The sequence below is a fragment of the Musa acuminata genome, chromosome BXJ1-6, assembly GCF_036884655.1.
Source record: "Musa acuminata AAA Group cultivar baxijiao chromosome BXJ1-6, Cavendish_Baxijiao_AAA, whole genome shotgun sequence".
NCBI lineage: Eukaryota > Viridiplantae > Streptophyta > Magnoliopsida > Zingiberales > Musaceae > Musa > Musa acuminata.
In genome coordinates this window covers 27,965,787-28,254,144 of record NC_088332.1, presented here as the reverse complement: position 1 = coordinate 28,254,144, position 288,358 = coordinate 27,965,787, and the positions used below count along the sequence as shown (strand labels likewise).

The 288,358-nt window shown below is 38.4% G+C and overlaps 1 long non-coding RNA gene across 1 annotated transcript; it reads right to left on the bottom strand.

The window, feature by feature from the left end:
* Positions 1–208,249: 208,249 nt before the first annotated feature.
* On the bottom strand, positions 208,250–219,421 carry LOC135676657 (uncharacterized). The gene is made up of 2 exons (XR_010514359.1): positions 217,751–219,421; positions 208,250–208,420 (listed from the first exon to the last, which is right to left on the bottom strand). It is a non-coding gene; the product is annotated as an uncharacterized LOC135676657 (long non-coding RNA).
* Positions 219,422–288,358: the final 68,937 nt, after the last annotated feature.

The window sequence follows — 288,358 nt, the reverse complement described above, 5'->3', positions numbered from 1 at the left end:
AAAGATATTTCACTTGTTGAGTTCACTTATAATAATAGTTATCATTCAAGTATTCAGATTGCTCCTTATGAAGCTTTATATGGGCGGAAGTGCATAACACCTATATGTTGGGAGGAAGTTGGTGATAGAAAGCTATTAGCACCGGACAAAGTACAAGAAACTACCGAGAAAATTCAAGTTATAAGGAAAAGGTTAAAAACTGCTCAGAGTCGTCAAAAGAGTTATGCCGACAATAGGAGATGAGATATTGAGTTTGAAATCGGAGATTTTGTATTCTTAAAAGTCTCCCCTTCCAAAGGCATTATAAGGTTTGGAAAGAAAGGAAAGTTAAGCCCAAGATTTATTGGACCTTTTGAGGTTCTTGAGAGGGTTGGTTCTATCGCTTACAGGATTGCCTTGCCACCAGCATTGAGCCATGTCCATGATATATTTCATGTCTCGATGATTAGGAAGTATATATATGACCCTTCTCACATCATTGAGTATGAGCTGATGGAGATCGATAGAGATTTATCTTATGTGGAAGAGCCTATTCAGATTGTTGATAAGAAAGAAAAAATCCTAAGGAATCAGGTCATCCCACTGGTTCAAGTAATTTGGAGACATAATGCCGGAAAGGAAACAACTTGGGAGTTAGAGGAGGAAATGAAAAAGGTGTACCCCCGTCTTTTCGTCGATAGAGGTACGATAAATTTAGAGGACTAAATTTTTCTTTTAAGGGGGGGGAGGTGTAACACCCCTCATTTCCGAATTTTCATATAAATTTCTGGGGATAATGTAAGCATCTATTTTAAATTGACAAAAGAAATAGAGTATGAATCAGAGGTAACTTATTTTTAAGATTTGGGAGATCTGTTCAAAAAAAAAAAAGAAAGAATCTGAGGACCTATATGTAAACACTAAGGACCTAATCGTGAATATGATAAAAATAAGGACTAAACTACAAAACGCACAAAATGACAAATTCCACCGCTTAAACCTCTCTACCTTCGTTCTTAAGGAAGCAAAGAAGGCAGCTACGTGGATGATCAGGGAAAGAAAGAAAGAAGAAGAAGAAGAAGGAGAAGAAGAAGAAGAAAAAAAAAAAATTTGGGGTTTTAAGGGTTCTTGCCCAAATCCTTTCACTTAGGGTCAAAATTCCCAAAGGCAAGTGTTTCTAACCCCATCCTACAGAAAATTAGTCTCTGTTTTTATGTTGATTCAAAATAAACTGAAGGATTTCTATTTAGAAACTGATATGTCTCTCTTTGGACATAGAACCATGGATTCTAAAATTTTTTCGGTAAACTGACCCCAATACACTGTTTCAGCTATAATTTTTAGTACAAAATGTGAATTCCGGCAGGAACTATTTTGTTGGAAATTAGACTCTTATAACTTTCTTTTGACACTGATTATATAGATTTTGGATACCGAACACTTACCCAATCATCTGTTTCAAATGAGCCTATAGATGCTACAAAATAGGGATCAAGATTTCTGACCTTTTGATACTAAAATGCTTATAACTCTCTGTTGAAAATTCTGATTTGTACCAAACTGACTTTGTCCAAAACTAGACTTGTAGACCTTTCTTTTGACATATAGTTTGAAAATTTTGGAATTCAAATGCCTACCCTATTATCTGTTGAATCTGATCCTATGTATTCTGCAAAACAGTGATTGTGTCCTTGACCTTGTGTTACCAAATCAAAGGTAACTCTTTGTGGGAAACCCTGATTCGTACGAAACTTATTTCGACAGAAAACAGATTGATATATCTTTCGACAGTAGTTTTCTAATGGGTATTAGAGCATAATTGATAATCTGAAGTATTTGTTCTGTGTGCCACTTAAATTCTGTCAGAAGTCGAGCTCTGGTCGATTTCGCATATTCTGTTTCATTTCTTTGGATATGGAATTCATCCAACCTTCTTATTTGAATTGAGCTAAATATGATTGCTTGGAATCCCTGTATACTCTTACTTTCCTTTCATTCCAAATCTGAATACATTTGTGAGAGATTTGTTCCTTGCATCGTATTGTCTCGAAATGGCACATGAACGTTTTGTTGTTCCGCGTGTGCTTCCGATATATGCTACTTATTGATAAAACTGCCCTCTTGTACTCCGGTATTTGTGGGATTGTCTGGACCTTTGCCAGAAATGGTAAAGGGTATGTGCTTAGAGCCTGCGATGCTCTGCCGGCCCCCTCTGACTTCACCTAGACGTGGGTGGATGGAGCTCCCAGACGTGGGAGACTTCTGTATGGTGGTCATTCAGAAATGAATGAATCACAATTCTGTTTGAGATCCCACTACACCTTCTGTATGTTTGATATGATATCCAGAGCTTTGGTTATGTGTTTTTGTACATGCTTTGGATAAGAATGATATGAATGCAACGTCAAAGACGACGTTTGAGCCTCTGTATGGTATCTGATATTGATAAGCTCCGAAATGTTTCATTCATTGTTGTTATGCTTCGAAATGTTCCATACGCTGTTGATATGCTTCGGAACATTTCATATGCCATTGATAAGCTCCGATATGTTTCATTTGTTATGGTTATGCTCCAAAACGTTTCATTCGTTTCTAATATGCTCCAATTTCTCTATGCCCCGTATGTTATAAACCAAATATGTATGATTGAAAGGACAATTGTGATTCTGTACATAATGATATTGTGTCTACGAATTCATATATTCTGCCTCGTATTATGAAACTTTATCTCTTTGGAAATTGTCCTATTTTGATATGGATATGTTAGTCACTTGTTGAGCTCTATATGCTCACCCCGTTTGTTGATAAATTTTTCAAGATAGCGTATCGCTTGCTTAAATGTTAAGATTGGACTGAGGCAGTGGAAAGTTAGAAGATTTTGGGCAGATCTGTGTTAGCATATATGTATTTGTTGTATAAGCCACTCTACATCTAATGAAATGTTGACGATGAATCTAAACCTGTGGATTTTGTGTAAGTTAAAGGATCCCTCATGTTTAGGATTTTGGAATGTTAAGTTAAATTCATGTAATGATACGAACTTATGGTAATCGTTGGTTTGGTGACTGCATAGACTTCCCCACTTGTGAAATTATGTTGTGGTTATTATTTTGATGAGTTAAGTTCAGTTTGTTTGTATTATCGAGTGATGTGTGGGATGTTTATGAATTGCATAGGGTTATGAATTTGTAGACTATAGAGGTGAAATTTTTGATCTGAATGTTTTCTTAGTGACCTCAAATGTGTGTTTGGATCTTAGATTAGTTGTGATGAAAATTTTAAATATTGTCGATATTTTGAGGGGCGTGATAGAGGTGGTATCAGAGCATGATTTGAGAATCACTAAGAATATTATTTTTTTTAGGTTTATTGACTATCATTTAGAGATTGATCAAAGAAAATGTTCTTTTGATGTTTTAGGAAGCAGGGATGACGAGATCATCTGGTTCTCCTATTGCATCTACTGCAGATCAATTGAGTGGTATCATGCGGACTTTGGAGACTATGGCACAAGTGATGCAATAACAACAACAACCTGTCCTACAAGGAAGAAATGATGGAACAAGGACATCAAACCAGACGGGGTTGGGAATTGAACAGTTTAAGAAGCTTAGTCCTCCCAGTTTTAGTGGTGAGTCTGATCCAATGGTGGCAGAACGATGGATGATGCAGATAGAGAAAATATTTGATGCTTTAAATTACCCTGATGATCGAAAGGTTTTTCTTGCCACCTTTATGTTGGAAGGAGAAGCTGAACACTGGTGGAGAATGATTAAGAGGATGTCTGAAATCAAACATGAGCCAATGAAATGGAAGTTATTCCAAGAAAAGTTTAATGATAAATATTTTCCAGATTGTATGAGAGAGCAAAAGGAATTGGAGTTCATGAATCTTATCCAGGGAAGTATGACGGTTACAAAGTATGAATCTAAATTTATTGAGCTCTCCAGGTTTGCCACACATATGACTGATGATGAATCTAGGAAAGCAAGACGGTTTGAAAGGGGATTACGACCAGCAATAAGAAGCCGAATGTCAGCTTTAAAACTACAAACATATGCAGATACGGTAGAAAGAGCTTTGAAAATTGAACGAGACATGGAGGAAATTCAAGAAATCATTGGCAAGAACAAAACGGACAAATTTACTAGCAAAAGCAGGAGAGAAAATGAATATGAAGCTAGTAACAAGAGGTTTAAGACATCTGGATTTGAGAAATGGAAACCATTGCGGAGGACTCAGTCATGTGCAAAATGTGGATTAAATCATGAAACAAGTCAGTGTTTTCGGGTGACTGGAGCCTGTTTTGCTTGTGGAAGGTTAGATCATCAATTAAGAGATTGCCCACTGAAAAGGAAGAAAGAGCCACTATCTCCTAGACCCTCAGCCCATGCTAGAGTGTACGCTATCACTGAACAAGATTCTAAAGCTTCTAAATCAGTGGTGGAAGGTATTCTTCATGTTTCTAAAAGAAATGCAAAAGTTTTGTTTGATCCCGGCTCCAACTTATCGTTTGTTTCACAATACTTTGCTTGTCACTTGGATATTCTACCTAAACCCCTGGATTATATGTGATATGTAACAACTGCTGTTGGAGATTCATTGGCAACAAACTTGGTCTACCCATTTTGTTTGATCTCTATTGGAGAACACGAACTCTTTGCTGATTTGATTCTCCTAGAGATCCATGGTTTTGATATTATACTTGGCATGGATTGGTTATCTTCTCATCACGCTAGTATTGATTGTTATAAGAAAATAATTACTTTCTGCATACCAGATCAGCCTATATTTTTCTTTGAGGGCATTAGGCATGATTTGCCTCCTTGCTTGATATCAGCACTTCAAGCTTATCGTCTTATTCAGAAAGGTTGTTTTTTTTATATGGTGTGTGTAAAGGAGCATTCAAATCAGGAAACCCACCTAGATGAAATTTTAGTGGTCAAAGAATTCCCTGATGTATTCCCAGATGACTTGCCTGGTTTACCTCTAGATAGAGAGGGTGAATTTGCTATTGATCTGGTCTCAAGTGTAAATTGGGTTGAGGCAGTGGAAGACTAGAAGATTTTGGGGCAAATATTTTGTACTTGATAGGTTGATGTTGTATAAGTTCTTTTTGGGTGTAATGAAATATCAATGACAAATCTCGATTGATGTATCTTGTAAATATTTGAAATGTACCTCTTACGTTAGGATTTTGGAAATGTTAAGTTTAAACTGTGTACTGATATAAACATATAGTACATGTTGGCTTTGTGATTGCATTAATTGCCGCGCTTATGGATTTATGATATAGTTCTGGTTTAGTTAAGTTGCTTTTGGATTTTAAGAATCATCTAGTGACATGATGTATGATTATAAACTGCACAGGTTTTGTAAATTGTGGATTGTAGAGGTGAATGACTTGAATGTTTTTCTTAGTGACCTCAAATGTGTGATTGGATTCTGGATTATTTGTTAAATTAAATATTATCAATCTTGAATTAGGTTCACACATCCAAAATGGGAATTAAATTCGGGAGGGGCGTGATAGTGCCCGCAGGTGAAACTGTTGCTGTAGGACCAAGAGATAATTGCAGATTTCGTCCTCCTCCCTCTTGATGATCATGAGGCCATACTCAGAATTAAATGGTTGATGACATTTGGTGATATTTCTTGAAATTTTATGCAACTATTTATAAAATTTTACAGTAAGGAGAAACTGGTGATACTGTATGGGAAACGTGAGGGCAACGTAACGATGATTTGCACACAACAAATGGAGAAGGTTTTGCATAAAGCATGCAGGGGCTTTTTAGTACAACTTGAGCAACAATTTAAAGGAGAGCCAATAGAATTTGAAGTACTAAACCTATTTCCTTTGCTTGCTGAATTTTTAGATATATTTGATAAGCCGCACAACCTACCTCTTAGTCGTCGGCATGATCATTGTATAATGATTTTTCCTGTCAAATCTCCAACAAATACTCAGCCATATCGGTATCCACATCTCCAGAATGATGAAATAGAAAGGATTTTAAAAGAGATGCTTGAAACATGAGTTATTTGGCCAAGTTGCAACCTCTACTTTTCACCGGTGCTACTTGTACACAAGAAGGACGGAACATGGCGAATATACGTTGATTACCTAGCTCTCAATGGCATAACCATCAAGAACAAATACCTTATTCCAATAGCAGATGAATTGCTAGATGAAAGGGAGCATAAATCTTCACAAAGCTGGACCATCGATCCGGGTATTATCAAATACGAGTGTATGAAGAAGTCATACAAAAAATCGCCTTTCGAACACACAATGGCCACTACGAACTTTTACTTTCTTCAACAAAAGTTGAAATATCTTGGGCATATCATATCAGAGGAAGGTGTGATGGTGGACCCCTTCAAAATTGAAGCAATGCAAAATTGGCCTACCCCGAGGAACATAAAATTGCTACATGGCTTTTTGGGTTTAACAGGCTACTACCATAAGTTCGTGAAAAACTATGGAAAGATCAGTGCGCCACTTACTTCCTTACTAGAAAAAGATGTCTTCCAATGGTCGGATAGAGCCTCCACTGCCTTCGACAAACTTAAGGCAGCCATAACGACGATGCCGATGCTAGCGCTATCAGATTTCAACCGACCCTTCATCATTAAGGCTGATGCATCTGGAGACAGAATGGGAGACATTCTCATGCAAGATGGTCGACCACTCACATACATTAGCAAGACATTGTCTCCCCCCTATCAAAACATGTTAACATATGATAAGGAGATGCTCGCCATTGTGCACGCAGCAACGAGGTGGAGATCGTACTTGATCAGGTGATACTTTCAAATAAAGACCGACCATAAAAGCCTAAAATATCTCTTGGAGCAGAAGATATCTTCCCCCGAGCAGCAAAAATGGGTAACAAAACTTCTTGGATTTGATTATGAAATAACTTACAAAAGGTGGAAAGAGAATGTTGTTGTAGATGCGCTTTCGCAGCTACCTGAGTAAGCTGAATTTTCGATCGTTTTACTTCCAACCAGCGACTTCCTTAAGGATATTAAGATGGAATGGCAGGAAGATTCGGAGACCAGTAAGATACAAAAAAAATTAGAGGAAGCACCAAGCTCCGTGGCTCATTACAATCGGGACTCAAAAGAATTATGCTATAAGGGACGCATTGTGCTTGTGACAAATTCTACTTGCATCTTCAAGAGCAGATTTTGGACAAAGTTATTCCATATGCAGGGTACTAAATTGAAAAGGAGTACGACATATCACCCACAAACCAACAACTAGACGGAAGTTTTAAATAGGTGCTTGGAGACAGCCCAAAGCCACCCACTAAATATGACTACCCAAAGAGAACTCCAGACCCAGCCAAGTGCCATTATTGATCGACGGATCGTGAGTCGACGACGACGACCCACTAATGAAGTGCTAATATAGTGGGCGAACCTACCAATAGAAGATGCCACTTGGGAGAACTATGACGACTTGAAGATCAAATTCCCAGAATTCACGAATCATTAGCCTCGAGGACAAGGCTGATTTGAAGAGGGCGGGTCTGTTAGGACTCTAGCTTGGAGAGTCCTAATTGAGAGGGACATTCTGTTAGGACTCTAGCTAGGAGAGTCCTAATTGAGAGGGGCATTCATGTAGAAGGTTTTTTCTTATAGAAGAATTAGGAGTTGTAAGGGAATATGAGTCTTGAGTAGGAGTCCTATTAGGAGTTCATTAGAAGTAAGAGTCTTAAGTAGGAGTCCTATTAGGAGTTAGGGTTTAGAAGCCTTATAAATAGCCATGTATTCCTTCTCTTTTCTTAAGCAATAGATGAATCTTTTCTGCAGCCTTTGAGCAGCAACTTGGAGGGAGGAACCCCAATAGAATTCCAAAGAAGCCGATCCCCTAAAGAGATCAACCCCAAGTTTAGAATCTGCAAGGGTTCTAACAGGCAGCAACAGTTGCTGCCCTCGATCTGCGTACGTGTAGCGTAGCCGAAGGCGGGCAACACAGGGGCTGCGTTTGCAGCAGCCGGCCGGCGGCCTGCTTGCAGCAGGCTTGCGTACGGCGGGGCTGGCAGCCCGCGGGCAGAGGTGCCTGCGGCCCCTTCTCCCGCTGGGTGAGGCGTCGCAGGGCAGCGGCGCTTGCCACCGCTGCTCCCGCGGGCGAAACCCATCTGTAATATCCCTCACTTTTGAAAATTATTAATAAGGATTTATATGTAAATTTGAGGACCTATATGTAAATATAAAAATTTCAAGGACTAAACTACTAAGTTGCAAAATGAAAAGAAAATAAAGAAAACTGAAAATTTCGGTTTTATCCCACCGCCTCCCACGCACTCTTTGTTTCTTCGAGAAATAGAGAGGAGCGGTGGGTCGTGAGAAGTGAAGAAAAGAAGAAGAAGAGGGAAAAGAAGAGAGGAGGAAGAAGAGAGGAAGAAGAGGGAGAAGAGAAGAAGAAGAAGAAGAAGAAGAAGAGGAGGAGGTGGCTGCAGTGAGGGCTGCAGCGAGGAGCTGTGGGGCGTGGAGAGAAGAAGAGAGGAAGAAGAGGGAGAAGAGAAGAAGAAGAAGAAGAAGAAGAGAGGAGGATAGCTGTGGCAAGGCTGCAGCGAGGAGGTGTGTGGCGTTGGGGAGGAAAAGGGAAGAGGAGAAGAAAAGAAGGAGAAGAAGAGGGAAAAAAGAGGGAAGAGGGAGAGGAGCGAGAGGTGGCAGTAGCTAGGGCTGCAGCACCTTTGTTTCCTGCAGGTGGAAACAGAGGAGAGGTGTGGGGCATTCGAAGAGGAGAAGAAGAAGAAGAGGAAGAGAAGAAGAAGAGGAAGCAGGAGAAGAGGTTGTGATACCTCTGTTTCCTGCAGAGGAAACAGAGGAGAGGGTGTGTGTGACGCCGGGGAAGAAGGGGCTGCAGCTGCGGCGATGGCAGCTGCAGCTGGAAGAGAAGAAGGAGAGGAAGATGAGCAGGGGAGGAAGAAGAGGTTGCGGTCATGGCTGCGGCCGCGACTGCAGCAGTTGCAGCGGGGAGAGAAGAAGAAGAAAGGAAAGAGAAGGAAGAGGAGAAGGGAAAGAAGTAGCTACGGTTGCGGCAGTGGCAGCTGCAACTGTGGCAGGGAAAGAGAAAAATGAAAGTAAGAAGAAGAGAAAGGGAAGGAGAGGAAAAAGAGAGGAAGAGGAGAAGGGGCTACGGCTGCGGCGATGGCAGCTGCAGTTGGAAGAGAAGAAGGAGAGGAAGATGAGCAGGGGAGGAAGAAGAGGCTGTGGCCGTGGCGGAGGCTGCGACTGCAGCAGTGCAGCTGAGAAAGAAGAGAAGGAAAGGAAGAAGAAGAGAAAGGAAAAGGGAAGAAGAGAGGAAGAGGAGAAAGGGAGGCAGCTGCGGCAGTGGCAGCTGCAGCTGGAAGAGAAGGAGGAAATAGAGTAGGGGAGGAAGAAGAGGCTGCGGTTGTGGTGGCTGCAGCCATGGCTGCAACTGCGACTGCGGCAGTTGCAGCTGGGAAAGAAAGGAAAGGAAAGGGGGGAAAAGGGGCTGTGGACGGGATTGCGGCCGCAGCAGCAGAGACCGCGTTTGCTACAGCTGTGTATGCGAAAGAAGGGGAGGAAGAAAGCAGTGCGGTGGAAGGGGCTGCGATTGTGACAGCGGCAGCGGCGGCGGTTGTGATAGCTGCGTTTGAAAAAAGAGAAAACGAAGGAATGAGAGTAAGAGAGAGCAGGTGACTATGCATCTATGTTCTGCATGAGCTGCAGTTGTGGAGGAAAAGTAGAAGGATTTGGGCTGACACCTTCTTTGGATCTTCGGATCAAAATATTTGAAGGGCAAGTGTTATGATCCTTTCTATTGCAAGCTTTCTAATCTTTTCTCTTGCAAGTGTTCTGATCCTTTCTATTGCAAGTTCCTGATCGTTTCTCCTGTAATTGTTCTAATCTTTCCTATTGCAAGTATCCTGATCTTTCCTCACTGCAATTTTATCTCTACATTTGCTTTGAATAGGAGGAACTTTGAATTGTTCTAGCCTTGCACTTGATATATCTCCTGTTTAGACGTAACGATTCGAATCTGTGCAACTTTTAAGATTCTGACCTTTCTACCTTGTTATGATTATAACTCCATGTATTGACATCTGATTTGGACATAACTTATTTGATCAGAATATAGACTCATAAACCTTTGTTTTGATAGCTCATTTTAAGAATTCGGAGTAAGTTTGTCTGCCCAAACTTCTGTTTCAATTCAGCCTACAGATTCTGCAAAACAGGGATCGTAATTTCTGACCTTTTGATACTGAACGGCTTATAAGTCCCTGTTGCAAACATTGATTTATTCAAAACTTGTTTCATTGGAAACTAGACTCATAGATCTTTCTTTTGATATATGGATTGAAAGATTTGGAATCCAAACACCTGCCCAGTTATCTGTTGAATCTGACATTATGAATTCTGCCAAACAGAGATTTTGTTTTACGACCCTTATTTACCAAATTATTTGTAACTCTCTCTATTGGACAGTTCAATTCATATGAAGCCTGTTTTATCTGAAAATAAAATCCAATGATATATTTCTGAGTAAATTGGAGCACGATTGATAGTTTGAATCATTTGTTTAATGTGCCTCTTGTATTCTGCCAGAAATCGAGCTTTGGTCGATTTCTAATATTCTGGTTTCAATCCTTTGGAAATTGATATCCTTTAGCTTTCTTATTCAATTAAGCTTTATATTACTGCTTTGAATTCTTGTATGCTCTTGTCCTTAAAGTTATTTGCATTCTTGAAAACTATTGTGTAACGTTTATGCTATATCGTATTGACTCATTTAGGCACATGTGTATCCCATTGTTCCGTATTTGCTTTCGATATGTGCCTATTCCATTTCCTTTCAAATCCGAATATCATTGTGAAAGATTATTGCTTACTTCTTATTGACTCGTAAAGGCACATGTCTGTTTTGTTGTTCCGCGTGTGCTTCCGATATGTGCTACTTATTGTTAAAACTACCCTCTTGTACTCTGGTGTTTGTGGGATTGTCTGGACCTTTGCCAGAAATGGTAAAGGGTATGTGCTTAGAGCTTGCGATGCTCTGCCGGCCCCCTCTGACTTCACCTAGACGTGGGTGGATGGAGCTCCCAAATGTGTGAGACTTCTGTCTGGTGATCATTCAGAAATGGACGAATCACAATTCTGTTTGAGATCCCACTACACCTTCTATATGTTTGATATGATTTCCAGAGCTTTGGTTATGTGTTTCGGTACATGCTTTGGATAAGAATGATATGATTGCAACGTCAAAGACGACGTTTGAGCTTCTGTACGGTATTTGTTATTGATATGCTCTGAAAAGTTTCATTCACTGTTGATATGCTTCGAAATATTCCATGTGCCGTTGATATGCTTCGGAACATTTCATATGCCATTGATAAGCTCCGATATGTTTCATTTGTTATTGATATGCTTCGAAATGTACCATTTGCCATTGATATGCTCCGGAACATTTCAAATGCCATTGATAAGCTCCGATATGTTTTATTTGTTATTGATATGCTTCGAAATGTACCATTTGTCATTGATATGCTCCGGAACATCTCGTACGCTATTGATATGCTCCAATTACTCTGTACTCTATTTGTTATGAATCAAATATGTTTTGAATGACTTGATACATATGATTTTGTATCTAATGAAATGGTATTCTTGAGAATTCTTGTATTCTGCTTTGCATTATGATACCTTACTTGTTTGAAACCATTCCTTTTGTTCTGAATATGCTTTGTCACTTGCTGAGCTGTCTTTAGCTCATTCCGTTGTTATATAAATCTTTCAGGTCAGCTTGTCACCATTTGAGATGTTTGATTTGGGCTGAGGCAGTGGATAGCTATACAGAATTATAGGCAAGTCTTGTTGGTTGTTATGTTATTGTTGTATAAGCATATTTTGTATGTAATGAAATGTTGTTGATGAATCGAAATGGATATACTGTGTAAAAGTGTTAGAAGATCTCCCTTATTTGGAATTTGGGAATGTTAAGTCTAATTTATGATGATATAAACTTGTGGTGAATAGTTGGAGTTCTGATTGTATAATTTATTTAGCTTGTGGATTTATAAATGTTGTTCATGTTTGTCAAGTTGGCTTGGGTTGCCTTAAATGTGAATTATCGAGTGATGTGATATATGATTATAAATTGCACAGGTTTTATAGATGTGAATTTGATAGAATATTTTTCAGTGTCCTCAAATGTTAGTTTGGATCCTGGATTGGTTTGTGATGAAAAATAACTTTAATATCATCGATATTATTTGAGGGGCGTGACACCATCCCCCTATAGGGGCGGCCGCCCGGCGGGACAACACCGCTTGAGGGCATTGCCCCACCGGCAGAACCGCCCGCGGGGGCGCCCACCTGCAACGGCAACGCCGCCAGCGGGCGTGCCGCCTGCAGACGAGGGCAGCGCCCTCGCCCCGCCACACAGGTCACCGCCAGTAGGGTGGCAGCGGCGGCAGTAGTAAGAGGGAATTAGGGTTTTGGGCAAAAAAGATAGTTTTGCCCTTGTGAATTTGAGAAATTCCAATTTCTGTCTTTTATCCAAATTATGAAAATACCCTTAGGAATTGAGAAATTCCCTACATGTACTTGATTTCAGAAAATATTAATTAATTAAAAGGTTTAGTTGATTATTATTTTTATTATTATCTAGTAGTCCTAAATGATGGTGATTATTTATACATGTGATGTATGATGTGTGGACGGATGATCATGGACCGTTTGATGTGTGTACTTGTGATTATTATTATTGAGGTCTGCGAGCCTCCATTATATTTCTCGTTTATTGTTGGGCTTGTGTGCCTATAATAAAGTTGTACTCATATGAGGAGGTACAGCAGGAGCGTGGATGCGATAGCGGGACCCACGAGACGGACGATCGTTATGCATGAAGATGCATCAAGATGTCGACGGAACCGTCGAGGACGAGATGGACGATCACAGGGCATGGAGATGCACCGTTGCACACATAGATCTTGATGTGAGTGATTAGGCCTACTAGCTCGGGCCTAATCACATTAGGTTGTGGTCCATGATCATCTGATGTGATTGCTTATACACATACTAGATATGTATATATATTTGCATGCGATGTAGATATATATTAAATATGTATATGTGTGACATGTCATATTAGGAGACCAAATCATAGAAACATCTCTCGATAATATTAAGTCGGTAAACGTGAGGCAATTAGATTGACCCACGTGGCCTTCCATCATTATGAGTAGGAACCGTTTCCCAGTGTAGGTTGAGTTGGTCGAGTCCCTCGAGACTCACCTATATCGTGATTCGCTATCTTGCTTATGACATAGAGATGTCACCGGTGACCTGAGGGTATGGTATGCTTGGTCGAGTCCCTCGAGGGTATATCATCAAATCAGACTCATCTTGTAACGAAGGTGTTGACTTATCCGAGTATCATGGTTGGTCGAGTCCCTCGAGACCATGGTGATTCGGAGGCCGAATAGGATGGGAATCACAAGGAGTTGTGATCGGCAAGAGTTGCCTACCTTTTAGGCTTAGTGTGATTGGTCGAGTCCCTCGAGGTTATACTAAGACGCTGATTGGATCCTGATCCCCACTAGAAGTCTGCTGGGGACTTCCGTTTCACGTGCTGAGGGTGTCACGAGACTCGTTAGTAAAATAGTGGGAGCATATTAAGATAGAAGTCCATATCTTGATAGTTTATTTCTTGCAAAATCTGCATGTTATTCATTTCTGCTGCATCTTTATTTTCAGAAAATGTCACTTTCAAATCCCTTACATGGCATACTTGATGTCAACCGCCTCACTAGTCCAAATTATACGAATTGGCTCCGTAACTTGAGAATTGTTCTCACAGCGGAGAAAATTGTGTACGTCCTTGATACAGTGATGCCTATGCCCGAAGAAGGGGCAAATGAGGATGAGATCGCTCGCTACGTAAAGTACATTGATGACTCCACTCTTGCTCAATGCTATATGTTGGGCTCTATGACTCCTGAGTTACAGAGACAACATGAAAAGATGGATGCCAGATCCATTATCCTACATGTCCGCAAATTGTTTGAGGAACAGGGAAGGACTCAGCGATATGAGATATCCAAGAGCCTCTTCCGCGCTAGGACGACTGAGGGGACACCAGTTCAGAACCATGTCCTAAAGATGATTGAGTGGATAGAGAAACTCACAAGTCTAGGAATGATCTTAGAGGATAACTTGTGTGTGGACATTGTGCTTCAGTCCCTACCAGATTCCTTTTCACAGTTCATAATGAATTTTATTATGAACAAGCTTGAGATGATGTTAGGACTCTAGCTTGGAGAGTCCTAATTGAGAGGGACATTCAGGTAAAACTGTTAGGACTCTAGCTCGGAGAGTCCTAATTGAGAGGGACATTCTGTTAGGACTTTAGCTAGGAGACTATTAATTGAGAGGGGCATTCATGTAGGAGGTTTTTTCTTCTAGAAGAATTAGGAGTTGTAAGGGAATAGGAGTCTTGAGTAGGAGTCCTATTAGGAGTTCGTTAGAAGTAAGAGTCTTAAGTAGGAGTCCTATTAGGAGTTAGGGTTTAGAAGCCCTATAAATAGCCATGTATTCCTTCTCTTTTCTTAAGCAATAGATGAATCTTTTCTGCAGCCTTTGAGCAGCAACTTGGAGGGAGGAACCCCTATAGAGTTCCAAAGAGGCCGATCCCCTAAAGAGATCAACCCCAAGTTTAGAATCTACAAGGGTTCTAACACCTGGTATCAGAGCAACATTCTTGGGATCTCGCTGCCCTTCCACTGCCATCCATCAAACCTCCACAACCGCCCAATGCAATTCCCACAATTGCTTAAAAGATCGTCGTCGGAATTCCGCCATCATCTCCACCACCGCGGATCATCCTTTGATCTCCCCGTGAATTGCAACAGGTTCTGGTTTCCTACCTTACTGCTGCTACAATTTAGTTATCCTTATTCGAAAATCCAAAAAAAAAAAACTGTTCCTATATTGCTGCATAAACCTTTCGTCACAAAGTTTTCATCTCTACGACGAAAGATACATTGCAGAATTCCAGCCGCATAGTACCATCTGTTTGATCTTACTATTGTGCTTTTTCTATCCAAATTTCTATGAAATTTTTATGACATCTTTGACACTTCCTAACAGCATATTTCCTTTTGATTTTTTCAAAAAATTCTCAATATAAACCATTGATCTTTTACGTCTAATCTGTTATACTTGAAAATCTGCACTGTAAAATTTCAGCCGCATAGCACTGATTGTTTTATCTTGATACTATATTGTTTCTATCCAAATCTCTACGAAATTTTTATGACAACTTTCACACTTCCTAACAGTAGATTTCCCTTTGGTTTCGTCAAAAAATTCATAATATAAACCACTGATCTTTTACGTCCAATCTGCTATACCTGAAAAATCTGTGCTGCAGAAAATTTCAGCCGCATATTATTGCCTTAACCCATCTATTTGTAATCTTTTTTGAATGAAATTTCTTATACACTTCATAGATCATCTTGGCTTCCATCTAAGATTGATTTATTAAGAAATTCATCTCTAAAAATGATTTTATGTTGCTGCAAATTTTCATCGTAACCTGCTGAAATTTTTCGACAAGAATTCTGCAATCGCAACTTGTACCAATTTCCATGCTGTTATACTGCCGAAATTTTCTTGATTAAATTAGATATCCTTGCCGCATATAAACTGTGATTTTGCTATCAATTCCCTCCTCAATTCTCTTAAGTTTTTGGTGGAAATTATGTCGAGAAACCGTTGTTTCTTCGACGACAATTATACTCTTACAAGACAGCACATACTTGTTGCAACTTCCACTTATTTCTATCAAACCTTTGCTACCATCTACCATAGATCCAAAACTTTCACTACAACCCTAAAACTCCACCAGACCACACCCTCAAACTGCACCCAAAATAGCTACAAAACAAGCCTAAACCGTTGCCTACATCCACCGATCTACCAACCCTTTCGACCATCACCTCTCTCAACCAATACATGCCTTTAACCCGACAATAAAAGAGAGATCTTAACATCACAGATTTGGCGGCATATACTATGGCATATGAGGAGGTAATCAATGCTAAATTCAAAGCCTTCGAGGCGTGAATAGAGGATAAGATTCGGACGCTCTTTATCGAACTCAGATTGGGCCGACCACTAAGCACGAAGAAATCACATCAAGGAGAGAGCTATGCCCAATCGCACCAAACCCAAAGATATGACTTCCAAGAGAGGGGAAGTTCTATGACTGACCCCAACTATCCATGCATGAGAGTCGACTTCCCTAGATGGGAAAAGGAGACCCGATTGGTTGGATCTCGCGCGCGGAGTGATATTTTCAGTACCACAAAACCGCGGATGCATCTATGGTGAAAATTGTAGCTATACATCTTGAAGGGGATGCTATACAGTGGTTTGACTGGTTTGAACATACTTATGGAGTTCTTTCATGGCGACAATTCAAAGAAGGACTGCTAATCCGCTTCAGACCAACCGATTACGAGAATATTGACGGACAACTAGCAAAGATCCGACAAACCTCCACCATTCAGGAGTACCAAACTAGGTTTGAAAGGTTTTCTAATCAAACTCATGATTGGTCTCAAAAATAGCTATTGAGGACCTTCAATGAGGGCTTGAAGCCGGAGATCCGAGGAGAAGTTAAAGCGCGACAACCGTATACGCTGATGTCAGCCATCTCTTTCGCACGACATCAAGAGGAGCAATTGAACCATGAAGCTCGGAGGACTAGGGTCGCTCCTCAACCAGTAATATTGAAGCCCTCAGCCCCCCCACTATCTTCCAAGTCCCTACACCAAAGAGGTTAACAAGAGAAGAGTTTCGGGAGCGATATGCGAAGGGGTTATGTTGGCATTGTGATGAGCCGTGGAGCCATGAGCATTGCTGTAGTAAAGGGGGACTTCTTATGATTTAACCGATAGAAGAAGAGGTCATTGAACATCCAGAAGAGAGCCTTGTACATGAAGAAGAAGATGCAGAAGAAGAGCCACAACCGACTGAAGTTACGGTACATGCACTAGCCGGCTACTCAACCCCGCAAACGATGAAAGTTGGAGGCCTTCTCAAACAACAACCGATCACTGTTCTCATCGACACGGGCAGTTCTAATAACTTTCTAAATAGTAAGGTTACTATCCAGATGGCCTTACCTATTGAGAATTGTAGCAGGTTTGACGTTAAGGTCGTCGACGGATGGATTTTGAATTGTGATCGTAGGCGCCCGCAGGAGAAACTATTGCTGCAGGACCAAGAGATAATTGCAGATTTCTTCCTTCTCCCTCTTGATGATCATGAGGCCATGCTCATAATTAAATGGTTGACGATATTAGGTGATATTTCTTAGAATTTTATGCAACTAATTATGAAATTTTACAGTAAGGAGAAATAGGTGATACTGAACGGGAAACGTGAGGGCGACATAACGACGATTTGCACACAACAAATGAAGAAGGTTTTGCATAAAGCATGCAGCGGCCTTTTGGTACAACTTGAGCAGCAAACTAAGGGAGAGCCAATAGAATTTGAAGATCCAAACCTACTTCCTTTGCTTGCTGAATTTTCAGATATATTTGACGAACCACACAACCTATCTCTTACCAATCGGCATGATCATTATATAACGATTCTTTCAGGCAAACCTCCAGCAAATACTTGGCCATATCAGTATCTACATCTCCAGAAGGATAAAATAGAAATGATTATAAAAGAGATGCTCGAAACAGGAGTTATTCGGCCAAGTTGCAACCTCTACTCTCCACCGGTGCTACTTGTACGCAAGAAGGACGGAACATGGCGAATATGCATTGATTATCGAGCTCTCAATGGCATAACCATCAAGAACAAATACCTTATTCCAATAGCAGATGAATTGCTAGATGAAAGGGAGCACAAATCTTCGCAAAGCCGGACCTTCGATCCGGGTATTATCAAATACGAGTGTATGAATAAGTCATACCGAAAACTGCCTTTCGAACACACAATGACCATTACAAATTTTTACTTTCTTAAACAAAAGGTGAAATATCTTGGGCATATCATATCAGAGGAAGGTGTGACGGTTGACCCCTTCAAAATTGAAGCAATAGATGAATCTTTTCTGCAGCCTTTGAGCAGCAACTTGGAGGGAGGAACCCCTATAGAGTTCCAAGGAGGCCGATCCCCTAAAGAGATCAACCCCAAGTTTAGAATCTACAAGGGTTCTAACACCTGGTATCAGAGCAGCATTCTTGGCATCTCGCTGCCCTTCCACTACCATCCATCAACCCTCCACAACCGCCCAAAGCAATTCCCACAATTGCTTAAAAGATCGTCGTGAAATTCCACCGTCATCTCCACCACCGCAGATCATCCTTTGATCTTCCCGTGAATTGCAATAGGTTTTGGTTTCCTACCTTACTGCTGCTGCAATTTAGTTATCCTTGTTTGAAAATCCAAAAAAAAAAAAACTGTTCCTATATTGCTACATAAAACTTTCATCACAAAGTTTTCATCTCTACGACGAAAGATTAATTGCAGAATTCCAACCGCATAGCACCATCTGTTTGATCTTGCTACTGTGCTTTTTCTATCCAAATTTCTATGAAATTTTTATGACGTCTTTGACACTTCCTAACAGCAGATTTCCCTTTGATTTTTTCAAAAAATTCTCAATATAAACCATTGTTCTTTTACGTCTAATCTGCTATACTTGAAAATCTGCACTGTAAAGTTTCAGCCGCATAGCACTGTTTATTTGATCTTTATACTATATTGTTTCTATCCAAATCTCTACGAATTTTTTATGATAGCTTTGACACTTCCTTACAGTGGATTTTCCTTTGGTTTTATCAAAAAATTCTCAATATAAACCACTGATCTTTTACGTGGTTTATATTGAGAAACTGTTGTTTCTTCGATGACAATTCTACTCTTACAAGATAGCACATAATTGCTGCAACTTCCATGGATTTCTGTCAAACCTTTGCTACCATCTACCATAGATCCAAAACTTTCATCCACAACCCTAAAACTCTACCAAACCACACCCTCAAACTGCACCCAAAATAGTCATAAAACAAGCCTAAACCGCAGCCTACATCCACCAATCCACCAACCCTTTCAACCATCACTTCTCTCAACCTATACATGCCTGTAACCCAACAACAAAAGAGAGATCTTAACATCATAGATTTGGGGGCATATACTATGGCATCGAAAGAGGCAATCAATGCTAAATTCAAAACCTTGGAGGCGCGAATGGAGGATAAGATTCGGATGCTCTTTACCGAACTCAGATTAGGCCGACCACTAAGCCCGAAGAAATCATATCAAGGAGAGCTCTTTGCCCAATCACACCAAGCCCGAAGAGATGACTTCCAAGGGAGGGGAGGCTATATGACTGACCCCAACTATCGATGCATAAGAGTGGACTTCCCTAGATGGGAAGAAGGAGACCCGATTGGTTGGATCTCACGCGCGGGGCGATATTTTCGGTACCACAAAACCGCGGATGTATCTATGGTGAAAATTGCAGCTATACATCTTGAAGGGGATGCTATACAGTGGTTTGACTGGTTTGAACATACTTATGGAGTCCTTTCATGGCGACAATTCAAAGAATGACTACTGATTCGTTTCAGACCAACCGATTACGAGAATATTGACAAACAACTAGCAAAGATCCGACAAACCTCCACCATTCAGGAGTACCAAACTAGGTTTAAAAGGTTATCCAATCAAACTCGTGATTGGTCTCAAAAACAGCTATTGAGGACCTTCATTGAGGGCTTGAAGCCGGAGATCCGAGGAGAATTTAAAGCGCGACAACCATATACGCTTATGGCAGCCATCTCTTTCGCACGGCATCAAGAGGAGCAATTGAACCATGAAGCTCGGAGGACTAGGGTCGCTCCTCAACCAGTAATATTGAAGCCCTCAGCCCCCCCTACTATCTTCCAAGTCCCTACACCAAAGAGGTTAACAAGAGAAGAGTTTCCGGAGCGATATGCGAAGGGGTTATGTTGGCATTGTGATGAGCCGTGGAGCCGTAAGCATTGCTGTAGTAAAGGGGGACTTCTTATGATTTAACCGATAGAAGAAGAGGTCATTGAACATCCAGATGAGTGCCTTGAACATGAAAAAGAAGATGCAGAAGAAGAGCCACAACTGATCGAAGTTACGGTACATACACTAGCTGGCTACTCAAACCCGCAAATGATGAAAGTTGGAGGCCTTCTCAAACAACAACCGATCACTGTTCTCATCGACACGAGCAGCACTAATAACTTTCTAAACAGTAAGGTTTCTGTCCATATGAACTTATCTATTGTGAATTGCAGCAGGTTTGTCGCTAAGGTCGCCAACGGACGGATTTTGAAGTGTGATCATAGGTGCCCGCAGGTGAAACTATTGCTGCAGGACCAAGAGATAATTGTATATTTCTTCCTCCTCCCACTTGATGATCATGAGGCCATACTCAGAATTAAATGGTTGATGACATTAGGTGATATTTTTGGAATTTTATGCAACTAATTATAAAATTTTATAGTAAGGAGAAACAGGTGATATTGCACGGGAAACGTGAGGGCGACGTAACAATGATTTGCACACAACAAATGGAGAAGGTTTTGCATAAAGCATGCAGGGGCTTTTTGGTACAACTTGAGCAGCAAATTAAAAGAGAGCCAATAGAATTTGAAGATCCAAACCTATTTCCTTTGCTTGCTGAATTTTCAGATATATTTGATGAGCCGCACAACTTACCTCTTACTCGTCGGCATGATCATTGTATAATGATTTTTCCAGTCAAATCTCCAGCAAATACTCAGCCATATCAGTATCCACATCTCCAGAAGGATGAAATAGAAAGGATTGTAAAAGAGATGCTTGAAACAGGAGTTATTCGGCTAAGTTGCAACCTCTACTCTTCACCAGTGCTACTTATACGCAAGAAGGACGGAACATGGCGAATATATGTTGATTACCGAGCTCTTAATGGCATAACCATCAAGGATAAATACCCTATTCCAGTAGTAAATGAATTGCTAGATGAAAGGGAGCACAAATCTTCACAAAGCTGGACCTTTGATCCGGGTATCATCAAATACGAGTGTGCGAAGAAGACATACCGAAAACCACCTTTTGAACACACAACAACCACTACGAATTTTTGCTTTCTTCAACAGAAGGTGGAATATCTTGGGCATATCATATCAGAGGAAGGTTTGGCAGTGGACCCCTTCAAAATTGGAGCAATACAAAACTGGCCGACCCCTAGAAACATAAAATTGCTACATGGCTTTCTGGGTTTAATAGGCTACTACCGCAAGTTCATGAAAAACTATGGAAAGATCAGTGCACCACTAACTTCCTTATTGGAAAAAGAAGTCTTCCAATAGTTGGACAGAGCCTCCACTATCTTCGACAAACTTAAAGCAGCCATGACGACGACGCCGACGCTAACACTACTAGATTTCAACCAACCCTTCATTATTGAGGCTGACGCATCTGGAGTCAGAATTGGAGTCATTCTCATGCAAGATGGTTGACCACTCGTATACACTAGCAAGGCATTATCTCCCTCCCATCAAAATAAGTCAACATATGATAAGGAGATGCTCGCCATTGTGCGTGTAGCAACGAGGTGGAGACCCTACTTGATTGGTCGATGATTTCAAATTAAAACCGATCATAAAAGCCTCAAGTACTTTTTGGGAGCGAAAGATATTATCCCCTGAGTAGCAAAAATGGTTAACAAAACTTCTTGGATTTGATTATGAAATAATTTACAAAAAGGGGAAAGAGAATATTCTTGCAGATGCGCTTTTGCAGCTACCCGAGCAAGCTGAAGTTTCGGTCGTTTCACTTTCGACCAGCGACTTCCTTGATGATATTAAGATGGAATGGCAAGAAAATTCGGAGACTAGTAATATTATAAAAAATTTGGAGGAAGCACCAAGCTCTGTGACTCATTACAATTGGGACTCAAAAGAATTACACTATAAGGGACGCATTGTGCTTATGATAAATTCTACTTGCATCTTCACGAGCATATTTTGGACAAAGTTATTCCATATACAGGGTACTCAATTGAAAAGGAGTATGGCATATCACCCACAAATCGACGGCCAGACGAAAGTTGTAAGTAGGTGCTTGGAGACAGCTCAAAGCCACCCACAAATATGACTACCCAAGGAGAACTTTAGACTTAGCCAAGTGCCATTATTGATTGACAGATCGTGACTCGACGACGACAATCCACTACTGAATTACTAATACAGTGGGCAAACCTACTAACAGAAGATGACACTTGGGAGAACTATGATGACCTGAAGATCAAATTCCCAAAATTTATGAATCGTCAGCCACGAGGATAAGGCTGATTTGAAGAGGGCGAGTTTGTTAGGACTCTAGCTAGGAGAGTCCTAATTGAGAGGGACATTCATGTAAAATCTACCTAAGCCGACCCCTATTAAAGAGCGGAAGTGGCCGACTAGGGTTAGGTGGTTATTTCTTAGAGAAGAATAAGAAGTTGTAAAGGAATAGGAGTCTTGAGTAGGAGTCCTATTAGGAGTTGGTTAGAAGTATAAGTCTTTAGTAGGAGTCCTATTAGGAGTTGTTTAGAAGTAGGAGTCTTAAGTAAGAGTCCTATTAGGAGTTAGGGTTTAGAAGCCCTATAAATAGTCATGTATTTCACCTCTTTTCAAAAGCAATAGATGAATCTTTTCTGCAGCCTTTGAGCAGCAACTTGGAGGGAGGAACCCCTATAGAGTTCCAAGGAGGCCGATCCCCTAAAGAGATCAACCCCAAGTTTAGAATCTGCAAGGATTCTAACAGAGCCGATCTCCCTATATTGCGACAACAACGGGGCGATTGCTCAAGCAAAGGAACCTAGGTCTCATTAGAAATCTAAGCATGTTCTGAGGAGGTTCCACCTTATCAGAGAGATCGTAACCCGAGGAGATGTAGTAGTGGAAAGAGTTCCATCCGAAGATAACATTGCAGGTCCACTGTTATGACTCAAGCTTGGAGAGTCCTAATTGAGAGGGACATTCATGTAAAACTATTAGGATTATAGCTAGGAGAGTCCTAATTGAGAGGGATATTCTGTTACGACTCTAGTTAGGAGAGTCCTAATTGAGAGGGGCATTCATGTAGGAGGTTTTTTCTTCTAGAAGAATTAGGAGTTGTAAGGGAATAGGAGTCTTGAGTAGGAGTCCTATTAGGAGTTCGTTAGAAGTAAGAGTCTTAAGTAGGAGTCCTATTAGGAGTTGGGTTTCGAAGCCCAATAAATAGCCATGTATTCCTTCTCTTTTCATAAGCAATAGATGAATCTTTTCTGCAGCCTTTGAGCAGCAACTTAGAGGGAGGAACCCCTATAGAGTTCCAAGGAGGCCGATCCCCGAAAGAGATCAACCCCAAGTTTAGAATCTGCTAGGGGTCTAACACCTGGTATCAGAGCAGGGTTCTTGGCATCTCGCTGCCCTTCCACTGCCATCCATCAGCCCTCCACAACCACCTAAAGAAATTCCCACAATTGCTTAAAAGATCGTCGCCGAATTCCACCATCATCTCCACCACTGCGGATCATCCTTTGATCTCCCCGTGAATTACAACAAGTTCTGGTTTCCTACCTTTCTGCTGCTGCAATTTAGTTATCCTTATTCGAAAATCCAAAAAAAAAAAAAACTGTTCCTATATTGCTGCATAAACCTTTCGTCACAAAGTTTTCATCTCTACGACGAAAGATACATTGCAGAATTCCAGCCGCATAGTACCATCTGTTTGATCTTGCTACTATGCTTTTTCTATCCAAATTTCAATGAAATTTTTATGACATCTTTGACACTTCCTAACAACAGATTTCCCTTTGGTTTTTTCAAAAAATTCTCAAAATAAACCATTTATCCTTTACGTCAAATCTGCTATACTTGAAAATCTGCACTATAAAATTTTAGTCGCATAGCACTGTTTGTTTGATCTTGATACTATATTATTTCTATCTAAATCTCTTCAAAATTTTTATGATAGCTTTGACACTTCCTAACAGTAGATTTCCCTTTGGTTTCATCAAAAAATTCTCAATATAAACCACTGATCTTTTACGTCCAATCGCCTATACCTAAAAATCTGTGCTATAGAAAATTTCAGCCGCATATTGTTGCCTTAACCCATCAATTTGCAACCTTTTTTGAATGAAATTTCTTATACACTTTATAGATCATCTTGGCTTCCATCTAAGATTGATCTATTAAGAAATTTATCTCTAAAAATGATTTTATGTTGCTGCAAATTTTTGTCGTAACCCGCTGAAATTTTTCGACGAGAATTCTGCAATCGCAACTTGCACCAATTTCCTTACTTTTATACTTCCGAAAATTTCTGGATTAAATTAGATATCCTTGCTGTCATATAAACTGTGATTTTGCTATCAATTCCCTCCTTAATTCTCTCAAGTTTTTGGTGGAAATTACGTCGAGAAACCGTTGTTTCTTCGACGACAATTCTACTCTTACAAGACAGCACATACTTGCTGCAACTTCCACGGATTTCTGTCAAACCTTTGTTACCATCTACCACAGATCCAAAACTTTCATCCACAGCCCTAAAACTCTACTAAACCACACCCTCAAACTGCACCCAAAACAGCCACAAAATAAGCCTAAACCGCAGCCTACATCCACCAATCCACCAACACTTTCGACCATCACTTCTCTCAACCTATACATGCCTTTAACTCAATAGCAAAAGAGAGATCTTAACATCATTGATTTGGGGCCATATACTATGGCATCTAAGGAGGCAATCAATGCTAAATTCGAAGCCTTGGAGGCGCGAATGGAGGATAAGATTCGGACGCTCTTTACCGAACTCAGATTGGTGAAAATTACGTCGAGAAACCGTTGTTTCTTCGACAATAATTCTACTCTTACAAGACAGCACATACGTGCTGCAACTTCCACTGATTTCTATCAAACCTTTGTTACCATCTACCACAGATCCAAAATATTCATCCATAGCCCTAAAACTCCATTAAACTACACCCTCAAACTGCACCCAAAACAGCCACAAAACAAGACCAAATCGTAGCCTACATCCATCGATCCACCAATCCTTTCGACCATCACTTCTCTCAACTATAATTCCTTTAACCTGATAAAAAAAGAGAGATCGTAACATTATAGATTTGGAGGCATATACTATAGCATCTAAGGAGGCAATCAATGCTAAATTCGAAGCCTTGGAGGCGCGAATGGAGGATAAGATTCGGTCGCTCTTTACCCAACTCAGATTGGGCCGACCACTAAGCCCGAAAAAATCATATCACGGAGAGAGCTTTGCCCAATCGCACTAGGCTCGAAGTATAACATCCCTCATTTCTGAATTTTCGTATAAGTTTCTAGTTGGAATGTAAGTATCTATTTTAAATTTGATAAAATAACAAAAATATGAATCTGAGCACTTATTCATAAGATTTGAGGGATTTGTTCAAAAAGAAAAAAAAAATCTGAGGACCTATATGTAAACCCTAAGGACCTAATCATAAATATAATAATACAAGGACTAAACTGCAAAATGCATAAAAATACAAATCCCACCATTTAAGCCACTCTGCCTTCGTTCTTAAGGAACCAGAGAAGGTAGCTACGTGGATGAACAGAGAAAGAAAGAAAGAAGAAGAGGAAAAAAAAAAGGGGGAAGAAGAAGAAGGAAAAAATTGGGGCTTTGAGGTTTCTTACTCAAATCTTCTCAATTGGGGTCATAATTCTCAAAGGCAAGTGTTCTAACCCCATCCTACAGAAGTATTAGTCTATGTTCCTATGTTGATTCTGAAAGATTTATGCTTAGAACCTGATATTTCTCTCTTTGGACATAAAACTAATGATCTAAAATTTTTTCGGTAAACTGACCCCTGTACACTGTTTCAGCTATAATTTTTAGCACCAAATGTGGATTTAGGCAGGACCTAGCTTGTTTGAAATTAGACTCTTATATCTTTCTTTTGACACTGATTTTGCAGATTTTGGACACCGAATACTAACCCAAACATCTATTTCAAATGAGCCTATAGATGCTGCAGAACAGGGATCAAAATTTCTGACCTTTCGATACTAAAATACCTTTAAGTCCCTGTTGAAAATTCTGATTTGTACCAAACTGACTTTTTAGAAACTAGACTTATAGACCTTTCTTTTGATATCTAGATTAAAATATTTGTAATTCAAATGCCTATCCTATTATCTGTTGAATCCGACCCTATGAATTCTGCAAAACAGTGATTTTGTTTTTGACCTTGTGTTACCAAATCAAAGGTAACTCCTTGTTGGAAACCATGATTCATACGAAATTTATTTTAACAGAAAATAGATTGATATATCTTTCGACAATAGCCTTCTTGAGGGTATTGGAGCATAATTGATAAGCTGAAGTGTTTATCCAATGAGCCTCTCGAATTCTGTCAGAAATCGAGCTTTGATCGATTTCGTATCTTCTGTTTTCGTTCGTTTGGAAATAGATTTTGTTCAGTTCCCTTCACTCAATTGTGGCTTATATTAATGTTTGAATTCTCGTTTGCTCTTGTCTATAAATTATTACCATTCTTGAACATATTGTGTAACGTTTATGCTATATCACATTGACTTATATAGGCACATGTATAACCCATTGTTCCGCATTTGCTTTCGATGTGTGCCTATTCTAGTTCCATTCCTTTGGATATCGAATTCATCTAACCTTCTCATTTGAATTAAGTTGTATGTGATTGCTTGGATTCCATGTGTTCCCTTGCTTTCAATTCCTTTCAAATCTGAATATAATTATGAAAGATTATTGCTTACTTCGTATTGACTCGTAAAGGCACATGTACGTTTTGTTCTTCCGCGTGTGTTTCCAATATGTGCTATTCATTGTTCATAGTATCCTTTTGTACTCTGGTGTTTGTGGGATATTGTGAACCTTCGCCAGAAATGGTGAAGGGAGTTATGCATAGAGCTTGAGATGCTCTGCCGGCCCCTATGACTTCACTCAGACGTGGGTGGATGGAGCTCCCAAACATGGGAGACCTCCCAGACGTGGGAGACTTATGTATGGTGGTCATTCAGTAATGGATGTACCATATTATGTTATGGTCCCACTTCACCTTATGTATGTTTGATATGGTATCCAGAGCTTTGATTATGTGTTTCTATACATGCTTTGGATATGAATGATATGAATGCAATGTCAAATTCGACATTTGAGCTTCTGTTTCGTATTCGTCTTTGAAATGCTCCGAAATGGTCCATACGCCATTGATATGTTCCAAAATGTTTCACTTATCATTGATATGCTCCGAAACATTTCGTACGCCTTTGATATGCTCCAAAATGTTTCATTTGTTATTGTTATGCTTCGAAATGTTCTATAGGTTGTTGATATGCTCCGGAACATTTCTTATACTATTGATATGCTCCAATTACTCTATGCTCCATTTGTATGAACCAATTATGTTTGATTGAAATGATATTTGTGATTCTACACCTGATGAGATTATGTCTATGAATTCTTATATTCTACCTTGCATTATGAAAGCTTATTTATTTGAAAATTTTCCTCTTTTACCATGGATATGTTAGTCACTTGCTGAGCTTTATATGCTCACCCCGTTGCTGTATAAATTTTTCAGGTTAGCTTGTCGCTCGCTTAAATGTTAAGATTGGGCTGAGGCAGTGGAAAGTTAAAAGATTTTGGGCAGATCTTTATTAGTATATATGTTTTTGTTATATAAGCACACTCTGCATCTAATGAAATGTTGACGATGAATCTAAACTTGTGGATTTTGTATAAGTTTAAAGGACCTCTCATGGCTAGGGTTCTAGAATGTTAAGTTTAATTCGTGTAATGATATGAACTTATGGTAAACGTTGGTTTTGTGACTATATAGACTCCCATACTTGTGAATTTATGCTGTGGTTATTATTTTGGTGAGTTGGGTTCAGATTTTATGAATCATCGAGCGATGTGTTGTATGTTTATGAACTACACAGGGTTTATAAATTTGTAGATTATAGAGGTGAAATTTTGATTTGAATATTTTCTTAGTGACCTCAAATGTGTGATTGGATCCTGGATGGATTTGTGTTGAAAAATCTTTAATATTATCGATATTTTGGGGGGCGTGACAGAGGTGGTATCAGAGCATAGTTTGAGGATCACTGAAATATTTGATATGTTGACGTGCAAAATATATTGAGGTCTAGTGAACTATAGTGATTGGTGAAAATTTTCTTTGATGTATTTTAGGAATTAAGGATGATGAGGCAATTTGGTCCTCCTATTTCAGTTGTTTCTGATTAATTAAGGGGGATGAAAGGGTTGATCGAAGATATTGAATCAGAGTGGCGCAGCAGAAGCATGGTGCACCTAATTTCATTGGTGGTAGAAAAACAGATGATGCAAACAGAGAAGATATTTGATGTACAAAATTGTTCTGATGATCGAAAGATTTCTTTTGCCACCTTATATTGGAAGTAGAGACTGATCATTAATGGCAATAATGAAAAGAATTTTTGTAGATCGGTGGCAAGAATGATAAGGATAAGTTTACCAATACAAATATGATTGGAAATGAATCAGAAAGTAATAACAAGAGAGTCAAGACATTTGGATTTGAAATGGGAAGTCACCATAAAAGACTCAATCACGTGTGGATTGCAAGTTAATTAATGAAACAAGTTTGTGTTTGTGGGTGACTAGAGTCTATTTTTGCTTGTCGAAAGTTGTATTATAAAATAAAAGATTGTCCTTTGAACAAGAAGAAAGAGTCACTGTCTCATAAATCATCAGCCCATGTCAGAGTATATGCTATCACTGAATATGATTCTAAAACTTCTAAATTAGTGATTGAAGGTATTATGCATGTTTATGAAAGAATGCAAATATTTGTTTGACCATGGGTCCTCTCTATGATTTGATTCGTAATATGTTGCTTATCACTTGGGCATTCAACCTAGACCACTGCATTATGTGATATATATAAAATACGATCATTGGAGATTCTTTGATAACGAACTTAAATCTGGTCCTCTGGTCTGATTTTTATTGGAGAACTTGAACTTTTGCTGATTTAGTTCTCCTAGAGATTTGAAACTTTGATATTATACTTGGTATGGATTGACTATCTTCTTATCATACCAGTATGGATTGTTATATAACAAATGATCACTTTTTGCATATTTGATCAGCCGATCTTTTATTTTAAGAGTATTGGACATGATTTATCTCCTTACCTAATGTATCCCAAGAATGACTTGCTTGGATTACCTCCAAACGTGACTTTGCTTTTGATTTGGTCCTTGGGACAATCCCAATATCTAAGCCTCCCTACAGAATGGCACCACTCGAGCTAGAGGAATTAAAGAAGCAACTACAAGAATTATTAGATAAGGGCTTCATACGACCCAACGTTTTACCGTGGGGTGCTCCTGTATTATTAGTGAAGAAGAAGGATGGAACATTAAGGCTTTGTATTGATTATAGACAGTTGAATTAGGTGACCATCAAAAATAAGTATCCCATACCCAGAATTGATGATTTGTTTGATCAACTGCAGGGTGCACAAGTATTCTCTAAGATTGATTTGAGGTCAGGTTACTATCAGTTGAAGATCAAGGAGGAGGATATTCCAAAAACAGCTTTTAGAACTCGATATGGTCACTATAAATTCTTGGATGCCTTCTGGTTTGACTAATGCCTCTGCAGCTTTTATGGAACTAATGAATAGGATATTTCAACCGCTCTTGGATGACTATGTAATTGTATTCATTGATGACATATCCGTGTATTCAAGGAGTAATCAGGAGCATGAGGAACACTTGAGAAATGTATTGTCCATACTAAGAGAAAAGAAGTTGTATGTAAAGTTCAACAAATGTGAATTTTGGTTGAATGAAGTTGCTTTCTTAGGCCATGTGATTTCAGGGAAGGGTATATCTGTTGATCCAAAGAAAGTGGAAGCTATAGTTGAATGGGATGTACCAACAAATGTAACAGAAGTTAGAAGCTTCTGTTAGGATCAGAGCGGCACTAAGAGGGGGGGGGGTGAATTAGTGCAGTGGATTAAAACTTCGGTTTCGACAAATCTTTCGTACGATAAGAATGGAACTTGAAAAGCTAAACTTGAAAGCGTATTCTTAAAGTTGTGCAGCAAAGGTAAGAAGGAACTAAAGCATGTAAGAAGGTTTGCAGTAATGTAAATAGCAATAATGAAATGCAAACCAGAGATTATGTCGATTTTAGAGTGGTTCGGTCAAATGACCTACATCCACTTGCGAGGCCCCTCTTCGATGAGGCTCCCACCTTCCACTAGCAAATCTCTTGAAATGGAAGGGCAAATACCCCTCTTACAACCTTTTACAAGCAGTTCAACCTCTTACAAATTTTCAGCAAGAAAGAATGAGAACTCTAGCAAATTGAAAACAAGAAAGGCAAAGACTCTTCTAAGACTTTTCTCTCAATCACTTGCTGCACAAAAGTTGTATTCTCAGCTGAGACTTGAGGGGTATTTATAGGCCTCAAGAGGATTCAAATTTGGGCTCCAAAAATTTGAATTCTCTTATGTTCCCGATGTTGGCGGTGCCACCGCCCAGCCAAGCGGTGCCACCGCCCAGCGCAAGGGTGCTGGACGGTGCAACCGCCCAGCCCAGGAGGTGTCACCGCCCAGCTCTCGGGTGCTGGGCGGTGCCACCGCCTAGGCCAAATCAGCTCACTGGTTGGGCTCCAAACTTGGCCCAAACCAGTCCGAACTCGGGCCCAATTGGCCCCTACTTGGGTTATAGGATTAACACCTAATCCTAACCCTAATTAATGTGCTAACTACGAATTTAAAGATATTTTCTAAGCTATTACAAAGTTTGTAAGTCAAGACTTCTTCCGGCGAGCTTCCGGCGAACTTCCGACGGTCTTCCGATAAACTCTCGAAAACCATTCTGCGGACTCCCGACAAGCTCCTAGACTTCACGATTTGATCTTGGCGAGTTCCAACGAGCTTCTTCGGTAAGTTCCGATCTTTCTCGGTGAGCTCCGCGAACTTCCAACGAACCTTCCGGCGAGCTTCCGAAAAACCCTTTGGCAAGCTCCCTACTCATTCTCGGCTAGTTCCGGCAACATTCCCAACGAACCTTCGGACTTCCGTCGAACTCTTGAACTCCCAACGAATCCTTCGCGCTTGACTCCGACACTTTGTTTCGCTTTATGTCTTCGTCGTTATCGTAGTTAATCCTGCACACACAAGCTAAAACTCTACTTCGATCTAGACAATTATTACAACGCGACTTGACATTCTGTTGCCCGGCACGTCATTGGTTGGCGCTTCGTCCGATTCTTCGGTGCATCGTCCTCTCTTGCGGCTTGTTGCCCAATCGGCGGTTGACCTCCGCAACCCCAATATCCTTGGCGCAATTTCGCTCTCCTTGGCCCGATGCCCGACGTTCGAAGCATTCAGCCATCCAATATCCTGACGTGATCTCTTCCGGCGCAACGTCAATTCCTCCTGCGTCAACTGTCTAAACCTGATCGAGTAGACCTGCATCGCTCAAAATGCAGTTTAAATCATAAACATATATCAAGTGGTTTCATCATCAAAATACGAGATTCAACAATCTCCCCCTTTTTGATGATGACAACCACTTGATGACGGAGTTAACCTTAACTCCGGGAGTTTAAACAAACTCCCCCTATCAATATGCCATATTGATAGAACCTTGAATATCATGTCATCAACATACTTCTCCCCCTTTGTCATCAACAAAAAGGAGAAGTACAACTATTCTGTGTTTTTAATATAAGTTCAACTCATTGCATGAAAAACATAATATCAAGTTTTATCATCATGCAGTTTTGAAGCTAGAAAATTTAGCAAGTATTGCATCATGCTTAGGACATTCAAGCTATCAAGTTTTAGATATGCAAGTTTTATAGCATACAAGATAGCACTTTTGGTAATGTTCAAGATAGCAAGTTCTACATCATGCAAGCTAGCAAAATGTTTGAAAAAGTGATCAAGTTTTGCAATATACAAGCTAGCAAAAATGTCAAACTAGCAAGAGATAATGTTTTACATGAGGCAAGCAAACAATTTGGCAAATGTTACATTTGCATCTTCTCTTTTGAGAAGTACAATTTTTGCTTTCATCTTGAATTGTGCAAGTTAGTTAGTTTGCCTCTTTTCATGATGTCCACGCTAGAAATTCTTGCTCCCCTTTGTCATTGTCAAAAAGAAGGGAAGACCCTTATATCATTTTTCATATTATGACAAAGGTAAGTATCATTCTTATTTGTGCATCATTATATATTCAAATTAAAACATACACAATTTCAATAACCTTATTTTTCATGCACGATACCGAAAAATAAATCAATCATCATTAATAAGAATATCATACATGATACTCAAACATTAAAATTTTCAAGCATTTATCAACATGTTGATCATGATACCAAACATTCATCATTTAAAGCATTCATGATACACATCATATGCAATACATCACATAAAAAGCATAAGTGTTGCATACATCATTTTAGCAATAATTCGTAGCATTTCATCATATGACAAGATATCAGCAAGTAAAATTACAATGCTAGTTCTTGATATCTTAATATGATGCAAACATGGCATATGGCAATCATAGCATTTCGATTATCAATTTTCCATATATTTCGATGCAAGCTTCTTTTGATATCTCAACATAATTCAAATTTAAATATGGCACTTATTAATTCATATATTTATCATTCAAATATGGCACTCATAGTATCAATTCATATATTTCTCCCCCTTTGTCATTACCGAAAAGAAGGGAGAAATCGATGGCCAAAAGATTTTAATCATTATACAAGCCAACTTACAAAATCATGTCATGATATCAAGAAAATTCAAGAAGGACATGATTCATTCAATAAATCCTTTTAATAGAGCAAAAAGATTATACAACCAAGGATCATGATTAAAATATATCAATATCATAGATCAAGTCATGATTCGTGATTCATCATAAAGCAAATTAATTTTCAATCATCTCATAAGGCTTTTAAGGAATTTTTGAAACATAGGAGAATGATTAATTTAAGCATGCAATGTTTCAATTAAATTCAAGTCATGAATACCAATACTTTCATATTGTGAGTATCAATTCATGAATACCAAAAGATATTATTTGTGATTCCAATTTTACAAGATCAAGATTATGATTTTAATAAAACTTATTTAAATCAAATCGGTAACTTAAAACTCATAATCAAGTCATCAAAATCAATTTCGAGATTCACAAAATATCATGAAATCATTAATCTTGATCCGATGGGAAAAGCATTTTTGAAGTGATTCTTTTTCATCTAAGTATGCCTTAGTCATTATATGCCAAATCAAGATAAGCATGAAAGTTCAAGACATAAAGGCAAAATCTTATAAAACAGCTAATCAAGCAAGATTTTAAACATCTATTTTCAAGCTAGAGTAAGTCAAGGATTCAATTATCTTATGTCATGAATTCCAATAGGCATCTCAAATTATCAACATCACATTAAAAAGATATTTCAAAAAGATATATCGATAAGTGATTCATTTGCATCATTTTATTTTTGGAAGATTCTCCTCTTTCGTAAATAAATCTAGGAGAACAAAATGAATTAAGGGAGATATAATATGATTGAAGCATTGAACATGATTCATATTTAAAATGTGTCTCATGTCATAAGTATGAATCAAGCATTTGTGAAATCCGAAATCATCCTCAAAATCACATTCAATAAATTCATACATGACAAGCATAGATTTATTGAAAAATCGATAAGATAGAGGATCGTATTTTGTTTTTATAAATTTCTATTCATGTGATTTGCTTCTTATAAGCATTCCTTTACCTTTAATAAAACAAGTGTCAATATTTAAGACGGAAAGGTAAATTTCATAGAACAAATCATCAAGTATGATTCCATGATAACATCCTTTTAATATCTTGATATTCATCATCAAGTATGATTTCAAAAAAATATGTTTAAGAGAAATCATTAAGACCAAATACATGATACACTCATTTATTTTTAAAATATTCATCATGTTTATTTTCATGAGATTCACAAGATTGGTAAACTAAATTCATTAATCTCAATAGGATATAAAATTTATTTCCATTTCATTTAATTGATTTCATGTGAGGGTGTTCAAATCTTTTTGTGAAAACATGTATTATCATTTAAAATCAAAACAAAAGTTTCGTCATAAAACCGTCAAGACCAAACACATCAAAAATAAAACATCATGATATCACATCTATCATCAAAAGACTATCAAGAAATTCATACATAGATGCACATACACTTTGTCATCTTAATATGTCATGAGAATGTCATCTTAATTCATCATAAAAATGATTAAACCAAAAACATGTTAATCCAAAATGAGAGTATCAAATCAATATTCACTTCAAAAACTCATGCATGACATAAAATCATCAAAATACACATGCATGAATTAATCCTAAGCATTATATATAACTATCATCCATAATGTTGCATACATCATTCAACATTTCAAAACATAACATGTATGAAAACTTAGCAATATACTTTTCATGATCAAATTTTTAATTTTTTCAAAGATGCTAAAAAGAAAAACATGATATAATTTTTGAAAAACAAATTTTTTTTTTATTTCCTATTCCTACTATATAAATTAAGATAGTATGAAACATTTCGAAGCATATCAATGACGTATGGAACATTTCGAAGCGTAACAATAACAAATGAAACATTTCGGAGCATATCAAAGGCATATCAAAATGTTTCGGAGCATATCAATAACAAATGAAACATTTCGGAGCTTGTCAATGGCGTATGAAATGTTCCGGAGCATATCAACGGCATATGGAACATTTCGAAGCATATCAATAGTGAATGAAACTTTTCAGAGCATATCAATAACAAATACCGTACAGAAGCTCAAACGTCGTCTTTGACGTTGCAATCATATCATTCTTATCCAAAGCATGTACCGAAACACATAACCAAAGCTCTGGATATCATATCAAACATATAGAAGGTGTAGTGGGATCTCAAACAGAGTGTGATTCATCCATTTCTGAATGACCACCAGACAGAAGTCTCCCACATTTGGGAGCTCCATCCACCCACGTCTAGGTGAAGTCAGAGGGGGTCGGCAGAGCATCGCAGGCTCTAAGCACATACCCTTTGCCATTTTTGGCAAAGGTCCAGACAATCCCACAAACACCAGAGTACAAGAAGGTAGTTTTAACAATAAGTAGCACATATCGGAAGCACACGCGGAACAACAAAACGTACATGTGCCTTTACGAGTCAATACGAAGTAAGCAATAATCTTTCACAATGATATTCGGATTTGAAAGGAAATGGAATAGGCACATATCGAAAGCAAATGAAGAACAATGGGATACACATGTGCCTAAATGACTCAATACGATATAGCATAAACGTTACACAATAGTTTTCAAGAATGCAAATAACTTTAAGGACAAGAGCATACAAGAATTCAAAGCAGTAATAAAAAGCTCAATTGAATAAGAAAGCTAAAGGATATCAATTTCCAAAGGAATGAAACCAAAATATTAGAAATCGACCAAAGCTCGATTTCTGGCAGAATACAAGAGGCACATTGAACAAATGATTCAAACTATCAATCGTGCTCCAATTTACTCAGAAATATATCATTGGATTATACTTTCAGATAAGACAAGCTTCATATGAATTGAACTGTCCAATAGAGAGAGTTACAAATAATTTGGTAAACAAGGGTCGTAGAACAAAATCTCTGTTTGGCAGAATTCATAATGTCAGATTCAACAGATAACTGGGCAAGTGTTTGGATTCTAAATCTTTCAATCCATATATCAAAAGAAAGATCTATGAGTCTAGTTTCCATTGAAATAAGCTTTGAATAAATCAATGTTTGTAATAGGGACTTATAAGCAGTTCAGTGTCAAAAGGTCAGAAATTACGATCCTTGTTTTGCAGAATCTATAGGCTCATTTGAAATAGAAGTTTGGGCAGACAAACTTACTCCGAATTCTTAAAATAAGCTATCAAAACAAAGGTTTATGAGTCTATATTATGATCAAATAAGTTTTGTCCAAATCAGATGTCAATACATGGAGTTATAATCATAACAAGGTAGAAAGGTCAGAATCTTGGAAGTTGCACAGATTCGAATCGTTACGTCTAAACAGGAGATATATCAAGTGCAAGGGTAGAACAATTCAAAGTTCCTCATATTCAAAGCAAATATAGAGATAAAATTACAGTGAGAAAAGATCAGGATACTTGCAATAGGAAAGATTAGAACAATTACAGGAGAAATGATCAGGAACTTGCCTTTCAAATATTTTGATCCGAAGATCCAAAGAAGGTGTTAGCCCAAATCCTTCTACTTTTCCTCCACAACTGCAGCTCATGCAGAACATAGAGGCATAGTCACCTGCTCTCTCTTACTCTCATTCCTTCGTTTTCTTTTTTTCAAACGCAGCTGCCACAGCCGCCGTCGCTGCCGCTGTCACAATCGCAGCCCCTTCCACCGCACTACCTTTCTTTTCTTTCCCAGCTGCAACTGCCGTAGTCGCAGTCGCAGCCATGGCCGCAGCCACCATAACCACAACCTCTTCTTCCTCCCCTGCTCTATTTCCTCTCCTTCTCTTGCAGCTGCAGCTGCCACTGCCACAGCTGCCTCCCCTTCTCCTCTTCCTCTCTTCTTCCCTTTTCCTTTCTCTTCTTCTTCCTTTCCTTCTCTTCTTTCCCAGCTGCACTGCTGCAGTCGCAGCCTCAGCCACGGCCACAGCCTCTTCTTCCTGTTAGAACCCTTGCAGATTCTAAACTTGGGGTTGATCTCTTTAGGGGATCGGCCTCCTTGGAACTCTATAGGGGTTCCTCCCTCCAAGTTGCTGCTCAAAGGCTACAGAAAAGATTCATCTATTGCTTTTGAAAAAAGAAGGAATACATGGCTATTTATAGAGCTTCTAAACCCTAACTCCTAATAGGACTCCTACTTAAGACTCTTACTTCTAACCAACTCCTAATAGGACTCCTACTCAAGACTCCTATTCCCTTACAACTCCTAATTCTTCTCTAAGAAAAAACCTCCTACATGAATGCCCCTCACAATTAGGACTCTCCTAGCTAGAGTCCTAACAGAATGTCCCTCTCAATTAGGACTCTCCTAGCTAGAGTCCTAACATTTTTACATGAATGTCCCTCTCAATTAGGACTCTCCAAGCTAGAGTCCTAACAGACCCGCCCTCTTCAAATCAGCCTTGTCCTCGAGGCTGATGATTCATGAATTCTGGGAATTTGATCTTCAAGTCGTCATAGTTCTCCCAAGTGGCATCTTCTTTTGGTAGGTTCGCCCACTGTATTAGCACTTCATTAGTGGGTCGTCGTCGTCGAGTCACGATCCGTCGATCAATAATGGCACTTGGCTGGGTCTGGAGTTCTCTTTGGGTAATCATATTTGGTGGTTGACTTTGGGCTGTCTCTAAGCACTTGTTTAAAACTTCCGGTTGGCTGTTGGTTTGTGGGTGATATGTCGTACTCTTTTTCAATTTAGTACCCTGCATATAGAATAACTTTGTCCAAATTCTGCTATTGAAGATGCAAGTAGAATTTGTCACAAGCACAATGCATCCCTTATAGTGTAATTCTTTTTAGTCCCAATTGTAATGAGCCATGGGGCTTGGTGCTTCCTCCAATTTTTTTATAATCTTACTAGTATCTGAATCTTCCTGCCATTCCATCTTAATATCCTCAAGGAAGTCGCTGGTCGGAAGTGAAACGGTCGAAACTTCAACTTGCTCGGGTAGCTGCGAAAGCGCAGCTGCAAGAACATTCTCTTTCCCCTTTTTGTAAGTTATTTCAAAATCAAATCCAAGAAGTTTTGTTACCCATTTTTGCTGCTCGAGGGAAGATATCTTCTGCTCCAAGAGATATTTTAGGCTTTTATGGTCGGTCTTGATTTGAAAGTGTCACCTGATCAAGTACAATCTCCACCTCGTTGCTGCGCGCACAATGGCGAGCATCTCCTTATCATATGTTGACATATTTTGATCGGAGGGAGATAATGCCTTGCTAGTGTATGCGAGTGGTCGACCATCTTGCATGAGAATGGCTCCAATTCTGACTCCAGATGTGTCGGCCTCAATAATGAAGGGTCGGTTGAAATCTGGTAGTGTTAGCACCGGCATCGTCGTCATGGCTGCCTTAAGTTTGTCGAAGGTAGCGGAGGCTCTGTCCAACCATTGGAAGACATCTTTTTCTAGTAAGGAAGTAAGTGGTGCACTGATCTTTCCATAGTTTTTCACGAACTTGTGGTAGTAGCCTGTTAAACCTAGAAAGCCATGTAGCAATTTTATGTTTCTCGAGGTCGGCCAGTTTTGCATTGCTCCAATTTTGAAGGGGTCCACTGCCACACCTTCCTCTGATATGATATGCCCAAGATATTCCACCTTTTGTTGAAGAAAGCAAAAATTCATTGTTGTTGTGTGTTCAAAAGGTGGTTTTCCGTATGTCTTCTTCGTATGCTCGTATTTGATGATACCCGGATCAAAGTTCCAGCTTTGTAAAGATTTGTGTTCCCTTTCATCTAGCAATTCATCTACTATTGGAATAAAGTATTTGTCCTTGATGATTATGCCATTGAGAGATCGGTAATCAACACATATTCGCCTTGTTCCGTCCTTCTTGCGTATAAGTAGTACCGGCGAAGAGTAGAGGTTGCAACTTGGCCGAATAACTCCTGTTTCGAGCATCTCTTTTATAATCCTTTCTATTTCATCCTTCTGGAGATGTGGATACTGATATGGCTGAGCATTTGCTGAAGATTTTCCTGGAAGAATCATTATACAATGATCATGCCGACAGGTAAGAGGTAGGTTGCGCGGTTCGTCAAATATATTTGAAAATTCAGCAAGCAAAGGAAGTAGATTTGGATCTTCAAATTCTGTTGGCTCTCCCTTAGTTTGCTGCTCAAGTTGTACCAAAAAGCCGCTGCATGCTTTATGCAAAACATTCTTCATTTGTTGTGTGCAAATCGTTGTTATGTCGCCCCCACGTTTCCCGTGCAATGTCACCTGTTTCTCCTTACTGTAAAATTTCATAATTAGTTTCATAAAATTCCAAGAAATATCACCTAATGTCGTCAACCATTTAATTCTGAGCATGGCTTCATGATTGTTAAGAGGGCGAAGGAAGAAATATGCAATTATCTCTTGGTCCTGCAGCAATAGTTTCTCCTGCAAGCGCCTATGATCACAATTCAAAATCTGTCCGTTGGTGACCTTAACATCAAACCTGCAGCGATTCTCGATAGGTAATGATATCCGAATAGCAAGCTTACTATTTAGGAAGTTAGTAGTACTGCCCGTGTCGTTGAGAACAGTGATTGGTTGTTGTTTGAGAAGGCCTCCAATTTTTATCGTTTGCGGGTTTGAGTAGCTAGCTAGTGTATGTACCGTAACTTCGGTCGGTTGTGGCTCTTCTTCTGCATCTTCTTCTTCATGTTCAAGGCTCTCTTTTGGATGTTCAATGACCTCTTCTTCTATCGGTTCAATCATAAGAAGTCCCCCTTTACTACAGCGATGCTCACGGCTCCACGGCTCGTCACAATGCCAACATAACCCCTTCTCATATCGCTCCCGAAGCTCTTCTCTTGTTAACCTCTTTAGTGTAGGGACTTGGTCGATAGTAGGGGGGGCTAAGGGCTTCAATATTACTAGTTGAGGAGAGACCCTAGTCCTCCGAGCTTCATGGTTCAATTGCTCCTCTTAATGTCGTGCGAAAGAGATGGCTGCCATAAGCGTATACGGTTGTCGCGCTTTAACTTCTCCTCGGATCTCCGGCTTCAAGCCCTCAATGAAGGTCCATAATAGCTGTTTTTGAGACCAATCGTGAGTTTGATTAGATAACCTTTCAAACCTGGTTTGGTACTCCTGAATGGTGGAGGTTTGTTGGATCTTTGCTAGTTGTTCGTCAATATTCTCGTAATCGGTTGGTCTAAAGTGAATCAACAGTCCTTCTTTGAATTGTCGCCATGAAAGGACTCCATAAGTATGTTCAAACCAGTCAAACTACTGTATAGCATCCCCTTCAAGATGTATAGCTGCAATTTTCACCATAGATACATCCGCGGTTTTGTGATACCGAAAATATCGCTCCGCGCGCAAGATCCAACCAATCGGGTCTCCTTTTTCCCATCTAGGGAAGTCCACTCTCATGCATGGATAGTTGGGATTGGTCATAGAGCCTACCCTCCCTTGGAAGTCATATCTTCGGGCTTGGTGTGATTGGGCAAAGCTCTCTCCTTGATATGATTTCTTCGGTCTTAGTGGTCGGCCCAATCTGAGTTCGGTAAAGAGCATCCAAATCTTATCCTCCATTCGCGCCTCCAAGGCTTCGAATTTAGCATTGATTACCTCCTTAGATGCCATAATATATGCCTCCAAATCTATGATGTTAAGATCTCTCTTTTGTTGTTAGGTTAAAGGCATGTATAGGTTGAGAGAAGTGATGGTCAAAAGGGTTGGTGGATTGGTGGATGTAGGCTACGATTTAGGCTTGTTTTGTGGCAGTTTTGGGTGCAGTTTGAGGGTGTGGTTTAGTAGAGTTTTAGGGATGTGGTTGAAAGTTTTGGATCTGTGGTAGATGGTAGCAAAGGTTTGACAGAAATCCGTGGAAGTTGCAGCAAGTATGTGCTGTCTTGTAAGAGTAGAATTGTCGTCGAAGAAACAACGGTTTCTCGAATTAATTTCTATCAAAAACTTGAGAGAATTGAGGAGGGAATTGATAGCAAAATCACAGTTTATATGACAGCAAGGATATCTAATTTAATCAAGAAAATATCAGCAGTATAACAGCAAGGAAATTGGTGCAAGTTGCAATTGCAGAATTATCGTCGAAAAATTTCAGCGGGTTACGATGAAAATTTGCAGCAACATAAAATCATTTTTAGAGATGAATTTCTTAATAGATCAATCTTAGATGGAAGCCAAGATGATCTATGAAGTGTATAAGAAATTTCATTCAAAAAATATTGCAAATAGATGGGTTAAGGCAACGATATGCAGCTGAAATTTTCTGCAGCATAGATTTTCAAGTGTAGCAGATTGGACATAAAAGATCAGTATTTTATATTGAGAATTTTTCAATTAAACTAAAGGGAAATCTACTGTTAGGAAGTGTCAAAGATGTCATAAAAATTTCGTAGAAATTTGGATAGAAAAACCACAGTAGCAAGATCAAACAGATGGTGCTATGCGGCTTGAATTCTGCAATTCAAGTGCAGCAGATTGGACATAAAAGATCAGTAGTTTATATTGAGAATTTTTTGATGAAACCAAAGGGAAATCCACTGTTAAGAAGTGTCAAAGATGTCATAAAAATTTCATAGAAATTTGGATAGAAAAAGCACAGTAGCAAGACCAAACAGATGGTGCTATGCGGCTGGAATTCTGCAATGTATCTTTCGTCGTAGAGATGAAAACTTTGTGACGAAAAGTTTATGCAGCAATATAGGAACGAATTTTTTTTTTTTTTTTGGAATTTCGAATAAGGATAACTAAATTGCAGCAGCAGTAAGGTAGGAAACCAGAACCTGTTGCAATTCACGGGGAGATCAAAGGATGATCCGTGGTGGTGGAGATGATGACGGAATTCGGTGACGATCTTTTAAGCAATTGTGGGAATTGCTTTGGATGGTTATAGAGGGTTGATGGATGGCTGTGGAAGGGCAGCGAGACGCCAAGAACGCTGCTCTGATACCAGGTCTTAGAACCCTTGCAGATTCTAAACTTGGGGTTGATCTCTTTAGGGGATCGGCCTCCTTGGAACTCTATAGGGGTTCCTCCCTCCAAGTTGCTGCTCAAAGGCTGCAGAAAAGATTCATCTATTGCTTTTGAAAAGAGAAGGAATACATGGCTATTTATAGAGCTTCTAAACCCTAACTCCTAATAGGACTCCTACTTAAGACTCTTACTTCTAACCAACTCCTAATAGGACTCCTACTCAAGACTCCTATTCCCTTACAACTCCTAATTCTTCTCTAAGAAAAAACCTCCTACATGAATGCCCCTCACAATTAGGACTCTCCTAGCTAGAGTCCTAACAGAATGTCCCTCTCAATTAGGACTCTCCTAGCTAGAGTCCTAACATTTTTACATGAATGTCCCTCTCAATTAGGACTCTCCAAGCTAGAGTCCTAACACTTCCTCCCTTGCTCATCTTCCTCTCCTTTTTCTCTTCCAACTGCAGCTGCCATCGCCGCAGCCGCAGCCCCTTCTTTCCCTTCTCTTCTTCCTCTCCTTCCCTTCTTCCTTTCTCTTCCTCTTTCCCTGCCATAGCTGCAGCTGCCACAGCCGCAGCCGCAGCTACTTCTTTCCCTTCTCCTCTTCCTTCTCCTTCCTTTCTTCTTCTTCTCTTCTTCTCCTTCCTCCCCTTCTTCTCCCCGACGAACAGCACCTCCTTTCCTCTGTTTCCTCCTGCAGGAAACAGAGGTGCTGCCTCTTCACCCGCTTCTACTTCTTCTCTTCTTCCTCACCATCTCTTCCCCTCCTTCTCTTCAAGCTGTAGCTCCCACCGCCGCAGCCGCACCTCCTCCTTTCCCTTCTCTTCTTCTTCTCCTCTTCTTCTTCCCTCCTCCTCCCCGACGTCACACACACCCTCTCCTCTGTTTCCTCTGCAGGAAACAGAGGTATCACAACCTCTTCTCCTGCTTCCTCTTCCTCTTCTCTTCCTCTTCTTCTTCTTCTCCTCTTCGAACGCCCCACACCTCTCCTCTGTTTCCACCTGCAGGAAACAGAGGTGCTGCAGCCCTAGCTGCTGCCACCTCTCGCTCCTCTCCCTCTTCCCTCTCTTTTCCCTCTTCTTCTCCTTCTTTTCTTCTCCTCTTCCCTTTTCCTCCCCAACGCCACACACCTCCTCGCTGCAGCCTTGCCGCAGCTATCCTCCTCTCTTCTTCTTCTTCTTCTTCTCTTCTCCCTCTTCTTCCTCTCTTCTTCTCCCCATGCCCCACAGCTCCTCGCTGCAGCCCTCGCTGCAGCCACCTCCTCTTCTTCTTCTTCTTCTTCTTCTTCTTCTTCTCTTCTCCCTCTTCTTCCTCTCTTCTTCCTCCTCTCTTCTTTTCCCTCTTCTTCTTCTTTTCTTCACTCCCCACGCCCCACCGCTCCTCTCTGTTTCTCGAAGAAACAGAGAGTGCGTGGGAGGCGGTGGGATAAAACCGAAATTTTTGATTTTCTTTATTTTTTTTCATTTTGCAACTTAGCAGTTTAGTCCTTGAAATTTTTATATTTACATATAGGTCCTCAAATTTACATATAATTTTTTATTAATAATTTTCAAAAGTGAGGGATATTACAACCCCTGACAGAGGTGGCACCGCCCACAGGCTCAGTTTTCGAGCTCTGCCAGGCGGTGCAACCGCCCCAGTCAGGAGGTGCAACCGCCTGATCCCGGAATTCCAGGAATTGACAGATTTGAGCTCCAAATTTGAACTGGGTTGAGGCCTATAAATACCCCACCCATTCAGCACTGAAAGCATGGAACACACACTCGAAATCTTGTTGTCTTTCTGTGATTTTTAGAGCTCAAAACTGTTAGTTCTCCTCCTTCTATTCTTCAAAGTTTGAGTTGTAAAGAGAGGAGATAAAACTTCTGTAAGGGTTGTCTCCTAAGCCCGCCAAAAGGAGTGAATCTGTAAGAGGGTGGTTGGCCTTCGCCTATTGAAGGAAGGTCTCTAGTTGACGTCGGTGATCTCGTCGGTGGAGGAAGTCAAAAGTGGAGTAGGTCAAGATTGACCGAACCACTCTAAATCTCAGTTTGCATTTCCCTTGAGCATTTTACCTTTACTGCAAACTTTTCAATAGCTTACTGCCCTCTGCGATTTTACGAACGAGTTTCAAGTTCAGACGTAAATCTGCGTTTAGACGTAAATCTGCTTTTTCGTATGATGATCTTATTGCAGATTGCATTTACGTTTTGAGCTGTACAATAGCAGCACACTGCCTTTATACTTTAGCTTAAACTGCGTCTTATCTAATCAAGTGATTTACGAATCGCACTTAGACGTAAATCAGTTTCTTCGTACGAACGTCGGATTTCAGTTTGCGCCGATATTCTGGTTTTCATCATAACTGCAAACTGCCTGCATAGATTGACTGTAACCTTGCTTAGTATCAACTTTCATACAGAGTTGTCTTTATCGTTCAAACGCAGCTTTCGGTTTTAATCGCAGAAAGTTTTCCGCTGCACTAATTCACCCCCCCCCCCCCTCTTAGTGCTCTCGATCCTAACAAATATAACCTTTGTCAATTGTGTAAGAGGCCCTTTTCTTGAAAAACATTGCATGAGGTCAGCTAATTCTTGATGCAAGTTTGGTTGCGACATTCTATTGAGTTCAAATCGTTGGAGAATCTCCTTCCATATTCATTTAGTATAGTCACAAGCAAAAAAGAGATGGTCAACAGTTTCTTCCTGTTGCATGCAAAGGGAGCATCGGTTAACATGATGGATACCTCTTTTTTTCATATTGTCTAATGTAGGTAGTTTATTCAGAAAGACCTGCCATTTATATAAGGAATGTCTCTATGATCCCGGTCGATCCCATGTCCAACTACTTGGGAGCCACTTGTTATTTCTTTGCCTAATTTGATTCCATGCGGATGTGGCACTAAATTTACCATTGTCATGAAGCCAAATAAGTACATCCGAAGGGTTGTTCCTGATTGGAATAGCTGTGATAGTCAGCCAAAGTGATAACATTTTAGGAGAAATAAGAGTAGGGAGACACCAGGTACCATTAGCAATGAACTTGGAAACCTTCCAATCTTTGGGAGCCCTAAGGTCTTTTCGTATTCTGTCTCCATATAATTGAAATATACTTTTCCCATTCACCCAAGGATCATACCACATATTAGTATTAGTTCCAGGAGAGATTGCATAAGAAATGTGTTTGATTAGCCAATTCCTTGCCTTTAAAATTCCTTTCCAAGCTGCAGAGTGGTATGTTCTTGTTGAAATTTCCCAAATCGATTACTTTAGAAGATACATAGCAGAAACCCATTGTGACCATAAGGAACATTTGTTTTGTAAAAGGTCCCACAATTGCTTTACCAAACATGCTTTATTCCAATCTCTAGTATTTCACAAGTTCAGCCCCCCTTCATCTTTCGATTTGTAGATGCAGTCCCAATTTACCATATGCATTGTCTTATCATTTGTGCCAATCCAGAAGAAGTTTATTAATAACCGTTCAATATCTTGGAGAAGTCCAATAGGCAGAAGAAATACATTAGACCAATATATAGAGTAAGACTACAACACCGAACGGATGAGTTCAAGTCGTCCTACTTTTGAAAGAAGCCTATTTTTCTAGGAGAAAATTCTATTCTTTATTTTTTGTAGGATAGGCTGACCGTGGGTTTTGTGAATGCCAGTGGATATGAGTGGGAGACCAAGATATGTAACTGGCAGATTTCCCTCACTAACCCCTAGGGTATGTGCAATAACATTTTTGTCCTCAATTCAAGGGCTCATGTAGACTTTACTTTTCGCATGATTTAACTAATGGCCAGAAACCATACCAAAATCATTCAGAATAGTAGCCAGGTTTCTTACTGAAGTTAAATCATTCTGAAGAAAGATAAGAAGATCATCTGCAAAGATTATATGTGATATATGAATAGGGCCAGCATGGGGTACCTTAATACTACCATCAGAGACCACAAATTCCAACATATAGCTAAGTCCTTCCATTGCAATAGTAAAGAGATATGGAGAGAGTGGATCGCCTTGTCGGATGCCATTCTTGCTCCCAAAAAAACCAATAGGTGAGCCGTTGAAGAGTATTGAAAACTTTGGAGTTTCTAAGCAACATTGAATCCAATTAACCCATTGCTGAGGGAAGTTCATACCGTGGAGCATCTTATAGATAAAGTTCCTATTAACTAAGTAAAAGGCTTTTCTTAGATCAGCTTTAAAATAGATTTTTGTCCCTTTTGGTTTTGAGTGCAAATCCTTGACCAAGTCATTAGCAAGCTGAATATTATGATGTATATTTCTCCCTTTGATGAAAGCAGCCTGATTTGGACTAATCATCTTGTGTATTACCTTTTGCAATCTAACTGCTAACAGTTTGGAGATGATCTTGTAAATAAAGTTGCATAAAGATATTGGTCGATAGTTCTCTAGTGAATCAGCCCCTGCATTCTTAGGAATTAAAGAAATAAAAGTGCAATTCATCTCTCTAAGAATATGACCTGAAGAGAAAAAATGCTGGCAAGCTTTAATCACATCATTACCAATAATAGACCATGTAATTTGGTAAAATTCAGTAGGAAATCCGTTTGTACTAGGGCTTTTGTGCTTTGGTGACTGAAAGACAATTCTTACTATTTCGTCATCTGTAATGGGGCATTGAGGATAGAAATGGCACTTGAATCAAGCTTTCTAGTTGGCTCCACATGAATATTATTAGGTTGCCCCGCTTGGTGGAGTAAGGAATAAAAAAATTGCTCAATGTATGCTTTAACCTCATCTAAATTCTTAATAAGATTGTTATCATTGTCTCTGCATTTCCTAATGCAGTTAACGACTCTTCGAGTAGCAATGGAAGCAAAAAAAAACTTAGTATTGCAATCGCCTAAAGTAAGCCAATGCTGTCGAGACTTTTGTTTTGCAAAACTTTCCTCATGCTTTAAGGCTTGCATGAATTTATTTCTAGCTTATGTCTCTTTTTCGATAAAATTCTCATCATGGGGCTGAAGTTGCAGCTCATGTTGCATTGCTATTAGTTCCTTTCTGCAAAATTGAACTCGGGTGGTAATATTGCCAAAGGTATTTGTATTCCACTCCTTAAGTGCTGCTTTGCAAGCTTTGAGTTTTTGACATAAGATGTAAGTTGGGGATCCATGCACATTAACATTCCAAGCTAATCTGATAACATCAAGGAACTGAGGATGAGTACTCCACATGTTGAAGAATCTAAACGGTTTCTTGCATTTTGGTGTTGCTTTATCTGCGTGTCTATACATTAAAGAATGATCAGAAAACAATGGAGCATCATACTTAAGAAGTGAATCAGGGTAAACTATTAACCATTCTTGATTAATCAGATATCTATCGAGTCGAGCCATTATTTTTCTGTTAGCAGCACCTTGATTACTCCAGGAGAGCCAATTACCCACTGATTTCATATCAGTCAATGCAGCAGTATCTATGTAATCATTAAAACTCTGAAGCTGACTTTCTGAAAGATGTCTACCCCCCACTTTTTCATTTGTGTACCGAACAGTATTAAAGTCACCAAGAACAATCCAAGGTACATTAAGACAGCCATTTAGTATAGTTACAAGCAAAATAGAGATGGTCAACAGTTTCTTCTTGTTGCATGCAAAGGGAGCATCGGTTAACATGATGGATACCTCTTCTTTTCATATTGTCTATTGTTGGTAGTTTATTTAGAAGGGCCTGCCATGTACATAAGGAATGTCTCTGTGATCCCGGTCGATCCCATGTCCAACTACTTGGGAGCCACTTGTTATTTCTTTGCCTAATTTGATTCCATGCGGATGTGGCAATAAATTTACCATTGTCATGAAGCCAAATAAGTACATCTGAAGGGTAGTTCCTGATTTGAATAGCTGTGATAGTCGGCCAAAGTGATAACATTTCAGGAGAAATAGGAGTAGGGAGACACCAGGTACCATTAGCAATGAACTCGGAAACCTTCCAATCTTTGGGAGCCCCAAGGTCTTTTCGTATTCTATCACCATATAATTGAAATATACTTTTCCCATTCACCCAAGGATCGTACCACATATTAGTATTAGTTCCAGTAGCGATTGCATAAGAAATGTGTTTGATTAGCCAATTCCTTGCCTTTAAAATTCCTTTCCAAGCTGTAGAGTGGTATGTTCTTGTTAAAATTTCCCAAATCGATTCTTTGAAAGATACTTAGCCGAAACCCATTATGACCATAAGGAACATTTCTTTTGCAAAAGGTCCCACAATTGCATTACCAAACATGCTTTATTCCAATCTCTAGTATTTCTCAGGTTCAGCCCCCCTTCATCTTTCGGTTTGCAGATGCTATCCCAATTTACCATATGCATTGTCTTATCATTTGTGCCATTCCAGAAGAAGTTTATTAATAACCATTTAATCTCTTGGAGAAGTCCAATAGGCAGAAGAAATGCATTAGACCAATATATAGAGTAAGAGTACAACACCGACCGGATGAGTTCAAGTCGTCCTGCTTTTGAAAGAAGCCGATTTTTCCAGGAGGAAATTCTATTCTTTATTTTTTGCCGAATAGGCTGACAGTGGGTTTTGTGAATGCTAGTGGATATGAGTGGGAGACCAAGATATGTAACTGGCAGATTTCCCTCACTAACCCCTAGGGTCTGTGCAATAACATTTTTGTCCTCAATGCATGGGCTCATTTAGACTTTACTTTTCGCATGATTTAACTGAAGGCCAGAAACTATACCAAAATCATTCAGAATAGCAGCCAGGTTTTTTACTGAAGTTAAATCATTCTGAAAAAAGATAAGAAGATCATCTGCAAAGATTATATGTTATATATGAATAGGGCCAGCATGGGGTACCTTAATACTGCCATCAGAGACCGCATATTCCAACATATAGCTAAGTCCTTCCATTGCAATAGTAAAGAGATATGGAGAGAGTGGATCGCCTTGTCGGATGCCATTCTTGCTCTCAAAAAAACCAAGAGGTGAGCCGTTGAAGAGTATTGAAAACTTTGGAGTTTCTAAGCAGTATTTAATCCAATTAACCCATTGCTGAGGGAAGTTCATACCGTAGAGCATCTTATAGATAAAATTCCTATTAACTGAGTCAAAGGCTTTTCGTAGATCAGCTTTAAAACAGATTTTTGTCCCTTTTGCTTTTTAGTGCAGATCCTTGACCAAGTCATTAGCAAGCAGAATATTATGATGTATACTTCTTCCTTTGATGAAAGCAGCCTGATTTGGACTAATTATCTTGTGTATTACCTTTTACAATCTATCTGCTAACAGTTTAGATATGATCTTGTAAATAAAGTTGCATAAAGTTATGGTCGATAGTTCTCTAGTGAATCAGCCCTTGTATTCTTGGGAATTAAAGAAATAAAAGTGCAATTCATCTCTCTAAGAATATGACCTGAAGAGAAAAAATGTTGGCAAGCTTTAATCACATCATTACCAATAATAGACAATGTAATTTGGTAAAATTCAACAGGAAATCCGTCTGGACCAGGGCTTTTGTGCTTTGGTGACTTAAAGACAACTCTTACTATTTCGTCATCTGTAATTGGGGCATTGAGGATAGAAATTGCACTCGAATCAAGCTTTCTAGTTGGCTCCAATTGAATATTATTAGGTTGCCCCGCTTGGTTGAGTAAGAAATAAAAAAATTGCTCAGTGTATGCTTTAACCTCATCTAAATTCTCAATAAGATTGTTATCTTTGTCTCTGCATTTCCTGATGCGGTTAACGGCTCTTCGAGTAGCAATGGAAGCATAAAAAAACTTAGTATTAGAATCCCCTAAATTAAGCCAATGCTGTCGAGACTTCTGTTTTGCAAAACTTTCCTCCTGCTTTAAGGCTTGCATGAAGTTATTTCTAGCTTCTGTCTCTTTTTCGATAAGATTCTCATCATGGGCTGAAGTTGCAGCTCATGTTGCATTGCTATTAGTTCCTTTCTGCAAAATTGAACTCGGGTGGTAATATTACCAAAGGTATTTGTATTCCACTCCTTAAGTGCTGCTTTGTAGGCTTTGAGTTTTTGACATAAGATATAAGGGGGGGATCCATGCACATTAACATTCCAAGCTGATCTGATAACATCAAGGAACTGAGGATGAGTACTCCACATGTTAAATAATCTAAACGGTTTCTTGCCATTTAGTGTTGCTTTATCTGCGTGTATGTACATTAAAGAATGATCAGAAAACAATGGAGCATCATAATCAAGCAGTGAATCAGGGTAAACTATTAACCATTCTTTATTAATCAGACATCTATTGAGTTGAGCAATTATTTTTCTGTTAGCAGCACCTTGATTACTCCAGGAGAGCAAATCACCCACTGATTTCATATCAGTCAATGCAGTAGTATCTATGTAATCATTAAAACTCTGAAGCTGACTTTCTAAAAGATGTCTACCCCCCACTTTTTCATTTGTGTACCGAACATTATTAAAGTCACCAAGAACAATCCAAGGTACATTAAGACAGCCATCTGCAATGTTAGTTAGATCAAACCACAGTGTATTTCTTTCTTGCATACTGTTTGAAGCATATATACTAGTGAAATTGAATTGACATCCATTCTTTTTGTCCTCTACCTTAAGATGGATGAATTGATCAGTACCAGAAATAAACCAAGCATTAATAGAGTTAGGATGCCATAAGACCCATATTCTACCAAAAGTTTCATTTGAGTCATTGGTAAACAGTTCTGCGTCCGGCCATATTAAATTCTTTTGAGCTTGAACGCACGATTATTTAATTTTCATTTCCACTAGAATAACAATATCACATGCGGTAGACTAGATTATTCTATTGAGCTCCCGACATTTCTCAGTCTTATTAAGTCCACGAACATTCCAGCATGTTATCTTCATCAGTAATAAACAAATGAAAAAGGTGGTAAGGTATTCATCCTACGACTTTAGATGGACTATACCATCCTTTTTCTTATCCTTTGGTTTTCTATTTTCCTCCCGCATAATATCCTTACCTTTTATACCTATTTTCTTATATTTATCCACTTCATCTACAGCTTGCAGATGTTTAAACTTTAAAATACCTTGAATCATGTGGTTTTGATTGGCAGGGTTTATTGAAGCATGATAAGATTGTTGCGGCACAATATCCTGGTTAGTACTTGTTGGAGCAGCCTAGCTAGAGAGGTTTGTTGGGGCATGAGTTTGTTGAGACAGAATATCCTTGTTGGCGATGTTTGTTGCGGCTTGAGTTTGTTGAGGAAGAATATCCTTGTTGGCGAGATTTGTTTGGGCTTGAGTTCGTTGAGCTATTGTGGACGGATCCGAAGATATTGGAAGAGATGAAGTTCCTGACTTATGCTTCTCCTGTCCACTAGTACCATGGAAAACTTCTGTTGTGGAAGGCTCAGACATTATAGGAAGAGGTAAAGTTTTGGATTTGTCCTTCTGTCCGCGGTGCTGTCCTTGCGAGTCGGAATGCTCAATAGTCTTTGCCACCATCGGTGCTATTGCCATTAGAGAAGACTCGCTTTGTTGCTGAGGCGCTTGACGTGGTCGATAGACCTTTGTGATCAGTTTTGGAGTTTGCTGACAAGCTCCATTTGCATGACCAAAAGATAAGCAATGCTGACATCGTTGTGGCTTCTAGGAATATGAGACATGTATCTTCCGAGTGTTCCCGTCAAGATCACGATAGAAAACCTCATTTGGAAGATCTTCATCGGAAGAAACCAGTACACATGCTCGTGCAAATGCTAATCTCGTCTGAGCTGCTATTGCTTTATCGATGTAGAGTGGTTGTCCTAGAGTGCTGCATAATTTTGCAATAAAATGTTGACTCCAAAGATGTAGAGGAAGTCCTTGAAAGGATACCCATAAAGGAATAGACTGTAGGCTATCTAACTCCAAACGGACATCAGGAGACCAGCGTCGTAGAGTCATTGGATGGCCGCGAATAGTCCAGAATCCTTCAAGGACCCGGTGCAAATCTTCTTTAGAGTATAGCTTGCAAACAAAGAATCCGTTCCCCAGCATATGAAGATCAAATGAAGATATTCCCCATCGAGTTTTGATAAATGAGGATAGTGGGAAATAAGATGTTTTGAGACCTACCACATACCCAACAATCGCCATAGACCATGTCTCAATAGGCTCTACTGAATCAGCAGTCTCGTATACAGCAATCTTCTTATCAGCCAGAACTTTTGGAGTAAAGAATTCCAAGCTTAGATCACTGGAAATGAGAGCAGGCTGCCGCGATCTAGAGCGCGACCTACTTCGATGCTGCTTCGTCGAAGGAGTTTCTCTCTGGAGTGGATATGGTGGAGGAGCAGATTAAGGGGTAACGGTAGGGAGTCTTGCCATCGTATCAATCCTCCCGCCACCATCGCCAGCCCTAGGGGCCGTCGCTGCCATGTTTGATCCCTCTTCTGGTCGCCGCTACAGAATCGTCGCCAAAGGGAAACGCCACCGTCGTAGTATCTCAGATCGCCGCTACAGTACCGTAGCCCTAGGGAGATCTGGTCGCCGCTACAGTATCGTTTCCCTTGGGGAGAAGCCGACGTTGCAAGAGATCCGATCACCACTACAGTAAGGGAGATCAGATCGCTGCTATAATACCGTCGCCCGTGGGAGAAAGCCAATGCTGCAGGAGTCAGATCGCCCTAGGGAGATCTTATCGCCGCTACAGTGTCGTCGCCGCTACAGTACTGTCGCCCTAGATCTGGTCGCCGCTACAGTGTCATCGCTCGTCACCCGTGGGAGAAAGCCGACGCTGCAGGAGTCAGATCACCCTAAGGAGATCTGGTCGCCGCTACAGTGTCGTTGCCTCTTTGATTCACAAAGAGATTGGTCTTTGTGTGCTTTAACCTCATCTAAATTCTCAATAAGATTATCATCTTTGTCTCTGCATTTGCTGATATGGTTAACAGCCCTTCGAGTAGCAATTGAAGTAAAGAAAAATTTAGTATTGGAATCCCCTAGTGTAAGCCAATGCTGTCGAGACTTCTGCTTTGCAAAACTTTCCTCCTGTTTTAAGGCTTGCATGAAGTTATTTCTGGCTTCTGTCTCTTTGTAGATAATATTCTCATCATTTGGCTGAAGTTGCAGCTCATGTTGCAATGACATTAGTTCCTTTCTGCAAAATTGAACTCTGGTGGTAATATTGCCAAAAGTATTTGTATTCCACTCCTTTAGTGCTGCTTTACAGGCTTTGAGCTTTTGACATAAGATGTAAGGGGGGGATCCATGCACATTAACATTCCAAGCAGATCTGATAACATCAAGAAATTGAGGATGAGTACTCCACATGTTAAAGAATCTAAACGGTTTCTTGCCTCTTGGTGTCGCTTTGTCTGCGTGTATATACATTAAAGAATGGTCAGAAAACAAAGGAGCACCATACTCAAGAAGTGAATCTGGGTAAACTGTTAACCATTCATGATTAATCAAACACCTATCAAGTCGAGCCATTATTTTTCTGTTAGCAGCACCTTGATTACTCCAGGAGAGCCAATTACCCACAGATTTCATATCAAACAATACTGCAGTATCAATGTAATCATTAAAACTTTGAAGCTGGCTTTCTGAAAGTTGTCTACCCCCCTCTTTTTCATTTATGTACCGAACAGTATTAAAGTCTCCAAGAACAGATTTCTTATCCTTCGGTTTTGTATTTTCCTCCCGCATAATATCCTTACCTTTTATGGTTTTGTATTCATCCTATGACTTGGGGGAGTTTGTTTAAACTTCGGGAGTTAAGGTTAACTCCGTCATCAAGTGGTTGTCATCATAAAAAAGGGAGAGATTGTTTAAATCTCATATTTTTATTATGAAACCACTTGATATATATTTATGATTTAATCTGCGTTTTGAGTGACGTAGGATGTTTTGATCAGGATGAGACAATTAAAGCAAAAAAAATCATGTTGTGCTAGAGGAATATGTTAGAAGATTGGATGTTGGGCCGGTGGATCGGTCGACGTATCAACAGAAGGCTTCGGGCTGTGGACTCGGGCGTCGGGCCAAGAAGAGCGGGTATTATGCCAAGGATATCATAGTTGCGGAGTCAACTGGCCGATTGAGCAATAGGCTGTAGGAGAGAACGATGCGCCGAATAATCGGACGAAGCGTCGAAGGACAAATGACATGCCGAACAACTTGGCTAATTGCCTAGGATTAATTATCTCGATCGAAGTTTTGTTTTACATGTGCAGGATTAACTACGATGGAAGTAAGACATGCAGCAAGAGTTGCTCCGGAGTTAAGACTATGATCACGTTGGGAGTTCGAGAGTTCGACGGAAGTTCGGACGGTCGTCGGAGGTTCTATGGGAACAAATCCGAAAAGTCTAGGAGCTTGCCAAAGAAGCTCGAAGGAACTCGCCAAGTGGATCGTTGCAAGTCCAGGAGTTTATCGAAAGTCCGCCGGAGCATCGCCGAAGGTTCGTCGGATGTTCACCCGAAGTTTGCCAGAAGCTCGCCGGAAGAAGCGATTGACGCACCGGAGCAAGTTGTAGTAAATGTCTTAAGAAATATCGTAGTTAGCATGTAGATTAAGTTAGGAATGGGAGGTGATCCCATTAACTTAATCTGGGGGCAATTGGGCCCTTGATAGACCCAAATTAGGCCGAATGGATCAACCCATTCGGACTAGAATTCCTGCCAAGCGGTGGCACTGCCAGTGTCGGTGGTGGCACCGCCCAAGAGATGGTCTCCCAGGAAAGCTGGGCAGTGCAACCGCCCATGTCAGGTAGTGGCACCGCTTGGGCTCAATCTCCGAGTGAGACTGGGCGGTGCAACCGCCCAGTCAGGCAGTGGCACCGCATGAGCTCAGTCTTTGAGTGAGACTGGGCGGTGCAACCGACCCTGTCAAGTAGTGGCACCGCCCAGAGGCTTAGTCTCCGAGCTGCCAAGCGGTTGTACCACCCCAGTCGGGAGGTAGTATCGTCAGGACCCTAGAAATCCAGGAAATGACATTTTTGAGCTCCAAATTCAAACCAGTTTGGGGCCTATATATACCCAACCCTTTCCTGCATGAAAGGGCACCGAAAGCTTGATCTTACTCTGTGATAAAGCTCAAAAGTGTTATAAAGGCTAGAAGTTCTCCTCCCTCTTTTCTTCCAAGTTTTGAGCTTTCAAGAGACGAGAGAAATTCTGTAAGGTTTGTCTCCTTAGCCCATCAAAAGGAGTGAAACTGTAAAAGGTTGGTTGGCCTTCGCCTATTGAAGGAAGGCCTCTAGTGGACGTCGATGACCTCATAGGAGGAGGAAGCCAAAAGTGGATGTAGGTCAAGATTGACCGAACCAATCTAAATCTCGGTTTGCATTTACTTTGAGCATCTTATCTTTACTGCAAATCTCCTCAGTAGCTTACTGCCTTTTGCTCATTTATGAACGTGTTTCAAAGTTAAGTATTTTTCGAATCGGCGTTAAGCGAAAATCTTTTTTATCATACGAATATCATATTTCAGTTTGCGCTTACATTCTAATTTCCATTATAACTGCAAACTGCCTTTATATCTTTGCTTTAACTACATCTCGCTTGATCACAAGTTAAAGTGATTTACGAATCGGCTTTCTTAACAAAATCGCTTTTATCGTACGAATACAGTTTTAATCGTCGAAAGTTTTTCGCTGCAATAATTTACCCCCACCCCCCCCTTCTTAGTGTTCTTGATCCTAACAAGACTAATGGGATGTTACAGGTATCGCCCAGACTGAGCGGTAGTACCACCCAGTGTCAGATGTCAAGTGGTAGTATCGTCCAATAATGGCAGTGGTATCGCTAGGACCCCGGAATTCTGAGATTTGACACTTTTTTACTCCATTTTTGAAGCCATTGGGGCCTATAAAAACCACACTCTTTTCCTACATGAGCTCCTGACATTTCTCCAGCTTATTACGTCCGCGAACATTCCAGCTTGTTATCTTCATCAGTAATAAACAAATGAAAAGGTGGTAAGGTATTCATCCTACGACTTTGGATGGACTGTACCATCCTTTTTCTTATCCTTCGGTTTTGTATTTTCCTCCCGCACAATATCCTTACCTTTTATGGCTTTATTCCTATATTTATCCACTTCATCTACAGCTTGTAGATTTTTAAACTTTAAAGTACCTTGAATCATATGGTCTTGATTGGCAGGGTTTGTTGAAGCAAGATAAGATTGTTGCAGCACAATATCCTGGATAGTACTTGTTGGAGCAGCCTGGCTAGAGAGGTTTGTTGGGGCATGAGTTTGTTGAGACAAAATATCCTTGTTGGCGATGTTTGTTGTGGCCTGAGTTTGTTGAGGAAGAATATCCTTGCTGGCGAGATTTGTTTGGGCCTGAGTTCGTTAAGCTATTGTGGACGGATCTGATGATATTGGAAGAGATGAAGTTCCTGACCTCTGTTGTGGAAGGCTCCGACATTATAGGAAGAGATAAAGTTTTGGATTTGTCCTTCTGTCCGCGGTGCTTTCCTTGTGAGTCGGAATGCTCAATAGTTTTCGCCACCATCGGTGCTACTGCCATTAGAGAAGAATCACTTTGTTGCTGAGGCGCTTGACGTGGTCGATAGACCTTTGTGGTTGGTTTTGGAGTTTGCTAACAAGCTCCATTTGCATGACTAAAAGATAAGCAACACTGACATCGTTGTGGCTTCCAGGAATATGAGACATGTACCTTCCGAGTGTTCCCGTCAAGATCACGATAGAAAACCTCATTATGAAGATCTTCGTCGGAAGAAACCAGCACACATGCTCGTGCAAATGCTAATCTCGTCTAAGCTGCTGTTGCTTTGTCAATGTAGAGTGGCTATCCTAGAGTGCTGCATAACTTTGCAATAAAACGTCGACTCCAAAGATGTAGAGGCAGTCCTTGAAAGGATACCCATAATGGAATAGACTGTAGGCTATCTAACTCCAAACGGACATCAGGAGACCAACATCGTAGAATCATTGGATGACCACGGATAGTCTAGAATCCTTCGAGGATTCATTGCAAATCTTCTTCAGAGTATAGCTTGCAAACAAAGAATCAGTTCTCCAGCATATGAAGATCAAATGACGATATTCTCCATCGAGTTTTGATAAATGAGGATAGTGGGAAATAAGATGTTTTGAGACCTACCAAATAGCCAACAATCGCCATAGACCATGTCTCAATAAGCTCTGCTGAATCAGCAGTCTCGTATACAGCAATCTTCTTATCAGCCTGAACTTCTGGAGTAAAGAATTCAAAGCTTAGATCTGGACTTCCAACCGGAGCCTTGAAGAGGCTAGTCCAAGGCCGAGGATCGCTGGAAATGAGAGCAGGCTGCCGCGACCTGCTTCGATGCTGCTTCGTCGAAGGAGTTTCTCTCTGGAAAGGATATGGTGGAGGAGCAACTTGGGGGGTAACGGTAGGGAGCCTTGCCATCGTTTCAACCCTCCCGCCACCATCGCTAGCCCTAGGGGCCGTCGTTGCCATGTTTGATCCCTCTTCTGGTTGCCGCTAAAGAAACGACGCCATTGGGAAAAGCCACCGCTGTAGTATATTAGATCACCGCTACAGTACCGTCGCCCTAGGGAGATCTTGTTGCTGCTACAGTATCGTCGCCCTTGGGGAGAAGCCGACGCTGCAGGAGATCAGATCGCTGCTACAGTACTATCACCCGTGGGAGAGAGCCAACGCTGCAGGAGTTATATCACCCTAGGGAGATCTGATCGTCGCTACAGTACAGTCGCCCTTGGGAAACAGCCAACGCTGTAGGAAATCATATCACCGCTACAGTACCTACGGAGATCTGGTCACCGCTATAGTGTCGTCACCCTAGATCTGGTCGCCGCTATAGTGTCGTCGCCACTACAGTCCGTCACCCTAGATCTTGATAGAATGTGTCAACTAGCTTAGCTAGTAAAGACCTTGATAGCTTATCGCAAGGTCCTGGGCTCGAATCCCACCTTCATCATTTACCCTTATCTTTAGAGATCTAGGGCGACGGTCTATTAGTAGATTTGCCCACTATATTAGCAATTCAGTAGTGGATCATCGTCGTCGAGTCACGATCCGTCGATCAATAATGGCACTTGGCTTAGTTTGAAGTTCTCCTTGGGTAGTCATATTTGGTGGGTGGCTTTGGGCTATCTCCAAGCACCTATTTAAAACTTCCGTCTGGCCATCGGTTTGTGGGTGATATGCCATACTCCTTTTCAATTTAGTACCCTGCATATGGAATAACTTTATCAAAAATCTGCTCGTGAAGATGCAAGTAGAATTTATCATAAGCACAATGCGTCCCTTATAGTGTAATTCTTTTGAGTCCCAATTGTAATGAGCCATGGGGCTTGGTGCTTCCTCCAATTTTTTTATAATCTTACTAGTCTCTGAATCTTCCTGCCATTCCATCTTAATATCCTTAAGAAAGTCGTAGGTCGGAAGTGAAACGGCCGAAACTTCAACTTGCTCGGGTAGCTATGAAAGCGCATCTGCAAGAACATTCTCTTTCTCCTTTTTGTAAGTTATTTCATAATCAAATCCAAGAAGTTTTGTTACCCATTTTTGCTGCTCAGGGGATGATATCTTTCGCTCCAAAAAGTACTTGAGGCTTTTATGGTCGGTTTTAATTTGAAATCGTCGGCCAATCAAGTAGGGTCTCCACCTCGTTGCTGCGTGCACAATGGCGAGCATCTCCTTATCATATGTTGACTTATTTTGATGGGAGGGAGATAATGCCTTGCTAGTGTATGTGAGTGGTCAACCATCTTGCATGAGAATGTCTCCCATTCTGTCTCCAGATGCATCGGCCTCAATGATGAAGGGTCGATGGAAATCTGGTAGCGCTAGCACCGGCGTCGTTGTTATGGCTGCCTTAAGTTTGTCGAAGGCAGTGGAGGCTCTATCTGACCATTGGAAAACATCTTTTTCCAGTAAGGAAGTAAGTGGTGCACTAATCTTTCTATAGTTTTTCACGAACTTACAGTAGTAGCCTGTTAAACCCAGAAAGCCATGTAGCAATTTTATGTTCCTCGGGGTAGGTCAGTTTTGCATTGCTTCAATTTTGAAGGGATCCACCATCACACCTTCCTCTGATATGATATGCCCAAGATATTCCACCTTTTGTTATAGAAAGTAAAAATTCATAGTGGTCGTTGTGTGTTCGAAAGGCGGTTTTCGGTATGACTTCTTCGTACACTCATATTTGATAATACCCGGATCGAAGATCCAGCTTTGTGAAGATTTGTGCTCCCTTTCTTTTTTTTTTTTTTTTTTGGTAAGTGAAAGTAAATTGATTATGTGTAAAGTTTCTACAAATAACTTTATCTATACAAGTCATAGACAAAGCCAAGTAACTCATAGAGTGCGAATGCGATAGTTATGACTACACATGCTGTAGACTATAACTCCTAATTATAGTCAACATAGAAAATGTTTATCCAGATATATCAAAACTACCTGTGGGTACATAAATTGGCATCATTCCCAAGATCTTTAGCTAATAGCAAAATTAAATTTGATAAAAATATCTTTTTCTCTTTGGGTAAAGTGCTCCGTTTTGAGATCTTGCTCCATACAGGATCTTGAGTCTCTAATAATCTCTTTCAAGAGCTAAGCATTGTTTGTGCGTTGACATTCAAAAATTCTGTTACATCTCTCCTTCCACATCCACCAAATAGTGCATCTGAAAGTAACCTTTGCCAGTTGTGTGAGATGCCCTTTTCTTAAGAAACATTGTATGAGGTCGCCTAGTTCTTGGTGCAAGTTTGGTTGTGACAGTCTATTGAGTTCAAATCGCTGGAGAATCTCCTTCCATATCAATTTTGTATAATCACAAGCAAAATAGAGGTGGTCAACAGTTTCTTCTTGTTGCATACAAAGGGAGCATCGGTTAACATGATAGATACCTCTTCTTTTCATATTGTCTATTGTAGGTAGTTTATTGAGAAGGGCCTGCCATGTACATAAGGAATGTCTTTGTGATCCCGGTCGATCCCATGTCCAACTGCTTGGGAGCCACTTGTTATTTCTTTGCCTAATTTGATTCCATGCGGATGTGGCACTAAATTTACCATTGTCATGAGGCCAAATAAGTATATCTGAAGAGTTGTTCCTGATTGGAATAGCTATAATAGTCGGCCAAAGTGATAACATTTCGGGAGAAATAGGATTAGGGAGACACTAGGTACCGTTAGCAATGTACTCGGAAACCTTCCAATCTTTGGGAGCCCCAAGATCTTTTCGTATTCTGTCGCCATATAATTGAAATATACTCTTCCCATTCACCCAAGGATCATACCACATATTAGTACTAGTTCCAGAAGAGATTGCATAAGAAATGTGTTTGATTAGCCAATTCCTTGCCTTTAAAATTCTTTCCAAGCTGCAGAGTGGTATGTTCTTGTTGAAATTTCCCAGATTGATTCCTTTGAAAGATACCTAGCAGAAACCCAATGTGACCATAAGGAACATTTGTTTTGCAAAAGATCCCACAATTGCTGTACCAGACATGCTTGATTCCAATCTCTAGTATTTCTCAAGTTTAGCCCCCCTTCATCTTTCGGTTTGCAAATGCTATCCCAATTTAACATATGCATTGCCTTTTCATTTGTGTCATTCCAGAAGAAGTTCATTAATAACCATTCAATATCTTGGAGAAGTCCAGCAGGCAGAAGAAATGCATTACACCAATATATAGAGTAGGAGTGCAATACCGAACGAATGAGTTCGAGTCGTCCTGCTTTTGATCGAAACCTATTTTTCCAAGAAGTGATTTATCTTTGATGGTTATGCCATTGAGAGCTCGGTAATCAATGTTAGGATCAAGAGCACTAAGAGGGGGGGGGGGTGAATTAGTGCAGCGAAAAACGTGATTAAAATCGAAAACTGCATTCGATCGATAGAAGTGATTTTGGTAAGAAAGCCGATTCGTAAATCACTTCAACTTTTGACTAGGAGAGATGCAGCAAAGATATGAACGCAGTTTGCAGTTATGATGGAAATCAGAATATAAGTGCAAACTAAAATACGACGTTCGTACGATAAAAGCGATTTCAGTATAAATGTTGATTCGTAAACCACTTTAACTTGAAATAAGGCGAGATGCAGTTAAAACAAAGATATAAAGGCAGTTTACAGTTATAATGGAAATCAAAACATAAGCACAAACTGAAATACGACGTTCATACGATAAAACTGATTTGCGTCTTAAACCCCGATTCGGAAAGCATTGAACTTTGAAACACGTTCATAAAAACACAGAAGGCAGTAAGCTATTGAGGAGGTTTGCAGTAAAGATAAGATGCTCAAAGTAAATGCAAACCGAGATTTAGAGTGGTTCGGTCAATCTTGACATACTCTACTTTTGGCTTCCTCCACCGACGAGGTCACCGAGGTCAACTAGAGGCCTTCCTTTAATAGGCGAAGGCCAACCACCCTTTTACAGTTTCACTCCTTTTGACGGGCTTAGGAGACAACCTTTATAGAATTTTCTCTCCTCTCTTTACAACTCAGAACTTGGAAGAAAAGAGGGAGAAGAACTTTTGTCCTTTAAAACAATTTTGAGCACCAAGAATCACAGAAAAAGATCAAGATTTCGGTGTAAGTTCATGCCCTTTCAGTGCTGAATGGGTGGGGTATTTATAGGCCCCAACCCAATTCAAATTTGGAGCTCAAAACTGTCAATTCCCGGAATTCGGGGATCAGGCGGTTGCACCTCCTGACTGGAGCGATTGCACCGCCTGGCAGAGCTCGAAGACTGAGCCTCTGGGTGGTGCCACCTCCTGTCAGGGGCGGTTGCACCTCCTGCCAGAGCTTGAAGACCGAGCTCAAGCGGTTGCACCTCCTGACTGAGGCGGTTGCACCGTCTAGTAGAGCTCGAAGACCGAGCTCAAGCGGTGCCACCACCTGTCAGGGGAGGTTGCACCGCCCAATCTCGCTCGGAGACTGAGCCCAAGCGGTGCCACCGCCTGGCTGGAGTGGTTGCACCTCCTAGTCTCGCTCGGAGACTGAGCCTAGGTGGTGCAACCTCCAGCCTTGGGCAGTTCAACCGCCTGGCAGAAATCAGGGTCCGAATGGGTTGATCCATTCGGCCCAATTTGGGTTTTTCAAGGCCCCAATTGCCCCAAGATTAAGTTAATGGGATCACCTCCCATTTCCAACTTAATCATTGTGCTAACTACGATATTCCCTTAGACATTTACTGCAACTTGCTCCGATACGTCAATCGCTTCTTCCGGCGAGCTTCCGGCAAACTTCCGTCGATCATCCGATGAACCCTCGGTGATGCTCCTGCGGACTTCCGGCAAACTCTTGGACTTGCAACGATTCACTTGGCGAGTTCTGATGAGCTTCTTTGGCAAGCTTATGGACTTCTCGGATTTGTTCCCGTAGAACCTCCGACGACTGTCCGAACTTCTGTCGAACTCTCGAACTCCCAACGTGATCATTGTCTTGACTCCAACGCAACTCCTGCTGCATGTCTTACTTTCATCGTAGTTAATCCTACATACTTATCTCAGCATATAGATTAGATAACAAATGACAATTGACTTCATCATCAAAATCCGAGATTCAACAATCTCCCCCTTTTTGATGATGACAATCAATTGATTGTTAGGATCGGAGCGGCACTAAGAGGGGGGGGGGTGAATTAGTGCAGCGGATTAAAACTTCGATTTTAATAAAATCTTTCGTACGTTAAGAACGAAACTTGAAAAGTTTAACTTGAAGGCGTATTCTTAAAGTTGAGCAGCAAGAGTAATAAGGAACTAAAGCAGTAAGAAGATTTGCAGTAATGTAAATGACAATAATAAAATGCAAACCAGAGATTACGCCGATTTTTAGAGTGGTTCGGTCAAATGACCTACTCCACTTGCGAGGCCCCTCTTCGATGAGGCTGCCACCTTCCACTAGCAAGTCTCTTGAAATGGAAGGGTAAACACCCCTCTTACAACCTTTTACAAGCAGCTCAACCTCTTACAAATTTTCAATAAAAAAGAAGGAGGAGAACTCTCTAGCAAATTGAAAACAAGACTTGCTAAGACTTTCTAAGACTTTACTCTCAATCAAAATGCTTCTCAAAAGTTGTAACCTCAGCTGAGATTTGAGGGGTATTTATAGGCCTCAAGAGGATTCAAATTTTGGGCTCCAAAATTTGAATTCTCTTAGGGTTCCCGGTGCTGGAGGTTCCACCGCCCAGCCAGGCGGTGCCACCGCCCAGCGCTCGGGTGCTGGACGGTGCAACCGCCCAGCCAAGGAGGTGTCACCGCCCAGCACTCGGGTGCTGGGCGGTGCCACCGCCTACAGTGTTTTCAGCCCGACTACAGTGTTTTCAGCCACTAGTTGGGCTTCAATCTTGGCTCTCTAGTTCGCTGGTTTAGCTTAATTTTTAGCCTAAACCAACTCTGACTTTGGGCCCAGTTGGCCCCTAACTAGGATATAGGATTATCTCTTAATCCTAATCCTAATTACAAGTGGACTACATAACCAAAACACATCCTAAGCAAATTTTCAACTGCGAACGTCGAGTCTTGTTCTGGCGAGCTTTCCGATGAACTTTCTGCCGACGGGCTTCTAGCAAGCTCCCGAACTTGTGATGACTTTAATGAGTAGCCGAGCCTTCTCGGTGATCTCCGTGAACCTCCGACGATCTCTTCGGCGAACTTTCGAAAATTCCGACAGGTTCCCGATTTCTTCTCGGTTGGTTCTGGCAGCATCTCCGACGATTCTTCGGACTCTTAAACGTCCATCGAACTTGACTCCGGTATTCTCGCTTTGTGTTTTCTGGTTATCGTAGTTAATCCTGCACACTTAACTCAATAATATGGATTAGATCAAATAACCCATCAATTGATTTTATCATCAAAATCCGAGATTCAACATTGATAATGGAGTTAACCTTAACTCCCCCTGTCTATATGCCATACTTGAGATAAGTCATTCTTGAATTCAAAACCTAAGAATTCAAGAGACATATTGATAAGTTAGAATCATTTGAACTTATCAATACTCCCATCATGATTCCCATCATGATGTATCTCTCTGAAGATGATGTCAAGGCTTGACATTCATTTTCAAATTTTACATAACAAGTTTGAATGATGGTAATAGTAGCAATTCATCATATTGTAAGATGTCAACATGTAAAGCTGCGAAGTAAGATTTTGATATCCTTACATGATGTACATATTCCAAATATTTTAGCAAGTATTGCATTTCATCACATGGTAAGATATCAACTCATAGAATTACGATGCAAGTTTTTTTGTTTGATATCTTGACACGATACAAACAAGGCATAATACAAATTAATCATAGCATATGTTCATATATCTCTTGGTGATGCAAGCAGCATGGCATAATCATAGAATCAGTGTTTATAGCATCAATTCATATATCAAACAAGGCATAATGCAAATTAATCCTAGCATCTGTTCATATATCTCTTGGTGATGCAAGCAGCATGGCATAATCATAGCATCAGTGTTTATAACATCAATTCATATATTTCTCCCCCTTTGTCATCGACAAAAAAGCATGAAAGTTATGATACCAGGAGAACAATATAAGCAAATTTTGAGCATAAGTGTGATAATTGTTCATGCCATTACTGGGTTTATGTTATTTTCCAATAATAAGTGATAGGAAATCAAGCATATAAAGGAAGGCATGATACGTAGATTGCTTTGAATACTTCTTTCTTTTTATTTGTTATAATCTTTTTGCATGAAGGAGAAAAGTTATTTGTGATACCAGCTATTTGTGAGTTTACTTTGAGTCAAGATATGTGTGTGAAACAGCCTTTTGCAAGTAAAAATACTATCATCCATATTTTAAGATGGAATTCATAAGCAGGAATCATTTCATCAAATCATTTCAGAAAAATATTTTTCATAAGAGTGTATGAGAAAATCCGATTTTTAGCTTTCCAATTGTTAAGCGAATCCGAAAATGAAATGAACACTTTCATGCATTCGGATAAGACTATGCTACAGATTTTCAAATGAAGACAAAACATTTTTGTATTCAACACATAATTTACAACATGTTATTTAGGCATGTAATGGCAATCAAGTGATTTGATCATTCAATAAAGTCCGAAAAATAATTTTAACTAGTTTTTGTATTCGGACACATCAACATTCCTAATTCTCTTCTTATGAAATCAAATTGCTCTTCACTTAGAGGTTTTGTAAAAATATCAGCTAGTTGATATTTAGAGTTAATATCATGGCAATGTCATGACTTATCAACTGCATTGGTATATCATTTTCTCAAATTATATTTATCATGGAACTCAAGGCACAAGGTTTTCAAAACATTTAGTTTCAATGTAAAATTCGAGATAAACAATGAGAGATATGCTCAAAAAAATATATCAGGTAACCATATCAAGGATCAAGGCAAAGCCCATCATGGTGAGTAACATAAGGAGTTTACAATAACAACAGGTGATTATGTTCATACAAGCTCATTCATGAGGTGGAAAATTAAAGTGCCTAAATAAAGAGTCAAATTGTCGATGAATTTGCTGCAGCTCAGATAGGATTTGATCTTGTCGATGTTCAAGCCGTTCTTGTCTTTGTTCGAATCGGTCCATCCGAATCCCAATATCTTCGACAGATGATGTATGAGTTTGCTCAAATGGATGTGTTTCCTCAAAGGGAAAGATCGGAGGAGATTGGGTACCCCTAAAGACTGGTGTTTCCGGTTCTGGTTCAGGTTGAGGGGGATCGGTTCTTCTAGGCATTCTAACCCAGTTACCGTTTCTATAAAAACATCTTAATCGTTGAAGTAGATTTTTATTTATTATGCTAAACCTATCTACTTTTATTACTTCTTCTTCCGGTGGTATTAGAATATCGTAGGCTTTCATTATTCTAGTGATTATACCACCATATGGGAGCATCATGTCTTTCTTAGATAGTTCTAACATGTTTTGTTGGATAAGATAACCAAGACATATGTCATGTCCTTTCATGATCAAATACATAGTTCCTAATTCTAATTGGCTTACTTCATCATGATGGTATTGTTTTGGGAGAATGATGCTAGTTAGGATATGATGAAGTACCTTAGTGTTTAGAGGCAGTAGATGTTCACAACTTTTAGGAACAAATGCTAAGTTGGGATTGGCGAAAATTGTTCCTAAGGCTTCAACATATGTTGTTCCAATAGTTTCATCATCCCATGATCCTCTAAAGTAAAGTCCTCTACTTTTTATGGGAATGCCTATCATGTTGCAAATGAATTTATCTGTAATGGAGATGTGTTGTCCTAAAAGATAGGTGGACATTCTTTCTTCTTCATCTATTTGTATGTTGTTGTAAAACAATCTAACAAGTCTTGGATAGATGGGTTCATTAATTTACAAAATAGGGAGTAGATCTAAGTTTGTAAACCATTGGATTGTCTCTAAGTCTCTTAGTTCATTTAAATCTACATGTTTTCCCTTATTGACACTCCTAAGTTCGAAGGAGGAAAACTTTTCAGCATGGTATTTTGAATCGAAAAGGGTGAGATCAAAATCTTCCACTAATCTCCTCTTCCCTTTGTCCCTTAAGGATCTTCTAGATCCCATAACTACTGCTATTTAGAAGAATAGTGATGAGCAAGAGTAAATGAATCAAAAACAGAATTTAAGGGCTTCTTAGAGAATACCTTAGTGAGATCTTCAAGAGAGGGAAGGATTGTTGATGTTTTGCTCCGAAATGAGGAGTGTTTGGGATGCTATGAGGGGAGAAACGGGGATGGAGGAGCTTTGGAAGAGTAAAGAGGGGAAGGGAGTGAGTTGGGGTCGGTTTTACCGTCGGCCCTAGCTTGGGTTAAAAAGGGCAGAGTTGCGGGCGGTTGCACCTCTGGCTGGGGCGGTGCAACCGCTTGCAACACGTGACAGTTGGAGGTGCTACCTCCAGCTAGGGCGGTTCAACTGCTGCAGGCAGTGAGCATAGTCTTGAATGTTTTTGACTTTTTATTTGTGGAGCAATCAACTTCACTTACGTAATTACGTAAGAATAAGAATTTTTGCGCGATCAAGATGCATACTCTCAATGTCGTACACATGTTTGTGATAGATTGTTCAAGTTGGTAAGCCTTGCAAGTTCATGACAAACTTAGTCAGTTCATGATATAGAATCGGATTCGAAAGTTACGAACGGATGAAATTGATGGGCTCGAAAATCCAGAGGATATGTGAATTGGAAATCATGAGTTTCCAATTCTGAGAAATTAAATAGGATTGTATTTAAATCGTATTTGTGATTTTAATTTTCTAATCCTCTTCTATTATTTGGGGTAGAGAGCATCGCGAGTTCCATTTTGGACTTCGGGTCATGAATATCGAGAATCCAAGGAGCAGGATATTATTTCTTGCTCCAGCTTATAATATTTTTTTATGTCTTTACAGGAAAGGGTGATTTTTAGGAACCCATTTGCTTTTGGGTGCCTCAAAAATAGATCTATATTGTTTATCATGTTGCATAAAATTTGTCATGATTCCTTTGGGAACCCAAATTAATTTATTCGGACTAATTTTCTTGAATGGACAATAATACGTTTTGTGTCCAAGTTTGCAACAAAAGTTGCATTTGCTTTGGTGTCGAACATGTAAGATGGGACCTTTTATGAAGGTGGTTGAATTTTGGTGAGGACTTCTCATAAATCCAATTCCACTTCTTTTGGTAACGTGACCCTTGTTTGCAAGGATCATGTTCAATGACTTGCTACCAACCTCGAATTTCTTCAAGGTGTCCTTAAGTAGCAAGTTTTCCTTTTGGAGAGTTTCTAAATCATGGCATTTTATGCATGAGCCTAAACTATCATGATATTCAGCTTTTAACTTATCAAAATTACAAGTAAGACTGTCATACTCCTTTTTTAGCAATTTGTATTTTCTACTAATAATCTTGCATTCATCAAATAAGTCATGGAAGGCATTTAATAATTCATCAAATGATAAATCTGCATCTATTAAATTCGTTACCTCCTCTCCGATGGCCATTAAGGTGTAGTGAGCAACTTGCTCGGTAACGGGCTCCTCTTTTTCGGACGCGCTCGAGTCATCCCACGTTGCTTTGAGCGCCTTCTTCTTTGATGTTCTCTTTTTGGCTTGGGGAGAATTACTCTTGTAGTGTCTCGGCTTTTTGCACTCATAGCAGATAACTTGGTCCTTCTTGGGTTCAAGTTTATTTTTTGAGTCATTCTTAAACTTGTTTCTTTTAATAAATTTTTTAAATTTTCTTGTTAGAAGTGCGAAGTCTGTAAAGCAGCACTAAAGGAATGGAATACAAATACCTTTGGCAATATTACCACCAGAGTTCAATTTTGCAGAAAGGAACTAATGTCATTGCAACATGAGCTGCAACTTCAGCCAAATGATGAGAATATTATCTATAAAGAGACAGAAGCCAGAAATAACTTCATGCAAACCTTAAAACAGGAGGAAAGTTTTGCAAAGCAGAAGTCTCGACAGCATTGGCTTACACTAGGGGATTCCAATACTAAATTTTTCTATACTTCAATTGCTACTCGAAGGGTTGTTAACCGTATCAGCAAATGCAGAGACAAAGATGATAATCTTATTGAGAATTTAGATGAGGTTAAAGCACACATAGAGCAATTTTTTTATTCCTTACTCAATCAAGCTGGGAAGCCTAATAACATTCATGTGGAGCCGACTAGAAAACTTGATTCGGAAGCTATTTCAATCCTCAATGCCCAAATTACAGATGACGAAATTGTATGTGTTGTCTTTAAGCCACCGAAGCACAAAAATCCAGGTCCAGATTCAAAGGGAGAAGTATACATCATAACATTTTGCTTGCTAATGACTTGGTCAAAGATTTGCATTCAAAAGCAAGAGGGACAAAAATCTGTTTTAAAGCTGATTTACGGAAAGCCTTTGATTCAGTTAATAGGAAATTTATCTATAAGATGCTCCTCGATATGAACTTCCCATAGCAATGGGTTAATTGGATTCAATCTTGCCTGGAAACTCCAAAGTTTTCGATACTCTTTAATGGCTCAGCTATTGGTTTTTTTGGGAGCACGAATGGCATCCGACAAGGTGATCCACTCTCTCTGTATCTCTTTACTATTGCGATGGAAGGACTTAGCTGTATGTTGGAACACGTAGTCTTAAATGGCAGCATTAAGGTACCCATTGCTGGTGAATGACTTTGGTATGGTTTCTAGACTTCAGTTAAATCATGCGAAAAGTAAAGTATATATGAGCCCTTACGTTGAGGATAAGGTCTTTATTGCACAAACATTGGGGGTTAGTGAGGGAAGCTTGCCAGTTCCTTATTTGGGTCTCCCGCTTATATCCACAGGCATTCACAAAACCCACTGTCAGCCTATCGTACAGAAAATAAAGAATATAATTTCTTCTTGGAAAAATAGGTTTCTAACAAAAGCAGGACGACTCGAACTCATCCGTTCGGTATTGCACTCCTATTCTATATATTGGTGTAATGCATTTCTTTTGCTTGCTGGACTTCTCCAAGATATTGAATGGTTATTAATGAACTTCTTCTGGAATGGCACAAATGATAAGGCAATGCATATGGTAAATTGGGATAGCATTTGCAAACCGAAAGATGAAGGGGGATATTTTGGTACAGCAATTGTGGGATATTTTGCAAAACAAATGTTCCTTATGGTCACATTGGGTTTCTGCTAGGTATCTTTCAAAGGAATCAATCTGGGAAATTTCAACAAGAACATACCACTCTACAGCTTGGAAAGGAATTTTAAAGGCAAGGAATTGGCTAATCAAACACATTTCTTATGCAATCTCTTCTGGAACTAGTACTAATATGTGGTACGATCCTTGGATGAATGGGAAGAGTATATTTCAATTATATGGTGATAGAATACGAAAAGATCTTGGGGCTCCCAAAGATTGGAAGGTTTCCGAGTTCATTGCTAACGGTACCTGGTGTCTCCCTAATCCTATTTCTCCCGAAATGTTATCACTTTGGCCGACTATTATAGCTATTCCAATCAGGAACAACTCTTCAGATATACTTATTTGGCCTCATGACAATGGCAAATTTAGTGCCACATCCGCATGGAATCAAATTAGGCAAAGAAATAACAAGTGGGTCTCAAGCAGTTGGACATGGGATCGACCGGGATCACAAAGACATTTGTTAGGACTCTAGCTTGGAGAGTCCTAATTGAGAGGGACATTCATGTAAAACTATTAGGACTCTAGCTAGGAGAGTCCTAATTGAGAGGGGCATTCATGTAGGAGGTTTTTTCTTAGAGAAGAATTAGGAGTTGTAAGGGAATAGGAGTCTTGAGTAGGAGTCCTATTAGGAGTTGGTTAGAAGTAAGAGTCTTAAGTAGGAGTTCTATTAGGAGTTAGAGTTTAGAAGCCCTATAAATAGCCATGTATCTCTTCTCTTTTCATAAGCAATAGATGAATCTTTTCTGCAGCCTTTGAGCAGCAACTTGGAGGGAGGAACTCCTATAGAGTTCCAAGGAAGCCGATCCCCTAAAGAGATCAACCCCAAGTTTAGAATCTGCAAGGGTTCTAACACCTGGTATCAGAGCAGCGTTCTTGGCATCTCGCTGCCCTTCGACTGCCATCCATCAGCCCTCCACAACCACCTAAAGAAATTCCCACAATTGCTTAAAAGATCGTCGCCGAATTCCACCATCATCTCCACCACCGCGGATCATCCTTTGATCTCTCCGTGAATTACAACAAGTTCTGGTTTCCTACCTTTCTGCTGCTACAATTTAGTTATCCTTATTCGAAAATCCAAAAAAAAAAAAACTGTTCCTATATTGCTGCATAAACCTTTCGTCACAAAGTTTTCATCTCTACGACGAAAGATACATTGCAGAATTCCAACCGCATAGTACCATCTGTTTGATCTTGCTACTATGCTTTTTCTATCCAAATTTCTATGAAATTTTTATGACATCTTTGATACTTCCTAACAGAAGATTTCCGTTTGGTTTTTTCAAAAAATCCTCAATATAAACCATTGATCTTTTACATCAAATCAGCCATACTTGAAAATCTGCACTGTAAAATTTCAGCCGCATAGCACTATTTGTTTGATCTTGATACTACATTGTTTCTATCCAAATCTCTACAAATTTTTTATGATAGCTTTGACACTTCCTAACAGTAGATTTCCCTTTAGTTTCATAAAAAAATTATCAATATAAACTACTGATCTTTTACGTCCAATCTGCTATACCTAAAAATCTGTGCTGCAGAAAATTTCAGCCGCATATTGTTGCCTTAACCCATCTATTTGCAATCTTTTTTGAATGAAATTTCTTATACACTTCATAGATCATTTTAGCTTCCATCTAAGATTGATCTATTAAGAAATTCATATCTAAAAATGATTTTATGTTGCTACAAATTTTCGTCGTAATCCGCTGAAATTTTTCGACGAGAATTCTACAATCGCAACTTGCACCAATTTCCTTGCTATTATACTGCCGAAATTTTCTTGATTAAATTAGATATCCTTGCTGTCATATAAACTGTGATTTTGCTATCAATTCTCTCCTCAATTCTCTCAATTTTTTGGTTAGAAATTACGTCGAGAAACCATTGTTTCTTCGACGACAATTCTACTCTTACAAGACAACACATACTTGCTGCAACTTCTACTGATTTCTATCAAACTTTTGCTACCATCTACCATAGATCGAAAACATTCATCCATAGCCCTAAAACTCCACTAAACCACACCCTCAAACTGCACCTAAAACAGCCACAAAATAAGTCTAAATCGTAGCCTACATCCATCGATCCACCAATCCTTTCGACCATCACTTCTCTCAACTATACATGCCTTTAACCTGACAACAAAAGAGAGATCATAAAATCATAGATTTGGAGGCATATACTATGGCATCTAAGGAGGCAATCAATGCTAAATTCGAAGCCTTGGAGGCACGAATGGAGGATAAGATTCGGACGCTATTCATCGAACTCAGATTGGACCGACCACTAAGCCCGAAAAAATCATATCACGGAGAGAGCTTTGCCCAATCGCACCAGGCTCGAAGAGATGAGTTCCAAGGGAGGGAAGGCTCTATGACTGAACCCAGCTATCCATGCATGAGAGTGGACTTCCCTAGATGGGAAGAAGGAGACCCGATTGGTTGGATCTCGCGCGCGGAGCGATATTTTCAGTACCACAAAACCGCGGATGCATCTATGGTCAAAATTGCAGCTATACATCTTGAAGGGGATGCTATACAGTGGTTTGACTGGTTTGAACATACTTATGGAGTCCTTTCATGGCAACAATTCAAAGAAGGACTGCTGATCCGCTTCAGACCAACCGATTACGAGAATATTGATGGACAACTAGCAAAGATCCGACAAACTTCCACCATTCAGGAGTACCAAACCAGGTTTGAAAGGTTATCTAATCAATCTCATGATTGGTCTCAAAAACAGCTATCGAGGACCGTCATTGAGGGCTTGAAGCCGGAGATCCGAAGAGAAGTTAAAGCACGACAACCGTATACGCTTATAGCAGCCATCTCTTTCGCATGACATCAAGAGGAGCAATTGAACCATGAAGCTCGGAGGACTAGGGTCACTCCTCAACCAGTAATATTGAAGCCCTCAGCCCCCCCTACTATTGACCAAGTCCGTACACCAAAGAGGTTAACAAGAGAAGAGCTTCGGGAGCAATATGCGAAGGGGTTATGTTGGCATTGTGACGAGCCGTGGAGTCGTGAGCATCCCTATAGTAAAGGAGGACTTCTTATGATTGAACCGATAGAAGAAGAGGTCATTGAATAGTCAGAAGAGAGCCTTGAACATGAAGAAAAAGATGCAGAAGAAGAGCCACAACCGACCGAAGTTACGGTACATACACTAGCTGGCTACTCAAACCCGCAAACAATGAAAGTTGGAGGCCTTCTCAAACAACAACCGATCACTGTTCTCATCGACACGGGCAGCACTAATAACTTCCTAAACAGTAAGGTTGCTATCCATATGAACTTATCTATTTAGAATTGCAGCAGGTTTGTCGTTAAGGTCGCCAACGGACGGATTTTGAAGTGTGATCATAGGTGCCCGCAGGTGAAACTGTTGCTGCAGGACCAAGAGATAATTGCAGATTTCTTCCTCCTCCCTCTTGATGATCATGAGGCCATACTCAGAATTAAATGGTTGATGACATTATGTGATATTTCTTGAAATTTTATGCAACTATTTATAAAATTTTACAGTAAGGAGAAACAGGTGATATTGCATGGGAAACGTGAGGGCGACGTAACAACGATTTGCACACAACAAATGGAGAAGGTTTTGCATAAAGCATGCAGAGGCTTTTTGGTACAACTTGAGTAGCAAATTAAAGGAGAGCCAATAGAATTTGAAGTTCCAAACCTATTTCCTTTGCTTGCTGAATTTTCAGATATATTTGACGAGCCGCACAACCTACCTCTTAGTCGTCGGCATGATCATTGTATAATGATTTTTCCAGTCAAATCTCCAGCAAATACTTAGTCATATCAGTATGCACATCTCCAGAATGATGAAATAGAAAGTATTTTAAAAGAGATGCTTGAAATAGGAGTTATTCGGCCAAGTTGCAACCTCTACTTATCACCGGTGCTACTTGTACACAAGAAGGACGGAACATGGCGAATATGCGTTGATTACCGAGCTCTCAATGGCATAACCATCAAAAACAAATACCATATTCCAATAGCAGATGAATTGCTAGATGAAAGGGAGCACAAATCTTCGCAAAGCTGGACCTTCGATCCGGGTATTATCAAATACGAGTATATGAAGAAGTCATACCGAAAACCGCCTTCCGAACACACAACGGCCACTACAAATTTTTACTTTATTCAACAAACGGTGAAATATCTTGGGCATATCATATCAGAGAAAGGTGTGATGGTGGACCCCTTCAAAATTGAAGCAATGTAAAACTGGCCTACCCCGAGGAACATAAAATTGCTACATGGCTTTTTGGGTTTAACAGGCTACTACCGTAAGTTCGTGAAAAACTATGAAAAGATCAGTGCACCACTTACTTCCTTACTGGAAAAAGATGTCTTCCAATGGTCGGACAGAGCCTCCACTGCCTTAGACAAACTTAAGGCAGCCATAATGACGACGTCGGTGCTAGCGCTACCAGATTTTAACCGACCCTTCATCATTAAGGCTAATGCATCTGGAGACAGAATGGGAGACATTCTCATGCAAGATGGTCGACCACTCACATACATTAGCAAGACATTGTATCCCCCCTATCAAAACATGTTAACATATGATAAGGAGATGCTCGCCATTGTACACGATGCAACGAGGTGGAGATCGTACTTGATCAGGCGATACTTTCAAATCGAGACCGACCATAAAAGCCTAAAATATCTCTTGGAGCAGAAGATATCTTCCCCCGAGCAGCAAAAATGGGTAACAAAACTTCTTGGATTTGATTATGAAATAACTTACAAAAGGTGGAAAGAGAATGTTGTTGCAGATGCGCTTTCGCAGCTACTTGAGCAAGCTGAATTTTCGGTCATTTTACTTCCAACCAGCGACTTCCTTGAGGATATTAAGATGGAATGGTAGGAAGATTCGGAGACCAGTAAGATACAAAAAAAATTAGAGGAAGCACCAAGCTCCATAGCTCATTACAATCAGGACTCAAAAGAATTATGCTATAAGGGACGTATTGTGCTTGTGACAAATTCTACTTACATCTTCAAGAGTAGATTTTGGACAAAGTTATTCCATATGCAGGGTACTAAATCGAAAAGGAGTACGACATATCACCCACAGGTGCTTGGAGACAGCCCAAAGCTGTAACATCCCCCATTTTTAAAAATTTAGTCAAAGGTTTGTTTGTAAAAATAAGGATTATTTAATAATTATTTTATATTAAATGATATTATATTAAAGGTTTATGGCTAGGGACCTAAGAGTAAATATTAGAAGTTTGATATAATTTATGAAAGATTCAGATTTAAGTTAGAAAAAAAAAAAATATATATATATATAGTGGACATGTGTCACTAACTAACATAAGGTTGTGCCACTTATCTTTACTCTAAAGATGACACCTAGCCCCTTTCATGCATGCATGACACCTTGCAACTTTTGTATTAGCCAAAACCTAAATAATTAGATGAAAGGTTAAAGAAAACAAACCTGAAGAGTTGCAGCCAACGTGAGTTTGAGAGAAGAAGAAGAAGAAGAAGAAGAAGAAGAAGAGCTTGAGGTTTTTCATCAATTTTCTCACATTTGGGATTCAAATAATTTGAAGGCAAGTGTTCTAACCCAATCCCACAGTAACCTTAATCTCTGTTTCCATTTTTATTCTGCAAAATTTGAAAGATTTCAACTAAGAATCAGACCTTCTTTCGTTTTGATATAAAGCTATGAATCTGTAATTTTTCGGAAATCTGACCTCTATGCAATGTTTTGATCATAACATTTTGTAATAAACTCTGATTTAGACAAAACCTGTTCCATTTGAAAGTAGACAAGAAAATCTTTATTTTGATCTAAAGATTGAATGATTTGGAGTTTAAATGCCTACTAAGACTTCTGTTTAAATTAACCCTACAGATTCTGCAAAACAGGGACCGAAATTTCTGACCTCTTGTTGCTTAACTACTTATAACTTTCTGTTGTGAACTCAGATTCATACAAAGTATGTTTTATTCGAAGCTAGACTCAAAATGCTTTCTGTATATACCTGATTTGAAATTTTTGGAGTACAATTGCTAACTGAAACATCTGCTTTCATCGACCCTATGGATTCAGTAAAACAGAGCTAATATTTTCAGACCTTTCGCTGCGAAATTATCTGTAACTCCCGGTTGTAAATTTCAAATCTTGTAAAACTTGATTTGCATAAAACTAGATTGACAAAGCTTTCTAATGACACCTATTTTGTATAAATTGGAGTATAATTGGTTATCCAAATTGTTCATACAATGTTCCTATCAAATTCTGCCAGAATCGAGCTTTGGTCGATTTCGGCTTTCCTTGTTACTTTCCTTTGGAAAACGATTTTGGCAAAAACTCTTACTTCAGTTAAGCTTTACATTATTATCTTAAATTCCTGTATACTTTAGTCCTTTATTTATTTGTATATCTGCAGCTATCATCTAAAGTTCATGTTTGCGTCGTAATTCGGCACATGCATCCCATTGTTCCGCATTTGCTTTTGAAATGTGCCTCTTCCAGTTTCATTTCGTTGGCCATTGTATTCACCTAACTTTCTTATTTCAATTGAGCTATATGTGATTTCTTGAAATCCTTGTATGCTCTTGCTTTTGCTTCCTTTCAAATCTGAATATACTTGTGAAAGATTATTGCTTACTTCGGATTGACTCGTAAAGGCACATGTACGCTTTGTTGTTCCGCGTGTGCTTCCGATATATGCTGCTTATTGTTAAAACTGCCCTCTTGTACTCTGGTGTGTGGGATTGTCTGGACCCTTACCAGAAATGGTAAAGGATATGCGCTTGTTGCCCGCTATGTGGGATCTCGCTATGTGGGATATGCGCTTGTTGCCCGCTTTGTGGGTATGTGCTTAGAGCCTGCGATGCTCTGCCGGCCCCCTTTGACTTCACCTAGACGTGGGTGGATGGAGCTCCCAGACGTGGGAGACTTTTGTCAGGTGGTCATTCATAAATGGATGAATCACATTCTGACTGAGATCCCACTACACCTTCTGTATGTTTGATATGATATCCAGAGCTTTGGTTATGTGTTTCTGTACATGCTTTGGATAAGATTGATATGTTTGCATCGTCATGTGACATTTGAGCTTCTATTCATGTTTTATTCTTTGATATATTTATGAAATGTTATAAGTCTTTGTTATACCTTGAAAACTACCATATGTCATCGATATGCTCCTTATGCCAATGATATGCTCCAATTACCTTTCCTCGATTGTATGAATAAAACTTGCTTCGAACGATATGATATTGAAATTCTACATTCAAACAAAACATGCTACTGTTTCATCCCGTATCTCTGCTTTGTATTTTGATACCTCATTTGTTTGAAAACTGTCCTCTTTGCTATGGATATGTTAGTCATTTGCTGAGCTTTATATGCTCACCCCGTTGCTATATAAATTTTTCAGGATAGCTTATCGCTCACTAAAATGTGTAAATTGGGTTGAGGCAGTGGAAGACTAGAAGATTTTGGGGCAAATATTTTGTACTTGATAGGTTGATGTTGTATAAGTTCTTTTTGGGTGTAATGAAATATCAATGACAAATCTAGATTGATATATCTTGTAAATATTTGATAAGTACCTCTTACGTCAGGATTTTGGAAATGTTAAGTCTAAACTGTGTACTGATATAAACATGTAGTATATGTTGGATTTGTGATTGCATTAATTGTCGCGCTTATGGATTTATGATATAGTTATGGTTTAGTTAAGTTGCTTTTGGATTTTAAGAATCATCTAGTGACATGATGTATAAACTGCACAGGTTTTGTGAATTGTGGATTGTAGAGGTGAATGACTTGAATGTTTTTCTTAGTGACCTCAAATGTGTGATTGGATCGTGGATTGTTTGTTGAATTAAATATTATTAATCTTGAATTAGGTTCACACCTCCTAAATGAGAATTAAATTCGGGGGGGGGGGCGTGATCAGAGTGGCATCAGAGCATGGTTTGAGGTTCACTGAAATATTTGATATGTTGACGTGCAAAATATATTGAGGTCTAGTGAACTATAGTGATTGGTGAAAATTTTCTTTGATGCATTTTTGGAATTTAGGATGACGAGGACATTTAGTCCTCCTACTTCATCTGCTTTTGATTAATGAAGTACGATAAAAGGGTTGATCGAGGATATTAAATCAGAGTAGCGCAGTAGAAGCGTGGTGAACCTAATACATTGGTAGTAGAAAAAATAGATGATGTGATTGGAGAAGATATTTGATGCACGAAATTATTCAGATGATCAAAAGAATTTCTAGAGATCAAGGACAGCAATAGAAAGGACAAGTTTACCCAAAAAAAAAAAAGATTACGAATGAATCTGAATGTGATAATAGGAGGGTCAAGACATCATCGATTTGAAAAGGGAAGTTACCACAAAAGATTCAATCATGTGTATGATGCAAGTTAAATTATGAAATAAGTTTGTATTTGTAGGTGATTGGAGCCTATTTTGCTTATAAAAATTTGGATCATAAAATGAAAGACTGCCCTTTGGACAAGAAGAAAGAATCACTACCGCATAAATCATCAGCCCATGTCAGAGTGTATGTTATCACGGAATATGATTCTAAAGCTTATGAATTAGTGGTCGAAGGTACTATTCATGGTTCTGAAAGAATGCAAATATTTGTTTGACCATGTGTCTCATCTATGATTTGATTTGCAATATTTTGCTTATCACATGGGCATTCAACCTAAATCACTGGATTATATGCTATATGTAAATACGGCTATTGGGGATTGTTTGATAACAAACTCGATCTGGTTATCTTGTTTGATTTCTATTGGAGAACACGTACTTCTTACTGATTTGGTTCTCCTAGATATTTGGAGTTTTGATATTATGCTAAGTATGAATTGACAATCTTCCAATCATACCAGTATAGATTGTTATACAAAATGATCACTTTTTGCATACTAGATCATCCCATCTTTTATTTTGAGAGTATTGGGCATGATTTACCTCCTTGCCTGATGTATTTCCAAATGACTTGCTAGGTTTACCTCCAGATAGAGAGGGTGAATTACTATTGATTTGGTCCCCGGGACAACCCCAATATCTAAGCCTCCTTACGGAATGACACCACTTGAGCTAGAGGAATTGAAAAAGGAACTACAAGAACTATTAGATAAGGATTTCATTCGACTCAGTGTTTCACCGTGGGGTGCTCCGGTGCTATTAGTTAAGAAGAAGGATGAAACATTAAGGCTTTGTATTGATTATAGACAATTGAATCAGGTGACCATAAAAAAAAAAAAACAAGTATCCCCTACCTAGAATTGATGATTTGTTTGATCAGTTGTAGGGTACACAAGTATTCTCCAAGATTGATTTAAGGTCAGGTTACTATCAGTTGAAGATCGTGAAGGAGGATATTCCAAAAACAGCTTTTAGAACTCGATATGGTCACTATGAATTCTTAGTGATGCCTTTTGGTTTAACTAATGCCCCTGCAGCTTTTATGGAACTGATGAATAGGATATTTCAGCCATTCTTGGACGATTGTGTGATCGTATTCATTGATGACATATTAGTATATTCAAGGAGTAATCAGGAGCATGAGGAACACTTGAGAAATATATTATCCATACTAAGAGAAAAGAAGTTGTATGCAAAGTTCAGCAAATGTGAATTTTGGTTGAATGAAATTGCTTTCTTAGGCCATGTGATTTCAGGGAAGGGTATATCTGTTGATCCAAAGAAAGTGGAAGCTGTTGTTAAGTGGGAAGTACCAACAAACGTGACAGAAGTTAGAAGCTTCTTGGGCATGGCAGGTTATTATAGGAGATTTGTGGAGGGATTTTCTCGAATCGCTCAACCTCTCACCAAACTCACTCAAAAGAATGTGAAATTTGTATGGGGTGATGATTGTGAGCAAAGTTTTCAAGAGTTAAAAAGGAGATTGACTAGTGCCCCTATTCTCACTATTCCAAGTGGTGATGAGGGATTTATGGTGTACACTGATGCCTCAAGAAAGGGCTTTGGATGTGTTTTGATGCAAGAAGGGAAAGTGATTGCTTATGCTTCTAGACAACTAAAGAGTTATGAACTGAATTATCCAACTCATGATTTGGAATTGGCAGCAATTGTTTTTGCTCTGAAGATTTGGAGGAATTACTTGTATGGACGAACATTTGAAATCTTTACTGATCATAAGAGTTTAAAGTATATCTTTACTCAAAAAGAGTTAAACATGAGACAACGGAGATGGATAGAACTTCTAAAGGATTATGATTGTACCATTCGTTATCACCCGGGTAAAGCTAATGTTGTAGCAGATGCCATTAGTAGAAAATCTACAAGTTTTATGGCGACTTTGGTTGTGAAGCAATTGAAGTTATTAGAAGAGAATTATGATTCAAATGTTATGAGAAAAGGGCAAGACTCAATGATATTAATGGCCTCCATCCAAGTGCAATCTGATCTCATTCAACAAATTAAAGGAGGACAACTACAAGATCGACGCTTGATCTGCTTAAGGAATGAAGTAAAAAAGGGATTGAAAGTGAATTTTCGAGTTTCAGAGGATGGCCTATTGAGATTTAAGGATAGAATATGTGTTCCAAATGACTCAGATATCAAAGATCAAATCCTGAGGGATGGTCATAATTCAAAGTACACCATGCATCCTGGTAGCACTAAGATGTATAGAGATCTCCAAAGTCATTATTGGTGGGAAGGCATGAAGAAGGATATTGCAATATATGTTTCAAAGTGTTTGACTTGTCAGCAAATCAAAGCAGAACACCAAAGACCTGGAGGTTTGTTGTAACCTTTAGATATTCCTGAATGGAAATGGGAATGTATTACCATGGACTTTATTTCAGGACTACCCCGAACTTCTAGAAAGCATGATGCTATTTGGGTTAACATTGATAGGTTAACGAAATCTGCACATTTTCTACCAATCAATATGACTTATTCTCTTGAAAGGCTTGCAAATTTATATATAAATGAAATAGTAAGACTTCATGGTGTTCCAAAGGAGATGATCTCTGACAGAGACTCCAGATTTCTATCTAGATTTTGGAGAAGGTTACAGGAATCTATTGGCACTAAAGTCAAGTTTAGCACTGCTTATCACCCTCAAACTGATGGTCAATCAGAAAGAACCATTCAAACACTTGAAGATTTCCTTCGAGCGTATGTTATGGATTGGAAAGGTGAATGGGATAAAGATATCTCTCTTATTGAGTTCACTTACAATAATAGTTATCATTCAAGTATTCAGATAGCTCCTTATGAAACTTATATGGGCGAAAGTGCAGGACGCCTATATGTTGGGAAGAAATTGGCGACAGAAAGTTATTAGCACCAGAAAAAGTACAAGAGACTACTGAGAAAATTCAACTTATAAGAAAAAGGTTAAAGACTGCTCAGAGTCGTCAAAAGAGTTATGCTGATAACAGAAGACGAAATATTGAGTTTCAAATCGGGGATTTTGTATTCCTAAAGGTCTCCCCTTCTAAAGGCATTGTAAGATTTGGGAAGAAAGGAAAGTTAAGCCCAAGATTTATTGGACCTTTTGAGATTCTTGAGAGGGTTGGTTATGTCGCTTACAGGATTGCCTTGCCACCATCATTGTGCCATATCCATGATATATTTCATGTTTCAATGATCAGAAAGTATATACCTGATCCCTCTCATATCATTAAGTATGAGCCGATGGTGATTGATAAAGACTTGTCTTATGTGGAAGAGCCCACTCAGATTATTGATAAAAAAGAAAAGATCTTGAGGAATCGGGTTATCCCTCTAGTTAAAGTGATCTGGAGATATCATTCTGGAGAGGAAACAACTTGGGAGCTTGAGGAAGAAATGATGAAAGCTTATCCTCATCTTTTCGTCGAATGAGGTATGATAAATTTAGAGGACTAAATTTTTTTTAAGGAGGGGAGAGTGTAACATCCCCCATTTTTAAAAATTTAGTAAAAGGTTTATTTGTAAAAATAAGGATTATTTAATAATTATTTTATATTAAATGATATTATATTAAAGGTTTATGGCTAGGGACCTAAGAGTAAATATTAGAAGTTTGATATAATTTATGAAAGATTCAGATTTAAGTTAGAAAAAAAAAAAAAAAAAAATAGTGGACATGTGTCACTAACTAACATAAGGTTGTGCCACTTATCTTTACTCTAAAGATGACACCTAGCCCCTTTCATGCATGCATGACACCTTGCAACTTTTGTATTAGCCAAAACCTAAATAATTAGATGAAAGGTTAAAGAAAACAAACCTGAAGAGTTGCAGCCAACGTGAGTTTGAGAGAAGAAGAAGAAGAAGAAGAAGAGCTTGAGGTTTTTCATTAATTTTCTCACATTTGGGATTCAAATAATTTGAAGGCAAGTGTTCTAACCCAATCCCACAGTAACCTTAATCTCTGTTTCCATTTTTATTCTGCAAAATTTGAAAGATTTCAACTAAGAATCAGACCTTCTTTCGTTTTGATATAAAGCTATGAATCTGTAATTTTTCGGAAATCTGACCTCTATGCAATGTTTTGATCATAACATTTTGAAATAAACTCTGATTTAGACAAAACCTGTTCCATTTGAAAGTAGACAAGAAAATCTTTAGTTTGATCTAAAGATTGAATGATTTGGAGTTTAAATGCCTACTAAGACTTCTGTTTAAATTAACCCTACAGATTCTGCAAAACAGGGACCGAAATTTCTGACCTCTTGTTGCTTAACTACTTATAACTTTCTGTTGTGAACTCAGATTCATACAAAGTATGTTTTATTCGAAGCTAGACTCAAAATGCTTTCTGAATATACCTGATTTGAAATTTTTGGAGTACAATTGCTAACTGAAACATCTACTTTCATCGACCCTATGGATTCAGTAAAACAGAGCTAATATTTTCAGACCTTTCGCTGCGAAATTATCTGTAACTCCCGGTTGTAAATTCCAAATCTTGTAAAACTTGATTTGCATAAAACTAGATTGACAAAGCTTTCTAATGACACCTATTTTGTATAAATTGGAGCATAATTAGTTATCCAAATAGTTCATACAATGTTCCTATCAAATTCTGCCAGAATCGAGCTTTGGTCGATTTCGGCTTTCCTTGTTACTTTCCTTAGGAAATCGATTTTGGCAAAAACTCTTACTTCAGTTAAGCTTTACATTATTATCTTAAATTCCTGTATACTTTAGTCCTTTATTTATTTGTATATCTGCAGCTATCATCTAAAGTTCATGTTTGCATCGTAATTCGGCACATGCATCCCATTGTTCCGCATTTGCTTTTGAAATGTGCCTCTTCCAGTTTCATTTCGTTGGCCATTGTATTCACCTAACTTTCTTATTTCAATTGAGCTATATGTGATTTCTTGAAATTCTTGTATGCTCTTGCTTTTGCTTCCTTTCAAATCTGAATATACTTGTGAAAGATTATTGCTTACTTCGGATTGACTCGTAAAGGCACATGTACGCTTTGTTGTTCCGCGTGTGCTTCCGATATATGCTGCTTATTGTTAAAACTGCCCTCTTGTACTCTGGTGTGTGGGATTGTCTGGACCCTTACCAGAAATGGTAAAGGATATGCGCTTGTTGCCCGCTATGTGGGATCTCGCTATGTGGGATATGCGCTTGTTGCCCGCTATGTGGGTATGTGCTTAGAGCCTGCGATGCTCTGCCGGCCCCCTTTGACTTCACCTAGACGTGGGTGGATGGAGCTCCCAGACGTGGGAGACTTTTGTCATGTGGTTATTCAGAAATGGATGAATCACATTCTGACTGAGATCCCACTACACCTTCTGTATGTTTGATATGATATCCAGAGCTTTGGTTATGTGTTTCTATACATGCTTTGGATAAGATTGATATGTTTGCATCGTCAAGTGACATTTGAGCTTCTATTCATGTTTTATTCTTTGATATATTTATGAAATGTTATAAGTCTTTGTTATACCTTGAAAACTACCATATGTCATCGATATGCTCCTTATGCCAATGATATGCTCCAATTACCTTTCCTCGATTGTATGAATAAAACGTGCTTCGAACGATATGATATTGAAATTCTGCATTCAAACAAAACATGCTACTGTTTCATCCCGTATCTCTGCTTTGTATTTTGATACCTCATTTGTTTGAAAACTGTCCTCTTTGCTATGGATATGTTAGTCATTTGCTGAGCTTTATATGCTCACCCCGTTGCTATATAAATTTTTCAGGATAGCTTATCGCTCACTAAAATGTGTAAATTGGGTTGAGGCAGTGGAAGACTAGAAGATTTTGGGGCAAATATTTTGTACTTGATAGGTTGATGTTGTATAAGTTCTTTTTGGGTGTAATGAAATATCAATGACAAATCTAGATTGATATATCTTGTAAATATTTGATAAGTACCTCTTACGTCAGGATTTTGGAAATGTTAAGTCTAAACTGTGTACTGATATAAACATGTAGTATATGTTGGATTTGTGATTGCATTAATTGTCGCGCTTATGGATTTATGATATAGTTATGGTTTAGTTAAGTTGCTTTTGGATTTTAAGAATCATCTAGTGACATGATGTATAAACTGCACAGGTTTTGTGAATTGTGGATTGTAGAGGTGAATGACTTGAATGTTTTTCTTAGTGACCTCAAATGTGTGATTGGATCGTGGATTGTTTGTTGAATTAAATATTATTAATCTTGAATTAGGTTCACACCTCCTAAATGAGAATTAAATTCGGGGGGGGGGGGGGGGGGGGGCGTGATCAGAGTGGCATCAGAGCATGGTTTGAGGTTCACTGAAATATTTGATATGTTGACGTGCAAAATATATTGAGGTCTAGTGAACTATAGTGATTGGTGAAAATTTTCTTTGATGCATTTTTGGAATTTAGGATGACGAGGACATTTAGTCCTCCTACTTCATCTGCTTTTGATTAATGAAGTACGATAAAAGGGTTGATCGAGGATATTAAATCAGAGTAGCGCAGTAGAAGCGTGGTGAACCTAATACATTGGTAGTAGAAAAAATAGATGATGTGATTGGAGAAAATATTTGATGCACGAAATTATTCAGATGATCAAAAGAATTTCTAGAGATCAAGGACAGTAATAGAAAGGACAAGTTTACCCAAAAAAAAAAAAAGATTAGGAATGAATCTGAATGTGATAATAGGAGGGTCAAGACATCATCGATTTGAAAAGGGAAGTTACCACAAAAGATTCAATCATGTGTATGATGCAAGTTAAATTATGAAATAAGTTTGTATTTGTAGGTGATTGGAGCCTATTTTGCTTATAAAAATTTGGATCATAAAATGAAAGACTGCCCTTTGGACAAGAAGAAAGAATCACTACCGCATAAATCATCAGCCCATGTCAGAGTGTATGTTATCACGGAATATGATTCTAAAGCTTATGAATTAGTGGTCGAAGGTACTATTCATGGTTCTGAAAGAATGCAAATATTTGTTTGACCATGTGTCTCATCTATGATTTGATTTGCAATATTTTGCTTATCACATGGGCATTCAACCTAAATCACTGGATTATATGCTATATGTAAATACGGCTATTGGGGATTGTTTGATAACAAACTCGATCTGGTTATCTTGTTTGATTTCTATTGGAGAACACGTACTTCTTACTGATTTGGTTCTCCTAGATATTTGGAGTTTTGATATTATGCTAAGTATGAATTGACTATCTTCCAATCATACCAGTATAGATTGTTATACAAAATGATCACTTTTTGCATACTAGATCATCCCATCTTTTATTTTGAGAGTATTGGGCATGATTTACCTCCTTGCCTGATGTATTTCCAAATGACTTGCTAGGTTTACCTCCAGATAGAGAGGGTGAATTACTATTGATTTGGTCCCCGGGACAACCCCAATATCTAAGCCTCCTTACGGAATGACACCACTTGAGCTAGAGGAATTGAAAAAGGAACTACAAGAACTATTAGATAAGGATTTCATTCGACTCAGTGTTTCACCGTGGGGTGCTCCGGTGCTATTAGTTAAGAAGAAGGATGAAACATTAAGGCTTTGTATTGATTATAGACAATTGAATCAGGTGACCATAAAAAAAAAAAAACAAGTATCCCCTACCTAGAATTGATGATTTGTTTGATCAGTTGTAGGGTACACAAGTATTCTCCAAGATTGATTTAAGGTCAGGTTACTATCAGTTGAAGATCGTGAAGGAGGATATTCCAAAAACAGCTTTTAGAACTCGATATGGTCACTATGAATTCTTAGTGATGCCTTTTGGTTTAACTAATGCCCCTGCAGCTTTTATGGAACTGATGAATAGGATATTTCAGCCATTCTTGGACGATTGTGTGATCGTATTCATTGATGACATATTAGTATATTCAAGGAGTAATCAGGAGCATGAGGAACACTTGAGAAATATATTATCCATACTAAGAGAAAAGAAGTTGTATGCAAAGTTCAGCAAATGTGAATTTTGGTTGAATGAAATTGCTTTCTTAGGCCATGTGATTTCAGGGAAGGGTATATCTGTTGATCCAAAGAAAGTGGAAGCTGTTGTTAAGTGGGAAGTACCAACAAACGTGACAGAAGTTAGAAGCTTCTTGGGCATGGCAGGTTATTATAGGAGATTTGTGGAGGGATTTTCTCGAATCGCTCAACCTCTCACCAAACTCACTCAAAAGAATGTGAAATTTGTATGGGGTGATGATTGTGAGCAAAGTTTTCAAGAGTTAAAAAGGAGATTGACTAGTGCCCCTATTCTCACTATTCCAAGTGGTGATGAGGGATTTATGGTGTACACTGATGCCTCAAGAAAGGGCTTTGGATGTGTTTTGATGCAAGAAGGGAAAGTGATTGCTTATGCTTCTAGACAACTAAAGAGTTATGAACTGAATTATCCAACTCATGATTTGGAATTGGCAGCAATTGTTTTTGCTCTGAAGATTTGGAGGAATTACTTGTATGGACGAACATTTGAAATCTTTACTGATCATAAGAGTTTAAAGTATATCTTTACTCAAAAAGAGTTAAACATGAGACAACGGAGATGGATAGAACTTCTAAAGGATTATGATTGTACCATTCGTTATCACCCGGGTAAAGCTAATGTTGTAGCAGATGCCATTAGTAGAAAATCTACAAGTTTTATGGCGACTTTGGTTGTGAAGCAATTGAAGTTATTAGAAGAGAATTATGATTCAAATGTTATGAGAAAAGGGCAAGACTCAATGATATTAATGGCCTCCATCCAAGTGCAATCTGATCTCATTCAACAAATTAAAGGAGGACAACTACAAGATCGACGCTTGATCTGCTTAAGGAATGAAGTAAAAAAGGGATTGAAAGTGAATTTTCGAGTTTCAGAGGATGGCCTATTGAGATTTAAGGATAGAATATGTGTTCCAAATGACTCAGATATCAAAGATCAAATCCTGAGGGATGGTCATAATTCAAAGTACACCATGCATCCTGGTAGCACTAAGATGTATAGAGATCTCCAAAGTCATTATTGGTGGGAAGGCATGAAGAAGGATATTGCAATATATGTTTCAAAGTGTTTGACTTGTCAGCAAATCAAAGCAGAACACCAAAGACCTGGAGGTTTGTTGTAACCTTTAGATATTCCTGAATGGAAATGGGAATGTATTACCATGGACTTTATTTCAGGACTACCCCGAACTTCTAGAAAGCATGATGCTATTTGGGTTAACATTGATAGGTTAACGAAATCTGCACATTTTCTACCAATCAATATGACTTATTCTCTTGATAGGCTTGCAAATTTATATATAAATGAAATAGTAAGACTTCATGGTGTTCCAAAGGAGATAATCTCTGACAGAGACTCCAGATTTCTATCTAGATTTTGGAGAAGGTTACAGGAATCTATTGGCACTAAAGTCAAGTTTAGCACTGCTTATCACCCTCAAACTGATGGTCAATCAGAAAGAACCATTCAAACACTTGAAGATTTCCTTCGAGCGTATGTTATGGATTGGAAAGGTGAATGGGATAAAGATATCTCTCTTATTGAGTTCACTTACAATAATAGTTATCATTCAAGTATTCAGATAGCTCCTTATGAAACTTATATGGGCGAAAGTGCAGGACGCCTATATGTTGGGAAGAAATTGGCGACAGAAAGTTATTAGCACCAGAAAAAGTACAAGAGACTACTGAGAAAATTCAACTTATAAGAAAAAGGTTAAAGACTGCTCAGAGTCGTCAAAAGAGTTATGCTGATAACAGAAGACGAAATATTGAGTTTCAAATCGGGGATTTTGTATTCCTAAAGGTCTCCCCTTCTAAAGGCATTGTAAGATTTGGGAAGAAAGGAAAGTTAAGCCCAAGATTTATTGGACCTTTTGAGATTCTTGAGAGGGTTGGTTATGTCGCTTACAGGATTGCCTTGCCACCATCATTGTGCCATATCCATGATATATTTCATGTTTCAATGATCAGAAAGTATATACCTGATCCCTCTCATATCATTAAGTATGAGCCGATGGTGATTGATAAAGACTTGTCTTATGTGGAAGAGCCCACTCAGATTATTGATAAAAAAGAAAAGATCTTGAGGAATCGGTTTATCCCTCTAGTTAAAGTGATCTGGAGATATCATTCTGGAGAGGAAACAACTTGGGAGCTTGAGGAAGAAATGATGAAAGCTTATCCTCATCTTTTCGTCGAATGAGGTATGATAAATTTAGAGGACTAAATTTTTTTTAAGGAGGGGAGAGTGTAACATCCCCCATTTTTAAAAATTTAGTAAAAGGTTTGTTTGTAAAAATAAGGATTATTTAATAATTATTTTATATTAAATGATATTATATTAAAGGTTTATGGCTAGGGACCTAAGAGTAAATATTAGAAGTTTGATATAATTTATGAAAGATTCAGATTTAAGTTAGAAAAAAAAAAAAAAAATAGTGGACATGTGTCACTAACTAACATAAGGTGGTGCCACTTATCTTTACTCTAAAGATGACACCTAGCCCCTTTCATGCATGCATGACACCTTGCAACTTTTGTATTAGCCAAAACCTAAATAATTAGATGAAAGGTTAAAGAAAACAAACCTGAAGAGTTGCAGCCAACGTGAGTTTGAGAGAAGAAGAAGAAGAAGAAGAAGAAGAAGAAGAAGAAGAGCTTGAGGTTTTTCATCAATTTTCTCACATTTGGGATTCAAATAATTTGAAGGCAAGTGTTCTAACCCAATCCCACAGTAACCTTAATCTCTGTTTCCATTTTTATTCTGCAAAATTTGAAAGATTTCAACTAAGAATCAGACCTTCTTTCGTTTTGATATAAAGCTATGAATCTGTAATTTTTCGGAAATCTGACCTCTATGCAATGTTTTGATCATAACATTTTGAAATAAACTCTGATTTAGACAAAACCTGTTCCATTTGAAAGTAGACAAGAAAATCTTTAGTTTGATCTAAAGATTGAATGATTTGGAGTTTAAATGCCTACTAAGACTTCTGTTTAAATTAACCCTACAGATTCTGCAAAACAGGGACCGAAATTTCTGACCTCTTGTTGCTTAACTACTTATAACTTTCTGTTGTGAACTCAGATTCATACAAAGTATGTTTTATTCGAAGCTAGACTCAAAATACTTTCTGAATATACCTGATTTGAAATTTTTGGAGTACAATTGCTAACTGAAACATCTACTTTCATCGACCCTATGGATTCAGTAAAACAGAGCTAATATTTTCAGACCTTTCGCTGCGAAATTATCTGTAACTCCCGGTTGTAAATTCCAAATCTTGTAAAACTTGATTTGCATAAAACTAGATTGACAAAGCTTTCTAATGACACCTATTTTGTATAAATTGGAGCATAATTAGTTATCCAAAAAGTTCATACAATGTTCCTATCAAATTCTGCCAGAATCGAGCTTTGGTCGATTTCGGCTTTCCTTGTTACTTTCCTTAGGAAATCGATTTTGGCAAAAACTCTTACTTCAGTTAAGCTTTACATTATTATCTTAAATTCCTGTATACTTTAGTCCTTTATTTATTTGTATATCTGCAGCTATCATCTAAAGTTCATGTATGCATCGTAATTCGGCACATGCATCCCATTGTTCCGCATTTGCTTTGGAAATGTGCCTCTTCCAGTTTCATTTCGTTGGCCATTGTATTCACCTAACTTTCTTATTTCAATTGACCTATATGTGATTTCTTGAAATCCTTGTATGCTCTTGCTTTTGCTTCCTTTCAAATCTGAATATACTTGTGAAAGATTATTGCTTACTTCGGATTGACTCGTAAAGGCACATGTACGCTTTGTTGTTCCGCGTGTGCTTCCGATATATGCTGCTTATTGTTAAAACTGCCCTCTTGTACTCTGGTGTGTGGGATTGTCTGGACCCTTACCAGAAATGGTAAAGGATATGCGCTTGTTGCCCGCTATGTGGGATCTCGCTATGTGGGATATGCGCTTGTTGCCCGCTATGTGGGTATGTGCTTAGAGCCTGCGAGGCTCTGCCGGCCCCCTTTGACTTCACCTAGACGTGGGTGGATGGAGCTCCCAGACGTGGGAGACTTTTGTCATGTGGTTATTCAGAAATGGATGAATCACATTCTGACTGAGATCCCACTACACCTTCTGTATGTTTGATATGATATCCAGAGCTTTGGTTATGTGTTTCTGTACATGCTTTGGATAAGATTGATATGTTTGCATCGTCAAGTGACATTTGAGCTTCTATTCATGTTTTATTCTTTGATATATTTATGAAATGTTATAAGTCTTTGTTATACCTTGAAAACTACCATATGTCATCGATATGCTCCTTATGCCAATGATATGCTCCAATTACCTTTCCTCGATTGTATGAATAAAACGTGCTTCGAACGATATGATATTGAAATTCTGCATTCAAACAAAACATGCTATTGTTTCATCCCGTATCTCTGCTTTGTATTTTGATACCTCATTTGTTTGAAAACTGTCCTCTTTGCTATGGATATGTTAGTCATTTGCTGAGCTTTATATGCTCACCCCGTTGCTATATAAATTTTTCAGGATAGCTTATCGCTCACTAAAATGTGTAAATTGGGTTGAGGCAGTGGAAGACTAGAAGATTTTGGGGCAAATATTTTGTACTTGATAGGTTGATGTTGTATAAGTTCTTTTTGGGTGTAATGAAATATCAATGACAAATCTAGATTGATATATCTTGTAAATATTTGATAAGTACCTCTTACGTCAGGATTTTGGAAATGTTAAGTCTAAACTGTGTACTGATATAAACATGTAGTATATGTTGGATTTGTGATTGCATTAATTGTCGCGCTTATGGATTTATGATATAGTTATGGTTTAGTTAAGTTGCTTTTGGATTTTAAGAATCATCTAGTGACATGATGTATAAACTGCACAGGTTTTGTGAATTGTGGATTGTAGAGGTGAATGACTTGAATGTTTTTCTTAGTGACCTCAAATGTGTGATTGGATCGTGGATTGTTTGTTGAATTAAATATTATTAATCTTGAATTAGGTTCACACCTCCTAAATGAGAATTAAATTCGGGGGGGGGGGGGGGGGGGGCGTGATCAGAGTGGCATCAGAGCATGGTTTGAGGTTCACTGAAATATTTGATATGTTGACGTGCAAAATATATTGAGGTCTAGTGAACTATAGTGATTGGTGAAAATTTTCTTTGATGCATTTTTGGAATTTAGGATGACGAGGACATTTAGTCCTCCTACTTCATCTGCTTTTGATTAATGAAGTACGATAAAAGGGTTGATCGAGGATATTAAATCAGAGTAGCGCAGTAGAAGCGTGGTGAACCTAATACATTGGTAGTAGAAAAAATAGATGATGTGATTGGAGAAAATATTTGATGCACGAAATTATTCAGATGATCAAAAGAATTTCTAGAGATCAAGGACAGTAATAGAAAGGACAAGTTTACCCAAAAAAAAAAAAAGATTAGGAATGAATCTGAATGTGATAATAGGAGGGTCAAGACATCATCGATTTGAAAAGGGAAGTTACCACAAAAGATTCAATCATGTGTATGATGCAAGTTAAATTATGAAATAAGTTTGTATTTGTAGGTGATTGGAGCCTATTTTGCTTATAAAAATTTGGATCATAAAATGAAAGACTGCCCTTTGGACAAGAAGAAAGAATCACTACCGCATAAATCATCAGCCCATGTCAGAGTGTATGTTATCACGGAATATGATTCTAAAGCTTATGAATTAGTGGTCGAAGGTACTATTCATGGTTCTGAAAGAATGCAAATATTTGTTTGACCATGTGTCTCATCTATGATTTGATTTGCAATATTTTGCTTATCACATGGGCATTCAACCTAAATCACTGGATTATATGCTATATGTAAATACGGCTATTGGGGATTGTTTGATAACAAACTCGATCTGGTTATCTTGTTTGATTTCTATTGGAGAACACGTACTTCTTACTGATTTGGTTCTCCTAGATATTTGAAGTTTTGATATTATGCTAAGTATGAATTGACTATCTTCCAATCATACCAGTATAGATTGTTATACAAAATGATCACTTTTTGCATACTAGATCATCCCATCTTTTATTTTGAGAGTATTGGGCATGATTTACCTCCTTGCCTGATGTATTTCCAAATGACTTGCTAGGTTTACCTCCAGATAGAGAGGGTGAATTACTATTGATTTGGTCCCCGGGACAACCCCAATATCTAAGCCTCCTTACGGAATGACACCACTTGAGCTAGAGGAATTGAAAAAGGAACTACAAGAACTATTAGATAAGGATTTCATTCGACTCAGTGTTTCACCGTGGGGTGCTCCGGTGCTATTAGTTAAGAAGAAGGATGAAACATTAAGGCTTTGTATTGATTATAGACAATTGAATCAGGTGACCATAAAAAAAAAAAAACAAGTATCCCCTACCTAGAATTGATGATTTGTTTGATCAGTTGTAGGGTACACAAGTATTCTCCAAGATTGATTTAAGGTCAGGTTACTATCAGTTGAAGATCGTGAAGGAGGATATTCCAAAAACAGCTTTTAGAACTCGATATGGTCACTATGAATTCTTAGTGATGCCTTTTGGTTTAACTAATGCCCCTGCAGCTTTTATGGAACTGATGAATAGGATATTTCAGCCATTCTTGGACGATTGTGTGATCGTATTCATTGATGACATATTAGTATATTCAAGGAGTAATCAGGAGCATGAGGAACACTTGAGAAATATATTATCCATACTAAGAGAAAAGAAGTTGTATGCAAAGTTCAGCAAATGTGAATTTTGGTTGAATGAAATTGCTTTCTTAGGCCATGTGATTTCAGGGAAGGGTATATCTGTTGATCCAAAGAAAGTGGAAGCTGTTGTTAAGTGGGAAGTACCAACAAACGTGACAGAAGTTAGAAGCTTCTTGGGCATGGCAGGTTATTATAGGAGATTTGTGGAGGGATTTTCTCGAATCGCTCAACCTCTCACCAAACTCACTCAAAAGAATGTGAAATTTGTATGGGGTGATGATTGTGAGCAAAGTTTTCAAGAGTTAAAAAGGAGATTAACTAGTGCCCCTATTCTCACTATTCCAAGTGGTGATGAGGGATTTATGGTGTACACTGATGCCTCAAGAAAGGGCTTTGGATGTGTTTTGATGCAAGAAGGGAAAGTGATTGCTTATGCTTCTAGACAACTAAAGAGTTATGAACTGAATTATCCAACTCATGATTTGGAATTGGCAGCAATTGTTTTTGCTCTGAAGATTTGGAGGAATTACTTGTATGGACGAACATTTGAAATCTTTACTGATCATAAGAGTTTAAAGTATATCTTTACTCAAAAAGAGTTAAACATGAGACAACGGAGATGGATAGAACTTCTAAAGGATTATGATTGTACCATTCGTTATCACCCGGGTAAAGCTAATGTTGTAGCAGATGCCATTAGTAGAAAATCTACAAGTTTTATGGCGACTTTGGTTGTGAAGCAATTGAAGTTATTAGAAGAGAATTATGATTCAAATGTTATGAGAAAAGGGCAAGACTCAATGATATTAATGGCCTCCATCCAAGTGCAATCTGATCTCATTCAACAAATTAAAGGAGGACAACTACAAGATCGACGCTTGATCTGCTTAAGGAATGAAGTAAAAAAGGGATTGAAAGTGAATTTTCGAGTTTCAGAGGATGGCCTATTGAGATTTAAGGATAGAATATGTGTTCCAAATGACTCAGATATCAAAGATCAAATCCTGAGGGATGGTCATAATTCAAAGTACACCATGCATCCTGGTAGCACTAAGATGTATAGAGATCTCCAAAGTCATTATTGGTGGGAAGGCATGAAGAAGGATATTGCAATATATGTTTCAAAGTGTTTGACTTGTCAGCAAATCAAAGCAGAACACCAAAGACCTGGAGGTTTGTTGTAACCTTTAGATATTCCTGAATGGAAATGGGAATGTATTACCATGGACTTTATTTCAGGACTACCCCGAACTTCTAGAAAGCATGATGCTATTTGGGTTAACATTGATAGGTTAACGAAATCTGCACATTTTCTACCAATCAATATGACTTATTCTCTTGATAGGCTTGCAAATTTATATATAAATGAAATAGTAAGACTTCATGGTGTTCCAAAGGAGATAATCTCTGACAGAGACTCCAGATTTCTATCTAGATTTTGGAGAAGGTTACAGGAATCTATTGGCACTAAAGTCAAGTTTAGCACTGCTTATCACCCTCAAACTGATGGTCAATCAGAAAGAACCATTCAAACACTTGAAGATTTCCTTCGAGCGTATGTTATGGATTGGAAAGGTGAATGGGATAAAGATATCTCTCTTATTGAGTTCACTTACAATAATAGTTATCATTCAAGTATTCAGATAGCTCCTTATGAAACTTATATGGGCGAAAGTGCAGGACGCCTATATGTTGGGAAGAAATTGGCGACAGAAAGTTATTAGCACCAGAAAAAGTACAAGAGACTACTGAGAAAATTCAACTTATAAGAAAAAGGTTAAAGACTGCTCAGAGTCCTCAAAAGAGTTATGCTGATAATAGAAGACGAAATATTGAGTTTCAAATCGGGGATTTTGTATTCCTAAAGGTCTCCCCTTCTAAAGGCATTGTAAGATTTGGGAAGAAAGGAAAGTTAAGCCCAAGATTTATTGGACCTTTCGAGATTCTTGAGAGGGTTGGTTATGTCGCTTACAGGATTGCCTTGCCACCATCATTGTGCCACATCCATGATATATTTCATGTTTCAATGATCAGAAAGTATATACCTGATCCCTCTCATATCATTAAGTATGAGCCGATGGTGATTGATAAAGACTTGTCTTATGTGGAAGAGCCCACTCAGATTATTGATAAAAAAGAAAAGATCTTGAGGAATCGGGTTATCCCTCTAGTTAAAGTGATCTGGAGATATCATTCTGGAGAGGAAACAACTTGGGAGCTTGAGGAAGAAATGATGAAAGCTTATCCTCATCTTTTCGTCGAATGAGGTATGATAAATTTAGAGGACTAAATTTTTTTTAAGGAGGGGAGAGTGTAACATCCCCCATTTTTAAAAATTTAGTAAAAGGTTTGTTTGTAAAAATAAGGATTATTTAATAATTATTTTATATTAAATGATATTATATTAAAGGTTTATGGCTAGGGACCTAAGAGTAAATATTAGAAGTTTGATATAATTTATGAAAGATTCAGATTTAAGTTAGAAAAAAAATAAAAAAAAATAGTGGACATGTGTCACTAACTAACATAAGGTTGTGCCACTTATCTTTACTCTAAAGATGACACCTAGCCCCTTTCATGCATGCATGACACCTTGCAACTTTTGTATTAGCCAAAACCTAAATAATTAGATGAAAGGTTAAAGAAAACAAACCTGAAGAGTTGCAGCCAACGTGAGTTTGAGAGAAGAAGAAGAAGAAGAAGAAGAAGAAGAAGAAGAGCTTGAGGTTTTTCATCAATTTTCTCACATTTGGGATTCAAATAATTTGAAGGCAAGTGTTCTAACCCAATCCCACAGTAACCTTAATCTCTGTTTCCATTTTTATTCTGCAAAATTTGAAAGATTTCAACTAAGAATCAGACCTTCTTTCGTTTTGATATAAAGCTATGAATCTGTAATTTTTCGGAAATCTGACCTCTATGCAATGTTTTGATCATAACATTTTGAAATAAACTCTGATTTAGACAAAACCTGTTCCATTTGAAAGTAGACAAGAAAATCTTTAGTTTGATCTAAAGATTGAATGATTTGGAGTTTAAATGCCTACTAAGACTTCTGTTTAAATTAACCCTACAGATTCTGCAAAACAGGGACCGAAATTTCTGACCTCTTGTTGCTTAACTACTTATAACTTTCTGTTGTGAACTCAGATTCATACAAAGTATGTTTTATTCGAAGCTAGACTCAAAATGCTTTCTGAATATACCTGATTTGAAATTTTTGGAGTACAATTGCTAACTGAAACATCTACTTTCATCGACCCTATGGATTCAGTAAAACAGAGCTAATATTTTCAGACCTTTCGCTGCGAAATTATCTGTAACTCCCGGTTGTAAATTCCAAATCTTGTAAAACTTGATTTGCATAAAACTAGATTGACAAAGCTTTCTAATGACACCTATTTTGTATAAATTGGAGCATAATTAGTTATCCAAATAGTTCATACAATGTTCCTATCAAATTCTGCCAGAATCGAGCTTTGGTCGATTTCGGCTTTCCTTGTTACTTTCCTTAGGAAATCGATTTTGGCAAAAACTCTTACTTCAGTTAAGCTTTACATTATTATCTTAAATTCCTGTATACTTTAGTCCTTTATTTATTTGTATATCTGCAGCTATCATCTAAAGTTCATGTTTGCATCGTAATTCGGCACATGCATCCCATTGTTCCGCATTTGCTTTTGAAATGTGCCTCTTCCAGTTTCATTTCGTTGGCCATTGTATTCACCTAACTTTCTTATTTCAATTGACCTATATGTGATTTCTTGAAATCCTTGTATGCTCTTGCTTTTGCTTCCTTTCAAATCTGAATATACTTGTGAAAGATTATTGCTTACTTCGGATTGACTCGTAAAGGCACATGTACGCTTTGTTGTTCCGCGTGTGCTTCCGATATATGCTGCTTATTGTTAAAACTGCCCTCTTGTACTCTGGTGTGTGGGATTGTCTGGACCCTTACCAGAAATGGTAAAGGATATGCGCTTGTTGCCCGCTATGTGGGATCTCGCTATGTGGGATATGCGCTTGTTGCCCGCTATGTGGGTATGTGCTTAGAGCCTGCGATGCTCTGCCGGCCCCCTTTGACTTCACCTAGACGTGGGTGGATGGAGCTCCCAGACGTGGGAGACTTTTGTCATGTGGTTATTCAGAAATGGATGAATCACATTCTGACTGAGATCCCACTACACCTTCTGTATGTTTGATATGATATCCAGAGCTTTGGTTATGTGTTTCTGTACATGCTTTGGATAAGATTGATATGTTTGCATCGTCAAGTGACATTTGAGCTTCTATTCATGTTTTATTCTTTGATATATTTATGAAATGTTATAAGTCTTTGTTATACCTTGAAAACTACCATATGTCATCGATATGCTCCTTATGCCAATGATATGCTCCAATTACCTTTCCTCGATTGTATGAATAAAACGTGCTTCGAACGATATGATATTGAAATTCTGCATTCAAACAAAACATGCTACTTTTTCATCCCGTATCTCTGCTTTGTATTTTGATACCTCATTTGTTTGAAAACTGTCCTCTTTGCTATGGATATGTTAGTCATTTGCTGAGCTTTATATGCTCACCCCGTTGCTATATAAATTTTTCAGGATAGCTTATCGCTCACTAAAATGTGTAAATTGGGTTGAGGCAGTGGAAGACTAGAAGATTTTGGGGCAAATATTTTGTACTTGATAGGTTGATGTTGTATAAGTTCTTTTTGGGTGTAATGAAATATCAATGACAAATCTAGATTGATATATCTTGTAAATATTTGATAAGTACCTCTTACGTCAGGATTTTGGAAATGTTAAGTCTAAACTGTGTACTGATATAAACATGTAGTATATGTTGGATTTGTGATTGCATTAATTGTCGCGCTTATGGATTTATGATATAGTTATGGTTTAGTTAAGTTGCTTTTGGATTTTAAGAATCATCTAGTGACATGATGTATAAACTGCACAGGTTTTGTGAATTGTGGATTGTAGAGGTGAATGACTTGAATGTTTTTCTTAGTGACCTCAAATGTGTGATTGGATCGTGGATTGTTTGTTGAATTAAATATTATTAATCTTGAATTAGGTTCACACCTCCTAAATGAGAATTAAATTCGGGGGGGGGGGGGGGGGGGGGGCGTGATCAGAGTGGCATCAGAGCATGGTTTGAGGTTCACTGAAATATTTGATATGTTGACGTGCAAAATATATTGAGGTCTAGTGAACTATAGTGATTGGTGAAAATTTTCTTTGATGCATTTTTGGAATTTAGGATGACGAGGACATTTAGTCCTCCTACTTCATCTGCTTTTGATTAATGAAGTACGATAAAAGGGTTGATCGAGGATATTAAATCAGAGTAGCGCAGTAGAAGCGTGGTGAACCTAATACATTGGTAGTAGAAAAAATAGATGATGTGATTGGAGAAAATATTTGATGCACGAAATTATTCAGATGATCAAAAGAATTTCTAGAGATCAAGGACAGCAATAGAAAGGACAAGTTTACCCAAAAAAAAAAAAAGATTAGGAATGAATCTGAATGTGATAATAGGAGGGTCAAGACATCATCGATTTGAAAAGGGAAGTTACCACAAAAGATTCAATCATGTGTATGATGCAAGTTAAATTATGAAATAAGTTTGTATTTGTAGGTGATTGGAGCCTATTTTGCTTATAAAAATTTGGATCATAAAATGAAAGACTGCCCTTTGGACAAGAAGAAAGAATCACTACCGCATAAATCATCAGCCCATGTCAGAGTGTATGTTATCACGGAATATGATTCTAAAGCTTATGAATTAGTGGTCGAAGGTACTATTCATGGTTCTGAAAGAATGCAAATATTTGTTTGACCATGTGTCTCATCTATGATTTGATTTGCAATATTTTGCTTATCACATGGGCATTCAACCTAAATCACTGGATTATATGCTATATGTAAATACGGCTATTGGGGATTGTTTGATAACAAACTCGATCTGGTTATCTTGTTTGATTTCTATTGGAGAACACGAACTTCTTACTGATTTGGTTCTCCTAGATATTTGGAGTTTTGATATTATGCTAAGTATGAATTGACTATCTTCCAATCATACCAGTATAGATTGTTATACAAAATGATCACTTTTTGCATACTAGATCATCCCATCTTTTATTTTGAGAGTATTGGGCATGATTTACCTCCTTGCCTGATGTATTTCCAAATGACTTGCTAGGTTTACCTCCAGATAGAGAGGGTGAATTACTATTGATTTGGTCCCCGGGACAACCCCAATATCTAAGCCTCCTTACGGAATGACACCACTTGAGCTAGAGGAATTGAAAAAGGAACTACAAGAACTATTAGATAAGGATTTCATTCGACTCAGTGTTTCACCGTGGGGTGCTCCGGTGCTATTAGTTAAGAAGAAGGATGAAACATTAAGGCTTTGTATTGATTATAGACAATTGAATCAGGTGACCATAAAAAAAAAAAAACAAGTATCCCCTACCTAGAATTGATGATTTGTTTGATCAGTTGTAGGGTACACAAGTATTCTCCAAGATTGATTTAAGGTCAGGTTACTATCAGTTGAAGATCGTGAAGGAGGATATTCCAAAAACAGCTTTTAGAACTCGATATGGTCACTATGAATTCTTAGTGATGCCTTTTTGTTTAACTAATGCCCCTGTAGCTTTTATGGAACTGATGAATAGGATATTTCAGCCATTCTTGGACGATTGTGTGATCGTATTCATTGATGACATATTAGTATATTCAAGGAGTAATCAGGAGCATGAGGAACACTTGAGAAATATATTATCCATACTAAGAGAAAAGAAGTTGTATGCAAAGTTCAGCAAATGTGAATTTTGGTTGAATGAAATTGCTTTCTTAGGCCATGTGATTTCAGGGAAGGGTATATCTGTTGATCCAAAGAAAGTGGAAGCTGTTGTTAAGTGGGAAGTACCAACAAACGTGACAGAAGTTAGAAGCTTCTTGGGCATGGCAGGTTATTATAGGAGATTTGTGGAGGGATTTTCTCGAATCGCTCAACCTCTCACCAAACTCACTCAAAAGAATGTGAAATTTGTATGGGGTGATGATTGTGAGCAAAGTTTTCAAGAGTTAAAAAGGAGATTGACTAGTGCCCCTATTCTCACTATTCCAAGTGGTGATGAGGGATTTATGGTGTACACTAATGCCTCAAGAAAGGGCTTTGGATGTGTTTTGATGCAAGAAGGGAAAGTGATTGCTTATGCTTCTAGACAACTAAAGAGTTATGAACTGAATTATCCAACTCATGATTTGGAATTGGCAGCAATTGTTTTTGCTCTGAAGATTTGGAGGCATTACTTGTATGGACGAACATTTGAAATCTTTACTGATCATAAGAGTTTAAAGTATATCTTTACTCAAAAAGAGTTAAACATGAGACAACGGAGATGGATAGAACTTCTAAAGGATTATGATTGTACCATTCGTTATCACCCGGGTAAAGCTAATGTTGTAGCAGATGCCCTTAGTAGAAAATCTACAAGTTTTATGGCGACTTTGGTTGTGAAGCAATTAAAGTTATTAGAAGAGAATTATGATTCAAATGTTATGAGAAAAGGGCAAGACTCAATGATATTAATGGCCTCCATCCAAGTGCAATCTGATCTCATTCAACAAATTAAAGGAGGACAACTACAAGATCGACGCTTGATCTGCTTAAGGAATGAAGTAAAAAAGGGATTGAAAGTGAATTTTCGAGTTTCAGAGGATGGCCTATTGAGATTTAAGGATAGAATATGTGTTCCAAATGACTCAGATATCAAAGATCAAATCCTGAGGGATGGTCATAATTCAAAGTACACCATGCATCCTGGTAGCACTAAGATGTATAGAGATCTCCAAAGTCATTATTGGTGGGAAGGCATGAAGAAGGATATTGCAATATATGTTTCAAAGTGTTTGACTTGTCAGCAAATCAAAGCAGAACACCAAAGACCTGGAGGTTTGTTGCAACCTTTAGATATTCCTGAATGGAAATGGGAATGTATTACCATGGACTTTATTTCAGGACTACCCCGAACTTCTAGAAAGCATGATGCTATTTGGGTTAACATTGATAGGTTAACGAAATCTGCACATTTTCTACCAATCAATATGACTTATTCTCTTGATAGGCTTGCAAATTTATATATAAATGAAATAGTAAGACTTCATGGTGTTCCAAAGGAGATAATCTCTGACAGAGACTCCAGATTTCTATCTAGATTTTGGAGAAGGTTACAGGAATCTATTGGCACTAAAGTCAAGTTTAGCACTGCTTATCACCCTCAAACTGATGGTCAATCAGAAAGAACCATTCAAACACTTGAAGATTTGCTTCGAGCGTATGTTATGGATTGGAAAGGTGAATGGGATAAAGATATCTCTCTTATTGAGTTAACTTACAATAATAGTTATCATTCAAGTATTCAGATGGCTCCTTATGAAGCTTTATATGGGCGAAAGTGCAGGACGCCTATATGTTGGGAAGAAATTGGCGACAGAAAGTTATTAGCACCAGAAAAAGTACAAGAGACTACTGAGAAAATTCAACTTATAAGAAAAAGGTTAAAGACTGCTCAGAGTCGTCAAAAGAGTTATGCTGATAACAGAAGATGAAATATTGAGTTTCAAATCGGGGATTTTGTATTCCTAAAGGTCTCCCCTTCTAAAGGCATTATAAGATTTGGGAAGAAAGGAAAGTTAAGCCCAAGATTTATTGGACCTTTTGAGATTCTTGAGAGGGTTGGTTATGTCGCTTACAGGATTGCCTTGCCACCATCATTGTGCCATATCCATGATATATTTCATGTTTCAATGATCAGAAAGTATATACCTGATCCCTCTCATATCATTAAGTATGAGCCGATGGTGATTGATAAAGACTTGTCTTATGTGGAAGAGCCCACTCAGATTATTGATAAAAAAGAAAAGATCTTGAGGAATCGGGTTATCCCTCTAGTTAAAGTGATCTGGAGATATCATTCTGGAGAGGAAACAACTTGGGAGCTTGAGGAAGAAATGATGAAAGCTTATCCTCATCTTTTCGTCGAATGAGGTATGATAAATTTAGAGGACTAAATTTTTTTTAAGGAGGGGAGAGTGTAACATCCCCCATTTTTAAAAATTTAGTAAAAGGTTTGTTTGTAAAACTAAGGATTATTTAATAATTATTTTATATTAAATGATATTATATTAAAGGTTTATGGCTATGGACCTAAGAGTAAATATTAGAAGTTTGATATAATTTATGAAAGATTCAGATTTAAGTTAGAAAAAAAAAAAAAAAAATAGTGGACATGTGTCACTAACTAACATAAGGTTGTGCCACTTATCTTTACTCTAAAGATGACACCTAGCCCCTTTCATGCATGCATGACACCTTGCAACTTTTGTATTAGCCAAAACCTAAATAATTAGATGAAAGGTTAAAGAAAACAAACCTGAAGAGTTGCAGCCAACGTGAGTTTGAGAGAAGAAGAAGAAGAAGAAGAAGAAGAAGAAGAGCTTGAGGTTTTTCATCAATTTTCTCACATTTGGGATTCAAATAATTTGAAGACAAGTGTTCTAACCCAATCCCACAGTAACCTTAATCTCTGTTTCCATTTTTATTCTGCAAAATTTGAAAGATTTCAACTAAGAATCAGACCTTCTTTCGTTTTGATATAAAGCTATGAATCTGTAATTTTTCGGAAATCTGACCTCTATGCAATGTTTTGATCATAACATTTTGAAATAAACTCTGATTTAGACAAAACCTGTTCCATTTGAAAGTAGACAAGAAAATCTTTAGTTTGATCTAAAGATTGAATGATTTGGAGTTTAAATGCCTACTAAGACTTCTGTTTAAATTAACCCTACAGATTCTGCAAAACAGGGACCGAAATTTCTGACCTCTTGTTGCTTAACTACTTATAACTTTCTGTTGTGAACTCAGATTCATACAAAGTATGTTTTATTCGAAGCTAGACTCAAAATGCTTTCTGAATATACCTGATTTGAAATTTTTGGAGTACAATTGCTAACTGAAACATCTACTTTCATCGACCCTATGGATTCAGTAAAACAGAGCTAATATTTTCAGACCTTTCGCTGCGAAATTATCTGTAACTCCCGGTTGTAAATTCCAAATCTTGTAAAACTTGATTTGCATAAAACTAGATTGACAAAGCTTTCTAATGACACCTATTTTGTATAAATTGGAGCATAATTAGTTATCCAAATAGTTCATACAATGTTCTTATCAAATTCTGCCAGAATCGAGCTTTGGTCGATTTCGGCTTTCCTTGTTACTTTCCTTAGGAAATCGATTTTGGGAAAAACTCTTACTTCAGTTAAGCTTTACATTATTATCTTAAATTCCTGTATACTTTAGTCCTTTATTTATTTGTATATCTGCAGCTATCATCTAAAGTTCATGTTTGCATCGTAATTCGGCACATGTATCCCATTGTTCCGCATTTGCTTTTGAAATGTGCCTCTTCCAGTTTCATTTCGTTGGCCATTGTATTCACCTAACTTTCTTATTTCAATTGACCTATATGTGATTTCTTGAAATCCTTGTATGCTCTTGCTTTTGCTTCCTTTCAAATCTGAATATACTTGTGAAAGATTATTGCTTACTTCGGATTGACTCGTAAAGGCACATGTACGCTTTGTTGTTCCGCGTGTGCTTCCGATATATGCTGCTTATTGTTAAAACTGCCCTCTTGTACTCTGGTGTGTGGGATTGTCTGGACCCTTACCAGAAATGGTAAAGGATATGCGCTTGTTGCCCGCTATGTGGGATCTCGCTATGTGGGATATGCGCTTGTTGCCCGCTATGTGGGTATGTGCTTAGAGCCTGCGATGCTCTGCCGGCCCCCTTTGACTTCACCTAGACGTGGGTGGATGGAGCTCCCAGACGTGGGAGACTTTTGTCAGGTGGTTATTCAGAAATGGATGAATCACATTCTAACTGAGATCCCACTACACCTTCTGTATGTTTGATATGATATCCAGAGCTTTGGTTATGTGTTTCTGTACATGCTTTGGATAAGATTGATATGTTTGCATCGTCAAGTGACATTTGAGCTTCTATTCATGTTTTATTCTTTGATATATTTATGAAATGTTATAAGTCTTTGTTATACCTTGAAAACTACCATATGTCATCGATATGCTCCTTATGCCAATGATATGCTCCAATTACCTTTCCTCGATTGTATGAATAAAACGTGCTTCGAACGATATGATATTGAAATTATGCATTCAAACAAAACATGCTACTGTTTCATCCCGTATCTCTGCTTTGTATTTTGATACCTCATTTTTTTTAAAACTGTCCTCTTTGCTATGGATATGTTAGTCATTTGCTGAGCTTTATATGCTCACCCCGTTGCTATATAAATTTTTCAGGATAGCTTATCGCTCACTAAAATGTGTAAATTGGGTTGAGGCATTGGAAGACTAGAAGATTTTGGGGCAAATATTTTGTACTTGATAGGTTGATGTTGTATAAGTTCTTTTTGGGTGTAATGAAATATCAATGACAAATCTAGATTGATATATCTTGTAAATATTTGATAAGTACCTCTTACGTCAGGATTTTGGAAATGTTAAGTCTAAACTGTGTACTGATATAAACATGTAGTATATGTTGGTTTTGTGATTGCATTAATTGTCGCGCTTATGGATTTATGATATAGTTATGGTTTAGTTAAGTTGCTTTTGGATTTTAAGAATCATCTAGTGACATGATGTATGATTATAAACTGCACAGGTTTTGTGAATTGTGGATTGTAGAGGTGAATGACTTGAATGTTTTTCTTAGTGACCTCAAATGTGTGATTGGATCGTGGATTCTTTGTTGAATTAAATATTATTAATCTTGAATTAGGTTCACACCTCCTAAATGAGAATTAAATTCGGGGGGGGGGGGGGCGTGATCAGAGTGGCATCAGAGCATGGTTTGAGGTTCACTGAAATATTTAATATGTTGACGTGCAAAATATATTGAGGTCTAGTGAACTATAGTGATTGGTGAAAATTTTCTTTGATGCATTTTTGGAATTTAGGATGACGAGGACATTTAGTCCTCCTACTTCATCTGCTTTTGATTAATGAAGTACGATAAACGGGTTGATCGAGGATATTAAATCAGAGTAGCGCAGTAGAAGCGTGGTGAACCTAATACATTGGTAGTAGAAAAAATAGATGAAGTGATTGGAGAAGATATTTGATGCACGAAATTATTCAGATGATCAAAAGAATTTCTAGAGATCAAGGACAGCAATAGAAAGGACAAGTTTACCCAAAAAAAAAAAAAGATTAGGAATGAATCTGAATGTGATAATAGGAGGGTCAAGACATCATCGATTTGAAAAGGGAAGTTACCACAAAAGATTCAATCATGTGTATGATGCAAGTTAAATTATGAAATAAGTTTGTATTTGTAGGTGATTGGAGCCTATTTTGCTTATAAAAATTTGGATCATAAAATGAAAGACTGCCCTTTGGACAAGAAGAAAGAATCACTACCGTATAAATCATCAGCCCATGTCAGAGTGTATGTTATCACGGAATATGATTCTAAAGCTTATGAATTAGTGGTCGAAGGTACTATTCATGGTTCTGAAAGAATGCAAATATTTGTTTGACCATGTGTCTCATCTATGATTTGATTTGCAATATTTTGCTTATCACATGGGCATTCAACCTAAATCACTGGATTATATGCTATATGTAAATACGGCTATTGGGGATTGTTTGATAACAAACTCGATCTGGTTATCTTGTTTGATTTCTATTGGAGAACACGTACTTCTTACTGATTTGGTTCTCCTAGATATTTGGAGTTTTGATATTATGCTAAGTATGAATTGACTATCTTCCAATCATACCAGTATAGATTGTTATACAAAATGATCACTTTTTGCATACTAGATCATCCCATCTTTTATTTTGAGAGTATTGGGCATGATTTACCTCCTTGCCTGATGTATTTCCAAATGACTTGCTAGGTTTACCTCCAGATAGAGAGGGTGAATTACTATTGATTTGGTCCCCGGGACAACCCCAATATCTAAGCCTCCTTACGGAATGACACCACTTGAGCTAGAGGAATTGAAAAAGGAACTACAAGAACTATTAGATAAGGATTTCATTCGACTCAGTGTTTCACCGTGGGGTGCTCCGGTGCTATTAGTTAAGAAGAAGGATGAAACATTAAGGCTTTGTATTGATTATAGACAATTGAATCAGGTGACCATAAAAAAAAAAAAACAAGTATCCCCTACCTAGAATTGATGATTTGTTTGATCAGTTGTAGGGTACACAAGTATTCTCCAAGATTGATTTAAGGTCAGGTTACTATCAGTTGAAGATCGTACAGGAGGATATTCCAAAAACAGCTTTTAGAACTCGATATGGTCACTATGAATTCTTAGTGATGCCTTTTTGTTTAACTAATGCCCCTGCAGCTTTTATGGAACTGATGAATAGGATATTTCAGCCATTCTTGGACGATTGTGTGATCGTATTCATTGATGACATATTAGTATATTCAAGGAGTAATCAGGAGCATGAGGAACACTTGAGAAATATATTATCCATACTAAGAGAAAAGAAGTTGTATGCAAAGTTCAGAAAATGTGAATTTTGGTTGAATGAAATTGCTTTCTTAGGCCATGTGATTTCAGGGAAGGGTATATCTGTTGATCCAAAGAAAGTGGAAGCTGTTGTTAAGTGGGAAGTACCAACAAACGTGACAGAAGTTAGAAGCTTCTTGGGCATGGCAGGTTATTATAGGAGATTTGTGGAGGGATTTTCTCGAATCGCTCAACCTCTCACCAAACTCACTCAAAAGAATGTGAAATTTGTATGGGGTGATGATTGTGAGCAAAGTTTTCAAGAGTTAAAATGGAGATTGACTAGTGCCCCTATTCTCACTATTCCAAGTGGTGATGAGGGATTTATGGTGTACACTGATGCCTCAGGAAAGGGCTTTGGATGTGTTTTGATGCAAGAAGGGAAAGTGATTGCTTATGCTTCTAGACAACTAAAGAGTTATGAACTGAATTATCCAACTCATGATTTGGAATTGGCAGCAATTGTTTTTGCTCTGAAGATTTGGAGGCATTACTTGTATGGACGAACATTTGAAATCTTTACTGATCATAAGAGTTTAAAGTATATCTTTACTCAAAAAGAGTTAAACATGAGACAACGGAGATGGATAGAACTTCTAAAGGATTATGATTGTACCATTCGTTATCACCCGGGTAAAGCTAATGTTGTAGCAGATGCCCTTAGTAGAAAATCTACAAGTTTTATGGCGACTTTGGTTGTGAAGCAATTGAAGTTATTAGAAGAGAATTATGATTCAAATGTTATGAGAAAAGGGCAAGACTCAATGAAATTAATGGCCTCCATCCAAGTGCAATCTGATCTCATTCAACAAATTAAAGGAGGACAACTACAAGATCGACGCTTGATCTGCTTAAGGAATGAAGTAAAAAAGGGATTGAAAGTGAATTTTCGAGTTTCAGAGGATGGCCTATTGAGATTTAAGGATAGAATATGTGTTCCAAATGACTCAGATATCAAAGATCAAATCCTGAGGGATGGTCATAATTCAAAGTACACCATGCATCCTGGTAGCACTAAGATGTATAGAGATCTCCAAAGTCATTATTGGTGGGAAGGCATGAAGAAGGATATTGCAATATATGTTTCAAAGTGTTTGACTTGTCAGCAAATCAAAGCAGAACACCAAAGACCTGGAGGTTTGTTGCAACCTTTAGATATTCCTGAATGGAAATGGGAATGTATTACCATGGACTTTATTTCAGGACTACCCCGAACTTCTAGAAAGCATGATGCTATTTGGGTTAACATTGATAGGTTAACGAAATCTGCACATTTTCTACCAATCAATATGACTTATTCTCTTGATAGGCTTGCAAATTTATATATAAATGAAATAGTAAGACTACATGGTGTTCCAAAGGAGATAATCTCTGACAGAGACTCCAGATTTCTATCTAGATTTTGGAGAAGGTTACAGGAATCTATTGGCACTAAAGTCAAGTTTAGCACTGCTTATCACCCTCAAACTGATGGTCAATCAGAAAGAACCATTCAAACACTTGAAGATTTGCTTCGAGCGTATGTTATGGATTGGAAAGGTGAATGGGATAAAGATATCTCTCTTATTGAGTTCACTTACAATAATAGTTATCATTCAAGTATTCAGATGGCTCCTTATGAAGCTTTATATGGGCGAAAGTGCAGGACGCCTATATGTTGGGAAGAAATTGGCGACAGAAAGTTATTAGCACCAGAAAAAGTACAAGAGACTACTGAGAAAATTCAACTTATAAGAAAAAGGTTAAAGACTGCTCAGAGTCGTCAAAAGAGTTATGCTGATAACAGAAGACGAAATATTGAGTTTCAAATCGGGGATTTTGTATTCCTAAAGGTCTCCCCTTCTAAAGGCATTGTAAGATTTGGGAAGAAAGGAAAGTTAAGCCCAAGATTTATTGGACCTTTTGATATTCTTGAGAGGGTTGGTTATGTCGCTTACAGGATTGCCTTGCCACCATCATTGTGCCATATCCATGATATATTTCATGTTTCAATGATCAGAAAGTATATACCTGATCCCTCTCATATCATTAAGTATGAGCCGATGGTGATTGATAAAGACTTGTCTTATGTGGAAGAGCCCACTCAGATTATTGATAAAAAAGAAAAGATCTTGAGGAATCGGGTTATCCCTCTAGTTAAAGTGATCTGGAGATATCATTCTGGAGAGGAAACAACTTGGGAGCTTGAGGAAGAAATGATGAAAGCTTATCCTCATCTTTTCGTCGAATGAGGTATGATAAATTTAGAGGACTAAATTTTTTTTAAGGAGGGGAGAGTGTAACATCCCCCATTTTTAAAAATTTAGTAAAAGGTTTGTTTGTAAAAATAAGGATTATTTAATAATTATTTTATATTAAATGATATTATATTAAAGGTTTATGGCTAGGGACCTAAGAGTAAATATTAGAAGTTTGATATAATTTATGAAAGATTCAGATTTAAGTTAGAAAAAAAAAAAAAAAAATAGTGGACATGTGTCACTAACTAACATAAGGTTGTGCCACTTATCTTTACTCTAAAGATGACACCTAGCCCCTTTCATGCATGCATGACACCTTGCAACTTTTGTATTAGCCAAAACCTAAATAATTAGATGAAAGGCTAAAGAAAACAAACCTGAAGAGTTGCAGCCAACGTGAGTTTGAGAGAAGAAGAAGAAGAAGAAGAAGAAGAAGAAGAGCTTGAGGTTTTTCATCAATTTTCTCACATTTGGGATTCAAATAATTTGAAGGCAAGTGTTCTAACCCAATCCCACAGTAACCTTAATCTCTGTTTCCATTTTTATTCTGCAAAATTTGAAAGATTTCAACTAAGAATCAGACCTTCTTTCGTTTTGATATAAAGCTATGAATCTGTAATTTTTCGGAAATCTGACCTCTATGCAATGTTTTGATCATAACATTTTGAAATAAACTCTGATTTAGACAAAACCGGTTCCATTTGAAAGTAGACAAGAAAATCTTTAGTTTGATCTAAAGATTGAATGATTTGGAGTTTAAATGCCTACTAAGACTTCTGTTTAAATTAACCCTACAGATTCTGCAAAACAGGGACCGAAATTTCTGACCTCTTGTTGCTTAACTACTTATAACTTTCTGTTGTGAACTCAGATTCATACAAAGTATCTTTTATTCGAAGCTAGACTCAAAATGCTTTCTGAATATACCTGATTTGAAATTTTTGGAGTACAATTGCTAACTGAAACATCTACTTTCATCGACCCTATGGATTCAGTAAAACAGAGCTAATATTTTCAGACCTTTCGCTGCGAAATTATCTGTAACTCCCGGTTGTAAATTCCAAATCTTGTAAAATTTGATTTGCGTAAAACTAGATTGACAAAGCTTTCTAATGACACCTATTTTGTATAAATTGGAGCATAATTAGTTATCCAAATAGTTCATACAATGTTCCTATCAAATTCTGCCAGAATCGAGCTTTGGTCGATTTCGGCTTTCCTTGTTACTTTCCTTAGGAAATCGATTTTGGCAAAAACTCTTACTTCAGTTAAGCTTTACATTATTATCTTAAATTCCTGTATACTTTAGTCCTTTATTTATTTGTATATCTGCAGCTATCATCTAAAGTTCATGTTTGCATCGTAATTCGGCACATGCATCCCATTGTTCCGCATTTGCTTTTGAAATGTGCCTCTTCCAGTTTCATTTCGTTGGCCATTGTATTCACCTAACTTTCTTATTTCAATTGAGCTATATGTGATTTCTTGAAATCCTTGTATGCTCTTGCTTTTGCTTCCTTTCAAATCTGAATATACTTGTGAAAGATTATTGCTTACTTCGGATTGACTCGTAAAGGCACATGTACGCTTTGTTGTTCCGCGTGTGCTTCCGATATATGCTGCTTATTGTTAAAACTGCCCTCTTGTACTCTGGTGTGTGGGATTGTCTGGACCCTTACCAGAAATGGTAAAGGATATGCGCTTGTTGCCCGCTATGTGGGATCTCGCTATGTGGGATATGCGCTTGTTGCCCGCTATGTGGGTATGTGCTTAGAGCCTGCGAGGCTCTGCCGGCCCCCTTTGACTTCACCTAGACGTGGGTGGATGGAGCTCCCAGACGTGGGAGACTTTTGTCAGGTGGTTATTCAGAAATGGATGAATCACATTCTGACTGAGATCCCACTACACCTTCTGTATGTTTGATATGATATCCAGAGCTTTGGTTATGTGTTTCTGTACATGCTTTGGATAAGATTGATATGTTTGCATCGTCAAGTGACATTTGAGCTTCTATTCATGTTTTATTCTTTGATATATTTATGAAATGTTATAAGTCTTTGTTATACCTTGAAAACTACCATATATCATCGATATGCTCCTTATGCCAATGATATGCTCCAATTACCTTTCCTCGATTGTATGAATAAAACGTGCTTCGAACGATATGATATTGAAATTCTGCATTCAAACAAAACATGCTACTGTTTCATCCCGTATCTCTGCTTTGTATTTTGATACCTCGTTTTTTTTAAAACTGTCCTCTTTGCTATGGATATGTTAGTCATTTGCTGAGCTTTATATGCTCACCTCGTTGCTATATAAATTTTTCAGGATAGCTTATCGCTCACTAAAATGTGTAAATTGGGTTGAGGCATTGGAAGACTAGAAGATTTTGGGGCAAATATTTTGTACTTGATAGGTTGATGTTGTATAAGTTCTTTTTGGGTGTAATGAAATATCAATGACAAATCTAGATTGATATATCTTGTAAATATTTGATAAGTACCTCTTACGTCAGGATTTTGGAAATGTTAAGTCTAAACTGTGTACTGATATAAACATGTAGTATATGTTAGTTTTGTGATTGCATTAATTGTCGCGCTTATGGATTTATGATATAGTTATGGTTTAGTTAAGTTGCTTTTGGATTTTAAGAATCATCTAGTGACATGATGTATGATTATAAACTGCACAGGTTTTGTGAATTGTGGATTGTAGAGGTGAATGACTTGAATGTTTTTCTTAGTGACCTCAAATGTGTGATTGGATCGTGGATTGTTTGTTGAATTAAATATTATTAATCTTGAATTAGGTTCACACCTCCTAAATGAGAATTAAATTCGGGGGGGGGGGGGGGGGGGGGGCGTGATCAGAGTGGCATCAGAGCATGGTTTGAGGTTCACTGAAATATTTGATATGTTGACGTGCAAAATATATTGAGGTCTAGTGAACTATAGTGATTGGTGAAAATTTTCTTTGATGCATTTTTGGAATTTAGGATGACGAGGACATTTAGTCCTCCTACTTCATCTGCTTTTGATTAATGAAGTACGATAAAAGGGTTGATCGAGGATATTAAATCAGAGTAGCGCAGTAGAAGCGTGGTGAACCTAATACATTGGTAGTAGAAAAAATAGATGATGTGATTGGAGAAGATATTTGATGCACGAAATTATTCAGATGATCAAAAGAATTTCTAGAGATCAAGGACAGCAATAGAAAGGACAAGTTTACCCAAAAAAAAAAAAAGATTAGGAATGAATCTGAATGTGATAATAGGAGGGTCAAGACATCATCGATTTGAAAAGGGAAGTTACCACAAAAGATTCAATCATGTGTATGATGCAAGTTAAATTATGAAATAAGTTTGTATTTGTAGGTGATTGGAGCCTATTTTGCTTATAAAAATTTGGATCATAAAATGAAAGACTGCCCTTTGGACAAGAAGAAAGAATCACTACCGCATAAATCATCAGCCCATGTCAGAGTGTATGTTATCACGGAATATGATTCTAAAGCTTATGAATTAGTGGTCGAAGGTACTATTCATGGTTCTGAAAGAATGCAAATATTTGTTTGACCATGTGTCTCATCTATGATTTGATTTGCAATATTTTGCTTATCACATGGGCATTCAACCTAAATCACTGGATTATATGCTATATGTAAATACGGTTATTGGGGATTGTTTGATAACAAACTCGATCTGGTTATCTTGTTTGATTTCTATTGGAGAACACGTACTTCTTACTGATTTGGTTCTCCTAGATATTTGGAGTTTTGATATTATGCTAAGTATGAATTGACTATCTTCCAATCATACCAGTATAGATTGTTATACAAAATGATCACTTTTTGCATACTAGATCATCCCATCTTTTATTTTGAGAGTATTGGGCATGATTTACCTCCTTGCCTGATGTATTTCCAAATGACTTGCTAGGTTTACCTCCAGATAGAGAGGGTGAATTACTATTGATTTGGTCCCCGGGACAACCCCAATATCTAAGCCTCCTTACGGAATGACACCACTTGAGCTAGAGGAATTGAAAAAGGAACTACAAGAACTATTAGATAAGGATTTCATTCGACTCAGTGTTTCACCGTGGGGTGCTCCGGTGCTGTTAGTTAAGAAGAAGGATGAAACATTAAGGCTTTGTATTGATTATAGACAATTGAATCAGGTGACCATAAAAAAAAAAAAACAAGTATCCCCTACCTAGAATTGATGATTTGTTTGATCAGTTGTAGGGTACACAAGTATTCTCCAAGATTGATTTAAGGTCAGGTTACTATCAGTTGAAGATCGTGAAGGAGGATATTCCAAAAACAGCTTTTAGAACTCGATATGGTCACTATGAATTCTTAGTGATGCCTTTTGGTTTAACTAATGCCCCTGCAGCTTTTATGGAACTGATGAATAGGATATTTCAGCCATTCTTGAACGATTGTGTGATCGTATTCATTGATGACATATTAGTATATTCAAGGAGTAATCAGGAGCATGAGGAACACTTGAGAAATATATTATCCATACTAAGAGAAAAGAAGTTGAATGCAAAGTTCAGCAAATGTGAATTTTGGTTGAATGAAATTGCTTTCTTAGGCCATGTGATTTCAGGGAAGGGTATATCTGTTGATCCAAAGAAAGTGGAAGCTGTTGTTAAGTGGGAAGTACCAACAAACGTGACAGAAGTTAGAAGCTTCTTGGGCATGGCAGGTTATTATAGGAGATTTGTGGAGGGATTTTCTCGAATCGCTCAACCTCTCACCAAACTCACTCAAAAGAATGTGAAATTTGTATGGGGTGATGATTGTGAGCAAAGTTTTCAAGAGTTAAAAAGGAGATTGACTAGTGCCCCTATTCTCACTATTCCAAGTGGTGATGAGGGATTTATGGTGTACACTGATGCCTCAAGAAAGGGCTTTGGATGTGTTTTGATGCAAGAAGGGAAAGTGATTGCTTATGCTTCTAGACAACTAAAGAGTTATGAACTGAATTATCCAACTCATGATTTGGAATTGGCAGCAATTGTTTTTGCTCTGAAGATTTGGAGGCATTACTTGTATGGACGAACATTTGAAATCTTTACTGATCATAAGAGTTTAAAGTATATCTTTACTCAAAAAGAGTTAAACATGAGACAACGGAGATGGATAGAACTTCTAAAGGATTATGATTGTACCATTCGTTATCACCCGGGTAAAGCTAATGTTGTAGCAGATGCCCTTAGTAGAAAATCTACAAGTTTTATGGCGACTTTGGTTGTGAAGCAATTGAAGTTATTAGAAGAGAATTATGATTCAAATGTTATGAGAAAAGGGCAAGACTCAATGATATTAATGGCCTCCATCCAAGTGCAATCTGATCTCATTCAACAAATTAAAGGAGGACAACTACAAGATCGACGCTTGATCTGCTTAAGGAATGAAGTAAAAAAGGGATTGAAAGTGAATTTTCGAGTTTCAGAGGATGGCCTATTGAGATTTAAGGATAGAATATGTGTTCCAAATGACTCAGATATCAAAGATCAAATCCTGAGGGATGGTCATAATTCAAAGTACACCATGCATCCTGGTAGCACTAAGATGTATAGAGATCTCCAAAGTCATTATTGGTGGGAAGGCATGAAGAAGGATATTGCAATATATGTTTCAAAGTGTTTGACTTGTCAGCAAATCAAAGCAGAACACCAAGGACCTGGAGGTTTGTTGCAACCTTTAGATATTCCTGAATGGAAATGGGAATGTATTACCATGGACTTTATTTCAGGACTACCCCGAACTTCTAGAAAGCATGATGCTATTTGGGTTAACATTGATAGGTTAACGAAATCTGCACATTTTCTACCAATCAATATGACTTATTCTCTTGATAGGCTTGCAAATTTATATATAAATGAAATAGTAAGACTTCATGGTGTTCCAAAGGAGATAATCTCTGACAGAGACTCCAGATTTCTATCTAGATTTTGGAGAAGGTTACAGGAATCTATTGGCACTAAAGTCAAGTTTAGCACTGCTTATCACCCTCAAACTGATGGTCAATCAGAAAGAACCATTCAAACACTTGAAGATTTGCTTCGAGCGTATGTTATGGATTGGAAAGGTGAATGGGATAAAGATATCTCTCTTATTGAGTTCACTTACAATAGTAGTTATCATTCAAGTATTCAGATGGCTCCTTATGAAGCTTTATATGGGCGAAAGTGCAGGACGCCTATATGTTGGGAAGAAATTGGCGACAGAAAGTTATTAGCACCAGAAAAAGTACAAGAGACTACTGAGAAAATTCAACTTATAAGAAAAAGGTTAAAGACTGCTCAGAGTCGTCAAAAGAGTTATGCTGATAACAGAAGACGAAATATTGAGTTTCAAATCGGGGATTTTGTATTCCTAAAGGTCTCCCCTTCTAAAGGCATTGTAAGATTTGGGAAGAAAGGAAAGTTAAGCCCAAGATTTATTGGACCTTTTGAGATTCTTGAGAGGGTTGGTTATGTCGCTTACAGGATTGCCTTGCCACCATCATTGTGCCATATCCATGATATATTTTATGTTTCAATGATCAGAAAGTATATACCTGATCCCTCTCATATCATTAAGTATGAGCCGATGGTGATTGATAAAGACTTGTCTTATGTGGAAGAGCCCACTCAGATTATTGATAAAAAAGAAAAGATCTTGAGGAATCGGGTTATCCCTCTAGCTAAAGTGATCTGGAGATATCATTCTGGAGAGGAAACAACTTGGGAGCTTGAGGAAGAAATGATGAAAGCTTATCCTCATCTTTTCGTCGAATGAGGTATGATAAATTTAGAGGACTAAATTTTTTTTAAGGAGGGGAGAGTGTAACATCCCCCATTTTTAAAAATTTAGTAAAAGGTTTGTTTGTAAAAATAAGGATTATTTAATAATTATTTTATATTAAATGATATTATATTAAAGGTTTATGGCTAGGGACCTAAGAGTAAATATTAGAAGTTTGATATAATTTATGAAAGATTCAGATTTAAGTTAGAAAAAAAAAAAAAAAAATAGTGGACATGTGTCACTAACTAACATAAGGTTGTGCCACTTATCTTTACTCTAAAGATGACACCTAGCCCCTTTCATGCATGCATGACACCTTGCAACTTTTGTATTAGCCAAAACCTAAATAATTAGATGAAAGGTTAAAGAAAACAAACCTGAAGAGTTGCAGCCAACGTGAGTTTGAGAGAAGAAGAAGAAGAAGAAGAAGAAGAAGAAGAGCTTGAGGTTTTTCATCAATTTTCTCACATTTGGGATTCAAATAATTTGAAGGCAAGTGTTCTAACCCAATCCCACAGTAACCTTAATCTCTGTTTCCATTTTTATTCTACAAAATTTGAAAAATTTCAACTAAGAATCAGACCTCGTTTTGATATAAAGCTATGAATCTGTAATTTTTCGGAAATCTGACCTCTATGCAATGTTTTGATCATAACATTTTGAAATAAACTCTGATTTAGACAAAACCTGTTCCATTTGAAAGTAGACAAGAAAATCTTTAGTTTGATCTAAAGATTGAATGATTTGGAGTTTAAATGCCTACTAAGACTTCTGTTTAAATTAACCCTACAGATTCTGCAAAACAGGGACCGAAATTTCTGACCTCTTGTTGCTTAACTACTTATAACTTTCTGTTGTGAACTCAGATTCATACAAAGTATGTTTTATTCGAAGCTAGACTCAAAATGCTTTCTGAATATACCTGATTTGAAATTTTTGGAGTAAAATTGCTAACTGAAACATCTACTTTCATCGACCCTATGGATTCAGTAAAACAGAGCTAATATTTTCAGACCTTTCGCTGCGAAATTATCTGTAACTCCCGGTTGTAAATTCCAAATCTTGTAAAACTTGATTTGCATAAAACTAGATTGACAAAGCTTTCTAATGACACCTATTTTGTATAAATTGGAGCATAATTAGTTATCCAAATAGTTCATACAATGTTCCTATCAAATTCTGCTAGAATCGAGCTTTGGTCGATTTCGGCTTTCCTTGTTACTTTCCTTAGGAAATCGATTTTGGCAAAAACTCTTACTTCAGTTAAGCTTTACATTATTATCTTAAATTCCTGTATACTTTAGTCCTTTATTTATTTGTATATCTGCAGCTATCATCTAAAGTTCATGTTTGCATCGTAATTCGGCACATGCATCCCATTGTTCCGCATTTGCTTTTGAAATGTGCCTCTTCCAGTTTCATTTCGTTGGCCATTGTATTCACCTAACTTTCTTATTTCAATTGACCTATATGTGATTTCTTGAAATCCTTGTATGCTCTTGCTTTTGCTTCCTTTCAAATCTGAATATACTTGTGAAAGATTATTGCTTACTTCGGATTGACTCGTAAAGGCACATGTACGCTTTGTTGTTCCGCGTGTGCTTCCGATATATGCTGCTTATTGTTAAAACTGCCCTCTTGTACTCTGGTGTGTGGGATTGTCTGGACCCTTACCAGAAATGGTAAAGGATATGCGCTTGTTGCCCGCTATGTGGGATCTCGCTATGTGGGATATGCGCTTGTTGCCCGCTATGTGGGTATGTGCTTAGAGCCTGCGATGCTCTGCCGGCCCCCTTTGACTTCACCTAGACGTGGGTGGATGGAGCTCCCAGACGTGGGAGACTTTTGTCAGGTGGTTATTCAGAAATGGATGAATCACATTCTGACTGAGATCCCACTACACCTTCTGTATGTTTGATATGATATCCAGAGCTTTGGTTATGTGTTTCTGTACATGCTTTGGATAAGATTGATATGTTTGCATCGTCAAGTGACATTTGAGCTTCTATTCATGTTTTATTCTTTGATATATTTATGAAATGTTATAAGTCTTTGTTATACCTTGAAAACTACCATATGTCATCGATATGCTCCTTATGCCAATGATATGCTCCAATTACCTTTCCTCGATTGTATGAATAAACCGTGCTTCGAACGATATGATATTGAAATTCTGCATTCAAACAAAACATGCTACTGTTTCATCCCGTATCTCTGCTTTGTATTTTGATACCTCATTTTTTTTAAAACTGTCCTCTTTGCTATGGATATGTTAGTCATTTGCTGAGCTTTATATGCTCACCCCGTTGCTATATAAATTTTTCAGGATAGCTTATCGCTCACTAAAATGTGTAAATTGGGTTGAGGCATTGGAAGAGTAGAAGATTTTGGGGCAAATATTTTGTACTTGATAGGTTGATGTTGTATAAGTTCTTTTTGGGTGTAATGAAATATCAATGACAAATCTAGATTGATATATCTTGTAAATATTTGATAAGTACCTCTTACGTCAGGATTTTGGAAATGTTAAGTCTAAACTGTGTACTGATATAAACATGTAGTATATGTTGGTTTTGTGATTGCATTAATTGTCGCGCTTATGGATTTATGATATAGTTATGGTTTAGTTAAGTTGCTTTTGGATTTTAAGAATCATCTAGTGACATGATGTATGATTATAAACTGCACAGGTTTTGTGAATTGTGGATTGTAGAGGTGAATGACTTGAATGTTTTTCTTAGTGACCTCAAATGTGTGATTGGATCGTGGATTGTTTGTTGAATTAAATATTATTAATCTTGAATTAGGTTCACACCTCCTAAATGAGAATTAAATTCGGGGGGGGGGGGGGGGGGGCGTGATCAGAGTGGCATCAGAGCATGGTTTGAGGTTCACTGAAATATTTGATATGTTGACGTGCAAAATATATTGAGGTCTAGTGAACTATAGTGATTGGTGAAAATTTTCTTTGATGCATTTTTGGAATTTAGGATGACGAGGACATTTAGTCCTCCTACTTCATCTGCTTTTGATTAATGAAGTACGATAAAAGGGTTGATCGAGGATATTAAATCAGAGTAGCGCAGTAGAAGCGTGGTGAACCTAATACATTGGTAGTAGAAAAAATAGATGATGTGATTGGAGAAGATATTTGATGCACGAAATTATTCAGATGATCAAAAGAATTTCTAGAGATCAAGGACAGCAATAGAAAGGACAAGTTTACCCAAAAAAAAAAAAAGATTAGGAATGAATCTGAATGTGATAATAGGAGGGTCAAGACATCATCGATTTGAAAAGGGAAGTTACCACAAAAGATTCAATCATGTGTATGATGCAAGTTAAATTATGAAATAAGTTTGTATTTGTAGGTGATTGGAGCCTATTTTGCTTATAAAAATTTGGATCATAAAATGAAAGACTGCCCTTTGGACAAGAAGAAAGAATCACTACCGCATAAATCATCAGCCCATGTCAGAGTGTATGTTATCACGGAATATGATTCTAAAGCTTATGAATTAGTGGTCGAAGGTACTATTCATGGTTCTGAAAGAATGCAAATATTTGTCTGACCATGTGTCTCATCTATGATTTGATTTACAATATTTTGCTTATCACATGGGCATTCAACCTAAATCACTGGATTATATGCTATATGTAAATACGGCTATTGGGGATTGTTTGATAACAAACTCGATCTGGTTATCTTGTTTGATTTCTATTGGAGAACACGAACTTCTTACTAATTTGGTTCTCCTAGATATTTGGAGTTTTGATATTATGCTAAGTATGAATTGACTATCTTCCAATCATACCAGTATAGATTGTTATACAAAATGATCACTTTTTGCATACTAGATCATCCCATCTTTTATTTTGAGAGTATTGGGCATGATTTACCTCCTTGCCTGATGTATTTCCAAATGACTTGCTAGGTTTACCTCCAGATAGAGAGGGTGAATTACTATTGATTTGGTCCCCGGGACAACCCCAATATCTAAGCCTCCTTACGGAATGACACCACTTGAGCTAGAGGAATTGAAAAAGGAACTACAAGAACTATTAGATAAGGATTTCATTCGACTCAGTGTTTCACCGTGGGGTGCTCCGGTGCTATTAGTTAAGAAGAAGGATGAAACATTAAGGCTTTGTATTGATTATAGACAATTGAATCAGGTGACCATAAAAAAAAAAAAACAAGTATCCCCTACCTAGAATTGATGATTTGTTTGATCAGTTGTAGGGTACACAAGTATTCTCCAAGATTGATTTAAGGTCAGGTTACTATCAGTTGAAGATCGTGAAGGAGGATATTCCAAAAACAGCTTTTAGAACTCGATATGGTCACTATGAATTCTTAGTGATGCCTTTTGGTTTAACTAATGCCCCTGCAGCTTTTATGGAACTGATGAATAGGATATTTCAGCCATTCTTGGACGATTGTGTGATCGTATTCATTGATGACATATTAGTATATTCAAGGAGTAATCAGGAGCATGAGGAACACTTGAGAAATATATTATCCATACTAAGAGAAAAGAAGTTGTATGCAAAGTTCAGCAAATGTGAATTTTGGTTGAATGAAATTGCTTTCTTGGGCCATGTGATTTCAGGGAAGGGTATATCTGTTGATCCAAAGAAAGTGGAAGCTGTTGTTAAGTGGGAAGTACCAACAAACGTGACAGAAGTTAGAAGCTTCTTGGGCATGGCAGGTTATTATAGGAGATTTGTGGAGGGATTTTCTCGAATCGCTCAACCTCTCACCAAACTCACTCAAAAGAATGTGAAATTTGTATGGGGTGATGATTGTGAGCAAAGTTTTCAAGAGTTAAAAAGGAGATTGACTAGTGCCCCTATTCTCACTATTCCAAGTGGTGATGAGGGATTTATGGTGTACACTAATGCCTCAAGAAAGGGCTTTGGATGTGTTTTGATGCAAGAAGGGAAAGTGATTGCTTATGCTTCTAGACAACTAAAGAGTTATGAACTGAATTATCCAACTCATGATTTGGAATTGGCAGCAATTGTTTTTGCTCTGAAGATTTGGAGGCATTACTTGTATGGACGAACATTTGAAATCTTTACTGATCATAAGAGTTTAAAGTATATCTTTACTCAAAAAGAGTTAAACATGAGACAACGGAGATGGATAGAACTTCTAAAGGATTATGATTGTACCATTCGTTATCACCCGGGTAAAGCTAATGTTGTAGCAGATGCCCTTAGTAGAAAATCTACAAGTTTTATGGCGACTTTGGTTGTGAAGCAATTGAAGTTATTAGAAGAGAATTATGATTCAAATGTTATGAGAAAAGGGCAAGACTCAATGATATTAATGGCCTCCATCCAAGTGCAATCTGATCTCATTCAACAAATTAAAGGAGGACAACTACAAGATCGACGCTTGATCTGCTTAAGGAATGAAGTAAAAAAGGGATTGAAAGTGAATTTTCGAGTTTCAGAGGATGGCCTATTGAGATTTAAGGATAGACTATGTGTTCCAAATGACTCAGATATCAAAGATCAAATCCTGAGGGATGGTCATAATTCAAAGTACACCATGCATCCTGGTAGCACTAAGATGTATAGAGATCTCCAAAGTCATTATTGGTGGGAAGGCATGAAGAAGGATATTGCAATATATGTTTCAAAGTGTTTGACTTGTCAGCAAATCAAAGCAGAACACCAAAGACCTGGAGGTTTGTTGCAACCTTTAGATATTCCTGAATGGAAATGGGAATGTATTACCATGGACTTTATTTCAGGACTACCCCGAACTTCTAGAAAGCATGATGCTATTTGGGTTAACATTGATAGGTTAACGAAATCTGCACATTTTCTACCAATCAATATGACTTATTCTCTTGATAGGCTTGCAAATTTATATATAAATGAAATAGTAAGACTTCATGGTGTTCCAAAGGAGATAATCTCTGACAGAGACTCCAGATTTCTATCTAGATTTTGGAGAAGGTTACAGGAATCTATTGGCACTAAAGTCAAGTTTAGCACTGCTTATCACCCTCAAACTGATGGTCAATCAGAAAGAACCATTCAAACACTTGAAGATTTGCTTCGAGCGTATGTTATGGATTGGAAAGGTGAATGGGATAAAGATATCTCTCTTATTGAGTTCACTTACAATAATAGTTATCATTCAAGTATTCAGATGGCTCCTTATGAAGCTTTATATGGGCGAAAGTGCAGGACGCCTATATGTTGGGAAGAAATTGGCGACAGAAAGTTATTAGCACCAGAAAAAGTACAAGAGACTACTGAGAAAATTCAACTTATAAGAAAAAGGTTAAAGACTGCTCAGAGTCGTCAAAAGAGTTATGCTGATAACAGAAGACGAAATATTGAGTTTCAAATCGGGGATTTTGTATTCCTAAAGGTCTCCCCTTCTAAAGGCATTGTAAGATTTGGGAAGAAAGGAAAGTTAAGCCCAAGATTTATTGGACCTTTTGAGATTCTTGAGAGGGTTGGTTATGTCGCTTACAGGATTGCCTTGCCACCATCATTGTGCCATATCCATGATATATTTCATGTTTCAATGATCAGAAAGTATATACCTGATCCCTCTCATATCATTAAGTATGAGCCGATGGTGATTGATAAAGACTTGTCTTATGTGGAAGAGCCCACTCAGATTATTGATAAAAAAGAAAAGATCTTGAGGAATCGGGTTATCCCTCTAGTTAAAGTGATCTGGAGATATCATTCTGGAGAGGAAACAACTTGGGAGCTTGAGGAAGAAATGATGAAAGCTTATCCTCATCTTTCCGTCGAATGAGGTATGATAAATTTAGAGGACTAAATTTTTTTTAAGGAGGGGAGAGTGTAACATCCCCCATTTTTAAAAATTTAGTAAAAGGTTTGTTTGTAAAACTAAGGATTATTTAATAATTATTTTATATTAAATGATATTATATTAAAGGTTTATGGCTATGGACCTAAGAGTAAATATTAGAAGTTTGATATAATTTATGAAAGATTCAGATTTAAGTTAGAAAAAAAAAAAAAAAAAATAGTGGACATGTGTCACTAACTAACATAAGGTTGTGCCACTTATCTTTACTCTAAAGATGACACCTAGCCCCTTTCATGCATGCATGACACCTTGCAACTTTTGTATTAGCCAAAACCTAAATAATTAGATGAAAGGCTAAAGAAAACAAACCTGAAGAGTTGCAGCCAACGTGAGTTTGAGAGAAGAAGAAGAAGAAGAAGAAGAAGAAGAAGAGCTTGAGGTTTTTCATCAATTTTCTCACATTTGGGATTCAAATAATTTGAAGGCAAGTGTTCTAACCCAATCCCACAGTAACCTTAATCTCTGTTTCCATTTTTATTCTGCAAAATTTGAAAGATTTCAACTAAGAATCAGACCTTCTTTCGTTTTGATATAAAGCTATGAATCTGTAATTTTTCGGAAATCTGACCTCTATGCAATGTTTTGATCATAAAATTTTGAAATAAACTCTGATTTAGACAAAACCTGTTCCATTTGAAAGTAGACAAGAAAATCTTTAGTTTGATCTAAAGATTGAATGATTTGGAGTTTAAATGCCTACTAAGACTTCTGTTTAAATTAAACCTACAGATTCTGCAAAACAGGGACCGAAATTTCTGACCTCTTGTTGCTTAACTACTTATAACTTTCTGTTGTGAACTCAGATTCATACAAAGTATGTTTTATTCGAAGCTAGACTCAAAATGCTTTCTGAATATACCTGATTTGAAATTTTTGGAGTACAATTGCTAACTGAAACATCTACTTTCATCGACCCTATGGATTCAGTAAAACAGAGCTAATATTTTCAGACCTTTCGCTGCGAAATTATCTGTAACTCCCGGTTGTAAATTCCAAATCTTGTAAAACTTGATTTGCATAAAACTAGATTGACAAAGCTTTCTAATGACACCTATTTTGTATAAATTGGAGCATATTTAGTTATCCAAATAGTTCATACAATGTTCCTATCAAATTCTGCCAGAATCGAGCTTTGGTCGATTTCGGCTTTCCTTGTTACTTTCCTTAGGAAATCGATTTTGGCAAAAACTCTTACTTCAGTTAAGCTTTACATTATTATCTTAAATTCCTGTATACTTTAGTCCTTTATTTATTTGTATATCTGCAGCTATCATCTAAAGTTCATGTTTGCATCGTAATTCGGCACATGCATCCCATTGTTCCGCATTTGCTTTTGAAATGTGCCTCTTCCAGTTTCATTTCGTTGGCCATTGTATTCACCTAACTTTCTTATTTCAATTGAGCTATATGTGATTTCTTGAAATCCTTGTATGCTCTTGCTTTTGCTTCCTTTCAAATCTGAATATACTTGTGAAAGATTATTGCTTACTTCGGATTGACTCGTAAAGGCACATGTACGCTTTGTTGTTCCGCGTGTGCTTCCGATATATGCTGCTTATTGTTAAAACTGCCCTCTTGTACTCTGGTGTGTGGGATTGTCTGGACCCTTACCAGAAATGGTAAAGGATATGCGCTTGTTGCCCGCTATGTGGGATCTCGCTATGTGGGATATGCGCTTGTTGCCCGCTATGTGGGTATGTGCTTAGAGCCTGCGATGCTCTGCCGGCCCCCTTTGACTTCACCTAGACGTGGGTGGATGGAGCTCCCAGACGTGGGAGACTTTTGTCAGGTGGTTATTCAGAAATGGATGAATCACATTCTGACTGAGATCCCACTACACCTTCTGTATGTTTGATATGATATCCAGAGCTTTGGTTATGTGTTTCTGTACATGCTTTGGATAAGATTGATATGTTTGCATCGTCAAGTGACATTTGAGCTTCTATTCATGTTTTATTCTTTGATATATTTATGAAATGTTATAAGTCTTTGTTATACCTTGAAAACTACCATATGTCATCGATATGCTCCTTATGCCAATGATATGCTCCAATTACCTTTCCTCGATTGTATGAATAAAACGTGCTTCGAACGATATGATATTGAAATTATGCATTCAAACAAAACATGCTACTGTTTCATCCCGTATCTCTGCTTTGTATTTTGATACCTCATTTTTTTTAAAACTGTCCTCTTTGCTATGGATATGTTAGTCATTTGTTGAGCTTTATATGCTCACCCCGTTGCTATATAAATTTTTCAGGATAGCTTATCGCTCACTAAAATGTGTAAATTGGGTTGAGGCATTGGAAGACTAGAAGATTTTGGGGCAAATATTTTGTACTTGATAGGTTGATGTTGTATAAGTTCTTTTTGGGTGTAATGAAATATCAATGACAAATCTAGATTGATATATCTTGTAAATATTTGATAAGTACCTCTTACGTCAGGATTTTGGAAATGTTAAGTCTAAACTGTGTACTGATATAAACATGTAGTATATGTTGGTTTTGTGATTGCATTAATTGTCGCGCTTATGGATTTATGATATAGTTATGGTTTAGTTAAGTTGCTTTTGGATTTTAAGAATCATCTAGTGACATGATGTATGATTATAAACTGCACAGGTTTTGTGAATTGTGGATTGTAGAGGTGAATGACTTGAATGTTTTTCTTAGTGACCTCAAATGTGTGATTGGATCGTGGATTGTTTGTTGAATTAAATATTATTAATCTTGAATTAGGTTCACACCTCCTAAATGAGAATTAAATTCGGGGGGGGGGGGGGCGTGATCAGAGTGGCATCAGAGCATGGTTTGAGGTTCACTGAAATATTTGATATGTTGACGTGCAAAATATATTGAGGTCTAGTGAACTATAGTGATTGGTGAAAATTTTCTTTGATGCATTTTTGGAATTTAGGATGACGAGGACATTTAGTCCTCCTACTTCATCTGCTTTTGATTAATGAAGTACGATAAAAGGGTTGATCGAGGATATTAAATCAGAGTAGCGCAGTAGAAGCGTGGTGAACCTAATACATTGGTAGTAGAAAAAATAGATGAAGTGATTGGAGAAGATATTTGATGCACGAAATTATTCAGATGATCAAAAGAATTTCTAGAGATCAAGGACAGCAATAGAAAGGACAAGTTTACCCAAAAAAAAAAAAAGATTAGGAATGAATCTGAATGTGATAATAGGAGGGTCAAGACATCATCGATTTGAAAAGGGAAGTTACCACAAAAGATTCAATCATGTGTATGATGCAAGTTAAATTATGAAATAAGTTTGTATTTGTAGGTGATTGGAGCCTATTTTGCTTATAAAAATTTGGATCATAAAATGAAAGACTGCCCTTTGGACAAGAAGAAAGAATCACTACCGCATAAATCATCAGCCCATGTCAGAGTGTATGTTATCACGGAATATTATTCTAAAGCTTATGAATTAGTGGTCGAAGGTACTATTCATGGTTCTGAAAGAATGCAAATATTTGTTTGACCATGTGTCTCATCTATGATTTGATTTGCAATATTTTGCTTATCACATGGGCATTCAACCTAAATCACTGGATTATATGCTATATGTAAATACGGCTATTGGGGATTGTTTGATAACAAACTCGATCTGGTTATCTTGTTTGATTTCTATTGGAGAACACGTACTTCTTACTGATTTGGTTCTCCTAGATATTTGAAGTTTTGATATTATGCTAAGTATGAATTGACTATCTTCCAATCATACCAGTATAGATTGTTATACAAAATGATCACTTTTTGCATACTAGATCATCCCATCTTTTATTTTGAGAGTATTGGGCATGATTTACCTCCTTGCCTGATGTATTTCCAAATGACTTGCTAGGTTTACCTCCAGATAGAGAGGGTGAATTACTATTGATTTGGTCCCCGGGACAACCCCAATATCTAAGCCTCCTTACGGAATGACACCACTTGAGCTAAAGGAATTGAAAAAGGAACTACAAGAACTATTAGATAAGGATTTCATTCGACTCAGTGTTTCACCGTGGGGTGCTCCGGTGCTATTAGTTAAGAAGAAGGATGAAACATTAAGGCTTTGTATTGATTATAGACAATTGAATCAGGTGACCATAAAAAAAAAAAAACAAGTATCCCCTACCTAGAATTGATGATTTGTTTGATCAGTTGTAGGGTACACAAGTATTCTCCAAGATTGATTTAAGGTCAGGTTACTATCAGTTGAAGATCGTGAAGGAGGATATTCCAAAAACAGCTTTTAGAACTCGATATGGTCACTATGAATTCTTAGTGATGCCTTTTGGTTTAACTAATGCCCCTGCAGCTTTTATGGAACTGATGAATAGGATATTTCAGCCATTCTTGGACGATTGTGTGATCGTATTCATTGATGACATATTAGTATATTCAAGGAGTAATCAGGAGCATGAGGAACACTTGAGAAATATATTATCCATACTAAGAGAAAAGAAGTTGTATGCAAAGTTCAGCAAATGTGAATTTTGGTTGAATGAAATTGCTTTCTTAGGCCATGTGATTTCAGGGAGGGTATATCTGTTGATCCAAAAAAAGTGGAAGCTGTTGTTAAGTGGGAAGTACCAACAAACGTGACAGAAGTTAGAAGCTTCTTGGGCATGGCAGGTTATTATAGGAGATTTGTGGAGGGATTTTCTCGAATCGCTCAACCTCTCACCAAACTCACTCAAAAGAATGTGAAATTTGTATGGGGTGATGATTGTGAGCAAAGTTTTCAAGAGTTAAAAAGGAGATTGACTAGTGCCCCTATTCTCACTATTCCAAGTGGTGATGAGGGATTTATGGTGTACACTGATGCCTCAAGAAAGGGCTTTGGATGTGTTTTGATGCAAGAAGGGAAAGTGATTGCTTATGCTTCTAGACAACTAAAGAGTTATGAACTGAATTATCCAACTCATGATTTGGAATTGGCAGCAATTGTTTTTGCTCTGAAGATTTGGAGGCATTACTTGTATGGACGAACATTTGAAATCTTTACTGATCATAAGAGTTTAAAGTATATCTTTACTCAAAAAGAGTTAAACATGAGACAACGGAGATGGATAGAACTTCTAAAGGATTATGATTGTACCATTCGTTATCACCCGGGTAAAGCTAATGTTGTAGCAGATGCCCTTAGTAGAAAATCTACAAGTTTTATGGCGACTTTGGTTGTGAAGCAATTGAAGTTATTAGAAGAGAATTATGATTCAAATGTTATGAGAAAAGGGCAAGACTCAATGATATTAATGGCCTCCATCCAAGTGCAATCTGATCTCATTCAACAAATTAAAGGAGGACAACTACAAGATCGACGCTTGATCTGCTTAAGGAATGAAGTAAAAAAGGGATTGAAAGTGAATTTTCGAGTTTCAGAGGATGGCCTATTGAGATTTAAGGATAGAATATGTGTTCCAAATGACTCAGATATCAAAGATCAAATCCTGAGGGATGGTCATAATTCAAAGTACACCATGCATCCTGGTAGCACTAAGATGTATAGAGATCTCCAAAGTCATTATTGGTGGGAAGGCATGAAGAAGGATATTGCAATATATGTTTCAAAGTGTTTGACTTGTCAGCAAATCAAAGCAGAACACCAAAGACCTGGAGGTTTGTTGCAACCTTTAGATATTCCTGAATGGAAATGGGAATGTATTACCATGGACTTTATTTCAGGACTACCCCGAACTTCTAGAAAGCATGATGCTATTTGGGTTAACATTGATAGGTTAACGAAATCTGCACATTTTCTACCAATCAATATGACTTATTCTCTTGATAGGCTTGCAAATTTATATATAAATGAAATAGTAAGACTTCATGGTGTTCCAAAGGAGATAATCTCTGACAGAGACTCCAGATTTCTATCTAGATTTTGGAGAAGGTTACAGGAATCTATTGGCACTAAAGTCAAGTTTAGCACTGCTTATCACCCTCAAACTGATGGTCAATCAGAAAGAACCATTCAAACACTTGAAGATTTGCTTCGAGCGTATGTTATGGATTGGAAAGGTGAATGGGATAAAGATATCTCTCTTATTGAGTTCACTTACAATAATAGTTATCATTCAAGTATTCAGATGGCTCCTTATGAAGCTTTATATGGGCGAAAGTGCAGGACGCCTATATGTTGGGAAGAAATTGGCGACAGAAAGTTATTAGCACCAGAAAAAGTACAAGAGACTACTGAGAAAATTCAACTTATAAGAAAAAGGTTAAAGACTGCTCAGAGTCGTCAAAAGAGTTATGCTGATAACAGAAGACGAAATATTGAGTTTCAAATCGGGGATTTTGTATTCCTAAAGGTCTCCCCTTCTAAAGGCATTGTAAGATTTGGGAAGAAAGGAAAGTTAAGCCCAAGATTTATTGGACCTTTTGAGATTCTTGAGAGGGTTGGTTATGTCGCTTACAGGATTGCCTTGCCACCATCATTGTGCCATATCCATGATATATTTCATGTTTCAATGATCAGAAAGTATATACCTGATCCCTCTCATATCATTAAGTATGAGCCGATGGTGATTGATAAAGACTTGTCTTATGTGGAAGAGCCCACTCAGATTATTGATAAAAAAGAAAAGATCTTGAGGAATCGGGTTATCCCTCTAGTTAAAGTGATCTGGAGATATCATTCTGGAGAGGAAACAACTTGGGAGCTTGAGGAAGAAATGATGAAAGCTTATCCTCATCTTTCCGTCGAATGAGGTATGATAAATTTAGAGGACTAAATTTTTTTTAAGGAGGGGAGAGTGTAACATCCCCCATTTTTAAAAATTTAGTAAAAGGTTTGTTTGTAAAACTAAGGATTATTTAATAATTATTTTATATTAAATGATATTATATTAAAGGTTTATGGCTATGGACCTAAGAGTAAATATTAGAAGTTTGATATAATTTATGAAAGATTCAGATTTAAGTTAGAAAAAAAAAAAAAAAAATAGTGGACATGTGTCACTAACTAACATAAGGTTGTGCCACTTATCTTTACTCTAAAGATGACACCTAGCCCCTTTCATGCATGCATGACACCTTGCAACTTTTGTATTAGCCAAAACCTAAATAATTAGATGAAAGGTTAAAGAAAACAAACCTGAAGAGTTGCAGCCAACGTGAGTTTGAGAGAAGAAGAAGAAAAAGAAGAAGAAGAAGAAGAAGAGCTTGAGGTTTTTCATCAATTTTCTCACATTTGGGATTCAAATAATTTGAAGGCAAGTGTTCTAACCCAATCCCACAGTAACCTTAATCTCTGTTTCCATTTTTATTCTGCAAAATTTGAAAGATTTCAACTAAGAATCAGACCTTCTTTCGTTTTGATATAAAGCTATGAATCTGTAATTTTTCGGAAATCTGACCTCTATGCAATGTTTTGATCATAAAATTTTGAAATAAACTCTGATTTAGACAAAACCTGTTCCATTTGAAAGTAGACAAGAAAATCTTTAGTTTGATCTAATGATTGAATGATTTGGAGTTTAAATGCCTACTAAGACTTCTGTTTAAATTAACCCTACAGATTCTGCAAAACAGGGACCGAAATTTCTGACCTCTTGTTGCTTAACTACTTATAACTTTCTGTTGTGAACTCAGATTCATATAAAGTATGTTTTATTCGAAGCTAGACTCAAAATGCTTTCTGATTATACCTGATTTGAAATTTTTGGAGTACAATTGCTAACTGAAACATCTACTTTCATCGACCCTATGGATTCAGTAAAACAGAGCTAATATTTTCAGACCTTTCGCTGCGAAATTATCTGTAACTCCCGGTTGTAAATTCCAAATCTTGTAAAACTTGATTTGCATAAAACTAGATTGACAAAGCTTTCTAATGACACCTATTTTGTATAAATTGGAGCATATTTAGTTATCCAAATAGTTCATACAATGTTCCTATCAAATTCTGCCAGAATCGAGCTTTGGTCGATTTCGGCTTTCCTTGTTACTTTCCTTAGGAAATCGATTTTGGCAAAAACTCTTACTTCAGTTAAGCTTTACATTATTATCTTAAATTCCTGTATACTTTAGTCCTTTATTTATTTGTATATCTGCAGCTATCATCTAAAGTTCATGTTTGCATCGTAATTCGGCACATGCATCCCATTGTTCCGCATTTGCTTTTGAAATGTGCCTCTTCCAGTTTCATTTCGTTGGCCATTGTATTCACCTAACTTTCTTATTTCAATTGACCTATATGTGATTTCTTGAAATCCTTGTATGCTCTTGCTTTTGCTTCCTTTCAAATCTGAATATACTTGTGAAAGATTATTGCTTACTTCGGATTGACTCGTAAAGGCACATGTACGCTTTGTTGTTCCGCGTGTGCTTCCGATATATGCTGCTTATTGTTAAAACTGCCCTCTTGTACTCTGGTGTGTGGGATTGTCTGGACCCTTACCAGAAATGGTAAAGGATATGCGCTTGTTGCCCGCTATGTGGGATCTCGCTATGTGGGATATGCGCTTGTTGCCCGCTATGTGGGTATGTGCTTAGAGCCTGCGATGCTCTGCCGGCCCCCTTTGACTTCACCTAGACGTGGGTGGATGGAGCTCCCAGACGTGGGAGACTTTTGTCAGGTGGTTATTCAGAAATGGATGAATCACATTCTGACTGAGATCCCACTACACCTTCTGTATGTTTGATATGATATCCAGAGCTTTGGTTATGTGTTTCTGTACATGCTTTGGATAAGATTGATATGTTTGCATCGTCAAGTGACATTTGAGCTTCTATTCATGTTTTATTCTTTGATATATTTATGAAATGTTATAAGTCTTTGTTATACCTTGAAAACTACCATATGTCATCGATATGCTCCTTATGCCAATGATATGCTCCAATTACCTTTCCTCGATTGTATGAATAAAACGTGCTTCGAACGATATGATATTGAAATTATGCATTCAAACAAAACATGCTACTGTTTCATCCCGTATCTCTGCTTTGTATTTTGATACCTCATTTTTTTTAAAACTGTCCTCTTTGCTATGGATATGTTAGTCATTTGTTGAGCTTTATATGCTCACCCCGTTGCTATATAAATTTTTCAGGATAGCTTATCGCTCACTAAAATGTGTAAATTGGGTTGAGGCATTGGAAGACTAGAAGATTTTGGGGCAAATATTTTGTACTTGATAGGTTGATGTTGTATAAGTTCTTTTTGGGTGTAATGAAATATCAATGACAAATCTAGATTGATATATCTTGTAAATATTTGATAAGTACCTCTTACGTCAGGATTTTGGAAATGTTAAGTCTAAACTGTGTACTGATATAAACATGTAGTATATGTTGGTTTTGTGATTGCATTAATTGTCGCGCTTATGGATTTATGATATAGTTATGGTTTAGTTAAGTTGCTTTTGGATTTTAAGAATCATCTAGTGACATGATGTATGATTATAAACTGCACAGGTTTTGTGAATTGTGGATTGTAGAGGTGAATGACTTGAATGTTTTTCTTAGTGACCTCAAATGTGTGATTGGATCGTGGATTCTTTGTTGAATTAAATATTATTAATCTTGAATTAGGTTCACACCTCCTAAATGAGAATTAAATTCGGGGGGGGGGGGCGTGATCAGAGTGGCATCAGAGCATGGTTTGAGGTTCACTGAAATATTTGATATGTTGACGTGCAAAATATATTGAGGTCTAGTGAACTATAGTGATTGGTGAAAATTTTCTTTGATGCATTTTTGGAATTTAGGATGACGAGGACATTTAGTCCTCCTACTTCATCTGCTTTTGATTAATGAAGTACGATAAAAGGGTTGATCGAGGATATTAAATCAGAGTAGCGCAGTAGAAGCGTGGTGAACCTAATACATTGGTAGTAGAAAAAATAGATGAAGTGATTGGAGAAGATATTTGATGCACGAAATTATTCAGATGATCAAAAGAATTTCTAGAGATCAAGGACAGCAATAGAAAGGACAAGTTTACCCAAAAAAAAAAAAAGATTAGGAATGAATCTGAATGTGATAATAGGAGGGTCAAGACATCATCGATTTGAAAAGGGAAGTTACCACAAAAGATTCAATCATGTGTATGATGCAAGTTAAATTATTAAATAAGTTTGTATTTGTAGGTGATTGGAGCCTATTTTGCTTATAAAAATTTGGATCATAAAATGAAAGACTGCCCTTTGGACAAGAAGAAAGAATCACTACCGCATAAATCATCAGCCCATGTCAGAGTGTATGTTATCACGGAATATTATTCTAAAGCTTATGAATTAGTGGTCGAAGGTACTATTCATGGTTCTGAAAGAATGCAAATATTTGTTTGACCATGTGTCTCATCTATGATTTGATTTGCAATATTTTGCTTATCACATGGGCATTCAACCTAAATCACTGGATTATATGCTATATGTAAATACGGCTATTGGGGATTGTTTGATAACAAACTCGATCTGGTTATCTTGTTTGATTTCTATTGGAGAACACGTACTTCTTACTGATTTGGTTCTCCTAGATATTTGGAGTTTTGATATTATGCTAAGTATGAATTGACTATCTTCCAATCATACCAGTATAGATTGTTATACAAAATGATCACTTTTTGCATACTAGATCATCCCATCTTTTATTTTGAGAGTATTGGGCATGATTTACCTCCTTGCCTGATGTATTTCCAAATGACTTGCTAGGTTTACCTCCAGATAGAGAGGGTGAATTACTATTGATTTGGTCCCCGGGACAACCCCAATATCTAAGCCTCCTTACGGAATGACACCACTTGAGCTAGAGGAATTGAAAAAGGAACTACAAGAACTATTAGATAAGGATTTCATTCGACTCAGTGTTTCACCGTGGGGTGCTCCGGTGCTATTAGTTAAGAAGAAGGATGAAACATTAAGGCTTTGTATTGATTATAGACAATTGAATCAGGTGACCATAAAAAAAAAAAAACAAGTATCCCCTACCTAGAATTGATGATTTGTTTGATCAGTTGTAGGGTACACAAGTATTCTCCAAGATTGATTTAAGGTCAGGTTACTATCAGTTGAAGATCGTGAAGGAGGATATTCCAAAAACAGCTTTTAGAACTCGATATGGTCACTATGAATTCTTAGTGATGCCTTTTGGTTTAACTAATGCCCCTGCAGCTTTTATGGAACTGATGAATAGGATATTTCAGCCATTCTTGGACGATTGTGTGATCGTATTCATTGATGACATATTAGTATATTCAAGGAGTAATCAGGAGCATGAGGAACACTTGAGAAATATATTATCCATACTAAGAGAAAAGAAGTTGTATGCAAAGTTCAGCAAATGTGAATTTTGGTTGAATGAAATTGCTTTCTTAGGCCATGTGATTTCAGGGAGGGTATATCTGTTGATCCAAAAAAAGTGGAAGCTGTTGTTAAGTGGGAAGTACCAACAAACGTGACAGAAGTTAGAAGCTTCTTGGGCATGGCAGGTTATTATAGGAGATTTGTGGAGGGATTTTCTCGAATCGCTCAACCTCTCACCAAACTCACTCAAAAGAATGTGAAATTTGTATGGGGTGATGATTGTGAGCAAAGTTTTCAAGAGTTAAAAAGGAGATTGACTAGTGCCCCTATTCTCACTATTCCAAGTGGTGATGAGGGATTTATGGTGTACACTGATGCCTCAAGAATGGGCTTTGGATGTGTTTTGATGCAAGAAGGGAAAGTGATTGCTTATGCTTCTAGACAACTAAAGAGTTATGAACTGAATTATCCAACTCATGATTTGGAATTGGCAGCAATTGTTTTTGCTCTGAAGATTTGGAGGCATTACTTGTATGGACGAACATTTGAAATCTTTACTGATCATAAGAGTTTAAAGTATATCTTTACTCAAAAAGAGTTAAACATGAGACAACGGAGATGGATAGAACTTCTAAAGGATTATGATTGTACCATTCGTTATCACCCGGGTAAAGCTAATGTTGTAGCAGATGCCCTTAGTAGAAAATCTACAAGTTTTATGGCGACTTTGGTTGTGAAGCAATTGAAGTTATTAGAAGAGAATTATGATTCAAATGTTATGAGAAAAGGGCAAGACTCAATGATATTAATGGCCTCCATCCAAGTGCAATCTGATCTCATTCAACAAATTAAAGGAGGACAACTACAAGATCGACGCTTGATCTGCTTAAGGAATGAAGTAAAAAAGGGATTGAAAGTGAATTTTCGAGTTTCAGAGGATGGCCTATTGAGATTTAAGGATAGAATATGTGTTCCAAATGACTCAGATATCAAAGATCAAATCCTGAGGGATGGTCATAATTCAAAGTACACCATGCATCCTGGTAGCACTAAGATGTATAGAGATCTCCAAAGTCATTATTGGTGGGAAGGCATGAAGAAGGATATTGCAATATATGTTTCAAAGTGTTTGACTTGTCAGCAAATCAAAGCAGAACACCAAAGACCTGGAGGTTTGTTGCAACCTTTAGATATTCCTGAATGGAAATGGGAATGTATTACCATGGACTTTATTTCAGGACTACCCCGAACTTCTAGAAAGCATGATGCTATTTGGGTTAACATTGATAGGTTAACGAAATCTGCACATTTTCTACCAATCAATATGACTTATTCTCTTGATAGGCTTGCAAATTTATATATAAATGAAATAGTAAGACTTCATGGTGTTCCAAAGGAGATAATCTCTGACAGAGACTCCAGATTTCTATCTAGATTTTGGAGAAGGTTACAGGAATCTATTGGCACTAAAGTCAAGTTTAGCACTGCTTATCACCCTCAAACTGATGGTCAATCAGAAAGAACCATTCAAACACTTGAAGATTTGCTTCGAGCGTATGTTATGGATTGGAAAGGTGAATGGGATAAAGATATCTCTCTTATTGAGTTCACTTACAATAATAGTTATCATTCAAGTATTCAGATGGCTCCTTATGAAGCTTTATATGGGCGAAAGTGCAGGACGCCTATATGTTGGGAAGAAATTGGCGACAGAAAGTTATTAGCACCAGAAAAAGTACAAGAGACTACTGAGAAAATTCAACTTATAAGAAAAAGGTTAAAGACTGCTCAGAGTCGTCAAAAGAGTTATGCTGATAACAGAAGACGAAATATTGAGTTTCAAATCGGGGATTTTGTATTCCTAAAGGTCTCCCCTTCTAAAGGCATTGTAAGATTTGGGAAGAAAGGAAAGTTAAGCCCAAGATTTATTGGACCTTTTGAGATTCTTGAGAGGGTTGGTTATGTCGCTTACAGGATTGCCTTGCCACCATCATTGTGCCATATCCATGATATATTTCATGTTTCAATGATCAGAAAGTATATACCTGATCCCTCTCATATCATTAAGTATGAGCCGATGGTGATTGATAAAGACTTGTCTTATGTGGAAGAGCCCACTCAGATTATTGATAAAAAAGAAAAGATCTTGAGGAATCGGGTTATCCCTCTAGTTAAAGTGATCTGGAGATATCATTCTGGAGAGGAAACAACTTGGGAGCTTGAGGAAGAAATGATGAAAGCTTATCCTCATCTTTCCGTCGAATGAGGTATGATAAATTTAGAGGACTAAATTTTTTTTAAGGAGGGGAGAGTGTAACATCCCCCATTTTTAAAAATTTAGTAAAAGGTTTGTTTGTAAAACTAAGGATTATTTAATAATTATTTTATATTAAATGATATTATATTAAAGGTTTATGGCTATGGACCTAAGAGTAAATATTAGAAGTTTGATATAATTTATGAAAGATTCAGATTTAAGTTAGAAAAAAAAAAAAAAAAAATAGTGGACATGTGTCACTAACTAACATAAGGTTGTGCCACTTATCTTTACTCTAAAGATGACACCTAGCCCCTTTCATGCATGCATGACACCTTGCAACTTTTGTATTAGCCAAAACCTAAATAATTAGATGAAAGGTTAAAGAAAACAAACCTGAAGAGTTGCAGCCAACGTGAGTTTGAGAGAAGAAGAAGAAAAAGAAGAAGAAGAAGAAGAAGAGCTTGAGGTTTTTCATCAATTTTCTCACATTTGGGATTCAAATAATTTGAAGGCAAGTGTTCTAACCCAATCCCACAGTAACCTTAATCTCTGTTTCCATTTTTATTCTGCAAAATTTGAAAGATTTCAACTAAGAATCAGACCTTCTTTCGTTTTGATATAAAGCTATGAATCTGTAATTTTTCGGAAATCTGACCTCTATGCAATGTTTTGATCATAAAATTTTGAAATAAACTCTGATTTAGACAAAACCTGTTCCATTTGAAAGTAGACAAGAAAATCTTTAGTTTGATCTAATGATTGAATGATTTGGAGTTTAAATGCCTACTAAGACTTCTGTTTAAATTAACCCTACAGATTCTGCAAAACAGGGACCGAAATTTCTGACCTCTTGTTGCTTAACTACTTATAACTTTCTGTTGTGAACTCAGATTCATATAAAGTATGTTTTATTCGAAGCTAGACTCAAAATGCTTTCTGAATATACCTGATTTGAAATTTTTGGAGTACAATTGCTAACTGAAACATCTACTTTCATCGACCCTATGGATTCAGTAAAACAGAGCTAATATTTTCAGACCTTTCGCTGCGAAATTATCTGTAACTCCCGGTTGTAAATTCCAAATCTTGTAAAACTTGATTTGCATAAAACTAGATTGACAAAGCTTTCTAATGACACCTATTTTGTATAAATTGGAGCATATTTAGTTATCCAAATAGTTCATACAATGTTCCTATCAAATTCTGCCAGAATCGAGCTTTGGTCGATTTCGGCTTTCCTTGTTACTTTCCTTAGGAAATCGATTTTGGCAAAAACTCTTACTTCAGTTAAGCTTTACATTATTATCTTAAATTCCTGTATACTTTAGTCCTTTATTTATTTGTATATCTGCAGCTATCATCTAAAGTTCATGTTTGCATCGTAATTCGGCACATGCATCCCATTGTTCCGCATTTGCTTTTGAAATGTGCCTCTTCCAGTTTCATTTCGTTGGCCATTGTATTCACCTAACTTTCTTATTTCAATTGACCTATATGTGATTTCTTGAAATCCTTGTATGCTCTTGCTTTTGCTTCCTTTCAAATCTGAATATACTTGTGAAAGATTATTGCTTACTTCGGATTGACTCGTAAAGGCACATGTACGCTTTGTTGTTCCGCGTGTGCTTCCGATATATGCTGCTTATTGTTAAAACTGCCCTCTTGTACTCTGGTGTGTGGGATTGTCTGGACCCTTACCAGAAATGGTAAAGGATATGCGCTTGTTGCCCGCTATGTGGGATCTCGCTATGTGGGATATGCGCTTGTTGCCCGCTATGTGGGTATGTGCTTAGAGCCTGCGATGCTCTGCCGGCCCCCTTTGACTTCACCTAGACGTGGGTGGATGGAGCTCCCAGACGTGGGAGACTTTTGTCAGGTGGTTATTCAGAAATGGATGAATCACATTCTGACTGAGATCCCACTACACCTTCTGTATGTTTGATATGATATCCAGAGCTTTGGTTATGTGTTTCTGTACATGCTTTGGATAAGATTGATATGTTTGCATCGTCAAGTGACATTTGAGCTTCTATTCATGTTTTATTCTTTGATATATTTATGAAATGTTATAAGTCTTTGTTATACCTTGAAAACTACCATATGTCATCGATATGCTCCTTATGCCAATGATATGCTCCAATTACCTTTCCTCGATTGTATGAATAAAACGTGCTTCGAACGATATGATATTGAAATTATGCATTCAAACAAAACATGCTACTGTTTCATCCCGTATCTCTGCTTTGTATTTTGATACCTCATTTTTTTTAAAACTGTCCTCTTTGCTATGGATATGTTAGTCATTTGTTGAGCTTTATATGCTCACCCCGTTGCTATATAAATTTTTCAGGATAGCTTATCGCTCACTAAAATGTGTAAATTGGGTTGAGGCATTGGAAGACTAGAAGATTTTGGGGCAAATATTTTGTACTTGATAGGTTGATGTTGTATAAGTTCTTTTTGGGTGTAATGAAATATCAATGACAAATCTAGATTGATATATCTTGTAAATATTTGATAAGTACCTCTTACGTCAGGATTTTGGAAATGTTAAGTCTAAACTGTGTACTGATATAAACATGTAGTATATGTTGGTTTTGTGATTGCATTAATTGTCGCGCTTATGGATTTATGATATAGTTATGGTTTAGTTAAGTTGCTTTTGGATTTTAAGAATCATCTAGTGACATGATGTATGATTATAAACTGCACAGGTTTTGTGAATTGTGGATTGTAGAGGTGAATGACTTGAATGTTTTTCTTAGTGACCTCAAATGTGTGATTGGATCGTGGATTCTTTGTTGAATTAAATATTATTAATCTTGAATTAGGTTCACACCTCCTAAATGAGAATTAAATTCGGGGGGGGGGGGCGTGATCAGAGTGGCATCAGAGCATGGTTTGAGGTTCACTGAAATATTTGATATGTTGACGTGCAAAATATATTGAGGTCTAGTGAACTATAGTGATTGGTGAAAATTTTCTTTGATGCATTTTTGGAATTTAGGATGACGAGGACATTTAGTCCTCCTACTTCATCTGCTTTTGATTAATGAAGTACGATAAAAGGGTTGATCGAGGATATTAAATCAGAGTAGCGCAGTAGAAGCGTGGTGAACCTAATACATTGGTAGTAGAAAAAATGGATGATGTGATTGGAGAAGATATTTGATGCACGAAATTATTCAGATGATCAAAAGAATTTCTAGAGATCAAGGACAGCAATAGAAAGGACAAGTTTACCCAAAAAAAAAAAAAGATTAGGAATGAATCTGAATGTGATAATAGGAGGGTCAAGACATCATCGATTTGAAAAGGGAAGTTACCACAAAAGATTCAACCATGTGTATGATGCAAGTTAAATTATGAAATAAGTTTGTATTTGTAGGTGATTGGAGCCTATTTTGCTTATAAAAATTTGGATCATAAAATGAAAGACTGCCCTTTGGACAAGAAGAAAGAATCACTACCGCATAAATCATCAGCCCATGTCAGAGTGTATGTTATCACGGAATATGATTCTAAAGCTTATGAATTAGTGGTCGAAGGTACTATTCATGGTTCTGAAAGAATGCAAATATTTGTTTGACCATGTGTCTCATCTATGATTTGATTTGCAATATTTTGCTTATCACATGGGCATTCAACCTAAATCACTGGATTATATGCTATATGTAAATACGGTTATTGGGGATTGTTTGATAACAAACTCGATCTGGTTATCTTGTTTGATTTCTATTGGAGAACACGAACTTCTTACTGATTTGGTTCTCCTAGATATTTGGAGTTTTGATATTATGCTAAGTATGAATTGACTATCTTCCAATCATACCAGTATAGATTGTTATACAAAATGATCACTTTTTGCATACTAGATCATCCCATCTTTTATTTTGAGAGTATTGGGCATGATTTACCTCCTTGCCTGATGTATTTCCAAATGACTTGCTAGGTTTACCTCCAGATAGAGAGGGTGAATTACTATTGATTTGGTCCCCGGGACAACCCCAATATCTAAGCCTCCTTACGGAATGACACCACTTGAGCTAGAGGAATTGAAAAAGGAACTACAAGAACTATTAGATAAGGATTTCATTCGACTCAGTGTTTCACCGTGGGGTGCTCCGGTGCTATTAGTTAAGAAGAAGGATGAAACATTAAGGCTTTGTATTGATTATAGACAATTGAATCAGGTGACCATAAAAAAAAAAAAACAAGTATCCCCTACCTAGAATTGATGATTTGTTTGATCAGTTGTAGGGTACACAAGTATTCTCCAAGATTGATTTAAGGTCAGGTTACTATCAGTTGAAGATCGTGAAGGAGGATATTCCAAAAACAGCTTTTAGAACTCGATATGGTCACTATGAATTCTTAGTGATGCCTTTTGGTTTAACTAATGCCCCTGCAGCTTTTATGGAACTGATGAATAGGATATTTCAGCCATTCTTGAATGATTGTGTGATCGTATTCATTGATGACATATTAGTATATTCAAGGAGTAATCAGGAGCATGAGGAACACTTGAGAAATATATTATCCATACTAAGAGAAAAGAAGTTGTATGCAAAGTTCAGCAAATGTGAATTTTGGTTGAATGAAATTGCTTTCTTAGGCCATGTGATTTCAGGGATGGGTATATCTGTTGATCCAAAGAAAGTGGAAGCTGTTGTTAAGTGGGAAGTACCAACAAACGTGACAGAAGTTAGAAGCTTCTTGGGCATGGCAGGTTATTATAGGAGATTTGTGGAGGGATTTTCTCGAATCGCTCAACCTCTCACCAAACTCACTCAAAAGAATGTGAAATTTGTATGGGGTGATGATTGTGAGCAAAGTTTTCAAGAGTTAAAAAGGAGATTGACTAGTGCCCCTATTCTCACTATTCCAAGTGGTGATGAGGGATTTATGGTGTACACTGATGCCTCAAGAAAAGGCTTTGGATGTGTTTTGATGCAAGAAGGGAAAGTGATTGCTTATGCTTCTAGACAACTAAAGAGTTATGAACTGAATTATCCAACTCATGATTTGGAATTGGCAGCAATTGTTTTTGCTCTGAAGATTTGGAGGCATTACTTGTATGGACGAACATTTGAAATCTTTACTGATCATAAGAGTTTAAAGTATATCTTTACTCAAAAAGAGTTAAACATGAGACAACGGAGATGGATAGAACTTCTAAAGGATTATGATTGTACCATTTGTTATCACCCGGGTAAAGCTAATGTTGTAGCAGATGCCCTTAGTAGAAAATCTACAAGTTTTATGGCGACTTTGGTTGTGAAGCAATTGAAGTTATTAGAAGAGAATTATGATTCAAATGTTATGAGAAAAGGGCAAGACTCAATGATATTAATGGCCTCCATCCAAGTGCAATCTGATCTCATTCAACAAATTAAAGGAGGACAACTACAAGATCGACGCTTGATCTGCTTAAGGAATGAAGTAAAAAAGGGATTGAAAGTGAATTTTCGAGTTTCAGAGGATGGCCTATTGAGATTTAAGGATAGAATATGTGTTCCAAATGACTCAGATATCAAAGATCAAATCCTGAGGGATGGTCATAATTCAAAGTACACCATGCATCCTGGTAGCACTAAGATGTATAGAGATCTCCAAAGTCATTATTGGTGGGAAGGCATGAAGAAGGATATTGCAATATATGTTTCAAAGTGTTTGACTTGTCAGCAAATCAAAGCAGAACACCAAAGACCTGGAGGTTTGTTGCAACCTTTAGATATTCCTGAATGGAAATGGGAATGTATTACCATGGACTTTATTTCAGGACTACCCCGAACTTCTAGAAAGCATGATGCTATTTGGGTTAACATTGATAGGTTAACGAAATCTGCACATTTTCTACCAATCAATATGACTTATTCTCTTGATAGGCTTGCAAATTTATATATAAATGAAATAGTAAGACTTCATGGTGTTCCAAAGGAGATAATCTCTGACAGAGACTCCAGATTTCTATCTAGATTTTGGAGAAGGTTACAGGAATCTATTGGCACTAAAGTCAAGTTTAGCACTGCTTATCACCCTCAAACTGATGGTCAATCAGAAAGAACCATTCAAACACTTGAAGATTTGCTTCGAGCGTATGTTATGGATTGGAAAGGTGAATGGGATAAAGATATCTCTCTTATTGAGTTCACTTACAATAATAGTTATCATTCAAGTATTCAGATGGCCCCTTATGAAGCTTTATATGGGCGAAAGTGCAGGACGCCTATATGTTGGGAAGAAATTGGCGACAGAAAGTTATTAGCACCAGAAAAAGTACAAGAGACTACTGAGAAAATTCAACTTATAAGAAAAAGGTTAAAGACTGCTCAGAGTCGTCAAAAGAGTTATGCTGATAACAGAAGACGAAATATTGAGTTTCAAATCGGGGATTTTGTATTCCTAAAGGTCTCCCCTTCTAAAGGCATTGTAAGATTTGGGAAGAAAGGAAAGTTAAGCCCAAGATTTATTGGACCTTTTGAGATTCTTGAGAGGGTTGGTTATGTCGCTTACAGGATTGCCTTGCCACCATCATTGTGCCATATCCATGATATATTTCATGTTTCAATGATCAGAAAGTATATACCTGATCCCTCTCATATCATTAAGTATGAGCCGATGGTGATTGATAAAGACTTGTCTTATGTGGAAGAGCCCACTCAGATTATTGATAAAAAAGAAAAGATCTTGAGGAATCGGGTTATCCCTCTAGTTAAAGTGATCTGGAGATATCATTCTGGAGAGGAAACAACTTGGGAGCTTGAGGAAGAAATGATGAAAGCTTATCCTCATCTTTTCGTCGAATGAGGTATGATAAATTTAGAGGACTAAATTTTTTTTAAGGAGGGGAGAGTGTAACATCCCCCATTTTTAAAAATTTAGTAAAAGGTTTGTTTGTAAAAATAAGGATTATTTAATAATTATTTTATATTAAATGATATTATATTAAAGGTTTATGGCTAGGGACCTAAGAGTAAATATTAGAAGTTTGATATAATTTATGAAAGATTCAGATTTAAGTTAGAAAAAAAAAAAAAAAAAATAGTGGACATGTGTCACTAACTAACATAAGGTTGTGCCACTTATCTTTACTCTAAAGATGAAACCTAGCCCCTTTCATGCATGCATGACACCTTGCAACTTTTGTATTAGCCAAAACCTAAATAATTAGATGAAAGGCTAAAGAAAACAAACCTGAAGAGTTGCAGCCAACGTGAGTTTGATAGAAGAAGAAGAAGAAGAAGAAGAAGAAGAGCTTGAGGTTTTTCATCAATTTTCTCACATTTGGGATTCAAATAATTTGAAGGCAAGTGTTCTAACCCAATCCCACAGTAACCTTAATCTCTGTTTCCATTTTTATTCTGCAAAATTTGAAAGATTTCAACTAAGAATCAGACCTTCTTTCGTTTTGATATAAAGCTATGAATCTGTAATTTTTCGGAAATGTGACCTCTATGCAATGTTTTGATCATAACATTTTGAAATAAACTCTGATTTAGACAAAACCTGTTCCATTTGAAAGTAGACAAGAAAATCTTTAGTTTGATCTAAAGATTGAATGATTTGGAGTTTAAATGCCTACTAAGACTTCTGTTTAAATTAACCCTACAGATTCTGCAAAACAGGGACCGAAATTTCTGACCTCTTGTTGCTTAACTACTTATAACTTTCTGTTGTGAACTCCGATTCATACAAAGTATGTTTTATTCGAAGCTAGACTCAAAATGCTTTCTGAATATACCTGATTTGAAATTTTTGGAGTACAATTGCTAACTGAAACATCTACTTTCATCGACCCTATGGATTCAGTAAAACAGAGCTAATATTTTCAGACCTTTCGCTGCGAAATTATCTGTAACTCCCGGTTGTAAATTCCAAATCTTGTAAAACTTGATTTGCATAAAACTAGATTGACAAAGCTTTCTAATGACACCTATTTTGTATAAATTGGAGCATAATAAGTTATCCAAATAGTTCATACAATGTTCCTATCAAATTCTGCCAGAATCGAGCTTTGGTCGATTTCGGCTTTCCTTGTTACTTTCCTTAGGAAATCGATTTTGGCAAAAACTCTTACTTCAGTTAAGCTTTACATTATTATCTTAAATTCCTGTATACTTTAGTCCTTTATTTATTTGTATATCTGCAGCTATCATCTAAAGTTCATGTTTGCATCGTAATTCGGCACATGCATCCCATTGTTCCGCATTTGCTTTTGAAATGTGCCTCTTCCAGTTTCATTTCGTTGGCCATTGTATTCACCTAACTTTCTTATTTCAATTGAGCTATATGTGATTTCTTGAAATCCTTGTATGCTCTTGCTTTTGCTTCCTTTCAAATCTGAATATACTTGTGAAAGATTATTGCTTACTTCGGATTGACTCGTAAAGGCACATGTACGCTTTGTTGTTCCGCGTGTGCTTCCAATATATGCTGCTTATTGTTAAAACTGCCCTCTTGTACTCTGGTGTGTGGGATTGTCTGGACCCTTACCAGAAATGGTAAAGGATATGCGCTTGTTGCCCGCTATGTGGGATCTCGCTATGTGGGATATGCGCTTGTTGCCCACTATGTGGGTATGTGCTTAGAGCCTGCGAGGCTCTGCCGGCCCCCTTTGACTTCACCTAGACGTGGGTGGATGGAGCTCCCAGACGTGGGAGACTTTTGTCAGGTGGTTATTCAGAAATGGATGAATCACATTCTGACTGAGATCCCACTACACCTTCTGTATGTTTGATATGATATCCAGAGCTTTGGTTATGTGTTTCTGTACATGCTTTGGATAAGATTGATATGTTTGCATCGTCAAGTGACATTTGAGCTTCTATTCATGTTTTATTCTTTGATATATTTATGAAATGTTATAAGTCTTTGTTATACCTTGAAAACTACCATATATCATCGATATGCTCCTTATGCCAATGATATGCTCCAATTACCTTTCCTCGATTGTATGAATAAAACGTGCTTCGAACGATATGATATTGAAATTCTGCATTCAAACAAAACATGCTACTGTTTCATCCCGTATCTCTGCTTTGTATTTTGATACCTCATTTTTTTTAAAACTGTCCTCTTTGCTATGGATAAGTTAGTCATTTGCTGAGCTTTATATGCTCACCCCGTTGCTATATAAATTTTTCAGGATAGCTTATCGCTCACTAAAATGTGTAAATTGGGTTGAGGCATTGGAAGACTAGAAGATTTTGGGGCAAATATTTTGTACTTGATAGGTTGATGTTGTATAAGTTCTTTTTGGGTGTAATGAAATATCAATGACAAATCTAGATTGATATATCTTGTAAATATTTGATAAGTACCTCTTTCGTCAGGATTTTGGAAATGTTTAGTCTAAACTGTGTACTGATATAAACATGTAGTATATGTTGGTTTTGTGATTGCATTAATTGTCGCGCTTATGGATTTATGATATAGTTATGGTTTAGTTAAGTTGCTTTTGGATTTTAAGAATCATCTAGTGACATGATGTATGATTATAAACTGCACAGGTTTTGTGAATTGTGGATTGTAGAGGTGAATGACTTGAATGTTTTTCTTAGTGACCTCAAATGTGTGATTGGATCGTGGATTGTTTGTTGAATTAAATATTATTAATCTTGAATTAGGTTCACACCTCCTAAATGAGAATTAAATTCGGGGGGGGGGGGGGGGGGGCGTGATCAGAGTGGCATCAGAGCATGGTTTGAGGTTCACTGAAATATTTGATATGTTGACGTGCAAAATATATTGAGGTCTAGTGAACTATAGTGATTGGTGAAAATTTTCTTTGATGCATTTTTGGAATTTAGGATGACGAGGACATTTAGTCCTCCTACTTCATCTGCTTTTGATTAATGAAGTACGATAAAAGGGTTGATCGAGGATATTAAATCAGAGTAGCGCAGTAGAAGCGTGGTGAACCTAATACATTGGTAGTAGAAAAAATGGATGATGTGATTGGAGAAGATATTTGATGCACGAAATTATTCAGATGATCAAAAGAATTTCTAGAGATCAAGGACAGCAATAGAAAGGACAAGTTTACCCAAAAAAAAAAAAAGATTAGGAATGAATCTGAATGTGATAATAGGAGGGTCAAGACATCATCGATTTGAAAAGGGAAGTTACCACAAAAGATTCAATCATGTGTATGATGCAAGTTAAATTATGAAATAAGTTTGTATTTGTAGGTGATTGGAGCCTATTTTGCTTATAAAAATTTGGATCATAAAATGAAAGACTGCCCTTTGGACAAGAAGAAAGAATCACTACCGCATAAATCATCAGCCCATGTCAGAGTGTATGTTATCACGGAATATGATTCTAAAGCTTATGAATTAGTGGTCGAAGGTACTATTCATGGTTCTGAAAGAATGCAAATATTTGTTTGACCATGTGTCTCATCTATGATTTGATTTGCAATATTTTGCTTATCACATGGGCATTCAACCTAAATCACTGGATTATATGCTATATGTAAATACGGTTATTGGGGATTGTTTGATAACAAACTCGATCTAGTTATCTTGTTTGATTTCTATTGGAGAACACGAACTTCTTACTGATTTGGTTCTCCTAGATATTTGGAGTTTTGATATTATGCTAAGTATGAATTGACTATCTTCCAATCATACCAGTATAGATTGTTATACAAAATGATCACTTTTTGCATACTAGATCATCTCATCTTTTATTTTGAGAGTATTGGGCATGATTTACCTCCTTGCCTGATGTATTTCCAAATGACTTGCTAGGTTTACCTCCAGATAGAGAGGGTGAATTACTATTGATTTGGTCCCCGGGACAACCCCAATATCTAAGCCTCCTTACGGAATGACACCACTTGAGCTAGAGGAATTGAAAAAGGAACTACAAGAACTATTAGATAAGGATTTCATTCGACTCAGTGTTTCACCGTGGGGTGCTCCGGTGCTATTAGTTAAGAAGAAGGATGAAACATTAAGGCTTTGTATTGATTATAGACAATTGAATCAGGTGACCATAAAAAAAAAAAAACAAGTATCCCCTACCTAGAATTGATGATTTGTTTGATCAGTTGTAGGGTACACAAGTATTCTCCAAGATTGATTTAAGGTCAGGTTACTATCAGTTGAAGATCGTGAAGGAGGATATTCCAAAAACAGCTTTTAGAACTCGATATGGTCACTATGAATTCTTAGTGATGCCTTTTGGTTTAACTAATGCCCCTGCAGCTTTTATGGAACTGATGAATAGGATATTTCAGCCATTCTTGAACGATTGTGTGATCGTATTCATTGATGACATATTAGTATATTCAAGGAGTAATCAGGAGCATGAGGAACACTTGAGAAATATATTATCCATACTAAGAGAAAAGAAGTTGTATGCAAAGTTCAGCAAATGTGAATTTTGGTTGAATGAAATTGCTTTCTTAGGCCATGTGATTTCAGGGATGGGTATATCTGTTGATCCAAAGAAAGTGGAAGCTGTTGTTAAGTGGGAAGTACCAACAAACGTGACAGAAGTTAGAAGCTTCTTGGGCATGGCAGGTTATTATAGGAGATTTGTGGAGGGATTTTCTCGAATCGCTCAACCTCTCACCAAACTCACTCAAAAGAATGTGAAATTTGTATGGGGTGATGATTGTGAGCAAAGTTTTCAAGAGTTAAAAAGGAGATTGACTAGTGCCCCTATTCTCACTATTCCAAGTGGTGATGAGGGATTTATGGTGTACACTGATGCCTCAAGAAAAGGCTTTGGATGTGTTTTGATGCAAGAAGGGAAAGTGATTGCTTATGCTTCTAGACAACTAAAGAGTTATGAACTGAATTATCCAACTCATGATTTGGAATTGGCAGCAATTGTTTTTGCTCTGAAGATTTGGAGGCATTACTTGTATGGACGAACATTTGAAATCTTTACTGATCATAAGAGTTTAAAGTATATCTTTACTCAAAAAGAGTTAAACATGAGACAACGGAGATGGATAGAACTTCTAAAGGATTATGATTGTACCATTTGTTATCACCCGGGTAAAGCTAATGTTGTAGCAGATGCCCTTAGTAGAAAATCTACAAGTTTTATAGCGACTTTGGTTGTGAAGCAATTGAAGTTATTAGAAGAGAATTATGATTCAAATGTTATGAGAAAAGGGCAAGACTCAATGATATTAATGGCCTCCATCCAAGTGCAATCTGATCTCATTCAACAAATTAAAGGAGGACAACTACAAGATCGACGCTTGATCTGCTTAAGGAATGAAGTAAAAAAGGGATTGAAAGTGAATTTTCGAGTTTCAGAGGATGGCCTATTGAGATTTAAGGATAGAATATGTGTTCCAAATGACTCAGATATCAAAGATCAAATCCTGAGGGATGGTCATAATTCAAAGTACACCATGCATCCTGGTAGCACTAAGATGTATAGAGATCTCCAAAGTCATTATTGGTGGGAAGGCATGAAGAAGGATATTGCAATATATGTTTCAAAGTGTTTGACTTGTCAGCAAATCAAAGCAGAACACCAAAGACCTGGAGGTTTGTTGCAACCTTTAGATATTCCTGAATGGAAATGGGAATGTATTACCATGGACTTTATTTCAGGACTACCCCGAACTTCTAGAAAGCATGATGCTATTTGGGTTAACATTGATAGGTTAACGAAATCTGCACATTTTCTACCAATCAATATGACTTATTCTCTTGATAGGCTTGCAAATTTATATATAAATGAAATAGTAAGACTTCATGGTGTTCCAAAGGAGATAATCTCTGACAGAGACTCCAGATTTCTATCTAGATTTTGGAGAAGGTTACAGGAATCTATTGGCACTAAAGTCAAGTTTAGCACTGCTTATCACCCTCAAACTGATGGTCAATCAGAAAGAACCATTCAAACACTTGAAGATTTGCTTCGAGCGTATGTTATGGATTGGAAAGGTGAATGGGATAAAGATATCTCTCTTATTGAGTTCACTTACAATAATAGTTATCATTCAAGTATTCAGATGGCTCCTTATGAAGCTTTATATGGGCGAAAGTGCAGGACGCCTATATGTTGGGAAGAAATTGGCGACAGAAAGTTATTAGCACCAGAAAAAGTACAAGAGACTACTGAGAAAATTCAACTTATAAGAAAAAGGTTAAAGACTGCTCAGAGTCGTCAAAAGAGTTATGCTGATAACAGAAGACGAAATATTGAGTTTCAAATCGGGGATTTTGTATTCCTAAAGGTCTCCCCTTCTAAAGGCATTGTAAGATTTGGGAAGAAAGGAAAGTTAAGCCCAAGATTTATTGGACCTTTTGAGATTCTTGAGAGGGTTGGTTATGTCGCTTACAGGATTGCCTTGCCACCATCATTGTGCCATATCCATGATATATTTCATGTTTCAATGATCAGAAAGTATATACCTGATCCCTCTCATATCATTAAGTATGAGCCGATGGTGATTGATAAAGACTTGTCTTATGTGGAAGAGCCCACTCAGATTATTGATAAAAAAGAAAAGATCTTGAGGAATCGGGTTATCCCTCTAGTTAAAGTGATCTGGAGATATCATTCTGGAGAGGAAACAACTTGGGAGCTTGAGGAAGAAATGATGAAAGCTTATCCTCATCTTTTCGTCGAATGAGGTATGATAAATTTAGAGGACTAAATTTTTTTTAAGGAGGGGAGAGTGTAACATCCCCCATTTTTAAAAATTTAGTAAAAGGTTTGTTTGTAAAAATAAGGATTATTTAATAATTATTTTATATTAAATGATATTATATTAAAGGTTTATGGCTAGGGACCTAAGAGTAAATATTAGAAGTTTGATATAATTTATGAAAGATTCAGATTTAAGTTAGAAAAAAAAAAAAAAAAAATAGTGGACATGTGTCACTAACTAACATAAGGTTGTGCCACTTATCTTTACTCTAAAGATGACACCTAGCCCCTTTCATGCATGCATGACACCTTGCAACTTTTGTATTAGCCAAAACCTAAATAATTAGATGAAAGGCTAAAGAAAACAAACCTGAAGAGTTGCAGCCAACGTGAGTTTGATAGAAGAAGAAGAAGAAGAAGAAGAAGAAGAAGAGCTTGAGGTTTTTCATCAATTTTCTCACATTTGGGATTCAAATAATTTGAAGGCAAGTGTTCTAACCCAATCCCACAGTAACCTTAATCTCTGTTTCCATTATTATTCTGCAAAATTTGAAAGATTTCAACTAAGAATCAGACCTTCTTTCGTTTTGATATAAAGCTATGAATCTGTAATTTTTCGGAAATGTGACCTCTATGCAATGTTTTGATCATAACATTTTGAAATAAACTCTGATTTAGACAAAACCTGTTCCATTTGAAAGTAGACAAGAAAATCTTTAGTTTGATCTAAAGATTGAATGATTTGGAGTTTAAATGCCTACTAAGACTTCTGTTTAAATTAACCCTACAGATTCTGCAAAACAGGGACCGAAATTTCTGACCTCTTGTTGCTTAACTACTTATAACTTTCTGTTGTGAACTCCGATTCATACAAAGTATGTTTTATTCGAAGCTAGACTCAAAATGCTTTCTGAATATACCTGATTTGAAATTTTTGGAGTACAATTGCTAACTGAAACATCTACTTTCATCGACCCTATGGATTCAGTAAAACAGAGCTAATATTTTCAGACCTTTCGCTGCGAAATTATCTGTAACTCCCGGTTGTAAATTCCAAATCTTGTAAAACTTGATTTGCATAAAACTAGATTGACAAAGCTTTCTAATGACACCTATTTTGTATAAATTGGAGCATAATTAGTTATCCAAATAGTTCATACAATGTTCCTATCAAATTCTGCCAGAATCGAGCTTTGGTCGATTTCGGCTTTCCTTGTTACTTTCCTTAGGAAATCGATTTTGGCAAAAACTCTTACTTCAGTTAAGCTTTACATTATTATCTTAAATTCCTGTATACTTTAGTCCTTTATTTATTTGTATATCTGCAGCTATCATCTAAAGTTCATGTTTGCATCGTAATTCGGCACATGCATCCCATTGTTCCGCATTTGCTTTTGAAATGTGCCTCTTCCAGTTTCATTTCGTTGGCCATTGTATTCACCTAACTTTCTTATTTCAATTGAGCTATATGTGATTTCTTGAAATCCTTGTATGCTCTTGCTTTTGCTTCCTTTCAAATCTGAATATACTTGTGAAAGATTATTGCTTACTTCGGATTGACTCGTAAAGGCACATGTACGCTTTGTTGTTCCGCGTGTGCTTCCAATATATGCTGCTTATTGTTAAAACTGCCCTCTTGTACTCTGGTGTGTGGGATTGTCTGGACCCTTACCAGAAATGGTAAAGGATATGCGCTTGTTGCCCGCTATGTGGGATCTCGCTATGTGGGATATGCGCTTGTTGCCCACTATGTGGGTATGTGCTTAGAGCCTGCGAGGCTCTGCCGGCCCCCTTTGACTTCACCTAGACGTGGGTGGATGGAGCTCCCAGACGTGGGAGACTTTTGTCAGGTGGTTATTCAGAAATGGATGAATCACATTCTGACTGAGATCCCACTACACCTTCTGTATGTTTGATATGATATCCAGAGCTTTGGTTATGTGTTTCTGTACATGCTTTGGATAAGATTGATATGTTTGCATCGTCAAGTGACATTTGAGCTTCTATTCATGTTTTATTCTTTGATATATTTATGAAATGTTATAAGTCTTTGTTATACCTTGAAAACTACCATATATCATCGATATGCTCCTTATGCCAATGATATGCTCCAATTACCTTTCCTCGATTGTATGAATAAAACGTGCTTCGAACGATATGATATTGAAATTCTGCATTCAAACAAAACATGCTACTGTTTCATCCCGTATCTCTGCTTTGTATTTTGATACCTCATTTTTTTTAAAACTGTCCTCTTTGCTATGGATATGTTAGTCATTTGCTGAGCTTTATATGCTCACCCCGTTGCTATATAAATTTTTCAGGATAGCTTATCGCTCACTAAAATGTGTAAATTGGGTTGAGGCATTGGAAGACTAGAAGATTTTGGGGCAAATATTTTGTACTTGATAGGTTGATGTTGTATAAGTTCTTTTTGGGTGTAATGAAATATCAATGACAAATCTAGATTGATATATCTTGTAAATATTTGATAAGTACCTCTTACGTCAGGATTTTGGAAATGTTTAGTCTAAACTGTGTACTGATATAAACATGTAGTATATGTTGGTTTTGTGATTGCATTAATTGTCGCGCTTATGGATTTATGATATAGTTATGGTTTAGTTAAGTTGCTTTTGGATTTTAAGAATCATCTAGTGACATGATGTATGATTATAAACTGCACAGGTTTTGTGAATTGTGGATTGTAGAGGTGAATGACTTGAATGTTTTTCTTAGTGACCTCAAATGTGTGATTGGATCGTGGATTGTTTGTTGAATTAAATATTATTAATCTTGAATTAGGTTCACACCTCCTAAATGAGAATTAAATTCGGGGGGGGGGGGGGGGGGGGGCGTGATCAGAGTGGCATCAGAGCATGGTTTGAGGTTCACTGAAATATTTGATATGTTGACGTGCAAAATATATTGAGGTCTAGTGAACTATAGTGATTGGTGAAAATTTTCTTTGATGCATTTTTGGAATTTAGGATGACGAGGACATTTAGTCCTCCTACTTCATCTGCTTTTGATTAATGAAGTACGATAAAAGGGTTGATCGAGGATATTAAATCAGAGTAGCGCAGTAGAAGCGTGGTGAACCTAATACATTGGTAGTACAAAAAATGGATGATGTGATTGGAGAAGATATTTGATGCACGAAATTATTCAGATGATCAAAAGAATTTCTAGAGATCAAGGACAGCAATAGAAAGGACAAGTTTACCCAAAAAAAAAAAAAGATTAGGAATGAATCTGAATGTGATAATAGGAGGGTCAAGACATCATCGATTTGAAAAGGGAAGTTACCACAAAAGATTCAATCATGTGTATGATGCAAGTTAAATTATGAAATAAGTTTGTATTTGTAGGTGATTGGAGCCTATTTTGCTTATAAAAATTTGGATCATAAAATGAAAGACTGCCCTTTGGACAAGAAGAAAGAATCACTACCGCATAAATCATCAGCCCATGTCAGAGTGTATGTTATCACGGAATATGATTCTAAAGCTTATGAATTAGTGGTCGAAGGTACTATTCATGGTTCTGAAAGAATGCAAATATTTGTTTGACCATGTGTCTCATCTATGATTTGATTTGCAATATTTTGCTTATCACATGGGCATTCAACCTAAATCACTGGATTATATGCTATATGTAAATACGGTTATTGGGGATTGTTTGATAACAAACTCGATCTGGTTATCTTGTTTGATTTCTATTGGAGAACACGAACTTCTTACTGATTTGGTTCTCCTAGATATTTGGAGTTTTGATATTATGCTAAGTATGAATTGACTATCTTCCAATCATACCAGTATAGATTGTTATACAAAATGATCACTTTTTGCATACTAGATCATCTCATCTTTTATTTTGAGAGTATTGGGCATGATTTACCTCCTTGCCTGATGTATTTCCAAATGACTTGCTAGGTTTACCTCCAGATAGAGAGGGTGAATTACTATTGATTTGGTCCCCGGGACAACCCCAATATCTAAGCCTCCTTACGGAATGACACCACTTGAGCTAGAGGAATTGAAAAAGGAACTACAAGAACTATTAGATAAGGATTTCATTCGACTCAGTGTTTCACCGTGGGGTGCTCCGGTGCTATTAGTTAAGAAGAAGGATGAAACATTAAGGCTTTGTATTGATTATAGACAATTGAATCAGGTGACCATAAAAAAAAAAAAACAAGTATCCCCTACCTAGAATTGATGATTTGTTTGATCAGTTGTAGGGTACACAAGTATTCTCCAAGATTGATTTAAGGTCAGGTTACTATCAGTTGAAGATCGTGAAGGAGGATATTCCAAAAACAGCTTTTAGAACTCGATATGGTCACTATGAATTCTTAGTGATGCCTTTTGGTTTAACTAATGCCCCTGCAGCTTTTATGGAACTGATGAATAGGATATTTCAGCCATTCTTGAACGATTGTGTGATCGTATTCATTGATGACATATTAGTATATTCAAGGAGTAATCAGGAGCATGAGGAACACTTGAGAAATATATTATCCATACTAAGAGAAAAGAAGTTGTATGCAAAGTTCAGCAAATGTGAATTTTGGTTGAATGAAATTGCTTTCTTAGGCCATGTGATTTCAGGGATGGGTATATCTGTTGATCCAAAGAAAGTGGAAGCTGTTGTTAAGTGGGAAGTACCAACAAACGTGACAGAAGTTAGAAGCTTCTTGGGCATGGCAGGTTATTATAGGAGATTTGTGGAGGGATTTTCTCGAATCGCTCAACCTCTCACCAAACTCACTCAAAAGAATGTGAAATTTGTATGGGGTGATGATTGTGAGCAAAGTTTTCAAGAGTTAAAAAGGAGATTGACTAGTGCCCCTATTCTCACTATTCCAAGTGGTGATGAGGGATTTATGGTGTACACTGATGCCTCAAGAAAAGGCTTTGGATGTGTTTTGATGCAAGAAGGGAAAGTGATTGCTTATGCTTCTAGACAACTAAAGAGTTATGAACTGAATTATCCAACTCATGATTTGGAATTGGCAGCAATTGTTTTTGCTCTGAAGATTTGGAGGCATTACTTGTATGGACGAACATTTGAAATCTTTACTGATCATAAGAGTTTAAAGTATATCTTTACTCAAAAAGAGTTAAACATGAGACAACGGAGATGGATAGAACTTCTAAAGGATTATGATTGTACCATTTGTTATCACCCGGGTAAAGCTAATGTTGTAGCAGATGCCCTTAGTAGAAAATCTACAAGTTTTATGGCGACTTTGGTTGTGAAGCAATTGAAGTTATTAGAAGAGAATTATGATTCAAATGTTATGAGAAAAGGGCAAGACTCAATGATATTAATGGCCTCCATCCAAGTGCAATCTGATCTCATTCAACAAATTAAAGGAGGACAACTACAAGATCGACGCTTGATCTGCTTAAGGAATGAAGTAAAAAAGGGATTGAAAGTGAATTTTCGAGTTTCAGAGGATGGCCTATTGAGATTTAAGGATAGAATATGTGTTCCAAATGACTCAGATATCAAAGATCAAATCCTGAGGGATGGTCATAATTCAAAGTACACCATGCATCCTGGTAGCACTAAGATGTATAGAGATCTCCAAAGTCATTATTGGTGGGAAGGCATGAAGAAGGATATTGCAATATATGTTTCAAAGTGTTTGACTTGTCAGCAAATCAAAGCAGAACACCAAAGACCTGGAGGTTTGTTGCAACCTTTAGATATTCCTGAATGGAAATGGGAATGTATTACCATGGACTTTATTTCAGGACTACCCCGAACTTCTAGAAAGCATGATGCTATTTGGGTTAACATTGATAGGTTAACGAAATCTGCACATTTTCTACCAATCAATATGACTTATTCTCTTGATAGGCTTGCAAATTTATATATAAATGAAATAGTAAGACTTCATGGTGTTCCAAAGGAGATAATCTCTGACAGAGACTCCAGATTTCTATCTAGATTTTGGAGAAGGTTACAGGAATCTATTGGCACTAAAGTCAAGTTTAGCACTGCTTATCACCCTCAAACTGATGGTCAATCAGAAAGAACCATTCAAACACTTGAAGATTTGCTTCGAGCGTATGTTATGGATTGGAAAGGTGAATGGGATAAAGATATCTCTCTTATTGAGTTCACTTACAATAATAGTTATCATTCAAGTATTCAGATGGCTCCTTATGAAGCTTTATATGGGCGAAAGTGCAGGACGCCTATATGTTGGGAAGAAATTGGCGACAGAAAGTTATTAGCACCAGAAAAAGTACAAGAGACTACTGAGAAAATTCAACTTATAAGAAAAAGGTTAAAGACTGCTCAGAGTCGTCAAAAGAGTTATGCTGATAACAGAAGACGAAATATTGAGTTTCAAATCGGGGATTTTGTATTCCTAAAGGTCTCCCCTTCTAAAGGCATTGTAAGATTTGGGAAGAAAGGAAAGTTAAGCCCAAGATTTATTGGACCTTTTGAGATTCTTGAGAGGGTTGGTTATGTCGCTTACAGGATTGCCTTGCCACCATCATTGTGCCATATCCATGATATATTTCATGTTTCAATGATCAGAAAGTATATACCTGATCCCTCTCATATCATTAAGTATGAGCCGATGGTGATTGATAAAGACTTGTCTTATGTGGAAGAGCCCACTCAGATTATTGATAAAAAAGAAAAGATCTTGAGGAATCGGGTTATCCCTCTAGTTAAAGTGATCTGGAGATATCATTCTGGAGAGGAAACAACTTGGGAGCTTGAGGAAGAAATGATGAAAGCTTATCCTCATCTTTTCGTCGAATGAGGTATGATAAATTTAGAGGACTAAATTTTTTTTAAGGAGGGGAGAGTGTAACATCCCCCATTTTTAAAAATTTAGTAAAAGGTTTGTTTGTAAAAATAAGGATTATTTAATAATTATTTTATATTAAATGATATTATATTAAAGGTTTATGGCTAGGGACCTAAGAGTAAATATTAGAAGTTTGATATAATTTATGAAAGATTCAGATTTAAGTTAGAAAAAAAAAAAAAAAAAATAGTGGACATGTGTCACTAACTAACATAAGGTTGTGCCACTTATCTTTACTCTAAAGATGACATCTAGCCCCTTTCATGCATGCATGACACCTTGCAACTTTTGTATTAGCCAAAACCTAAATAATTAGATGAAAGGCTAAAGAAAACAAACCTGAAGAGTTGCAGCCAACGTGAGTTTGAGAGAAGAAGAAGAAGAAGAAGAAGAAGAAGAAGAAGAGCTTGAGGTTTTTCATCAATTTTCTCACATTTGGGATTCAAATAATTTGAAGGCAAGTGTTCTAACCCAATCCCACAGTAACCTTAATCTCTGTTTCCATTTTTATTCTGCAAAATTTGAAAGATTTCAACTAAGAATCAGACCTTCTTTCGTTTTGATATAAAGCTATGAATCTGTAATTTTTCGGAAATGTGACCTCTTTGCAATGTTTTGATCATAACATTTTGAAATAAACTCTGATTTAGACAAAACCTGTTCCATTTGAAAGTAGACAAGAAAATCTTTAGTTTGATCTAAAGATTGAATGATTTGGAGTTTAAATGCCTACTAAGACTTCTGTTTAAATTAACCCTACAGATTCTGCAAAACAGGGACCGAAATTTCTGACCTCTTGTTGCTTAACTACTTATAACTTTCTGTTGTGAACTCAGATTCATACAAAGTATGTTTTATTCGAAGCTAGACTCAAAATGCTTTCTGAATATACCTGATTTGAAATTTTTGGAGTACAATTGCTAACTGAAACATCTACTTTCATCGACCCTATGGATTCAGTAAAACAGAGCTAATATTTTCAGACCTTTCGCTGCGAAATTATCTGTAACTCCCGGTTGTAAATTCCAAATCTTGTAAAACTTGATTTGCATAAAACTAGATTGACAAAGCTTTCTAATGACACCTATTTTGTATAAATTGGAGTATAATTAGTTATCCAAATAGTTCATACAATGTTCCTATCAAATTCTGCCAGAATCGAGCTTTGGTCGATTTCGGCTTTCCTTGTTACTTTCCTTAGGAAATCGATTTTGGCAAAAACTCTTACTTCAGTTAAGCTTTACATTATTATCTTAAATTCCTGTATACTTTAGTCCTTTATTTATTTGTATATCTGCAGCTATCATCTAAAGTTCATGTTTGCATCGTAATTCGGCACATGCATCCCATTGTTCCGCATTTGCTTTTGAAATGTGCCTCTTCCAGTTTCATTTCGTTGGCCATTGTATTCACCTAACTTTCTTATTTCAATTGAGCTATATGTGATTTCTTGAAATCCTTGTATGCTCTTGCTTTTGCTTCCTTTCAAATCTGAATATACTTGTGAAAGATTATTGCTTACTTCGGATTGACTCGTAAAGGCACATGTACGCTTTGTTGTTCCGCGTGTGCTTCCGATATATGCTGCTTATTGTTAAAACTGCCCTCTTGTACTCTGGTGTGTGGGATTGTCTGGACCCTTACCAGAAATGGTAAAGGATATGCGCTTGTTGCCCGCTATGTGGGATCTCGCTATGTGGGATATGCGCTTGTTGCCCGCTATGTGGGTATGTGCTTAGAGCCTGCGATGCTCTGCCGGCCCCCTTTGACTTCACCTAGACGTGGGTGGATGGAGCTCCCAGACGTGGGAGACTTTTGTCAGGTGGTTATTCAGAAATGGATGAATCACATTCTGACTGAGATCCCACTACACCTTCTGTATGTTTGATATGATATCCAGAGCTTTGGTTATGTGTTTCTGTACATGCTTTGGATAAGATTGATATGTTTGCATCGTCAAGTGACATTTGAGCTTCTATTCATGTTTTATTCTTTGATATATTTATGAAATGTTATAAGTCTTTGTTATACCTTGAAAACTACCATATGTCATCGATATGCTCCTTATGCCAATGATATGCTCCAATTACCTTTCCTCGATTGTATGAATAAAACGTGCTTCGAACGATATGATATTGAAATTCTGCATTCAAACAAAACATGCTACTGTTTCATCCCGTATCTCTGCTTTATATTTTGATACCTCATTTTTTTTAAAACTGTCCTCTTTGCTATGGATATGTTAGTCATTTGCTGAGCTTTATATGCTCACCCCGTTGCTATATAAATTTTTCAGGATAGCTTATCGCTCACTAAAATGTGTAAATTGGGTTGAGGCATTGGAAGACTAGAAGATTTTGGGGCAAATATTTTGTACTTGATAGGTTGATGTTGTATAAGTTCTTTTTGGGTGTAATGAAATATCAATGACAAATCTAGATTGATATATCTTGTAAATATTTGATAAGTACCTCTTACGTCAGGATTTTGGAAATGTTAAGTCTAAACTGTGTACTGATATAAACATGTAGTATATGTTGGTTTTGTGATTGCATTAATTGTCACGCTTATGGATTTATGATATAGTTATGGTTTAGTTAAGTTGCTTTTGGATTTTAAGAATCATCTAGTGACATGATGTATGATTATAAACTGCACAGGTTTTGTGAATTGTGGATTGTAGAGGTGAATGACTTGAATGTTTTTCTTAGTGACCTCAAATGTGTGATTGGATCGTGGATTGTTTGTTGAATTAAATATTATTAATCTTGAATTAGGTTCACACCTCCTAAATTAGAATTAAATTCGGGGGGGGGGGGGGGGGGGCGTGATCAGAGTGGCATCAGAGCATGGTTTGAGGTTCACTGAAATATTTGATATGTTGACGTGCAAAATATATTGAGGTCTAGTGAACTATAGTGATTGGTGAAAATTTTCTTTGATGCATTTTTGGAATTTAGGATGACGAGGACATTTAGTCCTCCTACTTCATCTGCTTTTGATTAATGAAGTACGATAAAAGGGTTGATCGAGGATATTAAATCAGAGTAGCGCAGTAGAAGCGTGGTGAACCTAATACATTGGTAGTAGAAAAAATAGATGATGTGATTGGAGAAAATATTTGATGCACGAAATTATTCAGATGATCAAAAGAATTTCTAGAGATCAAGGACAGCAATAGAAAGGACAAGTTTACCCAAAAAAAAAAAAAGATTAGGAATGAATCTGAATGTGATAATAGGAGGGTCAAGACATCATCGATTTGAAAAGGGAAGTTACCACAAAAGATTCAATCATGTGTATGATGCAAGTTAAATTATGAAATAAGTTTGTATTTGTAGGTGATTGGAGCCTATTTTGCTTATAAAAATTTGGATCATAAAATGAAAGACTGCCCTTTGGACAAGAAGAAAGAATCACTACCGCATAAATCATCAGCCCATGTCAGAGTGTATGTTATCACGGAATATGATTCTAAAGCTTATGAATTAGTGGTCGAAGGTACTATTCATGGTTCTGAAAGAATGCAAATATTTGTTTGACCATGTGTCTCATCTATGATTTGATTTGCAATATTTTGCTTATCACATGGGCATTCAACCTAAATCACTGGATTATATGCTATATGTAAATACGGCTATTGGGGATTGTTTGATAACAAACTTGATCTGGTTATCTTGTTTGATTTCTATTGGAGAACACGTACTTCTTACTGATTTGGTTCTCCTAGATATTTGGAGTTTTGATATTATGCTAAGTATGAATTGACTATCTTCCAATCATACCAGTATAGATTGTTATACAAAATGATCACTTTTTGCATACTAGATCATCCCATCTTTTATTTTGAGAGTATTGGGCATGATTTACCTCCTTGCCTGATGTATTTCCAAATGACTTGCTAGGTTTACCTCCAGATAGAGAGGGTGAATTACTATTGATTTGGTCCCCGGGACAACCCCAATATCTAAGCCTCCTTACGGAATGACACCACTTGAGCTAGAGGAATTGAAAAAGGAACTACAAGAACTATTAGATACGGATTTCATTCGACTCAGTGTTTCACCGTGGGGTGCTCCGGTGCTATTAGTTAAGAAGAAGGATGAAACATTAAGGCTTTGTATTGATTATAGACAATTGAATCAGGTGACCATAAAAAAAAAAAAACAAGATTGTAAAACTTGATTTGCATAAAACTAGATTGACAAAGCTTTCTAGTGACACCTATTTTGTATAAATTGGAGCATAATTGGTTATCCAAATTGTTCATACAATGTTCCTATCAAATTCTGCCAGAATCGAGCTTTGGTCGATTTCGGCTTTCCTTGTTACTTTCCTTTGGAAATCGATTTTGGCAAAAACTCTTACTTCTTTTTTGGTAAGTAAAAGTAAATTGATTATGTGTAAAGTTTCTACAACTAGCTTTATCTATACAAGTCATAGACAAAGCCAAGTAACTCATAGAGTGCGAATGCGATAGTTATGACTACACATGCTGTAGACTATAACTACCTGTGGGTACATTATTTGGCATCATTCCCAAGATCTTTAGCTAATAGCAAAATTAAATTTGATAAAAATATCTTTTTCTCTTCGGGTGAAGTGCTCGGTTTTGAGATCATGCTCCATACAGGATCTTGAGTCTCTAATAATCTCTTTCAAGAGCTGAGCATTGTTTGTGTGTTGACATTCAAAGATTCTATTACATCTCTCCTTCCACATCCACCAAATAGCGCATCTGAAAGTAACCTTTGCCAGTTGTGTAAGAGGCCCTTTTCTTGAGAAACATTGCATAAGGTCGCCTAGTTCTTGGTGCAAGTTTGGTTGCGGCAGTCTATTGAGTTCAAATCGCTGGAGAATCTCCTTCCATATCCATTTTGTATAATCACAAGCAAAATAGAGGTGGTCAACAGTTTCTTCTTGTTGCAAACAAAGGGAGCATCGGTTAACATGATAGATACCTCTTCTTTTCATATTGTCTATTGTAGGTAGTTTATTGAGAAGGGCCTGCCATGTACATAAGGAGTGTCTTTGTGATCCCGGTCGATCCCATGTCCAACTGCTTGGGACCCACTTGTTATTTCTTTGCCTAATTTGATTCCATGCGGATGTGGCACTAAATTTGCCATTGTCATGAGGCCAAATAAGTGTATCTGAAGAGTTGTTCCTGATTGGAATAGCTATGATAGTCGGCCAAAGTGATAACATTTCGGGAGAAATAGGATTAGGGAGACACCAAGTACCGTTAGCAATGAACTCGGAAACCTTCCAATCTTTGGGAGCCCCAAGATCTTTTCGTATTCTGTCGCCATATAATTGAAATATACTCTTCCCATTCACCCAAGGATCGTACCACATATTAGTACTTGTTCCAGAAGAGATTGCATACGAAATGTGTTTGATTAGCCAATTCCTTGCCTTTAAAATTCCTTTCCAAGCTGCAGAGTGGTATGTTCTTGTTGAAATTTCCCAGATTGATTCCTTTGAAAGATACCTAGCAGAAACCCATTGTGACCATAAGGAACATTTGTTTTGCAAAAGATCCCACAATTGTTGTACCAGGCTTGCTTGATTCCAATCTCTAGTATTTCTCAAGTTTAGCCCCCCTTCATCTTTCGGTTTGCAAATGCTATCCCAATTTACCATATGCATTGCCTTATCATTTGTGCCATTCCAGAAGAAGTTCATTAATAATCGTTCAATATCTTGGAGAAGTCCAGCAGGCAAAAGAAATGCATTACACCAATATATAGAGTAGGAGTGCAATACAGAACGGATGAGTTCGAGTCGTCCTGCTTTTGATAGAAGCCTATTTTTCCAAGAAGAAATTCTATTCTTTATTTTTTGCAGGATAGGCTGACAGTGGGTTTTGTGAATGCCTGTGGATATGAGCGGGAGACCCAAATAAGGAACTGGCAGGCTTCCTTCACTAACCCCCAAAGTTTGTGCAATAAAGACCTTATCCTCAACGTAAGGGCTCATATATACTTTACTTTTCGCATGATTTAACTGAAGTCCAGAAACCATACCAAAGTCATTCATAATAGTAGCCAGGTTATTTACTGAAGTTGGATCATTTAGGAGGAAGATAAGTAAATCATCTGCAAATGTTATATGTGATATATGAATAGAGCCAGCATTGGGTACCTTAATGCTGCCATTTAAGACTGCATGTTCCAACATACAACTAAGTCCTTCCATCGCAATAGTAAAGAGATACGGAGAGAGTGGATCACCTTGTCGGATGCCATTCGTGCTCCCAAAAAAACCAATAGGTGAGCCATTAAAGAGTATCGAAAACTTTGGAGTTTCCAGGCAAGATTGAATCCAATTAACCCATTGCTATGGGAAGTTCATATCGAGGAGCATCTTATAGATAAATTTCCTATTAACTGAATCAAAGGCTTTCCGTAAATCAGCTTTAAAACATATTTTTGTCCCTCTTGCTTTTGAATGCAAATCTTTGACCAAGTCATTAGCAAGCAAAATGTTATGATGTATACTTCTCCCTTTGATGAAAGCAGCTTGATTTGGGCTAATGATCTTGTGTATTACCTTTTGCATTCTATTTGCCAATACTTTGGAGATGATCTTGTAAATCAAGTTGCATACTTTGGACCTTGTGTTACCAAATCAGAGGTAACTCTGTGTAGATGAATCTTTTCTGCAGACTGTAGCGGCGGCCAGATCTAGGGCGACCACTGTAGCGGCGACGACACTGTAGCGGTGGCCAGATCTAGGGCGACCACTGTAGCGGCGACGACACTATAGCGGCGGCCAGATCTAGGGCGACCACTGTAGCGGCGACGACACTGTAGCGGCAGCCAGATCTAGGGCGACCACTGTAGCGGCGACGACACTGTAGCGGTGGCCAAATCTAGGGCGACCACTGTAGCGGCGACAACACTGTAGCGGCGGCCAGATCTCCCTAGGGCGATCTGACTCCTGCAGCATCGGCTTTCTCCCACGAGCGAAGGGCGACGACACTGTAGCGGAGATCTGATTTCCTGCAGCATCGGCTGTTTCCCAAGGGCGACGGTACTGTAGCGGCGGCGACGACACTGTAGCAGCGACGGTACTGTAGCGATGATGACACTGTAGCGGCGACGAGATCTCCCTAGGGCGATCTGACTCCTGCAGCGTTGGCTTTCTCCCACGGGCGACTATACTATAGCAACGATTTGATCTCCCTTATTGTAGTGGTGATCGGATCTCCTGCAGCGTCGGCTTCTAGTGGCGACCAGATCTCTCTAGGGCGACAGTACTGTATCGGCGATCTGATATACTACGACGGTGGCTTTTCCCTATGGAGGCGATTCTATAGCCGTGACCAGAAGAGGGATCAAACATGGCAGCGACGGCCCCTAGGGCTGGCGACGGTGGCGGGAGGGTTGATACGATGGTAAGACTCCCTACCGTTACCCCTCAATTGGCACCTCCTCCATATCCTCTCCAGAGAGACACTACTTCGACGAAACAGCATCGAAGTAGGTCGCGCTCTAGATCGCGGCAGCATGCCCTCATTTCCAGTGACCCTAGGCCTTGGACTAGCCTCTTCAAGGCTCCGGTTGGAAGTCCGGATCTAAGCTTGGAATTCTTTACTCCAGAAGTTCAGGCTGATAAGAAGATTGCTGTATACGAGACTGCTGATTCAGCAGAGCTTATTGAGACATGGTCTATGGCGATTGTTGGCTATGTGGTAGGTCTCAAAACATCTTATTTCCCACTATCATCATTTATCAAAACTCGATGGGGAATATCGTCATTTGATCTTCATATGCTGGAGAACGGATTCTTTGTTTGCAAGCTATACTCTGAAGAAGATTTACAACGGGTCCTCGAAGGATTCTGGACTATTCGCGGCCATCCAATGATTCTACGACGCTGGTCTCCTGATGTCCGTTTGGAGTTAGATAGCCTACAGTCTATTCCATTATGGGTATCCTTTCAAGGTCTTCCTCTACATCTTTGGAGTCGACGTTTTATTGCAAAGTTATGCAGCACTCTGGGACAGCCACTCTACATCGACAAAGCAACAGCTGCTCAGACGAGATTAGCATTTGCACGAGCATGTGTACTGGTTTCTTCCGACGAAGATCGTCCAAATGAGGTTTTCTATCGTGATCTTGACGGGAACACTCGGAAGGTACATGTCTCATATTCCTGGAAGCCACAACGATGTCAGCATTGCTTATCTTTTGGTCATGCAAATGGAGCTTGTCAGCAAACTCCAAAACAAATCACAAAAGTCTATCGACCACGTCAAGCACCTCAGCAACAAAGCGAGTCTTCTCTAATGGCAGTAGCACCGATGGTGGCGAAGACTATTGAGCATTCCGACTCGCAAGGACAGCACCGCGGACAGAAAGACAAATCCAAAACTATATCTCTTCCTATAATGTCGGAGCCTTCCACAACAGAGGTTTCCGTTGGTACTAGTGGACAGGAGAAACATAAGTCAGGAACTTCATCTCTTCCAATATCATTGGATCCGTCCACAATAACTCAACAAACTCAGGCCCAAACAAATCTTGCCAGCAAGGATATTCTTCCTCAACAAACTTAGGCCACAACAAACATCGTCAACAAGGATATTCTATCTCAACAAACTCATGCCCCAACAAACCTCTCTAGCCAGGCTACTCCAACAAGTACTATCCAGGATATTGTGCTGCAACAATCTTATCGTGCATCAACAAACCCTGCCAATCAAGACCACATGATTCAAGGTATTTTAAAGTTTAAAAATCTGCAAGCTGTAGATGAAGTGGATAAATATAGGAATAAAGCCATAAAAGGTAAGGATATTGTGCGGGAGGAAAATACAAAACCGAAGGATAAGAAAAAGGATGGTACAGCCCATCCAAAGTCGTAAGATGAATACCTTACCACCTTTTCATTTCTTTATTACTGATGAAGATAACATGTTGGAATGTTTGCGGACTTAATAAGCCGGAGAAATGTCGGGAGCTCAACAGAATAATCAAGTCTGCCGCATGTGATATTGTTATTCTAGTAGAAACGAAAATTAAACAATCGCGCATTCAAGCTCAAAAGAATTTAATATGGCCGGACGCAGAACTGTTTACCAATGACTCAAATGAAACTTTTGGTAGAATATGGGTCTTATGGCATCCTAACTCTATTAATGCTTGGTTTATTTCTGCTACTGATCAATTCATTCATCTTAAGGTAGAGGACAAAAAGAATGGCTGTTAATTCAATTTCACTGGTATATATGCTTCAAATAGTATGCAAGAAAGAAATACTCTTTGGTTTGACCTGACTAATATTGCAAATGGCTGTCTCAATGTACCTTGGATTGTTCTTGGAGACTTTAATACTGTTCGGTACACAAATGAAAAAGAGGGGGGTAGACAACTTTCAGAAAGCCAGCTTCAAAGTTTTAATGATTACATTGACACTGCAGCTTTGTTTGATATGAAATCTGTGGGTAATTGGCTCTCCTGGAGTAATCAAGGTGCAGCCAACAGAAAAATAATGGCTCGACTTGATAGGTGTTTGATTAATCATGAATGGTTAACAGTTTACCCAGATTCACTTCTTGAGTATGGTGCTCCTTTGTTTTCTGACCATTCTTTAATGTATATACACGCAGACAAAGCGACACCAAGAGGCAAGAAACCGTTTAGATTCTTTAACATATGGAGTACTCATCCTCAATTTCTTGATGTTATCAGATTTGCTTGGAATGTTAACGTGCATGGATCCCCCCCTTACATCTTATGTCAAAAGCTCAAAGCCTGTAAAGCAGCACTAAAGGAGTGGAATAAAAATACCTTTGGCAATATTACCACCACAGTTCAATTTTGCAGGAAGGAACTAATGTCATTGCAACATGAGCTGCAACTTCAGCCAAATGATGAGAATATTATCTACAAAGAGACAGAAGCTAGAAATAACTTCATGCAAGCCTTAAAACAGGAGGAAAGCTTTGCAAAGCAGAAGTCTCGACAGCATTGGCTTACACTAGGAGATTCCAATACTAAATTTTTCTATGCTTCAATTGCTACTCGAAGGGCTGTTAACCGTATCAGCAAATGCAGAGACAAAGATGATAATCTTATTGAGAATTTAGATGAGGTTAAAGCACACACAGAGCAATTTTTTTATTCCTTACTCAATCAAGCTGGGAAAACTAATAACATTCATGTGGAGCCGACTAGAAAACTTGATTCGGAAGCTATTTCAATCCTCAATGGCCCAATTACAAACGACGAAATTATATGTGTTGTCTTTAAGTCACCAAAGCACAAAAGCCCAGGTCCAGATGGATTTCCAGCTGAATTTTACCAAACTGCTTGGTCTATTATTGGAAATGATGTGATCAAGGCTTGCCAACATTTTTTCTCTTCAGGTCAAATTCTTAGAGAGATGAATTGTACTTTTATTTCTTTAATCCCGAAGAATGCAGGGGCAGATTCACTAGAGAACTAGCAAAAACTCTTACTTCAGTTAAGCTTTACATTATTATCTTAAATTCCTGTATACTTTAGTCCTTTATTTATTTGTATATTTGCAGCTATCATCTAAAGTTCATGTTTGCATTGTAATTCGGCACATGCATCCCATTGTTCCGCATTTGCTTTTGAAATGTGCCTCTTCCAGTTTCATTTCGTTGGCCATTGTATTCACCTAACTTTCTTATTTCAATTGAGCTATATGTGATTTCTTGAAATCCTTGTATGCTCTTGCTTTTGCTTCCTTTCAAATCTGAATATACTTGTGAAAGATTATTGCTTACTTCGGATTGACTCGTAAAGGCACATGTACGCTTTGTTGTTCCGCGTGTGCTTCCGATATATGCTGCTTATTGTTAAAACTGCCCTCTTGTACTCTGGTGTGTGGGATTGTCTAGACCCTTACCAGAAATGGTAAAGGATATGCGCTTGTTGCCCGCTATGTGGGATCTCGCTATGTGGGATATGCGCTTGTTGCCCGCTATGTGGGTATGTGCTTAGAGCCTGCGATGCTCTGCCGGCCCCCTTTGACTTCACCTATACGTGGGTGGATGGAGCTCCCAGACGTGGGAGACTTTTGTCAGGTGGTCATTCAGAAATGGATGAATCACATTCTGACTGAGATCGCACTACACCTTCTGTATGTTTGATATGATATCCAGAGCTTTGGTTATGTGTTTCTGTACATGCTTTGGATAAGATTGATATGTTTGCATCGTCATGTGACATTTGAGCTTCTATTCATGTTTTATTCTTTGATATATTTATGAAATATTATAAGTCTTTGTTATACCTTGAAAACTATCATATGTCATCGATATGCTCCTTATGCCAATGATATGCTCCAATTACCTTTCCTCGATTGTATGAATAAAACGTGCTTCGAACGATATGATATTGAAATTTTGCATTCAAACAAAACATGCTACTGTTTCATCCCGTATCTCTGCTTTGTATTTTGATACCTCATTTGTTTGAAAACTGTCCTCTTTGCTATGGATATGTTAGTCATTTGCTGAGCTTTATATGCTCACCCCGTTGCTATATAAATTTTTCAGGATAGCTTATCGCTCACTAAAATGTGTAAATTGGGTTGAGGCAGTGGAAGACTAGAAGATTTTGGGGCAAATATTTTGTACTTGATAGGTTGATGTTGTATAAGTTCTTTTTGGGTGTAATGAAATATCAATGACAAATCTAGATTGATATATCTTGTAAATATTTGATAAGTACCTCTTACGTCAGGATTTTGGAAATGTTAAGTCTAAACTGTGTACTGATATAAACATGTAGTATATGTTGGTTTTGTGATTGCATTAATTGTCGCGCTTATGGATTTATGATATAGTTATGGTTTAGTTAAGTTGCTTTTGGATTTTAAGAATCATCTAGTGACATGATGTATGATTATAAACTGCACAGGTTTTGTGAATTGTGGATTGTAGAGGTGAATGACTTGAATGTTTTTCTTAGTGACCTCAAATGTGTGATTGGATCGTGGATTGTTTGTTGAATTAAATATTATTAATCTTGAATTAGGTTCACACCTCCTAAATGAGAATTAAATTCGGGGGGGGGGGGCGTGACAAAAGCCACCCACCAAATATGACTACCCAAAGAGAACTCCAAACCCAGCCAAGTGCCATTATTGATCAACGGATCGTGACTCGACGACGACAACCCACTAATGAAGTGCTAATACAATGGGCGAACCTACCAACAGAAGATGCCACTTGGGAGAACTATGATGACTTGAAGATCAAATTCCCAGAATTCACGAATCATCAGCCTTGAGGACAAGGCTGATTTGAAGAGGTCTGTTAGGACTCTAGCTTGGAGATTCCTAATTGAAAGGGACATTCATGTAAAACTATTAGGACTCTAGCTAGGAGAGTCCTAATTGAGAGGGACATTCTATTAGGACTCTAGTTAGGAGAGTCCTAATTGAGAGGGGCATTCATGTAGGAGGTTTTTTCTTAGAGAAGAATTAGGAGTTGTAAGGGAATAGGAATCTTGAGTAGGAGTCCTATTAGGAGTTGGTTAGAAGTAAGAGTCTTAAGTAGGAGTCTTATTAGGAGTTAGAGTATAGAAGCCCTATAAATAGCCATGTATTCCTTCTCTTTTCATAAGCAATAGATGAATCTTTTCTGCAGCCTTTGAGCAGCAACTTTGAGGGAGCAACCCCTATAGAGTTCCAAGGAGACCGATCCCCTAAAGAGATCAACCCCAAGTTTAGAATCTGCAAGGGTTCTAACAACATTCCTTATGTACATGGCAGGCCCTTCTCAATAAACTACCTACAATAGACAATATGAAAAGAAGAGGTATCTATCATGTTAACCGATGCTCCCTTTGTATGCAACAAGAAGAAACTGTTGACCACCTCTATTTTTCTTGTGATTATACAAAATGGATATGGAAGGAGATTCTCCAGCGATTTGAACTCAATAGACTGCCGTAACCAAACTTGCATCAAGAACTAGGCGACCTCATACAATGTTTCTCAAGAAAAGGGCCTCTCACACAACTAGCAAAGGTTACTTTCAGATGCGCTATTTGGTGGATGTGGAAGGAGAGATGTAACAGAATCTTTGAATGTCAACACACAAACAATGCTCAGCTCTTGAAAGAGATTATTAGAGACTCAAGATCCTGTATGGAGCAAGATCTCAAAACAGAGCACTTTACCTAAAGAGAAATAGATATTTTTATCAAATTTAATTTTGCTATTGGTAAAAGATCTTGGGAATGATGCCAAATTATGTACCCACAGGTAGTTTTGATATATCTGGATAAACATTTTCTATGTTCACTATAATTAGGAGTTATAGTCTACAGCATGTGTAGTCATAACTATCTGGATAAACAAAGAATCCGTTCTCAATTGGCTCCTCCTCCATATCCTCTCCAGAGAGAAACTCCTTCGACGAAATAGCATCGAAGTAGGTCGCGCTCTAGATCGCGACAGCCTGCCCTCATTTCCAGTGACCCTAGGCCTTGGACTAGCCTCTTCAAGGCTCCGGTTGGAAGTCCGGATCTAAGCTTGGAATTCTTTACTCTAGAAGTTCAGGCTGATAAGAAGATTGCTGTATACGAGACTGCTGATTCAGCAGAGCTTATTGAGACATGGTCTATGGCGATTGTTGGCTATGTGGTAGGTCTCAAAACATCTTATTTCCCACTATCCTCATTTATCAAAACTCGATGGGGAATATCGTCATTTGATCTTCATATGCTGGAGAACGGATTCTTTGTTTGCAAGCTATACTCTGAAGAAGATTTACAATGGGTCATCGAAGGATTCTGGACTATTCGCGGCCATCCAATGATTCTACGACGCTGGTCTCCTGATGTCCGTTTGGAGTTAGATAGCCTACAGTCTATTCCATTATGGGTATCCTTTCAAGGTCTTCCTCTACATCTTTGGAGTCGACGTTTTATTGCAAAGTTATGCAGCACTCTGGGACAGCCACTCTACATCGACAAAGCAACAGCTGCTCAGACGAGATTAGCATTTGCACGAGCATGTGTACTGGTTTCTTCCGACGAAGATCTTCTAAATAAGGTTTTCTATCGTGATCTTGACAGGAACACTCGGAAGGTACACGTCTCATATTCCTGGAAGCCACAACGATGTCAGCATTGCTTATCTTTTGGTCATGCAAATGGAGCTTGTCCGCAAACTCCAAAACAAATCACAAAGGTCTATCGACCATGTCAAGCACCTCAGCAACAAAGCGAGTCTTCTCTAATGGCAGTAGCACCGATGGTGGCGAAGACTATTGAGCATTCCGACTCGCAAGGATAGCACCGCGGACAGAAGGACAAATCCAAAACTATATCTCTTCCTATAATGTCGGAGCCTTCCACAACAGAGGTTTCCCTTGGTACTAGTGGACAGGAGAAACATAAGTCAGGAACTTCATCTCTTCCAATATCATTGGATCCGTCCACAATAACTCAACAAACTCAGGCCCAAACAAATCTCGCCAGCAAGGATATTCTTCCTCAACAAACTCAGGCCACAACAAACATCGCCAACAAGGATATTCTGTCTCATCAAACTCATGCCCCAACAAACCTCTCTAGCCAGGCTACTCCAACAAGTACTATCCAGGATATTGTGCTGCAACAATCTTATCGTGCTTCAACAAACCCTGCCAATCAAGACCATATGATTCAAGGTATTTTAAAGTTTAAAAATCTGCAAGCTATAGATGAAGTGGATAAATATAGGAATAAAGCCATAAAAGGTAAGGATATTGTGCGGGAGGAAAATACAAAACCGAAGGATAAGAAAAAGGATGGTACATTTTGAATCTCGGATTTTGATGATGAAGTCAATTGTCATTTGTTGTCTAATCTATGTGTTGAGATAAGTGTGCAGGATTATCTACGATGAAAGTTAGACAAGCAGCAGGAGTTGCGTCGGAGTCAAGTTCATGATCACATTGGAAGTTCGAGAGTTCGACGGAAGTTCGGACGGTCGTCAGAGGTTCTGCGAGAACAGATCCGAGAAGTCCAGAAGCTTGCCAAGCGAAGCTCGTCGGAACTTGCCAAGTGGATCGTCGCAAAGTCCAGGAGTTTGCCGGAAGTCCGCAGGAGCATCACCGAGGGTTCATCGGATGATCGTCGGAAGTTCGCCGGAAACTCGCCGGAAGAAGCGATTGATGCACCGAAGCAAAGCTGCAGAAATTGTCTTAGATTTAATCGTAGTTAGCACGTTGATTAAGTTGGAAAATGGGAGGTGATCCCTTTGGCTTAATCTTGGGACAATTGGGCCCGTGAAAGACTGAAATTGGGCCGAATGGAACTAACCATTCGGACCGTGATTGCACCAGGAGGTGCAACCGCCTAGGCCAGGAGGTGGCACCGCCTGGGCTAAGCCTCCCAGCGAGACTGGGCGGTGCAACCTCCCCAGCCGGGAGGTGGCACCGCCTGAGCTCAGTCTTCGAGCAAGACTGGGCGGTGCAACCTACCTGACAGAGAGGTGGCACCGCCTGAGCTCAGTCTTCAAGTAAGACTGGGCGGTGCAACCTCCCTGACAGAGAGGTGGCACCGCCTGAGCTCAGTCTTCGAGCAAGACTGGGCGGTGCAACCTCCCTGACAGAGAGGTGGCACCGCCTGAGCTCGGTCTTCGAGCTCTGCCAGGCGGTGCAACCTCTCCAGTCAAGAGGTGCAACCGCCTGATCCCGGAATTCCGGGATTTGATCGTTTTGAGCTCGAAATTTGAATTGGGTTGGGGCCTATAAATACCCCACCCATTCAGCACTGAAAAGATACAGACCTACACCGAAATCTTGATCTTTTATGTGATTCTAAGAGCTCAAAAGTGTTGTAAAGCCTTTAAGTCTCCTCCTTCTGTTCTTCAAGTTCTTGAGTTGTAAAGTGAGGAGAGAAAGGTCTGTAAAGGTTGTCTCCTGAGCCTGTCAAAAGGAGAGATACTGTAAAAGGGCAGTTGGCCTTCGCCTATTGAAGGAAGGCCTCTAGTTGACGTCGGTGACCTCGTCGGTGGAGGAAGCCAAAAGTGGAGTAGGTCAAGACTGACCGAACCACTCTAAATCTCTGGTTTGCGTTTATTTTGAGCACTTTATCATTACTGCAAACCTCCTTCATAACTACTGCTTTCTGCGCTTTTACGAACAAGTTCTAAGTGCTGTTCTTTCAGAATCTGCATTCAGACGTAAATCGGTGTTTTCGTACATTACAGTTTACGTTTACGTTTTGATTCTGCAAAACTGTCTTCTGCGTCTTCACGAACAAGTTTCTAAGTGCTGATCTTTCCAAATCTGTTTTCAGACGTAAACCAGTGTTTTCGTGCGATATTTACATTGCAGTTTACGTTTACGCCTTGATTCTGCAAAACTGTCTTCTGCGCTTTTACGAACGAGTTTCTAAGTTCAGATCCCTTTGAAACTGCGTCTAGACGTAAAATTGCGTTTAGACGTAAAACTGTCCAAACTGTGTTTAGACGTTTTAGACATAAACTGAGTTTAGACGTAAATCAGCGTTTAGACGTAAATCTGCGTTTAGACGTAAATCTGCGTTTAGACGTAAAACTGCGTTTTAGACGTAAACTGAGTTTGGACGTAAATCTGCGTTTAGACGTAAATCTGCGTTTAGACGTAAAACTGCGTTTAGACGCAAACTGCATTTAAACGTAAATTGTGTTTAGACGTAAACTACGTAAACTGCACTTAATCATAAGTTATCTTAGAGTCGGCTTTTGCTTCAAAACTGATTTTTATCGAACGAACGCAGCTTTTGTTTTTAATCGCTTAAAGATTTCCGCTGCACTAAGTCACCCCCCCCCCTCTTAGTGCTCTCGATCCTAACAATTGGTATCAGAGCAAGGTTAACTCTCTAACGGATTAAAACTCAAAGAGAAATGGCATATGCCGGAAACCAAGAGGGGCATTCTATTACTCGTCCACCCATGTTCAGTGGGACGGACTACACCTACTGGAAGACCCGAATCAGGATCTTTCTTATTTCTATGGATTTTGAACTGTGGAACCTTGTCGAAAACGGTTTTTCAAAGTCTTCTCTTCCAATGATCGATTGGAATGAATTGGAGAAGACGGCTTTCGCTCTTAATGCAAAGGCTATGAATGCCTTATTTTGTGCACTTGACAAAAACGAGTTCAACCGTGTTTCAACTTGTAAAACTGCATTTGATATTTGGCACACACTCGAAGTGACCCATGAGGGCACAAGTAGAGTAAAAGAGTCAAAAATCAATTTGCTGTTACATTCTTTCGAACTTTTCCGGATGATACCGAGTGAAACCATTGGCGACATGTTTACCCGTTTCACGGATGTCGTTAACGGTCTAAAAGGACTCGGAAAGAGCTTTTCGGATTTTGAGCTTGTTAATAAGATACTAAGATCCCTTCCTAAGAGTTGGGATCCTAAAGTCACGGCTATTCAAGAGGCAAAAGATCTGCGAAATTTCCCTCTTGAAGAATTAATCGGGTCATTAATGACCTACGAAATGACTTGTAAAGCTCATGAAGAGCAAGAAGACATCCTTCCAAAGAACAAGAAGGATATGGCACTCAAAACTTCTGAAGATCACTTGACAGAAAACTCAAGTGATGAGGACTGTGACGACGACTTGGCACTTCTAACTAGAAAATTTAAAAAATTCATTAAAAGAAACAAGTTTAAGAATGATACTAAAAATAAACTTGAACCCAAGAAGGATCAAGTTATTTGCTATGAGTGCAAAAAGCCGGGACACTACAAGAGTGATTGTCCCCAAGCCAAAAAGAGAACAACAAAGAAGAAAGCACTCAAAGCAACATGGGATGATTCGAGCGCATCTGAGGAAGAGGAGTCCAACACCGAGCAAGTTGCTCATTACGCCTTAATGGCTATCGGAGAGGAGGTAACGAATTCATTAAATGCTGATTTATCTTTTGATGAATTATTAAATGCTTTCAATGACTTATTTGACGAATGCAAGAGTATCAGTAGAAAATATAAATTGCTGAAAAAGGTGCATGATAGTCTTACTTGTGAGTTTGACAAGTTAAAAGTTGAAAGTCATGATAGTTTAAATTCATGTACCAAATGTCATGATTTAGAAACTTTCCAAAAAGAAAACCTGCTACTCAAGGATACCTTGAAGAAATTCGAGGTTGGTAGCAAGTCATTGAACATGATCCTTACAAATAAGGGTCACGTTCCCAAAAGAAGTGGAATTGGATTCGTGAGAAGTTCTCACCAAAATCCAACCACCTTCATAAAAGGCTCCATCTTACATGTTCAACATCAAAACAAATGCAACTTTGGTTGCAAATTTGGACACAAGACACATTGTTGTCCATTCAAGAAAATAAGTCCAAACAAATTGATTTGGGTTCCTAAAGGAACCATGATAAACTCTATGCAACATGATAAACAATGCAGATTTATCCTTAAGGCACCCAAAAGCAAATGAGTTCCTAAAAATCATCCCTTCCTATAAAAACATTAAAATTTTAGGCCGGAGCAAGAAATAATATTCTGCTCCTTGACTCTCGATAGTCATAAACCAAGAGTCAAAAAGGAACTCGTAACGCTTAAGTAACAAGTGGAAGTTATGAAATCACAAATACGATTTGGATACAACCTTATGATATCCAAATTCACATATCCCCTTGATCTTCGAATCCATCAACAATATCATCTATGAATTAATTCTTGTATCATGAAGAAACTAAATATGTCATGATCTTAAAAGGGATACCAAACAAACTATCAACATACGTATGACATATGCACGGCAAAGGCTCCCTGATCAAATCACATTAGGTGCTCACTAGCTGCAGGCGGTGGCACCTCTCCAGCTAGAGGTGGCACCTCCAGCTACCACGGGTTGCCAGCGGTTGCACCGCTCCAGCCAGAGGTGCAACCGCCCGCAACTCTGCCTTTTTAACCCACGCTAGGGCCGGCGGTGAAACCGACCCCAACTCACTCCCATTCCCTCCTCTACTCCTCCAAGTCTCCTCCATCCTTATTTCACTCCTCTAAGCTTTCCAAATACCTCCCATTTCGGAGCAAAACATCAAGAATCCTTCCTTCTCTTGAAGATTTCACCAAGGTACTCTCTAAGAAGCCCTTAAATTCTGTTTTGTTCTTCATTTACTCTTGCTCATCATCATCCCTCAAAACAGCAGTTGTTATGGGATCTAGAAGATCCTCAAGGGACAAGGTAAAGAGGAGATTAGTAGAAGAGTTTGATTTCACTCTTTTCGATTCAAAATACCATGCTGAAAAATTTTCCTCTTTCGAACTTAGATGTATCAATAAGGGAAAATACGTAGATCTAAATGAACTAAGAGACTTAGAGACTATCCAATGGTTTGCAAACCTAGATCTACTTCCGATCTTGCAGATTAACGAACCCATCTATCCTAGGCTAGTTAGATTATTTTACAATAACATACAAATAGATGATGAAGAAAGGATGTCCACCTATCTTTTAGGACAACACATCTCAATCACTGATAGATTCATTTGTGATATGATAGGCATTCCCATGAAAAGCTTAGGACTTTACTTTAGAGGATCATGGGATGATGAAAGTATTGGAACATCCTATGTTGAAGCCTTAGGAACAATCTTTGCCAATCCTAACATAGCATTCGTTCCTAAAAGTTGTGAACATCTACTGCCTTTGAACACTAAGATACTTCATCATATCATGACTAGTATAATTCTTCCTAAACAATACCATCATGATGAAGTAAGTCAATTAGAATTAGGAACTATGTACTTAATCATGAAGGGACATGACATCTGTCTTGGTTATCTTATTCAACAAAACATGTTAGAATTATCTAAGAAAGATATGATGCTCCCATATGGTGGTATAATCACTAGAATAATGAAAGCTTACGACATTCTAATACCACCAGAAGAAGAAGTAATGAAAGTAGATCGATTCAGCATAATAAACAAATATCTACTTCACCGACTAAGATGTTACTATAGAAACGGTAATTGGGTTAGAATCCCTAGAAGGACTGATCACCCTCAACCTGAACCAGAACCGGAAACACCAGTATTTAGGGGTACCCAATCTCCTCCGATCCTTCCCTTTGAGGAAACACATCCAGTTGAGCAAACTCATACATCCATCGAAGAAATTGGGATTCGTATGGATCGATTCGAACAGAGACAAGAACGGATGGAACAACGACAAGATCAAATCCTATCTGAGCTGCAGCAAATTCATAGTCAATTTGACTCCTTGTTTAGGCACTTTAATTTTCCACCTCATCAATGAACTTGTTGAACACCTGTTGTTGTTGTAAACTTCTTATGTTACTTCTGATATAAACATCTATCGTGATAAACTTATATCTTGCGCCTTGTGGTAAAAGTTATCTTAGATTTTTATGGTATCATTACTGTTTGGTATGTGATGTGTCCAAATTAAGAATGTTGTGCTTTGAAACTAAAAAGTTTTGAAAACCTTGTGCTTTGATTTCATAAGAAGAGAATTAGGAATGTTGATATGTCCGAATAGATAAACTTGCTAAAATTATTTTTCGAACTATATTGCATCACTTGATTGCCCTGTTTCTATGTGAAAATCTGCAACAAAATCTTGTCTGAATGCATCTTATTTATTCGAATGCTATAAAAACAGATTTTCTCGTACACTTTCATGAATAAATTTGATGAAGTGATATGTATGTACTCCATCCTGCAAAATCTTTATAAAGGGGGAAGAAGTTTTTAAAGCAATCTACGTAAAATTCCTCTATAAGCTTGCTAATATTTATTTTTCTGGTATCATAATTACTATGCTTTTTGTTGATGACAAAGGGGGAGAAATATATGAATTGATAAACACTGCTATGATTATGCCATCCTTGCATCATCAAGAAATATATGAACATATGAACATGTGCTGAAGTTTGCATTATGCCCTAAATTGTCATGTGAAGAAAATGCAAAACTTGCTAGAATACTTCAAATGTGTGCATCATGTAATAGTGTTTCACAGCTTTATATGATAATGTTTAAACTACATGATGAATAGTTACAAACACAATCATACAAACTTGTTGATGTATATCAAGCCTTGACATCATCTTTGAAGAGATACATCATGATGAGTATCATGATGGGAGTATTGATAAGTTTAACTGATCTAACTTATCAATACGTCACTTGAATTCTTAGGTCTTGAATTCAAGATTGACTTATCTCAACTATGGCATATAGACAGGGGGAGTTAAGGATAACTCAATTATCAATTGATTGTCATCATCAAAAAGGGGGAGATTGTTGAATCTCGGATTTTGATGATGAAGTCAATTGTCATTTGTTGTCTAATCTATGTGTTGAGATAAGTGTGCAGGATTATCTACGATGAAAGTTAGACAAGCAGCAGGAGTTGCGCCGGAGTCAAGTTCATGATCACATTGGAAGTTCGAGAGTTCGACGGAAGTTCGGACGGTCGTCGGAGGTTCTGCGAGAACAGATCCGAGAAGTCCAGAAGCTTGCCAAGCGAAGCTCGTCGGAACTTGCCAAGTGGATCGTCGCAAAGTCCAGGAGTTTGCCGGAAGTCCGCAGGAGCATAACCAAGGGTTCATCGGATGATCGATGGAAGTTCGCCGGAAACTCGCCGGAAGAAGCGATTGACGCACCGAAGCAAAGCTGTAGAAATTGTCTTAGATTTAATCGTAGTTAGCACGTTGATTAAGTTGAAAAATGGGAGGTGGTCCCTTTGGCTTAATCTTGGGGCAATTGGGCCCCTGAAAGACTGAAATTGGGCCGAATGGAACTAACCATTCGGACCCTGATTGCACCAGGAGGTGCAACCGCCTAGGCCAGGAGGTGGCACCGCCTGGGCTAAGCCTCCCAGCGAGACTGGGCGGTGCAACCTCCCCAGCCGGGAGGTGGCACCGCCTGAGCTCAGTCTTCGAGCAAGACTAGGCGGTGCAACCTCCCTAACAGAGAGGTGGCACCGCCTGAGCTCAGTCTTCGAGCAAGACTGGGCGGTGCAACCTCCCTGACAGAGAGGTGGCACCGCCTGAGCTCAGTCTTCGAGCAAGACTGGGCGGTGCAACCTCCCTGACAGAGAGGTGGCACCGCCTGAGCTCGGTCTTCGAGCTCTGCCAGGCGGTGCAACCTCTCCAGTCAAGAGGTGCAACCGCCTAATCCCGGAATTCCGGGATTTGATCGTTTTGAGCTCGAAATTTGAATTGGGTTGGGGCCTATAAATACCCCACCCATTCAGCACTGAAAAGATACAGACCTACACCGAAATCTTGATCTTTTCTGTGATTCTAAGAGCTCAAAAGTGTTGTAAAGCCTTTAAGTCTCCTCCTTCTGTTCTTCAAGTTCTTGAGTTGTAAAGTGAGGAGAGAAAGGTCTGTAAAGGTTGTCTCCTGAGCTTGTCAAAAGGAGAGATACTCTAAAAGGGCAGTTGGCCTTCGCCTATTGAAGGAAGGCCTCTAGTTGACGTCGGTGACCTCGTCGGTGGAGGAAGCCAAAAGTGGAGTAGGTCAAGACTGACCGAACCACTCTAAATCTCTGGTTTGCGTTTATTTTGAGCACTTTATCATTACTGCAAACCTCCTTCATAACTACTGCTTTCTGCGCTTTTACGAACAAGTTCTAAGTGCTGTTCTTTCAGAATCTGCATTCAGACGTAAATCGGTGTTTTCGTACATTACAGTTTACGTTTACGTTTTGATTCTGCAAAACTGTCTTCTGCGTCTTCACGAACAAGTTTCTAAGTGCTGATCTTTCCAAATCTGTTTTCAGACGTAAACCAGTGTTTTCGTGCGACATTTACAATGCAGTTTACGTTTACGCCTTGATTCTGCAAAACTGTCTTCTGCGCTTTTACGAACGAGTTTCTAAGTTCAGATCCCTTTGAAACTGCGTCTAGACGTAAAATTGCGTTTAGACGTAAAACTGTCCAAACTGTGTTTAGACGTTTTAGACGTAAACTGAGTTTAGACGTAAATCAGCGTTTAGACGTAAATCTGCGTTTAGACGTAAATTTGCGTTTAGACGTAAAACTGCGTTTTAGACGTAAACTGAGTTTGGACGTAAATCTGCGTTTAGACGTAAATCTACGTTTAGACGTAAAACTACGTTTAGACACAAACTGCATTTAAACGTAAATTGTGTTTAGACGTAAACTACGTAAATTGCACTTAATCATAAGTTATCTTAGAGTCGGCTTTTGCTTCAAAACTGATTTTTATCGAACGAACGCAGCTTTTGTTTTTAATCGCTTAAAGATTTCCGCTGCACTAATTCACCCCCCCCCCTCTTAGTGCTCTCGATCCTAACAGTACAGTCCATCCAAAGTCGTAGGATGAATACCTTACCACCTTTTCATTTCTTTATTACTGATGAAGATAACATGTTGGAATGTTCGCGGACTTAATAAGCCGGAGAAATGTCGGGAGCTCAACAGAATAATCAAGTCTGCCGCATGTGATATTGTTATTCTAGTAGAAACGAAAATTAAACAATCGCGCGTTCAAGCTCAAAAGAATTTAATATGGCCGGATGCAGAATTGTTTACCAATGACTCAAATGAAACTTTTGGTAGAATATGGGTCTTATGGCATCCTAACTCTATTAATGCTTGGTTTATTTCTGCTACTAATCAATTCATTCATCTTAAGGTAGAGGACAAAAAGAATGGCTGTCAATTCAATTTCACTGGTATATATGCTTCAAATAGTATGCAAGAAAGAAATACTCTTTGGTTTGACCTGACTAATATTGCAAATGGCTGTCTCAATGTACCTTGGATTGTTCTTGGAGACTTTAATACTGTTCGGTACACAAATGAAAAAGAGGGGGGTAGACAACTTTCAGAAAGCCAGCTTCAAAGTTTTAATGATTACATTGACACTGCAGCTTTGTTTGATATGAAATCTGTGGGTAATTGGCTCTCCTGGAGTAATCAAGGTGCAGCTAACAGAAAAATAATGGCTCGACTTGATAGGTGTTTGATTAATCATGAATGGTTAACAGTTTACCCAGATTCACTTCTTGAGTATGGTGCTCCTTTGTTTTCTGACCATTCTTTAATGTATATACACGCAGACAAAGCGACACCAAGAGGCAAGAAACCGTTTAGATTCTTTAACATGTGGAGTACTCATCCTCAATTTCTTGATGTTATCAGATCTGCTTGGAATGTTAATGTGCATGGATCCCCCCCTTACATCTTATGTCAAAAGCTCAAAGCGTGTAAAGCAGCACTAAAGGAGTGGAATACAAATACCTTTAGCAATATTACCACCACAGTTCAATTTTGCAGGAAGTAACTAATGTCATTGCAACATGAGCTGCAACTTCAGCCAAATGATGAGAATATTATCTACAAAGAGACAGAAGCTAGAAATAACTTCATGCAAGCCTTAAAACAGGAGGAAAGTTTTGCAAAGCAGAAGTCTCGACAGCATTGGTTTACACAAGGAGATTCCAATACTAAATTTTTCTATGCTTCAATTGCTACTCGAAGGGCTGTTAACCGTATCAGCAAATGCAGAGACAAAGATGATAATCTTATTGAGAATTTAGATGAGGTTAAAGCACACACAGAGCAATTTTTTTATTCCTTACTCAATCAAGCTGGGAAAACTAATAACATTCATGTGGAGCCGACTAGAAAACTTGATTCGGAAGCTATTTCAATCCTCAATGCCCCAATTACAGATGACGAAATTGTATGTGTTGTCTTTAAGTCACCAAAGCACAAAAGCCCAGGTCCAGATGGATTTCCAGCTGAATTTTACCAAACTGCTTGGTCTATTATTGGAAATGATGTGATCAAGGCTTGCCAACATTTTTTCTCTTCAGGTCATATTCTTAGAGAGATGAATTGTACTTTTATTTCTTTAATTCCAAAGAATGCAGGGGCTGATTCACTAGAGAACTATCGACCCATATCATTATGCAACTTTATTTACAAGATCATCTCCAAAGTATTGGCAAATAGAATGCAAAAGGTAATACACAAGATCATTAGCCCAAATCAAGCTGCTTTCATCAAAGGGAGAAGTATACATCATAACATTTTGCTTGCTAATGACTTGGTCAAAGATTTGCATTCAAAAGCAAGAGGGACAAAAATATGTTTTAAAGCTGATTTACGGAAAGCCTTTGATTCAGTTAATAGAAAATTTATCTATAAGATGCTCCTCGATATGAACTTCCCACGGCAATGGGTTAATTGGATTCAATCTTGCCTGGAAACTCCAAAGTTTTCGATACTCTTTAATGGCTCACCTATTGGTTTTTTTGAGAGCACGAATGGCATCCGACAAGGTGATCCACTCTCTCCGTATCTCTTTACTATTGCGATGGAAGGACTTAGCTATATGTTGGAACATGCAGTCTTAAATGGCAGCATTAAGGTACCCAATACTGGCTCTATTCATATATCACATATAACATTTGCAGATGATTTACTTATCTTTCTCCAAAATGATCCAACTTCAGTAAAGAACCTGGCTATTATTATGAATGACTTTGGTATGGTTTCTGGACTTCAGTTAAATCATGCGAAAAGTAAAGTATATATGAGCCCTTACGTTGAGGATAAGGTCTTTATTGCATAAACTTTGGGGGTTAGTGAAGGAAGCCTACCAGTTCCTTATTTGGGTCTCCCGCTCATATCCACAGGCATTCACAAAACCCACTGTCAGCCTATCCTGCAAAAAATAAAGAATAGAATTTCTTCTTGGAAAAATAGGCTTCTATCAAAAGCAGGACGACTCAAACTCATCCGTTTTGTATTGCACTCCTACTCTATATATTGGTGTAATGCATTTCTTCTGCCTGCTGGACTTCTCCAAGATATTGAACGGTTATTAATGAACTTCTTCTGGAATGGTACAAATGATAAGGCAATGCATATGGTAAATTGGGATAGCATTTGCAAACCGAAAGATGAAGGGGGGCTAAACTTGAGAAATACTAGAGATTGGAATCAAGCATGCCAGGTACAACAATTGTGGGATCTTTTGCAAAACAAATGTTCCTTATGGTCACAATGGGTTTCTGCTAGGTATCTTTCAAAGGAATCAATCTGGAAAATTTCAACAAGAACATACCACTCTGCAGCTTCGAAAGGAATTTTAAAGGCAAGGAATTGGCTAATCAAACACATTTCGTATGCAATCTCTTCTGGAACTAGTACTAATATGTGGTACGATCCTTGGGTGAATGGGAAGAGTATATTTCAATTATATGGTGACAGAATACGAAAAGATCTTGGGGCTCCCAAAGATTGGAAGGTTTCCGAGTTCATTGCTAACGGTACCTAGTGTCTCCCTAATCCTATTTCTCCCGAAATGTTATCACTTTGGCCGACTATCATAGCTATTCCAATCAGGAACAACTCTTCAGATATACTTATTTGGCCTCATGACAATGGCAAATTTAGTGTCACATCCGCATGGAATCAAATTAGGCAAAGAAATAACAAGTGGGTCCCAAGCAGTTGGACATGGGATCGACCGGGATCACAAAGACACTCCTTATGTACATGGCAGGCCCTTCTCAATAAACTACCTACAATAGACAATATGAAAAGAAGAGGTATCTATCATGTTAACCGATGCTCCCTTTGTTTGCAACAAGAAGAAACTGTTGACCACCTCTATTTTGCTTGTGATTATACAAAATGGATATGGAAGGAGATTCTCCAGCGATTTAAACTCAATAGACTGCCGCAACCAAACTTGCACCAAGAACTAGGCGACCTTATGCAATGTTTCTCAAGAAAAGGGCCTCTTACACAACTGGCAAAGGTTACTTTCAGATGCGCTATTTGGTGGATGTGGAAGGAGAGATGTAATAGAATCTTTGAATGTCAACACACAAACAATGCTCAGCTCTTGAAAGAGATTATTAGAGACTCAAGATCCTGTATGGAGCATGATCTCAAAACCGAGCACTTCACCCGAAGAGAAAAAGATATTTTTATCAAATTTAATTTTGCTATTAGCTAAAGATCTTGGGAATGATGCCAAATAATGTACCCACAGGTAGTTATAGTCTACAGCATGTGTAGTCATAACTATCGCATTCGCACTCTATGAGTTACTTGGCTTTGTCTATGACTTGTATAGATAAAGCTAGTTGTAGAAACTTTACACATAATCAATTTACTTTTACTTACCAAAAAAAAGTGCCAAGTCATCGTCACAGTCCTCATCACTTGAGTTTTCTCTCAAGTGGTCTTCTGAAGTTCTAAGTGCCATATCCTTCCTGTTCTTTGGAAGAATGTCTTCTTGCTCTTCATGAGCTTTACAAGTCATCTCGTAGGTCATTAATGACCCGATTAGTTCTTCAAGAGGGAAGTTGCTTAGATCTTTCGCCTCTTGAATAGCAGTGACTTTAGGATCACAACTCTTAGGAAGGGATCTTAGAATTTTATTTACGAGCTCAAAATCCGAAAAACTTTTTTCGAGTCCTTTTAGACAGTTGACGACATCCGTGAAATGGGTAAACATGTCGCCAATGGTCTCACTCAGTTTCATCCGAAAAAGTTCGAAAGAATGTAACAGAAGATTGATTTTTGACTCTTTCACTCTACTTGTGCCTTCGTGAGTCACTTCGAGTGTGTGCCAAATATCAAATGCGGTTTCACAAGTCGAAACATGGTTAAATTTTTTTTATCAAGTGCACAAAATAAGACATTCATAGCCTTTGCATTAAGAGCGAAAGTCTTCTTCTCCAATTCATTCCAATCGATCATTGGAAGAGTAGACTTCGAAAATACGTTTTCGACAAGATTCCAAAGTTCAAAATCCATAGAAATAAGAAAGATCCTCATTCGGGTCTTCCACTAGGTGTAGTCCGTCCCATTGAACATGGGTGGACGTGTAATAGAATGGCCCTCTTGGTTTCCGACGTACGCCATCTCTCTTGGATTTTAATCCGATAGAGAGTTAACCCTGCTCTGATACCAATTGTTAGGATCAAGAGCACTAAGAGGGGGGGGGGGGGGGGGGGGGTGAATTAGTGCAGCGGAAAACCTTCTGCGATTAAAATCGAAAACTGCGTTCGTTCGATAGAAGTGATTTTGGTAGGAAAGCCGATTCATAAATCACTTCAACTTTTGACTAGGAGAGATACAGCAAAGATATGAACGCAGTTTGCAGTTATGATGGAAATCAGAATATAAGTGCAAACTGAAATACGATGTTCGTACGATAAAAGCGATTTCGGTATAAAAGCTGATTCGTAAACCACTTTAACTTGAGATAAGGTGAGATGCAGTTAAAGCAAAGATATAAAGGCAGTTTGCAGTTATAATGGAAATCAGAACGTAAGCGCAAACTGAAATACAACGTTCGTACGATAAAACTGATTTGCGTCTTATACCCCGATTCGGAAAGCACTGAACTTTGAAACACGTTCGTAAAAACACAGAAGGCAGTAAGCTATTGAGGAGGTTTGCAGTAAAGATAAGATGCTCAAAGTAAATACAAACCGAGATTTAGAGTGGTTCGGTCAATCTTGACCTACTCCACTTTTGGCTTCCTCCACCGACAAGGTCACCGACGTCAACTAGAGGCCTTCCTTCAATAGGTGAAGGCCAACCACCCTTTTACAATTTCACTCCTTTTGACGGGCTTAGGAGACAACCCTTACAGAATTTTCTCTCATCTCTTTACAACTCAGAACTTAGAAGAAAAGAGGGAGAAGAACTTTTGGCCTTTACAACAATTTTGAGCTCTAAGAATCACAGAAAAAGATCAAGATTTCGGTGTAAGTTCTGCCCTTTCAGTGCTGAATGGGTGGGGTATTTATAGGCCCCAACCCAGTTCAAATTTGGAGCTCAAAACTGTCAATTCTCGGAATTTCGGGATCAGGCGGTTGCACCTCTTGACTGGAGCGGTTGCACCACCTGGCAGAGCTCGAAGACTGAGCCTCTGGGCATTGCCACCTCCTGCCAAAGCTCGAAGACCAAGCTCAGGCGGTTGCACTTCCTGATTGAGGCGGTTACACTACTTGGCAGAGCTCGAAGACCGAGCTCAAGCGGTGCCACCTCTTGTCAGGGGAGGTTGCACCGCCCAGTCTCGCTCAGAGACTGAGCCCAGGCGGTGCCACTGCCTAGCTGGAGCAGTTGCACCTCCCAGTCTCGCTCGTAGACTGAGCTCAGGCAGTGCAACCTCCTGTCTTGGGCAGTTCAACCGCTTGGCAAAAATCAGGGTCCGAATGGGTTAATCCATTCGGCCCAATTTGGGTTTTTCAAGGGCCCAATTGCCCCAAGATTAAGTTAATGGGATCACCTCCCATTTCCAACTTAATCATTGTGCTAACTACAATATTCCCTAAGACATTTACTGCAACTTGCTCCGATGCGTCAATCGCTTCTTCCGGCAAGCTTCCGGTGAATTTCTGTCGATCATCCGATGAACCCTCGGTGCTCTTGCGGACTTCCGGCAAACTCCTAGACTTGCGACGATTCACTTGGCGAGTTTCGACGAGCTTCTTTGGCAAGCTTATGGACTTCTTGGATTTGTTCCCGCAGAACCTCCGACGACTGTCCGAACTTCCGTCGAACTCTCGAACACCCAAAGTGATCATTGTCTTGACTCCGGCGTAACTCCTGCTACATGTCTTACTTTCATCGTAGTTAACCCTGCACACTTATCTCAGCATATAGATTAGATAATAAATGACAATTGACTTCATCATCAAAATCCGAGATTCAACAATCAGTGCTTATTCGCCATGTTCCTTCCTTCTTGCGTACAAGTAGCACCGATGAAGAGTAGAGGTTGCAACTTGGCCGAATAACTCCTGTTTCAAGCATCTCTTTTACAATCCATTCTATTTCATCCTTTTGGAGATGTAGATACTGATATGGCCGAGTATTTGCTGGAGGTTTGCCTGAAAGAATCATTATATAATGATCATGCCGACGGGTAAGAGGTAGGTTGTGCGGTTTGTCAAATATATCTGAAAATTCAGCAAGCAAAGGAAGTAGGTTTAGATCTTTAAATTCTATTGGCTCTCCCTTAGTTTGCTGCTCAAGTTATACCAAAAAGCCACTGTATGCTTTATGCAAAACTTTCTCCATTTATTGTGTGCAAATCGTCGTTACGTCGCCCCCACGTTTCCCATTCAATATCACCTGTTTCTCCTTACTGTAAAATTTCATAATTAGTTGCATAAAATTCCAAGAAATATCACCTAATGTTGTCAACCATTTAATTATGAGCATGACCTCATGATCATCAAGAGGGAGAAGGAAGAAATATGCAATTATCTCTTGGTAAGGCCTCATGATCAGCAACAGTTACACTTGTGGGCGCCTACGATCATACTTCAAAATCCATCCATCGATGACCTTAACGTCAAACCTGCTACAATTCTCGATAGGTAAGGCCATCTGGATAATAACCTTACTGTTTAAAAAGTTATTACTACTGCCCGTGTCGATGAAAATAGTGATCGGTTGTTGTTTAAGAAGGCCTCCAACTTTCATCGTTTGCCGGTTTGAGTAGCCGGCTAATGCATGTACCATAACTTCGGTTAGTTGTGGCTCTTCTTCTGCATCTTCTTCTTCTTTATATTCAAGGCTCTCTTCTTGATGTTCAATGACCTCTTCTTCTATTGGTTCAATCATAAGAAGTCTCCCTTTACTACAGCGATGCTCACGGCTCTACGGCTCGTCACAATGCCAACATAATGTTAGGACTCTAGCTAGGAGAGTCCTAATTGAGAGGGAAATTCTGTTAGGACTCTAGCTAGGAGAGTCCTAATTGAAAGGGACATTCTGTTAGGAGGTTTTTTCTTAGAGAAGAATTAGGAGTTGTAAGGGAATAGGAGTCTTGAGTATGAGTCATATTAGGAGTTGGTTAGAAGTAAGAGTCTTAAGTAGGAGTCCTATTAGGAGTTAGGGTTTAGAAGCCCTATAAATAGCCATGTATTCCTTCTCTTTTTATAAGCAATAGATGAATCTTTTCTGCAGCCTTTGAGCAGCAACTTGGAGGGAGGAACCCCTATAGAGTTCCAAGGAGGCCGATCCCCTAAAGAGATCAACCCTAAGTTTAGAATCTGCAAGGGTTCTACCACCTGGTATCAGAGCAGCGTTCTTGGCATCTCGCTGCCCTTCCATTGCCATCCATCAACCCTCCACAACCATCCAAAGCAATTCCCACAATTGCTTAAAAGATCGTCGCCGAATTCCACCATCATCTCCACCACCGCAGATCAACCTTTGATCTCCCCGTGAATTGCAACAGGTTCTGGTTTCCTACCTTACTGCTGCTGCAATTTATTTATCCCTATCCGAAAATCCAAAAAAAAAAAAAAAAAAAATTCGTTCCTATATTGCTGTAAATTTTCATCGTAAGTTGCTGAAATTTTTCGACGAGAATTCTGCTATCGCAACTTACACCAATTTTCTTGCTATTACTGTCGAAATTTTCTTGATGGACATCCTTGTTATCATATAAACTAAGATATTGCTGTCAACTCTCTCCTCAAATCTCTCAAATTTTTGTGGAGATTTCGTCGAGAAACCGCTGTTTCTTCGACGATAATTCTGCTCTTACAAGACAACACAATTCTACAGCAAACTTTCACTGATTTTTATCAAACCTATACATGCCTTTAACTCGTCAACAAAAGAGAGATCTTAACATCACAGATTTGGAGTCATATACTATGGCATCTGAGGATGCAATCAATGCTAAATTTGAAGCCTTTGAGGCACGAATGGAGGATAAGATTCGGACTCTCCTTACCGAATTCAGTTTGGGCCGACCACCAAGCCCGAAGAAATCACATCAAGGAGAGAGCTCTAACCAATCACATCATGCCCAAAGAGATGACTTCCAAGAGAGGGGAGGCTCTATGACCGACCCCAACTATTCGCGCATGAGAGTGGACTTCCCTAGATGGGAAGAAGGAGACCCAATTGGTTGGATCTCGCGCGCTGAGCGATATTTTCGGTACCATAAAACTGCGGATGCATCCATGGTGGAAATTGCAGCTATATATCTTGAAGGGGATGCCATACAATGGTTTGACTGGTTTGAACACACTTATGGAGCCCTTTCATGGCGACAATTCAAAGAAGGACTACTGATCCGCTTCGGACCAACTTATTACGAGAACATTGACGGACAACTAGCAAAGATCCGACAAACCTCCACCATTCAGGAGTACCAAACCAAGTTTGAAAGGTTATCTAATCAAACTCGTGATTGGTCTAAAAAATAGTTATTGGGGACTTTTATTGAGGGCTTAAAGCCGGAGATCCGGGGAGAAGTTAAGGCGCGACAACCATACACGCTTATGGCAGCCATCTCTTTCGCACGACTTCAAGAGGAGCGATTGAACCATGAAGCCCGGAGGACAAGGATCACTCAACGACCTACAATACTAAAGCCCTTAGCCCCCCCTACTATCAACCGAGTCCCTGCACCGAAAAGGTTAACAAGAGAAGAACTTCGGGAGCGATCTGCGAAGGGGTTATGTTGGCATTGCGACGAGCCGTGGAGCCGCGAGCATCGCTGTAAAAAAGGTAGACTTCTTATGATTGAACCAGTAGAAGAAGAGGTCATTGAACATCTAGAAGAGAGCCTTGAACATGAAGAAGAAGATATGGAAGAAGAGCCACAACCGACCGATATTACGGTACACGCACTAGCCGGCTATTCAAATCCGCAAACGATGAAAGTTGGAGGCCTTCTCAAACAACAGCCGATCACTGTTCTCATCGACACGGGTAGCACTAATAACTTCCTGAATAGTAAGGTTGCTGCTCAGATGGCACTGCATATTGAAGGTTGCAGCAAGTTCGATGTAAAGGTTGCCGACGGTAGAATCCTAAAGTGCGACCAAAGATGCCCGCAGGTGAAACTATTACTGCAAGACCAAGAAATTATCACCGATTTCTTCCTCCTACCAATCGATGACTATGAGGCAGTGCTTGGTATAGAATGGCTGACTACACTAGGTGATGTCTCTTGGAACTTTTCTAAATTAATTATGAAATTCTACTGTAAGGGCAAACAGATCATCCTACGCGGGAAGCGCGGAAGCAACGTTACCACTGTTTCGACCCAACGAATGGAGAAAGTTTTACACAAGGTAAATGGTGCCTTTTTGATGCACCTCCAGCAGCAACCAAAGGGGAAGAAAATAGAATTTGAAGATCAAAATCTTGCCCAATTGCTTACTGAATTTGCCGACATATTTGCTGAACCGCGCGGTCTTCCTCCTTCTCGGCAACATGACCATCGAATTCCAATCCTTCCGGGCAAGCCACTAGCGAACACTCGACCATACCGATATCCTCACCTCCAGAAAGATGAAATTGAAAAGATCGTAAAGGAGATGCTTGAAACAGGGGTGATTCGACCAAGTTGCAGCCCCTATTCCTCACCGGTGCTACTTGTACGCAAGAAGGACGGAACTTGGCGGATGTGCATCGACTACCGAGCTTTAAATGGCATCACCGTCAAGGACAAATACCCAATACCAGTGGTGGATGAACTTCTTGATGAATTGAAAGGAGCTCGAGTCTTCACGAAGTTGGACCTCCGATCCGGTTACCACCAAATTCGGGTATGTAACGATGACATTCCAAAAACTGCATTTCGCACGCATGATGGCCATTATGAATTCTTGGTAATGCCTTTTGGACTCACTAATGCTCCTTCAACCTTTCAAAGTCTCATGAATGATATATTTAGGAGCTTTCTTCGTAAATTTGTGCTGGTATTTTTCAATGATATTCTCGTTTACAGCCCTTCTCTTGAGACTCACTTTCAGCATTTACGGATTGTTTTGACGATCCTTCGGGAGAATACTCTTTTTGTTAAGCAACCAAAGTGCAGCTTTCTCCAGCAAAAAGTAGAGTACCTTGGGCATATAATATCAGAAGAAGGAGTGGCGGTAGACCCAACAAAAATTGAGGCAATGCAAGGCTGGCCGAAACCTACAAACGTGAAATTACTGCGGGGGTTCCTTGGACTAACGGGCTACTACCGAAAATTTGTCAAGGACTATGGGAAGATCAGTGCACCACTCACTTCTTTACTGAAAAAAGATGCTTTCCAATGGTCGGACAAAGCCTCTGCTGCCTTCGACAAACTTAAAGAAGCCATGACAACAACGCCGGTGCTTGCGCTACCGGATTTCAATAAACCCTTCATCATTGAGGCCGACGTATCTGGAGTCGGAATTGGAGCCGTTCTCATGCAAAATGGTCGACCACTCGCATACACTAGCAAGGCATTATCTCCCTCCCATCAAAATATGTCAGTATATGATAAGGAGATGCTTGCCATTGTACACGCAGTAACGAGGTGGAGACCCTACCTGATCGACCGGCGATTTCAAATTAAAACTGACCATAAAAGCCTCAAGTACTTTTTGGAGCAAAAGATATCATCCCCTGAGCAGCAAAAATGGGTAACCAAACTTCTTGGATTTGATTATGAAATTATTTACAAAAAGGGGAAAGAAAACGTTGTTGCAGATGCACTCTTGTCACGCCCCTCAAAATATCCATGATTTTTAAAATTTTCGTCACAGACCAATCCAGGATCCAAACTAACGTTTGAGGACACTGAAAACATTCTATTCATATTCACATCCATAAAACCTGTGCAGTTTATAATCATATATCACATCACTCGATAATTCACATTTATGGCAACCCAAGCCAACTTGACAAACATGAACAACATTTATAAATCCACAAGCTAAATAAATTATACAATCAGAACTCCAACTATTCACCACAAGTTCATATCGTCATAAATTAGACTTAACATTCTGAAATTCCAAATAAGAGAGATCTTCTAACACTTTTACACAGTATATCCATTTCGATCATTAGAACAATTCATTACATACAAAATATGCTTATACAACAATAGCATAACAACCAACAGGACTTGCCCATAATTCTGAATAGCTATCCACTGCCTCAGCCCAAATCAAACATCTCGAAGAGTGACAAGCTGACCTGAAAGGTTTAAATAACAACGGAGTGAGCCAAAAACGGCTCAGCAAGTGACAAAGCATATTCAGAACAAAAGGAACGGTTTGAAACGAGTAAGGTATCATAATGCAAGGCAGAATACCAGAATTCTCAAGGATACCATCTCAATAGATACCAAATCATACGTATCATGTCATTCATAACATATTTGATCCATAACGAATGGAGCATAGAGTAATTGGAACATATCAATGGCAGATAGGACATTTCAGAACAAATCAGCTCATAGCAAATGGAGCACAGAGTAATTTGGAGCATATCAATGGTAGATAGGACATTTCAGAACATATCAGTTCATAGCAAATGGAGCACAGAGTAATTGGAGCATATCAATGGCAAATAGGACATATAAGAACATATCAGTTCATAGCAAATGGAGCACAGTGTAATTGGAGCATATCAAAAGCAAAGGAAACATATCAAGCTTATCAATGGCATATAAAATGTTCCGAAGCATATCAACGGCATATGGAACATTTCGAAACAAAATCATCAGGGAATGAATAGAAACAAACTCACCAAAACTCTGGATGTCATATCAAACACATAGAGGGTGTAGTGGGATCTCAGTCAGAATGTGATTCATCCATTTCTGAATGACCACCTGACAAAAGTCTCCCACGTCTGGGAGCTCCATCCACCCACGTCTAGGTGAAGTCAAAGGGGGCCGGCAGAGCATCGCAGGCTCTAATCACATACCCACGTAGCGGGCAACAAGCGCAAACAGAATATCCCTCATAGCGGGACCCCACATAGCGGGCAAATAGCGCATACCCTTTACCATTTCTGGCAAAGGTCCAGACAATCCCACACACCAGAGTACAAAAGGGCAGTTTCAACAACAAGTAGCATATGTCGGAAGCACACGCGGAACAACGAAGCGTACATGTGCCTTTACGAGTCAATCCGAAGTAAGCAATAATATTTCACAAGCATATTCAGATTTGAAAGGAATTGAAAGCAAGGGCACATATGGAATCCAAGCAATCACATATAACTCAATTCAATAAGAAGATTTGATGAATTCAATGTCCAAAGGAATGAAACTGGAATAGGCACATATCGAAAGCAAATGCGGAACAATAGGATATACATGTGCCTATATGAGTCAATACGATATAGCATAAACGTTACACAACAGTTTTCAAGAATGCAATAACTTTAAGGACAAGAACATACAAGAATTCAAAGCAGTAATATAAAGCTCAATTGAATAAGAAAGCTAAAGGATATCAATTTCCAAAGGAATGAAACCAGAATATGAGAAATCGACCAAAGCTCGATTTCTGGCAGAATACAGAAGGCACATTGAACAAATGATTCAAACTATCAAACGTGCTCCAATTTACTCAGAAATAATCATTGGATAATACTTTCAGATAAGACATGCTTCATATGAATTGAACTGTCCAACAGAGAGAGTTACAAATAATTTGGTAAGCAAGTGTCGTAGAACAAAATCTCTGTTGGCAGAATTCCTAATGTCAGATTCAACAGATAGCTGGACAGGTGTTTGGATTCCAAATCTTTCAATCCATATATCAAAGAAAGGTCTACGAGTCTATTTTCCAATGAAATCAGTTTTGAACAAATCAGAGTTTCCAACAAAGACTTATAGGCAGCTCGGTATCAAAAGGTCAGAATATCAGAAGTTGCACAGATTCGAATCGTTACGTCTAAACAGGAGATATATCAAATGCAAGGCTAGAACAATTCAAAGTTCCTCATATTCAAAGCAAATGTAGAGATAAAATTGCAGTGAGGAACGATCAGGATACTGGCAATAGGAAAGATTAGAACAATTACAGGCGGAACGATCGGGAAACTTGCAATAAGAAAAGTTAGAGCAATTATAGGAGAAACGATCAGGGAACTTGAAATAAGAAATATCAGAGCAATTATAGGAGAAACGATCAGGGAACTTGCCTTTCAAATATTTTGATCTGAATATCCAAGGAAGGTGCCAGTCCAATCTTTCTACTTTTCCTCCGTGTCCTCTCTCTGTTTCGTTTTGTGCTCCCGTTTTCTTCCTTTCTTCGTAACTACATCACGTGTCGAACATCGAGGCACAGTCACCTGCTCTCTCTCTTACTCTCATTCCTTCTTTTTCTTTCCCAAACGCAGCTGCCACAGCCGCCGCCGCTGCCGCTGCCACAATCGCAACTGCGGTCACAACCGCAGCCCCCTTCCACTGCACTATTTCCTTCTTCCCTTCTCTCGTTCCTACTCTTTCTCTTTCCCAAAAGCAGCTACTGCAGCTACTGCAGCCACCACCGCTGCCGCAGCTACCGCAGCCAACGTCGCAGCCGCAGCCGGAGTCGCAGCCACCGCCGCAGCCACCACACTCGCAGCCTCTTCTTCCTCCCCTGCTCTATTTCCTCCTCCTCTTCCAGCTGCAGCTGCCACTGCCGCAGCTGCCACCCCTTCTCCTCTTCCTCTCTTCTTCCTCTCCTTCCCTTTCTCTTCTTCTTCCTTTCCTTCTCTTCTTTCCCAGCCACAGCTGCAGCTGCCATCGCCGCAGCCGCAGCCCCTTCTCCTCTTCCTCTCTTCTTCCTCTCCTTCCCTTTCTCTTCTTCTTCCTTTCCTTTTTCTCTTCCTCTTTCCCTGCCACAGCTGCAGCTGCCACAACCGCAGCCGCAGCTACTTCTTTCCCTTCTCCTCTTCCTTCTCCTTCCTTTCTTCTTCTTCTCTCCCCGCTGCAACTGCTGCAGTCGCGGCCGCAGCCACGGCCGCAACCTCTCCCTCCTCCCCTGCTCATCTTCCTCTTCTTCTTCTCTTCCATCTGCAGCTGCCATCGCCGCAGCTGCAGCCCCCTTCTTCTCCCCGACGAACAGCACCTCCTTTCCTCTGTTTCCTCCTGCAGGAAACAGAGGTGCCGCCTCTTCACCCGCTTCTACTTCTTCTCTTCTTCCTCACCATCTCTTCCTCTCCTTCTCTTCCAGCTGCAGCTGCCACCGCGGCAGCCGCAGCTCCTCCTTTCCCTTCTCTTCTTCCTCTCCTTCCTTTCTTCTTCTTCTCTTCTTCTTCTTCCTCCCCTTCTTCTCCCCGACGTCACACACACCCTCTCCTCTGTTTCCTCTGCAGGAAACAGAGGTATCACAACCTCTTCTCCTGCTTCCTCTTCCTCTTCTCTTCCTTCTTCTTCTTCTTCTCCTCTTCGAACGCCCCACCTCTCCTCTGTTTCAACAATCTCCCCCTTTTTGATGATGACAACTAATTGATGACTAACGGAGTTAACCTTAACTCCCCGGAGTTTAACTAAACTCCCCCTATCAATATGCCATTGATAGAACACTTGGATTATCCCAAATCCAAGTAACATTCATCACATGTTATGAAAAACATTTAAACTATCATGCAAATATATAATATTTAATTCAATGCATGAAGTCATCAATATACTTCTCCCCCTATGTCATCAACAAAAAGGAGAAGTAGCTACTCTTATGTGTTTATTATATGGGTTCAAACCATTGCATGAAAAACATAATATTAAATTTTTATCATCATGCAATTTTGAAGATAGAAAATTTAGCAAGTAATGCATCATGCTTGGGACATTCAAGCTATCAAGTTTTAGATATACAAGTTTTACAGCATATAAGATAGCACTTTTGGTAATGTTCAAGATAGCAAGTTCTACATCATGCAAGCTAGCAATATTGAGATGTTCAAGAAAGCAACTCTTGCTTCTTGAAATATGCAAATTGTAAACTAGCAAATATTTGCTTCCTTTGCAATGTTTGAGCTAGCAATTTTGCTTCCGTTGCAAAGTGCAAGTTAGTATGTTTTGCATCTTGAGATAAACAAGATTGTATTTTTGGTATGCAAATTTATAGTATACAAGCTATCAACTTTTGCACATAAAAAGTTAGCAAAATTTTACATCTTTTGAGATGTGCAAGATGGACTATTTTGCCTCTTTTCAAATTGTGCAAGCTTGCAAATTTGCTATCTAGCAAGTTTTGCTCCCCCTTTGTCAGTGTCAAATAGAAGGGAATAACAATACAATCATGTAATTCATTTCTCTTTACTATAATATTCAAATCATGATAAGGGTAAATAATAAAGATGAAAAATGAATGTCAAAAGACATATATCATTTTTGACAAATTTCTTCTTTTGTAGATAGAAAACATGATAGGAAACAATCTTGATTCAAAAAGAAAACTCAAGTTATAAATTATCAAGATGTCAAGTAGCATGTCATGGTTTACAAAAACAAGTTTCTTGCTAGTTAATAGCAAAAAGAATCTCAATTCATGCATATAAAATCTTATGATTCACATAGAACATCTCCTCTTTTATAAAACGAGAGAATCATGATGAAGAATCTTGATTTACATAGAGTTTCAAAATATAATTATCAATATCATGAATACTAAAAGACCATGAAAATTTTGATAAATATCCTTTTAAATAGAAAACAAACTTGATTCATTCAATAGAAAATTGTAAGAAATCAAGATCATGACTTCAATAAAATCCATTAAATTCAAATCATTTTCATAATCCATGAGATTCATAAAAATAATACAAATAGATTCATCAAAATCAATAATATAGAAAAAATAATTTTCAAGAAGAAAAATGTTCTTCTCTTTTAGTTGCTTCAATTCATGTTATTTATTTCATTCAAGCATGCCTCCCCTTTTTTTTTTATGTCAAATAAAAACATGTATCATGTTTAAAACCGAAAGTGCTAGATTTATTATGACAAGGATCAATAAGGCACTTTCATTATGGTAAAAAGAAAATCGATAATCTGTAAATTACAAGATTCATTATGCATAATTTTAAAAATCTTATGCATAGAACAAAATCATTAATCATGATATCAAGACATTTATCATTTAAAGCATTCATGATTCACATCATATGCAATACATCACATATATTATCATAATAAAAGGCATAAGTATTGCATGCATCATTCCAAATTATAAATATTTCAAATCATAATGGTATTAATTTGTCAAATTGCATCCTACCATGCATGATCATAACTTTTCATTTGTATGCATCAAAATAATCTCAAGAGTATTTCATGCATGATTTTATATCACCAAATAAGGAATATCAAGAAGAAAATAATTGGTGATGAGATAAACATTTCATGAATATAAGGAATTACATAAAAATTTTATCATGAAGGATTAGAACATGTGAATACCAGAAGACATGATTTCTTTTTGAAAAACCTACTCATTAATAATCAAAAGAAAATCTTAGGAGATCGATTAATGAAAAATCTTGATTCATAATAAATCTTAATTTGTAAATATCACGGAATCAAGATCATGATTTTAGATAAAACTCATTCAAATTCAAATCGTCTAAATCATCAAAATCTCAACATTTCTTTCAAGAGATTCAAAATGACATAAATAATTTTATTTGTCTCTTAGGTATAAATCAATAAGATAGAGAAAAAGAAAATTTTCAATAAAAAATCTTTCCTCCTTTTGTTTCAACTTATTGATTGATTCCATGCATGCATCTCCTTTTCTTTCAAATCCATGCATCATCGTTTTAAAACAAAAAAAAATCAAAGATCATCAAGATAAAAAAGTGCAACACATAATTCCAAAAAAAAAATGATTTCAACTCATTACTTCAAGTCAAATCAATATCATGATTTTGATATAACTCATTTGTAATTCAAATCATCAAACCAAAATCATTTTCAAGGGATTCATATAAATCAACAAGATAGAGAAAAATAATTTTCAAGAACAATGCTTTTCTCTTTTTAGTTATTTAAATTCATGTCATTTATGCTAGATAAAAATGTGCATCAACATTTAGGATCGAAAAATGAATTTTGTCATAAAAACCATCAAGACCAAAAAATCATCATGTATAACTTTACAATCTCATGCATAAAATCATCAAATCATAGCATCAAAACTTTCAATAGTTTCATTACAACATCAAGTAAGGTTTTATTGAACATAATTTTGAATGATTCTTATAGATATTTAAAATTTCTTTAGTTTTACTTTATATGATTGACTTTATATTAGCATGCTTCAAATTTTTGTTCTTATGTCAAAACTATACATCATGTTTGAAAACCAAAGATAAGGTTCATAAAAAAAATCATAAAACCTTCCATTCAAAAGTCATGCATCGTCATTGAAAATCAATATGGAAATCGTCAAAGTACAAATTCTTGCTTCTCAAGCACATATATAAGATTAATCTTACTAGGTGTATAAGCATTATATTTATATCTAACATTTTATTGCATTAACAAGCAATTTTCAAGAAAATTAATCCTAAACTAAATTAAAAATAACTCAAGAAAGTATTATGTAATTTCGAAATGAATTAGTGGGATTTTGATTACCTCATTGTTGAAAGAGGGTGAGGCATAGTTTGCCACCTCGCCTTTCTTGATTTTCTCCTCGTCTTCGGAAGAGCTCAATTCATCCCAACTTTTGTTCTTCTTGCGTTCAAAGCAAGTAGTTCCATTCTTTTTGCTTTTTAATTTTTGTTTCATTTGTTGTTTAAGTTCACCATCACTTGAGCTTATGCTCGAGTGGTATTCATGTGTTCTATGTCCCAAATCCTTCCTATCATTTGGAAGGTTGTTCTCGAGTTTCTTTTTTGCCACATTGTTCATTTCGTAGGTCATTAGAGACCCAATAAGTTCTTCGAGAGGGAATGTTTTAAGGTCCTTGGCCTCTTGAATGGCCGTAACTTTTGGATCCCAACTTTTTGGAAGGGATCTTAAGATTTTAGTGACTAGTTCAAAATTAGAAAAATCTTTACCAAGAGCTTTGAGTCCATTGATGACATCCGTAAACCGGGTGTACATGTCTCCGATGGACTCACTTGGTTTCATTCGGAAAAGTTCGTAAGAGTGCACAAGGATGTTGATTTTGGACTCTTTCACTCGGCTAGTGCCTTCATGAGTGACCTCAAGAGTTCTCCAAATATCAAAAGCCGAATCACACATTGAAACACGATTAAATTCGTTTTTGTCTAGTGCACAAAACAAGGCATTCATAGCCTTTGCATTTAAAGAAAAAACCTTCTTCTCCGATTCATTCCATTCGCTCATCGGAAGAGAAGATTTTTGAAATCCATTCTCGACAATAGACCAAAGCTCAAAGTCCATAGAAATGAGGAAGATTCTCATGCGAGTCTTCCAATATGTGTAATCCGACCCATTAAACAAAGGTGGTCGTGCAATAGAATGGCCCTCTTGCATGCCGGAGTAAGCCATCTCTCTTGGGTATTAAACCAAATATGAGAGATAACCTTGCTCTGATACCACTTGTTAGGATCGGAGCGGCACTAAGAGGGGGGGGTGAATTAGTGCAGCGGATTAAAACTTCGATTTTAATCAAAATCTTTCGTACGTTAAGAACGAAACTTGAGAAATTTAACTTGAAGGCGTATTCTTAAAGTTGCGCAGCAAGAGTAATACAAACTAAAGCAGTAAGAAGATTTGCAGTAATGTAAATGACAATAATAAAAAGCAAACCAGAGATTACGCCGATTTTTAGAGTGGTTCGGTCAAATGACCTACTCCACTTGCGAGGCCCCTCTTCGATGAGGCTCCCACCTTCCACTAGCAAGTCTCTTGAAATGGAAGGGTAAACACCCCTCTTACAACCTTTTACAAGCAGCTCAACCTCTTATAAATTTTCAATAAAAAAGAAGGAGGAGAACTCTCTAGCAAATTGAAAACAAGACTTGCTAAGACTTTCTAAGACTTTTCTCTCAATCAAAATGCTTCTCAAAAGTTGTTACCTCAGCTGAGATTTGAGGGGTATTTATAGGCCTCAAGAGGATTCAAATTGTTGAATCTCGGATTTTGATGATGAAACTAATTGATTGTGTTTAAATGTTTGACTACATTTTGAGTGATACAGGTCTACTCGATCAGGATTAGACAATTAACGCAAGAGGAATTGACGTTGCGTCGGAGGAGATCACGTCAGGATATTGGATGGCAGAAGGCTTCGGGCGTCGGGCATCGGGCCAAGAGCGGAATTGCGCCAAGGATATCGGCGTTGTGGAGGTCAACCGCCGATTGGGCAACAAGCTGCAAGAGAGGACGATGCGCCGAAGAATCGGACGAAGCGCCAACCAATGACGTGCCGAGCAACAGAATGTCAATTTGCTTTATAATAATTGTCTAGATCGGAGTAGAGTTTTGGTTTGTGTGTGCAGGATTAACTACGATAACGATGAAGACATAAAGCGAAACAAAGTGCTGGAGTCAAGCGCGAAGGATTCGTTGGGAGTTCGAGAGTTCGACGGAAGTCCGAAGGTTCGTCGGGAATGCTGCCGGAACTAGCCGAGAATGAGTAGGGAGCTTGCCGAAGGGTTTTTCGGAAGCTCGCCGGAAGATTCGTTGGAAGTTCGCGGAGCTCGCCGAGAAAGATCGGAGCTTACCAAAGAAGCTCATTGGAACTCGCCAAGATCAAATCGTGAAGTCTAGGAGCTTGCCGGGAGTCCGCAGAATGGTTTCCGAGAGTTTATCGGAAGACCGTCGGGAAGTTCGCTGGAAGCTCGCCGGAAGAAGTCTTGACTTGCGGACTTTGTAATAGCTTAGAAAATGTCTTTAAATTCGTAGTTAGCACGTTAATTAGGGTTAGGATTAGGTGTTAATCCTATAACCCAAGTAGGGGCCAATTGGGCCCAGGTTCGGACTAGTTTGGGGCAAGATTGAAGCCCAACTAGTGGCTGAAAACACTGTAGTCGGGCTGAAAACACTGTAGGCGGTGGCACCGCCTAGCTGGGCGGTGGCACCGCCCACCACCCGAGAGCTGGGCGGTGACACCTCCTGGCTGGGCGGTGGCACCGCCCAGCACCCGAGCCCTGGGCGGTGGCACCGCTTGGCTGGGCGGTGGCACCTCCAACAGCGGGAACCCAAAGAGAATTCAAATTTTGAAGCCCAAATTTGAATCCTCTTGAGACCTATAAATACCCCTCAAATCTCAGCTGAGATAACAACTTTTTGAGCAGCAAGTGTTTGAGAGAAAAGCCTTAGAAAAGTGTTAGCTTGTCTTGTTTTCAATTTGCTAGTGTTCACCTCCTTCTTTCTTGTTGAAAATCTGTAAGAGAGTGAACCGCTTGTAAAAGTTGTAAGAGGGGTATTCACCCTTCACTTTCAAGAGATTTGCTAGTGGAAGGTGGAAGCCTCATCGAAGAGGGGCCTCGCAAGTGGATGTAGGTCACTTGACCGAACCACTTTAAAAACGGCGTAATCTCTGGTTTGCATTTCTTACTGTCATTTACATTACTGCAAATCTTCTTACTTGCTTTGTTTCATCATTACCTTTGCTGCGCAACTTTAAGAATACGCTTTCAAGTTAAGCTTTTCAAGTTCCGTTCTTATCGTACGAAAGAATTTACTAAAACCGAAGTTTTAATCCGCTGCACTAATTCACCCCCCCCTCTTAGTGCCACTCCGATCCTAACAATTGGTATCAGAGCCACGGTTTTCTACTTTGGTTTAACACCCAAATAGAAATGGCTCTTTATGGCTTTCAAGAGGGTCATTCTCTCATTCGTCCTCCCTTTTTCAATGGGACGGACTACACTTGTTGGAAAACTCAAATGAGAGTTTTCTTACTTTCTTTGGATTTGAATTTATGGCACATAGTCGAAAATGGATTTGAAATGTCTTCTCTCCCAATGAACCATTGGAATGATTTGGAGAAGAAGATGTTTTCTCTAAATGCAAAGGCTATGAATGCCTTATATTGTGCACTTGACAAAAATGAATTTAATCGTGTTTCGATGTGTGACTCGGCTTTTGATATTTGGAGAACTCTAGAGGTCACTCATGAAGGCACTAGCCGAGTGAAAGAGTCCAAAATCAATATTCTTGTGCATTCTTACGAACTTTTCCGGATGAAACCAAGTGAGTCCATCGGAGACATGTACACCCGGTTCACGGATGTCATCAATGGACTCAAAGCTCTTGGTAAAAGTTTTTCTAATTTTGAACTAGTCACTAAAATCTTAAGATCCCTTCCAAAAAGTTGGGATCCAAAAGTTACGGCCATTCAAGAGGCCAAGGACCTTAAAACATTCCCTCTCGAAGAACTTATTGGGTCTCTAATGACCTACGAAATGAACAATGTGACAAAAAAGAAACTCGAGAACAACCTTCCAAATGATAGGAAGGATTTGGGACATAGAACACATGAAGACCACTCGAGCATAAGCTCAAGTGATGGTGAACTTAAACTACTAATGAAACAAAAATTAAAAAGCAAAAAGAATGGAACTACTTGCTTTGAACGCAAGAAGAACAAAAGTTGGGATGAATTGAGCTCTTCCGAAGACGAGGAGAAAATCAAGAAAGGCGAGGTGGCAAACTATGCCTCACCCTCTTTCAACAATGAGGTAATCAAAATCCCACTAATTTATTTCGAAATTACATAATACTTTCTTGAGTTATTTTTAATTTAGTTTAGGATTAATTTTCTTGAAAATTGCTTGTGTTATGTTAATGCAATAAAATGTTAGATATAAATATAATGCTTATACACCTAGTAAGATTAATCTTATATATGTGCTTGAGAAGCAAGAATTTGTACTTTAACGATTTCCATATTGATTTTCAATGATGATGCATGGATTTGAAAGAAAAGGAGATGCATGCATGGAATCAATCAATAAGTTGAAACAAAAGGAGGAAAGATTTTTTATTGAAAATTTTCTTTTTCTCTATCTTATTGATTTATACCTAAGAGACCAATAAAATTATTTATGTCATTTTGAATCTCTTGAAAGAAATGTTGAGATTTTGATGATTTAGACGATTTGAATTTGAATGAGTTTTATCTAAAATCATGAACTTGATTCCGTGATATTTACAAATTAAGATTTATTATGAATCAAGATTTTTCATTAATCGATCTCCTAAGATTTTCTTTTGATTATTAATGAGTAGGTTTTTCAAAAAGAAATCATGTCTTCTGGTATTCACATGTTCTAATCCTTCATGATAAAATTTTTATGTAATTCCTTATATTCATGAAATGTTTATCTCATCACCAATTATTTTCTTCTTGATATTCCTTATTTGGTGATATAAAATCATGCATGAAATACTCTTGAGATTATTTTGATGCATACAAATGAAAAGTTATGATCATGCATGGTAGGATGCAATTTGACAAATTAATACCATTATGATTTGAAATATTTATAATTTGGAATGATGCATGCAATACTTATGCCTTTTATTATGATAATATATGTGATGCATTGCATATGATGTGAATCATGAATGCTTTAAATGATAAATGTCTTGATATCATGATTGATGATTTTGTTCTATGCATAAGATTTTTAAAATTATGCATAATGAATCTTGTAATTTACAGATTATCGATTTTCTTTTTACCATAATGAAAGTGCCTTATTGATCCTTGTCATAATAAATCTAGCACTTTCGGTTTTAAACATGATACATGTTTTTATTTGACATAAAAAAAAAAAGGGAGGCATGCTTGAATGAAATAAATCACATGAATTGAAGCAACTAAAAGAGAAGAACATTTTTCTTCTTGAAAATTATTTTTTCTATATTATTGATTTTGATGAATCTATTTGTATTATTTTTATGAATCTCATGGATTATGAAAATGATTTGAATTTAATGGATTTTATTGAAATCATGATCTTGATTTCTCACAATTTTCTATTGAATGAATCAAGTTTGTTTTCTATTTAAAAGGATATTTATCAAAATTTTCATGGTCTTTTAGTATTCATGATATTGATAATTATATTTTGAAACTCTATGTAAATCAAGATTCTTCATCATGATTCTCTCGTTTTATAAAAGAGGAGATGTTCTATGTGAATCATAAGATTTTATATGCATGAATTGAGATTCTTTTTGCTATTAACTAGCAAGAAACTTGTTTTTGTAAACCATGACATGCTACTTGACATCTTGATAATTTATAACTTGAGTTTTCTTTTTGAATCAAGATTGTTTCCTATCATGTTTTCTATCTACAAAAGAAGAAATTTGTCAAAAATGATATATGTCTTTTGACATTCATTTTTCATCTTTATTATTTACCCTTATCATGATTTGAATATTATAGTAAAGAGAAATGAATTACATGATTGTATTGTTATTCCCTTCTATTTGACACTGACAAAGGGGGAGCAAAACTTGCTAGATAGCAAATTTGCTAGCTTGCACAATTTGAAAAGAGGCAAAATAGTCCATCTTGCACATCTCAAAAGATGTAAAATTTTGCTAACTTTTTATGTGCAAAAGTTGATAGCTTGTATACTATAAATTTGCATACCAAAAATACAATCTTGTTTATCTCAAGATGCAAAACATACTAACTTGCACTTTGCAACGGAAGCAAAATTGCTAGCTCAAACATTGCAAAGGAAGCAAAAATTTGCTAGCTTACAATTTGCATATTTCAAGAAGCAAGAGTTGCTTTCTTGAACATCTCAATATTGCTAGCTTGCATGATGTAGAACTTGCTATCTTGAACATTACCAAAAGTGCTATCTTATATGCTGTAAAACTTGTATATCTAAAACTTGATAGCTTGAATGTCCCAAGCATGATGCATTACTTGCTAAATTTTCTATCTTCAAAATTGCATGATGATAAAAATTTAATATTATGTTTTTCATGCAATGGTTTGAACCCATATAATAAACACATAAGAGTAACTACTTCTCCTTTTTGTTGATGACATAGGGGGAGAAGTATATTGATGACTTCATGCATTGAATTAAATATTTTATATTTGCATGATAGTTTAAATGTTTTTCATAAAATGTGATGAATGTTACTTGGATTTGGGATAATCCAAGTGTTTTATCAATGACATATTGATAGGGGGAGTTTAGTTAAACTCCGGGGAGTTAAGGTTAACTCCGTTAGTCATCAATTAGTTGTCATCATCAAAAAGGGGGAGATTGTTGAATCTCGGATTTTGATGATGAAACTAATTGATTGTGTTTAAATGTTTGACTACATTTTGAGTGATACAGGTCTACTCGATCAGGATTAGACAATTAACGCAAGAGGAATTGACGTTGCGTCGGAGGAGATCACGTCAGGATATTGGATGGCAGAAGGCTTCGGGCGTCGGGCATCGGGCCAAGAGCGGAATTGCGCCAAGGATATCGGCGTTGTGGAGGTCAACCGCCGATTGGGCAACAAGCTGCAAGAGAGGACGATGCGCCGAAGAATCGGACGAAGCGCCAACCAATGACGTGCCGAGCAACAGAATGTCAATTTGCTTTATAATAATTGTCTAGATCGGAGTAGAGTTTTGGTTTGTGTGTGCAGGATTAACTACGATAACGATGAAGACATAAAGCGAAACAAAGTGCTGGAGTCAAGCGCGAAGGATTCGTTGGGAGTTCGAGAGTTCGACGGAAGTCCGAAGGTTCGTCGGGAATGCTGCCGGAACTAGCCGAGAATGAGTAGGGAGCTTGCCGAAGGGTTTTTCGGAAGCTCGCCGGAAGATTCGTTGGAAGTTCGCGGAGCTCGCCGAGAAAGATCGGAGCTTACCAAAGAAGCTCATTGGAACTCGCCAAGATCAAATCGTGAAGTCTAGGAGCTTGCCGGGAGTCCGCAGAATGGTTTCCGAGAGTTTATCGGAAGACCGTCGGGAAGTTCGCTGGAAGCTCGCCGGAAGAAGTCTTGACTTGCGGACTTTGTAATAGCTTAGAAAATGTCTTTAAATTCGTAGTTAGCACGTTAATTAGGGTTAGGATTAGGTGTTAATCCTATAACCCAAGTAGGGGCCAATTGGGCCCAGGTTCGGACTAGTTTGGGGCAAGATTGAAGCCCAACTAGTGGCTGAAAACACTGTAGTCGGGCTGAAAACACTGTAGGCGGTGGCACCGCCTAGCTGGGCGGTGGCACCGCCCACCACCCGAGAGCTGGGCGGTGACACCTCCTGGCTGGGCGGTGGCACCGCCCAGCACCCGAGCCCTGGGCGGTGGCACCGCTTGGCTGGGCGGTGGCACCTCCAACAGCGGGAACCCAAAGAGAATTCAAATTTTGAAGCCCAAATTTGAATCCTCTTGAGACCTATAAATACCCCTCAAATCTCAGCTGAGATAACAACTTTTTGAGCAGCAAGTGTTTGAGAGAAAAGCCTTAGAAAAGTGTTAGCTTGTCTTGTTTTCAATTTGCTAGTGTTCACCTCCTTCTTTCTTGTTGAAAATCTGTAAGAGAGTGAACCGCTTGTAAAAGTTGTAAGAGGGGTATTCACCCTTCACTTTCAAGAGATTTGCTAGTGGAAGGTGGAAGCCTCATCGAAGAGGGGCCTCGCAAGTGGATGTAGGTCACTTGACCGAACCACTTTAAAAACGGCGTAATCTCTGGTTTGCATTTCTTACTGTCATTTACATTACTGCAAATCTTCTTACTTGCTTTGTTTCATCATTACCTTTGCTGCGCAACTTTAAGAATACGCTTTCAAGTTAAGCTTTTCAAGTTCCGTTCTTATCGTACGAAAGAATTTACTAAAACCGAAGTTTTAATCCGCTGCACTAATTCACCCCCCCCTCTTAGTGCCACTCCGATCCTAACATCCACCTGCAGGAAACAGAGGTGCTGCAGCCCTAGCTGCTGCCACCTCTCGCTCCTCTCCCTCTTCCCTCTCTTTTCTCTCTTCTTCTCCTTCTTTTCTTCTCCTCTTCCCTTTTCCTCCCCAACCCCACACACCTCCTCGCTGCAGCCTTGCCGCAGCTATCATCCTCTCTTCTTCTTCTTCTTCTCTTCTCCCTCTTCTTCCTCTCTTCTTCTCCCCACGCCCCACAGCTTCTCGCTGCAGCCACCTCCTCTTCTTCTTCTTCTTCATCTTCTTCTCTTCTTCCTCTCTTCTTCCTCCTCTTTTCTTTTCCCTCTTCTTCTTCTTTTCTTCAACCACTCTCCTTCTTCTCCTCACGCCCCACCGCTCTCTCTGTTTCTGAAAGAAACAGAGTGCGTGGGAGGCGGTGGGATAATACCGAATTTTCGGTTTTTCCTTTTCTTTTTGCAACTTAGCGGTTTAGTCCTTGTAATTTCTATATTTACATATATGTCCCCCAATTTACATATAAATCCTTATTAATACATTTTTAAAAGTGGGGGATATTACACTCTCCCCCCCTTAAAAGAAAATTTAGTCCTCTAAATTGGTCATAGCTCAATCGATGAAAAGATGAGGATTATGATTTCTTTATTTCCTCCTCCTACTCTTAAATAATTTCATCAATTCAATACAATTACACAATTTTCCAAGAGTGACCGAAATATTCTCCTTCTTGATTCTCAATAGATGGTAAACCCGACCTTCAATCAATCTTTCAAAAATACTTGTGCACCTGTAATTAATCAAGCAAATCGTTACTTCAGAAAATACTCGTTTTTGATGATCACCTGATTCAACTATCCATAATCAATACAAAGCCTCCATGTTCCATCCATCTTTTTAACTAACACCAGAGCACCCCATGATAAAATATTAAGCCAAATAAAATCCTCATTTAATAATCCTTGTAGTTGTTTTTCTAATTCCACTTACTCAAATGATATCATTCTACAGAGAGGCTTAGATATAGGGATTGTCCTAAGGACCAAATCAAAAGCAAAATCACATTTGGAGGTAATCCAAGCAAGTCATCCTGGGATACATTAGGCAAGGAGATAAATAATGTCCAATACTCTCAAAATAAAAGATCGGCTGATCAAATATGCAAAAAGTGATCATTTGTTATATACCAATCCATACTGGTATGATAAGAAGATAGCCAATGCATACCAAGTATAATATCATAACTCCAAATCTCTAGGAGAACTAAATCAGCAAAAGTTCAAGTTCTCCAACAAAAATCAGACAAGAGGACCAGATTCAAGTTCGTTATCAAAGAATCTCCAATGATTGTACTTACATATATCACATAATACAGTGGTCTAGGTTGAATACCCAAGTGATAGGCAATATGTTACGAATCAAATCGTAGATAGAACCCATGTTCAAACAAATATTTGCATTCTTTCATAAACATACATAATACCTTCGACCACTAATTCAGAAGTCTTAGAATCATATTCAGTGATAGCATACACTCTGACATGGGCTGATGATTTAGGAGGCAGTGACTCTTTCTTCTTGTTCAAAGGGCAAACTTTTATTTTATGATCCAACTTTCTACAAGCAAAATAGACTCCAATCACCCGAAAACACAAACTTGTTTCATAATTTAACTTGTAATTCACACATGATTAAGTCTTTGGTGGTGACTTTCCTTTTCAAATCCAAATGTCTTGACCCTCTTGTCATTACTTTCTGATTCATTTCCAATCATATTCTTATTGGTAAACTTGTCCTTATCATTCTTGTCACTGATCTCCAAAAATTCTTTTCATTGTTGCCAATAATAATCAGCCTCTACTTCCAATATAAGGTGGCAAAAGAAATCTTTTGATCATCAAAACAATTTTGTACATCAAATATCTTCTCTGTTTGCATCATTCATTTTTCTACCACCAATGAAATTAGGTACACCATGCTTCCGCTGCGCCACTCTGATTCAATATCCCCAATCAATCCTTTCATTCCCCTTAATTAATCAGAAACAATGAAATAGGAGGACCAAATGTCCTCATCATCCCAGATTCCTAAAATACATCAAAGAAAATTTCTACCAATCACTATAGTTCATTAGACCTCAATATATTTTGCACGTCAACATATCAAATATTTCAGTAATCCTCAAACAATGCTCTGATACCACCTCTGTCACGCCCCTCAAAATATCCATGATTTTTAAAATTTTCGTCACAGACCAATCCAGGATCCAAACTAACGTTTGAGGACACTGAAAACATTCTATTCATATTCACATCCATAAAACCTATGCAGTTTATAATCATATATCACATCACTCGATAATTCACATTTATGGCAACCCAAGCCAACTTGACAAACATGAACAACATTTATAAATCCACAAGCTAAATAAATTATACAATCAGAACTCCAACTATTCACCACAAGTTCATATCGTCATAAATTAGACTTAACATTCCGAAATTCCAAATAAGAGGGATCTTCTAACACTTTTACACAGTATATCCATTTCGATCATCAGAACAATTCATTACATACAAAATATGCTTATACAACAATAGCATAACAACCAACAGGACTTGCCCATAATTCTGAATAGCTATCCACTGCCTCAGCCCAAATCAAACATCTCGAAGAGTGACAAGCTGACCTGAAAGGTTTATATAACAACGGAGTGAGCCAAAAACGGCTCAGCAAGTGACAAAGCATATTCAGAACAAAAGGAACGGTTTGAAACGAGTAAGGTATCATAATGCAAGGCAGAATACCAGAATTCTCAAGGATACCATCTCAATAGATACCAAATCATACGTATCATGTCATTCATAACATATTTGATCCATAACGAATGGAGCATAGAGTAATTGGAACATATCAATGGCAGATAGGACATTTCAGAACAAATCAGCTCATAGCAAATGGAGCACAGAGAAATTTGGAGCATATCAATGGTAGATAGGACATTTCAGAACATATCAGTTCATAGCAAATGGAGCACAGAGTAATTGGAGCATATCAATGGCAAATAGGACATATAAGAACATATCAGTTCATAGCAAATGGAGCACAGCGTAATTGGAGCATATCAGAAGCAAAGGAAACATATCAAGCTTATCAATGGCATATAAAATGTTCCGAAGCATATCAACGGCATATGGAACATTTCGAAACAAAATCATCAGGGAATGAAGCCTTTCAGAGCATATCGGTACACATATCGTACAAGAGCTCAAACGTCGTCCTTGACGTTGCAATCATATCAATCTTATCCAGAGTATGAACAGAAACAAACTCACCAAAACTCTGGATGTCATATCAAACACATAGAGGGTGTAGTGGGATCTCAGTCAGAATGTGATTCATCCATTTCTGAATGACCACCTGACAAAAGTCTCCCACGTCTGGGAGCTCCATCCACCCACGTCTAGGTGAAGTCAAAGGGGGCCGGCAGAGCATCGCAGGCTCTAATCACATACCCACGTAGCGGGCAACAAGCGCAAACAGAATATCCCTCATAGCGGGACCCCACATAGCGGGCAAATAGCGCATACCCTTTACCATTTCTGGCAAAGGTCCAGACAATCCCACACACCAGAGTACAAAAGGGCAGTTTCAACAACAAGTAGCATATGTCGGAAGCACACGCGGAACAACGAAGCGTACATGTGTAACATCCCCCATTTTTGAAAATTTAGTAAAATATTTGTTTGTAAAAATAAGGATTATTTAATAATTATTTTATATTAAATAATATTATATTAAAGTTTATGGCTAAGGACCTAAGAGTAAATATTAAAATTTTGATATGATTTATAGAATATTCAGAATTGAGTAAATAAAAATAAAATAAAATAAAAATTAGTGGACATGTGTCACTAGCTAGCCTAATGGTGCCACCTAAGTTTGCTCTAAGGATGACACCTAGCACTTTTCATGCATGCTTGCCACCTTGAAACTTTGCAACTCTTGTGTTAACAAAAAGTAATTAAGTAAGAGATTAAAGGAGAAACTAAATGTAACTTTCAGATGCTGCATCCAACGTGAGTTTAAGAAGAGAAGAGAAGGGAAGAAGAAGAAGAAGAGGAATTGAAGAAGAAGATTTGATTGAGGTTTTGCATCAACTCCCCCCATTTGGGAATCAAATTTGTTTAAGGCAAGTGTTCTAACCTCTTCCTACAGAATTCCTAATCTCTGTTTTCCTTTTAATTCTTCATAAATGCAAAAGATTTCAGCTTAGTACCAAACCGTTCTTTCCTTTTGATACAAAGCCATGAATCTGAAATTTTTCGGTAATCTGACTTCTGTACATTGTTTTCGATCTAACTTTTAGCACTAAACTCTGATTTAGGTAAATCCTATTCCATTTGAAAGTAGACTCAAATATCTTTATTTTGACACTAAGATTTAATGATTTGGAGTTTAAATGCCTACTAAGACTTCTGATTCAATTAACCCTACAGATTCTGCAAAATAGAGACTGAAATTTCTGACCTCTTGTTGCTTAACTACTTATAACTTTCTGCTGTGAACTCAGATTCATACAAAGTATGATTTATTCGAAGCTAGACTCAAAATGATTTCTTTATATACCTGATTTGAAATTTTCGGAGAATAATTGCTAACTAAAACATCTGCTTTCATCGACCCAATGAATTCAGTAAAACAGAGCAAATATTTTCAGACCTTTGGCTACGAAATTATCTGTAACTCCCTGTTGTAAATTCCAATTCTTGTCAAACTTAATTTTCCTAAAATTAGATTGATAAAGCTTTCTAATGACACATATTTTGCATAAATTGGAGCATAATTGGTTATCGAAATAGTTCATACAATGTCCCTATCAAATTCTGCCAGAATCGAGCTTTGGTCGATTTCGGCTCTCCTTGTTTCTTCTCTTTGGAAATCGATTTCGGCAAACACTCTTCAGTTAAGCTTTACATTATTACCTTAAATTCCTGTATACTTTTGTCCTTTATTTATTTGTCTGCAGCTATCATCTAAAGCTCATGTTTTCAGCGTAATGATTCGGCACATGCATCCCATTGTTCCGCATTTGCTTTCGATATGTGCCTCTTCCAGTTTCATTTCTTTGGATATTGAATTCATCTAACTTTCTTATTTCAATTGAGCCATATGTGATTTCTTGAAATCCTTGTATACTCCTGCTTTTGTTTCCTTTTAAATCTGAATACATTTGTGAAAGATTCTGTTTGTATCGTATTGACTCGAAAGGCATATGTACATTTCGTTGTTCCGCATGTGCTTCTGATATGTGTCAATGTTATTGTTCATACTACCCTTTTGTACTCTGGTGTCTTGTGGGATATTGTGAACCTTTGCCAGAAATGGTAAAGGGAGTTATGCTTAGAGCCCGCGATTGCTCTGCCGGCCCCATTGACTTCACTCAGACGTGGGTGGATGGAGCTCCCAGACGTGGGAGACTTATGCTTGGTGGTCATCCAGAAATGGATGGACCATATTATGTTATGATCCCACTTCACCTTCTATCTGTTTGATATAAAATTCAGAGCCGACCTAGCACTTGGGCAGGGTGAGAGGGCTCGAGTAGGAAAGGGCTACCCGTGGATGGAGTCGAGAACTCATCACGGCGTGGAGCCACCACTGAGTTAATCCTCACATGCAGTATGCTAGAGTACGACGTTTGAGCTTCTATTTCATATTTGTTCTTTGATATATTCTAAAATGCTTCTATGCTTCCGAAATATTTCCATATGCCATTGATACGTTCTGAAGCATTTCATTCACCATTGATATGTTCCGAATATTTTCATATGCCATTGATATCTAAAATGCTCTTTACGTCCTTGTTATGCCTTGAAATTACCATATGTCATCGATATGCTCCTTATGCCAATGATATGCTCCAATTTCCTTTCTCCTATTGTTATGTCTAATGCCTGTTTTTGAACGAGGTAAACCTTTGTGATTTTATATCAAATGAGATGACTTCAAATGAAGACTTGTATTTCTACTTTTGTATCTTGATACTAAGCTTGCTTGAACTTCTCCTATCGCCATGGATATGTTAGACGCTTGCTGAGCTCTTTATGCTCACCCCGTTGCTATATAAATTTTTCAGGGTAGCTTGTCACGCACTGAAAAAGCTAAAATTGGGTTAAAGCAATGAAAGGCTAGAAGATTTTTGAGCTAATCTTTGTTGGATGATGGTTTTTGTTGTATAGTAAACTTTACTTCTGATGTAATGTTAAGGATCTATTGATACTTATGTGTTGTAAAATGTCAAAGGACCGCTCATGTGTATGGAATGATAAGTTTAATATGTGTAAGGATAAGAACTCATGGTAAATAATTATCTTTTTGTGATTGTATATACTTCTATGATTATGGATTTGTGGTGTGGTTGATGTTTAGTTGAGTTGTCTTTGGATTTTGTGAATCTCTGAGTGAAGTGGATTATGATTATGTAATGTACAGGTTTATGAATTGTGAATAGAGATTTTTGAATGATTCTTAGTATCCTCAAATTGTTAGATTGGATCCCGGATTGAATTGATTGATGAATTATAATATTATTGATTTTTAGACAGGGTCACACTTCCTGAATGTGATAATTCAGGGGGGGCGTGACAGAGTGGTATCAGAGCATGATTTGAGGATTTCTAAGAATTTTGATATGCTAGATGTGTAATAAATTTTGAGGTTTAGTGATTTCTATTTAGAGATTGATCAAAAGTTTTCTTTTGTTATTTTTAGGAAGCAAGGATGACGAGGTCATCTGGTACTCCTGTTGCATCTACTTCTGATCAATTGAGTAGAATTATGAAAACTCTAGAGTCGATGACACAAGTAATGCAATAACAAGTCCGACAAGGAAGAAATGATGAAGTTGGGAATTCAAATTAGACTGGGTTGGGAATTGAACAGTTTAAGAAGCTTAGTCCTCCCGGTTTTAGTGGTGAGCCTGATCCAATGGTAGCAGAACAATGGATGATGCGGATGGAGAAAATATTTGATGTTTTAAATTGCCCAGATGATAAGAAGGTTTCTCTTGCTACCTTCATGCTAGAAGGAGAGGCTGAGCACTGGTGGCGAACCATGAAGAGGATTTCTGAAGCTCGACAAGAGCCAATCACTTGGAAGATATTTACAGAAAAGTTCAATGATAAATATTTTCCGGATTGTATCAGAGAACAGAAAGAATTGGAGTTCCTGAATCTCATCCAGGGAAATTTGACAGTAGCCAAATATGAGTCTAAATTCACCGAGCTCTCTAGATTTGCCACACATATGATTGATGATGAATATAGGAAAGCAAGAAGACTTGAAAGAGGATTAAGGCCGGCAATAAGAAGCCGGATATCAGCTTTGAAACTCCAAGTATACACTGATGTAGTAGAAAGAGCTTTCATACTTGAAAAAGACTTGGCGGAGATCCAAGAAATCAGGGACAAGAATAGCAAGGATAAGTTTGTTGGTAAAAGTAAGAGAGGAAATGAAGCAGAAAGAAGTAACGAGAAGGTAAAGGTACCTAGATTTGAGAAAGGAACTCCATCGCAAAGAACTCTATCGTGTACAAAATGTGGACGTAATCATGAAACAAGTGAGTGTTTTTGGGTGACTGGAGCCTGTTTTGCCTGTGGAAAGTTAGATCATAAAGTCAGAGACTGCCCACTAAACAAGAAGAAAGAGCCACTACTCCCTAAGCCTACAGCCCATGCTAGAGTATATGCTATCACAGAACAAGATTCCAGAGCCTCTAAATCAGTGGTTGAAGGTATTCTACATGTTTCTAATAGAAATGCAAAAGTTTTGTTTGATCCTGGCTCCAACTTGTCTTTTGTTTCACAATATTTTGCTTGTCACTTGGGCATTCAACCTAAACCACTAGATTATTTGCTACACGTAACTACTATTGTTGGGGATTCCTTGACAACAAATCTGGTTTATCCTCATCTTTTCGCCGAAAGAGATATGACAAATTTAGATGACTAAATTTTATTCTAAGGAGGGGAGAGTGTAACATCCCCCATTTTTGAAAATTTAGTAAAATATTTGTTTGTAAAAATAAGGATTATTTAATAATTATTTTATATTAAATAATATTATATTAAAGTTTATGGCTAAGGACCTAAGAGTAAATATTAAAATTTTGATATGATTTATAGAATATTCAGAATTGAGTAAATAAAAATAAAATAAAATAAAAATTAGTGGACATGTGTCACTAGCTAGCCTAATGGTGCCACCTAAGTTTGCTCTAAGGATGACACCTAGCACTTTTCATGCATGCTTGCCACCTTGAAACTTTGCAACTCTTGTGTTAACAAAAAGTAATTAAGTAAGAGATTAAAGGAGAAACTAAATGTAACTTTCAGATGCTGCATCCAACGTGAGTTTAAGAAGAGAAGAGAAGGGAAGAAGAAGAAGAAGAGGAATTGAAGAAGAAGATTTGATTGAGGTTTTGCATCAACTCCCCCCATTTGGGAATCAAATTTGTTTAAGGCAAGTGTTCTAACCTCTTCCTACAGAATTCCTAATCTCTGTTTTCCTTTTAATTCTTCATAAATGCAAAAGATTTCAGCTTAGTACCAAACCGTTCTTTCCTTTTGATACAAAGCCATGAATCTGAAATTTTTCGGTAATCTGACTTCTGTACATTATTTTCGATCTAACTTTTAGCACTAAACTCTGATTTAGGTAAATCCTATTCCATTTGAAAGTAGACTCAAATATCTTTATTTTGACACTAAGATTTAATGATTTGGAGTTTAAATGCCTACTAAGACTTCTGTTTCAATTAACCCTACAGATTCTGCAAAATAGAGACTGAAATTTCTGACCTCTTGTTGCTTAACTACTTATAACTTTCTGCTGTGAACTCAGATTCAAAGTATGATTTATTCGAAGCTAGACTCAAAATGATTTCTTTATATACCTGATTTGAAATTTTCGGAGAATAATTGCTAACTAAAACATCTGCTTTCATCGACCCAATGAATTCAGTAAAACAGAGCAAATATTTTCAGACCTTTGGCTACGAAATTATCTGTAACTCCCTGTTGTAAATTCCAATTCTTGTCAAACTTAATTTTCCTAAAATTAGATTGATAAAGCTTTCTAATGACACATATTTTGCATAAATTGGAGCATAATTGGTTATCGAAATAGTTCATACAATGTCCCTATCAAATTCTGCCAGAATCGAGCTTTGGTCGATTTCGGCTCTCCTTGTTTCTTCTCTTTGGAAATCGATTTCGGCAAACACTCTTCAGTTAAGCTTTACATTATTACCTTAAATTCCTGTATACTTTTGTCCTTTATTTATTTGTCTGCAGCTATCATCTAAAGTTCATGTTTTCAGCGTAATGATTCGGCACATGCATCCCATTGTTCCGCATTTGCTTTCGATATGTGCCTCTTCCAGTTTCATTTCTTTGGATATTGAATTCATCTAACTTTCTTATTTCAATTGAGCCATATGTGATTTCTTGAAATCCTTGTATACTCCTGCTTTTGTTTCCTTTTAAATCTGAATACATTTGTGAAAGATTCTGTTTGTATCGTATTGACTCGAAAGGCATATGTACATTTCGTTGTTCCGCATGTGCTTCTGATATGTGTCAATGTTATTGTTCATACTACCCTTTTGTACTCTGGTGTCTTGTGGGATATTGTGAACCTTTGCCAGAAATGGTAAAGGGAGTTATGCTTAGAGCCCGCGATTGCTCTGCCGGCCCCATTGACTTCACTCAGACGTGGGTGGATGGAGCTCCCAGACGTGGGAGACTTATGCTTGGTGGTCATCCAGAAATGGATGGACCATATTATGTTATGATCCCACTTCACCTTCTATCTGTTTGATATAAAATTCAGAGCCGACCTAGCACTTGGGCAGGGTGAGAGGGCTTGAGTAGGAAAGGGCTACCCGTGGATGGAGTCGAGAACTCATCACGGCGTGGAGCCACCACTGAGTTAATCCTCACATGCAGTATGCTAGAGTACGACGTTTGAGCTTCTATTTCATATTTGTTCTTTGATATATTCTAAAATGCTTCTTATGCTTCCGAAATATTTCCATATGCCATTGATACGTTCTGAAGCATTTCATTCACCATTGATATGTTCCGAATATTTTCATATGCCATTGATATCTAAAATGCTCTTTACGTCCTTGTTATGCCTTGAAATTACCATATGTCATCGATATGCTCCTTATGCCAATGATATGCTCCAATTTCCTTTCTCCTATTGTTATGTCTAATGCCTGTTTTTGAACGAGGTAAACCTTTGTGATTTTATATCAAATGAGATGACTTCAAATGAAGACTTGTATTTCTACTTTTGTATCTTGATACTAAGCTTGCTTGAACTTCTCCTATCGCCATGGATATGTTAGACGCTTGCTGAGCTCTTTATGCTCACCCCGTTGCTATATAAATTTTTCAGGGTAGCTTGTCACGCACTGAAAAAGCTAAAATTGGGTTAAAGCAATGAAAGGCTAGAAGATTTTTGAGCTAATCTTTGTTGGATGATGGTTTTTGTTGTATAGTAAACTTTACTTCTGATGTAATGTTAAGGATCTATTGATACTTATGTGTTGTAAAATGTCAAAGGACCGCTCATGTGTATGGAATGATAAGTTTAATATGTGTAAGGATAAGAACTCATGGTAAATAATTATCTTTTTGTGATTGTATATACTTCTATGATTATGGATTTGTGGTGTGGTTGATGTTTAGTTGAGTTGTCTTTGGATTTTGTGAATCTCTGAGTGAAGTGGATTATGATTATGTAATGTACAGGTTTATGAATTGTGAATAGAGATTTTTGAATGATTCTTAGTATCCTCAAATTGTTAGATTGGATCCCGGATTGAATTGATTGATGAATTATAATATTATTGATTTTTAGACAGGGTCACACTTCCTGAATGTGATAATTCAGGGGGGGCGTGACAACATGTGCCTTTACGAGTCAATCCGAAGTAAGCAATAATATTTCACAAGCATATTCAGATTTGAAAGGAATTGAAAGCAAGGGCACATATGGAATCCAAGCAATCACATATAACTCAATTGAATAAGAAGATTTGATGAATTCAATGTCCAAAGGAATGAAACTGGAATAGGCACATATCGAAAGCAAATGCGGAACAATAGGATATACATGTGCCTATATGAGTCAATACGATATAGCATAAACGTTACACAACAGTTTTCAAGAATGCAATAACTTTAAGGACAAGAACATACAAGAATTCAAAGCAGTAATATAAAGCTCAATTGAATAAGAAAGCTAAAGGTATCAATTTCCAAAGGAATGAAACCAGAATATGAGAAATCGACCAAAGCTCGATTTCTGACAGAATACAGAAGGCACATTGAACAAATGATTCAAACTATCAAACGTGCTCCAATTTACTCAGAAATAATCATTGGATAATACTTTCAGATAAGACATGCTTCATATGAATTGAACTGTCCAACAGAGAGAGTTACAAATAATTTGGTAAGCAAGTGTCGTAGAACAAAATCTCTGTTGGCAGAATTCCTAATGTCAGATTCAACAGATAGCTGGACAGGTGTTTGGATTCCAAATCTTTCAATCCATATATCAAAGAAAGGTCTACGAGTCTATTTTCCAATGAAATCAGTTTTGAACAAATCAGAGTTTCCAACAAAGACTTATAGGCAGCTCGGTATCAAAAGGTCAGAATATCAGAAGTTGCACAGATTCGAATCGTTACGTCTAAACAGGAGATATATCAAATGCAAGGCTAGAACAATTCAAAGTTCCTCATATTCAAAGCAAATGTAGAGATAAAATTGCAGTGAGGAACGATCAGGATACTTGCAATAGGAAAGATTAGAACAATTACAGGCGGAACGATCGGGAAACTTGCAATAAGAAAAGTTAGAGCAATTATAGGAGAAACGATCAGGGAACTTGAAATAAGAAATATCAGAGCAATTATAGGAGAAACGATCAGGGAACTTGCCTTTCAAATATTTTGATCTGAATATCCAAGGAAGGTGCCAGTCCAATCTTTCTACTTTTCCTCCGTGTCCTCTCTCTGTTTCGTTTTGTGCTCCCGTTTTCTTCCTTTCTTCGTAACTACATCACGTGTCGAACATCGAGGCACAGTCACCTGCTCTCTCTCTTACTCTCATTCCTTCTTTTTCTTTCCCAAACGCAGCTGCCACAGCCGCCGCCGCTGCCGCTGCCACAATCGCAACTGCGGTCACAACCGCAGCCCCCTTCCACTGCACTATTTCCTTCTTCCCTTCTCTCGTTCCTACTCTTTCTCTTTCCCAAAAGCAGCTACTGCAGCTATTGCAGCCACCACCGCTGCCGCAGCTACCGCAGCCAACGTCGCAGCCGCAGCCGGAGTCGCAGCCACCGCCGCAGCCACCACACTCGCAGCCTCTTCTTCCTCCCCTGCTCTATTTCCTCCTCCTCTTCCAGCTGCAGCTGCCACTGCCGCAGCTGCCACCCCTTCTCCTCTTCCTCTCTTCTTCCTCTCCTTCCCTTTCTCTTCTTCTTCCTTTCCTTCTCTTCTTTCCCAGCCACAGCTGCAGCTGCCATCGCCGCAGCCGCAGCCCCTTCTCCTCTTCCTCTCTTCTTCCTCTCCTTCCCTTTCTCTTCTTCTTCCTTTCCTTTTTCTCTTCCTCTTTCCCTGCCACAGCTGCAGCTGCCACAACCGCAGCCGCAGCTACTTCTTTCCCTTCTCCTCTTCCTTCTCCTTCCTTTCTTCTTCTTCTCTCCCCGCTGCAACTGCTGCAGTCGCGGCCGCAGCCACGGCCGCAACCTCTCCCTCCTCCCCTGCTCATCTTCCTCTTCTTCTTCTCTTCCAGCTGCAGCTGCCATCGCCGCAGCTGCAGCCCCCTTCTTCTCCCCGACGAACAGCACCTCCTTTCCTCTGTTTCCTCCTGCAGGAAACAGAGGTGCCGCCTCTTCACCCGCTTCTACTTCTTCTCTTCTTCCTCACCATCTCTTCCTCTCCTTCTCTTCCAACTGCAGCTGCCACCGCCGCAGCCGCAGCTCCTCCTTTCCCTTCTCTTCTTCCTCTCCTTCCTTTCTTCTTCTTCTCTTCTTCTTCTTCCTCCCCTTCTTCTCCCCGACGTCACACACACCCTCTCCTCTGTTTCCTCTGCAGGAAACAGAGGTATCACAACCTCTTCTCCTGCTTCCTCTTCCTCTTCTCTTCCTTCTTCTTCTTCTTCTCCTCTTCGAACGCCCCACCTCTCCTCTGTTTCCACCTGCAGGAAACAGAGGTGCTGCAGCCCTAGCTGCTGCCACCTCTCGCTCCTCTCCCTCTTCCCTCTCTTTTCCCTCTTCTTCTCCTTCTTTTCTTCTCCTCTTCCCTTTTCCTCCCCAACCCCACACACCTCCTCGCTGCAGCCTTGCCGCAGCTATCATCCTCTCTTCTTCTTCTTCTTCTCTTCTCCCTCTTCTTCCTCTCTTCTTCTCCCCACGCCCCACAGCTTCTCGCTGCAGCCCTCGCTGCAGCCACCTCCTCTTCTTCTTCTTCTCTTCTCCCTCTTCTTCCTCTCTTCTTCCTCCTCTCTTCTTTTCCCTCTTCTTCTTCTTTTCTTCAACCACTCTCCTTCTTCTCCTCACGCCCCACCGCTCTCTCTGTTTCTGGAAAGAAACAGAGTGCGTGGGATGCGGTGGGAGAATACCGAATTTTCGGTTTTTCCTTTTCTTTTTTTTTCCTTTTTGCAACTTAGCAGTTTAGTCCTTGTAATTTCTATATTTACATATAGGTCCCCCAATTTACATATAAATCCTTATTAATACATTTTTAAAAGTGGGGGATATTACAACTCTCACGGCTACCTGAATAAGCTAAGGTTTCAGCCATCTCCCTTCCTACCACCGGTCTCCTCGAGGACATTAGGGAAGAATGGAAGAAGGATCCAGAGATCAGCAAGATCATAAAAAAATTGGAGGAGGATCCAAGTGCAATAGCCCACTACACTTGGGATTCGAGGGATTTACGCTACAAAGGTCGTATTGTGCTTATACCTAACTCCCCTTGCATCGCAATCATCTTGCATGAAATGCACTCTATACCTTCAGCAGGGCACTCTGGATTCCTAAGAACCTGCAAAAGAGTGAAGCAAAATTTTTATTGGAGAGGGATGAAAAAAATTATTGCTGAATATGTGGCACAATGTGATGTATGTCAACAGCACAAGGGTGAAACTGTGGCAAATCCAGGGAAGCTACAACCACTACCCATACCAGACTCAGTGTGGACTGACATCTCCATGGACTTCATTGAAGGGCTGCCATCTTCCAAAGGTAAAAGCACGATTCTCGTGGTGGTTGATCGACTTACGAAATATGCTCATTTTTGTGCTGTGAGAAATCCCTACACTGCTGCTAGTATTGCTCAGATTTTCATAGAAAATATTGTTAAACTGCATGGGATGCCAAGGTCCATCGTAAGTGATCGTGACAGGATCTTCACTAGTAAATTTTGGACCGAGTTATTTCAGTTACAAGGCACCAAACTCAAGATGAGCACAGCATATCATCCACAAACTGACGGCCAAACAGAGGTGGTAAATAGGTGCTTAGAGACGTACCTCCGGTGTTTCGCTAGCGACCGACCGAAAGAGTGGGCAAAATGGCTTCCTTGGGCCGAATGGTGGTATAATACTACATATCATTCATCTACAAAATGTGCCCCTTATGAAGCATTGTATGGTCGACCAGCACCTATGATTCCAAAGTATGTAATTGGCTCGGCCAAGGTAGATCAGGTTGACCAAGAATTGATTGATAGGGACAAACTCTTACAACTGTTAAAAGATAATCTCTCTACCGCTCAAGCCAGAATGAAGCAGCAAGCCGACACACGACGAAGTGAAAGAGAATTTTCAGTGGGAGATTGGGTTTATCTTCGCCTACAACCATACAAGCAACTCTCTATCAACACTCGAGCCTCCATGAAGCTATCCCCACGTTTTTATGGGCCCTATCAGATCACAGAGCGTATTGGAGCCGTGGCATACAGACTTAAATTACCTGAAGATGCCAAAATTCACCCTGTCTTCCACGTATCATGCCTAAAGCCCAAGTTGGGAGAACACGAGTCACCCCAGATCCAACTGCCCAACACAACTGAGGATGGAGTTATTCAAGCCCAACCACAAGCCATCCTCGATCGCAGGATCGTGATGCGTCGTCGACATCCCTCTACTGAAGTACTAGTGCATTGGAATAATCTACCACTTGAAGACGCCATATGGGAACCATATGAGGAGCTGAAGACCCGGTTCCCTGAGTTCATGGAATCTCAGCCTTGAGGACAAGGCTGATTTGAAGAGGGCAGGTCTGTTAGGACTCTAGCTAGGAGAGTCCTACTTGAGAGGGAAATTCTGTTAGGACTCTAGCTAGGAGAGTCCTAATTGAAAGGGACATTCTGTTAGGAGGTTTTTTCTTAGAGAAGAATTAGGAGTTGTAAGGGAATAGGAGTCTTGAGTATGAGTCATATTAGGAGTTGGTTAGAAGTAAGAGTCTTAAGTAGGAGTCCTATTAGGAGTTAGGGTTTAGAAGCCCTATAAATAGCCATGTATTCCTTCTCTTTTCATAAGAAATAGATGAATCTTTTCTGCAGCCTTTGAGCAGCAACTTGGAGGGAGGAACCCCTATAGAGTTCCAAGGAGGCCGATCCCCTAAAGAGATCAACCCCAAGTTTAGAATCTGCAAGGGTTCTAACACATAACCCCTTCGCATATCGCTCCCGAAGCTCTTCTCTTGTTAACCTATTTGGTGTAGGGACTTGGTCGACAGTAGGGGGGGCTGAGGGCTTCAATATTACTGGTTGAGGAGCGACCCTAGTCCTTCGAGCTTCATGATTCAATTGCTCCTCTTGATGTCATGCGAAAGAGATGGCTGCCATAAGCGTATACGGTTGTCGCGCTTTAACTTCTCCTCGGATCTCTGGCTTCAAGCCCCCAATGAAGGTCCTCAATAGCTGTTTTTGAGACCAATCATGAGTTTGATTAGATAACCTTTCAAACCTGATTTGGTACTCCTGAATGGTGGAGGTTTGTCGGATCTTTGCTAGTTGTCCGTCAATATTCTCGTAATCGGTTGGTCTGAAGCGGATCAGCAGTCCTTCTTTGAATTGTCGCCATGAAAGGACTCCATAAGTATGTTCAAACTAATCAAACCACTGTATAGCATCCCCTTCAATATGTATAGCTGCAATTTTCACCATAGATGCATCCGCGGTTTTATGGTACCAAAAATATCGCTCCGCGCGCGAGATCCAACCAATCGGGTCTCCTTCTTCCCATCTAGGGAAATCCACTCTCATGCATGGATAGTTGAGGTTGGCCATAGAGCTTCCCCTCTCTTGGAAGTCATATCTTTGGGCTTGGTGCGATTGGGCAAAGCTCTCTCCTTGATGTGATTTCTTCGGGCTTAGTGGTCGGCCCAATCTGAGTTTGGTAAAGAGCGTCCGAATCTTATCTTCCATTCGCGCCTCGAAGGCTTCAAAGTTAGCATTGATTACCTCCTCAGATACCATAGTATATGCCGCCAAATCTGTGATGTTAAGATCTCTCTTTTATTGTCGGTTTAAAGGCATGTATTGGTTGAGAAAGGTGATGGTCGAAAGGGTTGGTAGATTGGTGGATGTAGGCTACGGTTTAGGCTTGTTTTGTGGCTATTTTGGGTGCAGTTTGAGGGTGTGGTTTGGTGGAGTTTTAGGGCTATAGATGAAAGTTTTGGATCTGTGGTAGATGGTAGCAAAGGTTTGATAGAAATAAGTGGAAGTTGCAGCAAGTATGTGTTATCTTGTAAGAGTAGAATTGTCGTCGAAGAAACAACGGTTTCTCGACATAATTTCTACCAAAAACTTGAGAGAATTGAGGAGCAAATTGATAGCAAAATCACAGTTTATATGAAAGCAAGGATATCTAATTTAATCAAGAAAATTTTGGCAGTATAACAGCAAGGAAATTGGTGCAAGTTGCGATTGCAGAATTCTCGTCGAGAAATTTCAGTGGGTTACGACAAAAATTTACAGCAACAAAAAATCATTTTTAGAGATGCATTTTTTAATAGATTAATCTTAGATGGAAGCCAAGATGATCTATGAAGTGTGTAAGAAATTTCATTCAAAAAAGATTGCAAATAGATGGGTTAAGGCAACATTATGCGGCTGAAATTTTCTGCAGCACAGATTTTTAAGTATAGCAGATTGGACGTAAAAGATCGGTAGTTTATATTGAGAATTTTTTTATGACACCAAAGGAAAATCTACTATTAGGAAGTGTCAAAGCTATCATAAAAATTTCGTAGAGATTTGGATAGAAACAACATAGTATCAAGATCAAAGAAATAGTGTTATGCGGTTGAAATTTTACAGTGCAGATTTTCAAGTATAGTAGATTAGACGTAAAATATCAATTGTTTATATTAAGAAATTTTTTGAAAAAACTAAAGGGAAATCTGCTGTTAGGAAGTGTCAAAGATGTCATAAAAATTTCATAGATATTTGGATAGAAAAAACACAGTAGCAAGATCAAAGAGACGGTGCTATATGGTTGGAATTCTGCAATGTATCTTTCGTCGTAGAGATGAAAACTTTATGACGAAAAGTTTATGCAGCAATATAGAAATAATTTTTTTGAGATTTTCGAATAAGGATAACTAAATTGCAGTAGCAGTAAGGTAGAAAACCAGAACCTGTTGCAATTCACGGGGAGATCAAAGGATGATCCGTGGAGGTGGAGATGATGACGGAATTCGGCGACGATCTTTTAAGCAATTATGGGAATTGCTTTAGGTGGTTGTGGACGGCTGATGGATGGCAGTGGAAGGGCAGCGAGATGCCAAGAACGCTGCTCCGATACTAGGTGTTGGAACCCTTGCAGATTCTAAACTTGGGGTTGATCTCTTTAGGGGATCGGCCTCCTTGGAACTCTATAGGGGTTCCTCCCTCCAAGTTGCTGCTCAAAGGCTGCAGAAAAGATTCATCTATTGCTTATGCACATTAACATTCCAAGCTGATTTGACAACATCAAGAAACTGAGGATGAGTACTCCACATGTTGAAGAATCTAAACGGTTTCTTGCCTTTTGGTGTAGCTTTATCTACGTGTATGTATATTAAAGAATAATCAGAAAACAATGGAGCATCATACTCAAGAAGTGAATCAGGGTAAACTATTAACCATTCTTGATTAATTAGACATCTATCGAGTCGAGCCATTATTTTTATGTTAGCAGCACCTTGATTACTCTAGGAGAGCCAATTACCCACTGATTTCATATCAGTCAATGCAGTAGTAACAATGTAATCATTAAAACTCTGAAGTTGACTTTCTGAAAGCTGTCTACCCCCCACTTTTTCATTTGTGTATCGAACAGTATTAAAGTCACTAAGAACAATCCAAGGTACATTAAGACAGCCATCTGCAATGTTAGTTAGATCAGACCACAATGTATTTCTTTCTTGCATAGTGTTTGAAGCATATATACCAGTGAAATTGAATTGACAGCCATTCTTTTTGTCCTCTACCTTAAGATGGATGAATTGATCAGTAGTAGAAATAAACCAAGCATTAATAGAGTTAGGATGCCATAAGACCCATATTCTACCAAAAGTTTCATTTGAGTCATTGGTAAACAGTTCTGCGTCGCGCCATATTAAATTCTTTTGAGCTTGAACGCGCGATTGTTTAATTTTCGTTTCCACTAGAATAACAATATCACATGCGGCAGACTTGATTATTCTGTTAAGCTACCGACATTTCTCAATCTTATTAAGTCCACGAACATTCCAGCATGTTATTTTCATTAGTAATAAACAAATGAAAAAGATAGTAAGGTATTCATCCTATGACTTTAGATGGACTGTACCATCCTTTTTCTTATCCTTTGGTTTTGTATTTTCCTCCCGCATAATATCCTTACCTTTTATGGCTTTATTCCTATATTTATACACTTCATCTACAGCTTGCAGATGTTTAAACTTTAAAATACCTTGAATCATGTGGTCTTGATTGGCAGGGTTTGTTGAAGTATGATAAGATTGTTGCGGCACAAAATCCTAGTTAGTACTTGTTGGAGCAGCCTGGCTAGAGAGGTTTGTTGGGGCATGAGTTTGTTGAGACAGAATATCCTTGTTGGCAATGTTTGTTGCGGCCTGAGTTTGTTGAGGAAGAATATACTTGCTGGCGAGATTTGTTTGGGCCTGAGTTCGTTGAGCTATTGTGGACGGATCCGGAGATATTGGAAGAGATGAAGTTCCTGACTTATGCTTCTCTTGTCCACTAGTACCATGGGAAACTTCTGTTATGGAAGGCTCAGACATTATAGGAAGAGGTAAAGTTTTGGATTTGTCCTTCTGTCCGCGGTGCTATCCTTGCGAGTTGGAATGCTCAATAGTCTTCATCACCATCGGTGCTACTGCCATTAGAGAAGACTCACTTTGTTTGCTAAGGCGCTTGACGTGGTCGATAGACCTTTGTGATCGGTTTTGGAGTTTGCTGACAAGCTCCATTTGCATGACCAAAAGATAAGCAATGCTGACATCATTGTGGCTTCCAGGAATATGAGACATGTACCTTCTGAGTGTTCCCATCAAGATCACGATAGAAAATCTCATTTGGAAGATCTTCATCGGAAGAAACCAGTACACATACTCGTGCAAATGCTAATCTCGTCTGAGCTATTGTTGCTTTGTCGATGTAGAGTGGATGTCCCAGAGTACTGCATAACTTTGCAATAAAACGTAGACTCCAAAGATATAGAGGAAGACCTTGAAAGGATACCCATAATGGAATATATTGTAGGCTATCTAACTCCAAACGGACATCAGGAGACCAGCGTCGTAGAATCATTGGATGGCCGCGAATAGTCCAGAATCCTTCAAGGACCCGTTGCAAATCTTCTTCAGAGTATAGCTTGCAAACAAAGAATCCGTTCTCCAACATATGAAGATCAAATGACGATATTCCCCATCGAGTTTTGATAAATGAGGATAGTGGGAAATAAGATGTTTTGAGACCTACCACATAGCCAACAATCGTCATAGACCATGTCTTAATAAGCTCTGCTGAATCAGCAGTCTCGTATACAGTAATCTTCTTATCAGCCTGAACTTCTAGAGTAAAGAATTCCAAGCTTAGATCCGGACTTCCAACCGGAGCCTTGAAGAGGCTAGTCCAAGGCCGAGGGTCATTGGAAATGAGAGCAGGCTGCCATGATCTAGAGTGCGACCTACTTCGATGCTGCTTCGTTGAAGGAGTTTTCTCTCTGGAGAGGATATGGTGGACGAACAGATTGAGGGGTAACGGTAGGGAGTCTTGCCATCGTATCAACTCTCCCGCCACCATCGCCAGCCCTAGGGGTCGTCGCTGCCATGTTTGATCCCTCTTCTGGTCGCCGCTATAGAATCGTCGCCATAGGGAAAAGCCACCGCTGTAGTATATCAGATCGCCGCTACAGTACTGTCGCCCTAGGGAGATCTGGTCGCTGCTACAGTATCGTCGCCCTTGGGGAGAAGCCGACGCTGCAGGAGATCTGATCACCACTGCAGTAAGGGAGATCAGATCGTTGCTATAGTACCGTCGCCCGTGAGAGAAAGTCAACGCTATAGGAGTCAGATCGCCCTAGGGAGATCTCGTCGCCGCTATAGTGTTGTCGTTGCTACAGTACCATCACCCTAGATCTGGTCGTTGCTACAGTGTCGTCGCCGTCGCTACAGTACCATCACCCTTGGGAGATCTGATCGCCGCTACAGTGTCGTCGCCCGTCGCCCGTCGGAGAAAGCCGACGCTGCAGGAGTCAGATCGCCCTAGGGAGATCTGGTCGCCGCTACAGTGTCGTCACCGCTAACCTTCTTTTTAGATGTATTTTTTAAATTCTAGATATATGCTGATTTTTTTTTCTGGATGAATGCTGATTTCTTTTAGGATGAATTCTGGATAAATATTTTTGGCAAATTTGAATGATAAATCTTAATACTGAATTCTTTCTCTATTGATTTTATGATCACAAATTGTGTGCTTCAAAGTCTCATCTCCTTTTTGTTGATGACAAACGGGGAGAAAAGTGATGACTTGTACCATTTTGATAGCATGACTTATATGAATTGCAAAAACTTGTGTGATACGAATGTTTTTTATGCCTTGCAAAATCTTTAAGAATATCGCAAGATTGATTGATCATATTGAAAGCATGCCTTACATCTAAATCATGAAATTCATGTTGAAAATCTTTATCTCCTGTCGTAGTAAAAATCGTCCCTAATCATTCAACTTGAAAATGATTTTCATCGAAGTTGCGTATTTACTATTGCTTAATGAGAATAACAATAAGTTCTACGGTTAGAACTTATCGGTTTATGCTTGAATTCAATGGGATGGAATTCAAGTGTTTTTATCTTCTCATAATATGGCATATAGATAGGGGGAGTTATGTTTAACTCCGTCATCAATTGATTGTCATCATAAAAAAGGGGTAGATTGTTGAATCTTGGATTTTGATGATAAAATCAATTGATGGGTTAATTGATCTAATCCATATTATTGAGTTAAGTGTGCAGGATTAACTACGATAACCAGAAAATATAAAGCAAGAATACCGGAGTCAAGTTCGATGGACGTTTAAGAGTCCAAAAGAATCGTCGGAGATGCTGCCGGAACCAACCGAGAAGAAATCAGGAACTTGTCGGAATTTTTGAAAGTTCGCAGAAGAGATCGTCGGAGGTTCACGGAGATCACCGAGAAGGCTCGGCTACTCGTTGAAGTCGTCACAAGATCGGGAGCCTGCTGGGAGTCCGTCGGAAGAAATCCGAGGGCATATCGGAAGTCCGTCGGAAGTTCGTCGGAAAGCTCGCCGGAAAAGCTTGCCGGAATAAGACTCCACGTTCGCGGTTGAAAACTTGCTTGGGATGTTTTTAGTTATGTAGTTCGCATGTAATTAGGATTAGAATTAAAAGATAATCTTATATCCTGGTTAGGGGCCAACTGGGCCCAAAAATAGACTTGGTTTGGGTTGAACTTAAAGCCCAACCTATGAATAGAAGGGTCTGGCGGTGGCGCCGCCTAGCACCCGAGAGCCAGGTGGTGGCACCGCCCAGCACCCGAGAGCCAGGTGGTGGCACCGCATGGCTGGGCGGTGGCACCGCTAGTACACTGTTAGTGTCAGACACTGACAGGCGGTGGCACCGCCACTGACAGGCGGTTGCACTGCCAGCATCGGGAACCAAAGAGAATTCAAATTTTGGAGCCCAAATTTGAATCCTCTTGAGACCTATAAATACCCCTCAAATCTCAACTGAGATTACATCTTTTTGAGAAGCAATTGATTGAGAGAAAGGTCTTAGAAAAGGCTTAGCAAGTCTTGTTTTCAATTTGCTAGTGTGTTCACCTCCTTCTTTCTTGCTGAAAATTTGTAAGAGTGTGAACCACTTATAAAAGGTTGTAAGAGGGTTATTTGCCCTTCTCCTTCAAGAGATTTGCTAGTGGAAGGTGGGAGCCTTATCGAAGAGGGCCTCGCAAGTGGATGTAGGTCATTTGACCGAACCACTTTAAAATCAGCGTGATCTCTGGTTTGCATTTTCTTATTGCTATTTACATTACTGCAAACCTTCTTACGTGCTTTATTTCCTTATTACATTTGCTGCATATCTTTACGAACACACGTTCAAGTTAAGCTTTTCAAGCTCGGTTATTATCGTATCAAAAGATTTATCGAAATGAAAGTTGTAATCCGTTGCACTAATTCACCCCCCCCTCTTAGTGCCGCTCTGATCCTAACAATTGGTATCAGAGCAAGGCTCACTCTCATATTTGGTTTGATACCCAAGAGAGATGGCTTACTCCGGCATACATGAGGGTCATTCTTTCACACGTCCACCCATGTTTAATGGGTCGGATTATACTTATTGGAAGACTCATATGAGGATCTTCCTCATTTCCATGGATTTCGAGCTTTGGACTATTTTCGAAAACGGATTTCAAAAATCTTTTCTTCCAATGAGCGAATGGAATGAATCGGAGAAGAAGGTTTTTGCTTTAAACGCAAAGGCTATGACTGCTAGCTTGCCTATCTTAAGAAGCAAAAGTGCCAACTTTACAATATTGTATATCTTAAAAATTAGTGATTAGGGATGTTGTAAAGTGATAAACAATTTTCTAGCTTGTATGATACCAAACTTGTATATCTCTAAAACTTGCTAGTTGCACTTCTCCTTTTTGTTGATGACAAAAGGGGAGTAGTTATGTTAATGATCATGCATGGAATGATATATTGAAAATTTGATTATGCATGATTTTATGATCACATGTTGCAAATATTCATGATGTAATATTACTTTGACTTTAATTCAATTTGAATTCAAGGTTCTATCAATATGGCATATTGATAGAGGGAGTTAAGGTTAACTCCATAATCAATTGGTTGTCATCATAAAAAAGGGGGAGATTATTGAATCTCGGATTTTAATGATAAAACCAATTGATAGTGTTTATGATTTGATCTATGTTTTGAGTGATGTAGGAAGCTTCGATCAGGGAGAGACAATTAAAACAAAAAGAATCATGTTGGGCTGAAGATAAACATATCAGAAGATTGAACGTCGAGCCGAAGGATCGGTCGATGTATCGATAGAAGGCCTTGGGCCATAGGTTCAGGCATCGGGCCAAGAAGAGCGGAAATTATGCTAAGAAAATTAGAGTTGCAAAGGTCAACTGGTCAATTGGGCAATATGCTACAAGATAGGATGATGCACTGAAGAATCAAACGAAGTGTTGATGAACCAATGACATGCCGGACAACATTTGATTTAAGCCTTATAATAATTGTCTCGATAAAAGTAGGTTGTAAGTGTGTAGGATTAACTATGATAGTAAGGCATAAAGTAAAATGAAGTCCTAAAGTCAAGAACGAGACTTCGTTGGGAGTTCGAGAGTTCATCGGAAATCCGGACGTTCGTCGGAAGTTCTATCGGAATTGACCGAGAAGTCCAGGAGCTTGCTAAAGAAGCTCGTCAGAACTCGCCAAGAAGATCCTCGTGAAGTCTAGGAGCTTGCCGGGAGTCCACTGGAACTTTACCGAGAGATTGTCGGAAGTTTGCCGGAGGATCGCTGAAAGCTCGCCGGAAGAAACCTAGACTTATAGACTTATTTAGCTTAGTAAATGTCTTAAAATTCATAGTTAGCACATAATTAGGTTAGAATTGGGTCAACTCAATTAGGGGCTAATTGGGCTAAATTTGGGCTGTGTTGGGCCAAGTGAAAAGGACCAAATAGTAACCCAACAAGTGGAATCGACGTGGCATAGTCTTCGAGATTATGTTAGGCGGTGGTACCGCCCGTACCCCAAAATTTCGGGGATTTTAATTTTGGCTCCAAGTTTTGAAGTCATTTGGGATCTATAAATACCCTAGCTATTCCTACATAGAGCAACAAGAAAGGTGATAAAAAAACTGTGTTTTTGAAGTTGAAAACCCTTGTAAAGTGTAGAGTCTCTTATTTTATGCACTAGACAAAAATGAATTTAATCGTGTCTCAATTTGTGATTCGGCTTTTGATATTTGGAGAACTCTTGAGGTCACTCATGAAGGCACTAGCCGAGTGAAAGAGTCCAAAATCAACATCCTTGTGCACTCTTACGAACTTTTCTAAATGAAACCAAGTGAGTCCATCGGAGACATGTACACCCGATTCACGGATGTCATCAATGGACTCAAAGCTCTTGGTAAAGATTTTACTAACTTTGAACTAGTAACTAAAATCTTAAGATACCTCCCTAAAAGTTGGGATCCAAAAGTTACGGCCATTCAAGAGGCCAAAGACCTTAAAACATTCCCTCTTGAAGAACTTATTGGGTCTCTAATGACCTACGAAATGACATGTCAAGCTTATGACGAGCTCGAGAACCCCCTTCCAAAGAACAGGAAGGATATGACACTCACATCACAAGAAGATCACTTGAAAGGAACATCAAGTGATGTGGACAGTGACAATGATATTGCACTTTTGACTCAAAAATTTAAAAAATATTTAAGAAAGAACAAATTTAAAAATAATACAAAAAATAAATTTGAACACAAGGACCAAGTGATTTGCTATGAGTGCAAAAAACCGGGACACTACAAGAACGATTGTCCTCAAGACAAAAAGAGAACATCAAAGAAGAAGGCGCTCAAGGCAACGTGGGATGATTCAAGCGCGTCCGAAGAAGAGGAGTCCAACACCGAGCAAGTTGTTCATTACGCCCTAATGGCCATCAGAGAAGAGGTAACGGATTTAATTGATGCAGATTTACCATATCATGAATTATTAAATGCCTTCCATGAGTTATTTGATGAATGTAAGACAATTAGTAGAAAATACAAATTGCTAAAAAAGGAGCATGATAGTCTCACTTGTAATTTTGATAAATTAAAGACTGAATATCATGATAATTTAGCTCCATGTATAAAATGTCATGATCTAGAAACTCTCCAAAAGGAGAACTTGCTACTTAAGGACACCTTGAAGAAATTGAGGTTGGTAGTAAGTCTTTAAACATGATCCTTATAAATAAGGGTCACGTTCATAAAAGAAGTGGAATCGGATTTGTGAGAATTCCTCACCAAAATCCAACCACCTTCATTAAAGGCCCTGTCTTACATGTTCGGTACCAAAGCAATTGCAACTTTTGTTGCAAATATGGACATAAAACTTATAAATGTCCATTCAAGAAAATTATTCCGAACAAACTAATTTGGGTTCCTAAAGGAACTATGATCAATTCAATGCAATATGATGAACAAGCCAGATCAGTTTTTAAGGTACCCAAAAGAAAATGGGTACCTAGAAATTATCCCTTCTTGTAGAAACATACACCATCACAAGCTAGGAGCAAGAGATGGCATCTCGATAGTGGATGCTTAAGACATATGACTGGAGATCAATCTCATTTCTCTATGCTCACTAGCAAAGAAGAAGGGTACGTCACCTTCAGAGACAACAACCAATGCAAAATCATTGGCAAGGGAACCATAGGTAACAAATTAAAATTTTCTATTGATGATGTTTTACTAGTTGATGGATTAAAACATAATCTCTTGAGTGTTAGTCAATTATGCGATAAAGGTTACATCGTTAGATTTGAATCAAATATGTGTATTATTGAAAAACCAAACCATAACATAACTATGATTGCATTAAAACAAAATAATGTCTACACTATCAACCTTGATGAACTAAGTAATGAAATGTGCTTCTCCGTTTTAAATGATGATGCTTGGCTTTGGCATAGGAGATTAGACCATGCAAGCATGTAACTAATTTCTAAGATCTCATCTAGAGAATTAGTAAGAGGAATTCCAAATATGAAGTTTATTAAGGACAAAGTATGCGATGCATGTCAACTAGGTAAACAAATAAAGACTAGTTTCAAACCAAAAATTCAAATTAGCACCACTAGACCATTACAATTGATTCATTTGGACTTATTTGGACCAATTGACACGACAAATCTAGGAGGAAGCAAATATGCATTTGTAATTGTGGATGACTATACTAGATACACTTGGACCTATTTCTTAGCTCACAAAAGTGATTGTTTCAAGTGTTTCTATAAATTTTGTAAACTCACTCAAAACGAAAAAGACTTCATGATTTCATCAATTTGGAGTGATCACGATGGCGAATTTCAAAACCATGACTTTCAAAACTTTTGTGAAGTTAATGGATACAATCACAACTTCTCCACTCCGAGAAATCCTCAACAAAATGGAGTAGTTGAAAGAAAAAATAGAAACCTACAAGAAATGGCAAGAACGATGTTAAATGAACATAGTCTACCCAAGTATTTTTGGGTCGAAGCCGTGAATACGGCTTGCTACATCATGAATAGGGTTCTAATAAGACCGTCCCGATCAAAAACTCCATATGAATTATGGAATAACAAAAAACCAAATGTTTCCTATTTTAAAGTTTTCGGTTGTAAATGCTTTATTTTGAATGAAAGGGATGCCTTAGTAAAATTTGATGCTAAATCTGATGAAGGCATCTTTCTTGGTTACTTTTCCGTTTCTAAGGCTTTTCGGGTTTTTAACAAAAGAACCTTAGTAATAGAAGAGTCTATTCATGTAGTTTTTAATGAAATTTCTGATTTAAAGAAAAATGATTTTGATGATGATCTTGGTTTTGATAATTTGAATTTAAATGAACCCCCTCCTCAAAATAGCAACTTGGATGCACCTTCTTCCAAAATTTCCTTACCCAAGGAATGGAAGTATATAGATGCTCATCCAAAGGAGCTAATTATAGGAGATACGTCAAAAGGGGTTCAAACTTGTTCCTCTTTCAAGAATTTTTGTGCTAACAACGCCTTCCTTTCTCAAATCGAACCTAAATGCATTGACAAGGCCTTAAAAGATTATTTTTTGGTTATTGCAATGCAAGAGGAATTAAATCAATTTGAGAGGAATAAGGTATGGAAGCTTGTTCCTAGAACCAATTACCATTTAATCATTGGTACTAAATGGGTCTTTAGAAACAAGCTTGACGAAAATGGTATCGTGGTTAGAAACAAGGCTATATTAGTGGCCAAAGGTTTCAACCAAGAAGAAAGTGTTGACTACAAAGAAACCTTCGCTCCTGTGACAAGATTAAAAGCCATTAGGATGCTCCTTGCCTATACTAGTAGTAATAATTGTAAACTGTTTCAAATGGATGTCAAAAGTGCCTTCTTGAATGGTTTTATTTCCGAAGAAGTATATGTCGAACAACCTCCCGGATTTGAAAATTCTCTTCTTCCTAATCATGTATTCAAATTGACTAAGGCTCTCTATGGCTTGAAACAAGCTCCCTAGAGCTTGGTATGAAAGGCTTAGTTCATTTCTTATTTTAAACAATTTTACCAAAGGCAAGGTTGATACTACATTGTTTATCAAATATTTTAAAAATAATTTTCTTATTGTGCAAATTTATGTTGACGATATTATTTTTGGCTCTTCGGATGAATCACTATGTGAATCATTTGCCAAATGTATGAGTCATGAATTTGAAATGAGTTTAATGGGTGAATTAACTTTCTTTATAGGATTACAAATCAAACAACTTAGTGATGGTATATTTCTTAACCAATCTAAATATACATTAGAATTATTAAAACGATTTAACATAGATAATTCAAAAGCAATAAACACCCCTATGAGTACTTCGACTAAGTTAGATATGGATGAAAATAGTAAAAATTTCGATCAAAAAATATATAGGGGAATGATAGGTAGTCTACTCTACCTCACCGCGACTAGACCGGATATTATGTTTAGTGTAGGACTTTGCATTAGGTTTCAATCTAATCCCAAATTATCTCATCTTAAGAGTGTTAAAAGAATATTTAGGTATCTTAAAGGAACTCCAAATTTAGGATTATGGTATCCAAAATCTGAAAATTTTGATTTAATAGCTTATGCAGATGCCGATTTTGGTGGATGCAGGATAGATAGAAAAAGTACATCCGGAACATGCCAATTTTTAGGACATGCACTTATTTCTTGGACTTCCAAGAAACAAAATTTAGTTGTACTATCTACAGCGGAAGTCGAATACATTGCTGCAAGTGCATGCTGTGCACAAGTTGTTTGGATGAAAAATACATTAGAAGACTATGGAATTCACTAAATAAACGTTCCCATAAAATGTTATAATACTAGTGCCATATGTCTTACCAAAAATTCAATTCAGCACTCTAGAACTAAGCATATCGATATTAGGCATCATTTCATACACAATAATGTCCTTAACAATAATGTTGTTTTAGAATTTATTGACACAAAGCATCAATTGGCAGATATTTTTATAAAAGCCTTAAAGAAAGACCAATTTGAATTCATTAGAAGGGAACTAGGCATGTTAAATTATCCTTGAAAATAAGCTTGTTTGAATATATTTTTTGAAAAATGTCTCATCCTTTTCCGTTCTTCTATGGATTTGACTTCATCATTCTCCTTCGATTCAAAATGACATATTGAAGTACAACTCATTATCTTAACCTATCTTGAGTCAAACACCTTTGAAAAACAAAAGGGGGAAGAAAGAATTTTTTTTTCTTCTTCTTCCGCAGCACGCCAGCGGTGGCACCGCCTGAGCGCTCGGGCGCCAAGCGGTGGCACCGCTCGGTTTGGCGGTGGCACCGCCCAAGACACCCTCTAAATATCGAAGGGTTAGGGCCGGCAGTGACACCGCCCCCATCCCGTGAAGGCCTCCCTCAAATTCTCCCAAAATCTTCCTAACTCTCATTCTAACCTCTAGAAGTCTTGGAGAGGGATTCTTATTGGTCCAAGCTCTCCATCCTCCAAGAAACACTCCATAAGGTAAAATCTTTTCTTCCCCTTCTCTTTGTTTTACCTACTCATTACAATTTCATATTTTTTTTATCTATCATCTTGTCTAGATAATGGCTCCTAAGAGATCAAAAGGGAAAAGGATTGAAGGAGATTCATATGACCACGATCTTTTGAGATCCAAAGAAGTGACCCTTAGGTTTCCAAAATTTGAAACAAGATGTATCCATAAGGGTAAACACGTTGATCTCGATGAACTAGGAGACTTAGAATCCATTAGGTGGTTTTTGCTCATCTAGAGGCCCTACCTCTCCAACAAATAGATGAACCAATTTATCCTAGGTTAGTTAGGCTCTTTTATGCAAACTTATGGGTAGATAACGATAGCCTAAGTACTTACCTTTTAGGAACACAAATTAGGATTTTTGATAGTACTATTTGTGAACTAATTGGAATCACTGAAAAAGATAGGGGCTACTATTTTAGAGGTAAATGGGATGTTAACATAATCGGAGCAACTTACACCGAAGCTGTCGAAACTATTTTTGCAAACTCGGACCTCGGAATAATACCCAAGAGATGCGAACACTTACTACCTTTTAACTCTAAGATTCTTCATCATATCGTAATAAGCATACTATTCCCTAAACAATTTCATCTTGATGAAATGAGTCAAATAGCGGCGACGACACTATAACGGCGACCAGATCTAGGGCGACCTGAGTCCTGCAGCGTCGGCTTTCTCCTATGGGTGATGGACGACGGCACTATAGCGACGATCAGATCTCCCTATGGCGATGGTACTGTAGCGGTGATCTGATTTCCTGCAGCGTCGGCTGTTTCCCAAGTGCGACGGTACTGTAGCGGCTATCAGATCTCCCTGGGGCGATCTGACTCCTGCAGCGTTGGCTTTCTCCCACGAGCAACGGTACTATAGTAGCGATCTGATCTCCACAGGGTGATGCTACTATAGTGGTGATCGGATATCCTACAGCGCCGGCTTCTCCCCAAGGGCGACGATACTATAGCAGCGACCAGATCACCCTAGGGCGACGGTATTGTAGCGGCGATCTGATATACTACAGCGGTGGCTTTTCCCTATGGCGACGATTCTGTAGCGGCGACCAGAAGAGGGATTAAACATGGCAGCAACGGCCCCTAGGGCTGGCGAGGATGGCGGGAGGGTTGATATGATGGCAAGACTCCCTACCATTACCCCTCAAGTTGCTCCTCCACCATATCCTCTCCAGAGAGAAACTCCTTCGACGAAGCAGCATCAAAGCAGGTCGCACTCTAGATCGCGGCAGCCTGCTCTCATTTCCAGTGACCCTCGGCCTTGGACTAGCCTCTTCAAGGCTCCGGTTGGAAGTCCGGATCTAAGCTTGGAATTCTTTACTCCAGAAGTTCAAGCTGATAAGAAGACTGTTGTATACGAGACTGCTGATTCTGCAGAGCTTATTAAGACATGGTCTATGGCGATGTTGGCTATGTGGTACATCTCAAAACATCTTATTTCCCACTATCCTCATTTATCAAAACTCGATGGGGAATATCGTCATTTGATCTTCATATACTGGAGAACGGATTCTTTGTTTGCAAGCTATACTCTGAAGAAGATTTGCAACGGGTCGTCGAAGGATTCTAGACTATTCGCGGCCATCCAATGATTCTACGACGCTGGTCTCCTGATATCCGTTTGGAGATAGATAGCCTACAGTCTATTCCATTATGGGTATCCTTTCAAGGTCTTCCTCTACATCTTTAGAGTCGACATTTTATTGCAAAGTTATGCAGCACTCTGGGACAGCCACTCTACAGCGACAAAGCAACAGCAGCTCAGACGAGATTAGCATTTGCACGAGCATGTGTACTGGTTTCTTTTGACGAAGATCTTCCTAATGAGGTTTTCTATCGTGATCTTGACAGGAACACTTGGAAGGTACATGTCTCATATTCCTGGAAGCCACAACGATGTCAGCGTTGCTTATCTTTTGGTCATGCAAATGGAGTTTGTCAACAAACTCCAAAACCGATCACAAAGGTCTATCGATACGCCAAGCGCCTCAGCAACAAAGCGAGTCTTCTCTAATGGCAGAAACACCGATGGTGGCGAAGACTATTGAGCATTCCGACTCGCAAGGACAGCACCACGGACAGAAGGACAAATCCAAAACTTTACCTCTTCCTATAATGTCTGAGCCTTCCACAACAGAAGTTTCCCATGATACTAGTGGACAGGAGAAGCACAAGTCAGGAACTTCATCTCTTCCAATATCAACGGATCCGTCCATAATAGCTCAAAGAACTCAGGCCCAAACAAATCTTGCTAGCAAGGATATTCTTCCTCAACAAACTCAGGCCGCAACAAACATCACCAACAAGGATATTTTGTCTCAACAAACTCATGCCCCAACAAACCTCTCTAACCAAGCTGCTCCAACAAGTACTAACCAGAATATTATGTCGCAACAATCTTATCATGCTTCAACAAACCCTGCCAATCAAGACCACATGATTCAAGGTATTTTAAAGTTTAAACATCTGCAAGCTGTAGTTGAAGTAGATAAATATAGGAATAAAGCCATAAAAGGCAAGGATATTGTGCGGGAGGAAAATACAAAATCAAAAGATAAGAAAAAGGATGGTACAGTCCATCCAAAGTCGTAGGATGAATACCTTACCACATTTTTCATTTGTTTATTACTGATGAAGATAACATGCTGGAATGTTCGTGGACTTAATAAGCCTGAGAAATGTCAGGAGCTCAACAGAATAATCAAGTCTGCCACATGTGATATTGTTATTCTAGTGGAAACAAAAATTAAACAATCACGTGTTCAAGCTCAAAAGAATTTAATATGGCCAAACGCAGAACTATTTACCAATGACTAAACTGAAACTTTTGGTAGAATATGGGTCTTATGGCATCCTAACTCTATTAATGCTTGGTTTATTTCTGCTACTAATCAATTCATCCATCTTAAGGTATAGGACAAAAAGAATGGCTGTCAATTCAATTTCATTGGTATATATGCTTCAAACAGTATGCAAGAAAGAAATACACTGTGGTCTGATCTAACTAACATTGCAGATGGCTGTCTTAATGTACCTTGGATTGTTCTTGGTGACTTTAATACTGTTCGGTACACAAATGAAAGAGTGGGGGGTAGATAGCTTTCAGAAAGTCAGCTTCAGAGTTTTAATGATTACATAGATACTACTGCATTGACTGATATGAAATCTGTGGGTAATTGGCTCTCCTGGAGTAATCAAGGTGCTGCTAACAGAAAAATAATGGCTCGACTCAATAGATGTCTGATTAATCAAGAATGGTTAATAGTTTACCCTGATTCACTTCTTGAGTATGATGCTCCATTGTTTTCTGATCATTCATTAATGTACATACACGCAGATAAAGCAGCACCAAAAGGCAAGAAACCGTTTAGATTCTTTAACATGTGGAGTACTCATCCTCAGTTCTTTGATGTTATCAGATCAGCTTAGAATGTTAATGTGCATGGATCCCCCCCTTACATCTTATATCAAAAACTCAAAGCCTGCAAAGCAGCACTTAAGGAGTGGAATACAAATACCTTTGGCAATATTACCACCCAAGTTCAATTTTGCAGAAAGGAACTAATAGCAATGCAACATGAGCTGCAACTTCAGCCCCATGATGAGAATATTATCGACAAAGAGACAGAAGCTAGAAATAACTTCGTGAAAGCCTTAAAGCAGGAGGAAAGTTTTGCAAAACAGAAGTCTCGATAGCATTGGCTTACTTTAGTGGATTCCAATACTAAGTTTTTTTATGCTTCTATTGCTACTCGAAGAGCCGTTAACCGCATCAGGAAATGCAGAGAAAAAGATAACAATCTTATTGAGAATTTAGATGAGGTTAAAGCATACACTGAGCAATTTTTTTATTCCTTACTCAACCAAGAGGGGCAACCTAATAATATTCATGTGGAGCCAACTAGAAAGCTTAATTCGAATGTCATTTCTATCCTCAATGCCCCAATTACAGATGACGAAATAGTAAGAGTTGTCTTTAAGTCGCTGAAGCACAAAAGCCCTGGTCCAAACGGATTTCCTGCTGAATTTTACCAAATTACATGGCCTATTATTGGTAATAATGTGATTAAAGCTTGCCATCACTTTTTCTCTTCAGGGCATATTCTTAGAGAGATGAATTATACTTTTATTTCTTTAATTCCCAAGAATGCAGGGGCTGATTCACTAGAGAACTATCGACCCATATCTTTATGTAACTTTATTTACAAGATCATCTCCAAACTGTTAGCAGATAGACTATAAAAGGTAATACACAAGATAATTAGTTCAAATCAGGTTGCTTTCATCAAAGGGGGAAGTATACATCATAATATTCTGCTTGCTAATGACTTGGTCAAGGATCTGCACTCAAAAGCAAAAGGGACGAAAATCTGTTTTAAAGCTGATCTATGAAAAGCCTTTGACTCACTTAATAGGAACTTTATCTATAAGATGCTCTACGGTATGAACTTCCCTCAGCAATGGGTAAATTGGATTTAATGTTGCTTAGAAACTCCAAAGTTTTCAATACTCTTCAACGGTTCACCTATTGGTTTTTTTGGGAGCAAGAATGGCATCCGACAAGGTGATCCACTCTCTCCATATCTCTTTACTATTGCAATGAAAGGACTTAGCTGTATGTTGGAATATGTAGTCTCTGATGGCAGTATTAAGGTACCCCATGCTGGCCCTATTCAAATATCACATATAATCTTTGTAGATGATCTTCTTATCTTTCTTCAGAATGATTTAACTTCAGTAAGAAACCTGGCTACTATTCTGAATGATTTTGGTATAGTTTCTGGCCTTCAGTTAAATCATGCGAAAAGTAAAATCTACATGAGCTCTCGTATTGAGGACAAAGATGTTATTGCACATACCCTAGGGGTTAGTGAGGGAAATCTGCTAGTTACATATCTTGGTCTCCCACTCATATCCACTGGCATTCACAAAACCCACTGTCAACCTTTTTTTTGGTAAGTAAAAGTAAATTGATTATGTGTAAAGTTTCTACAAATAGCTTTATCTATACAGGTCATAGACAAAGCCAAGTAACTCATAGAGTGCGAATGCGATAGTTATGACTACACATGCTGTAAACTATATGTTAGGACTCTAGCTTGGAGAGTCCTAATTGAGAGGGACATTCATGTAAAACTGTTAGGACTCTAGCTAGGAGAGTCCTAATTGAGAGGGACATCCATGTAAAAGGTGTTAGGACTCTAGCTAGGAGAGTCCTAATTGAGAGGGACATTCTGTTAGGACTCTAGCTAGGAGAGTCCTAATTGAGAGGGGCATTCATGTAGGAGGTGTTTTCTTAGAGAAGAATTAGGAGTTGTAAGGGAATAGGAGTCTTGACTAGGAGTCCTATTAGGAGTTGGTTAGAAGTAAGAGTCTTAAGTAGGAGTCCTATTAGGAGTTAGGGTTTAGAAGCCCTATAAATAGCCATATATTCCTTCTCTTTTCATAAGCAATAGATGAATCTTTTCTGCAGCCTTTGAGCAGCAACGTGGAGGGAGGAACCCCTATAGAGTTCCAAGGAGGTCGATCCCCTAAAGAGATCAACCCCAAGTTTAGAATCTGCAAGGGTTCTAACACCTGGTATCAGACCAGCGTTCTTGGCATCTCGCTGCCCTTCCACAGCCATCCATCAACCCTCCACAACCATCCAAAGCAATTCCCATAATTGCTTAAAAGATCGTCACCGAATTCCGTCATCATCTCCACCACCACGGATCCCCGTGAATTGCAACAGGTTCTGGTTTCCTACCTTACTGCTGCTGCAATTTAGTTATCCTTATTCGAAAATCAAAAAAATAAAAAAAATCGTTCCTATATTGCTGCATAAACTTTTCGTCACAAAGTTGTCATCTCTACGACGAAAGATACATTGCAGAATTCCAGCGCATAGCACCATCTTTTTAATCTTGCTACCATGCTTTTTCTATCCAAATTTCTACAAAATTTTTATGACATCTTTGACACTTCTTAACAGTGGATTTCCCTTTGGTTTCATCAAAAAATTCTCAATATAAACTACTGATCTTTTATGTCCAATCTGCTGCACTTGAATTGCAGAATTCAAGCCGCATAGCACCATTTGTTTGATCTTGCTACTGTGCTTTTTCTATCCAAATTTCTACGAAATTTTTATGATATCTTTGACACTTCCTAACAGTAGATTTCCCTTTAGTTTCATCGAAAAATTCTCAATATAAACTACTGCTCTTTTATGTCCAATCTGCTGCACTTGAAAATCTATGCTGCAGAAAATTTCAGCTGCATATCGTTGCCTTAACCCATCTATTTGCAATCTTTTTTGAATGAAATTTCTTATACACTTCATAGATCATCTTGGCTTCCATCTAAGATTTATCTATTAAGAAATTCATCTCTAAAAACGATTTTATGTTGCTGTAAATTTTCATCGTAACCCGCTGAAATTTTTCGACGATAATTCTGCAATTGCAACTTGCACCAATTTCCTTGCTGTTATACTGCCGAAATTTTCTTGATTAAAGTAGATATCCTTGCTGTCATATAAACTGTGATTTTGCTATCAATTCCCTCCTCAATTCTCTCAAGTTTTTGGTGGAAATTATGTCGAGAAACCGTTGTTTCTTCGACGACAATTCTACTCTTACAAGACAGCACATACTTGCTGCAACTTCCACGGATTTCTGTCAAACCTTTGCCACCATCTACCATAGATCCAAAACTTTCAACCACAGCCCTAAAACTCTACTAAACCACACCCTCAAACTGCACCCAAAACTGCCACAAAATAAGCCTAAATCGTAGCCTACATCCACCAATCCACCAACCCTTTTGACCATCACTTCTCTCAACCTATACATGCCTTTAACCTAACAACAAAAGAGAGATCTTAACATCATAGATTTGGAGGCATATATTATGGCATCTAAGGAGGTAATCAATGCTAAATTCGAAGCCTTGGAGGCGCGAATGGAGGATAAGATTCGGATGCTCTTTACCGAACTCGGATTGGGCCGACCACTAAGCCCGAAGAAATCACATCAAGGAGAGAGCTTTGCCCAATCACACCAACCCCAAAGATATGACTTCCAAGAGAGGGGAAGCTCTATGACCCCAACTATCCATGCATAAGAGTGGACTTCCCTAGATGGGAAGAAGGAGACCCGATTGGTTGGATCTCGCACGCGGATTGATATTTTCGGTACCACAAAACCGCGGATGTATCTATGGTGAAAATTGCAGCTATACATCTTGAAGGGGATGCTATACAGTGGTTTGACTGGTTTGAACATACTTATGGAGTCCTTTCATGGCATCAATTCAAAGAAAGACTGCTGATTCGCTTCAGACCAACCGATTACGAGAATATTGACGAACAACTAGCAAAGATCCAACAAACCTCCACCATTCAGGAGTACCAAACCAGGTTTGAAAGGTTATCTAATCAAACTCGTGATTGGTCTCAAAAACAGCTATTGAGGACCTTCATTGAGGGCTTGAAGCCGGAGATCCGAGGAGAAGTTAAAGCGCGACAACCGTATACGCTTATGGCAGCCATCTCTTTTGCACGATATCAAGAGGAGCAATTGAACCATGAAGCTCGGAGGACTAGGGTCGCTCGTCAACCAGTAATATTGAAGCCCTCAGCCCCCCCTACTGTCGACCAAGTCCCTGCACCAAAGAGGTTAACAGGAGAAGAGCTTCGGGAGCGATATGCGAAGGGGTTATGTTGGCATTGTGACGAGCCGTGGAGCCGTGAGCATCGCTGTAGTAAAGGAGGAATTCTTATGATTGAATCGATAGAAGAAGAGGTCATTGAACATCCAAAAGAGAGCCTTGAACATGAAAAAGAAGATGCGGAAGAAGAGCCACAACCGACCGAAGTTACGGTACATACACTAGCTAGCTACTCAAACCCGCAAACGATAAAAATTGGAGGCCTTCTCAAACAACAACCGATCACTGTTCTCATCGACACGGGCAATACTACTAACTTCCTATATAGTAAGCTTGTTGTTTGGATAGCATTACCTATCGAGAATCGCTGTAGGTTTGATGTTAAGGTCATCAACGGACGGATTTTGAATTGTGATCGTAGGCGCCCGCAAGAGAAACTATTGCTGAAGGACCAAGAGATAATTGCAGATTTCTTCCTTCTCCCTCTTAACAATCATGAGGCCATGCTCAGAATTAAATGGTTGACGACATTAGGTGATATTTTCTGGAATTTTATGAAACTAATTATGAAATTTTACAGTAAGGAGAAACAGGTGACATTGCACGGGAAACGTGGGGGCGACATAACAACGATTTGCACACAACAAATGGAGAATGTTTTGCATAAAGCATGCAGTGGCTTTGTGGTACAACTTGAGCAGCAAACTAAGAGAGAGCCAATAGAATTTGAAGATATAAATCTACTTCCTTTGCTTGCTGAATTTTCAAATATATTTGACGAACCGTGCAACCTACCTCTTACCCGTCGGCATGATCATTGTATAACGATTCTTCCAAGCAAATCTCCAGCAAATGCTCAGCCATATCAGTATTCACATCTCCAGAAGGATGAAATAGAAAGGATTGTAAATGAGATGCGAAAAAAATGAGTTATTCGGCCATGTTGCAGCCCCTACTCTTCACCGGTGCTCCTCATACGAAAGAAGGATGGAATATGGCGATTATGTGTTGATTACCGAGCTCTCAATGGCATAACCATCAAGGATAAATACCCTATTCTAGTAGTAGATGAGTTGCTAAGGGAGCACAAATCTTTACAAAGCTGGACCTTCGATCCGGGTATCATCAAATACGAGTATGCGAAGAAGACATACCGAAAACCACCTTTTGAACACACAACAACCACTATGAATTTTTAGTTTCTTCAAAAGAAGGTGGAATATCTTGGGCATATCATATCAGAGGAAGGTGTGACAGTAGACCCCTTCAAAATTGGAGCAATGCAAAACTAACTGACCCCGAGGAACATAAAATTGCTACATGGCTTTCTGGGTTTAACAGGCTACTACTGCAAGTTCGTGAAAAACTATGGAGAGATTAGTGCACCAGTTACTTCCTTACTGAAAAAAGATGTCTTCCAATGGTCGGACAGAGCCTCCGCTGCCTTCGACAAACTTAAGACAGCCATGACGACGACGCCGGTGCTAACACTACCAAATTTCAACCGACCCTTCATTATTGAGGCCGACGCATCTGGAATCGGAATTGGAGTCATTCTCATGCAAGATGGTCAACCACTCACATACACTAGCAAGGCATTATCTCCCTCCCATCAAAATAAGTCAACATATGATAAGGAGATGCTTGCCATTGTGCGCGCAGCAACGAGGTGGAGACCCTACTTGATTGGTCGACGATTTCAAATTAAAACCGACCATAAAAGCCTCGAGTACTTTTTGGAGCGAAAGATATCATCCCCTGAGCAGCAAAATTGGGTAACAAAACTTCTTAGATTTGATTATGAAATAACTTACAAAAAGGGGAAAGAGAATGTTCTTGCAGATGCGCTTTCGCAGCTACCCGAGCAAGCTGAAGTTTCGGCCATTTAACTTCCGACCAGCAACTTTCTTAAGGATATTAAGATGGAATGGCAGGAAGATTCAGAGACTAGTAAGATTATAAAAAAATTGGAGGAAGCACCAAGCTCCGTGGCTCATTACAATTGGGACTCAAAAGAATTACACTATAAGGGACGCATTATGCTTATGATAAATTCTACTTGCATCTTCACGAGTAGATTTTGGACCAAGTTATTCTATATGCAGGGTACTAAATTGAAAAGGAGTATGACATATCACCCACAAATCGACGGTCAGACAGTTGTAAATAGGTGCTTGGAGACAGCCCAAAGCCACCCACCAAATATGACTACCCAAAGAGAACTCCAGACCCAGCGAAGTGCCATTATTGATCGACGGATCGTGACTCGACGACGACGACCCACTAATGAAGTTCTAATACAGTGGGCGAACCTACCAATAGAAGATGCCACTTGGGAGAACTATGACGACTTGAAGATCAAATTCCCAGAATTCATGAATCATCAGCCTCGAGGACAAGACTGATTTGAAGAGGGTGAGTTTGTTAGGACTCTAGCTTGGAGAGTCCTAATTGAGAGGGACATTCATGTAAAACTCTTAGGACTCTAGCTAGGAGAGTCCTAATTGAGAGGGACATCCATGTAAAAGGTGTTAGGACTCTAGCTAGGAGAGTCCTAATTGAGAGGGACATTCTGTTAGGACTCTAGCTAGGAGAGTCCTAATTGAGAGGGGCATTCATGTAGGAGGTGTTTTCTTAGAGAAGAATTAGGAGTTGTAAGGGAATAGGAGTCTTGACTAGGAGTCCTATTAGGAGTTGGTTAGAAGTAAGAGTCTTAAGTAGGAGTCCTATTAGGAGTTAGGGTTTAGAAGCCCTACAAATAGCCATGTATTCCTTCTCTTTTCATAAGCAATAGATGAATCTTTTCTGCAGCCTTTGAGCAGCAACTTGGAGGGAGGAACCCCTATAGAGTTCCAAGGAGGCCGATCCCCTAAAGAGATCAACCCCAAGTTTAGAATCTACAAGGGTTCTAACACTATAACTCCTAATTATAGTCAACATAGAAAATGTTTATCCAGATATATCAAAACTACCTGTGGGTAGATAATTTGGCATCATTCCCAAGATCTTTAGCTAATAGCAAAATTAAATTTGATAAAAATATCTTTTTCTCTTTGGGTAAAGTGCTCCGTTTTGAGATCTTGCTCCATATTGGATCTTGAGTCCCTAATAATCTCTTTCAAGAGTTGAGCATTAATTATGTGTTGACATTCAAAGATTCTGTTACATCTCTCCTTCCACATCCACCAAATAGCGCAACTGAAAGTAACCTTTGCCAATTGTGTGAGAGGCCCTTTTCTTGAGAAACATTGCATGAGGTCGCCTAGTTCTTGGTGCAAGTTTGGTTGCGGTAGTCTATTGAGTTTAAATCGCTGGAGAATCTCCTTCCATATCCATTTTGTATAATCACAAGCAAAATAGAGGTGGTCAACAGTTTCTTCTTGTTGCATTCAAAGGGAGCATCGGTTAACATGATAGATACCTCTTTTTTTCATATTATTTATTGTAGGTAGTTTATTGAGATGGGCCTGCCATGTACATAAGGAATGTCTTTGTGATCTCGGTCGATCCCATGTCCAACTACTTGGGACCCACTTGTTATTTTTTTGCCTAATTTGATTCCATGCGGATGTGGCACTAAATTTGCCATTGTCATGAGGCCAAATAAGTTTATCTGAAGAGTTGTTCCTGATTGAAATAGCTATAATAGTCAGCCAAAGTGATAACATTTCGGGAGAAATAGGATTAGGGAGACACCAGGTACCGTTAGCAATGTACTCGGAAACCTTCCAATCTTTGGGAGCCCCAAGATCTTTTCATATTCTGTCGCCATATAATTGAAATATACTCTTCCCAATCACCCAAGGATCGTACCACATATTAGTACTAGTTCTAGAAGAGATTGCATAAGAAATGTGTTTGATTAGCCAATTCCTTGCCTTTCAAATTCCTTTCCAAGCTACAGAGTGGTATGTTCTTGTTGAAATTTCCCAGATTGATTCCTTTGAAAGATACCTAGCAGAAACCCAATGTGACCATAAGGAACATTTGTTTTGCAAAAGATCCCACAATTGCTATACCAGACATGCTTGATTCCAATCTCTAGTATTTCTCAAGTTTAACCCCCCTTCATCTTTCGATTTGCAAATGCTATCCCAATTTAACATATGCATTGCCTTATCATTTGTGCCATTCCAGAAGAAGTTCATTAATAACCATTCAATATCTTGGAGAAGTCCAGCAGGCAGAAGAAATGCATTACACCAATATATAGAGTAGGAGTGCAATATCGAACGGATGAGTTCGAGTCGTCCTGCTTTTGATAGAAACCTATTTTTCCAAGAAGAAATTATATTCTTTATTTTTTGCAAGATAGGCTGATAGTGGGTTTTGTGAATGCTTGTGGATATGAGCGGGAGACCCAAATAAGGAACTGGCAAGCTTCCCTCACTAACCCCCAAAGTTTTTGCAATAAAGATCTTATCCTCAACGTAAGGGCTCATATATACTTTACTTTTCGCATGATTTAACTGAAGTCCAGAAACCATACCAAAGTCATTCATAAAAGTAGCCAGGTTCTTTACTGAAGTTGGTTCATTTTGGAGAAAGATAAGTAAATCATCTGCAAATGTTATATGTGATATATGAATAGAACCAGCAATGGGTACCTTAATGCAGTCATTTAAGACTGTGTGTTCCAACATACAGCTAAGTCCTTCCATCGCAATAGTAAAGAGATACGGAGAGAGTGGATCACCTTGTCGGATGCCATTTGTGCTCCCAAAAAAACCAATAGGTGAGCCATTATAGAGTATCGAAAACTTTGGAGTTTCCAAGCAAGATTGAATCCAATTAACCCATTGCTGTAGGAAGTTCATATCGAGGAGCATCTTATAGATAAATTTCCTATTAACTAAATCAAAGGCTTTCCGTAAATCAGCTTTAAAACAGATTTTTGTCCCTCTTGCTTTTGAATACAAATCTTTGACCAAGTCATTAGCAAGCAAAATGTTATGATGTATACTTCTCCCTTTGATGAAAGCAGCTTGATTTGGGCTAATGATCTTGTGTATTACCTTTTGTATTCTATTTGCCAATACTTTGGAGATGATCTTGTAAATAAAGTTGCATAATAATATGGGTCGATAGTTCTCTAGTGAATCAGCCCCTGCATTCTTCGGAATTAAAGAAATAAAAGTGCAATTCATCTCTTTAAGAATATGACCCGAAGAGTGAATCAGCCCATTGTCAACCTATTCTGCAAAAAATAATGAATAGAATTTCCTCCTAGAAAAATAGGCTTCTTTCAAAAATAGAACGACTTGAACTCATCCGTTCGGTGTTGTACTCTTACTCTATATATCGGTCTAATGCATTTCTTCTGCCTATTGGACTTCTCCAAGATATTGAACGGTTATTAATAAACTTCTTCTGGAATGGCACAAATGATAAGATAATGCATATGGTAAACATGGATAGCATCTGCAAACCGAAAGATGAAGGGGGGCTGAACTTGAGAAATACTGGAGATTGGAACAAAGCATGTTTGGTAAAGCAATTGTGGGACCTTTTGCAAAACAAATGTTCCTTATGGTCACAATGGGTTTCTGCTAGGTATCTTTCAAAAGAATCGATTTGGAAAATTTCAACAAGAACATACCACTCTGCAGCTTGGAAAGGAATTTTAAAGGCAAGGAATTGGCTAATCAAACACATTTCTTATGAAATCTCTACTGGAATTAATACTAATATGTGGTACGATCCTTGGGTGAATGGAAAAAGTATATTTAAATTACATGGTGACAGAATACGAAAAGACCGTGGGGCTCCCAAAGATTGGAAGGTTTCCGAGTTCATTGCTAATGGTACCTGGTGTCTCCCTACTCCTATTTCTCTTGAAATGTTATCACTTTGGCCGACTATCACAGCTATTCCAATCAGGAACAACCCTTCAGATGTACTTATTTGGCTTCATGACAATGGCAAATTTAGTGCCACATCCGCATGGAATCAAATTAGGCAAAGAAATAACAAGTGGCTCCCAAGCTGTTGGATATGGGATCGACCAGGATCACAGAGACATTCCTTATGTACATGGCAGCCCCTTCTGAATAAACTACCTACAATAGACAATATGAAAAGAAGAGGTATCCATCATATTAACCGATGCTCCCTTTGAATGCAACAAGAAGAAACTATTGACCATCTCTATTTTGCTTGTGACTATACAAAATGGATATGGAAGGAGATTCTCCAGCGATTCGAACTCAATAGAATGCCGCAACCAAACTTGCATCAAGAATTAGGTGACCTCATGCAATATTTTTCAAGAAAAGGGCCTCTTACACAATTGATAAAGGTTATATTCAGATGTGCTATTTGGTGAATGTGGAAGGAAAGAGGTAGTAGAATCTTTGAGTGTCAACACACAAATAATGCTCAGCTCTTGACAGTGATTATTAGAGACTCAAGATCATGTATGGAGAACGATCTCAAAATGGAGCACCTTACACAAAGAGAAAAAGATATTTTTATCAAATTCAATTTTGCTATTAGCTAAAGATCTTGGGAATGATGTTAAAAGCTATACCCACAGGAAATCATGGTATATCTGGACTTTAAATTTTATTTGTTTGCCATAGTTAAGAGTTATAGTCTACAGAATGTGTAGTCATAACTATCGCATGAGTACTCTACGAGTTACCTAGCTTCGTCTATAACTTATATAGACAAAGCTATTTGTAGAAACTTCACACAAAATCAATTTACTTTTACTTATAAAAAAAAATGAGTCAAATAGAGATGAGCACCATGTATTGGATTATGACCGATCAATATAACTATTTTGGATACTCAATCCGGCAACACATGCAGTATATTATAGCTAAAGATACTATATTGCCATATGGGGGGTTAATCACTAGATTTCTTCTTGCCCATGACATTTGTATCCCACCCGATGAAGAAACAATTCAAAGTGATAGATATAACATCATCAATAAAAATCTACTGAAAAGACTTAGGTGCATATTTAACAATGGAATATAGGTAAGGCAACCTAGAAGGACTGATCCTATTCCTCCACTAGTAGAACACCCAGAAACACCAATTCTTAGGGGACATGAATCTCCTCCTCCTAGTCCCTTTGGCGCAGCATCTTCAGCTCCTATTTCATCCTCTGAAGGACTCATTATGGCAGAATTGTCTCAGATCAAATTCCAACAAGACTAACTCAAATCGCAGCAAGAACAAATTCAACTCTAGCAAATTGAAATTTTGAAGGAACTACGACAAATGAATCAAAAAATAGATGTTATGTATCAGCACTATGGATTACCTCCTAAGGATTCATCGATGTATCTTTTTATTCTGTTTTGTTTACTCTTAATATCAAGTTCGAAGCTTGTCATCTTTTGAACGAAAACGGAACCTTCTATTTAGATGTATTTTTAAAATTCTAGATATATGCTGATTTTTTTTTTCTGGATGAATGCTGATTTCTTTTAGGATGAAATCTGGCTCTCGGGTGCTGGGCAGTACCACCGCCCAGTCTGGCAGTGCCACCGCCAGACCCTTCGGTTCACAGGTTGGGCTTTAAGTTCAGCCCAAACCAAGTCTAATTTTGGGCCCAGTTGGCCCCTAACCAGGATATAGGATTATCTTTTAATCCTAATCCTAATTACATGCGAACTACATAACTAAAAACATCCCAAGAAAGTTTTCAACCGCGAACATCGAATCTTATTCTGCCCAGCACCCGAGAGCCAGGCGGTGACACCGCTTGGCTGGGTAGTGGCACCGCCAGTACACTGTCAGTGTCAGACACTGACAGGCGGTGGCACCACCACTGACAGGCGGTTGCACCGCCAACATCGAGAACCAAAGAGAATTTAAATTTTGGAGCCCAAATTTAAATCCTCTTGAGGCCTATAAATACCCCTCAAATCTCAGCTGAGATTACAACTTTTTGAGAAGCAATTGATTGAGAGAAAGGTCTTAGAAAAGTCTTAATAAGTCTTGTTTTCAATTTGCTAGAGTGTTCACCTCCTTCTTTCTTGCTGAAAATTTGTAAGAGTATGAACCGCTTATAAAAGGTTGTAAGAGGGGTATTTGCCCTTCCCCTTCAAGAGATTTGCTAGTGGAAGGTGGGTGCCTTATCGAAGAGGGCCTCGCAAGTGGATGTAGGTCATTTGACCGAACCACTTTAAAATCGGCGTGATCTCTTGTTTGTATTTTCTTATTGCTATTTACATTACTGCAAACCTTCTTACGTGCTTTATTTCCTCAGTACCTTTGCTGCATATCTTTACGAACACACGTTTAAGTTAAGCTTTTCAAGTTCGGTTATTATCGTATCAAAAGATTTGTCGAAACGAAAGTTTTAATCCGCTGCACTAATTCACCCCCCCTCTTAGTGCCGCTCCGATCCTAACACTAATCACATTAGGTTGTGGTCCATGATCATCTGGTGTGATTGCTTATACACATACTAGATATGTATATATATTTGCATGTGATGTAGATATATATTAAATATGTATATGTGTGACATGTCATATTAGGAGACCAAATCATAGAAACATCTCTCTCGATAATATTAAGTCGGTAAACATGAGGCAATTAGATTGACCCACGTGGCCTTCCATCGTTATAAGTAGGAACCCATTCCCGGTGTAGGTTGAGTTGGTCGAGTCCCTCGAGACTCACCTATATCGCGATTTGCTATCTTGCTTACGACATAGAGATGTCACCAGTGACATGAGGACATGGTATGCTTGGTCGAGTCCCTCGAGGGTATATCATCAAATCAGACTCATCTTGTAACAAAGGTGTTGACTTAACTGAGCATCATGGTTGGTCGAGTCCCTCGAGACCATGATGATTCAAAGGCCGAACAGGACGGGAATCACAAGGAGTTGTGATCGGCAAGAGTTGCCTACCTTTTAGGCTTAGTGTGATTGGTCGAGTCCCTCGAGAGTACACTAAGACGCTGATTGGATCCTGATCCCCACTAGAAGTCTGCCGGAGACTTCCGTTTCACGTGCTGAGGGTGTCGCGTGACTTGTTAATAAAATAGTAGGAGCATATTAAGATAGAAGTCCATATCTTGATAGTTTATTTCTTGTAAAATCTGCATGTTATTCATTTGTACTGCATCTTTATTTTCAAAAAATGTCGCTTTTAAATCCCTTATGTGGCATACTTGATGTCAACCACCTCACTAGTTCAAATTATACGGATTGGCTCCGTAACTTGAGAATTGTTCTCACGGTGGAAAAAATCATGTACGTCCTTAATACAGTGATGCCTACGCCCGAAGAAAGGGCAAGCGAGGATGAGATCGCTCGCTACGTGAAGTACATTGATGACTCCACTCTTGCTTAGTGCTATATGTTGGGCTCTATGACTTCTGAGTTATAGAGACAACATGAAAAGATGGATGCCAGATCCATTCTCCTATATGTCCGAAAATTGTTTGAGGAACAGGGAATGATTCAGCGATATGAGATATCCAAGAGCCTCTTCCACGCTAGATGATTGAGTGGATAGAGAAACTCACAGGTCTAGGAATGGTCCTAGAGGATAACTTTTTTTTTTTATAAGTAAAAGTAAATTGATTTTGTGTAAAGTTTCTACAAATAGCTTTGTCTATACAAGTTATAGACGAAGCTAGGTAACTCATAGAGTACTCATGCGGTAGTTATGACTATACATGTTGTAGACTATAACTCTTAACTGTGGCCAACAAATAAAATTTAAAGTCCAGATATGCCAAGATTTCCTGTGGGTATAGCTTTTGACATCATGCTCAAGATCTTTAGCTAATAGCAAAATTGAATTTGATAAAAATATCTTTTTCTCTTTATGTAAGGTGCTCCATTTTGAGATCGTTCTCCATACATGATCTTGAGTCTCTAATAATCTTTGTCAAGAGCTGAGCATTGTTTGTGTGTTGACACTCAAAGATTATGTTACATCTTTCCTTCCACATCCACCAAATAGCGCATTTGAATATAACCTTTGTCAATTGTATAAGAGACCCTTTTCTTGAAAAACATTGCATGAGGTCACCTAATTCTTGATGCAAGTTTGGTTGCGGCATTCTATTGAGTTCGAATCACTGGAGAATCTCCTTCCATATCCATTTAGTATAGTCACAAGCAAAATAGAGATGGTCAATAGTTTCTTCTTGTTGCATGCAAAGGGAGCATCGGTTAACATGATGGATACCTCTTCTTTTCATATTGTCTATTGTAGGTAGTTTATTCAGAAGGGCCTGCCATGTACATAAGGAATGTCTCTGTGATCCCGGTCGATCCCATGTCCAACTGCTTGGGAGCCACTTGTTATTTCTTTGCCTAATTTGATTCCATGCGGATGTGACACTAAATTTACCATTATCATGAAGCCAAATAAGTACATCTGAAGGGCAGTTCTTGATTGGAATAGCTGTGATAGTCGGCCAAAGTGATAGCATTTCAGGAGAAATAGGAGTAGGGAGACACCAGGTACCATTAGCAATGAACTCGGAAACCTTCCAATCTTTGGGAGCCCCAAGGTCTTTTCGTATTCTTTCACCATATAATTGAAATATACTTTTCCCATTCACCCAAGGATCGTACCACATATTAGTATTAGTTCCAGTAGAGATTGCATAAGAAATGTATTTGATTAGCCAATTCCTTGCCTTTAAAATTCCTTTCCAAGCTGTAGAGTGGTATATTCTTGTTGAAATTTCCCAAATCAATTCCTTTGAAAGATACCTAGCAGAAACCCATTGTGACCATAAGGAACATTTGTTTTGCAAAAGGTCTGACAATTACTTTACCAAACATGTTTTATTCTAATCTCTAGTATTTCTCAGGTTCAGCACCCCTTCATCTTTCGGTTTGCAGATGCTCTTCCAATTTACCATATGCATTGTCTTATCATTTGTGTCATTCCAGAAGAAGTTTATTAATAACCGTTTAATATCTTGGAGAAGTCCAATAGGTAGAAGAAATGCATTAGACCAATATATAGAGTAAGAGTACAACACCGAACGGATGAGTTCAAGTCGTCCTGCTTTTGAAAGAAGCCTATTTTTCCAGGAGGAAATTCTATTCTTTATTTTTTGCAGGATAGGCTGACAGTGGGTTTTATGAATGCCAGTGGATATGAGTGGGAGACCAAAATATTGTTGAATCTCGGATTTTGATGATAAAATCAATTGATGGGTTAATTGATCTAATCCATATTATTAAGTTAAGTGTACAGGATTAACTACGATAACCAGAAAACACAAAGCAAGAATACCGGAGTCAAGTTCGATGGACATTTAAGAGTCCAAGAATCGTCGGAGATGTTGCCGGAACCAACCGAGAAGAAATCGGGAACCTGTCGAAATTTTTGGAAGTTCGCCGAAGAGATCGTTGGAGGTTCACGAAGATCACCGAGAAGGCTCGGCTACTTGTTAAAGTCATCACAAGATCGGGAGCTTGCTGGGAGTCCGTCGGAAGAAGTTCGTCAAAAAGCTCGACGGAATAAGACTCGACATTCACGGTTGAAAACTTGCTTAGGATGTTTTTAGTTATGTAGTTCACTTGTAATTAGGATTAGGATTAAGAGATAATCCTATATCCTGATTAGGGGCCAACATGGCCCAAAATTAGATTTGGTTTGGGCTAAATTTAAAGCCTAACCAATGAACCGGAGAGCCAGGCGGTGGCACCGCCCAACACCCGAGAGCTGGGTGGTGACACTGCCAGTCCACTGTCAGTGTCAGACACTGACAGGCGGTGGCACCGCTGTCACGCCCCTCAAAATATCCATGATTTTTAAAATTTTCGTCACAGACCAATCCAGGATCCAAACTAACGTTTGAGGACACTGAAAACATTCTATCAAAATTCACATATATAAAACCTGTGCAGTTTATAATCATATATCACATCACTCGACAATTCACATTTATGGCAACCCAAGCCAACTTGACAAACATGAACAACATTTATAAATCCACAAGCTAAATAAATTATACAATCAGAACTCCAACTATTCACCACAAGTTCATATCGTCATAAATTAGACTTAACATTCCGAAATTCCATATAAGAGAGATCTCCTAACACTTTGACACAGTATATCCATTCCGGTTCATCGACAACATTTCATTACATACAAAACATACTTATACAACAATATCATAATAACCAACCAGGCTTGCCCATAATTCTGAATAGCTATCCACTGCCTCACCCCAAATCAAACATCTCGAAGAGTGACAAGCTGACCTGAAAGATTTATATAACAACGGAGTGAGCCAAAAACGGCTTAGCAAGTGGCAAAGCATATTCAGAACAAAAGAACGATTTCAAACAAGTAAGGTATCATAATGCAACGCAGAATACAAGAATTCTCAAGGATACCATCTCATTAGATACAAAATCATATGTATCATGTCATTCAAACATATTTGATTCATAACAAATGGAGCATAGAGTAATTGGAGCATATCAATGGCAGATAGGACATTTCAGAACATATCAGTTCATAGCAAATGGAGCACAGAGTAATTGGAGCATATCAATGGCAGATAGGACATTTCAGAACATATCAGTTCATAGCAAATGGAGCACAGAGTAATTGGAGCATATCAATGGCAGATAGGACATTTCCGAACATATCAGTTCATAGCAAATGGAGCATAGAGTAATTGGAGCATATCAATGGCAGATAGGACATTTCAGAACATATCAGTTCATAGCAAACGGAGCACAGAGTAATTGGAGCATATCAATGGCGTATGAAATGTTCCGGAGCATATCAACGACATATGGAACATTTCGAAACATATCAACAGTGGATGAAATATTTCAGAGCATATCAATAACAAATACCGTACAGAAGCTCAAACGTCATCTTTGACGTTGCAAACATATCAATCTTATCCAAAGCATGTACAGAAACACATAACCAAAGCTCTGGATATCATATCAAACATACAAAAGGTGTAGTGGGATCTCAGTCAGAATGTGATTCATCCATTTCTGAATGACCACCGGACAAAAGTCTCCCACGTCTGGGAGCTCCATCCACCCACGTCTAGGTGAAGTCAAAGGGGGCCGGCAGAGCATCGCAGGCTCTAAGCACATACCCACATAGCGGGCAACAAGCGCATATCCCACATAGTGGGATCCCACATAGCGGGCAACAAGCGCATATCCTTTACCATTTCTGGCAAAGGTCCAAACAATCCCACACACCAGAGTACAAGAGGGCAGTTTTAACAATAAGCAGCATATATCGGAAGCACACGCGGAACAACAAAGCGTACATGTGCCTTTACGAGTCAATCCGAAGTAAGCAATAATCTTTCACAAGTATATTCAGATTTGAAAGGAATTGAAAGCAAGGGGCACATATGGAATCCAAGCAATCACATATAACTCAATTCAATAAGAAGATTTGATGAATTCAATGTCCAAAGGAATGAAATTGGAATAGGCACATATCGAAAACAAATGCGGAACAATAGGATATACATGTGCCTATATGAGTCAATACGATATAGCATAAACGTTACACAACAGTTTTCAAGAATGCAATAATTTCAAGGACAAGAGCATACAAGAATTCAAAGCAGTAATATAAAGCTCAATTGAATAAGAAAGCTAAAGGATATCAATTTCCAAAGGAATGAAACCAGAATATGAGAAATCGACCAAAGCTCGATTTCTGGCAGAATACAGAAGGCACATTGAACAAATAATTCAAACTATCAAACGTGCTCCAATTTACTCAGAAATAATCATTGGATAATACTTTCAGATAAGACAGGCTTCATATGAATTGAACTGTCCAACAGAGAGAGTTACAAATAATTTGGTAAGCAAGTGTCGTAGAACAAAATCTCTGTTGGCAGAATTCATAATGTCAGATTCAACAGATAACTGGACAGGTGTTTGGATTCCAAATCTTTCAATCCATATATCAAAGAAAGGTCTACGAGTCTAGTTTCCAATGAAATCAGTTTTGAATAAATCAGAGTTTCCAACAAAGACTTATAGGCAGCTCGGTATCAAAAGGTCAGAATATCAGAAGTTGCACAGATTCGAATCGTTACGTCTAAACAGGAGATATATCAAATGCAAGGCTAGAACAATTCAAAGTTCCTCATATTCAAAGCAAATGTAGAGATAAAAATGGCAGTGAGGAACGATCAGGATACTTGCAATAGGAAAGATTAGAGCAATTAGAGGAGGAACGATCAGGGAACTTGCAATAAGAAAAGTTAGAGCAATTATAGGAGGAACGATCAGGGAACTTGCAATAAGAAAAGTTAGAGCAATTATAGGAGGAAAGATCAGGGAACTTGCCTTTCAAATATTTGATCTGAATATCCAAGGACGGTGTCAGTCCAATCCTTCTACTTTTCCTCCGTGTCCTCTCTCTTTGTTTCGTTTTGTGCTCCCGTTTTCTTCCTTTCATCGCAACTACACCACGTGTTGAACATCGAGGCATAGTCACCTGCTCTCTCTTACTCTCATTCATTCTTTTTCTTTCCCAAACGCAGCTGCCACAGCCGCCGCCGCTGCCGCTGCCACAATCGCCGCCCCTTCCAACGCACTACCTTCCTTCCTCCCTTCTCTCGCAGACATAACTGCTGCATACGCAATCGCTGCCGCTGCGGCCGCAATCCCGTCCGCAGCCCCTTTTTCCCCCTTCTCTTCTTCCTTTCCTTCCCTTCTTCCTTCCTCTTTCTCTTTCCCTGCCACAGCTGCAGCTGCCACTGCCGCAGCCGCAGCTACTTCTTTCCCTTCTCCTCTTCCTTTCCTTCCCTTCTTCCTTCCTCTTTCTCGTTCCCTGCCACAGCTGCAGCTGCCACTGCCGCAGCCGCAGCTACTTCTTTCCCTTCTCCTCTTCCTTCTCCTTCCTTTCTTCTTCTTCTCTTCTTCTCCTTCCTCTCCTTCTTCTCCCGGATGAACAGCACCTCCTTTCCTCTGTTTCCTCCTGCAGGAAACAGAGGTGCCGCCTCTTCACCCGCTTCCACTTCTGCTCTTCTTCCTCACCATCTCTTCCTCTTTCCCTGCCACAGCTGCAGCTGCCACAACTGCAGCCGCAGCTACTTCTTTCCCTTCTCCTCTTCCTTCTCCTTCCTTTCTTCTTCTTCTCTTCTTCTCCTTCCTCCCTTTCTTCTCCCCGACGAACAACACCTCCTTTCCTCTGTTTCCTCCTGCAGGAAACAGAGGTGCCGCCTCTTCACCCGCTTCCACTTCTTCTCTTCTTCCTCACCATCTCTTCCTCTCCTTCTCTTCCTGCTGCAGCTGCCACCGCCGCAGCTCCTCCTTTCCCTTCTCTTCTTCTTCTCCTCTTCTTCTTCTCTCCTCCTCCCCGGCGTCACACACACCCTCTCCTCTGTTTCCTCTACAGGAAACAGAGGTATCCCAACCTCTTCTCCTGCTTCCTCTTCCTCTTCTTCTTCTTCTCCTCTTCTTTCTTTCTCCTCCCCAACACCCCACAGCTCCTCGCTGCAGCCCTTGCCGCAGCCACCTCCTCTTTTCCTCTTCTTCTTTTTCTTTTTCTTCTTCTTCTTCTCTTCTTCTTCCTTTCTTCTTCTTCTCTTCTTCCTCACCGTCTCTTCCTCTCTCCTTCCCAACGCCCCACAGCTCCTCGCTGCAGCCACCTCCTCTTTTCTTCCTCTTCTTCTTCTTCTTCTTCTTCTTCTTCCTCCTCTCTTCTTTTCCCTCTTCTTCTTTTCTTTTCCCTCAACTACTCTCCTTCTTCTCCTCACGCCCCACCGCTCCTCTTTGTTTCTGGAAGTAACAGAGAGTGCGTGGGAGGCAGTGGGATAATACCGAAATTTTCGGTTTTCCCCTTTTCTTTTTTTCTTTTTGCAACTTAGCAGTTTAGTCCTTGTAATTTCTATATTTACATATAGGTCCTCCAATTTACATATAAATCCTTATTAATACATTTTTAAAAGTGGGGGATATTACAACCGCTAGCATCGGGAACCAAAGAGAATTCAAATTTTGGAGCCCAAATTTGAATCCTCTTGAGGCCAATAAATACCCCTCAAATCTCAGTTGAGATTACAACTTTTTGAGAAGCAATTGATTGAGAGAAAGATCTTAGAAAAGTCTTAGCAAGTCTTGTTTTCAATTTGCTAGTCTTCACCTCCTTCTTTCTTGCTGAAAATCTATAAGAGAGTGAACCGCTTGTAAAAAGTTGTAAGAGGGGTATTTACCCTTCCCCATCAAGAGATTTTCTTGTGGAAGGTGGGAGCCTCATCGAAGTGGGGCCTCGCAAGTGGATGTAGGTCATTTGACCGAACCACATTAAAATCGGCGTGATCTCTGGTTTGCATTTACTTATTGTCATTTATATTACTGCAAACCATTTGCACTTTAATGCTTTACTTCTTTGTCTCCTTCTTATGTATCCCTTCAAGTTAAAACGCAATCGAAACGGTTTCAAACGAAACGTTGCTTTTATCGTACGAAGTTTGCGAACGTGTTTAAATCGTCAAAAGTTTATCGTACTTTACCGTTGCACTAATTCACCCCCCCCCTCTTAGTGCCGCTCTGATCCTAACAATTGGTATCAGAGCTAGGCTCACTCTCATATTTGGTTTGATACCCAAGAGAGATGGCTTACTCCGGCATACTTGAGGGTCATTCTATCACACGTCCACCCTTGTTTAATAGGTCGGATTATACTTATTGGAAGACTCGTATGAGAATCTTCCTCATTTCCATGGATTTCGAGCTTTGGACTATTGTTGAAAACGGATTTCAAAAATCTTCTCTTCCGATGAGCGAATGGAATGAATCGGAGAACAAGGTTTTTGCTTTAAACGCAAAGGCTATGAATGCTTTGTTTTTTTTTGTAAGTAAAAGTAAATTGATTATGTGTAAAGTTTCTACAAATAGCTTTATCTATACAAGTCATAGACAAAGCCAAGTAACTCTTAGTTATGACTACACATGCTGTAGACTATAACTCCCAATTATAGTCAACATGAAAAATGTTTATCCAGTTATATCAAAACTACCTGTGGGTACATTATTTGGCATCATTCCCAAGATTTTTAGCTAATAGCAAAATTAAATTTCATAAAAATATCTTTTTCTCTTCGGTTAAAGTGCTCGGTTTTGAGATTATGCTCCATACAGGATCTTGAGTCTCTAATAATCTCTTTCAAGAGCTGAGCATTGTTTGTGTGTTGACATTCAAAGATTCTGTTACATCTCTCCTTCCACATCCACCAAATAGTGCATCTGAAAGTAACCTTTACCAATTGTGTGAGAGGCCCTTTTCTTGATAAACATTGCATGAGGTCGCCTAGTTCTTGGTGCAAGTTTGGTTGCGGCAGTCTATTGAGTTCAAATCGTTGGAGAATCTCCTTCCATATCCATTTTGTATAATCACAAGCAAAATAAAGGTGGTCAACAGTTTCTTCTTGTTGCATACAAAGGGAGCATCGGTTAACATGATAGATACCTCTTCTTTTCATATTGTCTATTGTAGGTAGTTTATTGAGAAGGGCCTGCCATGTACATAAGGAATGTCTTTGTGATACCGGTCCATCCCATGTCCAACTGCTTGGGACCCACTTGTTATTTCTTTGCCTAATTTGATTCCATGCGGATGTGGCACTCAATTTGCCAATGTCATGAGGCCAAATAAGTATATCTGAAGAGTTGTTCCTGAGTGGAATAGCTATGATAGTCGGCCAAAGTGATAACATTTCGGGAGAAATAGGATTAGGGAGACACCAGGTACCGTTAGCGATGAACTCGGAAACCTTCCAATCTTTGGGAGCCCCAAGATCTTTTCGTATTCTATCGCCATATAATTAAAATATACTCTTCCCATTCACCCAAGGATCGTACCACATATTAGTACTAGTTCCAGAAGAGATTGCATAAGAAATGTGTTTGATTAGCCAATTCCTTGCCTTTAAAATTCCTTTCCAATCTGTAGAGTGGTATGTTCTTGTTGAAATTTCCTAGATTGATTCCTTTGAAAGATACCTAGCAGAAACCCATTGTGACCATAAGGAACATTTGTTTTGCAAAAGATCCCACAATTGTTGTACCAGGTATGCTTGATTCCAATCTCCAGTATTTCTCAAGTTTAACCCCCCTTCATCTTTCGGTTTGCAAATGCTATCCCAATTTACCATATGCATTGCCTTATCATTTGTGTCCTTCCAGAAGAAGTTCAATAATAACCGTTCAATATCTTGGAGAAGTCCAACAGGCAGATGAAATGCATTACACCAATATATAGAGTAGGAGTGCAATACCGAACGGATGAGTTCGAGTCGTCCTACTTTTGATAGAAGCCTATTTTTTCAAGAAGAAATTTTATTCTTTATTTTTTGCAGGATAGGCTGACAGTGGATTTTGTGAATGCCTGTGGATATGAGCGGGAGACCCAAATAAGGAACTGGTAGGCTTCCCTCACTAACCCCTAAAGTTTGTGCAATAAAGACCTTATCCTCAACGTAAGGGCTCGTATATACTTTACTTTTCGCATGATTTAACTGATGTCCAGAAACCATACCAAAATCATTCATAATAGTAGCCAGGTTCTTTACTGAAGTTGGATCATTTTGGAGAAAGATAAGTAAATCATCTGCAAATGTTATGTGTGATATATGAATAGAACCAGTAATGGGTAAATCATTCTCTGAATGCCTTGTTTTGTGCACTAGACAAAAATGAATTTAATCGTGTTTCAATTTGTGATTTGGCTTTTGATATTTGGAGAACTCTTGAGGTTACTCATGAAGGCACTAGCCGAGTGAAAGAGTCCAAAATCAACATCCTTGTGCACTCTTACGAAATTTTCCGAATGAAACCGAGTCCATTGGAGACATGTACACCCGATTCACGGATGTCATCAAAGGACTCAAAGCTCTTGGTAAAGATTTTACTAACTTTGAACTAGTAACTAAAATCTTAAGATCCCTCCCTAAAAGTTGGGATCCAAAAGTTACGGTAATTCAAGAGGCCAAAGACCTTAAAACATTCCCTCTTGAAGAACTTATTGGGTCCCTAATGACCTACGAAATGACATGTCAAGCTCATGACGACCTCGAGAACCCCCTTCCAAAGAACAGGAAGGATATGGCACTCGCATCACAAGAAGACCACTTGAAAGGAACATCAAGTGATAAGGACAGTGACAATGACATTGCACTTTTAACTCAAAAATTTTAAAAATATTTAAGAAAAAAAAATTTTAAAAATAATACAAAAAATAAATTCGAACACAAGGACCAAGTGATTTGCTATGAGTGCAAAAAACTGGGACACTACAAGAACGATTGTCCTCAAGCCAAAAAGAGAACATCAAAGAAGAAGGCGCTCAAGGCAACATGGGATGATTCAAGCGCGTCCGAAAAATAGGAGTCCAACACCGAGCAAGTTGCTCATTACGCCCTAATAGCCATCGGAGAAGAGGTAACGGATTTAATTGATGCAGATTTACCTTATCATGAATTATTAAATGCTTTCCATTAGTTATTTGATGAATGTAAGACAATTAGTAGAAAATATAAATTGCTAAAAAAGGAGCATGATAGTCTCACTTGTGATATCGATAAATTAAAAACTGAATATCATGATAGTTTAGCTCCATGTATAAAATGCCATGATCTAGAATCTCTCTAAAAGGAGAACTTGCTACTTAAGGATACCTTGAAGAAATTCGAGGTTGGTAGCAAATCTTTGAACATGCTTACAAATAAGGGTCACGTTCCTAAAAGAAGTGGAATCGGATTTGTGAGAAGTCTTCACCAAAATCCAACCACCTTCATTAAAGGCCCCGTCTTACATGTTCGGCACCAAAGCAATTGCAACTTTTGTTGCAAATATGGACATAAAACTTATAAATGTTCATTCAAGAAAATTAGTCCGAACTAACTAATTTGTGTTCCTAAAGGAACCATGATCAATTCTATGCAATATGATGAACAAGTTAAATTAGTTTTTAAGGCACACAAAAGAAAATGGGTACCTAAAAATAATCCCTTCTTGTAGAAACATACACCATCACAAGCTAGGAGCAAGAGATAGTATCTAGATAGTGGATGCTCAAGACATATGACTGGAGATCCATCTCATTTCTCTATGCTCACTAGCAAAGAAGAAGGGTACGTCACCTTCGGAGACAACAACCAAGGCAAAATCATTGGCAAGGGAACCATAGGTAACAAATTAAAATTTTCTATTAATGATGTCTTACTAGTTGATGGATTGAAACATAATCTCTTGAGTATTAGTCAATTATGCGATAAAGGTTATATCGTTAGATTTGAATCAAATGTGTGTATTATGGAAAAACCAAACCATAACATAACTATGATTGCATTAAAACAAAATAATGTCTACACCATCAACCTTGATGAACTGAGTAATGAAATGTGCTTCTCTGCTTTAAATGATGATGCTTGGCTTTGGCATAGGAGACTAGGCCATGCAAGTATGAAACTAATATCTAAGATCTCATCTAGAGAATTAGTGCGAGGAATTCTAAATAAAAAGTTTATTAAGGACAAAGTATGCGATGCATGTCAACTAGGTAAACAAATAAAAACTAGTTTCAAATCGAAAACTCAAATTAGCACCACTAGACCATTACAATTGATTCATTTAGACTTATTTGGACCAATTGACATGACAAGTCTAGGAGGAAGCAAATATACGTTTGTAATTGTGGATGACTATACCAGATACACTTGGACTTATTTCTTAGCTCACAAAAGTGATTGTTTCAAGTGTTTCTCTAAATTTTGTAAACTCACTCAAAACGAAAAAGGTTTCATGATTTCATTAATTCGGAGTGATCACGATGGCGAATTTCAAAACCGTGACTTTCAAAATTTTTGTGAAGTTAATGGATACAATCACAACTTCACCACTCCGAGAAATCCCCAACAAAATGGAGTAGTTGAAAGAAAAAATAGAAACCTACAAGAAATGGCAAGAACGATGTTAAATGAACATAGTTTACCTAAGTATTTTTGGGCCGAAGCCGTAAATACGGCTTGCTACATCATGAATAGAGTCCTAATAAGACCATCCCTATCAAAAACTCCCTATGAATTATGGAATAACAAAAAACCAAATATTTCCTATTTTAAAGTTTTCGGTTGTAAATGCTTTATTTTGAATGAAAGGGATGCCTTAGGAAAATTTGATGCTAAATCCGATGAAGGCATCTTTCTTGGTTACTCTTCCGTTTCTAAGGCTTGTCGGGATTTTAACAAAAGAACCTTAGTAATAGAAGAGTCTATTTATGTAGTTTTTAATGAAATTTCTAATTTAAAGAAAAATGATTTTGATGATGATCTTGGTTTTGATAATTTGAGTTTAAATGAACCCCCTCCTCAAAATAGCAACTTGGATGCACCTTCTTCCGAAATTTCCTTACCCAAGGAATGGAAGTATATATATGCTCATCCAAAGGAGCTAATTATAGGAGATACATCAAAAGGGGTTCAAACTCGTTCCTATTTCAAGAATTTTTGTGCTAACGCCGCCTTCCTTTCTCAAATCGAACCTAAATGCATTGACGAGGTTATGAAAGATGATTTTGGGTTATTGCAATGCAAGAGGAATTGAATCAATTTGAGAGGAATAAGGTATGGAAGCTTGTTCCTAGACCTAGTGACCATTTAGTCATTTGTACTAAATGGGTCTTTAGAAACAAACAAGACGAAAATGGTATCGTGGTTAGAAACAAGGCTAGATTAGTGGCCAAAGGTTTCAACCAAGAAGAAGGTATCGATTACGAAGAAACCTTTGCTCCTGTGGCTTGATTAGAAGCCATAAGGATGCTCCTTACCTATTCTAGTAGTAATAATTTTAAACGGTTTCAAATGGATGTCAAAAGTGCTTTCTTGAATGGTTTTATTTTCGAAGAAGTATATGTCGAACAACCTCCCGGATTTGAAAATTCTCTTCTTCCTAATCATGTATTCAAATTGACTAAGGCTCTCTATGGCTTGAAACAAGCTCCTAGAGCTTAGTATGAAAGGCTTAGTTCCTTTCTTATTTTAAATAATTTTACCACAGGCAAGGTTGATACTACATTGTTTATTAAATATTTTGAAAATAATTTTCTTATTGTGTAAATTTATGTTGACGATATTATTTTTTGCTCTTCAGATAAATCACTATGTGAACCATTTGCCAAATGTATGAGTCATGAATTTGAAATGAGTTTAATGGGTGAATTAACTTTCTTTTTAGGATTACAAATCAAACAACTTAGTGATGGTATATTTATTAACGAATCTAAATATACATTAGAATTGTTAAAATGATTTAACATGGATAATTCAAAAGCAATAAACACCCCTATGAGTACTGCGTCTAAGTTAGATATGGATGAAAATAGTGAAAATTTCGATCAAAAAACATATAGGGGAATGATAGGTAGTCTACTCTACCTCACCGCGACTAGACCGGATATTATGTTTAGTGTAGGACTTTGCGCTAGGTTTCAATCAAATCCTAAATTATTGTTAGGATCGGAGCGGCACTAAGAGGGGGGGGGGTGAATTAGTGCAGCGGATTAAAACTTCGATTTTAATAAAATCTTTCGTACGTTAAGAACGAAACTTGAGAAATTTAACTTGAAGGCGTATTCTTAAAGTTGCGCAGCAAGAGTAATAAGGAACTAAAGCAGTAAGAAGATTTGCAGTAATGTAAATGACAATAATAAAAAGCAAACCAGAGATTACGCCGATTTTTAGAGTGGTTCGGTCAAATGACCTACTCCACTTGCGAGGCCCCTCTTCGATGAGGCTCCCACCTTCCACTAGCAAGTCTCTTGAAATGGAAGGGTAAACACCCCTCTTACAACCTTTTACAAGCAGCTCAACCTCTTACAAATTTTCAATAAGAAAGAAGGAGGAGAACTCTCTAGCAAATTGAAAACAAGACTTGCTAAGACTTTCTAAGACTTTTCTCTCAATCAAAATGCTTCTCAAAAGTTGTAACCTCAGCTGAGATTTGAGGGGTATTTATAGGCCTCAAGAGGATTCAAATTTTGGGCTCCAAAATTTGAATTCTCTTAGGGTTCCCGGTGCTGGCGGTTCCACCGCCCAGCCAGGCGGTGCCACCGCCCAGCGCTCGGGTGCTGGACGGTGCAACCGCCCAGCCAAGGAGGTGTCACCGCCCAGCACTCGGGTGCTGGGCGGTGCCACCGCCCAGTTAGGCGGTGCCACCGCCTACAGTGTTTTCAGCCCGACTACAGTGTTTTCAGCCACTAGTTGGGCTTCAATCTTGGCTCTCTAGTTCGCTGGTTTAGCTTAATTTTTAGCCTAAACCAACTCTGACTTTGGGCCCAGTTGGCCCCTAACCAGGATATAGGATTATCTCTTAATCCTAATCCTAATTACAAGTGGACTACATAACCAAAACACATCCTAAGCAAATTTTCAACCGCGAACGTCGAGTCTTGTTCTGGCGAGCTTTCCGACGAACTTTCTGCCGACGGGCTTCTAGCAAGCTCCCGAACTTGTGATGACTTTAATGAGTAGCCGAGCCTTCTCGGTGATCTCCGTGAACCTCCGACGATCTCTTCGGCGAACTTCCGAAAATTCCGACAGGTTCCCGATTTCTTCTCGGTTGGTTCTGGCAGCATCTCCGACGATTCTTCGGACTCTTAAACGTCCATCGAACTTGACTCCGGTATTCTCGCTTTGTGTTTTCTGGTTATCGTAGTTAATCCTGCACACTTAACTCAATAATATGGATTAGATCAAATAACCCATCAATTGATTTTATCATCAAAATCCGAGATTCAACAATCTCCCCCTTTTTGATGATGACAATCAATTGATGACGGAGTTAAACGTAACTCCCCCTATCTATATGCCATATTATGAGAAGATAAAACACTTGAATTTCATCATTGAATTCAAGTATAAACCTATAAGCTCTAACCGTAGAACTTATCGTTATTCTCATTAAGCATAATGTAAATGCGAAACTTTGATGAAAATCTTTTTCAAGTCGAAAGATAAGAGACAAATTTTACTATGACAAGAGATAAAGATTTTCAACTTGAATTGCATGATTATACATTTTAGACATGCATTCAATATGATCAATCAATCTTAAGATATTTTCAAGGATTTTGCAATTCATATTTTGGCATGCTATTAAGAATGATACAAGTCATCACTTTTCTCCCCCTTTGTCATCAACAAAAAGGGAAATGAGACTTGAAGCACATATTTTGTCATACAACGATTTTATCATTGAAAAATTAAGTATGCAAAAATATTTACGCAGAGTTCATTTTAGAGGAAAATTCAGCATGCATTCATATTATCTAATCTCTTCTTTCTATAAATAACAGAAATTGTAGATGTACAAGAGAGAGATTGGGATAAAAATTCAAGTAGTAATCTCACGAAGTCAAGATCATAATTCGAATACAAACTCATTTAAATCGTTAAATACATTAGAATCTCAATATTGCTTTTCAATTATAATATAAGGCATTTAAAGGATTTTGAAACATAGGAGAATGATTAATTTAAGCATACAATGTTTCAATCAAATTCAAGTCATGAATGCCAATACTTTCATATTTATCAATTCATGAATGCCAAAAGATATTATTTGTGATTCCAATTTTGCAAGATCAAGGTTATGATTTAGATAAAACTTATTTAAATCAAATTTCTAACTTGAAATTCATAATCAAGTCATCAAAATCGATTTCGAGATTTCACAACATGTCATATGGAATTTGAAGGAGAAGGATTAGATTCACCGAGAGATGGAAAGAAGATGAAAAACTTTACGGAAAATCCAATCAAACAAGTTTATTGTTTAGGGACAATTTAACATACCTAATTCCCTTCTAATGAATTCAAATTGGTCTTCATTCAAGGCTTTTGTGAATATATCTGCTAATTGATGCTTTGTGTCAATGAATTCTAGAACAACATCATTGTTAAGGACATGATCGCGTATGAAATGATGCCTAACATCGATGTGCTTAGTTCTAGAATGCTGAATTGGATTTTTAGTAAGACATATGGCACTAGTATTATCACATTTTATGGGAATATTTTTAAAGTGAATTCCATAGTCTTCTAATGTGTTTTTCATCCAAACAACTTGTGCACAGCATGCACTTGCAGCTATGTATTCGGCTTCTGCCGTAGATAGTGCAACTGAATTTTGTTTCTTGGAAGTCCAAGAAACAAGTGCATGTCCTAAAAATTGGCATGTTCCGGATGTACTTTTTCTATCTATTCTGCATCCGCCAAAATCGGCATCCGCATAGGCTATTAAATCAAATTTTTCAGATTTTGGATACCATAATCCTAAATTTGGAGTTCCTTTAAGATACCTAAATATTCTTTTAACACTTTTGAGATGAGATAATTTAGGATTTGATTGAAACCTAGCACAAAGTCCTACACTAAACATAATATCCGGTCTAGTCGCGGTAAGGTAGAGTAGACTACCTATCATTCCCCTATATGTTTTTTGATCAAAATTTTCACTATTTTCATCCATATCTAACTTAGTCGCAGTACTCATAGGGGTGTTTATTGCTTTTGAATTATCCATGTTAAATCGTTTTAACAATTCTAATGTGTATTTAGATTGGTTAATAAATATACCATCCTTAAGTTGTTTGATTTGTAATCCTAAAAAGAAAGTTAATTCACCCATTAAACTCATTTCAAATTCAAGACTCATACATTTGGCAAATGATTCACATAGTGATTCATCCGAAGAGCCAAACACAATATCATCAACATAAATTTGCACAATAAGAAAATTATTTTCAAAATGTTTAATAAACAATGTAGTATCAACCTTGCCTTTGGTAAAATTATTTAAAATAAGAAAGGAACTAAGCCTTTCATACCAAGCTCTAGGAGCTTGTTTTAAGCCATAGAGAGCTTTAGTCAATTTGAATACATGATTAGGAAGAAGAGAATTTTCAAATCCGGGAGGTTGTTCGACAAATACTTCTTCGGAAATAAAACCATTCAAGAAAGCACTTTTAACATCCATTTGAAATAGTTTAAAATTATTACTACTAGCATAGGCAAGGAGCATCCTTATGGCTTCTAATCGAGCCACGGGAGCGAAGGTTTCTTCGTAATCGATACCTTCTTCTTGGTTGAAACCTTTGGCCACTAATCTAGCCTTGTTTCTAACCACGATACCATTTTCGTCTTGCTTGTTTCTAAAGACCCACTTAGTACCTATGACTAAGTGGTCACTTGGTCTAGGAACAAGCTTCCATACCTCATTCCTCTCAAATTGGTTCAATTCTTCTTGCATTGCAATGATCCAAAAATCATCTTTTAAGGCTTCGTCAATGCATTTAGGTTCAATTTGAGAAAGGAAAGCGGCGTTAGCACAGAAATTTTTGAAAGAAGAACGAGTTTGAACCCCTTTTGATGTATCTCCTATAATTTGCTCTTTTGGATGAGCATCTACATACTTCCATTCTTTTGGTAAAGAAATTTCGGAAGAAGATGCATTCAAATGGCTATTTTGAGGAGAGGGTTCATTTAAATTCAAATTATCAAAGCCAAGATCATCATCAAAATCATTTTTCTTTAAATCGGAAATTTCATTAAAAACTACATGAATAGACTCTTCAATTACTAAAGTTCTTTTATTAAAAACCCGAAAAGCTTTAGAAACGGAAGAGTAACCAAGAAAGATGCCTTCATCGGATTTAGCATCAAATTTTCCTAAAGCATCCCTTTCATTTAAAATAAAGCATTTACAACCAAAAACTTTAAAATAGGAGATGTTTGGTTTTTTGTTATTCCATAATTAATAGGGAGTTTTGGATAAGGATGGTCTTATTAGGACTCTATTCATGATGTAGCAAGCCGTATTTACGGCTTCGGCCCAAAAGTACTTAGGTAAACTTTGTTCATTCAACATAGTTCTTGCCATTTCTTGTAGGTTTCTATTTTTCCTTTCAACTACTCCATTTTGTTGAGGATTTCTTGGAGTTGAGAAGTTGTGATTGTACCCATTACTTTCGCAAAAATTTTGAAAGTCACGGTTTTGGAATTCACCACCGTGATCACTCCGAATTGATGAAATCATGAGGCCTTTTTCGTTTTGAGTGAGTTTACAAAATTTAGAGAAACACTTGAAGCAATCACTTTTGTGAGCTAAGAAATAGGTCCAAGTGTATCTAGAGTAGTCATCCACAATCACAAAAGCATATTTGCTTCCACCTAGACTTGTTGTATCAATTGGTCCAAATAAGTCCAAATGGATCAATTGTAATGGTCTAGTCGTGCTAATTTGATTTTTTGGTTTGAAGCTTGTTTTTATTTGTTTGCCTAGTTGACATGCATCGCATACTTTGTCCTTAATAAACTTTAAATTTGGAATTCCTCGTACTAATTCTTGAGATGAGATCTTAGATATTGTTTTCATGCTTGCATGGCCTAATCTCCTATGCCAAAGCCAAGCATCATCATTTACGACGGAGAAGCACATTTCATTACTTAGTTCATCAAGATTGATGGTATAGACATTATTTTGTTTTAAAGCAATCATAGTCATGTTATGATTTGGTTTTTCAATAATGCACATATTTGATTCAAATCTAACGATGTAACCTTTATCGCATAGTTGACTAATACTCAAGAGATTATGTTTCAATCCATCAACTAGTAAGACATCATCAATGGAAAAATTAAATTTGTTACCAATAGTTCCCTTGCCAATGATTTTGCCCTTGTTGTTGTCTCCGAAGGTAACGTACCCTTCTTCTTTGCTAGTGAGCATAGAGAAATGAGATGGATCTCCAGTCATATGTCTTGAGCATCCACTATCGAGATACCATCTCTTGCTCCTAGCTTGTGGGTTTGTCTCTTCTCCTAACGCCATTAGCGCGTAATGAGCAACTTGCTCGGTGTTGGACTCCTCTTCTTCGGATGCGCTTGAATCATCCCACGTTGCCTTGAATGCCTTCTTCTTTGATGTTCTCTTTTTGGCTTGAGGACAATCGTTCTTATAGTGTCCCGGTTTTTTGCATTCATAGCAAATCACTTGGTCCTTCTTTTGTTCAAATTTATTTTTTGTATTATTTTTAAATCTGTTCTTTCTTAAATATTTTTTAAATTTTTGAGTCAAAAGTGCAATGTCATTGTCACTGTCCTCATCACTTGATGTTCCTTTCAAGTGGTCTTCTTGTGATTTGAGTGCCATATCCTTCCTGTTCTTTGGAAGGGGGTTCTCGAGCTCGTCATGAGCTTGACATGTCATTTCGTAGGTCATTAGAGACCCAATGAGTTCTTCAAGAGGGAATGCTTTAAGGTCTTTGGCCTCTTGAATGGCCGTAACTTTTGGATCCCAACTTTTAGGGAGGGATCTTAAGATTTTAGTTACTAGTTCAAAGTTAGTAAAATCTTTACCAAGAGCTTTGAGTCCATTGATGACATCCGTAAACCGGGTGTACATGTCTCCGATGGACTCACTTGGTTTCATTCGGAAAAGTTCGTAAGAGTGCACAAGGATGTTGATTTTGGACTCTTTCACTCGGCTAGTGCCTTCATGAGTGACCTCAAGAGTTCTCCAAATATCAAAAGCCGAATCACACATTGAAACACGATTAAATTCGTTTTTGTCTAGTGCACAAAACAAGGCATTCATAGCCTTTGCATTTAAAGCAAAAACCTTCTTCTCCGATTCATTCCATTCGCTCATCGGAAGAGAAGATTTTTGAAATCCATTCTCGACAATAGACCAAAGCTCAAAGTCCATAGAAATGAGGAAGATTCTCATGCGAGTCTTCCAATATGTGTAATCCGACCCATTAAACAAAGGTGGTCGTGCAATAGAATGGCCCTCTTGCATGCCGGAGTAAGCCATCTCTCTTGGGTCTTAAACCAAATATGAGAGATAACCTTGCTCTGATACCACTTGTTAGGATCGGAGCGGCACTAAGAGGGGGGGGGGTGAATTAGTGCAGCGGATTAAAACTTCGATTTTAATAAAATCTTTCGTACGTTAAGAACGAAACTTGAGAAATTTAACTTGAAGGCGTATTCTTAAAGTTGCGCAGCAAGAGTAATAAGGAACTAAAGCAGTAAGAAGATTTGCAGTAATGTAAATGACAATAATAAAAAGCAAACCAGAGATTACGCCGATTTTTAGAGTGGTTCGGTCAAATGACCTACTCCACTTGCGAGGCCCCTCTTCGATGAGGCTCCCACCTTCCACTAGCAAGTCTCTTGAAATGGAAGGGTAAACACCCCTCTTACAACCTTTTACAAGCAGCTCAACCTCTTACAAATTTTCAATAAGAAAGAAGGAGGAGAACTCTCTAGCAAATTGAAAACAAGACTTGCTAAGACTTTCTAAGACTTTTCTCTCAATCAAAATGCTTCTCAAAAGTTGTAACCTCAGCTGAGATTTGAGGGGTATTTATAGGCCTCAAGAGGATTCAAATTTTGGGCTCCAAAATTTGAATTCTCTTAGGGTTCCCGGTGCTGGCGGTTCCACCGCCCAGCCAGGCGGTGCCACCGCCCAGCGCTCGGGTGCTGGACGGTGCAACCGCCCAGCCAAGGAGGTGTCACCGCCCAGCACTCGGGTGCTGGGCGGTGCCACCGCCCAGTTAGGCGGTGCCACCGCCTACAGTGTTTTCAGCCCGACTACAGTGTTTTCAGCCACTAGTTGGGCTTCAATCTTGGCTCTCTAGTTCGCTGGTTTAGCTTAATTTTTAGCCTAAACCAACTCTGACTTTGGGCCCAGTTGGCCCCTAACCAGGATATAGGATTATCTCTTAATCCTAATCCTAATTACAAGTGGACTACATAACCAAAACACATCCTAAGCAAATTTTCAACCGCGAACGTCGAGTCTTGTTCTGGCGAGCTTTCCGACGAACTTTCTGCCGACGGGCTTCTAGCAAGCTCCCGAACTTGTGATGACTTTAATGAGTAGCCGAGCCTTCTCGGTGATCTCCGTGAACCTCCGACGATCTCTTCGGCGAACTTCCGAAAATTCCGACAGGTTCCCGATTTCTTCTCGGTTGGTTCTGGCAGCATCTCCGACGATTCTTCGGACTCTTAAACGTCCATCGAACTTGACTCCGGTATTCTCGCTTTGTGTTTTCTGGTTATCGTAGTTAATCCTGCACACTTAACTCAATAATATGGATTAGATCAAATAACCCATCAATTGATTTTATCATCAAAATCCGAGATTCAACAATTATCTCATCTTAAAAGTGTTAAAAGAATATTTAGGTATCTTAAAGGAACTCCAAATCTAGGATTGTGGTATCCAAAATCTGAAAAATTCGATTTAATAGCTTATGCAGATGCCGATTTTGGCAGATGCAGGATAGATAGAAAAAGTACATCCGGAACATGCCAATTTTTAGGACATGCACTTGTTTCTTGGACTTCCAAGAAACAAAATTCAGTTGCACTATCTACGGCGGAAGCCGAATACATTGCTGCAAGTGCATGCTGTGCACAAGTTGTTTGGATGAAAAATACATTAGAAGACTATGGAATTCACTTCAAAAATGTTCCCATAAAATGTGATAATACTAGTGCCATATGTCTCACCAAAAATCCAATTCAACTAAGCACATCGACGTTAGGCATCATTTCATACACGATCATTTCCTTAACAATAATGTTGTTTTAGAATTCATTGACACAAAGCATCAATTAGCAGATATATTTACAAAAGCTTTGAATGAAGACCAATTTGAATTCATTAGAAGGGAATTAGGTATGTTAAATTGTCCCTAAGAATAAACTTGTTTGAATGGATTTTTCGTAAAGTTTTTCATCCTCTCTCCGTTCCTCGGTGAATTTGATCCTTCTCTTTCGATTCTAAATGACACGTTAAATTACCTTATCCTATCTTGAGTCAAACACCGCTCCCATCTGATCAAGATTAATGATTTTATGGTATTTTGTGAATCTCGAAATTAATGTTGATGGCTTGATTATGAGTTTCAAGTTGATGATTTGAATTTGAATGAGTTTGTATTCGAATTATGATCTTGACTTATTGGAGTTACTACTTGAAATTTTTTTAATCATAATCTCTTCTTTGTACACCTACAATTTTTGTTATTTATAGAAAGAAGAGATTTGATAAAATGGATGAATTCTGAATTTTCCTTTAAGATGAACTCTACGTAAATATTTTAGCATACTTAATTTTGAATGATGAATTTTTGTATGATCAATACTGAATTCCTGATGTTATAATCACAAATTATGTGCTTTAAGTCTCATTCCCTTTTTGTTGATGACAAAGGGGGAGAAGTGATGACTAAGTGATGACTTATGCGCATCGATAACATGACTTATATGAATTACAAGAGCTTGTATAATATAAATATCTCATATGCCTTGTAAAATCTTTGAGAATATCGCAAGATTGATTGATCATATTGAAAGCAAGCCTTACATTTATATCATGAAATTTATGTTAAAAATCTTTATCTCCTGTCGTAGTAAAAATTGTCTCTTATCATTCGACTTGAAAATGAGTTTCATCTAAGTTTCATATTTACTTATGCTTAATGAGAATAACGATAAGTTCTATGGTTAGAACTTATCGGTTTATGCTTGAATTCAATGGGATGGAATTCAAGTGTTTTTATCTTCTCATAATATGGCATATAGATAGGGGGAGTTATGTTTAACTCCGTCATCAATTGATTATCATCATCAAAAAGGGGGAGATTGTTGAATCTCGGATTTTGATGATAAAATCAATTGATGGGTTAATTGATCTAATCCATATTATTGAGTTAAGTGTGCAGGATTAACTACGATAACCAGAAAATATAAAGCAAGAATACCGGAGTCAAGTTCGACGGACGTTTAAGAGTCCGAAGAATCATCGGAGATGCTGCCGGAACCAACCGAGAAGAAATCGGGAACCTGTCGGAATTTTCGAAAGTTCGTCGAAGAGATCGTCGGAGGTTCACGGAGATCACCGAGAAGGCTCGGCTACTCGTTAAAGTCATCACAAGATTGGGAGCTTGCTGGGAGTCCGTCGGAAGAAGTTCGTCGGAAAGCTCGCCGGAACAAGACTCGACATTCACGGTTAAAAACTTGCTTAGGATGTTTTTAGTTATGTAGTTCACTTGTAATTAGGATTAGGATTAAGAGATAATCCTATATCTTGGTTAGGGGCCAACTGGGCCCAAAATTAGATTTGGTTTGGGCTAAATTTAAAGCCCAACTAATGAACCGGAGAGCCAAGTGGTGGCACCGCCTGGGCTGGGCGGTGGCACCGCCAGTCCACTGTTAGTGTCAGACACTGACAAGCGGTGGCACCGCCACTGACAAGCGGTGGCACCGCCAGCATCGGGAACCAAAGAGAATTCAAATTTTAGAGCCCAAATTTGAATCCTCTTGAGGCCTATAAATACCCCTCAAATCTCAACTAAGATTACAACTTTTTGAGATGCAATTGATTGAGAGAAAGATCTTAGAAAAGTCTTAGCAAGTCTGGTTTTCAATTTGCTAGTGTTCACCTCCTTCTTTCTTGCTGAAAATCTGTAAGAGAGTGAACCGCTTATAAAAAGTTGTAAGAGGGGTATTTACCCTTCCCCTTCAAAAGATTTGCTAGTGGAAGGTGGGAGCCTTATCGAAGTGGGGCCTCGTAAGTGGATGTAGGTCATTTGACCGAACCACTTTAAAATCGGCGTGATCATTGGTTTGCATTTACTTATTGTCATTTATATTACTGCAAACCATTTGCACTTTAATGCTCTACTTCTCTATCTCCTTCTTACGTATCCCTTCAAGTTAAAACGCAATCGAAACGGTTTCAAACGAAACGTTGCTTTTATCGTACGAAGTTTCCGAACATGTTTAAATCGTCAAAAGTTTATCGTACTTTACCGTTGCACTAATTCACCCCCCCCCCCCCCCCCCCCCCCTCTTAGTGCCGCTCCGATCCTAACAGATATGTAACTGGCAGATTTCCCTCACTAACCCCTAGGGTATGTGCAATAACATTTTTGTCCTCAATGCAATGGCTCATGTAGACTTTACTTGTAGCATGATTTAACTGAAGGCTAGAAACTATACCAAAATCATTCAGAATAGTAGCCAGGTTTCTTACTGAAGTTAAATCATTCTGAAGAAAGATAAGAAGATCATCTGCAAAGATTATATGTGATATATGAATAGGGCTAGCATGGGGTACCTTAATACTGCCATCAGAGACTACATATTCCAACATACAGCTAAGTCCTTCCATTGCAATAGTAAAGAGATCATCTGCAAGTTGCTTCTCCACCATATCCTTTCCTGAGAGAAACCCCTTCGACGAAGCAGCATCGAAGCAAGTCGCGCTCTAGATCGCGGCAGCCTGCTCTCATTTCCAGCGATCCTCGGCCTTGGACTAGCCTCTTCAAGGCTCCGGTTGGAAGTCCAGATCTAAGCTTGGAATTCTTTACTCTAGAAGTTCAGGCTGATAAGAAGATTGCTGTATATGAGACTACTGATTCAGCAGAGCTTATTGAGACATGGTGTATGGCGATTGTTGGCTATGTGGTAGGTCTCAAAACATCTTATTTCCCACTATCCTCATTTATCAAAACTCAATGGGGAATATCGTCATTTGATCTTCATATGCTGGAGAACGGATTCTTTGTTTGCAAGCTATACTCTGAAGAAGATTTGCAACGAATCCTCGAAGGATTCTGGACTATCCGCGGTCATCCAATGATTCTACGACGTTGGTCTCCTGATGTCCGTTTGGAGTTAGATAGCCTACAGTTTATTCCATTATGGGTATCCTTTCAAGGACAACCTCTACATCTTTGGAGTCGACGTTTTATTGTAAAGTTATGCAGCACTCTGGGACAGCCACTCTACATCGACAAAGTAACAGCAGCTCAGACGAGATTAGCATTTGCACGAGCATGTGTGCTGGTTTCTTCCGACGAAGATCTTCCTAATGAGGTTTTCTATCGTGATCTTGACGGGAACACTCGGAAGGTACATGTCTCATATTCCTGGAAGCCACAACGATGTCAGTGTTGCTTATCTTTTGGTCATGCAAATGGAGCTTGTCAGCAAACCCCAAAACCAACCACAAAGGCCTATCGACCACGTCAAGCGCCTCAGCAATAAAGTGATTCTTCTCTAATGGAAGTAGCACCGATGGTGACGAAAACTATTGAGCATTCCGACTCGCAAGAAAAGAACCGCGGATAAAAGGACAAATCCAAAACTTTATCTCTTCCCATAATGTCGGAGCCTTCCACAACAGAGGTTTCCCATGGTACTAGTGGACAGGAGAAACATAAGTCAGGAACTTCATCTCTTCCAATATCATCGGATCCGTCCACAATAGCTCAACGAACTCAAGCCCAAACAAATCTCGCCAGCATGGATATTCTTCCTCAACAAACTCAGGCCACAACAAACATCGCCAACAAGGATATTCTGTCTCAACAAACTCATGCCCCAACAAACCTCTCTAGCCAGGCTGCTCCAACAAGTACTATCCAGGATATTGTGCTACAACAATCTTATCGTGCTTCAACAAACCCTGCCAATTAAGACCACATGATTCAAGGTACTTTAAAGTTTAAAAATCTATAAGCTGTAGATGAAGTGGATAAATATAGGAATAAAGCCATAAAAGGTAAGGATATTGTGCGGGAGGAAAATACAAAACCGAAGGATAAGAAAAAGGATGGTACAGTCCATCCAAAGTCGTAGGATGAATACCTTACCACCTTTTCATTTGTTTATTACTGATGAAGATAACATTGTGGAATGTTCGCGGATTTAATAAGCTGGAGAAATGTCGGGAGCTCAACAGAATAATCAAGTCTACCGCATGTGATATTGTTATTCTAGTGGAAACGAAAATTAAACAATCGCGCGTTCAAGCTCAAAAGAATTTAATATGTCCGGACGCAGAATTGTTTACCAATGACTCAAATGAAACTTTTGGTAGAATATGGGTCTTATGGCATCCTAACTCTATTAATGCTTGGTTTATTTCTGCTACTGATCAATTCATTCATCTTAAGGTAGAGGACAAAAAGAATAGCTATCAATTCAATTTCACTGGTATATATGCTTCAAACAGTATGCAAGAAAGAAATACTCTTTGGTCTGACCTGACTAATATTGTAAATGGCTGTCTCAATGTACCTTGGATTGTTCTTGGAGACTTTAATACTGTTCGGTACACAAATGAAAAAGAGGGGGGTAGACAACTTTCAAAAAGCCAGCTTCAAAGTTTTAATGATTACATTGACACTGCAGCTTTATTTGATATGAAATCTGTGGGTAATTGGCTCTCTTGGAGTAATCAAAGTGCTGCTAACAGAAAAATAATGGCTCGACTTGATAGGTGTTTGATTAATCATGAATGGTTAACAGTTTACCTAGATTCACTTCTTGAGTATGGTGCTCCTTTGTTTTCTGACCATTCTTTAATGTATATACACGCAGACAAAGCGACACCAAGAGGCAAGAAACCGTTTAGATTCTTTAACATGTTGAGTACTAATCCTCAATTTCTTGATGTTATCAGATCTGCTTGGAATGTTAATGTGCATGGATCCCCCCCTTACATCTTATGTCAAAAGCTCAAAGCCTGTAAAACAGCACTAAAGGAGTGGAATACAAATACCTTTGGCAATATTACTACCAGAGTTCAATTTTGCAGAAAGGAACTAATGTCATTGCAACATGAGCTGCAACTTCAGCCAAATGATGAGAATATTATCTACAAAGAGACAAAAGCCAAAAATAACTTCATGCAAGCCTTAAAACAGGAGGAAAGTTTTGCAAAGCAGAAGTCTCGACAGCATTGGCTTACGCTAGGGGATTCCAATACTAAATTTTTCTATGCTTCAATTGCTACTTGAAGGGCTGTTAACCGTATCAGCAAATGCAGAGACAAAGATGATAATCTTATTGAGAATTTAGATGAGGTTAAAGCACACACGGAGCAATTTTTTTATTCCTTACTCAATCAAGCTGGGAAACCTAATAACATTCATGTGGAGTCGACCAGAAAACTTGATTCGGAAGCTATTTCAATCCTCAATGCCCCAATTACAGATAACGAAATTGTATGTGTTGTCTTTAAGTCACCAAAGCACAAAAGCCCAGGTCCAGATGGATTTCCAGCTGAATTTTACCAAACTGCTTGGTCTATTATTGGAAATGATGTGATCAAGGCTTGCCAACATTTTTTCTCTTCAGGTCATATTCTTAGAGAGATGATTTGCACTTTTATTTCTTTAATTCCGAAGAATGCAGGGGCTGATTCACTAGAGAACTATTGACCCATATCATTATGCAACTTTATTTACATTATCATCTCCAAAGTGTTGGCAAATAGAATGCAAAAGGTAATACACAAGATCATTAGCCCAAATCAAGCTGCTTTCATCAAAGGGAGAAGTATACATCATAACATTTTGCTTGCTAATGACTTGGTCAAAGATTTGCATTCAAAAGAAAAAGGGACAAAAATCTGTTTTAAAGCTGATTTACGGAAAGCCTTTGATTCAGTTAATAGGAAATTTATCTATAAGATGCTCCTCGATATGAACTTCCCACAGCAATGGATTAATTGGATTCAATCTTGCCTGGAAACTCTAAAGTTTTCGATACTCTTTAATGGCTCACCTATTGGTTTTTTTGGGAGCACGAATGGCATCCGACAAGGTGATCCACTCTCTCCGTATCTCTTTACTATTGCGATGGAAGGACTTAGCTGTATGTTGGAACACGCAGTCTTAAATGGCAGCATTAAGGTACCCATTGCTTGTTCTATTCATATATCACATATAACATTTGCAGATGATTTACTTATCTTTCTCCAGTATGGTTTCTGGACTTCAGTTAAATCATGTGAAAAGTAAAGTATATATGAGCCCTTACGTTGAGGATAAGGTCTTTATTGCACAAACTTTGGGGGTTAGTGAGGGAAGCTTGCCAGTTCCTTATTTGGGTCTCCCGCTCATATCCATAGGCATTCACAAAACCCACTGTCAGCCTATCTTGCAAAAAATAAAGAATAGAATTTCTTCTTGGAAAAATAGGTTTCTATCAAAAGTAGGACGACTCGAACTCATCCGTTCGGTATTGCACTCCTACTCTATGTATTGGTGTAATGCATTTCTTCTACCTGCTGGACTTCTCCAAGATATTGAACGGTTATTAATGAACTTCTTCTGGAATGGCACAAATGATAAGGCAATGCATATGGTAAATTGGGATAGCATTTGTAAACCGAAAGATGAAGGGGGGCTAAACTTGAGAAATACTAGAGATTGGAATCAAGCATGTCTAGTACAGCAATTGTGGGATCTTTTGTAAAACAAATGTTCCTTATGGTCACGTTGGGTTTCTGCTAGGTATCTTTCAAAGGAATCAATCTGGGAAATTTCAACAAGAACATACCACTCTACAGCTTGGAAAGGAATTTTAAAGGTAAGGAATTGGCTAATCAAACACATTTCTTATGCAATCTCTTCTGGAACTAGTACTAATATGTGGTACGATCCTTGGGTGAATGGGAATAGTATATTTCAATTATATGGCGACAGAATACGAAAAGATCTTGGGGCTCCCAAAGATTGGAAGGTTTCCGAGTTCATTGCTAACGGTACCTGGTGTCTCCCTAATCCTATTTCTCCCGAAATGTTATCACTTTGGCCGACTATTATAGTTATTCCAATCAGGAACAACTCTTCAGATATACTTATTTGGCCTCATGACAATGGCAAATTTAGTGTCACATCCGCATGGAATCAAATTAGGCAAAGAAATAACAAGTGGGTCCCAAGCAGTTGGACATGGGATTGACCGGGATCAAATTAGGTAAAGAAATAACAAGTGTACCCACCGGTAGTTTTGATATATCTGGATAAACATTTTCTATGTTGACTCTAATTAGGAGTTATAGTCTACAGCATGTGTAGTCATAACTATCACATTCGCACTCTATGAGTTACTTGGCTTTGTGAATGACTTGTATAGATAAAGCTATTTGTAGAAACTTTACACATAATCAATTTACTTTTACTTACCAAAAAAAAAAAAATCCGTCTGGACCAGGGCTTTTGTGCTTTGGTGACTTAAAGACAACTCTTACTATTTCGTCATCTGTAATTGGGGCATTGAGGATAGAAATGGCACTCGAATCAAGCTTTCTAGTTGGCTCCACATGATTATTATTAGGTTGCCCCGCTTGGTTGAGTAAGGAATAAAAAAATTGCTTAGTGTATGCTTTAACCTCATATAAATTCTCAATAAGATTGTTATCTTTGTCTCTGCATTTCCTGATGCGGTTAACGGCTCTTCAAGTAGCAATGGAAGCATAAAAAAACTTAGTATTGGAATCCCCTAAAGTAAGCCAATGCTGTCGAGACTTCTGTTTTGCAAAACTTTCCTCCTGCTTTAAGGCTTGCATGAAGTTATTTCTAGCTTCTGTCTCTTTTTCGATAAGATTCTCATCATAGGGCTGAAGTTGCAGCTCATGTTGTATTGCTATTAGTTCCTTTCTGCAAAATTGAACTCGGGTGGTAATATTGCCAAAGGTATTTGTATTCCACTCCTTAAGTGATGCTTCGCAGGCTCTGAGTTTTTGACATAAGATGTAAGGGAGGTAGAGAGTACTATTAAGAAAGAGAAGCCAGTTCTCTACATTGGTGAGACCAGAAAGAAAAGGAAAGCAAAAAGGTCCCTTAAGAAGGGAATGGGCAAGAGCAGACCAGGTAAAGCAAAGGTTGCTAAGAAAGACCCAGCAAAGGACAAAGGCCAGTGCTTCCACTCTGGCAAAGATGGGCACTGGAAGAGGAACTACAAAGAGTACCTTGCAGAAACGGTGAAATAAAAACTTGATGAAGCTTCAGGTACATTCATGATCAGTCTCCATTTGTCAGACTCTTATGATAATACATGGGTATTGGATACCAGTAGTGCTTATCATATATGCAATTAATTACAGGTTCTGGCAAGGCCTAGGAGACTAGAGAGAAGCGAGATAGACCTCAAGATGGGTAATGGAGCAAAAGTTATTGTAGTAGTTGTTGGCGAGGTCGTCCTACATCTGCCTGGTGGAGCTTTTATTGCATTAGATGCATGTTATTTTGTTCCTTCTATTATCAAAAACATTATCTCCATTTCATGTTTGACAGTTAGTGGATATAAAATTAGTTTTTGAGAACAATGGTTGTTCGATATTATTATATGATAAGATCATCACGAAAGGAACATTGCATAATGGTTTATTTATGTTAGACACCACTCCATATATCATGAAAGTAAATGTGTCCAAGAGGAAACGAGATGAGATGAATAGTACATACCTGTGACATTATAAGCTAGGTCACATCCATGAAAGAATGATTCAAAAGTTGCTAAATGATGGATATCTAAACCCATTCGACTATGTGTCATATGCAACTTGCGAGCCTTGCCTTCGTGGAAAACTGACCAACTCTCCATTTAGTGGAACTGGAGAGAGAGCCACTGAGCTGTTGGAACTCATACATAGTGATGTATGTGGACCCATGTCAACTCATGCCATTGGTGGTTACTCCTACTTCATTACCTTTACTGATGATTTCTCAAGGTATGGATATGTGTACTTAATGAATTATAAGTCCGAGGCATTTGAGAAATTCAGAGAGTATAAGAATGAGGTGAGAACCAGACTGGAGAGAGTATCAAAACTCTTCGATCAGATCGAGGAGGTGAGTACTTAAGTATAGAGTTTACTCAGTTCCTCAAGGACCATGGGATATTATCCCAATGGACACCTCCTTATACACCTCAGCTCAAAGGTGTCTCTGAAAGGAGAAATCATACGCTATTAGACATGGTATGGTGTTAGAACCCTTGCAGATTCTAAACTTGGGGTTGATCTCTTTAGGGGATCGGCCTCCTTGGAACTCTATAAGGGTTCCTCCCTCCAAGTTGCTGCTCAAAGGCTGCAGAAAAGATTCATCTATTGCTTATAAAAAGAGAAGGAATACATGGCTATTTATAGGGCTTCTAAACCCTAACTCCTAATAGGACTCCTACTTAAGACTCTTACTTCTAACCAACTCCTAATAGGACTCCTAGTCAAGACTCCTATTCCCTTACAACTCCTAATTCTTCTCTAAGAAAACACCTCCTACATGAATGCCCCTCTCAATTAGGACTCTCCTAGCTAGAGTCCTAACAGAATGTCCCTCTCAATTAGGACTCTCCTAGCTAGAGTCCTAATAGTTTTACATGGATGTCCCTCTCAATTAGGACTCTCCTAGCTAGAGTCCTAACAGTTTTACATGAATGTACCTCTCAATTAGGACTCTCCAAGCTAGAGTCCTAACAGACCCGCCCTCTTCAAATCAGCTTTGTCCTCGAGGCCGATGATTCATGAATTCTGGGAATTTGATCTTCAAGTCGTCATAGTTCTCCCAAGTGGCATCTTCTATTGGTAGGTTCGCCCACTGTATTAGAACTTCATTAGTGGGTCGTCGTCGTCGAGTCACGATCTATCGATCAATAATGGCACTTCGCTGGGTCTGGAGTTCCCTTTGGGTAGTCATATTTGGTGGGTGGCTTTGGGCGGTTTCCAAGCACCTATTTACAACTGTCTCGCCGTCGATTTGTGGGTGATATGCCATACTCCTTTTCAATTTAGTACCCTTATAGTGTAATTCTTTTGAGTCCCAATTGTAATGAGCCACGGAGCTTGGTGCTTCCTCCAATTTTTTTATAATCTTACTAGTCTCTGAATCTTCCTGTCATTCCATCTTAATATCCTTAAGAAAGTTGCTGGTCGGAAGTGAAATAGCCGAAACTTCAGCTTGCTCGGGTAGCTGCGAAAGCGCATCTGCAAGAACATTCTCTTTCCCCTTTTTGTAAGTTATTTCATAATCAAATCTAAGAAGTTTTGTTACCCATTTTTGCTGCTCAGAGGATGATATCTTTCGCTCCAAAAAGTACTCGAGGCTTTTATGGTCGGTTTTAATTTGAAATCGTCGACCAATCAAGTAGGGTCTCCACCTCGTTGCTGCGCGCACAATGGCAAGCATCTCCTTATCATATGTTGACTTATTTTGATGGGAGAGAGATAATGCCTTGCTAGTGTATGTGAGTGGTTGACCATCTTGCATGAGAATGGCTCCAATTCCGACTCCAGATGCGTCGGCCTCAATAATGAAGGGTCGGTTGAAATCTGGTAGTGTTAGCACCGGCGTCGTCGTCATGGCTGCCTTAAGTTTGTTGAAGGCAGTGGAGGCTCTGTCCAACCATTGGAGGACATCTTTTTCCAGTAAGGAAGTAAGTGGTACACTGATCTTTCCATAGTTTTTCACGAACTTGCGGTAGTAGCTTGTTAAACCCAGAAAGCCATATAGCAATTTTATGTTTCTCGGGGTCAGCCAGTTTTGCATTGCTCCAATTTTGAAGGGGTCCACTGCCACACCTTCCTCTGATATGATATGCCCAAGATATTCCACCTTTTGTTGAAGAAAGCAAAAATTCGTGGTTGTTGTGTGTTCAAAAGGTGGTTTTCCGTATGTCTTCTTCGCATGCTCGTATTTGATGATACCCGGATCAAAGGTCCAGCTTTGTAAAGATTTGTGCTCCCTTTCATCTAGTAATTCATCTACTATTGGAATAAAGTATTTGTCCTTGATGATTATGCCATTGAGAGCTCGGTAATCAACACATATTCGCCTTGTTCCGTCCTTCTTGCGTACAAGTAGCACCGGCGAAGAGTAGAGGTTGCAACTTGGCCGAATAACTCCTGTTTCGAGCATCTCTTTTATAATTCTTTCTATTTCATCCTTCTGAAGATGTGGATACTGATATGGCTGAGCATTTGCTGAAGATTTCCCTGGAAGAATCATTATACAATGATCATGCCAACAGGTAAGAGGTAGGTTGCGCGGTTCGTCAAATATATTTGAAAATTCAGCAAGCAAAGGAAGTAGATTTGGATCTTCAAATTCTGTTGGCTCTCCCTTAGTTTGCTGCTCAAGTTGTACCAAAAAGCTGCTGCATGCTTTATGCAAAACATTCTCCATTTGTTGTGTGCAAATCGTTGTTATGTTGCCCCCACGTTTCCCGTGCAATGTCACCTGTTTCTCCTTACTGTAAAATTTCATAATTAGTTTCATAAAATTCTAAGAAATATCATCTAATGTCATCAACCATTTAATTATAAGCATGGCCTCATGATTGTTACGAGGGAGAAGGAAGAAATCTGCAATTATCTCTTGGTCCTGCAGCAATAGTTTCTCCTGCAAGCGCCTATGATCACAATTCAAAATCCGTCCGTCGGTGACCTTAACATCAAACCTGCAACGATTCTCGATAGGTAATGATATCCGAACAGTAAGCTCACTATTTAGGAAGTTAGTAGTACTGCCCGTGTCGATGAGAACAGTGATTGGTTGTTGTTTGAGAAGGCCTCCAATTTTCATCGTTTGCGGGTTTGAGTAGCTGGCTAGTGTATGTACCGTAACTTCGGTCGATTGTGGCTCTTCTTCTGCATCTTCTTCTTCATATTTAAGGCTCTCTTTTGGATGTTCAATGACCTCTTCTTCTATCGGTTCAATCATAAGAAGTCCCCCTTTACTACAGCGATGCTCACGGCTCCACGGCTCGTCACAATGCCAACATAACCCCTTCGCATATCGCTCCCGAAGCTCTTCTCTTGTTAACCTCTTTAGTGTAGGGACTTGGTCGACAGTAGGGGGGGCTAAGGGCTTCAATATTACTGGTTGAGGAGAGACCCTAGTCCTTCGAGCTTCATGGTTCAATTGCTCCTCTTGATGTCGTGCGAAAGAGATGGCTGCCATAAGCGTATACGGTTGTCGCGCTTTAACTTCTCCTCGGATCTCCAGCTTCAAGCCCTCAATCAAGGTCCACAATAGCTGTTTTTGAGACCAATCATGAGTTTGATTAGATAACCTTTCAAACCTGGTTTGGTACTCCTGAATGGTGGAGGTTTGTTGGATCTTTGCTAGTTGTTCGTCAATATTCTCGTAATCGGTTGGTCTGAAGCGAATCAGCAGTCCTTCTTTGAATTGTCGCCATGAAAGGACTCCATAAGTATGTTCAAACCAGTCAAACCACTGTATAGCATCCCCTTCAAGATGTATAGCTGCAATTTTCACCATAGATACATCCGCGGTTTTGTGGTACCGAAAATATCGCTCCGCGCGCGAGATCCAACCAATCGGGTCTCCTTCTTCCCATCTAGGGAAGTCCACTCTCATGCATGGATAGTTGGAGTCGGTCATAGAGCCTCCTCTCCCTTGGAAGTCATCTCTTCGGGCTTGGTGTGATTGGGCAAAGCTCTCTCCTTGATATGATTTCTTCGGGCTTAGTGGTCGGCCCAATCTGAGTTCGGTAAAGAGCATCCGAATCTTATCCTCCATTCGCGCCTCCAAGGCTTCGAATTTAGCATTGATTGCCGCCTTAGATGCCATAGTATATGCCCCAAAATCTATGATGTTAAGATCTCTCTTTTGTTGTTGGGTTAAGGGCATGTATAGGTTGAGAGAAGTGATGGTTGAAAGGGTTGGTGGATTGGTGGATGTAGGCTGCGGTTTAGGCTTGTTTTGTGGCTGTTTTGGGTGCAGTTTGAGGGTGTGGTTTGGCAGAGTTTTAGGGTTGTGGATGAAAGTTTTGGATCTGTGGTAGATGGTAGCAAAGGTTTGACAGAAATCCGTGGAAGTTGCAGCAAGTATGTGCTGTCTTGTAAGAGTAGAATTATCGTCGAAGAAACAACGGTTTCTCGACGTAATTTCCACCAAAAACTTCAGAGAATTGAGGAGGGAATTGATAGCAAAATCACAGTTTATATGACAGCAAGGATATCTAATTTAATCAAGAAAATTTCGGCAGTATAACAGCAAGTAAATTGGTGCAAGTTGCAATTGCAGAATTATCGTCGAAAAATTTCAGCGGGTTACGATGAAAATTTGCAGCAACATAAAATCGTTTTTAGAGATGAATTTCTTAATAGATCAATCTTAGATGGAAGCCAAGATGATCTATGAAGTGTATAAGAAATTTCATTCAAAAAAGGATTGCAAATAGATGGGTTAAGGCAACGATATGCAGTTGAAATTTTCTGCAGCATAGATTTTCAAGTGCAGCAGATTGGACATAAAAGATCAGTAGTTTATATTGAGAATTTTTCAATGAAACCAAAGGTAAATCCACTGTTAGGAAGTGTCAAAAATGTCATAAAAATTTCGTAGAAATTTGGATAGAAAAAGCACAGTAGCAAGATCAAACATATGGTGCTATGCGGCTTGAATTCTGCAATTCAAGTGCAGCAGATTGTTCATAAAAGATCAGTAGTTTAGATTGAGAATTTTTTGATGAAACCAAAGGGAAATCCACTGTTAGGAAGTGTCAAAGATGTCATAAAAATTTCGTAGAAATTTGGATAGAAAAAGCACAGTAGCAAGATCAAACAGATGGTGCTATGCGGCTGGAATTCTGCAATGTATCTTTCGTCGTAGAGATGAAAACTTTGTGACGAAAAGTTTATGCAGCAATATAGGAACGATTTTTTTTTTTTTTTTTTGGATTTTCGAATAAAGATAACTAAATTGCAGCAGCAGTAAGGTAGGAAACCAGAACCTGTTGCAATTCACGGGGAGATCAAAGGATATTCCGTGGTGGTGGAGATGATGACGGAATTCGGTGACGATCTTTTAAGCAATTGTGGGAATTGCTTTGGATGGTTGTAGAGGGTTGATGGATGGCTGTGGAAGGGCAGCGAGATGCCAAGAACGCTGCTCTGATACCAGGTGTTAGAACCCTTGCAGATTCTAAACTTGGGGTTGATCTCTTTAGGGGATCGGCCTCCTTGGAACTCTATAGGGGTTCCTCCCTCCAACTTGCTGCTCAAAGGCTGCAGAAAAGATTCATCTATTGCTTATGAAAAGAGAAGGAATACATGGCTATTTATAGGGCTTCTAAACCCTAACTCCTAATAGGACTCCTACTTAAGACTCTTACTTCTAACCAACTCCTAATAGGACTCCTAGTCAAGACTCCTATTCCCTTACAACTCCTAATTCTTCTCTAAGAAAACACCTCCTACATGAATGCCCCTCTCAATTAGGACTCTCCTAGCTAGAGTCCTAACAGAATGTCCCTCTCAATTAGGACTCTCCTAGCTAGAGTCCTAACAGTTTTACATGGATGTCCCTCTCAATTAGGACTCTCCTAGCTAGAGTCCTAACAGTTTTACATGAATGTACCTCTCAATTAGGACTCTCCAAGCTAGAGTCCTAACATATGGTCCATGATGAGTTTCGCTGGCCTACTCATCTCATTCTGGGGATATGCCCTAGAAACCGCAGCTTACCTTCTGAACAGAGTTCCAACTAAGTCGGTAGTGTCTACACCATATGAAGTATGGAAAGGGAAGAAGCCTGATCTTAAGGTTGTTAAGATTTGGGGCTGCCCTGCCCACGTTAAAAGACACCACCCCGATAAGTTAGAATTAAGGATAGAGCGATGCAAATTTATGGGATACCCCAAGGAAACTTATGGGTATTATTTCTATCATCTCGAGGACCAAAAGGTCTTTGTAGCTAAGAGAGCAGTGTTCCT